Source organism: Gorilla gorilla, chromosome 10 (genome assembly GCF_029281585.2).
Source record: "Gorilla gorilla gorilla isolate KB3781 chromosome 10, NHGRI_mGorGor1-v2.1_pri, whole genome shotgun sequence".
In the NCBI taxonomy this organism is placed as follows: Eukaryota; Metazoa; Chordata; class Mammalia; order Primates; family Hominidae; genus Gorilla; species Gorilla gorilla.
Genome location: NC_073234.2, coordinates 43679953 through 43923745, shown reverse-complemented (window position 1 = coordinate 43923745; position 243793 = coordinate 43679953). Strand labels below are relative to the sequence as shown.

Sequence of the window (243793 nt, the reverse complement as noted above, 5' to 3'; positions counted from 1 at the left end):
AAACCTATACTCCTGGCTGGGCACAGTGGCTCACGCCTGTAATCCCAGCATGTTGGGAGGCCGAGGTGGGTGGATCACAAGGTCAGGAGTTCAAGACCAGCCTGACCAACATGGTGAAAGCCCGTCTCTACTAAAAATACAAAAATTAACCAGGCGTGGTGGCACGCACCTGTAATCCCAGCTACCTAGGAGGCTGAGGCAGGAGAACTGCTTGAACCCGGGAAGCAGAGGTTGCAGTGAGCCGAAATTATGCCACTGCACTCCAGCCTGGGCAACAGAGTGAGACGCCATCTCAAAAGAAAAAAAAAAAAAAAGGAATCTCAAAACTTCTTTTCCAAGACAGAAAAAAACCCCAAAGGGTGAGCAAATCTGGAACTCAAGTCCTTTCCCCACCTTAAGAGTTCCCTCTGAGAGCATCGAAGACATGGCTGGAACACTGTGCCTCCCTTCCCTTAACCTTCAGACTTAATGGTTTTGAGACCTCTTGGGCAAAACTCAACCAGGGCTAACAAATAAGGCTGGATTGAGAACCCCGGGAGGGAGGATGGAGGGATGGGGATGGGCTTTGAGAAACACCAGGCAAAAAAGAATGCAACTCTCAATTGTTCATGCATGACAGTGAGCTAAAGTGCCTTGCCAATGACCCCTTCTTGTTTGAGAGTCTCCCTTTAACATTCTTTCCCAAAACCTGTGATCTGTCCCTTTCCGCCATCCCCAGGATTCCCAGCAAGGGTAGAGATCTGAGGAGGAATTTAATCTCTCACCTTTGAACCCCAGGCCTGGCAGCTCACATGGATAACAACTGTCTCCCAACATTGGCCCAGGGACGTGTCTTTCCCTAAACAAACCAACCTCTCCTCACGTCCCCCACTCTGTACTTTCACTGACTATGCGTTGGCAGATTCTGCCAAGTTCTACCTGTAACTGGCTTCATTTTCAAGTCAGACATTTGGCTGCTGCTCTGTCCCCTGCAACAAGGAGCCATGCCAGCTGGACTCACACTTCTTCCAGGGCCTCTGGCAGCCAGGACAGAGTTGAGACCACAGCTGTTGAGACCCTGAGCCCTGAGTCTGTATTGCTCAAGAAGGGCCTTCCCCAGCAATGACCTCCTCATTGCTTCTGGCATTTCTCCTCCTGGCTCCAACCACAGTGGCCACTCCCAGAGCTGGCGGTCAGTGTCCAGCATGTGGGGGGCCCACCTTGGAACTGGAGAGCCAGCGGGAGCTGCTTCTTGATCTGGCCAAGAGAAGCATCTTGGACAAGCTGCACCTCACCCAGCGCCCAACACTGAACCGCCCTGTGTCCAGAGCTGCTTTGAGGACTGCACTGCAGCACCTCCACGGGGTCCCACAGGGGGCACTTCTGGAGGACAACAGGGAACAGGAATGTGAAATCATCAGCTTTGCCGAGACAGGTGGGTTCCTGATCTGTAGCTCTTCCCCAGAACTTGACCCCTCAAGGAAAGGAAAAGTTTCCTCGCCAGACTTACCTCTGACTCCTTCCCCAAAAACCATCCAACCCCTGCTTCCCACAGGCTATAATCTCCTTACCCAGGTGTCCCGACAACCCCCACATCCCTCTGGGGTCACTCTGGTAGCTCAGACCTGACCAATAGGCAGCTGGAAAGCTGGTAAATTTCACTTCTTTTGAGATTGGCTGCCGTTATCTCCTCCGGCTCCTCTCTCTGCAGGCCCCACAAACCCACAGGCTGTGGTGTGAGCCCATCCACTTCCTGGGCCTGCACACAGCGACTGGGAGGTGGGAGTCTCTCCTTTCTCTGGCCCCAGGATCTAGCCCCTCCCTTCCCCTCTCCTCCAGATGCCTCATTTGAGTAAAAAAAGAAAAAATAAAACACCAGGACTGCAATACCTCACCATATGTCATGTTCCCATATATACCTCAGGTCCCCATATCACAGAGAACAGGGTCAAAATGGGACTCAGAAAGATGGATAAAGGGGCTGGGCACAGTGGCTCCTGCCTGTGATCCCAGCTACTCAGAAGGCAGGAGGATCACTTGAAGCCAGGAGTTCGAGACCAGCCTAAGCAACATAGCAAGACCCTTTTTTTTTTTCCTGAGACGGAGTCTTGCTCTGTCACCCAGGCTGGAGTGCAGTGGCGTGATCTCGGCTCACTGCAACCTCCACCTCCTGGGTTCAAGCAATTCTCCTGCCCCAGCCTCTTGAGTAGCCAGGATTACAGGTGCCCGCCACCACACCCAGCTAATTTTTGTATTTTTAGTAGAGACTGGGTTTCACCGTGTTGGCCAAGCTGATCTCAAACTCCTGACCTCGTGATCCTCCCACCTCAGCCTCCCAAAGTGCTGGGATTACAGGCGTGAGCCACCGCGCCCGGCAACCCTGTCTCTTTTTTAAAAATTATTATTATTTTTTTGAAACAGAGTCTCACTCTGTCACCCAGGCTGGAGTGCAATGGCATGGTCTCAGGTCACTGCAACCTCTGCCTCCTGGGTTCAAGCAGTTCTCCCACCTCAGCCTCCCGAGTAGCTGGGACTACAGGCGTGTGTCACCATACCCGGCCAATTTTTGTATTTTTAGTAGAGACGGGATTTCACTATGTTGGCCACGCTGGTCTCGAACTCCTGACCTCGTGATCCGCCTGCCTCAGCCTCCCAAAGTGCTGGGATTACAAGTGTGAGCCACTGTGCCCGGCCTTTTCTTTTTCTTTCTTTCTTTTTTTTTTTTTGAGACAGAGTCTTCATCTGTCACCCAGGCTGGAATGCAGTGGTATGATCACAGCTCATTGCAGCCTCAACCTCCCAGGCTCAAGCTCAGGTGATCCTCCCACCTCAGCCTCCCAAGTAGCTGAGACTACAGATATGCGCCATCATGCCTGGCTAATTTTTTTATTATTTTATTTTATTTTATTTTGTTTTTTGAAATGGAGTCTCGCTCTGTCACCCAGGCTGGAGTGCAGTGGCGCAATCTTGGCTCACTGCAAGCTCCACCTCCTGGGTTCACGCCATTCTCCTGCCTCAGCCTCCCGAGTAGCTGGGACTACAGGCACCTACCACCATGCCTGGCTACTTTTTTTTTTTTTTTTTTTTGAGACGGAGTCTCGCTCTGTCGCCCAGACTGGAGTGCAGTGGCGCGATCTCGGCTCACTGCAAGCTCCGCCTCCTGGGTTCACGCCATTCTCCTGCCTCAGCCTCCCGAGTAGCTGGGACTACAGGCGCCCACCACCACGCCCGGCTAATTTTTAGTATTTTTAGTAGAGACGGGGTTTCACTGTGTTAGCCAGGATGGTCTCGATCTCCTGACCTCGTGATCCACCCGCCTCGGCCTCCCAAAGTGCTGGGATTACAGGCGTGAGCCACCGCGCCCGGCCGCCTGGCTACTTTTTATGTATTTTTAGCAGAGACAGGGTTTCACCGTGTTAGCCAGGATGATCTCGATCGATCTCCTGACCTCGTGATCCGCCTGCCTCGCCCTCCCAAAGTGCTGGGATTACAGGCATGAGCCACCGCGCCCAGCATATATTTTTTTACAGAGACAGGATTTCATCATGTTGCCCAGGTTGGTCTTGAACTTTTGGGCTCAAGCAATCCACTCGCCTTGGCCTTGCAAAATGCTAAGATTACAGACATGAGCCACCATCCCCGGGCTAAAAATGGCTGGGTGCGGTGGAGTGCACCTGCAGTCCCAGCTATTTGGGAGGCTGAGATGGAGGATCATTGAGCCCAGGAGTTTGAGACTGCACTGAGCTGTTTGCACCACTGCCCTCCAGCCTGGGCAACAGAGTGTGACCCCCATCTCTAAAATTAATTAATTAAAGAAAGATGGATAAAAGAGGACAAGGAAGAGAGATAGTTACTTCCATAGACAGGGGAATAGTTGGAGTATATAGTGAGCAGATCAGGAATTCTAAGCCAGGACTCTAGAAAATGCAAATTGAAGGCCGGGCGCGGTGGCTCACGCCTGTAATCCTAGCACTTTGGGAGGCCAAGTCGCGCAGATCACAAGGTCAGGAGATCGAGACCATCCTGGCTAACATGGTGAAACCCCGCCTCTACTAAAAATACAAAAAAAATTAGCTGGGCATGGTGGCGGGCGCCTGTAGTCCCAGCTACTCTGGAGGCTGAGGCAGGAGAATGGCATGGACCCGGGAGGTGGAGCTTGCAGTGAGCCGAGATTGCGCCACTGCACTCCAGCCTGGGGAACAGAGTGACACTCCGTCTCAAAAAAAAAAAAGAAAGAAAGAAAGAAAATGCCAATTGAGCCCTTTGCAAGCTCTTTCTTAGGTCTGGAAGACCCTTCCCATTTCTGGCCCCTCATTCCCTCATTTGTTTGTTTGTTTGTTTGTTTGTTTGAGATGGAGTCTCATTCTGTTGCCCAGGCTGGAGTGCAGTGGCACAATCTCAGCTCACTGCAACCCCCGCCTCCCGGGTTCAAGCCATTCTCCTGCCTCAGCCCCCCGAGTATCTGGAACTACAGGCGAACACCACTAAACCCGGCTAATTTTTGTATTTTTAGTAGAGACAGGGTTTCACCATGTTGGCCAGGCTGGTCTCAAACTCCTGACCCCAAGTGATCTGCTCGCCTCGGCCTCCCAAAGTGCCAGGATTACAGGCGTGAGCCACTGCACCCGCCCCTACCTGTTTCAAGACCCTGCTTGAACTGGAGCTAGATAGCCTGGGCTCAGATTCTTGCTCAGCCATTTATTAGCTGTTTGACCTAGTGGTTAATAGTTTTCTCATGTGTTAAATGGGGATAATAAGAGGATAGTTGAGATAATTAAATGGGCTAATACAGGTAAAGTACTTTGAATGTTAAAGTGGAAGGGAGCAGGAACTAGAGAGTAGACTTAGTGCCTGCCCATGGAGGAAAGGGACAAGGCAACTCTCTGGAAACTTTTTATAAAGGCACTAATTCTATTAATGAGGGCTCCACCCTCATTACTTAATCACCTCCCAAAGGCTCCACTTCCTAATACCATCACATGGGGGTTATGATTTCAACATATGAATTTTGAGGGAATGTAACAGCCTCTCTCCATGAAGCCTCTTATCATTCAATGGTCTATCCCAAGTTTCTTTAGAGAATGGTGGCCAGATTCCAAGAGGATAATTTCAATGTGTAAATTATTCTCAAACTTCTACATACACCCTGCTTGCTAATGTCCCATTGACAAAGCAAGTCATTGTAGCCAAGCCTAGAATCAATCACTGTGAGGTGGAACTAGACGAAGGCATGAAAGCCATGAGGTAGTGTTTATTGGGGACTACCAATCTAGCAGCCTACTAAAGTCTGCCCTCTGACCCCTAACAATTTATATCTCTCCCACAAGCAAAATACAATCATCCTCTCCCAGCTATCCACATCAAACTTTCATCCCTTTATGGCATCAGGATCGGGCTGAAGTCCAGCATCTCATTACCTGAATTAGGTGCAAATATAGGTGAGGCTCCTCTGGTACATTTCTTCAGGTGCAGGGGCCTTCAGTGATGTCCTAGCGCTGGCTTATTTAGACTTATGAAAGCTGATTGTGAACATCTTCTCCCAACTCAGCATTCAGTGATGTCGCATTAGCAGCTTGAAATCAGCCATGGTGGGCGAATTTGTAGTCTTATAGAAATTGACAAAGACTACAAATCAGGGCTTTTGATTTTTTTCCCTGGAGACCAGTTATTAAACATTTACCAGCATACCACTGTCTGTGTCCTAAAAATACAAGTTCTCTACCTCCCACGCACGTAACATACAATGCTGAGACAGGGACAGGATAAACATAATAGATATTCCTGTTCAAAATGGGGTATGGGAGAATAGGAGACACAGAGCAGTCACTGATCCATAAAACTTCTTATATTCAGCCAGGCAAATATCTAGGTCCACTCCAAACCCAGAATTCCCTTGGTTAGTTAGAGCCTGGTTCTGCTCCCTGGTATTTCCCATTGCTCACCACTGCTCTCCTGGACTTCCAAATCCACCCTCTCAGCCCTTGGCCTCTACCTGCTGAGGTGTCTTTCCTTTTAAATAGGAAATAATCTGTGTTTGTGGCTGAGTAGTTTTCTCAGCCTACTTTCTGCCCAGAGTTGGGGGCCCAGAGACCCCTTTTTATTTTGAATTGTCCCTTTTAGTCCAAACTGGTGCTGCTTTCAGTATTAAACTTCTCTTTAAAACTCTGTGGACCCTGTAAATAATAAATTGTAGTCTACTCAGTTACACAGAAGGCACCACATTCTATCAAGACAGACACTTCTTTAGGCTACAAGTCTGTGTCATGGGATGACACCTTTAAGATGTTTAGAAGTGCATTTGTCTAGTTGTGAGGGTTGACAGAACATCGTCTTAAATTTTAGATCTCAAAAAAAAAATGTTAGATCTTAACAAGCAAAGCGTTTTTCTGGTTTGTGTTTTAGAGTTGGTCTCACTATGTTGCCCAGGCTGGAGTATAGTGGCTATTTTCAGCATCAATAATATTGCATTATAGCCTCAAACTCCTGGCCTCAAGGGATCTTCCTGCTTCAGCCTCCTGAGTAGCTGGGGCTATAGGCATGTGTTCCCATGACCAGCTAACAAAAGGTTTTATAGCTGACCCTTCATTTGTTTTGATCTTCACTCTGAGTCCCTGTATTACTGGAAATGCCCTGGATTTGATTTTTGCCCTGAGGTAATTTCTTACTTTAAGAACCTTTTGTCAGAGAGAAAGAATGAAAAAGAATTTTTGTCGTTATTTTTCTTTTCTTTCCTCTACATGTACAACATGAAGTAAAAGGTTTTGTTTTGTTTTGTTTTCTGAAAAATTAGCAACATAAAGTAAGGGGTTCTATTTTTTAATTTAGCAAGTCCTTTTAGAAATATTTTCTCTAAATTCTGTTTGAAAATTGAACAGTGCCTTTTTTTTTTTCTTTTTTTTTCTTTTTTTTTCTTTGAGACAGAGTCCTGCTCTGTCGCCAGGCTGGAGTGCAGTGGTGCAATTTTGGCTCACTGCAACCTCTGCCTCCCGGGTTCAAGTGATTCTCTTGCCTCAGCCTCCTGAGTAGCTGGGACTACAGGTGCACACCACCACACCCAGCTAATTTTTGTATTTTTAGTAGAGATGGGTTTTCAGCATGTTAGCTCGGATGGTCTTGATCTCTTGACCTTGTGACCTGCCCGCCTCAGCCTCCCAAAGTGCTGGGATTACAGGTGTTAGCCACCGCACCCAGCCACAGTTCCTTTTTTAGTTCATCTCTCTCCTGAAGTGCCTTATCGTAGGCAACTAAAATATACCAATTGGCATTTTCAGCATTCTGCCTGGAAATATCATTAGCTAAATTCACAACTTTGTTAGATATCTTTCCTGGCTTCTAAGTTACCACAGGTGATAGCCAATGCTCAATACAAGTTCCCCTTTCTTCAGCTTCCAATAGCAATTTCCTCACTGTTCTTCCTTCCTTTACTAACAGTTTCTTCCCTATCCTTCTAACTTCTGCCTGCCACTCATTCCCGAAGCCGGTGCAACTGACCAAGCACAGTGGCTCATGCTTGTAATCCCAACACTTTGGGAGGCCAGGGTGGGAGGATCACTTGAGGCCAGGAGTTTGAGACCAGCCTGGTCAACATAGCAAGATGTTTCTTTAAAACAAACAAACAAACAAACAAAACAAAAAGCCGGGTGCTGTGGCTCACGCCTGTAATCCCAGCACTTTGGGAGGCCAAGACGGGTGGATCACCTGAGGTCAGGAGTTCGAGATCAGCCTGACCAACATGGAGAAACCCATCTCTACCAAAAATACAAAAAATTAGCCAGGTGTGGTGGCGCATGTCTGTAATCCCAGCTACTCGGGAGGCTGAGGCAAGAGAATTGCTTGAACCCAGGGGGTGGAGGTTGCAGTGAGCCAAGTTCGTGCCATTGCACTCCAGCCTGGGCAACAAGAGTGAAATTCCATCTCAAAAAAAAAAAAAAAAAAAAAAAAAAGCCGGGTGTGGTGGTACATGCCTGTAATCCCAGCTACTGGGGAGGCTGAGGCAGGAGAATTGCTGGAACCCAGGAGGCAGAGGTTGCAGTGAGCCAAGATCACGTCGTTGCACTTCAGCCTGGGCAATAAGATCAAAACTCCGTCTCAAAAAAAAAAAGTCAATGCAACATATTTTAGGTTTTTGTGATGGTAGCACCCCACTTCTGATACTAATTTTTGTTTCGGTTACTTATCAATATAACAAACCAGCCCAAAACATAGAGGCTTAAAACAACACATTCATTATTTCTCATGATTCTTTTTTTTTTTTAGATGGAGTCTCACTCTGTTGCCCAGGCTGGAGTGCAATGGCACAGTCTTGGGTCACTGCAACCTCCATCTCCAGGGTTCAAGAGATTCTCTTCCCTCAGCCTCCTGAGTAGTTGGGATTATAGGTGCCCGCCACCATGCCTGGCTTTTTTTGTATTTTTAGTAGAGAGAGGGTTTCCCCATGTTGGACAGGCTGGTCTTGAACTCCTGACTTCAAGTGATCCACCCACCTCAGCCTCCCAAAGTGCTGGGATTACAAGCATGAGCCATTGCCCCCAGCCACTCTCATGATTTTGTGGCTTGACTGTGCTTATCTGGACAGTTCTTCTGCTCCATGTGGTGTAGCTGAGGTCTCCCATGCAACTTCATTTGGGGACTCAGATGGGACTGGAACATATAAGATGGTCTCTAATCCTCCAAAGTCTCTTTCCACATGACTTCTCATAATTTAGTAGTCTAGCTCAACTTCCTTTAAAGAACTGTGGCTGGCTTCCAAGAGTGGAATGCCTCAATATGTAAGTACTCAATAAACACCATGCTTGCTAATGTCTCACTGCCCAAATCAAGTCCATGGCTAAGCCCAGAATTAATATGGAAAGGGATAGCACAAAGCCATGAATACTGGGAGGTGTTGGCCTTTGGGGCCAACAGTGTAATAGTCTACTACAGCCCCTGTTGGTCTTGTGTTTGCCTGCCATAACTGGAGTGACTTAAAAGGTACTAACTATAGGGTGCTTTGCAACCTAGCAAGAAAAAGATTAGTTGGGCCAGTCAGACTCTTTTAGGATTTTGGAATTGGGACACTGGAAGATCTGCTCACTTAGGAGGAGCTGAGCAAAAGGTCCTATAGACTTGGGACCTGGGCCACAATTTTGGGACCTGAGGAAGCTAACAAGGAGGCAGAAGTAGTAGATCCACAGAGAGAGAAGAGTGGAACTGACTTATCTAGAGAGAGAGATGAAAGAGATCTTGTTGGCTCTGAGAGCTGTCAAGAGCAGCCTTGTTCCTGTTGGGCACGTGAGGCTAACACCTGTAATCCCAGCACTTTGGGAGGTTGCGGTGGGCGGATCACCTAAGGTCAGGAGTTCAAGACCAGCCTGGCCAACATGGGGAAACCCTGTCTCTACTAAAAATACAAAAATTATCTGGGCATGGTGGCAGGTGCCTCTAATCCCAGCTACTCGGGAGGCAGAGGCAGGAGAATTGCTTGAACCGAGGAGGCTGAGGTTGCAGTGAGCCGAGATTGCGCCACTGTGCTCCAGCCCAGGCAACAAGAGTGAGACTCCGTCTCAAAAAAAAAAAAAAAAGAACCTTATTCCTGACTTTCCAATTTACATGAAGCCTAGTTGAACTTCATACCCTGCCTTTTTGAGCCCATGAGAGTATCAGTTCCATTCCCATAATAAAGCACTCTTTTTTTTTTTTTTTTTTTTTTTTTGAGACGGAGTCTTGCTCTGTTGCCATGCTGGAGTGCAGTGGTGCGACCTCGGCTCACTGCAACCTCCGCCTCCTGGGTTCAAGTGATTCTCCTGCCTCAGCCTCCTGAGTAGCTGGGACTACAGGGGCGTGCCACCACGCCCAGCTAATTTTTTTTTCTTTTTTTAAGACAGAGTTTCACTCTTGTTGCCCAGACTGGAGTGCAATGGCGTGATCTCAGCTCACCACAACCTCCGACTCCCAGGTTCAAGCAATTCTCCTGCCTCAGCCTCCCGAGTAGCTGGGATTACAGGCATGCGCCCCCACGCCCAGCTAATTTTGTATTTTTAGTAGAGATGGGGTTTCTCCATGTTGGTCAAGCTTGTCTCAAACTCCCGACCTCAGGTGATCCACGCACCTTGGCCTCCCAAAGTGCTGGGATTACAGGCATGAGCCACTGTGCTGGGCCTCATAAAACATTTTTCACTTAAAAAAAAAAAAATGGCTAAGGCCAAATTACAATGGGTATTTAACTGTTTCCTAAAAGAGTTAGGACTTTATTAACTAATAAGGTTTTTGAGACCATGAATTTTATGATCCATCCATGTTTTGGGAAAAGAATCCTGATGTTAAAATAATTATAGAAATGAAAGACCATTCAACAAGTATTTTGTTTGTTTGTTTGTTTGTTTGTTTTTGAGACAGAGTCTGGCTCTGTCACCCAGGCTGGAGTGCAGTGGCGTGATCTCTGCTCACTGCAACCTTTGCCTCCTGAGTTCAAGCAATTCTCCTGTCTCAGCCTCCTGAGTAGCTAGGACTACAGGTGCATGCCACCACACTCGGCTAATTTTTGTATGTTTAGTAGAAATGGGGTTTCACCCTGTTGGCCAGGCTGATCTCGAATTCATGACCTCATGACCTCAGGTGATCCTCCCATCTCAGCCTCCCAAAGTGCAGGGATTACAGGTGTGAGCCACCACGCCTGGTCTCAACAAGTGTTTATTGAGTGCTTACTAAATACCAAGTACTAGGGATACAATGGTGAGCCATACAGGCACAACCGCTGTTTTCATGGAGCTTACATTCTAGCTGCAGGGAAGAAGGAGGGGTAGGAGAAATACGTAGTAAACAAATGAATGAAGAGCCACACTGGACCAGACTCGGTGGCTCATGCCTGTAATCCCAGCACTTTGGGAGGCCGAGGTAGGAGGATCACAAGGTCAGGAGTTCCGGAGCGGCCTGGCCAACATGGCAAAACCCCGTCTCTACTAAAAATACAAAAATTAGCAGGGCATGGTGGTGCATGCCTGTAATCCCAGCTACTCAGGAGGCTGAGGCAGGAGAATTGCTTGAACCGGGTAGGTGGAGGTTGCAGTGAGCCAAGGTCGTACCACTGCAATCTAGCCTGGGTGACAGAGCAAGACTCTGTCTCAGAAAAAAAAAAAAAAAAAAAAAAGAACCACACTGATTACAGAGCATGATAATGGCTATACAAACAGTTAAGCAGGATGATGTATTAGAGAGATGGAGGCAGAATTGAAGGCTATTTTTATTTTATTTTATTTTATTATGTTTTATTCTATTTTATTTCATTTTTGAGACAGTCTTGCTCTATTGCCCAGGCTAGAGTGCAGTGGCATGATCTTGGCTCATTGCAGCTTTGACCTCCTGGGCTCAAGTGATTCTCCCGAGTAGCTGGGATTACAGGTGTGTTCCTCCATGCCCAGCTATTTTTTATTTATTTATATATTTTTTAGTTATTGTAGAGACAGGGTCTCACTATGTTGCCCAGTCGGTCTCAAACTCCTGGCCTCGAGCAATCCTGCCACCTTGACCTCCCATAGTGCTGCGATTACAGGCATGTGCCACCACGCCTGGCTGAAGCCTGCTTTACATAGATTAGGAAGGAAGCCTGAAGCCTCTCTGAGGAGGAGACATCTGAGCCGAATGCCAAAAAGAAGTCAGTCATTCAAAGATCTTGGAAAGACATTCCAGGGAAAGAGACTAGCAAGTGTAAAGGCTATGAGATAGCTTTATGTTTGGTGAATTTGAGGAACAGAAAAAGGCCAGTATAGGCAGGGTGTAGTAGTTAAGTGTCAAACAAGTTTTCTATTTCAAGGAGTTTAGATTTTATCCAAAGAGCAAGGGGAAGACTTTGAAGTGTTTTAAGCTGAGAAGATAAAACTAATCAGATTTGTAAAAAGATCACTGGCTGATATTTGGAGAATGGTTTGGAGAGCAAGAGTGAATCACTTGAGTGAACGAAAGCTATAGTTAAAGAAAAAGATGGTTGTGAGTTGGACTAATGAGTAGTAGAGGAAGTGGGGAGGAGTGAAATTATATTATGAATTAGAAGTAGAGCTGATAAAACTTTCAGATAATTTCAAAGTAGAGGATAAACACAATCAAGATTTTGCCTTAAGCAATGCGTTTACGGGGAGAAGTTTGGAGAAGGAACAGGTTTGGACTGGGGGGATACATTTAGACTTCCTTGTACAGGATTGAGGCTGGGCACATTGACTTATGCCTGTGATCTCAGCACTTTGGGAGGCCAAGGTGAGAGGATCACTTAAGGCTAGGAGTTCAAGACCAGTCTGGGTAACATAGACCCCCCATCTCCATGTAAATTTTTTTTTTTTTTTGGAGACAGAATCTCGCTCTGTCATCCAGGCTAGAGTGTGATGCAATGGCATGATCTCGGCTCACTGCAACCTCTGCCTCGCAGGTTCAAGTGATTCTCCTGCCTCAGCCTCCCAAGTAGCTGGGATTACAGGTGCCCGCAGCATGCCTGGCTAATTTTTTGTGTTTTTTTGTTTTTGTTTTTGTTTTGTTTTGTTTTTGAGACAGAGTCTTGCTCTGTTGCCCAGGGTGGAGTGCAGTGGCGCGATGTCAGCTCACTGCAACCTCTGCCTCCTGGGTTCAAGCAATTCTCCTGCCTCAGCCTCCCGAGTAGCTGGGATTACAGGCATGTGCCAACATGCCTGGCTGATTTTTTGTAATTTTAGTAGAGACAGGGTTTCACCATGTTGGCCAGGCTGGTCTCGAACTCCTGACCTCAACTGATCCACCTGCCTCGGCCTCCCAAAGTGCTGGGATTACAGGCGTGAGCCACCACACCCGGCCTAAAAATTTTTTTTTAATTAAAAAAAGAGATTGAAATATCATTGGATGTCCAAGTCAAATATCAGATAGGCACTTGGACATACAAGGCTGGGGCTCAGGGAGAGGTCAGGACCAGAGATATACATTTGGAAGTCATCAGCATATAGATGGAATTGAAAGCCATGGAACGGATGATCATTCTGAGAGAGGATATAGATAGTGAAGAGAAGGGAGCTTAGGACTTTATTTATTTATTTATTTATTTATTTATTTATTTATTTATTTATTTATTTGAGACAGGGTCTCATTTTGTTGCCCAGCCTGGAGTGCAGTGGTGCATTGATGTCTCACTATAGCCTTGATCTCCCAGGGTCAAGCAATCCTTCCACCTTAGCCCTCTGTAGTAGCTGGGACTACAGGTGTACACTACTACGCCTGGGTAATTTTGTAATTTTTGTAGAGACAGGGTTTTGCCAAGTTGTCCAGGCTGATCTCACTGATCTCAAACTCCTGGACTCAAGCAATCCATCCACCTCAGTCTCCCAAAGTTCTGGGATTACAAGTGTGAGCCACCACGCCTGACCTGACTTCCAACATTTAAAGGTTGGGCCAACAAAGAGGAGCTGTCAATAGAGGAGAAAAAGATAGAGTGGCCAGTGTTATAAAAGCCAAGAGAAGAAAATATGGAAGAAGGAGGGAGTGGTTAACTGTGTCAAACACTGCTTAAAGGTCAAGTAAGATGAATACAAATGGATAGATTTGCTTTGTGGAAGGTGGTGGTGATCTTGACGTGTGCAATTTCAGTAGAGTGGAGGGAATAGAAACCCAACTAAGATGTTCAGTAAGGAAGGTGAGGGATGATAAGAGGAAATTGGGCAGTAGTAATAGGGATATAAAGAAATGCACAGACATTAGAACCATTCTGGTGAGACAAGGTATATGGGGAGTGAAGAAAGTAATCACAGTTTGTTTGTTTTTTTCTTTTTTTGAGGCGGAGCCTCGCTCTGTCTCTCAGGATGGAGTGCAATGGTGTGGTCTTGGCTCATTGCAACCTCTGCCTCCCAAGTTCAAGCGATTCTCCTGCCTCAGCCTCCCAAGTAGCTGGGATTACAGGCGCCCACTGCCACGCCTGGCTAATTTTTGTATTTTTAGTAGAGATGGGGTTTCACCATGTTGGCCAGGCTTGTCTCAAACTCCTGACCTAAGGTGATCCACCTGCCTCAGCCTCCCAAAGTGCTGGGATTACAGACGTGAGCCACCACTCCTAGCTGATCATAGAGTTTTTACAGGTGATGAGGGTAGTGGCACCACCAAGAATGAAAAGGGGGTATATAGGAAGGAAAGTAATTATTTTTCAGGTTGAAAGAATTGATTAAAAAAAATATATAGGCCAGGCGCAGTGGCTTACGCCTGTAATCCCAGCACTTTGGGAGGCTAAGCGGGGGGAATCAGTTGAGGTGAGGAGTTCGAGACCAGCCTGACCAACATGGAGAAACCCTGTCTCTACTAAAAATACAAAATTAGCTGGGTGCAGCTACTTGGGAGGTTGAGGCAGGAGAATTGCTTGAACCCGAGAGGCAGCGGTTGCAGTGAGCTGAGATTGCGCCATTGCACTCCAGCCTGGGCAACAGGAACAAAACTCCGTCTCAAAAAAAAAAAAAAAAATATATATATATATATATATAAATAAAATATATGTGAGTGTGCTTGTGTTTGTATATATGTATGCACACATATATACATATATATACACACATACACACACACATATGTATTTATAAGATGGGGTCTTGCCATGTTGCCTGGGCTGGTCTTGGGCATGTTGCCTCAGTCTCCCAAGTAGCTAGGATTACAGGCATGCACTACTCCACCCAGCTCTGGGACAAATTGATTTTAATGTGCTGCCAGGACATTCATGTGACAAAAGTAAGTAGTTAGAAATCTAGGCCTGAAGCTTGGTGATTTCCAAATCTATATGTCCGGTCCAAATATGCAAAATGGTCTGGTCTGGACATACAGATTTGGGAATCACCAACATAAAAATTGTGTTGCTTGGCTGGACGTGGTGGCTCATGCCTGTAGTCCCAGCACTTTGGGAGACTGAGGCGAGTGGCTCACAAGGTCAGGAGTTCAAGACCAGCCTGGCCAACATGGTGAAACCCCATCTCTACTAAAAATACAAAAATTAACTGGGAGTGGTGGCAGGCACCTGTAATCCCAGCTACTCAGGAGGCTGAGGCAGAAGAATCACTTGAACCCGGGAGGCAGAGGTTGCAGTGAGCCAACATCACGCCACTGCACTCCAGCCTAGGTGACAAAATGAGACTCTGTCTAAAAAAAAAAAAAAAAATTATGTTGCTTGACCATGAGTCTAATTAAGAGCTCCCTTAATGTAGACTAGAAGGAAATGAAAGTCCAAGACAGACCTTGGAAAACTCTGATATTAAAGGGATGGTCAGAGAAAGAAAAGCCAGCAAAGAAAACCAGGGAAGAATTATAACAGAGTTGTGTCACGGAAGCCAAGAGAGAAAAGATTTTCAGGAAGGAAAGAATTGTCAGCAGTGCTGTCTTAGTCCATTTTGTGCTGGTGTAACAGAATACCACAGACTAGGTCATTTATAATGAGCAGAAATGTATTAACTCATGGTTCTGGTGGCTGGGAAGTCCAAGATCAAGGGGCTGGCATCTGGCGAGGGCCTTCTTGCTTCTTGCTGTGTTATTCCATGGCAGAAGGGCAAAGAGAGGGTGGGGCTGATAATTAAACTTATCCTTTTATAAGGTACCCATTCCCAAGATAAGGGCATTAATCCATTCATGAAGGTGGTGTTCCCATGACCCAAACACCTCCCATTAGGCCCCACTTCCCAACACCACTGCATTGGGGGTCCAATTTCCAGCACATGAACTTTGGAGGACATGTTTAAACTGTAGCAAATGCCAAGTGCTATAGACAACTCAAGAATGCTGAGTACAGAGAAATAGTTGGTAGAATTGACAGTCAGAAGGCCGCAATGACTGGGGCTTTCTTATGTCCACAGGCCTCTCCACCATCAACCAGACTCGTCTTGATTTTCATTTCTCCTCTGATAGAACTGCTGGTGACAGGGAGGTCCAGCAGGCCAGTCTCATGTTCTTTGTGCAGCTCCCTTCCAATACCACTTGGACCTTGAAAGTGAGAGTCCTTGTGCTGGGTCCACATAATACCAACCTCACCTTGGCTACTCAGTACCTGCTGGAGGTGGATGCCAGTGGCTGGCATCAACTCCTCCTAGGGCCTGAAGCTCAAGCTGCCTGCAGCCAGGGGCACCTGACCCTGGAGCTGGTACTTGAAGGCCAGGTAGCCCAGAGCTCAGTCATCCTGGGTGGAGCTGCCCATAGGCCTTTTGTGGCAGCCCGGGTGAGAGTTGGGGGCAAACACCGGATTCACCGACGAGGCATCGACTGCCAAGGAGGGTCCAGGATGTGCTGTCGACAAGAGTTTTTTGTGGACTTCCGTGAGATTGGCTGGCACGACTGGATCATCCAGCCTGAGGGCTACGCCATGAACTTCTGCATAGGGCAGTGCCCACTACACATAGCAGGCATGCCTGGTATTGCTGCCTCCTTTCACACTGCAGTGCTCAATCTTCTCAAGGCCAACACAGCTGCAGGCACCACTGGAGGGGGCTCATGCTGTGTACCCACGGCCCGGCGCCCCCTGTCTCTGCTCTATTATGACAGGGACAGCAACATTGTCAAGACTGACATACCTGACATGGTAGTAGAGGCCTGTGGGTGCAGTTAGTCTATGTGTGGTATGGGCAGCCCAAGGTTGCATGGGAAAACACGCCCCTACAGAAGTACACTTCCTTGAGAGGAGGGAATGACCTCATTCTCTGTCCAGAATGTGGACTCCCTCTTCCTGAGCATCTTATGGAAATTACCCCACCTTTGACTGAAGAAACCTTCATCTAAAGCAAGTCACTGTGCCATCTTCCTGACCACTACCCTCTTTCCTAGGGCATAGTCCCTCCTGCTAGTCCATCCTGCTAGCCCCACTCCAGGGACTCAGCCCCATCTCCGACCATGAGCAATGCCATCTGGTTCCCAGGCAAAGACACCCTTAGCTCACCTTTAATAGACCCCATAACCCACTATGCCTTCCTGTCCTTTCTACTCGATGGTCCCCACTCCAAGATGAGTTGACACAGCCCCTTCCCCCGATTTTTGTGGATCTCCAGAGAGGCGCTTCTTTGGATTCACCAAAGTTTAGATCACTGCTGCCCAAAATAGAGGCTTACCTGCCCCCCTCTTTGTTGTGAGCCCCTTTCCTTCTTAGTTGTCCAGGTGAACTGCTAAAGCTCTCTTTGCATACCTTCATCCATTTTTTGTCCTTCTCTGCCTTTCTCTATGCCCTTAAGGGCTGACTCGCCTGAGCTCTGTCACCTGAGCTCCCCTGCCCTCTGGCTTCCTGCTGAGGTCAGGGCATTTCTTATCCCTGTTCCCTCTCTGTCTAGGTGCCATGGTTCTGTGTAACTGTGGCTATTCTGTGTCCCTACACTACCTGGCTACCCGCTTCCATGGCCCCAGCTCTGCCTACATTCTGATATAACTGCTTCAACACTAGGGGGTCCTAAAGGCTTTCTATCTTGCTAGTCCCTGGGGCCTCAACATCTCATACTGGTTCCCTTAACTCTGCCTATACCTCTGTAAATAATTCCTTCACTAAGTTCTCTTGATGAAGCAAAAACAGACAGCTGAAAGGTCCTCTATCTCCTACAAGGGCCCTAACTGGCACCCCAGATGACACAGAGCCTGCCTGCTTGTGCTGTAGTCTGCCTACTCTGCTGTCTCGTCACATGGTCTCCTCAGAACTGAACTATTGTATCCGTCTCACACTTTATGCCTCTTCTTTCTTAGGCACCCCTGTCCCTCCATCCTTCCAGAACCATCTTTGAGGTCTCATGGCTAACAAAAAACCTAGGCTTTACCTGTTCCCTCTGTAATCCCTCCAAAAGATGAGACAGATCTATGCTTGGTCATCCAGTAAACTGACCAGCTGTGGGCATGCAAGTGTGGGAGGCAGAGGCACGCTCAGAGCTGGCTGCCAGGACCTCTGACTTGCCTTCCTTTCACCCGCCCCCAGTGCTCCACCCAGGAGTCCTGCCTGGAAGCTGGAATGGGCAAGGGCTGCTAGAGTGGGACAGGGAGAAGAGGAAGGCCTGGATGAGGAGAGGGTGGCATTTGCTCTGAGACTGGGTCCTTTTTAGACCTTTGCCCTTCCTCCCCCACATCTCCTCCGTTTGGCTGGACAGTCCTGAACCACGAGGTCGATATTGTCTGCAGCCCAAGGCCGAGTTTGCGCAAAACCCATGTGTTCTTTGGTAAACGTGATGTCTGTGTTTGCTCAGTTTATGACCCCCTCCTATGAGGGTAAGAGGTCCCTGAAATAGGAACCCTAGAGGAGAAAGTCTGAAAAGGACTGCCTGGGGGACTGTAAATCTGAGCTTGAGGGCTTCCTGAGCAACCCATGGAAGTTATCCCACCTTTGACTTGAGGAGACCTTCATCTAAGGAGAATCTAAGGAGGCCTTCTGTTGTCTCCCCCACACATCCCCGACCCCCAGATCTAACCTCCTTCCCAACTACAGCTTAGTCCCCAGGGCTAGGACTGGGGTAAAGCAAAGTGAGTCATTCACCTGGGGGGGCTAAATTTTAAGGGGGTGGTGAACAATTTATTAATCAAGATAGGACTTTAATGCAATATTATTTTAAAGTCAAAATTAATGCAAAAAATCCATGATGAACAAAATAGCCTACTTTTAAATAAAAACAGGATCAGCATTATTCCCTTTGTTTTTTGGCTTTGTCTTTTGTAATAAGGGGAGAGAGTGGGTCTGTCTTCTTCCAAACATTTTCTTCTAGAGCTTCCTAGCTCCTACCTCTGGACCCCTTCAGGCTTTTCTCATTTGAGAAAGATAACCACTCCCACTTCTTCTACTTCCTTACCCACCCCCAAGCCTGTCTTCTACTTCCTTACCCACCCCCAAGCCTGTCGCTATCCCCCAGCCCCCAACCAGGTTGGTGGTAGGGCAGGCAGTGAGGCAGATGGCTGGGGTATTTATAACCCAGGAGCACTTCTTGGGAAAAGTGACTAAGATGCTAAGAGCGTATTTATAGCTGAGCTCTGACGTAAGTGTCAGTGGGGAGGTAGGGCCAGGCCAGGCACAGCAGCAAGGGGGTGGGAAGAGCTGGAAATTGGGGGCATCTGACAGTGAGGGTGGGGAGAGGTGGGGTCAGTGACTCCTGCAGCCACTTCTTGTCACTTCCCCTGACTGCCTACTGATACCAACAGGTAAGCCGTCTGAGGCACCACCATGGATAGATACCTCCACTTTGCTGACCGATGTTCCAGACCCGAGGGGGTAGAGGGCTGTCATTTCCCAGCCCAACCAACAGAATGGGAGCTGGGAGCTGGGGAGAACACTGGACAGAGCTCTTGAGTGTGTTTCAGAGCTTGGGGAGAAATGCAGGGTGGACAGGAGGGTCTAATCGTCTCAGTGCGCCCCCACCCCACTCCACCCCCACCAAATAGTGCCCTGAGGTTCTAGGAAGAGCCTGGGACATCACCAAGCTCCATTGCCACGTGTTTGTGTGATGAGGTCCAAAACCAAAGCTAGCAGTGATGTGGATCCTGAAGACAGTCTCTCTTCTCTGGCAGTGTGATGGGGAAAGAACAAAGGAACCAGCTTGTCCCTGTCTCTTGTGGGGGAGGCAGGGTCCCCAGAGTGAGAGGTCGAGGGGCACTCCTCATCACTCCATTCCCCAGAGCTGCCCCTTCCCTGTTCCTGGGAAGCTCCAGCCAGCTACAAGCCAGCTGCTGTCCAGAGGCGCGGCACTGCCACATGGTGGACACTGGTGGTACTGAGGTCCAGCCTTCCAATTAGGAACCCTGTCCCCTAGATCTAATAGTCTCTCTTGACAGCTCCCGTCATCTAAACAGAGGGGAGATGAGCAAAGTGGAGTAAAGACACATTTCCAAATCACACCCACTTCCCCCACAGCTTTCTCCCCGTCAAGCTTCTTGGAGAAATTGGGGCATAAGGAGAAAAGCTAGCATGAGGCCCACCTTCATGAATTCAAGGTGGAGGGGTCTGGGTCCCCCCCCCCCCATTTAAAGCCAGTGAGGACTGGGTGTGGTGGCTCATGTCTATAATCCTAGCACCTTGGGAGGCTGAGGTGAGAGGATCGCTTGAGCCCAGGAGCTTGAGACCACCCTGGGCAACACAGCAAGACCCTGTCTCTACAAAAGAATAAAAAATAAATTAGCCTGTGTGGTGTGGTGTGGTGTGGTTGGTGTGGTGGCACGCACCTGTAGACTTAGCTACTCTGGAAGCTGAGGTGGAAGAATCACTTAACCCAGGAGGTCGAGGCTGCAGTGAGCTGTGATCAGGCCACCACACTCCAGCCTGGATGACAGAGTGAGACCCTGTCTCAAAAACATAAAAAATAAAATAAAAAATAGGTCAGGTGCGGTGGCTCATGCCTGTAATCCCAGCACTTTGGGAGGCCGAGGCGGGCAGATCATGAGGTCGGGAGATGGAGACCATCCTGGCTAACACAGTGAAACCCCGTCTCTACTAAAAATACAAAAAACTAGCCGGGCGTGGTGGCGGGCACCTGTAGTCCCAGCGACTCGGGAGGCTGAGGCAGAAGAATGGTGTGAACCCGGGAGGTGGAGCTTGCAGTGAGCCGAGATTGTGCCACTGCACTCCAGCCTGGGCGACAGAGCGAGACTCAGCCTCAAAAAATAAAATAAAATAAAATAAAGACAGTGAGGAAATGTGGTCAGGACGGCTGAGACTGGGAACCAAGACTGCTGTATTTGCCTTGCTTTGTTGTCAAAAGCTCTTAGAGCTCCCGTTTTCTACCCCCATTAACAGGCCTGAAGGGTGGTGTGGTGGCTCACACCTGTAACCTCAGCACTTTAGGAGGCTGAGGCAAGTGGACTGCTTGAGCCCAGGAGTTCAAGACCAGCCTGGGCAACATAGCGAGACCCTGTCTCTATGGGAAATTTAAAAATTAGCCAGGTGTGGTGGTGCGCACCTGTAGTCCCAACTACTAAGGAGGCTGAGGCAGAAGGATTGTCTGAGCCCAGGAGTTCAAGGCTGCAGTGAGCTATGATTGTGCCACTACACTCTAGCCTGAACAACAGATTGAGACCTTACCTCAATAAAATAAAATAAAATTTAAATTTTAAAAATTTAAGAAAAAAAAGAGGCCTGGCACTACTTCTAGGATGCCCCAAATTTAGGCAACTCTCACAGTCCCTTGAAAGAGAAGTGGCAGCTGGGTATAGGCCCTCCCAAGTGTCATGCCCCCTGCCAGTCCTGATGGACTCTGCCCTGTGTAAGATTGCATCACCACCACCACCACCTCTCTGGGCTTCCCCAGACATCACAGGAACACGTTCCCCGCCCCAACCCCCCCCCGGCTCTGGCCCTCCTCCACATCATGCTCCACATCATGCTCCAGGCCAACTGGACTCTGGGCGGCCAGCACAGGCAGGGTCAGGGGGTGACTTCTGTGCCTCGTGGCACTGCCACCTGGGCCTGAGCAAGAGGGCTCCATTATCCTACCCGCCCAAACCCTCATCCCTGTCCTAGCCCCAATGCTAGAAATAAAGAGACCAGAATTTTCCTTCTGGCCTAAGGGCCCCAGAGAAATACCCACTGGAACTCACTGCTGCCTCATGGAAACTGCTGCAGCAGTGGTGAAGCTAGAAAGACTAGAGGTATGAGGGAAAATTGCCCTTCCCTACCTGGCTCATAAGGCGTTCCCTCCCCCAAGTCCCAGACCTTGGGGACTGAGCATGTGAAATCATCCTCTTTCTTGCATCATGCGTGTCCACATTGCACCCCCCCACCCCCATACCCCTAACTTCAGGCCCAGTCACCATGGCCAGATGGTGAAACCTGAGCTGGTGGGGAGGAGGACCTCCACCCCCTGCAGGGGCCTGATGGGCAGCACAGCTGGCCAATCCTGGGACTCAGAGGGTAGGTAGGCTGGCTGACCACTAGGTTTGGAAGCCCCAGGCAGCTGGCTCTAAAGAGGCCCCAGGTCAGTAGCCAGACATGAGCTGTGAGGGTCAAGCACAGCTATCCATCAGATGATCTACTTTCAGCCTTCCTGAGTCCCAGACAATAGAAGACAGGTGGCTGTACCCTTGGCCAAGGGTAGGTGTGGCAGTGGTGTCTGCTGTCACTGTGCCCTCATTGGCCCCCAGCAATCAGACTCAACAGACGGAGCAACTGCCATCCGAGGCTCCTGAACCAGGGCCATTCACCAGGAGCATGCAGCTCCCTGATGTCCAGCTCTGGCTGGTGCTGCTGTGGGCACTGGTGCGAGCACAGGGGACAGGGTCTGTGTGTCCCTCCTGTGGGGGCTCCAAACTGGCACCCCAAGCAGAACGAGCTCTGGTGCTGGAGCTAGCCAAGCAGCAAATCCTGGATGGGTTGCACCTGACCAGTCGTCCCAGAATAACTCATCCTCCACCCCAGGCAGCGCTGACCAGAGCCCTCCGGAGACTACAGCCAGGGAGTGTGGCTCCAGGGAATGGGGAGGAGGTCATCAGCTTTGCTACTGTCACAGGTGGGTGAGGGAGAGAGCAACAGGCAAAGAGCAGACAGGGAAAGGGAGGCAGAAGGGGAGCCTGGCAGGAGCAGCAGAGGGAGTGGGGTGTGGCAGGAGAAGGAGGAGCTGGGTCAGGGACTGGTTGCAGAGGACACAAAGCAGTCTCTACTTTTCTAGAGGTAGGTTCGAGGGAGAGCAGTGGGCAGGGCTTGGGGAGTCTCAGAGGAGAGCTTCATCTCTGCTCACATTTTCTTTCCCTTTTCTGTCTTTCGGGCAGACTCCACTTCAGTCCACAGCTCCCTGCTCACTTTTCACCTGTCCACTCCTCGGTCCCACCACCTGTACCATGCCCGCCTGTGGCTGCACGTGCTCCCCACCCTTCCTGGCACTCTTTGCTTGAGGATCTTCCGATGGGGACCAAGGAGGAGGCGACAAGGGTCCCGCACCCTCCTGGCTGAGCACCACATCACCAACCTGGGCTGGCATGCCTTAACTCTGCCCTCTAGTGGCTTGAGGGCTGAGAAGTCTGGTGTCCTGAAACTGCAACTAGACTGCAGACCCCTAGAAGGCAACAGCACAGTTACTGGACAACCAAGGCAGCTCCTGGACACAGCAGGACACCAGCAGCCCTTCCTAGAGCTTAAGATCCAAGCCAATGAGCCTGGAGCAGGCCGGGCCAGGAGGAGGACCCCCACCTGTGAGCCTGCGACCCCCTTATGTTGCAGGCGAGACCATTACGTAGACTTCCAGGAACTGGGATGGCGGGACTGGATACTGCAGCCCGAGGGGTACCAGCTGAATTACTGCAGTGGGCAGTGCCCTCCCCACCTGGCTGGCAGCCCAGGCATTGCTGCCTCTTTCCATTCTGCCGTCTTCAGCCTCCTCAAAGCCAACAATCCTTGGCCTGCCAGTACCTCCTGTTGTGTCCCTACTGCCCGAAGGCCCCTCTCTCTCCTCTACTTGGATCATAATGGCAATGTGGTCAAGACGGATGTGCCAGATATGGTGGTGGAGGCCTGTGGCTGCAGCTAGCAAGAGGACCTGGGGCTTTGGAGTGAAGAGACCAAGATGAAGTTTCCCAGGCACAGGGCATCTGTGACTGGAGGCATCAGATTCCTGATCCACACCCCAACCCAACAACCACCTGGCAATATGACTCACTTGACCCCTATGGGACCCAAATGGGCACTTTCTTGTCTGAGACTCTGGCTTGTTCCAGGTTGGCTGATGTGTTGGGAGATGGGTAAAGCGTTTCTTCTAAAGGGGTCTACCCAGAAAGCATGATTTCCTGCCCTAAGTCCTGTGAGAAGATGTCAGGGACTAGGGAGGGAGGGAGGGAAGGCAGAGAAAAATTACTTAGCCTCTCCCAAGATGAGAAAGTCCTCAAGTGAGGGGAGGAGGAAGCAGATAGATGGTCCAGCAGGCTTGAAGCAGGGTAAGCAGGCTGGCCCAGGGTAAGGGCTGTTGAGGTACCTTAAGGGAGGGTCAAGAGGGAGATGGGCAAGGTGCTGAGGGAGGATGCTTAGGGGACCCCCAGAAACAGGAGTCAGGAAAATGAGGCACTAAGCCTAAGAAGTTCCCTGGTTTTTCCCAGGGGACAGGACCCACTGGGAGACAAGCATTTATACTTTCTTTCTTCTTTTTCTTTTTATTTTTTTGAGACGGAGTCTCGCTCTGTCACCAGGCTGGAGTGCAGTGACACGATTTTGGCTCACTGCAACCTCCGTCTCCTGGGTTCAAGTGATTCTTCTGCCTCAGCCTCCCAAGTAGCTGGGATTACAGGCGCCCACTAATTTTTGTATTCTTAGTAGAAATGAGGTTTCAACATATTGGCCAGGATGGTCTCGATCTCTTGACCTCTTGATCCACCCGACTTGGCCTCCTGAAGTGATGAGATTATAGGCTTGAGCCGCCGCGCCTGGCTTATACTTTCTTAATAAAAAGGAGAAAGAAAATCAACAAATGTGAGTCATAAAGAAGGGTTCGGGTGATGGTCCAGAGCAACAGTTCTTCAAGTGTACTCTGTAGGCTTCTGGGAGGTCCCTTTTCAGGGGTGTCCACAAAGTCAAGGCTATTTTCATAATAATACTAACATGTTATTTGCCTTTTGAATTCTCATTATCTTAAAATTGTACAGTGGAGTTTTCCAGAGGCCATGTGACATGTGATTACATCACCTTTCTGACATCATTGTTAATGGAATGTGTGCTTGTATGGTCTTGTGTTACAGTCTTTTTCAGTTTTAATTTCTAATGTAGTGAATTGATAGATGTAAATCGTATGAACAAAAGCTCAATGATTTTTTTTTTTTTTTTTGAGACGGAGTCTCGCTCTGTCGCCCAGGCTGGAGTGCAGTGGCACAATCTCGGCTCACTGCAACCTCCACCTCCCAGGTTCAAGCGATTCTCCTACCTCAGCCTCCTGAGTAGCTGGGACTACAGGCCTGCGCCACCATGCCCAGCTATTTTTTGTATTTTTAGTAGAGACGGGGTTTCACCATGTTGGCCAGGCTGGTCTCGGACTCCTGACTTGAGGTGATCCGCCTGCCTTGGCCTCCCAAAGTGCTGGGATTACAGGTCTGAGCCACTATGCCTAGCCTAATGACTTTTAAGAGTATAGAGGAAACCAAAAAGTTTGAGACTCACTGGTCTATAGAACTGGGTGGGGAGAAGAAAGTAAGGTGTTCTAAGAGAGCTCTTCTTGCTGGGCACCGGTGGTCCCAGCTACTTAGGAGGCTAAGGCCGGAAGACCGCTTAAACCCAGGAGTTCGAGGCTATGATCACACTTGTGAATAGCCTCTGCACTCCAGCCTGGGCAAATAGTGAGACCCCGTCCCAGATAAAAATAAATAAATACATAAATACATAAATAGCTCCTCTGGAAGAAGGGGCTCGAGGCTGGGACAGGAGCATGTGTGGGGTGCCTTTTTTTCAGTGACCATTAGTCTGGTCTGACTGAGCTGGGTCTCTGACCCTCTGGGGATAACTAGTCTGGGTCAAAGTCCCAGATCTCCCCCTACCTTCACCTTTTCTTTTCCCCCTTGACCCTCAGACTGAACAGTTAACCCACTGACCTTCCACACCCAAGGGGGTGGTTCTTGGAAGCAGAGCTAGGATGTGGGAGGTCTGCCTGTGGGGTTGAAAAAAAGGGGAGAGGGTGCCCTTTTTCCTTGTCATGCTTCCTCCTCTTTCTCATAAAAATCAGAGACTGAAATGCTGCCCCTCCCTTATATCCGGTCACGATGGCAACGCAAATCTAAAGAGGCAGGGCACTTCCCTGTCAGGCAGTACCGCTGGGCATAGCAACCTCTGCCTCTCCGTTTCTCAGAGCTCACATATCCACCTCCTGGGCTTTTAAGTGGGCTTTAGTGAGGGGCTCCTCCTTCAGCTGGGCTCCTCCTTCAGTTCCCCAGCTCTTCTGCTTCGACTCGGAGCGGGTGTCATGTGTGAGAACGGCCAGCAGAGGGAGCAGAAAGCCTGGAAGAGCAGCTAGAGCCTGCAGTGACGTGGTGCGGAGGGGCGGCAGTCTCCAGAACTTCGAGACGTAGAGCCGGAGTTCTCGGGAAAGGGGCTTCAGTCCCAGGGCTCCTTGGTGACCTCGTGAACCACACCCTGCACCCAGAGCCTCAGCCGCTGCTCCTTGCTTTTATGCTGCATAGACTCCTCACCTTCTTCCAGAGCCCCCAACCCAACTTGATTTGCCCCAAACCTCAACTCTGTCCCAGCCGCTGCAAGTTCCATCCAAAGGATGAGGCCTGCAGATAAACCACAGGATGGCAGAATGCTCAGTTAGCACCAACCAAAGGCGACTACCCTACCTCCACTATTATCGTTCTCGGTTGAACTTCTCCCCCTGCACCGCAATATTTTCCTCAATCTGGTTGTCTGGGCCTCTTTGGGGCCAGCCGATCCAGAAATCCAAGCCGGGATTTAGTACTCACCAACAGCAGCGTGTTCAGCCGGGGGGGGGGGGGGGCGTAGGCAGTATAGGGTCCCTCAAGGGAGGGGGAGGATCCTGGGGGTCCTGGGGGTGCAATAAGCCCGGCACCCCTTCTCTTGCTTCCAGCTACCCCGCCTCATCCTCCAGAACGGCAAGAGGGAGGGAAATAGAAGGGAGGTGAGGGGCGAGCGGGAAGAGCGGCGGCGCGCCAGCGGCTGGAGCGAGAAAAAGTTTTTGCAAAAGGGAAAAAAAAAGTTTGCGCTTCTCGCGGGTGGTCCGGGCTTGCGGCCCGGCGGGCTGGGCCGGCGGGAGGGCTGGGGGCCAGGTTGGGGGGGTGGGGGTGGGATCGAGGCTGCGCTGCCGTGGCCCTCTCCGCCCCCCCTCCCCACCGCACACCCCCCAGCCCAGACTCCAGCCCTGGACCGCGCATCCCGAGCCCAGCGCCCAGACAGAGGTGAGAAGGGGGGGCAGGCGGGGGACCACCTGGGAGCAGTGGGGGAGGGGGCCTGAGGGGATGCTCAGCTTCTTAGGGACTCATCCCAGACCCGGGACATAGAGGCAAAATAGGGGTGGGAGAGCCTGGGGTGAGACATTAGAAACTCCAAATTTTTCACTTGTATCTTTCTCTGTATCTTCTTTTTCTTCCCTTTTTTCTTCTGTCAGTCTGTGTATCTCTGTCTCAGGGAACCGTGGGTCTTTGTCTCCGCCTCTCCCATATATTAGAAATATCTCACTTTCATGCGGTTAAGTTGAAGAGGCTGGAGGGATGGCTAGCTGGCGGTCTGCGTTGTAGAGAGGTAACTCCAGGTGTGTGTCTGCGCGTGGGGTAGGAAGACGTCAGTGTTTCTGAAAGGTGGGGACTGCAAAGGAGGGAGCTCCAGGTGGGGTGGGGACGGGTGTGTGGGAGGCAACAGAGCCACTAGGGGCCAGCCAGGCTTGAACCCTTGACCTGTCTTGTGACAGATGTGCCAGTGGATGCTTGTGCTTTAGGGGAAAGGAGTGTCTTCTGGACTTGGAAGGGGGCTGGGGCGGGGGGGGCTGTCCAAGGTCTAGTGAAGGCCCTAGAATGACCCCATGCAATTTGGACTCCTGAGTCCCAAGGGCTGTGGGCAAGGCGCTCAGGAGGAGCCGGGGAGACCTTGTCTTGACCCTCTGACCTCAGGACCACCGGGGCAGCGGGAGCCAGCCGCAGGGAGACCCCTACCGGGGCTGGGCGGGACCACTGGCCACTGCCAGCCTGTGTATCCCCGTTGGCCCCCCGCCCAAACAGGAGCTGGGGATCGAGGCCCCTCCTCTGGCTCAGACCACCCTGCCTGCCCTTGCTCCCCGCTCTGAATCCTCTTTCAGGTCCCGTGACCCCGAAACAATCAGCACTGGGCAGCTAGCTTTCGGGACAGGATTAGGGAAAGGGGACCCCGTAGAGCCTGGGGACTGAGGGTTTTAGGGGTCTGGAGAGCTGGGGTCTTCTAGAATAGGTCTTTACGTTCCAGTAGAGGGAGAAGGCGGGCGGTTTCCCGGGGGATATGTAAGGGTCGGAATAAGTGTGGTTTTCCCTAGGGGGCGGGGTCCAGAGACCTCTCCCCCTCCACCATTATCTCCCTGGCATCCCCGCCCTTGACGTCACCAGGGGGTTCCCGGGGGTCTGGAGGGGTTAACCCTTGGGAAGCCGGCTGCTATAACCAGCAACCTAAGGTGTCCGGGCCCCTCCTCCTCCCCATACACACCTAATTTCATTGACCCAGTCACTTTCTCTCCTTTCTCTCCCCTATACTTTCTGGATTCTTCTCCCTTTCTAACCCCACCAACGGGGACCCCCACTCTCCAGTAGTTCCTCCCGGGGCGCCACTGCCTGCTTTCCGAATGTGCTGAGAGGAGGAGGGAAGAATGTGGCCCGCCCCTCAGCCCCCACCCCTATGGCTCGCTCTACTGGGCTCCCGGGGCGGGCGGGGGGAGCGGAGCCGTCTGCAGCCAGTGCCTGCGGCGGCGACTTGGGTGGGCCGAGGAGGCACGGGGGCGGGGAAGGCGGGACCGGGAGTAGGGGGGCGGAGCCGACTCTTGGGAGTTGGGGAGCGGGGGTGCGAGGGGGACGCTGGAAAACAGGGAGACACCGAAGATGGTTTAGGGCTCCGGCAGGGGTACCCTAGAGCTCCCTGTCCCATCCCTAACTCTCACACCCCAGAAAAACTTTACCGAAGCTAAAAAAGTTGGCGACATTTTCCTTTTACTAGCCTGAAGGGGAGATGTGGGTGGGCTGTGGAACGCGTGGGCGAGGAGGGGTGTAGCCCCATTTCCTTGGAGGCTCTTCGGCAGCTGGGCAGTGGGGCAGAAAGATGACTGAGTAGGCAAGTTTGGGGGAGTCTCTAGTGTTTGGGGGATCATTTGCAAACTTCCCTCCTTCCCCTGGGTGAGTCATAGAGGGAAGGAGGCGGGAGAATTGTCCCCCCATCCAGCTGCCAGCCAGCTGTGCCCCCCGCCCCCCAACATTAGTTCCAAGGTCGAGTTGGGAGGTCTTGGATGCGGGATCCGCATCTCGGTTGGAAAAGGAGAAGTTAGGAAGGGTACAGCCCAGGCTGCCGGGCCGGGCTGGGTCGCGGGGTCCGGGTTCCGCTCCCCATCTCACCCCGCCCTCACCCTAAATCCCAGCATCCCGGGATCACCCACCGCGCCGGCCGGCCCGGCCCGCTCCCGGTGGTTCTCCACCCCATCCCGCCCCACCCCACCCTCATTCCCGGGAGACCGGAAAACCCGGGATGGAGTAAAAACAGGAATTTGAAAAGAAAAACGGACAGCAGCACCTTCTTCCTCGCTACGCTTTTATAACGATCACATTGTTTTTTTCATTCTCTCAGAGTCTCCGCTCGTACTTCCTTTCCTGTTCCCCCAAAACAGAGACCAAAAAGATTAGGTGGGCCCGATTTAAACTACCCCAGAATAACACCAGCTTTCACCTTTGTGCCCAACAGACCCAGAAGACTCCCCTCAGGAACCTTACCTCCTCCTCCACACTGTTTTCTGTCTAAGAGGGCAGATGGCTTGTGCTCCCTCCTGGCCCCAACTGGCTCTGTGTCGGGACTGTGGCTAGGGCTCCCTCTGCTGGACACTGCAGAGATTGTACACGGGCTGTCCCTGGGGAGGGGCACGAGAAGGAAGGGGGAACGGGCTCTAGCAGAGCCGCCCAGTGCTTGAAGTCAGATCCATCACACGAGTTCTCCCATCCCACCCCCAAAGCCGGCCCAGGGTTAGAGCAAGAAGAATTAGAGGGTCCATGCTACTAAAATCACTTGAAGTTAATATAGGCACAATTAGTCCAAAACATGCCCTCTACACACAGACCACACAGGCAAAGCTCCCACCCAGTTCCCAAGAAGATCCCCAGAGTACACAGACTACAAGACTGCCTCTGCCTCTCTGGGACATCATTTCCCCTTACCCCTTCCCTCACTCAGCGAGTGATGCTTTTTTTGTTTTGAGACGGAGTCTCGCTCTGTCACCCAGGCTGGAGTGCAGTGGCACCATCTCGGCTCACTGAAACCTCCGCCTCCCAGGTTCAAGAGATTCTTCTGCCTCAGCCTTCCGAGTAGCTGGGATTACAGGCACCCGCCATCATGACTGGCTAATTTTTGTTTTTTTGTAGAGATGGGGATTTCACCATGTTGGCCAGGCTGGTCTTCAACTGACCTCAGGTGATCCTCCCGCCTCAGCCTCTCAAAGTGTTGGGATTACATGCGTGAGCCACTGTGCCCGGCCCAGTGATGCTCTTTTCAACTCGAATTCCGTGGCAGATGTCTTAGAGGGGCAGGGGACACCAGGGATGTTCTGCCCAGGATTCTGTGCCTGAGACTGCTGTCTGACAGTCTCTACTTCCTCCACCTTTATAACTACCTTCCCTTTCTGCAGTGTCCCCACACCCTCCTCTGAGACGCCATGTTCAACTCGATGACCCCACCACCAGTCAGTAGCTATGGCGAGCCCTGCTGTCTCCGGCCCCTCCCCAGTCAGGGGGCCCCCAATGTGGGGACAGAAGGTCAGTGTATATACCAATCCCTGGGCCTTGAGGATTTGGCAGATCTCCCACTTGGGCCCACCCCCACTCCATGCCAGTTTCCTATCTACAGGAGGATTTGAGGCCCCATGTCATATGGACCTGGAATCTGGGATCAGGTCATGTCTGGGGTTTTAAGGTGAGGTTTATGTATCCTCCATTCCCATTCCAGCTGTCTCTTTTTTCTAGGACTGTCTGGCCCACCCTTCTGCCACCAAGCTAACCTCATGTCCGGCCCCCACAGTTATGGGCCAGCCAGAGAGACCAACAGCTGCACCGAGGGTGAGGGCTCAGGCAACACCTCTTCCCTTTCTGCCCCTCTCTGACTTGTTCTGAAAGAGAAAGTGGGAGGGCAGGGGATCTCACTTGGAGGAGGAGATGCTTAGAGATGTGAGGCGTCAGAGCACCATCAAGAAGTCACAGATGGGGCCGGGCGCGGTGGCTCACACCTGTAATCCCAGCACTTTGTGGGGAAGCCATGGCAGGAAGATCGCTTGAGGTCAGGAATTCAAGACCAGCCAGGCCAACATGGTGAAACCCTGTCTCTACTAACAATACAAAAATTAGCCGGGCATGGTGGCATGCACCTGCAGTCCCGATTACAGGGGAGGCTGAGGCAGGAGAATCACTTGAACCTGGGAACGCAGAGGTTGCAGTGAGGCAAGATGGTGCCACGCACTCCAGCCTGGGTTACAGAGCATGACTGTGTCTCTCAAAAAAAAAAAAAAAAAAAAAAAAGTCACAGATAGCATCAATAGGGCAAAGCAGAATCCAGTATCATTGGTTTTGCCAAGTCAGGACCCATAGGTTAGGTGCATGGAGAGACATGCCCCTTTACCATATCCGTCTCCGCTGTCTCCTGCCCCAGGCCCACTCTTTTCTTCTCCCCGGAGTGCAGTCAAGTTGACCAAGAAGCGGGCACTGTCCATCTCACCTCTGTCGGATGCCAGCCTGGACCTGCAGACGGTTATCCGCACCTCACCCAGCTCCCTCGTAGCTTTCATCAACTCGCGATGCACATCTCCAGGAGGCTCCTACGGTCATCTCTCCATTGGCACCATGAGGTGCAGTCAGCCCTGGGCCAAGAGTCCCCTAAAGCCCCTACCCAAGTCCATTAAAAGTCTCAAGCCCTCAAACTACCTAACCCTATTTGAATCCTTGTCATTTCAAAGACAACTCTCCTCAGTACTTCCCTGGGACTGCCTCAACCACTACAAATCCCAAGTGTTCCAGAAATCCTCCAAATAGCCCAATCCTTCCTGAGACTTCCTAATTGTCTTAAGTAACTGCCTCCTCTCCTCCTCAGCCCATCTCTGGGATTCCCAGCCCAGATGAATCACCAAAAAGGGCCCTCGCCTTCCTTTGGGGTCCAGCCTTGTGGTCCCCATGACTCTGCCCGGGGTGGGATGATCCCACATCCTCAGTCCCGGGGACCCTTCCCAACTTGCCAGGTGAGAGTCCCCATATTGCTACCTGATTTCCCTCAGCTCAGGGTGGGTGGGTGGTGGATTTTGTAGGGGAAAGGTGAAGGAAAGACAAGGGATATAAGTTTTCAGTACTAGAAAAGTAAAGAGGTGTGGGTGCTGGGGTTCACTCCTTGCAGTTGAGTCAGACGCTTCCAAATGGGATCCCACCTTTTGCCCATCCCATTCACCAGTGTAGTCTGAGGAGGAAGTCCCTTCCAAACCCAGGAGGTTCCAGCTGCTTGGGTGGGGGCACTTAGGGCAGGAAGACCTGGCTTGGTTTCCTCTTCCTTCTGCTTACTTCCACCCTTATCACCGTCACCTCTTCCCCTGGGGAAGCTGAAGTCTGAGCTGGACATGCTGGTTGGCAAGTGCCTGGAGGAACCCTTGGAAGGTGATATGTCCAGCCCCAACTCCACAGGCATACAGGTAAGGGGATGGGCAGGAGCTTTACCTCCGGGACCTGAGCAAAACTAAAGCTGTCACCCAAGTGACCCTGAGATTGCCTCTCTTGCCCTAGGATCCCCTGTTGGGGATGCTGGATGGGCGGGAGGACCTTGAGAGAGAGGAGAAGCGTGAGCCTGAATCTGTGTATGAAACTGACTGCCGTTGGGATGGCTGCAGCCAGGAATTTGACTCCCAAGAGCAGCTGGTGCACGTGAGCCCCAGGGGGTAACAGGAATGGCTAGCCAGAACCTTTAGGAGATTCTGAGTGGGACATGGTGGAATCCGGCTGAGGGCAGGAGGTCAGAGGAGACTGAGGTTGAATGCTCAGTTGGGTAGGCAGAAGCTCAGAAGTTGTAGCTTTGCCTTAGGGAGCTGGAAGACCTGAGATGTGAGATATGATATTGCTCCTGCCTCTTCCTCCTTGAGGTGGAGTCGTGGAAGAGGAACAGGGGGTGGAGGGAAGGTCTGTTCTGGACCTCAGGGTCATGGGAGAGCCTTGGAAAGCCTTTGTATCTTCTCCCTCAGCACATCAACAGCGAGCACATCCACGGGGAGCGGAAGGAGTTCGTGTGCCACTGGGGGGGCTGCTCCAGGGAGCTGAGGCCCTTCAAAGCCCAGTACATGCTGGTGGTTCACATGCGCAGACACACTGGCGAGAAGCCACACAAGTGCACGGTGAGGCACCAATGTCCCAAGTCCAGGGTCTCTTCCTAAATCGGGGCTCTCCTTCAAGGTAGGGCCCAAGGCAGACTTTTGCTTTTATAAGTCCTTTCTTCCATAAACAAATATTAAAAATAATGTTTGTGTGACTGTGTTGGCATAAAGATGAATATGATGATATATATTAAAACACTCTTGGACCTAAAAGCTCATTTTTTTCCCCTTGATTTTAAAAGACATTAAAACAGGCCAGGCACGGTGGCTCACACCTGTAATCCCAGCACTTTGGGAGGCTGAGACAGGCAGATCACAAGGTCAGGAGTTCGAGACCAGCTTGGCCAATATGGTGAAACCCTGTCTCTACTAAAAATATAAAAATTAGCTGGGCGTGGTGATGGGCGCCTGTAGTCCCTGCTACTCGGGAGGATGAGGCAGAAGAATCACTTGAACCCAGGAGGTGGAGGTTGCAGTGAGCTGAGATGGCGCCACTGCACTCCAGCCTGGGCGACAGAGCAAAACTCCGCCTCAAAAAAAAATTTTTTTAAAAGACATTAAAACATGTTCGTAGGCCTCTTAAAGTATTGTCGGCCTTCAGTACTGTGCCTACTACTCTGCCTAATGGATAAACCCTGCATCAAGGACAACAGCCCGTTCCCCCAAGACGACCCCATCTTGGGACAGCCTAAGATCTCCACGCAGAGAAATCTGCCCTGGCTTGGTCAGAAGATGCTCTAGCACCTTTATATTCCCAAAGGGAGAGTGCCTCCAACTGCTTCCCTTCTCCAAGTTCTTGCCTGCCCTTGTCCCCTAGTTTTGGGAATTCTCTCCAAGCCCCAGTGCCTTTCATCTTGAGTTATATTCTCTGATGTGTGTCCTTTTGGAGATTGAGGGTTCCTTCCATCTCCATGTCCTCTGTCTGAGAACTATCCTTTGACCCCTGCATGTCCCCCAGTTTGAAGGGTGCCGGAAGTCATACTCACGCCTCGAAAACCTGAAGACACACCTGCGGTCACACACGGGTGAGAAGCCATACATGTGTGAGCACGAGGGCTGCAGTAAAGCCTTCAGCAATGCCAGTGACCGAGCCAAGCACCAGAATCGGACCCATTCCAATGAGGTGAATGCCCCAACTAAGCGACCCTCCCCTCTTGAGAAGCCACCTACCAGGGAGATTCCCCCATAAGAAATCCCTTAGCCCAGCACCCACTCCACAGAGGTGAGTCCCCCTCCCCACATAATTCGCCCAGAAAAGGCTTTTCTGAAACCCAGAATTTCCACTTAACCATTCCTCCTCCTACCTCTAACCTCTAACCAGCCAAAGGGCTAACCTAAAAGATTCCATCTAGAGGAGACCCCTGATCCCTCCAACCCCTGGATTTATGGGACCTCACAGCCCTGGGTTCACCCCCTCATCTTTCCCAGGCTGTCAGTTTTCCTAACCCTCCATTTAATCTCTGCATCTTTGACTCCCACCCGAGGCCTCCATCCTCCTTACTTCCTTTGGTGCTGTGTGCTCCTCCCCTGCCCCCTGTGTTGTCACCACTTTTTCCCATTTCTTCTGCATTCTTCCGCTTTGATCCGTTTGCCTTCTGTCTCCACTCTCCACTCAACAGAAGCCGTATGTGTGTAAGCTCCCTGGCTGCACCAAACGCTATACAGATCCTAGCTCGCTGCGAAAACATGTCAAGACAGTGCATGGTCCTGACGCCCATGTGACCAAACGGCACCGTGGGGATGGCCCCCTGCCTCGGGCACCATCCATTTCTACAGTGGAGCCCAAGAGGGAGCGGGAAGGAGGTCCCATCAGGGAGGAAAGCAGACTGACTGTGCCAGAGGGTGCCATGGTGAGAGAGCCCAGGCAACCCTCACCTCCATACCCCAGCCCACCCTGTGGACATCTTTCTAGTTACTTCCCAACCCATCCATTCCCTCCTATAGAAGTCACTCTTCTGTGACCAGTCTGCCTGTCTCTTGTCTTAGTGTTGCTCTTTGGGCTTCCCCAAATCTAGAGGTTTTAGAATCTTTCTGTCTCACTCTCTCACTCTCTCTCTCTCTCTCTCTCTCCTTCCTTCCTTCTTTCCTTCTTTCCTTTCTTCCTTTCTTTCTTTCTCTCTCTCTCTCTTTCTCTGCTTCTTTCTGACAGGGTCTTGCTCTGTCGCCCAGGCTGGAGTGTACTGGCATAATCATAGCTCACTGCAGCCTCAAACTCCTGGGCTCAAGTGATCACTACAGGCACACACCATCATGCCTGGCTAATTTTTCTTCTTTTTAGAGATCGAGTCTTGCTGTGTTGACCAGGCTGGTCTCAAACTCCTGGCCTTGAGTGATCCTCCCACCTCAGCTTCCCACAGTGCTGGGAAGAGCCAATGCATCCAACCCAAACTCTTTCTTCTTTTTTCAGACGGAGTCTCGCTCTGTTGCCCAGGCTGGAGTGCAGTGGCACGATCTCGGCTCACTGCAACCTCCGCCTCCCAGGTTCACACCATTCTGCCTCAGCCTCCTGAGTAGCTGGGACTACAGGCGCCCGCCACCACGCCGGGCTAATTTTTTTGTATTTTTAGTAGACATGGGGTTTCACTGTGTTAACCAGGGTGGTCTTGATCTCCTGACCTCGTGATCCGCCCACCTCGGCCTCCCAAAGTGCTGGGATTAGAGGCGTGAGCCACCGCACCCGGCAACTCTTTCTTAAATAGCACTTAGTATATGTTCCAAGCCTTTTACATGTATAATTTCATGTACTCCTCACAGCAACTTCATGAGAAAGGGACTCACTGTTCCCATTTTCAGTTGAAGAAACTCAGGCATAGAGAAATAGCCCAAGGTCATAGAACTAAGAGCAAGAATTTGAGTCCAGCCAGTCTGTGCTCCAGCCTAGGTTCTTCTCATCAAACGTCTCACATTCAGTTTGCTCCCCCATCTCTTACCTGCTTAGCCCTTTCTACACTTACAAGCTTCCTTGGAACCCCAGCAGTCACTGGGACACAGGCTTCAGCCACTCATCAAGTTGAAGGAGCTGTGGGGAAGGGTGTTGCCCTCAGACCTCATCTTCTCCACAGAAGCCACAGCCAAGCCCTGGGGCCCAGTCATCCTGCAGCAGTGACCACTCCCCGGCAGGGAGTGCAGCCAATACAGACAGTGGCGTGGAAATGACTGGCAATGTGGGGGGCAGCACTGAAGACCTCTCCAGCTTGGACGAGGGACCTTGCATTGCTGGCACTGGTCTGTCCACTCTTCGCCGCCTTGAGAACCTCAGGCTGGACCAGCTACATCAACTCCGGCCAGTAGGGACCCGGGGTCTCAAACTGCCCAGCTTGTCCCACACCGGTGAGACCTGGGTGTGGGAGGTGTGGCTGGGGTGAGATCTGGACCTGCCCTGAGGTTGAGAGGAGGAAGTCACCCTTGAGGGCTGTCACACAGCACTTTTGTATAATTAGAAAATGATGTCCTTCCTCAAGACACTTTCCATTTATCAGAAAATAGTTGTGATGTACAAACATGCAAAGGCTAGCCAGGCATGGTGGTGGGCACCTGTAATCCCAGCTACTCAGGAAGCTGAAGCAGGAGAATTGCTTGAACCTGGGAGGCAGAGGTTGCAGTGAGCTGAGATTGCGCCATTGCACTCCAACTTGAGCAACAAGAGCGAAACTCTGTTTCAAACAAAACAAAAACAAACAAACAAACAAGTATGCAAAGGCTATGATGCGAATGCTGTTCCCTAGGATTGTGCAGCACACAACCTGCACAACTGTTCATAGCGACCCTGAATCCTTGGTAACCCAGAAACAGAATAGGCATGGGAGAAGTAGAAGACAGAACAGACTGGTTAGGGATAACGAGCTTACCCCTGGGAATCCAGGACAAGGCTGTTGCATGGAGGAGGCAGGGTGAAATTTAGGAAGCTCCTTGACCATCCTACCTTTTCTCCCCATCACTTGCAGGTACCACTGTGTCCCGCCGCGTGGGCCCCCCAGTCTCTCTTGACCGCCGCAGCAGCAGCTCCAGCAGCATCAGCTCTGCCTATACTGTCAGCCGCCGCTCCTCCCTGGCCTCTCCTTTCCCCCCTGGCTCCCCACCAGAGAATGGAGCATCCTCCCTGCCTGGCCTTATGCCTGCCCAGCACTACCTGCTTCGGGCAAGATATGCTTCAGCCAGAGGGGGTGGTACTTCACCCACTGCAGCATCCAGCCTGGATCGGATAGGGGGTCTTCCCATGCCTCCTTGGAGAAGCCGAGCCGAGTATCCAGGATACAACCCCAATGCAGGGGTCACCCGGAGGGCCAGTGACCCAGCCCGGGCTGCTGACCGTCCTGCTCCAGCTAGAGTCCAGAGGTTCAAGAGCCTGGGCTGTGTTCATACCCCACCCACTGTGGCAGGGGGAGGACAGAACTTTGATCCTTACCTCCCAACCTCTGTCTACTCACCACAGCCCCCCAGCATCACTGAGAATGCTGCCATGGATGCTAGAGGGCTACAGGAAGAGCCAGAAGTTGGGACCTCCATGGTGGGCAGTGGTCTGAACCCCTATATGGACTTCCCACCTACTGATACTCTGGGATATGGGGGACCTGAAGGGGCAGCAGCTGAGCCTTATGGAGCGAGGGGTCCAGGCTCTCTGCCTCTTGGGCCTGGTCCACCCACCAACTATGGCCCCAACCCCTGTCCCCAGCAGGCCTCATATCCTGACCCCACCCAAGAAACATGGGGTGAGTTCCCTTCCCACTCTGGGCTGTACCCAGGCCCCAAGGCTCTAGGTGGAACCTACAGCCAGTGTCCTCGACTTGAACATTATGGACAAGTGCAAGTCAAGCCAGAACAGGGGTGCCCAGTGGGGTCTGACTCCACAGGACTGGCACCCTGCCTCAATGCCCACCCCAGTGAGGGGCCCCCACATCCACAGCCTCTCTTTTCCCATTACCCCCAGCCCCCTCCTCCCCAATATCTCCAGTCAGGCCCCTATACCCAGCCACCCCCTGATTATCTTCCTTCAGAACCCAGGCCTTGCCTGGACTTTGATTCCCCCACCCATTCCACAGGGCAGCTCAAGGCTCAGCTTGTATGTAATTATGTTCAATCTCAACAGGAGCTACTGTGGGAGGGTGGGGGCAGGGAAGATGCCCCAGCCCAGGAACCTTCCTACCAGAGTCCCAAGTTTCTGGAGGGTTCCCAGGTTAGCCCAAGCCGTGCTAAAGCTCCAGTGACCACATATGGACCTGCCTTTGGACCCAACTTGCCCAATCACAAGTCAGGCTCCTATCCTACCCCTTCACCATGCCATGAAAATTTTGTAGTGGGGGCAAATAGGGCTTCACATAGGGCAGCAGCACCACCTCGACTTCTGCCCCCATTGCCCACTTGCTATGGGCCTCTCAAAGTGGGAGGCACAAACCCCAGCTGTGGTCATCCTGAGGTGGGCAGGCTAGGAGGGGGTCCTGCCTTGTACCCTCCTCCCGAAGGACAGGTATGTAACCCCCTGGACTCTCTTGATCTTGACAACACTCAGCTGGACTTTGTGGCTATTCTGGATGAGGCCCAGGGGCTGAGTCCTCCTCCTTCCCATGATCAGGGGGGCAGCTCTGGACATACCCCACCTCCCTCTGGGCCCCCCAACATGGCTGTGGGCAACATGAGTGTCTTACTGAGATCCCTACCTGGGGAAACACAATTCCTCAACTCTAGTGCCTAAAGAGTAGGGAATCTCATCCATCACAGATCACATTTCCTAAGGGGTTTCTATCCTTCCAGAAAAATTGGGGGAGCTGCAGTCCCCTGCACAAGATGCCCCAGGGATGGGAGGTATGGGCTGGGGGCTATGTATAGTCTGTATACATTTTGAGGAGAAATTTGATAATGACACTGTTTCCTGATAATAAAGGAACTGCTTCAGAAAAAATAACATGCCACTTTATGTATTATTATGTTGGGGAGGAATGATAACAGGGAACAAGAAGAGAAGCAGGGGTTAATCCACTCACTTTCCTCTTTAGAGAAGCTCCCTCACCCATCCCAACACCTCAAGTCACACTCATGAAGATAGAGACAGTCATTTGGGAGATTTAAAGGGATGTCCTCAAAACAACACCAGCCTCTCACCACCAGAGATGACCGGAAATATGTTTTCTCTTCTTCCTTCCCTGCATCAGGGGAAGAGGCTGGTGAAGTTGGTGAGCATCAGCTGGACCAGCTGCCCTGGGTAGAGAGCATGGGCTGCTGGGTCAGATGTCTCCTGCTCTGGCCGAAACAGGGTTGGTCCAAACACAATTCCCAGGTTGTGGGGTGTCATGCGATTCTTATCTGAGTGTGCTATCACCCTGTAAGCAAAGGCCAAGGAAGGGGATATATGGCAGCAGCTTGCCACTTCATAGCAATCTAACCCTTCAAAGTTCTGAGCAGGGAAGAGTTCACTCTGGGATTCCTCCACATGGTGACAAAAAAACCAAGGAGATACAAGGGGAATGGAGATGGACCAGTGGAGAAACCTTCAGGATACAACCTGAAGATACAACTGCCTCTTCCGGCTTCAGGGGCTGCCCCAAGAGTTCTGTCTGCTCACAGTTTGGGAGTCTTTAATTCAAGTGGCCATCCTCTCTCAGAAGTCACTGCCCAGGCCCAGTTCAACCAAAGAAGCCATCAGCAATGTCCCAATGGGAGACAAAGAGGCAGAGGGAAGGGAGAAGTAAGATTTCCCTTATTCCTTTCACAGCATCTTGGTTCCATTTCCCCACTTGATGCTGACCTTTAGGTTTTGACCTAAAGTCTTTGACGGGCACGGTGGCTTACACCTGTAATCCCAGCACTTTGGGAGGCTGAGGTGGGTAAATCACCTGAGGTCAGGAGTTCGAGACCAGCCTGGCCAACATGGTGAAACCCCGTCTCTACTAAAAATACAAAAATTAGCCAGGCGTCGTGGCGGGCACCTGTAATCCCAGTTACTCGGGAGGCTGAGGCAGGAGAATTGCTTGAACCCGGGAGGCAGAGGTTGCAGTGAGCTGAAATTGCGCCACTGCACTCCAGTCTGGGTGACAGAGTGAGACTCTGTCTCAAAAATAAATAAAATAAAAAAATAAAGGTTTTGACTCTGGTAATATGCTCCTGCACAGAGGTTGCCTGCTTCCTCACCTGCCCATTAAACTTAGGTGCTTCCCTACCTTCACTCCACCTGCACAGAGTCCCTGTGGCATTCCCCACTCCACCTTCCCCAGCATGAACAAAGAGGTTGTGTCTTCCTGACCTGCATAAATGCTCCAGGAGGTACCGTAGAGTGTCATGGTTGGGCTTTGGCATTGAGCCTATTAATTCTTGTATCTGAGAGAGGCACTGCTCTGATTCGGAGAGTGCTAGAGAGAGTGATGGGAAAGGCATGGTAGTAAGGTTAGGGAAGGTGCTAGGACAGGATGGGTAAATGCACTGCTCTTTCCCACAGGCATGGAAGACATCATTAATCTAGCACAGCTTTCTTTTTCACATAGCCCAACTATAGCCTCATAATTCTTTTCAATTCAGCCCTCTAAACATTCACAAAAAAGCAACTGGAGTAGGCACCTGAGTTGAACGTTATTTTCCATCTCTAAGGTCAGAATGGGAAAGAAGAGTATAAGGGAACCTCTATTCTATTATTTACCACCCGTGTCCCCCACATCAAGGGTTCTTTCCAAAGCTCCAACCCTTACCAAGGGCAGCACGGAAATGGGGCAGCAGCAGTGGTGGCACCAGAGGCTGGGGCAGCTCCCGGAGAAAAAGCTTCAGGGCTCCGGTGACCACATGAATGTCATCCCACTCAGTACTGTCCAAATCTAACCGACCTTCTGGAGGGAGAAGGAGGTATAGGGGCTCATGAAGGGCCAGAAAGATTTAGAGACTGAGAGATTAGAAGTTCTGGAGAAATCCAGTCAAAGCAGACTATAGGAATGCCTAGAGGGTCTGCAGTGGGGCAAGGTAGCTAAGGTGGGGATGAGGACAACCCTCCCAGGAATGGTACATGGGGGTTTCCACGGGAAGCAAAGAGGATATGTGGAAGTTTTAGGGATCTGAAGCGTCTTCCATGTAAGTACCTTGTCCTGGCTGTTCTGGGAACACATACCTCCCATCGGAGGTGACCGCACGCTCTGCAACATGAATGAGGAGAGATCAGGAGCTAAGACATACACTTCCAGCCTGACAGCCTCTCTATTCTGCCAGCTTCCTCATGTAGGACCGCCCATGGTTCTCAGGCAAGACATTCTTAGTACAACCACTGGCCCACAAGCCTTCTCACCTCTGTCCACCAGAAAGCGAAGCTTCTGGACCACTGCCAAGTTCCCGCTCACCCGATAAATGCCATCCACATCTAGACCTGGGAGATGAGGAAGGAGTAGATAAGGACTGCTGCTTGAAAGTGTGTGTGGTGAGGGATATAAGGGTGGAGAGAAAAAGGGCAGTAGGAAGACTAGGTAGAATGGGGGAGGCAGAAAATTCTAGGCCTTAGCCTGTTGGAAGAGGATTCTGGGGTCTCTGAGAAAATGACCTCTTTTATCCACAGCAGCAATGCAGAGCCGCACAAAGCTGGGCACCGTATCTCCTTCCCGCTGGCAGAGTGATTCCAACTGGCAGCCGAACACCTGGTCTGGGGAAGCAGAGTGAGGCGGGAAGCCAGTGCCAGCGTCACTCACCGGAGCTCTTCTCAGCATAGGTCTTTATCCTTAAGTGAGGCTGGTCCTCCTGGCTGCCTGTGCCAGGCCTGGGCAAGGAAATACACTCCATCCCCCTTTCCCTGCCTCAAACAATCTGGCAAAGGGGTACAGGTCACCCCAGCTTCTCCCCTAAACAATCTGGGGTAGTGGGAAAGCAGCAGTCACAGAAGGTTGTGGTCTAGTTCTGGGAAGCTCTACTCTGAGCCTCGCTGGAGTTTTCTTATCCATGAACCTGGCCCAGCCCCCTCACCTCGGAGCAGACCCCGCTCCTGCAGGCTTTGTAAGGGCGGTCTCTTCGCGATGAGCCGCTTTAGTTTGTTGCGCACGCGGTTCTGCTCGGTGCTTTCGGGCCCCCGAACTGCAGGAGGCAGGTAGAGCGGGGCGTGAGCGCCCGGGAGCCTCGCTGCGCTCCCGGACCCTCCCTCCCCAGCCCGCGCCTCACTGGAGCTCCGGCGGCTGCTGAGGCGCAGCAGCGGCTTGGACACCGGCTCCGACTCCTCTTCTTCGTCCTCCCCGGCGCTCAGCTCCGCGGGTCCAGAGCCCGACAGACGCAGCTCCAGGGGGTTCTCCCGATCCTAGACCCGGGGTGGGCCGTGTCGAAGGTGAGAGAGGAGAGAAATCTGCATCCCTAGCTGGACTCTGACCCACTGCCAGGGTCCCACGTCCCGGCCCAGGCCAGGGCTCTCCACTGAGCCCACCCTGCCCCCACTGCTCCTGACTCCTATCGTTCCTACCCCACTCCCTTGGTCCCGGCCGGCCCGAGCCTCCCTCCGGGCCTCCACCCATCTAACCAGCCGCTCGATGACAGTCCGCAGCGCGCGGTGCCAGGCTCGCAGCTCTGTCTCGTGGTCCGACTGCAGCAGGAACTCGTGGCCAGGGACCGTGCGGATCTGAGGGCCAGGCAAGGAAACGCTCAGGTCAACGGGGAGGAGTATAAAAAGCAGGGAGACCTAGCGGGAGGCCTGCGCGGGAGATTGGGGGCGCCCTCGGGTCGGGTGGGGCCTTGGGGACGCGCGGGAGGGCGCTCACGTGCAGGACGTTGCGGCGGCTGGACAGGTGGCGGCCGTGCGCCAGGGCCGCCCCGCGCAGGTCCACGCTACTTTCGGGCCGGCTACCCGCTGGTCCCTGACAATGAGGGAGGAAACTGAGGCCACGGTGTTGTTTCCTTCACTGCTTCCCTCTCCCCGGTGGGCTGTGAGGAGGTGGGGGGCTTCCTCACTTCTTCACCTTCCTCTGCACCGCCCTCCCCGCTGCCGCCCCCACATTGGCGTGAGGCGGTAGGCAGCGCCCGCACCCCTCCTGCGCCTCTCGCTCACACTCACCCAGCCTGAGGAGGGCGCTGTCGGCGGTGGCTCTCGGTAGAACACCAGGCTGTTACCCGTCAACACCACCCAAGACGGGCCCCAGTTCTTCCTGCGGGGACAGAGAGGGGGAGGTAGTGGTAGCGAACAGGTCATTCTAGAATGACACGAGGAGGGTGCTCTTCCAACACCCTGCTCTACCCTATGGAGTTGACAGCCCAGGCCCTAGCTGTATTCCGGGTTCTCACCTGAGCTTGCGCCCCCCTTGGGCAATCTTGGTCATGTTGAGCAGACCCGACTTTTCCACCTCCTGGGAAGTGGAGGGAATGGGATCTGTAAGTCACCCTCGCCCTCCGTAGTGGCCAGGGCTTTCCCTAGGGGGTCTCCCAGGAGTGAAGTCCCTTAAAGTTGCTGGGGGAGGGCTGGGTAAGAGGATATTCAGAAAGAGGAAGATGTTTATGTGGAGCAGGAAAAGGGGGGAGGGGGGGCAGGGAGGATCTTGGCCTTCACAAAGAAATGGGAGATTCACATGGGGGTCGTCCAGGAGCTGCGGCAGAGGTCGAGGGGCCTGCAAGGCTGGAGGGTCAAGCTGCGAGGTGCGTTGGCTGAGGCTGAGTGAACCCTAGGGGAGAGGATTGGAGAAACAGGTGGGGAAACGCTCGACTCAGGGATCCCTGGCTGAAGGAGGAAGAGGGGTGGGATACGGGTGAGAGGTGGGGGGTGTGGTGGGGAATGGAGAATGTCTTACACAAAACAGAAAGTCATAACAAGCTGGCTTTTTCTGCATGTGACTGGGAGATGGGAGGGATCTCACCTGTGGGTCAAGCGGTTCTGGGGTCCCTGTGTCAGATCTGAAGCCCTTTGCCTGAGGTTGCAGGACATCATTGTTCCTCTTCAGGGTCTGTGTCCCCTCCATGGAGCCAGGGTTCTGGGTTAGGGGAGGAGGAAATAAAGCTACATCCAGATGCCACCTCTACCCACTCTCCACACCCTTCTTATACTTGGCTGATTCTTCTGATCTTCTGAGAGCCCCAGAGAGAAAACACACTACCTTGAGGTTCAGCAGGGGAAGGAAGAGCTTGAGGGGACAGTGGAGAAGCAGGAGGTAAGGTCTCACCGTCTCGCTGCGACTGCGGCGTGGGGGCTTCCAGGACTTGCAGCCAGTCAGTGAATTTATGTAGAAGCAGCGTCCAGAGTTGGGGTCCAGGTGCTGCTCCCAGGCATCCAGCCTCTGCAGCAGGGGGCATGCAGGGCCTGGGGGTGGGGACCGAGGACAGCGGCGAAGGTCCACCAGGTTACAGTACACAGGGGGCTCTGACATGAGGGGCTGGGGGCCTGCCTGCCAGAAAAAGGGGAAGAAGGAGGTGGTCATTCTGCCTGTTGCCCTTCCCATGCTTCTCTTGGCCTTCCCACCTCCTGCTCCCTCCCCCATTGTCTTCTCACCGCCAGCTCTGGGCTGAGGTGACCCAGGTACTGGGGGAGAAACCCCAGGCCCCAGCTGCTTTTTAAAAATTCTCTCTCTCACAGTTTTCTTTGCTCTTCTCCTCACTTCCTGTTGCCAACTTCCCGCCTCCCCCACCCCACCCCCACCTCAGGGCCACAGGAAAGGGGAACAGGCTTTTTGTGGGGTGGGGGGAATGTTGAAGGGGTTGCCCCACCCTCATATCCTGCAAGGTAAAAGAAGACAGAGAAGGGTCTACAGAAGGGAGGAGGAGCCCCTTTCCACCCACGGTTAAGAAAGAGAGGGAAGGGCTGGGCAAGTCACATCTCTAGAGGAGACCTGCTGTGGCCTATCAGGCAAGCAGAACACAGAAAAACCCTGCCCTGGGCTAGGAGTCTGGAGGAAGGAAGAGCACAGGGCTGGCCTTTCAGTGCCTCCACTGCGCCCTGTGCCCTGTCCCCTCGGGGCCTTTGGTACCTACTGTCCCTTCTCACCTTCTACCCAGTTTGCCTCTTTCTCCTCCTTGCTCAGAGTCAACTGAATGCCGTGACCTCACAGATGTCTCCCCGCACCACCCCAGCCACTCTCCACCACATTAACTTGCCTTTGTAGACTTATCAGTAGTACAAGGGTTATCTTATTTATTTGTTTTTGTGTTTGTCATCCCCAGGGGAGTCCCCTGAAGACAGGGGTGCTGTCTGTCCTGTGCCTAGAACAGGGCCCAGCTCAGAAGAGCTGTGACTCACTGTGCTGGCACTGGCTTCTGACGGCAAGTCTTCCTGGGAGAGGGATCTTCCGCTTGGTCCTTCCTGGAAAGGCTTCGGAAGGCTGGGGCTCAGATTGTCAGTGCTGACGCTCCTACACATTTTGGGGGGAAGTGGAGGAGGCTGCTCCGAGCTAGCCTGAGCCCTGCTTGGGAGGGCCTGAGACAACTCCTCCAGGGAACCATGAAACAACTTCGGCCCTGGAAACAGAAAAGGGGAGGGTGGGTGGCAGGTGATCAGAGGTGTTGTTGTAACTGGGTCCCCCATCTTGGGAACTCACAGGGAAGACAAGAAGGGCAGAGGGAGGATGTGGAAAATGGCATGAGACCTAGAAACCTTAGGACGAGGAGGACAGGCAGTGGGATGAGGATGCCATGGCGGGGGCAAGAGGTAGGCTGATCAAAGAAAAACAAGAGAAGATGGTTAGCAGAAGCTTGAGGGAGGGGGACCTCCCCAAAATTCCCAGAAGCCAGGGAGGTAGGAAGGTGATGGGAGGTAGGAAGGTGAAGGGAGAGGGCTTAGCGCTTACTCACCAGGAGTCCAGAGCAATTGGCCGGGGATGACGGTAGTTGGACTCTGGGAAGGGATGGATTCCTCTATCATATAGGCTGCTGGGACGAAGATGGGTCGAGAGGTGGAGGGAGCTTCTAGGCGTCTTGCCAACCACCAGTCGGAGTTGGTCTTTCGAAGCAGTAGGAACCTGTCCCCTTCAGCCAGAGACACCTGCTGGCCATCTGCCCCAGTATAAGTAAAGGCATAGAGTGCACAGAGCTGGGATCCCCGAGGAGGGCTTCGGGGGCCCAGCCCTAGGATCCCCCAGGAACTTGGCCACCACCGGCTAGATAGCATTGTAGCCAGCACTGTCACCTGTGAGAAAAAGGGACACTGGAGACCCAGAAGGGAATAGGCCTGGCTGTCTCCAGGTAGACAGACATGGTTCTAGGAGCAGTGTTGCGGGGAGGTGAGGACGGGAGCCCTTGAGTTGGGGGAGAGGGTAGAGCAAACAGCCTGGTGAGGATCGGTGACAGGTTTTGGGGGCTGAGAACTCCTGGTGGTGTCTGGTGAGGAAGTATGTAAGTAACATGAGAGAGGATGTGGTCAGCAGGGCTGCATGGCCAGCAAGGCAGGAAATTAGAGGAGATGACCTAGGCCAGTAGTTTTCCTCCAAGTACCTTGTGGGGCCCATCAGAAGATTCAGGAGCAGGAGTTGGTCCTGGGTAGTGGTGGGAGTCTTGAGGTGGACACAGGAAGGAGATAAGAAGAAAGAATCAGGTTCAAGACAGAAACAGGGAGACACAAGGTTAATGACAAAGACAAAAATGTGTGTTATTCTTTATTAAATTTATGCAAGCATCAATGTTTCCGTTACCAATCACCTCAGACCATAGCTGCGTGCTTCCTGTGCAGACTCAGAGAGACATGGTGACAGAGAAACAGAAAGCCAAATAAATACCAAGACCAAATCAGAGAGAAAGACAAAGTGGGAGAAACACAGAGGGATTCAGAATTGAAATATCGCCACCCTCCCAATCCAGGACACGATTTTGGGAGCTGAGAAGCCTTGATACTGTCCTGTACACACAAGCCTCTTGAGGCAGGAGCTACTTTAGTGTGTGGGTTCATTCATGCTTTTTTTTTTTGAGACGAAGTCTCGTTCTTGTCCCCCAGGCTGGAGTGTGATGGTGCGATCTCGGGTCACTGCAACTTCCGCCCCCCGGGTTCAAGTGATTCTCCTGTCTCAGACCCCCGAGTAGTTGGGATTACAGGTGCCTGTCACCACACCTGGCTAGTTTTTTTATTTTTAGTAGAGACAGGGTTTCACCATGTTGGCCAGGCTGGTCTAGAACTCCTGACCTCAGGTGATTCACCCGCCTCAGCCTCCCAAAGTGCTGGGATTACAGGTGTGAGCCACTGCGCCCGGCCTCATTTATGCTTTTATCAAGGATTGATTGAGTGCCTCCTGCGTGCAAGGAGCAGTGTCAGGCACTGGAGATGAGAGAAGGGAATGAGCCCTTTTGGAGCTTAAGGAGAGACAGACCTTAACTAATGACACAATAAACTTAATAATTACAATTGAATCAGGAACAATGGACAAGTAATGCAAGATGCTATGACAGGTAGATAGGGGACTGATGCCAGCTTCTCCTTGGTGGAAGGTGGGAAGTGACCTTCCCTGGATTACCGGCACTTTAAAACCCACACTTCTGCTTCTGCCTTACCTGGCCACTCCTCATTTCCTCTTCTCTCAGCTTCTCCACTGCACAATGTGAGGCTTTCTGTTTGGGTTTGGAGAGGTGGGTTAAGGAGCGAATGCCCCTCCCCACTGGTGATATCAGAGAGCCGGCTCTCTTCCCCTGAGGGCTGGGTGGCTAGTACTGGGCTTGTGCCTCAGTGATCTTCCTAGTTTACTTCACTTCAACACATGGAGAATCCTACCCCTCAACTCTTCCTTCCCACTTCCAAAATAGTGACTAATTTCACCCATTTATTGACTTATTTATTCATTTGGTGTTCAGTGCTTGAATCCACCGTTTTTTTGCCTTCTCTGAAACTCTCTCTCCTATACTTTAGCTTGTTTTTGTTAGCTTCTTCGCATTCACTTTTAAACATATCCAAGTCTCTCCCGTCTTTAGACAAACCTCCCCTTACTGGGCTTTCCAGGTACCACCATATATATGTCTCTCTCTCTTTCTTCTCTTTTTTTTTTGAGACAGAGTCTCGCACTGTTGCCTGGGCTGGAGTGCAGTGGCACAATCTCTGCTCACTGCAACCTCCGCTTTCCAGGTTTAAGTGATTCTCCTGCCTCAGCCTCCTAAGTAGGTGGGATTAGAGGCGCCTGCCACCATGCCCGCTATTTTTTTTTGTATTTTTAGTACAGACAGGGTTTCACTATGTTGGCCAGGCTGGTCTCGAACTCCTGACCTCGTGATCTGCCCACCTCAGCCTCCCAAAGTGCTGGGATTACAGGCGTAAGCCACTGCGCCCAGCCTCTCTCTTTCTTTTTACAGTCAAACTTCTTGAGTTGCCTACACTGTATAGGGGATCTCCATTTCCTGTCCCATCACTCCGCCACCTTTTCAAAGTCACTCCTCGATAGAGTCACCCCCGACCTTGCCTGAGCATGCTGCAGTCCTTATGCAGTCCTTATGTTGCTTGACATCTCAGTAGCAGGCAACACAATTGACCTTTCTCTCCTACAAACACTCTGCTGGTATCCCTCTTACCTTTCTGGCAGTTCCTTGTCTGTGGCATGAGAAATGACCTTCCTCTGCCTGTTCGTTAAACCACAGAAGCCTATCTGAGATCCTGTGCCCTGTGCTTTCTGCACACCCTCCCTGGGTGGTCTTATTCTCTCCCCAGCTCAAATGATTTCCATATGCTGCTAAGGACTGTATCTCAAGTCCAGATCTTTCTCTGGGGCTCCCATCTAATCCACTGTCCACCAGAAAATCCACTTGAGTATTTCACAGGTACGACAAACTCAGTATGAACCAAACTGAACTTATCACAAACCTGTTTCTCTCCCAATACCACTATTTAGTTTAATATGAAATCAATAAATATTGGCCTGATACAGTAGCTCGCACCTATAATCCCAGCACTTTGGGAGGCCAAGGCAGAATATCACTTGAGCCTAGGAGCTTGAGGTGCAACATAGTGAGATCCTGCCTTTACAAAAAAATTTTTTTTTTTTTTTTTTGAGACGGAGTCTTGCTCTGTCGCCCAGACTGGAGTGCAGTGGCGTGATCTCGGCTCACTGCAACCTCCGCCTCCCGGGTTCATGCCATTCTCCAGCCTCATTCTCCCAAGCAGCTGGGACTACAGGTGCCTGCCACCATGCACAGCTAATTTTTTGTATTTTTAATACAGACGGGGTTTCACTGTGTTAGCCAGGATGGTCTCGGTCTCCTGACCTCGTGATCCACCCGCCTTGGCCTCCCAAAGTCCTGGGATTACAGGCGTGAGCCACCGCACCCGGCCAAAAATTTTTTTTAGTTAGCCAGGTATGGCAGTGTGTGCCTTGTAGTCCCAGCTGCTCGGGAGGCTGAGGTGGGAGTATCTATTGAACCTGGGAAGTTGAGGCTGCAGTGATGCGTGATAGTGCTACTGCACTCCAGCCTAGGCGACAGAGTGAGACCCTGTCTCAAAATAAATAAATAAAATAATTTAATAAATATTTATTGAATGTTTACTACCATATATGCCAGGCAGGAACTATGTGCTAGGCATCGTCAATTAAGATGGTAAATATGGGGCCGGGTGCAGTGGCTCACATCCAGCTCAATCCCAGCACTTTGGGAGGCTGAGGCAGGCAGATCACCTGAGGTCAGGAGTTCAAGACCAGCCTGGCCAATGTGGTGAAACCCCCATCTCTAATAAAAACACAAAAATCAGCTGGGTGTGGCGGCAGGTGTCTGTACTCCCAGCTACTTGGGAGGCTGGGGTAGGAGAATTGCTTGAATCCAGGAGACGGAGGTTGCAGTGAGCTAAGATCATGCCACTGTGCTCCAGCCTGGGTGACAGAGCGAGACTCTGTCTTAAAACAAAACAAAAAAAATGATCCCTGCCCACTCATAACAATGAAAATACGATGTAATAATGATCACTATGATAGAGGAAATACTATCATCTGTTGTAGCACATAGAAAGTATGCCCTATTTCCCATGCCAGAAACCTAGCAGCCAACCTGAATTTATCTTGTTTCCTCACCACCCACATTGATTCAATTGATTACTGAACACTTCAATTTATATTTTCCCAATCTACCTACTTTTTATCCCCACAACTACCACTCCTTTAGCCTGGATGATATAATTTCCTAACTAGTCTCATTGCATATAGTTCTCATTGCATATAGTTCTGCTCCCCTTCCAACCATTCCTGACACAGCAGCCAGAGTGACTTTTCTAAAACACATATGCCCTGCTACTCTCCTGACTTAAACTTTCCACATTTTATAATGTCATTTACAGATTCCCTCTCTACCCTTTTCACAGTCTCCACCACAAACTCCACACTGCAGTCTTATGCGAATTCCTCACATTCTTAAAGTGCACTGAAATCTTTGATTCTTTGCATATGTTGTTTCCTTTGCCTGAAACACGTCCCTTCTCCACTCCCTCCAGTCTTCACCTAGATAACTCTTACGCATCACTGAGATCTCAGCTGAAAGGTTACATGCACAGGAAAGCATCTCAGCCAGGTGTGATGGCTCACACCTGTAAACCCAACACCTTGGGAGGCTGAGGCGGGCGGATCACCTGAGGTCAGGAGTTTGAGACCAGCCTGGCCAACATGATGAAACCCCGTCTTTACTAAAAATACAAAAATTAGCCGGGCATGGTGGCAGGTGTCTGTAATCCCGGCTACTAGGGAGGCTGAGGCAGGAGAATCACTTGAACCCAGGAGGCGGAGGTTGCAGTGAGCCAAGACCACACCATTGCACTCCAGCCTGGGCAATAAGAGTAAGACTCCATCTGAAAAAAAACAAAAACAAAAAAACTATTTTTTTTATGTTGGCCAGGCAGTCTTGAATTCCTGGGCTCAAGTGATCCAGCTGCCCAAAGCACAGGGATTACAGGCATAAGTCACTGGGCCTGGCCTAGTTTTTTGTTTGTTTGTTTGTTTTGTTGTTGTTAATGTAACAACAGCCATTTTATTATAGTTTAACAATTGTATAGGTATGGAGCAGAAATTTGGGTAGGGTTCAGGTGGGTGATTCTTCTGTCTCATGTGGCCTTGAGACCCTACCAAGGGTCACTTAAGAGTTTTCAGTGGGCAGGTGGGCTGGTCTGGAAGGCTTCACTCACAAGTCTGGCACCTTGGTAAGGATGACTGGAATGCTGGGGTCAGCTGGAGTTGTCAGACAGAATATCTACGTGAGACCTCTCTAGCATGGCAGCTCAAAGTGGTAGGATTTCTTACATGGCAGCTCAAAGCTACCAGTGTGCTAGATAGCCTGCAACTGAAGCTGCAAAACTTCTTATGGGCTAGCTTCAAAAGGCCCAGAACCTCCATAGAATTTTCTGAGATCAAATATAAAGTGCTTAAAACAGTGCCTAGCTCATAAGTACTATTAGATATTAATTATTCTTAAAATAATATAAAGATGAATAAGAAGCGTCCCTTTCTCAATAACAGGTATGTGCTTCCTTGCATAATATATACTTATTGCCAAACTCTTAGCCATCTTGAATCTCAATTTTTTTTTTTTTTTGAGACGAAGTCTTGCTCTGTTGTGCAGGCTGGAGTGTAGAGGCACGATCTCGGCTCACTGCAACCTCTGCCTCCTGGGTTCAAGTGATTCTCCTGGCTCAGCCTCCTGAGTAGCTGGGATGACAGGCGTGCACCACCACACCCAGCTAATTTTTGTATTTTCACTAAAGAAGGGGTTTCACCACGTTGGCCAGGCTGGTCCCAAACTCCTGACCTCAAGTGATCTGCTCGCCTCGGCCTCCCAACGTGCTGGGGTTACAGGCGTGAGCCACCGCGCCCGGCCTTACTTCTTAATTTCATCTTTTCCCTAGAGATGTTTGGCCGGGCGCGGTGGCTCACGCCTGTAATCCCAGCACTTTGGGAGGCTGAGGCGGGCGGATCACGAGGTCGGGGGATCGAGACCATCCTGGCTAACACGGTGAAACCCCGTCTCTACTAAAAATACAAAAAATTAGCCGAGCGTGGTGGCAGGCACCTGTAGTTCCAGCTACTCGGGAGGCTGAGGCAGGAGAATGGCGTGAACCTCGGGGGATGGAGGTTGCAGTGAGCCGAGATCGCGCCACTGCAGTCCAGACTGGGGGGCAGAGCAAGACTCCGTCTCAAAGAAAAAAAAAAAAAGAGATGCTCTTCTACCCATTTGATGAGACGTCGAGCTGTATATGAACTCAGACTGGTATTAATATTTTACTTGTCTACATTCTTTTTTTTCGAGACGGAGTTTCCTCTTGTTGCCCAGGCTGGAGTGCAATGGCGCGGTCTCGGCTCACTGCAACCTCCGCTTCCCGGGTTCAGGCGATTTTTTTTGCCTCAGTCTCCCGGGTAGCTGGGATTGCAGGCGCCTGCCACCATGCCCAGCTAATTTTGTATTTTTAGTAGAGACGGGGTTTCAGCATGTTGGCCGGCCTGGTCTCGAACTGCTGACCTCAGGTGATCCGCCCGCCTCGACTCCCCAAAGTGCTGGATTACATGCATAAGCCACAGCGCCCGGCCTATGTACATTTTTGTTGTTGTTGTTGATAGGATGGATATGTACACTAACTTCCACTTTGTCACTAAAGTAATTCCGCACATGGTAACTCCGAACTCTAAAACTCTGACCGTTAAGAGCTTGCATCGAGAGCCACTGCGAGTAGCTGCTGTTATGACATGGCCATTTCATTCTCCACAACGACAAGAGAAGCAGCCGCGGCTTCAGTCACCGCCCTCCAGCAGCGTAAGAGGATAAAAGTGCGACTTGCCCTAAAACCTAAACGTCTCTTCTGGATCTCCAGAAAAAAAGTGCTGCTCTAGGCCGGGCGCGGTGGCTCACGCCTGTAATCCTAGCACTTTGGAAGGCCGAGGCGGGCGGATCATCTGAGGTGAGGACTTCGAGACCAGCCTAGCCAAAGTGGTCAAAGCCCGCCTCTACTAAAAATACAAAAATTAGCCGAGCGTGGTGGCACGTGCCTGTAGTCCCAGCTGCATGGGAGGCTGAGGCCGGAGAATCACTTGAACCCTGGAGGCAGAGGTTGCAGCGAGCCAAGACCATGCCACTGCACTTCAGCCCGGGTGACAGAGGTAGACGCCCTCTCACAAAAAAAAAAAAAAAAAAAAAAAAAAAAAAAAAAAAGTGCACTCTAGCCCGCATCTGCGGCCTCTTCATCTCGATGATAGTCTTTTCCTGTGTCCTAGCGTTGCATGATGGGAGGAATAGTCTACTTTCCGGTAGCGGTGCCCTGGCAGTGGCTTAATACGGAACTCTATTTCCCGGCGTGCCTCGCGGAGGCCGCTGAACTCAGAAGCGGGAGGCCGGTTCCGGTTGCATCAGCGTGGGATTCACGGCGAAATGAGACTGTTCGTGAGTGAGGGCGTCCCGGGTTGCTTGCCGGTGCTGGCCGCCGCCGGGAGAGCCCGGGGCAGAGCAGAGGTGCTCATCAGCACTGTAGGCCCGGAAGGTACTCGTGCTGGTGCTGGTGGGCGGTGGATGGGGGGGCGGGACCGAAACACGCCAGATTCTCTGTAGCTGTCTTTGCCAAACCCCTAGCCCTCGCCACACACCCCAATCGACCACTTCTCCTATTATCCTTGATCACTCCACGCCTTCTTCCCTCCCAGTCACATCTTTCACTTCCTTTAATTACCCTCAATATAATACCCTTCCCTTATCTCTCTCCTCTCCTCTTGCGTCTTCCCGGTCCCCGCCTCACCCCAGTAAACTGCTCTTCCCTTCCCAACCTTCTCCTACACCTATCAGGCATCCCCCTCTGCTCTTTAGTTACTAGCATGACAGCCCCCAGGCACCCTTTTGTGTTCTTAGGAAATCCCTCTCTCCCCTCCTAACACACATACACGTTCCTTTCTGTTTACCTCTTCTCATTCTCAGCCGATTGTTTGGGTGACTCTTAGGAGGTTCTCTTGTAAGCCTTCTCAGTTCTTTTAATTTTGTTCTCCCACTGTGACCTTCAGATAATTATGAAGATATCCCAGTTACTTTCAGTCGTTAAATTCTTGGCTGCAGCACTATCCCAATACCACCACTTCCTCTGCAGTCCCCATCTGTTGCTTCCAGCTGGCAGTTTCAGCTGAACACCTGCTGGCCTCTCCAGCCCATTCCGGACCACCCCCTTTCAGTGGTCCTATCCTGGAACTTCTGGGTTGAGACTGCCCATCTTTCTTTTTTTACTCACTGAACAATGCAAGGTTATCCTAAGTTGACAAAGTATTTCTTTTCTTTTCCTTTTTTTTTTTTTTTTAAACCCATTTTCCATTCTTGCATCAGATTGTGTGGTCCCATTCCTGACCCGGCCTAAGGTCCCTGTCTTGCAGCTGGATAGTGGCAACTACCTCTTCTCCACTAGTGCAATCTGCCGGTCAGTATTGGTCCTTGGTGTAGGGAGGTGGCTGAATCAAATCAGGCCTCACTGTCATTTGTGTGGCTTTATTTGCAGCCATTGTTTCCCTGTGTGATGAGAAATGGGCTAAATGGGCCCCTCTAAGTCCATCATCTGTTGCTCTCTCTCTGGGCAGATATTTCTTTTTGTTATCTGGCTGGGAGCAAGATGACCTCACTAACCAGTGGCTGGAATGGGAAGCGACAGAGCTGCAGGTAGGACTAAGGTATGGGGGATGTCAGGCAGGCCCTTGTTCTGCGTGGCCATCCTGACTCATGTCCCCTGCATTTTAGCCAGCTTTGTCTGCTGCCCTGTACTATTTAGTGGTCCAAGGCAAGAAGGGGGAAGATGTTCTTGGTTCAGTGCGGAGAGCCCTGACTCACATTGACCACAGCTTGAGTCGTCAGAACTGTCCTTTCCTGGCTGGGGTGAGTTGGGTCTTGAGATGAGGACTGGGGAAGGCTTATGGTGTAAGGATTAAGAGGGAAGACTGTATTCAGAGTGTTCGAACCCAACACTGCCACTTACTAGTAGTGTAATCTTGGCAAATCACTTAATCTCTCTAATCCTCAATTTTTTTCAGTTGTGAAATGGGATAATATTAGTACCTATCTCAGTGAGTTATTGTGAGGATTAAGTGAGATCATATAAAGTGCTTAATACAGTGCTTGACATATAAAGTGCTCAGTAAATGTTAGATATTACCATTGGGAAGAAACTGAGTGTCTCATTTGTGTACATTTTCCTTTTCTATCCCCAACAAAGGAGACAGAATCTCTAGCCGACATTGTTTTGTGGGGAGCCCTGTACCCATTACTGCAAGATCCCGCCTACCTCCCTGGTGAGAACTGTGCATATCACTCCAACCCTAGGAGCTTGGTGTAGGGGTTACAGAATGGGCAGTAGAATACTGAGAACTCCCTTCAAGGTACAGCTTGACTGGGCAACTATAGCAGAAGATGGCTGAGGGAACTGGGGAAAGCAACTGGAGAAACCTCACAAAGAAGGGGAAAGATGCCCGCTCCTGCCTACCAGGTCCTTATGTTTGCTGATTTTCTTTTCTTCCATACCCACAGAGGAGCTGAGTGCCCTGCACAGCTGGTTCCAGACACTGAGTACCCAGGAGCCATGTCAGCGAGCTGCAGAGACTGTACTGAAACAGCAAGGTGTCCTGGCTCTCCGGCCTTACCTCCAAAAGCAGCCCCAGCCCAGCCCCCCTGAGGGAAGGGCTGTCACCAATGAGCCTGAGGTTTGGAACAGGGCAGAGCCTTGGGGCCTGAGGTGGGAGGTGGCTAGGAGATGGACTTTGAGCATGGCCACTGACTTTTTCTGGTAGTGGCAAGGAGAAAGTTTCTTTACCCTGTGGGCCCTCCTCACCTGGTAAGGGATTCTCTCCACTCTTTATAGGAGGAGGAGCTGGCTACCCTATCTGAGGAGGAGATTGCTATGGCTGTTACTGCTTGGGAGAAGGGCCTAGAAAGTTTGCCCCCGCTGCGGCCCCAGCAGAATCCAGTGTGAGTAGACATGGCACATGTGAGTGGGGCTTGATTTTGTAGTGGAAATTGTTGATAGAGCCAGAACCTGCTAGCTAGGTCCCGTTTGCTGATCTCTCTTTAATTTTTCATCCTCTCCTTTTAATTCTTACATCTCTTTTTTTTTTTTTTTTTTTTTTTACATTTTCTCTTAGCCTATCATTTTGGACACTCCATCTGTCCCATCCGCACCCATGTTTTTCTTGTCTATCCTTTTTTTTTTTTTTTTTTTTTTGAGGCGGAGTTTCGCTCTTGTTGCCCAGGCTGGAGTGCATTGGCGCGATCTCAGCTTAATGCAACCTCCGCCTCCCGGGTTCAAGCGAGTCTCCTGCCTTAGCCTCCCAAGTAGCTGGGATTATAGGTGTGCACCACCACGTCTGGCTAATTTTTTGAAGAGACGAGGTTTCACCATGTTGCACAGACAGGCTGGTCTCGAACTCCTGACCTCAGGTGATCCACCAGCCTCGGCCTCCCAAAGTGCTGGGATTACAGACATGAGCCACTGTGCCGGCCCTGCACCCATGTTTTTCAGCTACTTTTTACCCACTGATAGGAGCTAAATCTATTTTTCCAGTCCAGATCTGTATTCTGAACTCCAGACACATTTGCCATACTATCCTAGACTCCTTCACCTCTACAGGCATCTCAAATTCAACATATCCAAAACCAAACCTGTTACCTTTCCTGCTAAATGCCCTTTTATTTATTCACCTGCCTTTGTTGAACAGCCTCCACCTTCCACCTAAAAATCCAAGCCAGAAATCTTGGTGTTATCTAGACTTCTTCGTTTCTCCCTAGCTGTATTATTCATTCCCTTACCAAGTCATTGACTCTAACTGTTAAGTAGTCTTTGAATCCACCCCTTCTCCTCTCTGTTGTCACTGTCACTACACAGATACTAACAGACCTTGTCATCTGCTATCCTCTTTCCCTGCCACTCTGTACTCCACACTGCCTCCAGAGTGACTGCTTAAAACTGCACAGACTATTATCACTCCTTTTTAGTATTCTATCGATGGTTCCTTTGTGTAATTCACAAGGCCCCTGACTGAAGGCTCAGTAACATATTTTGTCACTCTCCTGCTACACTAAGATAATATTTATACATATGCAGTTTTTTCCATCAAAATGAAATTATTTACAGTTCTGGGTATGTTTGCCATTCAATAAACATTTGAGTGTTTACTCCTTTCCAGTCCCTGCATGCTAGGAGCTGGGTATACAGAGGGGAACAAGACAGGATCTCCGCTGTCATGGGACTTTCTGTCTGGTAGGATAGACAGGTATTTTAAAAACTGTCACACAAATGTAGAATTACACATTTTGAAAAGTCCACGCCAGGCGCGGTGGCTCATGCCTGTAATCCTAGCACTTTGGGAGGCTGAGGTGGGTGGATCATTTGAGTCAGGAGTTCAAGACCAGCCTGGCCAACATGGTGAAACCCTGCCTCTACTAAAAATACAAAAATTAGCCGGGCATTGTGGCAGGCACCTGTAGTCCCAGCTACTCGGGAAGGTGAGGCAGGAGAATCGCTTGAACCTGGGAGGCGGAGGTTGCAATGCGCCAAGATCATGCCACTGCACTCCAGCCTGGGAGACAGAGCAAGACTCTGTCTCAAAAAAAAAAAAAAAAGTCCAATGAAGGAAAAGAAGAGGTTGCTATGCGAGGAAATATCAGAGGTGACTAATTTAGAGGCCTCTCTAAAACATTGAGTGAAGACTTAAAACGGCCAGGTGCGGTGGCTCATGCCTGTAATCCTAGCACTTTGGGAGGCCAAGGCGGCAGATCACCTGAGATCAGCAGTTCGAGACCAGCCTGGCCAACATAGCAAAACCCCGTCTCTATCTAAATACACAAAAATTAGCTGGGCACGGTGGCTCGTGCCTGTAATCCCTGCTACTCAGGAGGCTGAGGCAGGAGAATCGCTTGAACCCGGGAGGCGGAGTTTGCAGTGAGTGGAGATTGCGCCAGTGTACTCCAGCCTGGGCAACAGAGCGCGACTCCATTTCACACACACACACACACACACACACACACACACACAGATGTAAACAAATTTGAGACTTGCAAGATAAGTAGGGGCTAGTTAGGCAAGAGTAAGAGTAGAGAGAGGGTGTTTCAGAGAGAGGAAATCTAATATGCAAAGACCTGAGGAGCAAGAGAGTTTGCCTCTTAAGGAATTCCTAAAAGGACAGTGGCAGCAGGCTGGTTAGTCGGGGGCACATGGGTCAAAATGAGTTTTGAGAGGCAGGTGGGGCTGGCATCATACCATTGTCTCTCACCTCTGTGCCTTTATGCATACTGTTCCTTCTCCCTGGAATGCCAGCATCTTACCTGCCTGATGCACAGCTCTTCTTGCAGAGAGGAGTTCTGCCTTTTCCTTCTCTATAGAGTGTGAGACAGTCTTAAGTGCTTCAATTTCTGGGAGGTCCCATTGTCATATTATGTTGTAATTGTCACATTACATGTTTGTTTCTTCACTAATTTGTAAGCTCATTGAAGGTAGAGATGTCTCTTTTATGGGGCTCAGTTGCTAGCACAGGGCCAAATGTTCTGTAGATATTGATAACATTTGAATGAATTTATGAAAGTCCATCCTTGTTGTTTTGCTTGTTTTGAGTATGTGTGTGTATATATATATATATATATTTTTTTTAATTTTAATTTTTTTTTTTTTAGACAGAGTCTCACCTTGTCATCCAGTCTGGAGTGCAGTGGCGTGATCTCAGCTCACTGCAACCTCCGCCTCCCAGGTTCAAGTGATTCTCCTGTCTCAGTCTCCCGAGTAGCTGGGATTACAGGTGCACACCACCATGCCCGGCTAATTTTTGTATTTTTGGTAGAGACAAGGTTTCACCATGTTGGCCAGGCTGGTCTCAAACTCCTGACCTCAGGGGATCCACCTGCCTCGGCCTCCCAAAGTGTTTGGATTACAGGCGTAAGCCACTACGCCCAGCCTTGTTTTGAGTATATCTTGAGCATATATTGTGGATTCAGTTTAATACTAAGCACTTCTTTTTTTTTTTTCTTTCTTTTTTTTTTCGACAAAACCGCCATCGTCATCATGGCCCGTTCTCAATGAGCTGCTGGGTACACCTCCCAGACGGGGTGGCGGCCGGGCAGAGGGGCTCCTCACTTCCCAGACGGGGCGGCCGGGCAGAGGTGCCCCCCACCTCCTGGACAGGGCAGTGGCCAGGCGGAGGTGTCCCCCACCTCCCAGACGGGGTGGCTGCTGGGCGGGGGCTGCCCCCCACCTCCCGGACGGGGCGGCTGGCCGGGCGGGGGCTGCCCCCCACCTCCTGGATGGGGCGGCTGCCGGGCGGACACGCTCCTCACCTCCCAGACGGGGTGGCGGTCGGGCAGAGACACTCCTCAGATCCCAGACGGGGTCGCGGCCGGGCAGAGGCACTCCTCACATCCCAGATGGGGCGGCGAGGCAGAGGCACTCGCCACATTTCAGAGGATGGGCGGCCGGGCAGAGACGCTCCTCACTTCCTAGACGGGTTGACGGCCAGGAAGAGGCGCTCCTCACTTCCCAGACTGGGCGGCCAGGCAGAGGGGCTCCTCACATCCCAGCCGATGGGCAGCCAGGCAGAGACGCTCCTCACTTCCCAGACAGGGTGGCGGCCGGGCAGAGGCTGCAATCTCGACACTTTGGGAGGCCAAGGCAGGCGGCTGGGAGGTGGAGGTTGTAGCGAGCTGAGATCACGCCACTGCACTCCAGCCTGGGCAACATTGAGCACTGAGTGAGCGAGACTCCGTCTGCAATCCCGGCACCTCGGGAGGCCCAGGCGGGCAGATCACTCGCGGTCAGGAGCTGGAGACCAGCCCGGCCAACACGGCGAAACCCCGTCTCCACCAAAAAATACAAAAACCAGTCAGGCGTGGCGGCATGCGCCTGCAATCCCAGGCACTAGGCAGGCTGAGGCAGGAGAATCAGGCAGGGAGGTTGCAGTGAGCCGAGATGGCAGCAGTACAGTCCAGCCTCGGCTCGGCATCAGAGGGAGACCGTGGAAAGTGGGAGACGGGAGAGGGAGCAATTTTTTGTATTTTTAGTAGAGATGGGGTTTCACTATGTTGGCTAGGCTGGTCTTGAACTGACCTCATGATCCACTTGTCTCGGCCTCCCAAAGTGCTGGGATTACAGGCATGAGCCGCAGCGCCCGGCAATATAAGCACTTTTTTTTTTTTTGAAACTGAGTCTCACTAGGATGGAGTGAGTGGCGCAATCTAGGCTCACGGCAACCTCTGCCTCCTGGGTTCAAGTGATTCTCCTGTCTCAGCCCCCTGAGTAGCTGGGATTACAAGCACGCACCACCAGGCCTGGCTACTGTTTGTACTTTTTTAGTAGAGACGGGGTTTTACCATGTTGGCCAGGCTGGTCTTGAGCTCCGACCTCGTGATCCGCCTGCCTGAGCCTCCCAAAGTGCTGGGATTACAGGCGTGAGCCACTGCATCCGGCCAATACTAAGCACTTTCAAGGCTCATATAGAATAGGAAGCACTGCTGTGGCTCATGCCTGAAATCCCAGCACTTTGGGAGGTTGAGGCGGGAGGATCACTTGAGCCCAGGAGTTCGAGACCAGTCCTGGCAACATAGACTGCATCTCTACAAAAAAAATTTAAAAAGTATCCAGGCACGGTGATGCCTGCCTGAAGTTCCAGCTACCTGGGAGGCTGAGATGGAAGGATCATTTTGAGCCCAGGAGTTCAAGATTACAGTGTGCTGTGTTGTGCCACTGCCCTCCTGCCTAGGTGACAGAGGGAGACCCTGTCTCCAAAAAAAAAAAAAAAAGATAACCTTTCTCAGGCATGTATACAGGCAAATACATTTAAATGCATAAGTGGAGGAGGAGACAGTTGGCATTGAAGATCCTATGGGTAGACTAAGCTGTGTTGGGCTAGAGTGCTTGCCTTCCTTTGATCTCCTTTGACACTTTGCACCTCTTCATTACACTGATCCCAGTCAGCAGTTACATAATAGAATGTAATACCCTTGGGAGCAGAACCTAGGGCATATTTGCCTCTATACTTGCCACAGCAGTAAGCACACTCATTCTGAGAGATAAGTGACAGGGTAACACAAAAGGAGCACTACTCAATATGGTACAAAGTGGTTAGGGGGTTGGGATACAAAAAAGACTGTGTGGGAAGATGGCCATCAGTGAGGGAAGGTTTTCTTGGAGGAGGTGATTTCTAAGCTGGATTTCAGAGAAAGTTACGATATTCAGTTATGGGGAGAAAGGGTGATGGATGCACAAGAAATTAGTGAGATATGTTTTATGGAAATAAGCTGTAAAATGTTCTAGGAAGTAGTTGGGCCATCTATTGGGATATATAGCAGCAGCTGGGAAGAAAGGTTGAGGTTAATGTGAGGGAATCGGGGAGGCAGTGACTGTAGGCTAAGAATGGTTGGAAAGATGATAGGAGCCTTAGTGTAGTGTCAGTGCTAAAGAGGGGATGTTGACACAGGATGTGTACAGCTCAGATGTCAAGGACGATGAAACTTGAAAAGGAATACTGAATTGAGTGCCTTCAGACAGCAGGTTGAATGGCATGACCAGCAACGATCTGGAAAAGTGGGAAGGAGAGGGTGACGGTGAAGGCAAAACTGGTGCCTGCTGGTTTGAGTTAGGCCATGAGGAGTGACAGACATGGGTTAGAGAGTCGGTACAAAAGGACTTGTTACGGGTCGTATCTAGGCTGGTGAGCTCTTTGGATTTCAGATAGTGGCTAGAGATTATAGTAACATAGTACCTGGAAAGAAGGGGAGAAGCCAGTGCTGGGAAAGTGTTCTTGGGAGTGGTGAGAGGGTAATGATTGGACAGAGTCTAGGGAGAGTTTGAGCCTGAGAATGAGGTAATAGAAAACAAGCAGTCATGACAGTAAAAGGGACAGAAATTGGTGTTGAACAAGGCTCCTTCATAGCAGTACAGGAGACTTCCTCACTGTGGCAGTGCCCTGTATTTGCAGCTCTGGGGATCTTAGAGTGCCTCGGGAAGCTGTGGTCCTGTGGGTTCGTGTGCAGAAAGACTTCAAGTGTACATGAACACATGACAGTAGAACAAATCTGTGTCCGGGCGTTCTGTGCACTTTTCGTCCCTGTTGACCCTCACATCCCCCCATGCACTGTTCTCTTCCTCTTTCCTTACTAGGTTGCCTGTGGCTGGGGAAAGGAATGTGCTCATCACCAGTGCCCTCCCTTACGTCAACAATGTCCCCCACCTTGGGAACATCATTGGTTGTGTGCTCAGTGCCGATGTCTTTGCCAGGTGGAGCCAGCTGCTGGGGGAGAGACCTCCTAAGGGAAGGGCGGGTCCCAGGGGAATAGGATGCCTCAAGGGTGGGGCTGGGGAGATCCCAAGGACAAGGAAGCGCTGAAGCGGGGCCCCCTAGCGATCACCATATTCCCTTGCAGGTACTCTCGCCTCCGCCAGTGGAACACCCTCTATCTGTGTGGGACAGATGAGTATGGTACAGCAACAGAGACCAAGGCTCTGGAGGAGGGACTAACCCCCCAGGAGATCTGCGACAAGTACCACATCATCCATGCTGACATCTACCGCTGGTTTAACATTTCGTTTGATATTTTTGGTCGCACCACCACTCCACAGCAGACCAAGTAAGTTTCCTCTAATGAGGCAGAAATGGGGCTTGAAGGCTGAGACTGGGAACAGTGAGAGTATCTTGGAGACAGAAGGAACCCGGGTGGCTGTCTGGGCACTCCTAAACTTAGGATCTCAATATCACCCTGGGCAGTTATCCAGGCATTTTTGAGGGAAGATGGTATGTGTAGAAGCCTGACCAGGAGCTGAAGGAGCAGCTGAGGGAGGGCAGAGACCAGACGCAGGCTGATGGGAAATATCTATCTTTCCTCTAGTGCCTCCCTTCCTCTCTGTGTCCTGAAGTCTAAGACACTTTTTCCCACTCCTGTATGCATTTATAACACATAAACTCATTCTTCCTCTGCCTAATACTCATCCTAATAAAAACTTTGCATAGCCGGGTGCAGTGGCTCATACCTGTAATCCCAGCACTTTGGGAGGCCGAGGCGGGCGGATCACCTGAGGTCAGGAGTTCAAGACCAGCCTGACCAACATGGAGAAATCCCATCTCTACTAAAAATACAAAAATTAGCTGGGCGTGGTGGCGCATGCCTGTCAACCCAGCTACTTGGGAAGCTGAGGCAGAAGAATCTCTTGAACCCAGGAGGCGGAGGCTGTGGTGAGCCAAGATCATGCCATTGTACTCCAGCCTGGGCAACAAGAGCAAAACTCTGTCTCAAAAAAAAAAAAAAAAAAAAGGCTGGGGCTGGGCGCGGTGGCTCACACCTGTAATCCCAGCACTTTGGGAGGCCAAGGCGGGCGGATCATGAGGTCAGGAGATGGAGACCATCCTGGCTAACCCAGTGAAACCCTGTCTCTACTAAAAATACAAAAAAAAAAAAAAATTAACCAGGCGTGGTGGTGGGCGCCTGTAGTCCCAGCTACTCTGGAGGCTGAGGCAGGAGAATGGCGTGAACCCGGGAGGCAGAGCTTACAGTGAGCTGAGATAGTGCCACTGCACTTCAGACTTGGTGACGGAGCGAGACTGTCTCAAAAAAAAAAAAAAAGGGCTGGGCGCAGTGGCTCACGCCTGTAATCTCAGCACTTTGAGAGGCCGAGGTGGGTGGATCACGAGGTCAGGAGTTCAAGACCAGCTTGGCCAACATGGTGAAACCCCATCTCTACTAAGAATACAAAAATTAGCTGGACCTGGTGGTGGGCATCTGTAATCCCAGCTACTTGGGAGGCTGAGGCAGAGAACTGCTTGAACCCGGGAGGCTGAGGTTGCAGTGAGCTGAGATCGTACCACTGCACTCCAGCCTGGGCGACAGAGCGAGACTCTGTCTCAAAACAAACAAAAAAACGCCCAAAACTTTACATAGTAGACAGGCCGCCAACTGATAGTGCTATGCAGTTTAGTTTAGCACTTGGACTGACTTAATTTTTAGGATATATTAAAGAACAGACACAGTCCTATCCTATTGGAGATTTTTGTCAATGAAAAATACAAAACAGATAAATCTGTATTCAACAAAAGTGAATTCTAAAGTGTTGAGGGGAAAGATTATGTGGGCAGTTGGGGAATATGTGTGATGGGTCTGAGCTCATCCAGTAAAACTCTCAAAAGATGAATAGATGCCCTTTTCCTTGAGGAGCCTTCTGCCTGATTTCTTTGTCACTGAGTTTGGGTCCCTGGTTGGAGTGGCAGGAGGAAGGAGTCCACCACGTCTTCTGACTGTCTCTTCCTGATCCCTGGCCCACCTCACCAGAATCACCCAGGACATTTTCCAGCGGTTGCTGAAACGAGGTTTTGTGCTGCAAGATACTGTGGAGCAACTGCGGTGTGAGCACTGTGCTCGCTTCCTGGCTGACCGCTTCGTGGAGGGCGTGTGTCCCTTCTGTGGCTATGAGGAGGCTCGGGGTGACCAGTGTGACAAGTGTGGCAAGCTCATCAATGCTGTCGAGCTTAAGGTAAGAGGAGGGTCTCCGTGGGAGCCCGGAAGGAGACAGTCCTTATTTTTAAGGGACTCCCTTCTTGTCCCATTTAGGATTTTTATTTTAGCATTCTAGACCTTTAACCAGTGGCCCTTTCTGCCCCATCTCAGCAACTCGTCATTGAGTTCATTTGAAAAATACTCCCTGAGCACTTACTATGTGCTGAGCACTGTGCTAAGAAACAGACAAGTTGAGTTTATATTTCCCAACCTTTGGTCTTGCATCACACCACCTGATCTACATTTGTTTAGATCCTTCTCTCTTCTTTAAATATCTTCTCTTCTAGCCATTTGTTAATTTATTTCTTCATTCATTTATTCAACATACATTTTTTGAGTCCTTAGAATAGGCCAATTACAATTCTGCGTGCTGGGGGTATGGCAATGAACAAGACAGATTTTATTTAGTATGGTCAGGAGACCAACACTAAGGAAATGATATAGAATAAACTGCCAGGAAAATGTGACAGAGAGTGACTTCTGGGGGAAGATCTAACTTAGGTAGATAGGGAAGGCTTTTCAGAGGCAGTAACATTTGAACTGAGAGTTTAACCAAAGAATTAGGAGCAAGCCAGGCAATAAGAGGTTAAGAATGTTCTAAGCGGAAGGACTAGGAAATGCAAAGGCCATAAGGCAGCTAAGAGCTGAAAAGGCAGAATTGGCAAGGCCAGTATAGCACTAGCACAGTGAGTGAGGAGGAGGGTAGACTGAGATGAGGTGAGAGAGACGGCAGGGGCCAGATCACCAGGGCCTGTGAAGCCATTGTGGGAATTTAGATTTTATTCTGGTGAATGACAAGCTGCTCTGTGGAAAATGGATGGCACGGAAGCAAGAAATAAAGTATGTTGAAGGGGCTGGGTATTGGTGGCTCATACCTATAATCCCAGCACTTTGGGAGGCCAAGCTGGGTGGATCACTTGAAGCCACGAGTTTGAGACCAGCCTGGCCTGTAACATGACAACCCTGTCTCTACTGAAAATACAGAAATGGCTAGGTGCGGTGGCTCACGCCTGTAATCCCAGCACTTTAGGAGGCTGAGGTGGGCAGATCACTTGAGGTCAGGAGTTTGAGACCAGCCTAGCCAACATGGTGAAACCCCGTCTCTACTAAAAAAATACAAAAATTAGCTGGGTGTGGTGGCGGACCCCTGTAATCCCCGCTTCTTGGGAGGCTGAAGCTTGAGAATCACTTGAACCTGGGAGGCAGAGGTTGCAGTGAGCTGAGATTGCACCACTGCATTCCAGCCTGGGTTACAAAGTAAGACTCTGTCTAAAAAAAAACAAAAAAACAAAAAAACACAAAAATTATCCAGGCCATGGTGGCGCACACCTGTAATCCCAGCTACTTGGGAGGCTGAGGCAGAAGAATTTCTTGAACCTGGGAAGCGGAGGTTGCAGTGAGCCAAGATTGCCACTGCATTCCAGCCTGGGTGACAGAGCAAGACTGTTCCCCCCCCACCAAAAAAAAAAGTATGGAGAAGGATTTGGAGGCAACAAGGCTACAACCCAGAAATGGGATAATGGTGGCTTGCACTAGGTTAGTAGCACTAGAAATGGAAAAGAAAAAATAGACTTGAGGTATATTTTTGGAGGTAAACTCCACGGAGTTGGATAGACTGGAATTTGGGATGGTCAGGAAAAAGATGCCTTGTAAGTTTTTGGCCTGGGTAGATGGTAGTACCATCTGTGAACGTGAGTGAGGAGAACAGACTTTCAGGTGGGATGCAGCCATACTGTTTGGGTTTGTTAAGCTTGAGATGCCTGTTAGATAGCCAGGCAGAGAAGTCAGGTAGACAGTTGGATATTAGGCATATGGAGTTCAGGAGAGAGGTCCTGAGGAATTATAATTTCTCACCTTCAAAAACTCAGATCAAAACTCACTTGGGGCCAGGTGTGGTGGTTCACGCTTGTAATCCCAGGACTTTGGGAGGCTGAGGCGGCCGGATCACCTGAGGTCAGGAGTTCAGACCAGTCTGACCAACATGGCGAAACCCCACCTCTACTAAAAATACAAAAATTAGCTGAGTGTGGTGGTGCGTGCCTGTAATCCCAGCTACCAGGGAGGCTGAGGCAGGATAATCTCTTGAACCTGGGAGGTGGAGGTTTCAGTGAGCTGAGATTACGCTACTGCACTCCAGCCTGGGCGACAGAGTGAGATTTTGTCTCAAAAAAAAAAAAAAAAAGCAACAACAACAAAAAACAAGCCGGGCACGGTGGCTCACGCCTGTAGTCCCCACACTTTGGGAGGCTGAGGCGGGCAGATCACGAGATCAGGAGTTTGAGACCAGCCTAAACAACATGGTGAAACTCCATCTCTACTAAAAATACAAAAATAAGCCGGGTGCGGTGGCACGTGCCTATAATCCCAGCTACTCAGGAGGCCGAGGCTGGAGAATCGCTTGAACCCGGGAGGTGGAGGTTGCAGTGAGCCAAGACTGCACCACTGCACTCCAGCCTGGGCAACAGAGTGAGACTTCGTCTCAAAAACAACAACAACAACAACAACAACAACAAAACTCTACTACAAAGCCCTCTCTGAAAGATGGAAAAAACAACAACAACAAAAAACTCGAAAGTTTTCATTCATTAGTTCCACCTAACTGTTCACTCCATTAGCCGTCACCCTTCCATGTTTATATAGTTAGTTTATGCCAGACAAATAAATTTATTTTGTAAAGATCTGCACTTGTTTCTTTTTTTTTTTTTTTTTTTTTTTTGAGATGGAGTTTTGCTCTTGTTGCCCAGGCTGGAGTGCAATGGCGCGATCTCGGCTCAGTGCAATCTCCACCACCCAGGTTCAAGCGATTTTCCTGCCTCAGCCTCCTGAGTAACTGGGATTACAGGTGCGCACTACCAAACCCGGCTAATTTTGTATTTTTAGTAGAGACGAGGTTTCACCATGCTGGCCAGGCTGGATTTGAACTCCTGACCTCAGGTGTTCCACCTGCCTCAGCCTCCCAAAGTGTTGGGATTATAGGCGTGAGCCACGGTGCTCAGCCACACTCGTGTCTTTTTCCTTTTTTTTTTTTTTTTTTGAGACGGAGTCTGCTCTGTCAGCAGCCTGGAGTGCAGTGGCATGATCTTGGCTCACTGCAACCTCTGCCTCTCAGGTTCAAGCAATTCTGCCTCAGCCTCCCAAGTAGCTGGGACTACAGGTGCACGCCACCATGCCCAGCTAATTTTTGTATTTTTAGTAGAGACGGGGTTTCACTCTGTTGGCCAGGATGGTCTCAATCTCTTGACCTCATGATCCGCCTGCCTCGGCCTCCCAAAATGCTGGAATTACAGGCGTGAGCCACCGCGCCCGGCCCACACTTGTTTCTTATATAAGCCATCTCTCCCTGACTTGCAGCTTCCTCAAAGAGAGGGGCTATGTCTTCACATCATCACTCCTTCCTCCCCTCACACAGCCAAGTACAGTGCAGTGCTCTGTACCTAGCCTGTGCTCAGAGAATGCTTTTTTTACTCTGGTGTGATGGGACAGAGATCTGAAACTCTGAGAACAAATGGAGTTATACTGAGAAGATTTGAGTCTCCATGTTTAGAGCAGGCCACATAGTAGAGTTATTGGAGTGTGAGCCTGAAGCTAAACTAGATGGCAGACTGAGGAGCTAATCCCTCTCTGCTCCTCCCCTTGCCTGGACCCCTCCCCTGGCCTGCAGGCCTGATCTGTCCTCTGGAATTTTCCTTCGCAGAAGCCTCAGTGTAAAGTCTGCCGATCATGCCCTGTGGTGCAGTCGACCCAGCACCTGTTTCTGGACCTGCCTAAGGTAAGTGAGCTTTTCTCTCAACCTAGTTTTCAGGAGGCCTCTTCTGTCCCCTCTGCCTTAGCCACAAATACTGAGAGCAGACTACTCTTAAAAGTTTTAAATTTCCATTAAGAATTGTACATACATACTATTGTCAAGAGATGAAATAGATTAAAGGGCACAAAGTGAAAGCCCCAGGCCCACTTGCGAGAGGTATTTACTACTCATTTTCCTTTGTGTCTATTCAGAAATGTCATATGCATATAAAAGTATTTTTATGTCTCTCTTTTTTTTTTTTTAAGGGATAGGTTCTCACTCTGTCACCTAAGCTGTAATGCAGTGGCATGATCATAGCTCACTGCAGCCTTGATCTCCTAGGACCAAGCAATCCTCTCACCTCAGCCTCCTGAGTACCATGCCTGACTGATTTTTTTTTTTTGAGACAGAGTTTCGCTCTTGTCGCCCAGGCTGGTGTGCAATGGCGCAATCTTGGCTCACTGCAACCTTCGCCTCCTGGGTTCAAGTGATTCTCCTGCGTCAGCCTCCAGAATAGCTGGGATTACAGGCGCCCGCCACCATGCCTGGCTAATTTTTGTATTTTTAGTAGAGACAGGGTTTTGCCATGTTGACCAGGCTGGTCTCGAACTCCTGACCTCAGATGATCTGCCTGGCTCAGCCTCCCAAAGTGCTGGGATTACAGGTGTGAGCCACCGCACTGGGCCACCTGACTAATTTTTAAAATGCTTTTGTAGAGATGGGTTCTCACTATGTTACCCAGGCTGGTGTCAAACTCTTGGGCTCAAGCAGTTCTCCTGCCTCTGCCTGCAAACGTGTTGGGATTACAGGCATGAGCAGCTGTGTCCAGCATTGACCTCCTAATTTGTTTTTTTTTTTTTGAGATGGAGCTTCTCTCTTGTTGCCCACACTGGAGTGCAATGGCACGGTCTCGGCTCACTGCAACCTCTGCCTCCCAGGTTCAAGCGATTCCTCTGCATCAGCCTCCCAAGTAGCTGGGATTACAGGTGCCTGCCACCATGCCTGGCTAATTTTTGTATTTTTAGTAGAGATGGGGTTTCACCATGTTGGCCAGGCTGGTCTCGAACTCCTGACCTCAGGTAATCCATCCACCTCAGCCTCCCAATGTGCAGGGATTACAGGTGTGAGCCACCATCCCAGCCTGACCTCCTTTTTAAAATACAGTGTTCCTCCTGTACCCTGGGCTTGGAGAAAAAAAAATAGGCTGGGTGCAGTGGCTCATCATGCCTGTAATCCTAGCACTTTAGGAGGCTGAGGTGGGAGGATCTGTTGATGCCAGGAGTTGGAGACCAGCCTGGAAAACATAGTGAGACACTGTCTTTACAACATAATTGAAAAATTAGCTGGGTATGGTGGTGCGATCCTGTAGTCTCAGCTATGCAAGAGGCTGAGGTGGGAGGATCATTTGAGCCCAGGAGTTTGAGGTTACAGTGAGCTGTGATTGTGCCACTACACTCCAGCCTGGGCAACAGAGTGAGACTCTATCTCTAAAGCATAAAAAAATTAAAGGCCACATGCAATGACTCACTCCTGTAATTCCATTACTTTGGGAGGCTGAGGCGGGAGGATTGCTTGAGCCCAGGGGTTTGAGACCAGCCTGAGCAACATGGCAAGACCCTGACTCTACAAACAGTGAAACAATTAACCTGGCCTGGGCGCAGTGGCTCACGCGTTAATCCCAACACTTTGCAAGGCCTACCTAGGTGGGCGGATGACTTGAGCCTAGGACTCTGAGACCAGCCTGGGCAACATGGTGAGAACCCACCTCTACAAAAAATACAGAAGTTAACTGGGTGAGTTGTGAGCAGCTGTAGTCCCAGCTACTCAGGAGGCTGAGGTGGGAAGATCACCTGAACCTGGGAAGGTTTGAGGCTGCAGTGAGCCATGATTGAACCATTGCACTGCAGCTTGGGTGACAGACTGAGACTCTGTATCAAAAAAAAAGAAAAGAAAAAAAGAAAAAATTAGCCAAATGTGGTGGTGCACATCTCTGGCCCCAGCTACTTGGGAGGCTAAGGTAGGAGGGTTGCTTTGAGCCCAGGAGCTGGAAGCTATAGTGAGCCATGATTGCACCACTGCATTCCAGTCTGGGCAGCAAAGTGAGACCCTGTCTCAAAAATAAATAAATACATAAAATATAATAGTCCCCAGGTTGGGTTTGTTGGGTGTTTCCTCATGATTTCAGGCTATGCATTCTTGGTTGGAATACTACATAAATGACATTGTGTCCTTTTCAGAGCCACGTGATGGCCATCCCCTTCACTGGGAATCTTAATTTTGTTTGGTCAGGTGTTATTCAATTTGTCCACTGTGTGATTAATATTTTCCCCATTGCAACTTATGAGCAGTCTGGGAATACACTTTATTTTTTTCTTTTCTTGAGATGGAGTCCCGCTCTGTTGCCCAGACTGTAGTGCAGTGTTGTGATTTCAGCTCACTGCAACCTCTACCTCCCAGGTTCAAGTGATTCTCCTGTCTCAGCCTTCGAGTAGCTGGGATTACAGGCACATACCACCATGCCTGGCTAATTTTTGTATTTCTAATAGAGATGGGGTTTCACTATGTTGGCCAGGCTGGTCTCAAACTTCTGACCTCAAATGATTCACCGGCCTTAGCCTCCCAAAGTGCTGGGATTACAGGTGTGAGCCACCGCGCCCAGCCTTGAGGGAATACACTTTAAAGACCATGCAATACTTTGCTCTTCGTGAACAAAATATTCCCTATAAATGTAGCATTCATTGATCATTCTTACCTGAATCAATCTTTATTATGGTGATTTTCCAACTCTACCACTACCCTCTATATTTATCCTTCTCCCTCCATTTATTTTTTAATTTAGTTAACTATTTATTATCAGTATAGACTCATGGATTCCTATTTTTTTCAATTTCTTATAATCCTTTCCTGTCCTAAATTTATTTTCATGTTCAAATTGTTACTTATTTCATCAGTAGGAACGTATTCAAGGTGGCTTGTCTGCTTTTGAGATCTCCCATCGTGTTTTAAACACTTCCTTAATTTGTGGCATAAAAAGATACTCTAGGTTCATCTGGTTCAGCCTTGAAATCAACCATGTCACCAACCTTGAGTTTAATTTAGTAGGGAACAGTATTAGATACCGAAATCTAGGTGGTAGATGTGCTCATTGCTACTGGGTGTCTTTGCTACTAGGACCTTTTATCAGAGAGAGTTGGTATTTGTTTTTTGTTGTTTGTTTGTTTGTTTTGAGACGGGGTCCTGCTGTCACCTAGGCTGGAGTGCAGTGGCACTATCTTGGCTCACTGCAACTGCCACCTCCAGGATTCAAATGATTCTCCTGCCTCAGCCTCCCGAGTAGCTGGGATTACAGGCACCTGCCACCACACCCAGCTAATTTTTTTTTGTATTTTTAGTAGAGACAGGGTTTCACCATGTTGGCCAGGCTGGTCTCCAGCTCCTGACCTCAGGTGATCCACCTGCCTTGGCCTCCCGAAGTGCTGGGATTACAGGTATGAGCCATCGTGTCTGGCCAGTTGGTATTTATTTTAAGTTCACACGGACACCTGCAACTTCAGTCCATCCCCACAGAGTTCTTCATCACTTTCTCTTATTTATTTCATGTCTCTATCTACCTTCTTCCACTGTAGGTGTCCTGGTTCTCAATAGGCATCAGCACATTTACTTATTAGCTCAATGCTACGATATACCTAAAACAATTTCAGAATTGCTTTGCTGGTACGTCTACAAAAAAAATAACCTATTAAAAAGAGTTTAGGATTTGTTGGCAATCCTGATTCCTCCCCTAGACTAAGGGTATGTAGTCAAGTGTGTTCAAACAAAATTTTTTTCTAGAGACAGGGTCTCACTCTGTCACCCAGGCTGGAGTGCAGTGGCACAATCATAGCTCACTGCACTCTCAAACTCCCGGGCTCAAGTTATCCTTTTGCTTCAGCCTTCTGCGTAGTTGGGACTACAGGCGTGTACTACCATGCCTGGCTGATTAAAAAAAACTTGACTGGGCATGGTGACTCACGCCTGTAATCCCAGCAGTTTGGGAGGCCAAGGCAGCCGGATCATGAGGTCAATAGACCGAGACCATCCTGGCCAACATGGTGAAACCCCATCTCTACTAAAAATACAAAAATTAGCCAGGCGTGGTGGCACCGACCTGTAGTCCCAGCTACTCAGGAGGCTGAGGCAGGAGAATCGCTTGAACCTGGAGGTGGGGAGGTTGCAGTGAGCTGAGATTGTGCCACTGCACTCCAGCCCGGGCAGCTGAGCAAGACTCCAGCTCAATAAAATTTTTTTTTGGTTGGGCATGCTGGTTTACACCTGTAATCCCAATGCTTTGGGAGGCCAAGGCTGGAGGATTGCTTGAGCCTTGGAGTTTAAGACCAGCCTGGGCAACAGAGTGACACCCTACCTTAAAAAAAAAAAAAAAAAGAAAAAATTTTTTTTTCTTTTTTGCACTTCCTCAGCTGGCCATGGTGGTTCATGCCTGTAATTCCAGCACTTTGGGAGGCTGAGGCAGGAGGATCGCTGGAAGCCAGGAGTTTGAGAGTAGCCTGGGCAACAAAGCAAGACCCTGTCTGTATTTAAAAAAAGAAAAAATTGGTTGGGCACGGTGGCTTATGCCTGTAATTCCAACTTCCAACACTTTGGGAGGCTGATGCGGGAGAATTGCTTGACCCCAGGAGTTTGAGACCAGGGTGGGCAACTTGGTGAAACCCATCTCTACTAAAAATACAAAAATTAACCAGGTGTGGTGGCATGTGCCTGTAGTGCCAGCTACTCAGGAGGCTGAGGTGGAAGGATCACTTAAGCCTGGGAGGTTGAGGCTGCAGTGAGCCATGATGTGCCACTGTACTCCAGCCTGGGTGACAGTGAGACCCTGATATGGACAAGATTAGCACGTCCTCTGCACAAGAATGACATGCAAACTTGTGAAGTGTTCCATATTTTTAAAAATTAAAAAAAAAAAATTTTTTTAGGGACAGGATTTTGCTGTGTTGCCCAGGATGGTCATGAACTCCTGCCCTCAAGTGATCCTCCTGCGTCAGCCTTCGGAGTAGCTGGGATTACAGGCGCAAGCCACTGCCCCTGGCTGTGTGTTAAAAATCTGGTTAAGGCTGGGCAGGGTGGCTCACAACTGTAGTCTCAGCCCTTTTGGAGGCTGAGGTGGGCAGACTGCTTGAGCTCAGGAGTTCAAGACCAGCCTGGGCAATGTGGCAAAACCCTGTTTCTACAAAAATTACAGTCTGGCATGGTGGTGTGCACCTGTGGTCCCAGCTACTGGGGAAGTTGAGGTAGGAGGATTGCTTGAGCCCGGGAGGTTTAGGCTGCCGTGAGCTGTGATTATGATTGCACCACTGCACTCCAGTCTGGGCGACAGAGCAAGACTCTGTCTCCAAAAAAAGTTATATATTGCCAAATTGTGCTCCAAAAAGGTTATATGTGTTTATCCTTATGCTAACCATATATGAGACTTTCCTAAATCAGCCCTCTTTCTCCATTATCTCAGCTGGAGAAGCGACTGGAGGAGTGGTTGGGGAGGACATTGCCTGGCAGTGACTGGACACCCAATGCCCGGTTTATCACCCTTTCCTGGCTTCGGGATGGCCTCAAGCCACGCTGCATAACCCGAGACCTCAAATGGGGAACCCCTGTACCCTTAGAAGGTTTTGAAGACAAGGTAAAAACCCTTTTTTATTCATATCATTCAGCCTTGGTGTTGAAACCCTGGGCTAGCAGAGTAGACTGCTGATTATGTCTTGTTTCAGTTTGAGACTTTGGATTGGTCTCTAACATGTTTACCTCCTTCTGACCTCCAGGTATTCTATGTCTGGTTTGATGCCACTATTGGCTATCTGTCCATCACAGCCAACTACACAGACCAGTGGGAGAGATGGTGGAAGAACCCAGAGCAAGTGAGCAGTTCTTGGTTAGGCTGTGCATGGGGAGGGTAGGCGGTAGGGTGTGGGTGTTAGGGTTGGATGTCTGGTCTTCCTTGGGCCTTTGAAGAAGGTCTCAGGAAATCTCTCCTAACCACATTCCCCTAGGTGGACCTGTATCAGTTCATGGCCAAAGACAATGTTCCTTTCCATAGCTTAGTCTTTCCTTGCTCAGCCCTAGGAGCTGAGGATAACTATACCTTGGTCAGCCACCTCATTGCTACAGGTAAGTACCCTGGAAGACTACTGATGGGGTGTTCATAGGAAATGAGGGGTGAGGCAGTACTTGGAAAAAGATCTTGGAGAGCTGCTATCTTGAGTTAGGAGTTGAGCTGAAATAGGAAATAATTAAAATGAGAACTCAACCTAGAGAAACGAACAAGAACCTGAAGAAAGCAAAAGTCTAAAGCTAAAACTCTTTAGTAGATATAAGCAAAGAGAAAAAAGGGCCAGAATGGATAGGAAGGGACTCCCAAAATCTGAGCATACCAGCCCCTTAAGGAGAAATGTTGCTAGACACCCATAGTTGAGGTTAGAAAGAGGAAAGAAGGAAGAGTTAGTGGGCTAGAGAGGGGAAGGATGTGATGTGAGCAGATGGTTCTCACTCATTCTCCTCTGTCCAGAGTACCTGAACTATGAGGATGGGAAATTCTCTAAGAGCCGCGGTGTGGGAGTGTTTGGGGACATGGCCCAGGATACGGGGATCCCTGCTGACATCTGGCGCTTCTATCTGCTGTACATTCGGCCTGAGGGCCAGGACAGTGCTTTCTCCTGGATGGACCTGCTGCTGAAGAATAATTCTGAGCTGCTTAACAACCTGGGCAACTTCATCAACAGGTAGGACTTGGTAAGGGGTCAGAGTTAGCAGTGAGCTGGGGTGGGGCTCATTTTCCCTCAGGAGATGGGAATGTGGAGAGAACTAGAAAATGGGCAGGAGGCTGTGAGGACAGTGTGGAAAGTTGATTTCTATTAATTGGGATCTATTCCTAGCACATACTAGGCTATGTGTGCTTGATGGAACAGTTAACTGTAGAGATGTGATTTAGCAAAGTTGGTTATAAAGTGGGTTTTTGTAAATTGTTTCCTTATTACTGTTCTTTGTAGAATTGAAGATGTATTTTCTCCCTGCAAAATAGTTCACCTGCAGATCATTGAAAAGTTTGGCTGAAGAAAGGGGTTATTTTGGTGTGGGGGTAGGAGGCTTCTGTGGGCTGGGCATGGTGGCTTACATCTGTAATCCCAGCACTTTGGGAGGCTGAGGCAGGAGGATCACTTGAGGCCGGGAGTTCAAGACTTGCCTGACCAACATAATGAATTTCCCATCTCTACAAAAAGAATCAGCCAGGCGTGGTGGCGCACACCTGTAGTCCCAGCCACTCAGGATGCTGAGGCGGGATGGTCTCTTGAACTTGGGAGATTGAGGCTGCAGTGGAGCAGTACTCGTACCCCTACACTCCAGCCTTGGCAAAAGAGGGAGATACTGTCTCCAAAAAAAAAAAAAAAAAAAAAAAAAAAAAAAAAGGCTTCTGCTATACTCTTCAGAGTTTTTGTTACCTTAGGCTCACATTCTATCATTGGTGCCTATCTCAGCTCTTCTGCAATCTAAAGCAGTATCCTCCAGAATTTAGGATTCTTTAGTCACTCTCTGAGCCCTGGACCCTTATAGGTCAGTCCTGCTACTCACTTTCAGCTTTGGTAATTAACCACATTTAATAAATAGTCCTTACCTACAGGAGTTCGAGACCAGCCTGGCCAACCTGGTGAAACCCCGTCTCCACTAAAAATACAAAAAGTAGCCGGGCGTGGTGGCGCACATCTGTAATCCCAGCTACTCAAGAGGTTGAGGCAGGAGAATCAACTCAAGAGGTTGAGGCAGGAGAATCACTTGAACCCAGGAGGCAAAGGTTGCAGTGAGCCAAGATCATGCCACTGTGCTCCAGCCTGGGCAACAGAGTGAGACTCCTCAAAAAAAAAAAAAAAAAATTAAAAAAAAAAAAAAAGTACTTACCTAGAGTGTTTGTTTGATAGCAGTTAACACATACTCAGCTTGGTCATTTTGAGTAATGACTTTTTTTTTTTTTTTTGAGACGGAGTTTCTCTCTTGTTGCCCAGGCTGGAGTGCAATGGCGCGATCTTGGCTCACTGCAACCTCCGCCTCCCGGGTTCAAGCAATTCTCCTGCCTCAGCCTCCAGAGTAGCTGGGATTACAGGTGCACACCACCACGCCCGGCTAATTTTTTGCATTTTTAGTAGAGACGAGGTTTCACCATGGCCAGGCCAGGCTGGTCTTGAACTCCTGAACTCAGGTGATCTGCCCACCTCGGCCTCCCAGAATGCTGGGATTTTAGGCGTGAGCCACTGCGCCTGGCCGAGTAATGACTTCTTAAAAATAAGAGGTACAGTTGTTTAACTTAATCAGGTTTCTTATGTGCAGAGTCAGATTCTTAGGGGAGAGACAGAGTAAATAATTAGTTAGGCCTTGTCTACTAGCTTGAGGGAGCCAGGAGTTACCTGTTCCAGGCAGGAATTCTGAGAGAATGTACAGCTGTGGAAATTGGGTGAAATTCTAACAAGGAGACTGGATAATAACTTCCCCTCTTTTTTCCACTTCTGCTTTCCTACTCCCAACCAAGAGCTGGGATGTTTGTGTCTAAGTTCTTTGGGGGCTATGTGCCTGAGATGGTGCTCACCCCTGATGATCAGCGCCTGCTGGCCCATGTCACCCTGGAGCTCCAGCACTATCACCAGCTACTTGAGAAGGTTCGGTAAGTAACTGACACCTCTGTCTTTTCTGCTGGCGTGTTGAGAGCCTCCTTGTATTGGTCTCTGTAGGACATTACACCTTGGCCTGCTTCCTCCCTTCCCAGGATCCGGGATGCCTTGCGCAGTATCCTTACCATATCTCGACATGGCAACCAATATATTCAGGTGAATGAGCCCTGGAAGCGGATTAAAGGCAGTGAGGCTGACAGGTAGGTAAGCGGGGAGGGTTGGCTAAAGGCATAAAGTGGCTTGTAAGCTGTATCCTCCTGGAGGTCTTGACTAATGTCTCCTCTTCCTCAGGCAACGGGCAGGAACAGTGACTGGCTTGGCAGTGAATATAGCTGCCTTGCTCTCTGTCATGCTTCAGCCTTACATGCCCACGGTTAGTGCCACAATCCAGGCCCAGCTGCAGCTCCCACCTCCAGCCTGCAGTATCCTGCTGACAAACTTCCTGTGTACCTTACCAGCAGGACACCAGATTGGCACAGTAGGTGGAAGAGCCAGCCTCTCTTAAAATTGATATCTTGCCATGCAGCTTTTGGAGTGGGTGAGAGAAGACCTAACATCTCTCCAGTGTTACTTTGGTCATGGGACTCCTAAGTTTCTGATATAAAGTCCTTGGTAGTTGTTCACAAGTCCAGAATTATCTGTACATCTTCATTGTTCTTCATGCCAGAAACCAGAACCTGGCACACAAAACTAACTGGTAAACAGGTATTTGAAGAAACACTGTGATCACCTAGTCTCCATAATGCTAGCAGATAGTGGGCAGGGAAAATACAGGAAAGCCATTTCCTCTTTGACACAAAATGAAAAAGTAAGTACACTGCTAAACTTCTGGATCAGCCTAGCATCCTTAGAGAGTTTAAGAATCTTTGACCCTATAAATTATTTGGGGTTTCATAGGGAAAGCTACAGCTAATTTCCTAAAATCAGCAGATATTAGGTCAGTGTTAAGCTCGTTCTTTCTAAAACACATCAGAGATTGGGGTTGGAGAGGTCATCTGTATAGTCTATGGTAGAGTCTGTATCCAATCAGTAGATGATTCTGGAACTCTTTTTTTACAGGTCAGTCCCTTGTTCCAAAAATTGGAAAATGACCAGATTGAAAGTTTAAGGCAGCGCTTTGGAGGGGGCCAGGTGAGAAAGCTAAAGGCTGTGCCCTCACTCCACAACAGCCACAGCATCACTTCCTTAATTTCCCTAAGTAGTCTTCACCCATCACTTTCCATCTTTTGGCCCTTCCGCTTCCTCACTTACAGTTTTTCTTTCCTGTCTTAGCTAGAAGAGACCTTCGACTTAAAGGTAACCACTTTCCCTCTGAGATGCTGTATAAAACTGGAGGTTAGGGGATATTTATGGTTGCTGGTGATAACTTTGTTGTTCTCCAGGCAAAAACGTCCCCGAAGCCAGCAGTTGTAGAGACTGTTACGACAGCCAGGCCACAGCAGATACAAGCGCTGATGGATGAAGTGACAAAACAAGTATGAAGCTTAAGCCCTGTGGGAGACTGGACAAGCTGAATCCTAAATAGATCTTTTTCTTGCCTCACTGTTACCTCCCCACTCCCCTTTATCTTAGGGAAACATTGTCCGAGAACTGAAAGCACAAAAGGCAGACAAGAACGAGGTTGCTGCGGAGGTGGTGAAACTCTTGGATCTAAAGAAACAGTTGGCTGTAGCTGAGGGGAAACCCCCTGAAGCCCCTAAAGGCAAGAAGAAAAAGTAAAAGACCTTGGCTCATAGAAAGTCACTTTAATAGATAGGGACAGTCATAAATAAATGTACAATCTCTATATACAAGCTGAGACCCTTTCCTTTTGTCTACTCCAAGCCTTCCCCCTGCGTATGTGGGATTGAGGGTCACATCATTGGCACTAGTGAGAGGGTGGTCAGTAGCCACTTCTGGGAAAGGTGGGTAGTGTGGCCCGAGTGGGGGACTGATGCTCCCAATTGTTCATGCTTGGTGCAGATTCACCATTCGGTCGATCAGAGCTCGGCGAGTCGCCTCTACTTCCCTGGTCAGGCGCTCGATTTCCTGCTTGAGCCGTTCATTCTCTTCAGCTAGCTGTGCCACTTTCCTTTCATTCTCCTGTTCTTTCTCCTTCATGCGCTGCTTTCCAGCCCGGGCTGGGGAATGGCCACTCTGTTTCCGTTTCCTGGTTCTCCCTTGGTCTTCCTCCTCTTCCTCCTGAGCCAGGGAGCTCTGACTGGAATCTGGAGAGTGAGGGCTCTGGGAGGTGCTTGTGACCTCTGCTGGTTCTGGCTCCTCCTCAGTCAGCCAAGCCAGAGAAGCAGGGTCAAGAGTGGTGAAGATTTTTGATCCTTCCTTCAAGGAAATGAGGAAAGGGAACATAGATATTAGTTGAGAAGGGAAAGGTAACATCCCCCTTTAGCTTTAGGGCTAACATTCTTACCTCTTCATTTCCAGGAGGTGAAACATAGGTACCCCCATTTTCATCTGAAGACAGGACCTCTTGCAGGTCCTCATACCAGGCTTCCAGCTCCCAGCTGGACAGTGTCCCGAAGGAGAAAGGCAATGACTCAGCTGCCATCTCTGCAGTTGGATCAGTCTGGAAAAGCACATCTGCAGGATAATGGGGAGTGGCTGGAACAAGCTCCATGTAGCAAACAGTCTATGCCACAAGTTGGCAAGCTGGTTTGATGCCTGTTTTTGTAGGTAAAGTTGTATTGGAATACAGCCACATCTGTTTATTTACATATTGTTTATGGCTGCTTTGGTGCTACAGTGGCAGAGATGAAGAGTCACGCTAGAGACTATAGGACTTTTAACATCTAAAATATTTACTATCCTGCCCTTTAAAATTTTTGGGAAAGGGTAGGTTAAGTTTACCTGCTTTCAGGTGTGGTGATGTATGAAGATACACTTCCTTCTTGAACACTGTGGGCAACAAAGAGAAATGTCAGCCATTTTTGGAAGGGGGAGAGGCAACTTACTTTTCTTTTTTTATTTTTATTTTTTGAGACGGAGTCTTGCTCTGTTGCCAGGCTGAAGTGCAGTGGTGCGATCTTGGCTCACTGCAACCTCTGCCTCCTCGGTTCAAGCGATTCTTCTGCCTCGGCCTCCCGAGTAGCTGGGACTACAGGCGCGTGCCACCACGCCCAGCTAATTTTTGTGTTTTTAGTAGAGATAGGGTTTCACTATGTTGGCCAGGATGGTCTCCATCTCTTAACCTTGTGATCCATCGCTTCCCAAAGTGCTGGGATTATAGGCATGAGCCACCGTGCTGGGCCCTTATTTTTCTTTTACCTCCAGGCTCCTACTGGACCTTCCTTACTTCTGGTCTTGTGGGGTATGCATACTTGGTCCTTGTAGCCATTTCCAAGGGCAGAAGAGGGCCTGACTTTCTTTATTTTTAGTTGCTGACATTTGTAGTCATGGTTACATAATAGTAAAGTCCTGGCCAACTCAGCTTTCTCTAAATTCAAAGCAGGCCTCAAATCTGCCAGGGTAAAGACTAAACTACAGGGAAGGGAACAAATCATAGCATTTTCCTAACTCCATTCCCACAGGGCTGACATCCTCCAAATGTATATTTCCAGTCTGGACCTCTTCCAGAACTTCAGACTCTGCTGTCTACTGCCTACCTGCCATTTCTTTTTCAATGTCTAATAGGCACCTAAGACTATGTGCAAAGGCAAACTCTTGCTGATTTTCCCCTTCCAAGGTCATCCCCATCTCAGATGACAACTAGTTGCTTAAGCTAAAAACCTTGGTATCATCCTTCATTCCTCTTCTCTCACACCCTGCAATCCAAAGTACTAGCAAATTTTAACTCATTCCTTTTTTTCTGAGACGGGTCTCACTCTTTTTGCCCAGGCTGGAAGGCAGTGGCGCAATCGGCTCACTGCAACCTCCGCCTGCTGGGTTCAAGCGATTCTCCTGCCTCAGCCTCCTGAGTAGCTGGGATTACAGGCATGCACTGCCATGCCTGGCTAATTTTTGTATTTTTAGTAAAGATGGGGTTTCACCATGTTGGCCAGGCTGGTCTTGAACTCCTGACCTCATGTGATCCACCCACCTCTGGTCTCCCAAAGTGCTGGGATTACAGGCGTGAGCCACCATGCCTGGCCCTTAACTCATTCTTTAAAAATGAGTTTTTAAAACCTTTGCTTAGAAGAATCTAAACACTTCTAATTCCATTATTTCCAATCTAGATCAATTCACCACCATCTCTAAATTACTGCAGAAACTTTCTGATTGCAGAAGGTCTTCCCATTTCTTCTCTTGCCACCCCTCTGCAACTCTATTTACCATACAGCAGCCTGAGTGAGGCTTTTAAAACAGGTCATTCCTCTGCTCAAAACCCTCCAATGACTTCCTATTTCATGTCATGGAAGTCACTGGAGGGTTTTGAGCGGAGGAATTACCTAAGGTAATTCCTGACCACCTGATGTAACACTCCGACCTCCATCCTGAACATTCTCCATTCCTTTCTCTGCTTTAGCTTTCTCTGTGGCACTTATATTTTGTTGACTGTAGGCCTCCCACTGAGATGATTTTTTCCTCTTGCTCAAGGATGTACCCTGAGCCCCAAACTGTTTGGCACACAGTAGGTCCTCATTAAGTATTTGTTAAGAATGAATGGATAAACTCCCCCCAGTCTCTCTTACAGGGAAGGGGCAGAGGCAGAGTGGCAGCTGCCGATCCCTAGGGGCTAGAGATGCAATATTGCCCGAAGTATTTCTCTGCAGGGCTGTCCTCCCTGGGGAACCCTCCCTTGCCTTCCAGTGTGTGGGACTTGGCTTTCATCAGCAGTGGAGCCTCAGGTCAGAAGGCTGCAGAGCCAAACGGGGCTGGCCTGATGCAATGGTTACACAGAGATTAGCTGGGAGACAGGACCGGGTTAAAGAGGCAGGGACTAATCCCGAGGGAAGGACAATACCCTGGGGAGACCCCAAATGGCCTCCTACACTTAAGAGATCCAGGCTGCTCTCTTGTGCAGGAGGCCCAGAGACCTCTACGGCAAAAGGAAAACACACCACTCCCTGTCCATCGGCACCCCTCCCAAAGGCTTGTGTCTCCTCAAGGTTCCCCTATCCGCTGCAGGGTCCAGTAGCCCCAGCTACCGAGGTGGCCATGCTGACACCAGAGGCACTGAGACTGAGACAGAATTGGGGGTGGGGTAGGGAGAAGGCCGCTGGTGGCGAAGCGGCGGAAACGGCCTGAGCGATGGTCACCCAGTCTTAGAGCGGGGGTGTGTCCTGCTGACCTGCCTCCCCGCGGACAGGCCTAACGATGAGGCCTGAAGTTGGCTACGGGAAAGAATGAATTTCCCAAGGGCAACCGAGGTCCCTTTGCCCAGCAGCACAGAGCAGGGCCCGTGTTCCGGCTCCGGGCAGGGGTGGAGAGACGCTGTAGTCCGAAGCAATAGGGGTTTGTAAGCACCACCCCAGAATAAGGGACTCTCCTCATTCCTCTCTCGAACGGTCCCTAACTTCACTGTGGAGGAGTGAGGCTGATCCTAAAGAGCGGACGCCCCAACTTTGAGGAGACTGGAGGGTAAAGGGTAGATGGGAATCAGTACTCGCCTCTCTCCTCAGGTTCCAGCTCTGATTTTGGCTCTGTCGCTGCCACCCGCTCATCTTCAACATGATACGCTCAGTGCCTTAGACTTAAGCCTCTGACCTCGGGAGCGCCTAGCTGTAATCTTTTACCATGGCCTTGCCCTCCCCTCAGGGGCGGGGCCCCAAAACCTACCAATCAGAAAGTGGCACGCCGGCATTGGCCCCGCCCCGTCCCTCGCATCCGCCACTCAGGAGCCCCGCGGCACCGCCCCCGTCGCTCCCTCTCGCTAGGGGGTCGACGTAGTGTCGGACCCGGAAGTGGCTTTGGGTCACGAGGCTTCACGGAGGAGGTGGGTGAGTCATGCGCGCGCGCGGAGGGGAGTGTAGCGGGGGGGAGGGGAGGAAAGGGGGGCGGGGATGATGCAATGTTTGGCAACCGGTGTCTGCACGCGCACGCGCAGGGGACGAGGGTGGTGGGAGGTGCGGAGGGTGGGGGAGAGGAGAGAGGGCGGGGCGCCAGCTCCCGGCGCCCAACGGCCCCAACGGCTATCAGCCTTGGTCGCCCCTAGTCGGTCGTGAGCCTCTTTGCCGCTTGTCTCCCCCAGAAGCTGCTGTTCCGCCCACCTAGCTTTACCCGCCGTTTTACCCCCACTATAAGGGAGTCCCATATTTCTTGGCCCCTCCCAGCTAATGGGCACATAGGCCTTTTGAACTTTTCTTTTGAACGTTGGTATCCATCCACTGGGATTGTCGACACCTCGAGTCTTCTTAAAGAGGTCTCCTGGCCGGGCTCAGTGGCTTACGCCTGTAATCCCAGCACTTTGGGAGGCTGAGGAGAGCGGATCACTTGAGGTCAGGAGTTCGAGATCAGCCTGACCAACATGGCGAAACCCCGTCTCTACTAAAAATACAAAAATTAGCCGGGTGTGGTGATGCGCGCCTGTAGTCCCAGCTACTCTGGAGGCAGAGGCAGAAGAATCGCTTGAACCCTGGAGGCGGATGTTGCAGTGACCGAGATCGCGCCACTGCACTCCAGCCTGGGTGACAGAGCGAGACTACGTTTCACCAAAAACAAAAAACAAAACAAACAAACAAAAAAAAAACGGGGGTGGTCTCCTGTTCTAGCCCCGTAAATCTCCCAAAAGGGGCCGAGGTACTGGAATCCCTTGGTAGTCATTTTCCGCTACTCTCAGAACAGCGCCCTTGACTTTTACCTTGTAGTTGGTAAGCCCTCAGCCTGCCAGAAGTCATGTATTTTGCCCAGTGGACCTGATTGTGTTTGGCCACCTATTTTCCCCCACGGTACTCTTATGGCTTTCTCCAAGACCCTCTCTTGCTGTACCAGACAGCAAGTCCTGTGACTGCCTGTGTGAGGAGCGCGGCACAGGCCTGCCTCCTAGGTGTTCGGGTCGAGATTTACAGCGGAGTCTCATCCCGGGACGTGTGAGTGCACTTCAGCGCAGGACCGCCCTGGACTGGGGAGACCGGAGCCGCGATTTTAGCCTCAACTCCCCCTCACTTGCCAAGGGATCTTACCGTCCTTGTTTGTAAATTAAAATAAGCGTTGTGAAGGTAAAATGAGAACCATGAACTTGGAGGCAACTTGACCAAAAGTAAAACGCACCACCCAGAATGCAAAGTATTTTTCTTGTGCCTTGAAAACAGAGGCCATGTGGTGGCCTGTTACATATCCTGTCATACCCTCATGGGGGCAGCCAGAGTTTAAGTAGAAACTGTCACAAGGCCGGTTGTGACTGGAGTGCTGTGGCAATGACAGGTCTTTGGTTAGGCTGCTCCGTTGCTCCACAACTCCATTTCCTCTCTCGAAAATGGGGGTAGTGTGGAGGGTGGACCAGATGGTCTCTCCTGGCCTAAAGACAGACCAGGTTGTCAGTGACAGGCAGAGGTCATGTGACTTGACAGGCTGAGGTCGTGTTGTGACATGTTGACCTGGGGAGGCGGGTCAAGTCCCAGCACACTACCCGGGAAGCCTTTGGGGCGGGGCAGGGCAAGTCGCGACTTTCATCTTTCGGGGCCTGGCCCCTCCCGGACCTGGCATTCCTGGTTCCCGCAACAGACTGTGGCTTTGGAAGGGGCCCCTCCCTGAGGAGGGCTGGGATTCGCCACCAGTGGCCTGGGAAGAGGCGCAGATCCTTCCGCGGAGGGCGGGGGGGCCGCGTGGGGTGTTTGTTCTCTTGGGGATTAATGGGGGGTTGTGGGGGAGGGGTAGGCGCGCTCCCGCATGCGCACTGCGGCCCCTCCAGTTGGCTCGTCGCTGTCCGCTGGGCGGGGGCCCGGCCCCGCCCCTCTCCCGTCCGGGCAGCGGCGGAGGCGGCGGCTCCTGCGGCGGCGGCTGCGGCAGCGACGGCGGCGGCGGCGGCAGCGGCAGCAGCCTGCGCAGTGCCTTCTGGGAACGGAATCCCCAGGGCTGCCCCTGGCCCCCATGGCGCATGCGCGGGAGGCCGCTCGGTGATCCGCGGCGGCGGCAGCGGCGCTTCCTGCTAGGACCGGCCGGGGCCGTACCGGAGGCTCGGGCTCCACCGACCCTCCTCCCACCCCCTCCCACTCACCCTCTGGGCCGCGACTGCGCAGGGCGGGGCCGGCCGAACCATGGGCCGCGGTGAGTGCGGGGCCCGGCCCCCCCCACCCTGCCCCTCCCCCTCCCCTCCCCTCCTGTCCCTACCCTCTGCCCCCTCCGCGTCCTCTCGGCCCCTTTCCCCGGCCCCATCCCCACTCCCCCGCCCTCACCTGCCCCCGCCGCTTCTCCCTCTCACTGCCAGACTTCTGCCTTCCTCACCGCCCTCCCCTCAGTGCTTCGCCCACCCTCCGCCCGCCCTCTCCCCAAGTTCCTTCCTACTTCGTGCGCCTTCCCCTCCTCCTCAAGCTGAGGGAAGCAGTCTGGGTGACAGGGCGCCTTGTTGTGAGAGGGAAAGTTTGGAAGCCGCCAGTGTGGGGTGGGAGCAATGGTGAGGCTGGGGAGGATACCTGCAGGTTGGAGGGGCTTCCCCTTCTATCGGAGGACAGGCTCTCTTGGAGATAATCGGAAGCCAGTGGAATAGGAGGTTCTGAATCCCTTTGCCTTAGGCTTGAGGGAAAATCAGGAGCTTCCCAGGATCCTGGGAGAAGACTGAGCTGTGATCCTCACCTCTTAAGACCCGAATGAACTAGATCAGCGATTGTCTGACGGAGCAGGCATGGGGGGAGTTCTGCTGGTACCACCCCAGCGGGCAGTTGGGCAATTGCCTGGTGACCTGTGGGGCAATCTGTACTTTTTATATCATCTTCCTGGGTAGAGAACAACAGGAGCCAGACACTCTGGGAAACTTCCTAGTGGCCTAGCATTATGGGAATGTGCCCATACTCCTGGTTGAAGTCTTCTACTCCGAATGGAGGGAGGCCTTGCCCTTCATATGCCTAAGAATTGGGCTAGACTTTCTTGGTCCCAGGGAGCTGAGGTTCTGACCCTCTGGTCCCTAGGGACTGGGCTTGGAAAGGATGGTTGTAGACTAAGCCAGCAGATCCCCGAGATCTTTATAGGTGCCTGCCTCACATTGTTAAGGATCTTTCTCTTGAGAGGGTGCTGGGCTGTGGTGCTCTTTAGAGTTGGGCAGACTCCTGACAGTCCCATCTCTCTACTTGCGTTGCAGGTGTGGGCTAAGCTGGTGGCCCCGGCTTTAGACTGGACCCCACAATGTTTGCAGAGATGTTCAGGTAGCTGTGGTGATACGGCAGAGGACTCCTCAGTCTCCCTCCCAGCTGAGGGGTTCCCCTTGCTCCTCTGGGGCTTCCCCTGAGTTTTCTTGGGTCTCCCCACAACCTTTGCCTTCCTGGAGTCCTCTCTCAGGTACTTCGCCCAGTTTAATCCTCCTAGTGCCTACATGGATGTCTGTGTTATCAGGCACGCGGGAGCTGATTACACACAATGAATGGGGGCAATGAGAGCAGTGGAGCAGACAGAGCTGGGGGCCCTGTGGCCACATCTGTCCCCATCGGCTGGCAGCGCTGTGTGCGAGAGGGTGCTGTGCTCTACATCAGGTACGGATCTTCACAGGTCCCCAAGCTCTGCCACTCCAGTTGCCCGGGTTTTCTTTCTTCCGTTTCTTCTCTCAGCTCAGCTCTCTGGTACCCGATTGCTCTCCTCTCTTCCCCTTCCTTCCTCAGCCTTTTTGCTTTCTGTAGCTCTGGGCCTTTGAATCCATTCTCCCTTTTTCTGTGTCTTCCCACATTCCTTATCCTCTGTTCTTCTAGGAGGATCTGTAACTTAAGCACTGTGCTTTAGGAATATTGCCTGATTCACTGCCAGCTAACCCCATGTCCTCTGACCCTGTCCTCTCGCAGTCCAAGTGGCACAGAGCTGTCTTCCTTGGAGCAAACCCGGAGCTACCTCCTCAGCGATGGGACCTGCAAGTGCGGTCTGGAGTGTCCACTTAATGTCCCCAAGGTCAGAGTGGTGAGGGGCGCCTGAGAGTACAGAGATAAGCTAAAAGTCTTAATGCAAATCACTGACTGAGGTAGCCCTTCTCACAGGTTCCAGCCCCTCAGGGTCCCTGTCCTTGCTTTCCACCTTACAGGTTTTCAACTTTGACCCTTTGGCCCCGGTGACCCCGGGTGGGGCTGGGGTGGGGCCAGCATCAGAGGAGGACATGACCAAGCTGTGCAACCACCGGCGGAAAGCTGTTGCTATGGCAACTCTGTACCGCAGCATGGAGACCACCTGCTCACACTCTTCTCCTGGTGAGTCTTCTGCCACTTTACAGAAGACCGAGGAAAACCTAAGGGCTTGGAAGGCTGATGGTGGGAGGAGTTCCTTGAGAGGGAGCAAAGAGAAAGGGGAGTGGGTGGGGAGCTGCATGTTGAGAGGAGGGCACAGGGAGGTTGGGAACTTGTGGGAGATGGGACTAGAGAAGACAAAAGAGTTTTTGGAAGGGGAGCCACAGGCTGATCCTTCATTTTTCATTTATTGCAGGAGAGGGAGCGAGCCCCCAAATGTTCCACACTGTGTCCCCAGGGCCCCCCTCTGCCCGCCCTCCCTGTCGAGTTCCTCCTACAACTCCACTTAATGGGGGTCCTGGCTCCCTTCCCCCAGAACCACCCTCAGTTTCCCAGGCCTTTCCCACTCTAGCAGGCCCTGGGGGGCTTTTCCCCCCAAGGCTTCCTGACCCAGTCCCTTCTGGGGGCAGTAGCAGCCCCCGTTTCCTCCCAAGGGGCAATGCCCCCTCTCCAGCCCCACCTCCTCCACCTGCTATCAGCCTCAATGCTCCCTCATACAACTGGGGAGCTGCCCTCAGATCCAGCCTGGTGCCCTCTGACCTGGGCTCTCCTCCGGCCCCTCATGCCTCCTCCTCACCACCTTCAGACCCTCCTCTCTTCCACTGTAGTGATGCCTTAACACCCCCTCCCCTGCCCCCGAGCAATAATCTCCCCACCCACCCTGGTCCTGCCACTCAGCCACCAGTGTCTTCAGCCACTATGCACCTGCCCCTGGTCTTGGGGCCCCTGGGAGGGGCCCCCACGGTGGAGGGGCCTGGGGCACCCCCCTTCCTTGCTAGCAGCCTACTCTCTGCAGCGGCCAAGGCACAGCATCCCCCACTACCCCCTCCCAGCACTTTACAGGGCCGAAGGCCCCGTGCCCAGGCACCCTCAGCTTCCCACTCATCACTTCGTCCCTCTCAGCGTCGTCCCCGCAGACCCCCTACTGTATTTCGATTGCTAGAAGGGAGAGGCCCTCAAACCCCTAGACGGAGCCGTCCTCGGGCCCCTGCTCCTGTCCCCCAACCCTTTTCTCTCCCGGAGCCATCCCAACCAATTCTCCCTTCTGTGCTGTCCCTGCTGGGACTCCCCACCCCTGGCCCTTCCCACTCTGATGGAAGCTTTAACCTTTTGGGGTCAGATGCACACCTTCCTCCTCCCCCAACCCTCTCCTCAGGGAGCCCCCCCCAGCCCAGGCACCCCATCCAGCCCTCCCTGCCTGGGACCACCAGTGGCAGCCTCAGCAGTGTGCCAGGTATGTGAGTATTGTGGAGCCCTTCCTCATCCTGGCTGGAAAGAGGCAGCCAAGGCATTTAGGGGAATGTTCAGAGAGCTCTTTGAGGGTTTTCTGGGTTGGGGGCAGGGAGGTTGGCTTCTTTGGATGATGGGAGAAAGGGCCTCCCTTGAGCTGAATTTCTCTCCTCTTTTACAGGTGCCCCTGCCCCACCAGCTGCCTCCAAAGCCCCAGTAGTCCCCAGCCCTGTGCTTCAAAGCCCATCCGAAGGGCTGGGGATGGGGGCAGGCCCGGCCTGCCCTCTGCCTCCCCTGGCTGGTGGAGAGGCTTTCCCTTTCCCCAGCCCTGAGCAGGGCCTGGCACTGAGTGGAGCTGGCTTCCCTGGGATGCTTGGGGCCTTGCCTCTCCCTCTGAGTCTGGGGCAGCCTCCACCTTCTCCATTGCTCAACCACAGTTTATTTGGTGTGCTGACTGGGGGAGGAGGACAACCTCCCCCTGAGCCCCTGCTACCCCCACCAGGAGGACCTGGTCCTCCCCTAGCCCCAGGAGAGCCTGAAGGGCCTTCGCTTTTGGTGGCTTCCTTGCTTCCTCCACCACCCTCAGACCTTCTTCCACCTCCTTCAGCACCTCCCAGCAACCTCCTTGCCTCTTTCCTGCCCCTGTTGGCTCTGGGCCCCACAGCTGGGGATGGGGAGGGATCTGCAGAGGGAGCCGGGGGTCCAAGTGGGGAGCCATTTTCAGGCTTGGGAGACCTGTCCCCCCTACTTTTCCCCCCACTTTCAGCCCCCCCTACCCTCATAGCTTTAAATTCTGCGCTGCTGGCTGCCACCCTGGATCCCCCCTCGGGGACACCCCCCCAGGTGAGGATGGGGGTGAGTAGGTGGGACAGAACAAGATGTAGAATAAGAGCTGGGAGCTGGGAATCAAAAGCTTTCAGTTTCATTCCTGAGCTCTTCCTTGGGGCCTTTGGGGAGGCCTTAGTTCTTGGCTGGGGGTAGGATGACTGCAAGAATTGGGTCTGTATTTAATAAGCATGGCCTATCTCACTTGAGGCTTCAGTCAGATAGTGGATGTGAAAGCACTATAAATCTGTTGAGTATTTTACACGCGTAAGTGTTAGAATCATTCTTTTTTCTTAGCCCTGTGTCCTGAGTGCCCCCCAACCTGGACCACCTACCTCCAGTGTCACCACGGCAACTACTGACCCGGGGGCCTCCTCTCTGGGCAAGGCCCCCTCCAACTCAGGGAGACCCCCCCAACTCCTTAGCCCTCTGCTGGGTGCCAGCCTGCTGGGTGAGTCTGAGGGAGTGTGAATTCACACTCTTGGTGTGAAAAAGCAGGAGTAAAACTTGGGAGTAGTGGCTGAATAAATTGGGGAAGAAAGTCTTTGGCCACTGGATAAAGCCTAAAGAGAATAGTAGGTCTGCTCAGCCTAATTGGGTTTGCCTAGGGAGAGACCCCTGACTATAATTTCTCAACAGGTGACCTGTCTTCACTGACCAGCAGCCCTGGAGCCCTCCCCAGCCTGTTGCAGCCTCCTGGCCCTCTTCTCTCTGGCCAGTTGGGGCTGCAGCTCCTCCCTGGGGGGGGAGCTCCTCCACCCCTCTCAGAGGCTTCTAGTCCCCTAGCCTGCCTGCTACAGAGTCTCCAGGTGAGGGTGTGGGCATATATTTGTCAGGGAGATAATTTTTTCTCAAACTGGAAATTTAGGGCTTTTTGAGTTATAGTAGAAGAGGGATGGTATTTGAGATTGACTGAGAACTTATTTTTTTGCCAGCAGATCCCTCCAGAGCAGCCAGAAGCCCCCTGTCTACCCCCCGAGAGCCCTGCCTCAGCCCTCGAACCAGAGCCTGCCAGGCCTCCCCTCAGTGCCTTAGCCCCACCCCATGGTTCTCCCGACCCCCCAGTCCCTGAGCTGCTCACTGGGAGGGGGTCAGGGAAACGGGGCCGGAGGGGAGGAGGGGGACTTAGGGGCATTAATGGTGAGGCCAGGCCAGCCCGGGGCCGAAAGCCTGGCAGCCGGCGGGAGCCTGGCCGACTGGCCCTCAAATGGGGGACACGTGGTGGCTTCAATGGACAAATGGAAAGGTCCCCAAGAAGAACCCACCATTGGCAGCATAATGGGGAGCTGGCTGAAGGGGGTGCTGAGCCCAAGGATCCACCCCCTCCCGGGCCCCATTCTGAGGACCTTAAGGTGAGTGCAGAGTGCTGGTGGTCTGGGCTCAGGGGCTCTGAGGAAAGGTTGGGGCTGTGGTGCCTTTTTCGAAATTTCCCACACACACAGTCCATCTTTTCTCAGGTGCCCCCGGGAGTAGTCAGAAAGTCTCGTCGTGGCCGTAGGAGAAAATACAAGTGAGTGTTGGGCCTACTATAGTGCTGGCCTTTGCCTACTTTTTGGTTTGGACAGTTCTAATGTCCAAATAGTGGCTTGGTTTTCAAAAGGGCAGATTCTTATTTGAATATGAATAAGGATATTATGCCTTTACTATCCAAATGTAGAAAGTTTCCCACCCAAACTTCTGAAATTCACCTGGTGCTTGGGAGCTGTTCCTGATCATCTGTGCCCCTTATTGCAGCCCTACCCGGAACAGCAATAGCTCCCGCCAGGACATTACCTTGGAACCCAGCCCTACAGCCCGAGTAAGTGTGTGTTTGGGTGGATGGGTGTACGGGTAGGATGTAAGGGATGAGGCAGCAGGAGGAAAGGAGGGTTAGAGGGAGTGGGGAGAAAAGAAGACTTCCTGATACCTAGCAATTGACCACTTCTATCAACTTCCCCTCTGGTATTAGGCGGCTGTCCCTCTGCCTCCCCGGGCCCGCCCTGGCCGTCCTGCCAAAAACAAGAGGAGGAAACTGGCCCCATAGCAGCCATACCTGGAGCTGGATCTGACCCTGATTGGGGAGAGCTGAGTGCTGAGCCTTGGGAGCCCCTGCCAGCCACCTGCACCTGTGGACAGTGGGTGGGGGCACTACTCCCCACTCAGAGCACAAATGCAACTCCTTCCCCTACAATCCCATCCTGAGCCATTGCAGGGGGCAGGGAAGTTCACCCCCTCCCCCCACCCCCCCCCGAAGCCATGTCACTGAAAAGGCCTGGGGGGGATGGTATATGGCCCTTTCCCCACCAGGCGCTAAGGGGAACACCCCCTTCCCCAGGTCTTTTATTTGTTTAAGTTATTTTTGCACAAATGACTCTTTTATATTTAATTCGATTTCATTGCCTCCCTTCTTAAAGCCAACAGGCTCAGTTTACAAACCTGTGAGCTACTGTTGGCTGCTGCCCTCCTTCCCAGTGAAAGGTACAAAGCAATAAGCATCATGCATCCTCCCCTTACCCCTCCAACACCCCTCTGCCTCTGGCTCAGGTTGCTCAAAGCACAGATCCCCTCTTACCCCGTCCCCAGGTTTGAAACACATAGCCTCATTTCAAGGTGTAGCCAGGTTCCCCCGACTTTCCTCTGGGATATAAAAAAGGGGGTAAGGGGGCAAAGAGAGCCCTCTGGGCCTCTCCTCCCATACACACTACACTGCCCCTTCTCCCCCCATCAAAACGCTCAGAGACGTTGTGATGATGCGACTGAGGATTATGCAACGTGGTCCAACCGGAGCGGCCAGCATGACCAGCTGTCCAGGGGCTGCCTCCTGCCTTTTCTTTTGTAAAGACAAGACCCTTGGGAGTTTTAATTCTGTTTTGTACTTGCCCTGTGGGGCCTCCACTGCTTTTCTATGGGAGACACTCTTAATTTAACAGATGAGAATATTTTGAAACTCTGGCTCTGGCTCTGTACTCATTTTTTATTTAGTTCTTTGGTAAGAACAGGTTACAATTTAAATCCATCTCTTGTAGTATAGAGTGGCTTAGATTGCCTGTTATGACGAATGAATATCTATGTCCTAGTGCTGCTTCCTCCCCAGGAAACACAGCAGAGGCCACACAGAGTACAACAGCATTTAATGGTCAGAAACAGTTGTACAGTATTACAGTCAGCCACAGAAGCTGTGTTGGAGGACAAGACCCAATCCTTCCCCACACCAGGCAAAGCAGTATTGGACATGAGCTGGCATGTGGCTGGGCCCACGTCCTTATCCCCCAGGCCTGAGGGGAGACCACCTTCTGATAACCAACCCCTAGCTACCACTGTGTATTCATCAGGGGAGGGGTATAAACCCCACATGCAAGAAGAACCCTTGCCCCCAGTGTCAAATGGGATGGGGATGCTAGAGTTATAGTAAAGGGGAAACCCTATGTAAGCTGTTAACAGAGTTCACAGGGGTAGGGATAACCCCTGTTCTCCAGCTCCCAAATGTGCTCACTTTCCCAGCTTCTTCATCCGTTCATCAATGCTGGCAAAGTTCCCCTCAACTGTGGCCAGGTTTTCACGCATGGTTGTCTGCACCTACAAAGTGGTAGAGAGGTTTTACTCTTTGTCAGGTCCAGTTGCTTAACTGGATGAGGACCTGAAGGAATTCTCTGAGAGAGAAGACAAGAAATGGAAGCACAATTTGTGGGCCACAGAGGGGGGATGTTTATAGCACCAATTTTCAAGCTACCCTTAAAGTACATAGACCACGCCTGGGGTGAGCCCAAGCAGGCAGGACTCGAGAATTCCCATCCTGACTTCAGCGAGAACAGTTTTTTAAAATCTGTTTTATGTAATGAGAGCTAAATAAGATTTTGTTGAAATGAGGGTTTCACTGGTTCAAAATGTTAGAAAACTGCTCTGGAGGAAAAGGATATTATTCTAAGTCCTTTATATATTTTTTCATTTATCTCAGTGATGCTGTGATTGATGCTGGTCTCTCGACTTTAATGCTCCTTCCAGCACTGAGAACAGTGCCTCCAACAGAAATTGGGACTTGCGGCCAGGTGCAGTGGCTCACGCCTGTAATCTCAGCACTTTGGGAGGCCGAGATGGGTGGGATCACTTGAGGTCAGGAGTTTGAGACCACCCTGGACAACATGGTGAAACCCCGTCTCTACTAAAAAAAAAAATTAGGTGTGGTGGTGCGTGCCTGTAATCCCAGCTACTCAATAGGTTGAGGCATGAGAATCGCTTGAGCCCGGGAGGTGGAGGCTGCAGTGAGCTGAGATCACACCACTGCACTCCAGCCTGGGCAACAGAGCGAGACTCTGTCTTAAAAATAAAAAACAATAAGAAATTGTGGACTTGCTGTGTGCCAGGCATTACTAAACGAATGAAGGAACTAGGTGAGGCTCATTGTCCAGGGCCAGAAAGGAAGCGACAGAACGAGATTAGGGCCTGCTTCTGACTTCAAAGCCCGGATTCCTTCCAGTGTACTGTGCTTATCAGGGAGAGTAAAGTTGAGACGACAAAGGGAAAGAGTGGGGTTTTATAAGAAAACATGTTCACTAGCCCCTAACAATTTGCCCATATTATTTCACCTCATCTACATAACTCTGAGGGAGGTATAATTTCCCAGATGGAAAGATGGAGGTTCATAGGTTAAATAAGTTGTCAAAGGGCCTTCACATTGAAAGCAGGATGGAGACTCCAGACCAACCCCCTGCCACAACACCATGCTACAAAATAGACTAAGGCAGAACCCTATAACACTGGAGAACCTAGTTTGCACATGCTGGAGAAAGGAGGACAGATCAACAAAGGGGCACACACCTGGGTCAAGAGGGTGGTATTGTCCTTCAAGGAATTAGCAATCATCTGCTGGGTGGTATCCAAGTGTGTCAGGAGCTGACCAAACTGCATGGCTACAAAAGAAAAGTATGGTTGAGACTTGAATCCAAGATAAGGGAGGGGACCAAAAGTTGCCCATTTTTCAAGTTCTCTTAGCACTCCTGGCAGCTGGCCTCCCACCTTGCTCGTGCAGCTGCTTGATGGTGACAAGTCTCTGCACCAGCTCAGGGAGGGTGGAGGCAATGGGGCTCCAGCGCTGTATAGTTTCATATAGCTGGTGCACCTGAAGGGACACAATAGGGCCCAGAGGGGATGGCTGAGGCAGCCAGGTCAGTATGTACAGACTGCTACTTCACCGTAATGGGGGAAAGGATCAAGTGGGCAGAGGGAAGCAGTGCCCTGACTTTCCAAGCTGATAAGCTCTTCATAAGAGCTTATGAAGATGGGGACCTGAGGAGTCAGTGTGTTCTCATGCTTTGACACTGCCACTCGGAGAACCTGAGGGAGTGGAAAGGAGATGGGGAAGGTGTCTTCCTGACCTTGCTTTGTGTATCTGCATCTTCTACAGAGGCTTTATGCTTGGCAATCTCGTTCACCTTTCCCAGGACACTCTGAAAACACAGATTTTAAGGTTGATATGGCATCCAGGGCTTCCAAAGTCCCAAGCTATCCATAATTTAATTTTCCCTCCATTTAATACCTGTAGCCGAGCCTCCACTTGATCCAAAACTGCAAGGTCTAGGGCGCTCACCTTTGCTTGCAACAGCTCTACAGTCTCCTGGGGATGGAAGTTGGGACAAGTATCATGAAGAGGAAAGGCAGACTAGGAAGAGGCCTCCCATATTCCACTAAATTAATATATAGCTACAAACTCAAAAATAATCCTCAAAGCAAACCCAATCCCAATTATCCCCTCTGTGATCCAAACACTCCAGTTTCTTCCAAACTCACCATGAGACAGGCTCCCTGTAGACCTGCAGAAAGGGGATTCTGGTGGGAAAGGGAGGGGAGAAGTGAGTGGTCCTTATATCTCCATGATTATCGTCTTCTCCCATCTTTCCTGGTTCTAGCTGGGAACCCACTAGCTGATCCCTGTAACTGAAGCCCTTTGATGACTCCTCCCAGGCTTATGTGGAATGCTGTAGACCTTAAGGCCTAGAGTTGCAGGATCTAAGGCTCAGATTATGTACAGGAGAACACCTGACCTGAGCATCCTGATCACAACGTACAGCTGTCTCCAGCTCTGTCAGGCGCTTTTCAAGTTCTGCGACCTAGTGGGAGGAAGGAGGTGAGATTTGCCATCTGCTTCCCTGCTGCTGCAATGGGAGGAATACGATCCTGCTCTACTCTGCCTGCCACTCACCACCCCAAGGGACTCCTTTCCCTGGAATACATACCTAGCCACAATCTTAAAATCCTAACCAAAGGTAGATGGGCGAGGGAAACATAGAGAATGAGGTCGGGCGCGGTGGCTCACGCCTGTAATCCCAGCACTTTGGGAGGCCAAGGCGGGCGGATCACGAAGTCAGGAGATGGAGACCATTCTGGCTAACACGGTGAAACCCCATCTCTACCAAAAATACAAAAAATGAGCCGGGCGTGGTGGCGGGCGCCTGTAGTCCCAGCTACTCAGGAGGCTGAGGCAGGAGAATGGCGTGAACCCGGGAGGCAGAGCTTGCAGTGAGCCAAGATTGCGCCACTGCACTCCAGCCTGGGATGCGCCACTGCACTCCAGCCTGGGTGGGAAACAGTGCAAGACTCCGTCTCAAAAAAAAAAAAAAAGAAACATAGAGAACAACGAATCAGGAATCAAAAGAGGAATCAATCAAGAGGAATCAGAGGAATCAATCAAGAGGAATCAGAGGAATCAGAAGCCTTCCCAGCACCCTCTCCTTGGAGAGAGGCAGGAAAATCTCTAGGGTCACGTCTCCCCTTGGCTTCCCAACCAACACTGTATCCACACTTACTTTGGCAGCTTGAGAGAACTTGTCCTGCTCAGGCCGAGAATGTAGTTCATAAGTGACAAGGCTGCTATCTGGGGGGGTCCCAGTGGTTTTTCCCCCTGATCCCCCTTTGCTGTTCTTTGTTGCTTCCAGCTGCAGTAGTAGGCGCCTAGTTAGGAGACCGAGTAATAATATCATGACTGGAAGGAGAAGGGCCAGTCACTCTCCCTCACTTTTGCCTCATAATCAGCATTAAGAAACATCTAAGCTACTTCTCTGCCACTTAGCACCCCTGTCAGTAGCTGGCTGAGTCCATCCACAACCCCAATCAGCAATGATTTTTCAACAAAGTAGGGTACCCACTTAGCCAGGGCGCCATCGGGGTCGGTAAGGTTGATTGCAGCATCTGGTCCCAGCAGCTTCTCCAGGTGGGAAGCAACCAGCTGCTGCTTCAGGGCTGCCAGCTGTTTAGCCAGCACCACAGGGGTCAGCTTCTCCTCTGTGGCTGACTCCTTCACTGTCGTCTAGTATGAAAAAAGGTAGAAATCGGGGGATGGCAAGAATGAATCAAGAAGCAAAAAAATAGGTCAAGCCCTTTAAAGGTAGTTGTAGCTGGAGGTCACTGGGATGGTTTTCAGCATGACAGACTGCCCACCTGTATGTAGCACTGCATACAGATGGATGCATATTTGTAAACTCTGGAAACCTTAGCCCCTTTATCCAGGAGCGTAAGGAATCTTTCTTTCATTTTTTGAGATGGAGTCTCGCTCTGTCACCCAGGTTGGAGTGCAGTGGCATGATCTCGGCTCACTGCAACCTCCGCCTCCGAGTTCAAGCAATTCTCCTGCCTTAGCCTCCCGAGTAGCTGGGATTACAGGCATGCGCCACCACACCTGGCTAAGTTTTTGTATTTTTTTAGTACAGATGGGGTTTCATCATGTTGGCCTGGCTGGTCTTGAACTCCTGACCTCAGGTGATCCGCCCGCCTCGGCCTCCCAAAGTGGTAGGATTATAGGCGTGAGCCACCGCACCCAGCCAGGCAGGGAATCTTTCTCTTCTTGCTTGAGGTCTTCCTCTACTGTGTAAGTCACAGCAGAGAAGGGAGAAGAGAGTTTGTAGTTACCTTGATTTTTTCAACTTCAGTTGTCAGCTCTTGGACCTCATGCAGTAGGCGCTGGTACTTTTGCTGGGGTGTCTCCTTCACTCCCAGACCCTCCCCAAGCTAGAGAGCAAGCACAGAGGGTAATGTTACATGTCTCATTACAGGGAGCCTCAAGAATTCATCCACACCCTGGGCCTAAGTCATAAAGGTATCATATCCAATTGAGAATCCACAACACCCTAGTACCAAAGAACTGAGGACAGCTAGAGGGCTGGAGGCTCTCCAGAACAAACAGCAGTAGGGCAGAGTTTCCCTGGCTGCATCCTGCTGCTTCCTCAGGAACAGAGGAGGAACAGAATCCCACCTGTATCCCTTGATCTCCCTACTACATGTCTGCTAGATAGGGTCACTACACCATTCCCATCAACACACACACACACAACAAACCATCTCATATTCTCCAGATTCATATCCTGTCCTCTTGGTTTTTCCAATACGATCTGAGAAATCTGCCAAGAAAAGAAGATGGAACTGAGGGCCTGATCTAGGCCGAAGGCAGTCATGGTCTCAGGTGACTGTGAGGGCTTCCATAAAATATCTCCATGAGGGACCCCTTCCCCCAAGCACAACTCACTAAGACTTTAGGACAGGAAACCACTTCTCATGCTTATCCTCCAGTCTTCCCCCCACCCAGCTTCCAGCCCAGTCTCACCAAGTCCCTTTGTCCCCACTCTCTTGTCCTTGAACTTGTCATAGGCAGCATTAGGATTGACAATGATGTGTTCCACACTTGTGCTTGTCAGCTCCTCCTGCAAGAACAGGTAGTTTAGGCCAGGGACACACTCATTCCCACTCTAGAACTTACTCTACCCCACAAAATCCCCAAACCATTAGGTGACTGGGCCCTACTTGTCCAAGGGGAAAGAAGGGTGGCTCTATTCCAAGGTGCCTACCCAGGCTTAACCTAGGAAACTGAAGCTTCCTGGTAAATTTGGAGCCTCAGTTGTACAAATATTAACACCCTCATTCAACTGGGAGCAGAGGGAGCATAACCTCCCCACCCTCTCTGTACATAAGCCTTCCCATCCCCCCATGCTACCCCTCCCAGTTGTCTGGCACACACCATGCACTCAAGGCAAGAAACCAACCTGACCTCTTTTAACCTCCCCCTCCCAAAAGTAAATCTTGCCCGCTGAGCAAGTCCATTTTAATGCTAACCTCCCATCCTTGCTAGAAGGAAAGAGGAGGGAAGGCAGATAATCAGGCCACTAACACTGAGTGTGAATATTAGGACTTTAAACCTGTTGAAGGTAAGACACAAGCTCTTAGTACAAAAAGAAGGCCGACAGAGGGCCTGACCAGAAGCCTGATTTCCAGGCTGCCATGAGGCCAGCGAATTCAGGGACAGGGAGAAGGGGCAAGGGCTTACTGGATTATCTTTATGGGACATCTTAGAAGCAACAAACATAGGCAATATCTGCTTGCCAAGAGTATCCATGGGCAAGAGCCACATGTAAGCTCTGAAATGGAGATAACCCAGCATCTCTTCAGAGATGCTGCAGCACCTGATTTTTCTCCCTGACTCCTCTGCTATGCTTTAAGCACTGAAGCTCTTCCAAAAACAGGGGACACAAGTAGGCGGTGAAAGAGACTTCACCCTAGAAACTGAAGCAGAGAGGTTCCCTCCTTACTAGATATCTACATGCTGTTCAGATTCCAGTGACAACCCCAAGACTGCACCAAGCACTCCTGACTGCATGTCCCTTTTTCAATTGTCAGAAGCCTGACAGCTCCCAACAGAGTACTGATGGAAGTAGGAGGGAGACCCAGGAGTCCTTTTCTGTTGGGGATGACATCTCCACCTTCTATGGGAGGAAGGCAAAATGAGCCTTCCTTCTTTCACCTAGAACAATGGTTCTCACCCCAGGCTGCATGTTAGAATCACTTAGAATTTTTTTTTTTTTTTTTTAAATAGACAGCTGGGCAATGGTGGCTCAAGCCTGTCTGTAGTCCCAGCACTTTGGGAGGCCGAGGCGGGTGGATCACTTGGAATTAGGATCCAAGTGATCCACCCGCCTCGGCCTCCCAAAGTTCGGCCAAGGCGGGTGGATCTCAGGAGTTCAAGATCAGCCTGGGCAACATAGGGAAACTCCATCTCTACAAAAAATATAAAATAGCTGGGTATTGTGGCACGTGCCTGTGGTCCCAGCTACTCAGGAGGCTGAGGTGGAAGGGTCACTTGAGCCTGGCAGGTGGAGGATGCAGTGAGCAGAGATCATGCCACTGTACTCCAGCCTGGGCAACAGAGTGAGACCCTGTCTCAAAAAAAGAAAAAGAGAGAGAGAGAAAAGAAAAAAAAAAAAAAAAAAAAAAAAGGCCCGGGCCCACTTCTAGAGATTCTAATGAATTATTCTGGGGTAGGGCCAAATATCCAGGTGATTCTAACCTACAGCCAGGACTGAGAATCTCTGCCTGTGTGTAGGTATGTGGGGAGAGGGTGTGAGGGGGACATGGTGGGACATCATTGAGAAAGAAAAGCAGACAGAAGGAAGCTCCTTCCTTCATCTCTGCTCTGCTATTAGAGCAGGAATCAGTGTGGGTGACAGCTTTAAAAATAAGGGAAGAAGGGGGGAAAGGACAAAGTATCAACTTTGATCTTTACCTCTTCCTCAGGGAATTACTGGGCAGAGGGGTAAGAGCTATAGATCAAGGGAAAACAAAAGGACTCAATGTCCCATATGCAAGTGCCCGGGGGGAGAGACATTTGAGTCCCAAATGATTATCTCTTTAACCTGTTCTGAAATGCTACGGCCAGAACACCCACCCATCTAATAGCTGTGTGATCTCTGGCCTCTTATCAACTGGGAAGGGCTCAGGCTAAGGATAGACAACCATCTTCTCTGAAGTTCATACTCAGGAATATGCCACTTCTCCCTGTGAAAGCCCCAATCCAGGCCAATCCCACCCATCCTCTTTTGTTTAATCCTCTTAAAAAAGAGGAATGGGAGGCATAACCTACAGACCCAGGAAAAAAATTAATCATAGCTACCATTTGTTAAGCCCTTATTATGGGCGGGCACTATGCAGATGGGAACCTACTTTCTTATTTACGTTCCTAAGTAGGGAAAGCGGGGAGTAGAAGAGGGTCAACACATAGACGGTGAGTCTCAGAGGTTCTGGACAGTCACAGGGACAGAGAGCATTTTCATTCCTGCTGTGGGAGAGTGTCCTGGGCCAGTTGGGCTACCTGGCACTGGCATCCTCTGGAGCCTCTCCAAGGCTGTGGCCCGGGAGCACACTCTAGTCCTCCAGTAGCACCTACTCCAGCAGTGTCTTGAAGATCTGGGGCGTGAGTTGGGGGCAGTATAATTACAGTGACTTGTGAGATAGGAAAAGGCTGGGTGTGGGACTGAATAGAGGAATGAAAGATTTAGTAGAGTCTAAAGGACAGAGAAACAACTGCTCATCATAGCACACCCCGTTAAAAAGCAGATGAAAGGTCAGGCTTCTTACCAGCTCCTTGTGGTTTCCCCAGAGGTGAGAAAATCAAAAGAGTTAAAAGGAAAGGGAGTGGGGGAATGGGGATGAGGGAGGGAAAAAAAAGACAAAATTGTTATTAGCAAATTGTCACATGCACTACATGACAGTCTTCCAACACACTGCACCACAGGGCCCCAGGGGAGCCTAGTGAAATTTAGGGGCCAAGAAATTTCAGCTGGGGTCACCATATACCCCAAGAGAAAGAAGAGCATGAGACCCTTTTCCCTCTGGTGGTGAGGATGTCATGAAGCTTTGCCATTAACAGCAGCAGTTTAGGATCATCTGAAAACTAGGAGTTAGATGTTACAAGCCAGTGGCATGGAATAAGAAACTGGGGAGAGAAGGCTGAGGTGGTGGGGAAGCTATTAGAAATGGTAGAAGATGAAGCAGAAGTTAGAAATTCTTAGACTTGTAGCTGATAGAGGGTCAATAATTCTCAGGAGAGGAGTTCCCCTTCTTAGTTCATGGCCCTTGTCTTCCTATCTCTTAGTTTCTCTAGCTGTGAAAAATTAGACATTTGGATGGCAGAATCAATCACAATGAGAGTGATCAGGTAGGAAGTCTGATATGACTTTAGGTGAGACCAAACAAAATATGTCAGGTACAGAGGGTGAGTTAAAGGAATGATGAAGTACCTAAGTATAGCCCCGTTCTCATTTCCTCCTGCAAGGGAAGAGGCAGAGCTGCTCCTGGTCCCTTGCGCGTCCTGGCGTGTTTGCCTCCACCTTGAGTGGCTGGTAACTCACCCTGCAGCTCCGAAGGATCTAGAGCAATTCTGCCATGATGTACTTACACAGAGGGTCCAGGGGACACCAAGATTCACAGCTACTAGCACATGTGCAGAACATGTTTCTTCAACCCTCTGTTCACAAGATTCACAGGGGTTGGAGGGTAGACAAAGGGGAAGGGTGAGAGTATTTCCAAGAGGCCTTATTTGAGTCTGGGCCACATAGATAAGGCTCCCACTTCCGGGCAAGGCTGGTTTAGAACTGCCAGGAGGGGATATCCAGTGGTATGCCCTGCCTTTCTAGGAGCTCTGCTGATGGGCAGATGGAAGTGTGGAAGGTTGAGGATGGTTGTGTGCATATGAAAAACCATGGTGGGATTAAAAACAAGTGCTTCCTTTCACCAAGATTTCATCCAGATACCTCTTAATCACAACCTCTCTGTTCCCTAGACGATGCTAGGGTCCCAGCCAAGATTCCTCTTTCCACCAGGCACGGTGTCTCACATCTGTAATCCCAGCACTTTGGGAGGGTGAGGCGGGTGGATCACTTGAGGTCAGGAGTTCGAGACCAGCCTGGCCACCATGGTGAAACCCCATCTCTACTAAAAATACAAAATTAGCCAGGCATGGTGGTGGGCGCCTGTAATCCCAGCTACTCGGGAGGCTGAGGCAGGAGAATCATTTGAACCTGGGAGGTGGAGGTTGCAGTTGAACCCGGGAGGCGGAGGTTGCAGTGAGCTGAGATCATGCCACTGCACTCCAGCCTGGGTGACAGAGTGAGACTGTCTCAAAAAAAAAAAAAAAATTCCTCTTTCAGCTCAGGGTAGAGGTGGCTCCAGATCCTGTGGTCGAGGCTGGGATGTCTCTGCATAGAGTGGGTGTAAGCACCCATAAGTGCAAACATGCAAACACAAAGGAGAAGTACACACACTATACCTTTCTCTGATTTGTCCCACCAAGCTAAAACCAGCTTGGGAGAAACTCAAGGAGAGAAAAAAGACAATGGGCCATAAGCTCAAGTTCAAACCATGCGGATTGGGTAGAATAGGGAGGACAGAAAATCAAATAAAAGGAAAAGTGGTATATTAGTTTGCAGATAGTATATACCACCTCCAGGTCTGTCCTATGGGTGGGTTGAAGGATGATGAGATTTTAGGCATGATTCCTGCGTAACCTGGAGTAGTACTAGTCACCTTGATTGGAAGATTTCAAGTGCCCTGGCCCCGGGTGCCAGCTTACCTAGTACGTGACTCCCAGTCTCTTTCACTAAGGGACTCCCAGACCCCCCAGGGCTGTTTGGCTAAGTGGCTGTGCCTCAGAGGGCAAGATCTGAGGTTCTAAATCAGACAGGGAAAGTGGCCACTGCTACTCTCTGAGCCTATTCAGGCTGTACGCCAACACTGCAGCCAGGGGACTTCAAAACCATGATGACAAGGAAGATGGGCAGAGCTGTAGAGTAAAACTGTCCGGGATGGATCAATATATTGCTGACCATCCATCCATTTCAAAAGGAGGGGTGCAGAAACAGAAAGACTCACAAAAGCACAAATAATCCAAGTTATTATCTTACAATTGCATATAAACCTCCTTCTCATCCCATTTACATTTCTCTAAAGACCTAGCATAGGGGAATATTAAAATGAGTTTTTCCCAGAGATAATCCACATACAGCCAAGAACTGAGGACTGTGGCTGTCATCCCTTTTGTTCTCTATCCTTGTTTAGAATAGCTAAAAGTCATTCCATAAAAAAATCTTCATTTGATCTTAGTCTGAGGAGGAGAAAGGAAACTGCCTTCTAACTCCAGCCCCTAAATGCCTCATGTTCAAAAACATTTAAAGCCTCCATGCTTCTATCCCATCCTCCATTGGACAGTTTTACTCTGCAGACCTCACAAGGGGAAGAGACAATGATTCATGGATCATAGCTGTTTCTAACCCTTGATTAATGATCTTTAAACATAAGGCCAGCAGGCCCCTCAGTGACCCAGCCAGGGACTCACTGGAATTTAAAACGATTAGCTACAACAATAGCACAGTGGCAGAGCATTGCATGCGAGATGGCAGATGAAAAAAACATGCAGAGAAGAAGCATTGAATGGTCTTACTTGTGCAAACTAGTGTCCAGGCAAGGTGGTGAGGAGGGAGGATGGGGGAAGCATTAGGAAAAACTCAGGTAAGTTCAAGTGCGCCAACAGTCAATGAACACAATCAAGCATACTCCAGGATCTTCTAAACTGTAAGGAAGTACTGTTTCTCATCTCAGGAGTGTCCAGTAATATCTACCTTTTGGAGAAATGAAGCCTCTGCCAGGGCCTCATCAAACTATGGCTAGGTCATTTTTTCCCCTTTTACTGGGGGTAGTTATGCCATAAAGAGAGAAGCTAAATTGTTTCTAATGAGGTTTTTCTTAATTTACTTCCCTTATTCCAGCAGTTCAAAAGCCATGAGCAGAAAGTCTCACTGACCCAAGGCAGGCTGTGGATCCAGGGGTTAGGGTTGGGGTGTGTGTGTGGGTGGAATTCTATTTGGGAATTAGTTTTCCAAACATTTTAAGAAAAATCTCCAAGCAAGCCTATTGCCCCAATTAACCTGGGAGTGTCTGAAGTGCAAAGAGATCTTCCCAGATTGAGGAGGAAAGGGCTACAGCCCGTGCACTTTCCTGGTCCATTCCTGTTTTAGAAGATTTTACTTCCTGCTAAAATTGTTTTAAAGAGATAGTAGAAAAATCATGATTGGCCAGGCACAGTGGCTCATGCTTGTAATCCCAGCACTCTGGGAGGCCTAGGTGAGTGGATCACCTGAGGTCAGGGGTTCGAGACCAGCCTAGCCAACATGGTGAAACCCTGTCTCTACTAAAAATACAAAAAATTAGCCGGGTGTGGTGATGGACACCTGTAATTCCAGCTACTCGGGAGGCTGAGGCAGGAGAATCTCTTGAACTCGGGAGGTGGAGGTTGCAGTGAGCTGAGATCACGCCATTGCACTCCAGCCTGGGCAAAAAGAGTGAAACTTCATCTCAAAAAAAAAAAAATTCACGATCATCTGTAGCAAAATTTCAATCTTTTATGCTTTCCTCCCCCATCCTCCCCACTATGGGAATCGGAAAATGTTTATGTTTAAGTTAAATTAGCAATTTAAATCTTTAAGGGATGTTTGAGGACATTTTTCCTTTAGTAGCCCAATTTCTTCCACAGTGGAGGAATCACAGGAAGAAAGTTATGGAGCAGTGAGGGTCAACACAACTTGACTATTCCTTTAGACAGAAATCTGGAGACCCGGCTGGCGTGGTAGCTCACGCCTGTAATCCCAGCACTTTGGGAGGCCAAGATGGGTGGATCACTTGAGGCCAGGAGTTCGAGACCAACCTGGCCAACATGGTGAAACCCCATCTCTACTAAAAATACAGAAAATTAGCCAGGTATGGTGGCACATGCCTGTAATTCCAGCTACTTGGGAGGCTGAGGCAGGAGAATTGCTTGAACTGGGGAGGCAAAGGTCGCAGTGAGACAAGATTGTGCCACTGCACTCCAGCCTGGGGGAAAGAGTGAGACTCTGTCTCAAAAACCAAAAAGAAATCTGGAGACCCCCTGAAAGGTTCCACGAGAGTCTGTCCATATTGGTTGTCTCTAGGGAAGAGAACTAAGTGGTGGTAGGCAGAGGTGGGAGGCAGATTTTTCACTACTTACCCTTGAATCCTCTGTTCCCTGTGCATATATTACCTACTTTAAAAACTGATAAAATTAAAGTTGAAAATAATCTGAAGATTAAGGCGGAGAATGCTGTTGTCAGGGGTTAAGAAGGTGACTGAGGCTGGGCATGGTGGCTCACGCCTGTAATCCCAGCACTTTGGGAGGCCAAGACAGGCGGATCACGAGGTCAGGAGATCGAGACCATCCTGGCTAACACAGTGAAACCCCGTCTCTACTAAAAATACAAGAAAATTAGCCAGGTGTGGTGGCGGGCGCCTACAGTCCCAGCTACTCGGGAGGCTGAGGCAGGAGAATGGCGTGAACCCGGGAGGTGGAGCTTACAGTGAGCCAAGATCACGCCACTGCACTCCAGCCTGGGCAACAGAGTGAGAGTCCGTCTCAAAAAAAAAAAAAAAAAAAAGAAGGTGACTGAAAATCTCATGGTTCAGCCACAAGACAGGTCACGTGCACTGTCACTTGTACTAGGTCTTGGGCAGGTAGGCAGGAAACAGACAGGCTGCTGGTGAGATCCCAGGCCTCACGGACATGACATTTCTAGATTATCTAAGCATACAATTCACTGCTGCTCAAATTACATATTTACGTCAGTATTAAAAGCAGCGGCAGAGCCATTACTCAGCTGACTTCCCAAAAGCTGCAAGCCCCATAGGGACATGCGGGGGCCAGAGACATTAGCTGACATCAGGAAACATCTTGGCTCTTAGGGCCCCTGAAGCGGCTGAAGGTCTGCCCACCCCATTCCTCCCTAGTGACAGAGAGTCACTTAGCTGAGCCTTAGGTGACAGAAACAATTCAACTCTTCTTGTATTTGCCATTCAGCTCATATGCACTTCTATACTGGCATCCTGAGCAACATGCCACAGGAAATGAACACTCACAGTATCCTCTCCTCATCAGCCACCCCACTAGATGCTACTAAAATAGGCTGTTCAGGCTCTGGGGGAGAAATAGCCAATCAGAGCTGCACAGTCAGGTTCTTCCACACCTGGAATGGGTGTCATCTCCTTTTTATTCAGAGATATCCCAGTATCTTCAAAAGGGAATGACAATATATATATTTTTGTTTAGAAAGAGGATTACTGTGAAACTACCTGTTTGTATCACAGCAACAAAAGGACTGAGTTCTATTCATTATCTCACCATGAAGGGCAGAAGCCTAGGCCTAAGTTGAACAGTCTGAACTGTGGTAGTGCAGTAAAGTTCTCAGCATACAGCTGTCTCTTGGCAACTGTGGGAGACTGGTTCCAGGACCTCCCTTGATACCAAAATCTGCATATGTTCCCACCTTCTATATAAATTGGCACAGTAACTGCATATAACCTACCTACATCCTCCTGTATACTTTGAATCATCTCTAGATTACTTAAAATACCTAGTACAATGTAAATGCTATGTAAATAGTTGTTATACTGTGTTTTTAAATTTTGTATTTTTTTTATTGTTGTACTGGTTTTTTTTTTTTTTGAGATGGAGTCTTGCTCTGTCACCCAGGCTGGGGTGCAGTGGCGCAATCTCGGCTCACTGCAACCTCCACCTCCCAGGTTCAAGCAATTCTCCTGCCTCAGCCTCCATAGTAGCTGGGACTATAAGCGCTCGCCACCACGCCTTGCTAATTTTTATATTTTTTAGTAGAGATGGGGTCTCAAACTCCTGATCTCAAATGATCCACCTGCCTCAGCCTCCCAAAGTGCTGGGATTACAGGCATGAATCACTGCACTGGGCCTATTTTTTATTTTTAAAAAATATTTTCCATTTGTGATTGGTTGAATCCATGGGTTTGGAACCCATAAATACAGAGAACCGATTGTATACACTCCTATTCTGTGAGGACAGAGGCAGCTTCCTATAAGATGCCTCTTGGAGTGACAGGTGCACACCCAGGTCCTTGAGCAACAACATCATCTGCATTATCTCCAAGATACTCAAGCTTGGGGGATAGATTGGCATGCCAGCAAATACAGAAGCCACAAGGAACACACCACTGGGAGAAGGGACAGAGAAGGTGTTTCCCACAATGTAAGAACCACTTCCACATGGGGGAGTCAAATAAGAAATAAGTGAGTACGCCAAGCCATACATTGTAAGCCAGCAGTCAGCATTCCCCAGAATTAACCAGCCCCACAGACATAGCCACAGGACTTACAGACAAGCATACTGAGCCTGCATATTGCAATGACTCTTGGACACATCTTTACTGAGAACTCACATCATCAGTGTGATCCCAGCCCAGCTGTCTTCAGAAATAATAGAACCTAAAACACATCCTATAAACACACCCCTTGGCACTTAAACAGTTTTTACTATGTTGATTTCCATTCACTCAATTTTTTTTTCCTTCTATATGTTTCCTATATGTATCCTAATTCCCCATTAGTCTGGGGCTCATTGGGGGCAGAGACATTTCTTCCTCTGCATTGCACAAAAAAAACCACAGAATGAACACACTCAATAAACCATACTAAATGTTTCCCCTCACAGTTAAAATGTATCCGTACCTAATTACTCCATCCTCAGAGTTCTGGGATCTAAAAATGCAACCACAGTCTCACATCCGCTGATGTGAAATATTTACATTCTTCTTCAAATTTGTTTTGCTCTAAAATCTTGGAATCACTTTCTTAATTCCTTGCCCAATGGATACTGGATATTCATATGGAAAAAGTATTTCTCCATATTTCAAAGTCTAGTTCTTGGTAGCAGTTTATTACAAGTGCCCAGGCTTCATGATTCATTTCCATGGGTTAGAACCCAGGGGCCTAAGTCACTAGCCCCAAACCTGTTTTGAGATATTTCAATTTTATTTAAAAGGCCCAAGAATCAGGGCTTTGCAAACAGATGTTGTTAGCTGTAATTCCGCTGACTTGACTCTCCCTCCTGTCATTGCTCATTGGTGGCTGCAAGCCCAGCAAGGTCTTTGCAAGCCCTGCAACCTATATACCACCCAGGCTGGGGTTGGCATACCCGCTTATTGCTGTAGCTCCCCGGATAAGGGAAGGACCTGTCTAGGGGAGAAAGGTCAGAGTCCGTAGGAGTCTGTGGCAGCACACATTCTTACCGCATCGAACTCCGCTTGATCATCCTCAGGTAGGTCGCTGGTTTCATAAACATCTGGCTCATTCCTGGCCTGCAGGTAGAAGCAGTGACCACCCAACCTCACTACCCAGCATCCAACAACACCCCTTACCCCACTCCATTTGAATAAGCTAACAGAGAAGGCGGGGTGTGATGCCAGGGTTCTGTCCTTTCTCCTCCACCTGCCCCGTGAGTCAACAGTATGTCAGTTCCCATGTCTCAAGGGGTAGGGATGACAGCGGAGACAATTGGGACCTGACAGTAAACGGTGAGTGTAAGCGATAGCAACGATGTTACCCTAAATCTAGAGGCGGGCAGGTCCTTGGCAATCACTATTGCTGAAGAAGGTGAAGGCTATCCTCCAATTAGGCCCCGTACACCACTACCCTGGCACAAGGATTGAGAGTGACTCAGGACCTTAGTACTCAAGGTCCTGTGTCCCAACCCTCACCTTGAGAAGCAGGCAGGGCAGCACAAAAGGAAGGTACATGCCAGGATTGTCATGGGAGTGGGGGGTGGGGGAGGGCATAGGTTCCCTCAAGGATAGAGCTCCCCATCTGGCACAAGAGGGTTCTGCCAGATGGCAGAACCTCTTCCTTGGCAGAATGAAGGCCATCGTTAAGTGGTCTGGTGTGTGTGTCTGGGGTAGCGATGGGGTTTTATGGAGAGATTTGGGGGGGACATGGGAGGCGTTGACACGGATGGTGGAAAAACTCAGGCACAAGCGGTCAGTACCCGGAGTCGATTTCTGGGCCGAGCTACCGGCGACTGCCGGAAAGGGGGCCTGGTGCGCCGTCCGGCGGCCCGGCCCAGTCGGGTCAGAAGAGTTCGGGGGGTGCTGAGGCCGATCGGAGAACGAGCGGCGGGAGCCCTTGGGCGGAGGATGGGCTGCAGGCGGGAGGGGTCGCGGGCTGGTTTCTGTTGGGGGTCCTTGGGAGGTCGGGGGCGCGGTCCTGGGGAGCCGGGGCCGGCCCTGTACTCACAATGCCGGGAAGGTCGGCGTATTTAGGGTCCGCCATGGCGGCGGCGAGACGGGGCTGGGGGACCCGGGCCTCGGTGGAGCCGGGGCCGGTGTTCGGGTAGGGGAGAGGCTGGGTTCGGGTCCCGGGCTAAGGCGGCGGCAAAGGGAGCGGCAGATGAGCAGGAAGTCTCGCGACAGCAGTAGCACAGCAGAAGGGTAAAGCAAAAGTCGCGATAACAGCCCTGCTGCCACACCCCTGGAGGGGCGGGATTGGGGAGAACGAGGCCAGGGAATGAGGTAATGGCCAGGGGACGCCGCCTAGGATTGTGGGATGTGTAGTTTTGGTGTACGGGAGCTTGGGCGGGGAGCTACAATAACGAACCTTGGGGAGCTATTTCATACAGCCTTTTCTCTCACTTTTACAGCAAGTCAGTGAAAGAACATTTATAATTCCTGTTTTGGGCTCCCAGGAATAAAATGACTAGATTAAATCATACAGCTAGTCATACTGTGACACAGCTGGGGTTTCAAAAACAAGAAGTTTGCTTGATACTGTGTATTATAAAAACAAAATAAAAACAAGAAGTAAAATTTAGTAAACGCGTAGTGTATGTTAGGAGTGAAAAAGTTAGGCAATCTTCTCAAGTAAGGGCTTTCAGATAATTTGAATTTCAGATAATAAGTAGGTGTGTGTGTGTGTGTGGTGTGTGGTGTGTGGGTATACTAACCCCCCAAAAATTAAGTATCTGAAATTCACATTTAACTGGGCATCCTGTTTTTGTTTTTTGTTTTTCAGATCTGGCAATTCTATCTGAAGTTCATAAATAGGTAAGTGGTGTCTCCATGTCTGTCTGAACACTCTCTGGGCTCTTAACCACTTCGTTAATAGTTCTCAGACTTTTATTTATTTTTCAATTTTTTCAATTTTGTGGGTACACAGTAGGTGTATGTATTTATGGGACACATGATATATTTTGATACAAGCATGCAATGTGAAATAAGCACATCATGGAGAAGAGGGTATCCATCCTCTCAAGCATTTATCCAAGTTACAAATAATCCAATTACACTCTTTAAGTTATTTTAAAATGTACAGTTGAGTTATTCTTGACTATAGTCACCCTATTGTGCTATCAAATAGTAGGTCTTATTATACTTTATAATTTTTTGTACCTATTCACCAACCTTACCTTCCGTTCTCAGACTTTTAAATTTCATCGTTCAATAAAATTAAAACAACTACAAACCTTGAAGATTTGCCTTTTTATTTTATCAAGTAAGTATATTACAAATAGAAAACATATTATTTACTGTCACCATCATTACTTGGTAGAAAAGCAAGAAGGACACACTCAGAATAAAAGATAGTCCTTTGAAACTTATCAAATCCATCTTTGTATTAAAAAAAACTCACCATTGTTCTTTTGGAGGTGAGGGCATACTCAGTGAACTTTTGTCTCTGACCAGTGACCCTCCATGGACTGGCATTTTGAAACCCCTTTACTAAAGATGCCACCTTGGAGCCCCTGGGGACCCAAGGATGGGATGTTTCCCAGGATGTTTCCTGAGCTTGCAGGATGCTGCAACACTTAGAAATTGTGCCAAACCAAGTGACTAGAGAGTTCTGAGTTTGGAACTCATTGTCTTTCTTTCTCCTGGCTCCTTCCCAAGCCTCTATCCCTTTCTCCATAGTCCTACAGCTTTCCTGTCCCATTCCTTATGCTGGACTCTTTTCTTTCAGTTCCCTTAAGATTCAAGGTAGTAACCTACCTTGAGGTGTAGCCCCAATGTGGGAAACCCCCTGAGTTCTGAATAGTTAGGTCTTGTCTGGCCAGGCTATCAGCCTCTTACTTTTGTCCCACAGTGTCTTAAGTGACCTTAACCACTCACCAGACAATTGCTGAGCAGAACTTTCCTTTCCTCCTCCTTCTCCCATCCACCCTGCCCTTCCTCTTTGCCTAGAACCTCAACTCCTGCAGTCCAACTCTCTGTTGGCCAGCAGAGGCCTGTGACGTGGAGAAAAATCAATTTGGCCAGCTTCTTGGTGGTTCTTTCCAGGGGCTGCAGCAGTCTGACCCAAAGGAAGGAAGGACAAGGAATCTCTGGGCTTGGCATTTCTTTCGTTTTTCTTCCCCCACACCTTTGTTTTTGGCCAGGGAAGGGGGCTGAAGTATTGGGACTCTATCCTCCAATGGTTACTGAGACAGGAAACACACACTCCCGTAGGTATCTGAATTTGCCTGAAACCCAAATGCCGGAGTTGCCTTAGACTTCAAAGTCTCTCTGGCCTTACCCATCCCCATCATTGCCCCTCCTTCACTGCTTTCTGACTCCCTTTCTCTTGCAAAAATGTTTCCCACCCATCTTCCTCCCATCCTCAACCTAGGACACAAAAATAAGTATTGTGTCTGCTTTTGAATTCCCATAACCCAGAATGGGAGTTTATCTTCCCTGAAACTGGGGACCTGGTGTGTACGTTGGGGAGACAGTATAGTGCACCTTTGGATGTGGAAGGGGAAGGGAGTAGCCAGAACCTCCCATGACACCCAACTCCATAGGAGTACAGGCAGGGGTCCCCCCAGAAAGCTGAGTGGGTTGGGAGTCCAGCTTCCGTGCATGTGGGGCACGGGATGGGCATAGGGGGAGAATGAGAAGTGTGATCCCAGTTTGGAGAGAGGACTGTGACGGGTTGGGGGATGCCCTGGAATAAAGGGAGAGGGAGATCTGTTGACCCTTTTCGCTACACAGGCGACAGGCCCACCTCAGTCCCCTTATCCCTTCCAGGGGGTGGAGTCTGAGGGAGGGACAAACAGGTCGGGGGTATAGGGGTGGGATGCAGTGAGTTGGGTGGGGAAGGGTCGAGGGCAAGGTTATCTCCGAACGTTAGGGCTGGGGGAGGGAGGAGAGGAGCGATGAGGTTCCACCCTTCGGGGGTCGACGTCGAGCCAGCGTCCCCAGTGGAGGGAGCCCCGCCCCCGCTCCTCCATCGCGGCCCCGCCCAGGCCCGCAGCGCGGCGCTGCAGCGCGAGGGGCGGAGAGGCAGAGAGCCCGAGAGGACCAGACGCCCAGGTCGCCCGCATCCCGCTGCCGCAGGAGAGAGACAGCGCGCCCCGGCCCTGCTCCCCAGGCTTCGCCCGGGCGCCCTCAACTCTGTCCCCAGAGACTGAGCACCTGTCCTCCGCCTCGGCCTCTGCTGAGAGCCCTCTCCTCTGGAGCACACACCACCCCTGCAGCCCAAGAAGAGTCCCAGCCCCACGCCGGCTACCACCATGGCGGAGACCAACAACGAATGTAGCATCAAGGTGCTCTGCCGATTCCGGCCCCTGAACCAGGCTGAGATTCTGCGGGGAGACAAGTTCATCCCCATTTTCCAAGGGGACGACAGCGTCGTTATTGGGGTGAGTGTCGCCCAGGAGGGAATTCGGGGAGGGGGCAGGTGGCTGAATCTCCCCGCCCCCCGCAAAGCCTTAGTCTCTGCTGGTCCCTTTGCTCCCCCTCCCCGCCGCTCATCCTTCATCCTCTTCCCCGCAGCCCCTCCTCTCCCCTGCATCAGGATGGCTGGGTGTGGCCTGGCCAGGCCAGCGGCCGAGTCTGCAGAGTGGCAGGGGGCTGCTTTCCTACCTTCGGGAGATCCAACTCCCCTTTGCTGCTGTCTGCAGCGTCTCCACCCGTTAGAACCAGTCCCATGTTTTTCTGATGTTTTCCCCTTCTCCACCACCCGCTCCCCAAGAGAAAGCGCATCTTCCCTTTGTTGTTGGCTCAGATCTCTACCCCCACCTCCCGGAAGGTAAGGCGGAAGACTTTTGGGTGGACTAGATGGGAGGTGAGCAGTCCAGGGTCTCTGCAGAGTGTGGATGGAAGTGGGCTCCAAGACCAAACCTTCCATCATTCCCTAAAGTAGTTGTAGCCTGGATTTTTGTGTGTGTGTTGTGGGGAGTAGGTCTGATGCAGGGTTTACTGGGAAAGAAATCATTGATGCCACACCCAATCTTGGGGGGAGCCTCTGGAATCCTAAGGTCAGGTCTGCCTTTTGGTCCCAGGTACCAACCCAGGAAGAGTTTCAGGGTTTCAGATTCCCCAACTGACCCCCCTAAAGAAAAATGCCCAAACCCTGAGATCCTAGTAAGTACTTGCTTATTCATCCTTTCTCTTGAGGATCCAATAGAAAGTAGCCATCCAGCTCTACCTCATCATGACAGCCCTACCCAAGGAGGATATCTTAAGGGAACTAATATTAACAGTGGGCCTGTTACTCTATGTATATTATTTAACCCCCAAAACAACATTCGGAAGTAGTATCAATATTTCCATTTTACAGATGCAGAAATTGAGGCCCAAAGAACTTGAATAACTTTCTCAAGGTCATGCTATTCATCCATGGATCTGAACCTAAATCTGTGACTGCAAACCTCCCATCTCTTCCTATCACATTGCCTACCCAGGCTTCTGTTCTGCACCTTTATCTGTAATGGCCCAAAGGGAAATTCTAGGCCTTGCCCACTCCCCCTGAGGTTGGTAGGGACCTCAGGCTGTGTGTGGGGAGAAAAGATCTGGGGTCGAGTCCTGTAGGGCTTGAGGGGTGCTGGGCCAGGAAACAAAAACTAGCTTGAGGAGGGAGGGGCATGTACGAGGGCAGTCAAGGTCAGAGGTGCTTCTTATGTATCTTTATCCACAGTGCTTGGCACAGAGCACCTGGACACAGGCTTGTTAAAGGAATGAAGGAAAGAAGGGGAGGAAGCCTGGGCCTTCTGAGTCAGTGAGAATGGGACTTTGAATAAACATGCTTCGGGGGAGACCTGCTTACCAGTCCCCAAGGGCCCCAGTCTGTCACCACCTTGCACCCTTACCCACACTGTTAACTCAAATGGATGCTTTTGTCTCTCTCTCTCTCTCTCTGTCTCTGTGTGTATGTATTTGCCACATGGAGAGGGCCTCTGTTTCTTTTTGCTTCAGGGACCTCGCTGGCCCTGCAGTCTGTTCAGTCTGGCTGGGCTAAAAACAAAACAAAACAAAACAACCACAAAACAACTCCTGGATCAACTCTGGAGGACCCCTCTCAGAGTGTCCTGGATAGCCAGCATTAGTTGTGAGAGTTGGAGCTTCAGATCCCCCTGAGACATAAAGGCTGAGAAACGGGAGGGGGGTGATGATGGGGGGCAAAACTTTTAGGCCCAATTTCCTTGCTCCGGGAGGTTTTTCCAGTAAGACTGAACCAACTCCTTTAGGCTCTCTGGGCCATCCTAGTATAGTGGGATGGGGCAGGGGGTGATGTTGGTAAGAGGGGTGTGGTGTCGATCTGTTGTTAGCCCAGCTAAACAAGAGAGACACACAGTGGGAGGTGGGCAAGGAGGAAAGATGAAAAGAAGCCCCAGGCCCCCTGCCAATGCAGATTCCATCTCAGCTCCACAGCTGGATCTTCCTTGTCTGTTTTGCCTGATATCTGTAGGGCTGTACCTTTGTCTTGCTCGTACCTTCCCTCACCCTAGCCCTCCCTGTCAATCTCTCACTTGAAGATAAATGCTTACGGGGGGCCATTTTGTCTTAGGCAACATCCTTGGAGTTTGCTTTTTCAGACTTAATATTCATTCATCATTTAGGGAATGAGGGCTACAGGAGACATGATTTTTAGGAGACCCTTGAGGGTCCCAACAAGGGAAGGAAACTCCTACTCCTTTTTCTCTTTTCTCCTCTAGCTCTTTTTGGAGCCCACCAGGTCGGGAGCTGGCTTAGGAATTAATGGGGGAGGCTGCTTCAGGATGTCTGGGAAGGTGCGGGAAGAGTGAAGGTGGGAGAGATAATCTTTCCCAATGCAGCCCCTACTCCTTCCTGTGACTGCTCTCCCCTTCGCCTCTGCAGCACTGCGGCCAGCGCTGAGCTTCAGAGTCCCTTCTGTTCGTGGGCTTTGTTCTGCTTGTTAGAGGGTAGGAGAATAAGCTGGAGAGACAGCTCTGTGTGCCTTTTTTCTCCCCTACTCCTCTGACTTCTTCCAGGAAGCTGGGGGATGGGGCTTAGCCAAAGTTAATGGCCTGAGTCATAGCAGAAGGGTGTCTGGGTCACTGTCTGTGTGTGGTGCCCATCTTGTTTTGCTTTTGCACACTCAGAATCCAGTGTGACTTTTTCGCCAGACCCATTTAAGTGTCTGTCTTCCTCTGCCTTGGTCTTTCTCAGCAGTGTCCCAGTGCCTGCTGTCTGGGCTGCTGCATCTGTACCAGATGTGGGAGGGATGATAGTGAAGAAACACATACATACACACACTCTTTCTCTTTCCCCTTCATTCAAGTGTACACAGCTACCTCCCTCAGGTCTCCCAATGGTTAAATGGGTTCTTAATGCAAGAAACTAGGACCATTGTGTACCTCATTTGGCAAAGCTAGGTTGGGACCTGCAGGGTTATTGGAGCAGAATCAGTATTGTTTGGGGTGGCCTGGGATTTGCTATCTGAAGTGGGGAGCAGGGCTGTCCTTTGCTTTGGGGGAGTCTCGTAAAGAAAAATGGAGATGAGAAGTAACGTTCATTGTGGCCAGTGTCTCTCCAGCATTACCATGGCAACAATCCCCACGGGTGTCACTATGGAAATCAGGCCTGGCACTTGAAGTTCAGCTTATACCAAGTGCTTTACTGAGGGTTGAACAGGTTGGTCATCTTTGGACCCCTGATCTTAAACCCCCAGCCCCAATTAGCTTCAGTCAGCACACATGATAGAAAAGTACAGAAAGGTGCTGATACACAAATGGAAGAGGAGACACCAGGGAGGCTCGGAGTGTGATTAAAGGAGGACAAAGAACCCTGGACTGTGGGACTCTGAAGAGAGGCCCTTCAGAGAAGGCTATAAGGAGCACTTAGACTGCTGGGGGTGGGAGAGAGATTGGATCTCGGGGACATTTCTAAGAGGAGGAGGGACTCTGTGACTATTTCTCATTAACAACTCACAGAGTCTTCGATTACCTGGAGGTAGAGAGGGTGGATGGCAGAATTACATACTTCTGAAAATGAGATTGAGGTTGGAAAAAGGGAGTGATGAAAGGCTTTAGTTCTGTCTGGAAATACTTGGAAAAATGCCCAAATGTGAGGAGGGGGGATATGGAGTAGGAGAAGGAAAAGCCTTGATAAGGCTCTGACACAGTGTTGGCATTTCAGTTCTTTGATCACTTTGCAGTGTGGGTCTGGAATCAGATTGCTTGAATTTGAAACTGTGCTCTACCATTTCTCAGCCATGTGACTGTGGGGAAGCTACCTGACCTCTTTGAGCCTGTTTTGTCATCTATAAAGTGGTAATAATAATAGTATCTATGTCCTAGGATTACTGTGAACATTAAATGAGATAATGCATATAAACTGCTTTGTAACATGGCAGGCACACAGTAAACCCTCAATAAGAGTTAGATATTATCACTATTTTATGTGCTATCTCCCCACAAGCTAGCTTTGACAAAATTGGAAGTGGGTAACACTTTTCCTTTTTACTAATTGTTTCATCCAAACCTCCAGATCCCAAGTATCTTCTTGCTCCCTTCCTTGTCAATATCTATGTTTAGTCAACAAATATTTATGAAGAGCATCTGTCATAGTCCTCTATATGTTGCTATAAAGGAATACCCCAGGCTGGGTAATTTATAAAGAAAAGAGATATATTTGGCTAACAGTTCTGCAGGTTGTACAAGAAGCATGGCACCAGCATCTGCTCTGGTGAGGGCCTCAGGAAGCTTCCAATCATGGTGGGAGGCAAAGAGGGAGCAGGAATCACATGGCGAGAGAGGGAAAAAGAGGGAGAGCAAGAGGTGCCAAGCTCTTTTTAACAGCCAGCTCTCACATGAACTCATAAAGCGAGAACTCACTCATTACCATGGGGAAGGCACCAAGCCACTCATCAGGGATTTACCTCCTTGAGCCAAGCACTTCCCACCGTGCCCCACCTCCAACAATGGGGATCAAATGTCAACATGAGATTTGGAGGGGACAAACATCCAAACTACATCAGCATCCTATAGGCCAGGGACTGTGTTTGGTGTTGGGGATTTAAAGGGAATCCCTGCCTTCAAGAAAATCTGGATCAAGGTTGTGATCCACAGTCCATGGAGTGGCCTGCGCAGAGGCAGGGGAGAGGAACATCAGATATGGCTTTTGCTAACTATCTATATACTCCCCCAGATTCTGATAAGGAACCTCCCACAACATACTACAGTCTGATTCAGAGTATTGTGTGTTATGAGAGCTGTAAATAATGGTGGTGCTTCCCATGTCTATGGGCAGGAAAAGTGGAAGACCACTGGTCTAGTTATTTTCATGAAAAGATCACTTTTCTCTGGGCACATTGCCCATGGGTTAGCCCTGCTGTACAAGGAGCAGTAATTTAAAAAAAATCAGGCAAAATTAATTCATCCTGAGTATAATCAATAGAAAATTAAAAGACATGTACAAAACTTAGCCGAGCGTGGTGGTGGCTGCCTGTAGTCCCAGCTACTTGGGAGGCTGATGCAGGAGAATTGCTTGAACCTGGGAGGCGGAGGTTGCAGTGAGCCGAGATCTTGCCACTGCACTCCAGCCTGGGCAACAGAGCAAGACTCCGTCTCAAAAATAAATAAATAAATAAAAATTAAAAAAACAAATTGGCTGGGCATGGTGGCTCACGCCTATAATCTCAGCACTTTGGGAGACAGAGGCAGGCGGATAACGAGGTCAGGAGTTCGACACCAGCATGGCCAACATGGTGAAATCCTGTCTGTACTGAAAATACAAAAATTAGCCAGGCGTGGTGACGGGCGCCTGTAATCCCAGCTACTCGGAAGGCTGAGGCAGGAGAATTGCTTGAACCTGGGAGGCGAAGGTTGCAGTGAGCCAAGATCATGCTGCTGCACTCCGGCCTGGGCGAAAGAGTGAAACTCTATCTCAAAAAAAAAAAAAAAAAGAAAAAGAAAGAAAGAAAAAAAGAAAAAAGAAATTTACATTTTAAAAGGAATAAAAAACTTAAAGAAATAAAGAGCCGGGCTTGGAATTTTAGAGCTCAGCCAAGAATAGAGAAGTAGGTAGCAGGCCTTCCCAGAACTCCTGAAGTCATATCTCATGTCACATAGCTTTCCCTGCTCAGGAGATTACTAAATGCACCAGTTTTTAGCTCTTGGGTATTTTTTTTTTTTTTTTTTTTTTTTGAGACGGAGTCTTGCTCTGTCACCCAGGCTGGAGTGCAGTGGCGCGATCTCGGCTCACTGGAAACTCCGCCTTCTGGGTTCATGCCATTCTTCTGCCTCAGCCTCCCAAGCAGCTGGGACTACAGGCGCCTGCCACCACGCCCAGCTAATTTTTTGTATTTTTAGTGGAGACGGGGTTTCACCGTGTTAGCCAGGATGGTCTCGATCTCCTGACCTCGTGATCCACCCGCCTCAGCCTCCCAAAGTGCTGGGATTACAGGTGTGAGCCACCGCGCCCAGCCCACTCTTGGGTGTCTTTTAGACTCACAGATCTGAGAATCTCTTCCTTCTTCCCTGTCTGCTCTTTTCTTTCTTCCCAGCCTAGACTGATGTAAAGGGGTTCCTGATGAAAAGGGGCTATAATTGGCTTCAGCATTTGGAGAGCGCTCTCCATTTTAATGCGTCTGTGGAGCCTTCTAGATCCTGTAACTGGGAATGTTTTGAGGGAGTGTGTGTGGGGGCTGGGGTGGGGTGGTTGGTGTGTTGGTGCCCATGTGTTTGTGGGGGGAGGGGAGGGGCAAGATTGGCTTGAGAGTTACATTTAATCCCCTTTGGCTGGGTGCCTGGCTTCATGAAGCATGGATAGAGATTGTTGGTGGGAAAGAGATGAGAAAGCCAGTCTCATCTTTTCACATTTTTCTGCCTGTTTTATATTCTGGCTGCACTGGCAGTTGATTAAATGATGCCCACCCAGATTAAGGGTGGATCTGCCTTTCCCAGTCCACTGACTCATATGTTAATATCCTTTGGCAACACCCTCACAGACACACCCAGGATCAATACTTTGCATCATTCAGTCCAATCAAGTTGACACTCAGTATTAACCATCACAATTCCACCCCTCATCAACTTGAACCCATATACATCTCCTGAGATCGTACAAATCTTCAAATAAGGACAATAATAAGGTCATAATTATGCGCCTAATATAATACAACTATCCTTCGTACAACCGGAAATGCACCAATCCCCAACCCAAATGCTATTATATAAAGTTAACATACTTAAATGCTGATACGAAGTCAATAAGTCTTATGTCACATAATAAAGGAAAAAGGAAATTAAAAAAAAAAGATGAGAGGCATTGGCTTGAGATAGACATATTTTGCTTGTTTCTGTTTCTTGGCCACTGGGTGGGAGAAACATTGAGGTAGATTACAATTTAAAATTAATTACAATTCAAAATTAAGGTAGATTTTTCTTTAATAATATTAAAAATAATGTAATTACAACACTAATACATTTTAATTGTTAACAAAGTTGAAGACAAAGGAAAGGACACCGAAGAAGCTAAAAATCACCCGATATCTTACCACCCCAAAAAAGCACTGTTATTAATAATAATTTGATGTATTTTTCCAGTGTTTTTTCTACATATATATGTATGTTAATTTTAATAAGATTATATCATAAACTATATATTGTTTTGTAACCTTTTTTCTCAAACAAAATATTATTACTGTTTTGCCATTGTTAAATATTTTTACATAACTTTATTATTTTACAATTTTTTTGGGGTTTTTTTGAGATGGAGTCAGGCTGGAGTGTGCAGTGGTGTGATCTTGGCTCACTGCAACCTCTGCCTCCCGGGTTCAAGCAATCCTCCCACCTCAGCTTCCTGAGTAGCTAGGATTATAGGCATGTACCACCATGCCTAGCTAAAATTTAACTTTCGAATGTCTTACCTGCACATGTGACAAAATGCAAAGGATATGAAAAGGTTTATATTGTTTCCTTCTCCTTCTCACCCCTCTTTTCCAGCCACACAGTTCCCTTTTCAGAAGGCAACTTCTTGTGGATCTTTCCAAAAACCTACTATACGTTTATAAGCAAATACATATATACATGCATACCTTTTTTTACACAAATGGTAGCATATTATACATCCATTCTGCACCTTTAAAAACAAAAACAGCCTGGGTATGGTGGCTCATGCCTGTAATCTAAGCACTTTGAGGCCGAGGCGGGAGGATCACTTGAGGTCAGGAGTTCGAGACCTGCCTGACCAACATGGTTAAACCCCATCTCTACTAAAAATATAAACATTCTGGCTGGGTGCAGTGGCTCACACCTGTAATCCCAGCACTTTGGGAGGCTGAGGCGGGCGGATCATGAGGTCAGGAGACGGAGACCATCCTGGCCAACATGGTGAAACCTCATCTCTACTAAAAATACAAAAATTAGGCCAGGTGCGGTGGCTTACGCCTGTAATCTCAGGATTGGGAGGCCAAGGCAGGTGGATCACCTGAGGTCAGGAGTTTGAGACCAGCCTGGCCAACATGGCCAAACCCCATCTCTACGAAAAATACAGAAATTAGCCGGGTGTGGTGGCAGGCGCCTGTAATCCCAGCTACTCTGGAGGCTGAAGCAGGAGAACTGCTTGAGCCCAGGAGGCAGAGGTTGTGGTGAGCTGAGATGGAGCCGCTGCACTCCAGCTTGGGCGACAGAGCAAGACTCTTGTCTCAAAAAACAAAAAGCAAAACAAACAAACAAAAAACCCAAAACAAAACGGAGTCTTGGAGACCCTTCCTTATCAGCACATAAAGATTTATCTCATTCTTTTTTGGTTTTGTTTTGTTTTTCAAGACAGGGTCTCACTCTGTTGCTCAGGCTGGAGTGCAGTGGTGCAATCGTGGCTCACTGCAACCTCCACCTTCGAGGCTCAGGCCATCATCCTGCCTCAGCCTGCTGAGTAGCTGGGACCACAAGGCCCATGCCACCACGCCTGGCTATTTTTTTTAAATTTTTGTAGAGACAGGGTCTCCCTGTGTTGCCCAGGCTGGTCTCCAACTCCTGGCCTCAAGGATCCTCCAGCCTTGACCTCCCAAAGGGCTCGGATTACACGGTACATGAGCTATCTCATTCAACTGTATAATTTGTTGTAGGGATAGGCCATTATTTAACCAGGCCTCTGTTGGTGGACATTAAGGGTTGTTCTAATCATCTGCTATTACAAACAGTTGAATGACCTTGTATAAATATTTTTTGCATATGTGCAGTATGTCTACAGGATAAATTTTTCAAAGTGGAGGTCATAAAGCATATGCATTTAAAAATGTGAGGCTATTTCCAAATTGCCTTTCATAGAGTTGGCTCCAATTTCTATGTACCCTCAGCAGTATGTGTGAATATCTATTTACTCACATTCTCACCAGTGTAATGCGTTGTCTATTTTATTTTGGCCACTTCCATAGGTAAAAATGGTGTTTCATAGTTTTAATATGCATTTTGCTTATTAACAGTGAGGTCGAGCATTAATTAATATTAATTAATATATTTTAACGTTTAAGAGCCACTATAACATCATTTTATGATGTTATAATTTATAATAGTGATATAATTTACATACAGTGTACAGATCTTAGGCAAACAGCTTGATAAATTTTATAACATATGTAGACACCCATGTAACCACTACACAGATCAAGATCTAGAACATTTCTGTCACTCCTGAAAGCTCCTTCATATCCTCTTCCTGTAAATACCACTTGTATGTTGTTACCACAATAGCAGGTAGCTGCTGTTTTGACTTCTAGCACTACAGATAAGTTCTGTCCATTCTTGAACTTCATATGAAGGGAGTAATACAGTATGTGCTCTTTTGTGTTTGGATTCTTTCAACGTGTTTTTGAGATATATTGACGTTCTATTTATTAATGTTCTATTATGATATTTTAATTTTATTTATTTATTTTTTTGGGACAGAGTCGCACTTTGTTGCTGAGGCTGGAGTGCGGTGGCACGATCTTGGCTCACTGCAACCTCTGCCTCCTGGGTTCAAGCGATTCTTGTGCCTCAGCCTCCCAAGTACCTGAGATTACAGGCATGCACCACTATGCCCAGCTAATTTTTGTATTTTTAGTAGAGACAGGGTTTCACCGTGTTGGCCAGGCTAGTCTCGAACTCCTGACCTCAAGTAATCTGCCTGCCTTGGCCTCCCAAAGTGCTGAGATTACAGGTGTGAGCCACCATGCCTAGCCAGTTATGGCATTATTTTAAATAACAGTGAGGAATAAAATATATGTATATGCTATAATTTAATTCACTCCTTAGGTTAACCAGTCTCCTAAATGTTACTCCTTTAAGTCGTCTTCAATTTCTCATTATTATAAGCAATGTGATGATAAACACCCTTGTAGCGAAATCTTGATTTCCATGATATCAACTCTTAGAAGTAGAATTTCTAGATCAATGGATATGTAAAATTTAAGGCTTTTTTGATTATGCATTTTTGAATTGTTATATGGATGTACTCTCCAACCAGAAAATAATGAAAGTTCTCATTTTTTTGAACCCACATCTACACTGGGTATTACAATGCAAATTTTGTTTTCCAGTTTGAGAGGTGAAAAGAAATTTTACCATTTCAGTTTCTTTTCTTGGAAAATGTTGAACATCTTCATGATTACTGAACATTTATATTTCTTCTTCTGTTGCTTGTTTCTAGTTCTTGTTCACCTTTTTCTGTTTAGTTTTTGTCTTTTTGTTACTAATTTATGAGAGTTTTTAAGGTGGGGCATGGTGGCTCACACTTGTAATCCTAGCACTTTGGGAGGCTGAGGTGGGTGGATTGCTTGAGCCCAGGAGTTTGAGACCAGCCCAGGCAACATGGTGAGACTCTGCCTCTACAAAAAATAAACAAAATTAGGCAGATATAGTGGTATGTGCCTGTGGTCCCAGCTACTTGGGAGGATTGTTTGGGCCCGGGAGGTTGCAGCTGCAGTGAGCTGTGATTTCGCCACTGTACTCCAGCCTACATGACAGATGAGACCCTGACTCAAGAAAAAGAAAAGAAAAGAAAATAGAGAGATTTTTTGATTATTTGTTTGTTTGTTTGTTTGTTTGTTTGATGCAGGGTCTCTCTCTGTCACCCAGGCTGGAGTGCAGTGGCCTGATCTTGGCTCACTGCAACCTCTGCCTTTTGAGCTCAGGTAATTCTCCCATCTCAGCCTCCTGAGTAGCTGGAATTACAGGTGTGCACCACCACACCCAGCTAATTTTTGTATTTTTTGTAGAGATGGGGTTTCACCATGTTGCCCAGGCTGGTCTTAAACTCCTGACCTCAAGTAATCTGCCTGCCTCAGCCTCCCAACGTGCTGGGATTACATGCGTGAGTCACCGTGCCCAGCCCAGCAGTTGTTTTGTAAAAGGAAATCTTAGCACTGGAATCCTGGTACAGACTATGAACAGTATGGACATTTAAATATTTAATAGAATTGTCCTCCAGAAAGGTTCTATCAGTTGGTAATTTACAGAGAGCACTTTTCTAACTTCTTTTCCTTTGTGGATTCTGTTTCTTGGGCTTCAGAGGCTTTCACCACAGAGAGACTGGATAAATATTTTAGGTAGGATTTTTTTCTATAAGCCAAATTTAATTGTTTTAATATTAAAAACATTTATTAGTTTTCTTTTATACAAAGAAATATAAAGAAGAAAAGAATACACGATTATCTCTTTTTTGCCATTAAAACTTTTTAAAATATAATGCTCGTACATAGTTTAAAAATGTAAACCATGCAGGATACAAAATGAAAAATAAAAGCCTTTCTCTCAGTTTCTCTCCTCAAAGTAACCACTGTTAACACTTTTGTATAATTCCTTCTAGAAAAAAAATTCTGTATATATTCATGCAATGTTATTGCTATACCTAGAGCCACATTTCCAGCTCTAGCCAAGGTTTACAACTTTCCTTGATTAGTTAAAACATATCTCCCAAACTCTGCAAACTCTGGCATCTGTAGATCTTGAGGTTTACATTTCGATTGGATAAAGATGGACTCGGTAGTAAAACAATTTGACAAGTCCGTCACCTATCATAGAGAACAAGCATTGTCTCATTTACTCGTCCCAGAGATTTACCTCTAATGCGTGTAGCCATCAAATATATTCATTGGTTAGCTTCCTAAGTTGTAAGTATTTTGTGTCTTTATCATTCTTATCAGCACATGTGATTTACAACATATTCCTGAATTAAACAAGGATTTGTAAGTCTGAATGATTTGCTTCACAGTTCTTTTTTTTTGAGATGAAGTCTTGCTCTTGTCCCCCAGGCTGGAGTGCAATGGTGCAATCTTGGCTCACTGCAACCTCTGCCTCCTGGGTTCAAGCGATTCTCCTGCCTCAGCCTCCTGCGTAGCTGGGATTACAGGTGCCTGCCACCACGCCCGGCTAATTTTTGTATTTTTAGTAGAGATGGGGTTTCAGCATGTTGGCCAGGCTGGTCTCGAACTCCTGACCTCAGGTGATCCGCCTGCCTTGGCCTCCCAAAGTGCTGGGATTACAGGCTTGAGCCACCACGCCCGGCCCACAGTTCTTCTTTAATTAAAGCTTGTTCTGTTCTTAAAGGGAGACCCACATATCTGATTTCATATATTCCTTTCACAAAGAGAGCTTGTGTTAATGTTTCCACAGAGGCTCTCAGTGTAGACTGAATTTCATTTACATGGTAGGGAACATGCTATAAATATATGTCACTAACTTTGCATCTTTCACTTAGTACATCTAAAGATCTTTCCATATCAGGGTACGTGGATCTGTTGAGGAAGATATTTCTAGCTTGAGATACTTTTTAGTGTTAATGAATTGTTCTTCAATTTTCATCACCTGTGGCCCTATTGTCTTTTTTCATCTGGTTTCCCAGGGAGGAGTTTGGGGTAGTGGAGTGCTCAATCATCACACCACGACTAAGATCCCCTAACACAATCTCACTGTGCGACACTCCTCTACCCCACAGACACAACTCCTGGCATCAGTACCTTTAGTTTCTCTTATTCTCCCACATTTCTTTTCTTTTCTTCTTCTTTTTTTTTTTTTTTGAGATGGAGTCTCGCTCTGTCGCCAGGCTGGAGTGCAGTGGCGCAATCTTGGCTCACTGCAACCTCTGCCTCCCGGGTTCAAGCGATTCTCCTGTCTCTGCCTCCCGAGTAGCTGGGACTACAGGCACGTGCCACGACACCGGGCTAATTTTTGTATTTTTAGTAGAGACGGGGTTTCACCATATTGGTCAGGCTGGTCTTGAACTCCTGACCTCGTGATCCGCCTGCCTCAGCCTCTTAAAATGATGGGATTACAGGTGTGAGCCACCACGCCCGGCCATTCTCCCACATTTCTGTTCATTAAGGGCATTGAAGAAAAGGGTGCCTTTCTCAGCTGCTGGAAGGAGGTTGTGGTATTTCTTTTCCCTCACATCCTGCCTGTCGATGTCTGATATCTTTTATTTTCATTCCAGGGGAAGCCATATGTTTTTGACCGTGTATTCCCCCCAAACACGACTCAGGAGCAAGTTTATCATGCATGTGCCATGCAGATTGTCAAAGGTAATAGATTTCTTTTTAGAATGTCTCTTCTCAGCACCCCATTTCCTACCCGACCTATCTCCACCAGTACTCTTTCTCTACTGTCTCTTCCAGATGTCCTTGCTGGCTACAATGGCACCATTTTTGCTTATGGACAGACATCCTCAGGGAAAACACATACCATGGAGGTGAGGGTTCTGGCTCTGGTGGTTGAGGGGCTAGGAGTGTTAATGGAAGATCAGGGAATCTCAGTGGGGGAAGATCTAGGAATCAAGGATTGCCTGGTCCAGAGGCAGATAGATGAGTACAGAGGATGAACTGAAGGGCAATGTTAGGGGAAGTTTAATGGAATCCCTTCAACCCACTGCAGTGGAACATCCTTTCCACTACTCCAGTCTTCTTTTGATCGGGAAAAGCAATGGAAGTCCAAAGGGCTGCTCAATTATCTCCTTGCTCCTCTAAAAGGCAGACATGGTGGTGACCATCTCCTAACTTAGGATGTTCTTCTTATTGACTCTTGCCTTGGTGTTCACCTGCATACATCTGAGTTGTCTCATTCTCCCTGAGCCCCAGCTTCACTCTCAAATACCTTCACTCGCCAGGGAAAGCTGCACGACCCTCAGCTGATGGGAATCATTCCTCGAATTGCCCGAGACATCTTCAACCACATCTACTCCATGGATGAGAACCTTGAGTTCCACATCAAGGTGACCAGGGCGCGACAGCTGGGCATTCAGATGGGGACTGGGAGGGGAAGATCTAAAATAAACCCACTGAAGAGCCTGGGCTCCCCAACTTGACTCCCTTTCCGGTTACCACAGTTCTTTGTCAAGATGTTCTCTTCTGTTCTTTTCCTCCCACCACCGTTTGAGCAGGTCACATTAGTATGGGATTCCTGAACTAGATTTAAGATAGGCCCTCTTTACTTCACACTCCTTCTTTCTTCTTAACCAGGTTTCTTACTTTGAAATTTACCTGGACAAAATTCGTGACCTTCTGGATGGTGAGTGTTTTGTCCCAGTGGGTGAGGGTGTGTAAGGAGGGTGGAGAAAAGAGAGCTCACATTGCATTTGGAATTAGATACCAATTGACAAGAGATGCAGAGGGCACATAGCACCCAAGTCTTTTGGCCCCATTTACCAGAATTTCCAAAAACTGAGAAGGTCAGGAGATGAGCTTAGCAGCCAAGGACTACATATAAACAGTTCGAGAGGATGTGGGGCCGAGGAGCAGGAGCCCTGAGGAGGAGAAGGAGGAGGAACTGAGCCTTCAGCTCGTGCAGGGAGTTTAGGCTTCACAGGGAGAGTCTTCCTTTAGCACAGAGAAGAAAACCACCATCTGAGCCGACTGCAAGGTGCAGATGGGGGCGGTGGAAGTACTAGTCTTGCTTACCCTGCATTCTTTTGATTCAGTGACCAAGACAAATCTGTCCGTGCACGAGGACAAGAACCGGGTGCCATTTGTCAAGGTGAGAGTGGGTGTGGGGCACCTATGTGGGGCCAGTGTATTGAGAATGTTGGTGGGGGAGGAGCATAGGTCAGTGACCCTGAAGGTGGAGGGTGGATATCCTGGAGGAATGAGATGTGCCTAGGGGCCAGGGAGAGTCTAGGGGATCAGAAAAGATACTGTCTTGGCTGGGCATGGTGGCTCATACCTGTAATCCCAGCACTTTGGGAGGCTGAGGTGGGTGGATCACTTGAGGCCGGGAGTTCAAGACCAGCCTGGCCAATATAGTGAAACCCCGTTTCTACTAAAAATACAAAAAATTAACTGGGCGTGGTGGTGCATGCCTGTAATCCCAGCTATTTGGGACACTGAAGCAGGAGAATCTCTTGAACCTGGGAGGCAGAGGTTGCGGTGAGCCGAGATTGCGCCACTGCACTCCAGCCTGGGCAACAGAGTGAGAACCTGTCTTTAAAAAAAAAGAAGAAGAAAAGAAAAGATACTGTCTTGAAAGGTCATTGGTCAGTGTGCATGCAATTTAATTTGCAAATCAAAGTTTACTGGAAGACATGCCTGTAATCCCAACACTTTAGAAGGCTGAGGTGGGAGGATCACTTGAGGAGTTCAAGATCAGCCTGGCCAACATAGCAAGACCCGTCTCTCTTATTTAATCTAATTTTTTTTTTTTTTTTTTTTTTTTTGTGGAGACAGAGTCTCGCTCTGTTGCCCAGGCTGGAGTGCAGTGGCTCGATCTAGGGTCACTGCAACCTCCCTGTCCTGGGTTCAAACGATTCTTCTGTGTCAGGCTCCCGAGTAGCTGGGACTACAGGCATATGCCACCATGTCTGGCTGATTTTAGTATTTTTAGTAGAGACGGGGTTTCACCATGTTGGCCAGGCTGGTCTCTAACTCCTGACCTCAGGTGATCCACCTGCCTCAGCCTCCCAAAGTGCTGGGATTACAGGCATGAGCCACTATGCTAAGTCTCTTGTTTAAAAAAAAAAAAAAAAATTTTGTCAGGCATGGTGGCACACACCTGTAGTCCCAGCTACTCAGGAGGCTGAGGCGGGAGGACTGCTTGAGCTCAAGAGTTTGAGGTTGCAGTGAGCCGTGATAGCGCCACTGCACTCCAGCCTGTGTAGTAGAGAGACACTGGTTTTTTTTAATTTGTTTTTGTTTTTGGAGACAGATTCTCACTCTGTCGCCCAGGCTGTAGTGCAATGGCATGATCTTGGCTCACTGCAACCTCCGCCTCCTGGGTTCAAGTGATTCTCCTGCCTCAGCCTCCCAAGCAGCTGGGATTACAGGTGCCTGCCACCAGGCCCACTTATTTTTGTATTTTTAGTAGAGATGGGGTTTCACCATGTTAGCCAGGCTGGTCTTGAACTCCTGACCTCAGGTGATCCGCCCACCTCAGCCTCCCAGTGTGCTGGCATTACAGGCATAAGCCACTGCACCTGGCTGCGACAGTGTTTTTTTTTTTTTTTTTTTTTGAGGCAGAGTTTCTCTCTTGTTGCCCAGGCTAGGGTACAATGGCGCCCGATCTTGGCTCATTGCAACCTCAGCCTCCCGGGTTCAAGTGATTCTCCTGCCTCAGCCTCCTGAGTAGCTGGAATTACAGGCATGTGCCACCACATCTGGCTAATTTTGTATTTTTAGTGGAGATGGGATTTTGCCATGTTGGCCAGGCTGGTCACGAACTCCTGACCTCAGGTGATCCACCCGCCTTGGCCTCCCAAACCAAAGTGCTGGGATTACAGGCATGAGCCACCGTGCCCGCCACTGTTTCAAAAAAGTAGTAAATACTTAAGATAAAAATAAATACAAAGCAGGGCGCGGTGGCTCAAGCCTGTAATCCCAGCATTTTGGGAGGCCAAGGCAGGCGGATCACGAGGTCAGGACTTTGAGACCAGCCTGACCAAAATGGTGAAACCCTGTCTCTACTAAAAATACAAAAATTAGCTGGGCGTGGTGGCTCATGCCTGTAATCCCAGCTACTCAGGAGGCCTTGGCAAGAGAATCGCTTGAACCTGGGAGGTGGAGGTTGCAGTGAGCTGAGATTCTTGACACTGCACTCCAGCCTGTGCAACAGAGTGAGACTCCATCTCAAAAGAAAATAATAATAATAAAAATAAATAAATAAATACAAACTTAAAAAACAAAGCTTATGGGTCAGTGTCCGTTTGTCTCCCACAGGGTTGTACTGAACGCTTTGTGTCCAGCCCGGAGGAGATTCTGGATGTGATTGATGAAGGGAAATCAAATCGTCATGTGGCTGTCACCAGTGAGTGAGGATACAAGGGGATCTCTCGAGTCTGAGGATCCACCTGTGTTCTTTGTCTTCTGGGGTGGAGGGACTCAAAAGTGAGCAAGGAAACTGTGCCCCCCAGAGGAGGAGGACCCCTTGTCTGTGGGACCCTGCTGCCTGGGAGATGTGGCAGCAGGGCTAGTCCTGGTGGGCACCTTCTCTCTGGGTGGGCAGGGCTGGGGTCAGTGGAAGCCGGGGGCTGAGGACCTCAGTTCTGCAGGGTGGTGCAGGTCCTGTTTCTCCCTTGCTCCTGCAGACATGAATGAACACAGCTCTCGGAGCCACAGCATCTTCCTCATCAACATCAAGCAGGAGAACATGGAAACGGAGCAGAAGCTCAGTGGGAAGCTGTATCTGGTGGACCTGGCAGGGAGTGAGAAGGTAGGGGGTCCTGTGGATATGGGGTGGGTGGAAGCCTTGGCTCTTTTTTTTTTTTTTTTTTTTTTTGAGACAGAGTCTCACTCTGTCGCCCGGGCTGGCTTGCAGTGGCACGATCTCTGTTCACTGCAACCTCCGCCTCCTGGGTTTAAGTGATTCTCCTGCCTAAGCCTTCCAAGTAGCTGGGATTACAGGTGCCCGCCACCACGCCTGGCTAATTTTTTGTATTTTTAGTAGAGACGGGGTTTCACTATGTTGGCCAGGCTGGTCCTTGGCTCTTTTTTTTTTTTGAGACGGATTCTTGCTCTGTCACCCAGGTTAGAGTGCAGTGGCACGCTCTCGGCTCACTGCAACCCCCGCCTCCCAGGTTCAATGATTCTCCTGCCTCAGCCTCCCTAGTAGCTGGGATTACAGGCTCCCGCCACCAAGCCCAGCTAATTTTTGTATTTTTAGTAGAGACGGGGTTTCACCATGTTGGCCAGGCTGGTCTCAAACTCCTGACCTCGTGATCCACCTGCCTCGGCCTCCCAAAGTGCTGGGACTACAGGCATGAGCCACTGTGCCCGGCCGACTCTTTTTTAACTAAAAAATGATTTGCATTGGGATATAATTCACATACCATAAAGTTCACCATTTTAAAGTGCAATTCAGTTGTTTGTAGTATGTTCCCAAGGTTGTGCAACCATTACGCTATCCAATTCTAGAGCACTGTCATCTTCTATTCACAGTCACTCTCCATTGTCCCCTAACTCCATCTCTGTCAACTTCTAATCTACTTTCTGTCTCTATGGATTTGCCTATCCTGAACATTTCATATAAGTGGAATCATATGGCTGGGCATGGTGGCTCATACCTGTAATCCCAGCACTTTGAGAGGCCGAGGCGGGTGGATCACCTGAGGTCGGGAGTTTGAGACCAGCCTGACCAACATAGAGAAACCCCATCTCTACAAAAAATGCAAAATTAGCTGGGCGTGGTGGCACATGCCTGTAATCCCAGCTGCTCAGGAGGCTGAGGCAGGATAACCGCTTGAACCTGGGAGGCGGAGGTTGTGGTGAGCTGAGATCGCACCATTGCACTCCAGCCTGGGCAACAAGAGTGAAACTCCATCTCAAAAAAAAAAAAAAAGGAATCATGTAATATGTGGCAGGGGTTAGGGGCAATGTGGTGTTTGACAAGACAGTTTAGGGGAACAGAGGAAGGGCCTTCCCCAATCCCAGCCAAGCATCTCTGTTACTCCATCTTCTTCCCTGTTCCTTCCTTCCTCCATGGACTGAGCCCTGGAATGAGGTGGTGACAGCCCTCTCCATGTGCAGCTGCTCATACACACTCATCTCTTACTGCCCTGGTAGGTCAGCAAGACTGGAGCAGAGGGAGCCGTGCTGGACGAGGCAAAGAATATCAACAAGTCACTGTCAGCTCTGGGCAATGTGATCTCCGCACTGGCTGAGGGCACTGTGAGTGATCCTTAGGTCCCCTCACCCCTCAAGCCCCACCCCATCTCCTCCCCCACCTGCTAATGCCACCATATAATCATGCCCCAATTCATGGGTTGCTTGATCCCGGGGTGGCACCACTATCCTTTCTGATTCCCTATTGAATTTTACTTGTTTATTTCTGATTCATGGTCTCCTTCCTCCCCCAGAAAAGCTATGTTCCATATCGTGACAGCAAAATGACAAGGATTCTCCAGGACTCTCTTGGGGGAAACTGCCGGACGACTATGTTCATCTGTTGCTCACCGTCCAGTTATAATGATGCAGAGACCAAGTCCACCCTGATGTTTGGGCAGCGGTCAGTGGCAGGGTCCCCAGAGGGATCCCTGGTACCCAGCTTCCCATCCCAGCCTCTGCGGCTCTCTCTCCTCAGGGTCACCCAAGTCTAATGTTGCTCTCATTTCTTTGTTCCTCTTCTCCTCACCCAGGGCAAAGACCATTAAGAACACTGCCTCAGTAAATCTGGAGTTGACTGCTGAGCAGTGGAAGAAGAAATATGAGAAGGAGAAGGAGAAGACAAAGGCCCAGAAGGAGACGATTGCGAAGCTGGAGGCTGAGCTGAGCCGGTGGCGCAATGGTTAGAGAGGGATAGGTGGGAGTGAGGGGCAGTGGGAGGAGGAGGAGGAGGTTTGGGAGCCAACTCTGTTTGGGTGATGTTTCTGGCCAGGCCAATCTCCAAGAAGAGGGGCTGTGTTTCTGGACAGGTGCAGTAGAGCAGTCATGGGGGAAGGGAGGGGCCTGACTATCTACCTCCCATACTCCCAAAAGGTAGAAGGTCCACCTGGCAAGAGAGTTCAAGGGGCATGGTGAGTGAGAAGGAAGAACTCGTGGATGCAGCTTCTTCTTCTTCCATCTCTCACCTTGTCTTGCCCCTTTGCAGGAGAGAATGTGCCTGAGACAGAGCGCCTGGCTGGGGAGGAGGCAGCCCTGGGAGCCGAGCTCTGTGAGGAGACCCCTGTGAATGACAATTCATCCATTGTGGTGCGCATCGCGCCCGAGGAGCGGCAGAAATACGAGGAGGAGATCCGCCGTCTCTATAAGCAGCTTGATGACAAGGTGAGGGCGGCCAGGCAGGGCACTGAGGCACGCCAGGTGGGATGAGAGGTAGACGATCAAAGAAAATCACTTATATTGCCTCTTTCTGGTTTTAAAAGGGATAAATGCTTATGCTTGAAATGTGGAAACATCAATATAAATGTATAGAAGAAAATTAAAATCATCCACTATTCAGAGATAACACTCAACATTTTGCTTTTCTCTGTGCATATACCATGCAATTGAGTTATACTGTATATATAATTTTTTTTTTGAGACAGGGTCTTGCTGTGTTGCCCAGGCTAGAGTGCAGAGGCACGATTGTGGTTCACTGCAACCTCTGCCTCTCGGGTTCAAGTGATTCTCCTGCCTCAGCCTCCAGAGTAGCTGGGATTATAGGCGCACGCCACCACGCCTGGCTAATTTTTGTATTTTCGGTAGAAACGGGGTTTCACCATGTTGGCTAGGCTGACCTCTGGCGATCCGCCCGCCTCGGCCCCCTGAAGTGCTTGGATTACAGGCGTGAGCCACCGTGCCCGGCCTGTATATGTAATTATGCATCTGATTTTTTTCATTCAGCATTATATTATGCACAATTTCCTACTTCATTAATAATTCTTCATAAAAGTATTTTTATTTTCATTTATTATTATTATTTTGCTTTGAAAGAAAGAGTCTTGCTTTGTTACTCAGGCTGAAGTGCAGTGGTGCAGTAATAGCTCACTGCAGCCTCAAACTCCTGGGCTCGAGGGATCCCCCCCAACCTCAGCCTCTGAAAGAGCTGGGACTACAGGTGCACACCACCACGCCCAGCTAATTTTTTTTTTTTTTTTTTGGTAGAGTTGGAGTCTCACTTTGTTGCCCAGGCTGGTCTCAAACTCCTGGCCTCAAGCGATCCTCCCGCCTTGGCCTTTCAATGCGCTGGGATTAAAGGCATGCACCACCAGGCTAGCTAATATTTTAAATTTTTTGTAGAGACAGGGTCTCACTATGTTGCCCAGGCTGGCCTTGAACTCCTGGCTTCAACCGATCTTCCTGTAGGATATGGGGTTTCTAACTCAAAGCTTATACTATCTGGATTTTTATCAGGATCCTGCCTCTACCCCCAAACTTCTTACGTCTAAACTGGCAGGAGTAGCTTCCCTTCACCTGTCTTTCCCTGTTGCCTCCAACAGGATGATGAAATCAACCAACAAAGCCAACTCATAGAGAAGCTCAAGCAGCAAATGCTGGACCAGGAAGAGGTAATAGGAGGGAGGGCAGGACATGAGAGGAAAGGGGTTCTGTTCATCACTGGAAGGCATGGAATAGACCTTTTTAAAATCAGATGGAAGAAGGGGCTTTCTGCTTGGGGATTAATCACTACCCCAAACAGCAGAAGTCTGGGAACCTCACTGGGGCTTTTCTTTTCTTTTTCTTTTTTCTTTCTTTTTTTTTTTTTAGAGATGGAGTCTCAATTTGTTACCTAGGCTGGAATGCAGTGGTGCAATCTCAGCTCACTGCAGCCTCGATCTTCCAGGGTCAAGCAGTCCTCCTGCCTCAGCCCCCTAAGTAGCTGGGACTACAAGTGCACCACCACACATGGCTAATTTTTGTAGAGATGGAGTTTTGCCATGTTACCCAGGCTGGTCTCGAACTCCTGAGCTCAGGCAATCTGCCCACCTAGGCCTCCCAAAGTGCTGGGATTACAGGCGTGAGCCACTGCGCCCGGCTGGGGCTTTTCTTAAAGCACAAATTTTAAAGTCTGGGGGCTTCTTCATTCTTCATTCTGTTACCCTATTTCTATGAAACCTAAAGTCCACTTCCTCTTAACTCTTTATTTTGGGTAGGGTGGGGGCTCAGCTTCCCAGACCCAAGGCCATAGAAATGGTCACTGGCAGTGATCTTTCCCACATGCCACTCCTCTCCCTTGAAGCTGCTGGTGTCCACCCGAGGAGACAACGAGAAGGTCCAGCGGGAGCTGAGCCACCTGCAATCAGAGAACGATGCCGCTAAGGATGAGGTGAAGGAAGTGCTGCAGGCCCTGGAGGAGCTGGCTGTGAACTATGACCAGAAGTCCCAGGAGGTGGAGGAGAAGAGCCAGCAGAACCAGCTTCTGGTGGATGAGCTGTCTCAGAAGGTGGTAAGTGGTGTGCCAATGGTCCAACAGCTCCCTGGCCACAGAACATCTCCCGTGTCGAGGGGACCTCTGCATCCTTCCAGGGCTGTATGGTGGCTGCACCTCTGCACTGCTGTTCAGTGCATTGTGAGTCCCTCCCCAACCCTGTCACTGCACTTTCCCCTCGCAGTCCCTCTGTCTTTCAGACTCTTCTGCAGGGCCTGTGTTCTCTTCATAGCAGCCCTCAGGGTCTTGCATGAAGGGAGAGGCCTCTACCTGGGCTGGGCAAGGGAGCAGGAGGATGGCAACAGGAATGACCTGAGGGGCTGTCCCCAGGCCACCATGCTGTCCCTGGAGTCTGAGTTGCAGCGGCTACAGGAGGTCAGTGGACACCAGCGAAAACGAATTGCTGAGGTGCTGAACGGGCTGATGAAGGATCTGAGCGAGTTCAGTGTCATTGTGGGCAACGGGGAGATTAAGCTGGTGAGTGGTGAGAGACAGCAGCCTTGTTCAGGGTGGGCACTAGTGGAAGATGCAAGATGAGCCATCCAGGCCTTCACAGATACTGAGAAAGGCAGCCAGAGAGCCAGGAAACATGCCTTTGAACTAGACCCAGGAAGACAGGTAGAGGCTTGTATAGACCCAGTTGAAAAGATACATTCTAGGTTGGGCGCAGTGGCTCACTGCTGTAATCCCAGCACCTTGGGAGGCCGAGGCAGGCGGATCACTTGAGGTCAGGAGTTCGAGACCTGACCTCGCCAACATGGCAAAACCCTGTCTCTACTAAAAATACAAAAATTAGCCAGGCGTGGTGATGTGCACCTGTAATTCCAGCTACTCAGGAGACTGAGGCAGGAGAATCGCTTCAACCTGGGAGGTAGAGGTTGCAGTGAACTGAGATCACACCACTGCACTCTAGCCTGGGTTATAGAGTGAGACTCTGCCTTAAAAACAAAACAAAACAAAACAAAACTAAATTCTAACGGGTGCTGAATAAAGAAGCAATGGAGGCCAGGCATGGTGGTTCATGCCTGTAATCCCAACATTTTGGGAGGCTGAGACAGGCGGATCGCTTGAGCCCAGGAGTTCACGACCAGCCTGGGTGACATAGTGAAACCCTATCTCTACAAAAAATACAAACGATTAGCTGGGCGTGGTGGCACACACCTATAGTACCAGCTACTTGACAGGCTAAGGTGGGAGAATCACCTGAGTATGGGAGGTTGAGGCTGCGGTGAGACATGATTGAGCTACTGCACTCCAGCCTGGGTGACAGAGCCAGACCTTGTCTTAAAAAAAAAAAAAAAAAGAGGCTGTACACGGTGGCTCACGCCTGTAATCCCAGCACTTTGGGAGGACGAGGCGGGTGGATCACCTGAGGTCGGGAGTTCGAGACCAGCCTGTTCAACATGGAGAAACTCCGTGTCTACTAAAAATATAAAATTAGCCGGTTGTGGTGGCTCATGCCTGTAATCCCAGCTACTCGGGTGGCTGAGGCAGGGGAATCGCTTGAACCTGGAGGCAGAGGTTGCAGTGAGCCGAGATTGCACCACTGCACTCCAGCCTGGGCAACAAGAGCAAAACTCCGTCTCAAAAAAAAAAAAAAAATTTCGGAGGCTGAGGCGAGGTCAGGAGATTGAGACCATCCTGGCTAACACAGTGAAACCCTGTCTCTACTAAAAAAATACAAAAAATTAGCCAGGCATGGTGGGCGCCTGTAGTCCCAGCTACTCAGGAGGCTGAGGCAGGAGAATGGCATGAACCTGGGAGGCGGAGCTTGCAGTGAGCAGAGATGCGGCACTGCACTCCAGCCTGGGTGACAGACGGAGACTCTGTCTCAAAAAAAAAAAAAAAAAAAAGCAGCAGCAACAGAGCAGTGCTTGCAGTAGGAGTTAGAGGTGGGACATAGGCACAGAGTTCAGAATGAAATACGCAAATCTGTGGATGTGAGAATAATCTGGGTGATCAAGGAGATCGAAAGAAAATCATGTTGCTTTATAAGATTTATTTGTAAGTGGGGGACTGTCAGAATTGGATTTTTTTTTTTTTTTTTGAGATGGAGTCTTGCTCTGTTGGCCAGGCTGGAGTGCAGTGGTGTGATCTCGGCTCACTGCAACCTCCGCCTCCCAGGTTCAAGCAATTCTTCTGCTTCAGCCTCCCGAGTAGCTGGGACTACAGGCACACACCACCACTCCTGGCTAATTTTTTGTATTTTTAGTAGAGAGAGGGTTTCACCATATTGGCCAGGCTGGTCTCGAACTCCTGACCTTGTAGTCCACCCACCTCGGCCTCCCAAAGTGTTGGGATTACAGGCGTGAGCCACCGAGCCCGGCCCAGAATTGGATTTTTTTTTTTTTTTTTTTTTTGAGATGGAGTCTCACTCTGTCGCCCAGGCTGGAGTGGAGTGGTGTGATCTCGGTTCACTGCAACCTCTGCCTCCTGGGTTCAAGCAATTCTCCTGCCTCAGCCTCTTGAGTAGCTGGGATTACAGGCATGTGCCATGATGCTTGGCTAATTTTGTATTTTTAGTAGAGACAGGGTTTCACCACCATGTTGGTCAGGCTGGTCTCGAACTCCTGACCTCAGGTGATCCACCCACCTTGACCTCCCAAAGTGCTGAGATTACAAGGCATGAGCTACTGCGCCCAGCCAGAATTGGATTTTTAAATGCAGGTGGAGGAATTTAATGTGAAATGCCGGTGATAGAGAGCTGCTAAAGGTCGTTTGGAAAATACCCATCCCATTTGAGTCCCTGCATATGTGGGTGTGTATGGGTAGGTAGAAGGTGGGAGGGAACAGATAAAGCTTCCCAGCAGCCAAGAAGCGTCTCTTCCTCCTTTAATCACCTTAGCCAGTGGAGATCAGTGGGGCCATCGAGGAGGAGTTCACTGTGGCCCGACTCTACATCAGCAAAATCAAATCAGAAGTCAAGTCTGTGGTCAAGCGGTGCCGGCAGCTGGAGAACCTCCAGGTGGAATGTCACCGCAAGATGGAAGTGACTGGGCGGGAGCTCTCATCCTGCCAGCTCCTCATCTCTCAGGTGAGTGCCTAAGTTTGAGAACCTTCAGATGCCATGGGAGAAAGAAGGCTACTCTGGGGTTATGGCTAAAACTCTTAACACCTGCCTTTATGTCAAAGTTCTGGGGTCAAGTGAAATCAAGGACAGAAAAGCTGGAGTGGCAGAGGTGCAGATCAGGGCCAAAAAAGTAAAGGCTCAGGGCGGGTACTGCCCCCTGAGCCATGGGAGCTAAAGGAAGAGCCCCATAGGAATGGCCCCCAACCCTGCACCCTCATGGGAAGTGTAGCAGGAGGGAGGGCTGGGAGGAGAGCTGGAGTTGGAGATCTGTGTGGCCTGGGTTTGTGGCCTTTGCTCCATCTTCTTCCTCTCACCAACTTTCTCCCACCAGCATGAGGCCAAGATCCGCTCGCTTACGGAATACATGCAGAGCGTGGAGCTAAAGAAGCGGCACCTGGAAGAGTCCTATGACTCCTTGAGCGACGAGCTGGCCAAGCTCCAGGCCCAGGGTGAGGCCTTCTTATACCTCCATCCCACTGTCCAGGGCAGAAAAGTCAGAAACATCAAAATAAATCACCCCAATAATCACTCACTCAAAGCATTAGCTTGAAATCATGAATGCCAACTCATATGTTAGCCAAGATTTTGCATGTAGCTCATTTTACATGAACCATACACCCTTGTTCTCTGTTCCTGCTATATCAAATTGGACAGTCCTAACACAGAAGAACATCACTGTGGGTCCATTCCCAGCCCCCCCTGGAGTTCTGGTCACAACGTGAAGTTCTTTCCGAAAGAGGTAGGTTTGATGTCAGCTGTCTTCCCCTCTTTCCCTTAGAAACTGTGCATGAAGTGGCCCTGAAGGACAAGGAGCCTGACACTCAGGATGCAGATGAAGTGAAGGTGAGTGGGGAAGGTGTCAGGGACAATTGGGGCCTGGTGTGGTGAAAGCTGTGCTGGCCCTCACAGAGCTTGTTGCTGGGAGTCTGGCCTTTGAGCTTGGGGTGGGGTTGTTTGCAGAAGGCTCTGGAGCTGCAGATGGAGAGTCACCGGGAGGCCCATCACCGGCAGCTGGCCCGGCTCCGGGACGAGATCAACGAGAAGCAGAAGACCATTGATGAGCTCAAAGAGTAAGGGTTCCCAAGGGCGACTCCAGCCCCTCCCGGGTCCTGTCACCTTGCTGTATTGACTCACATGTCCCCTCTGGATCTGATTCTTTAACATCCATGTGTCATTCCCTCAGCAATGCCACAACTTCGTAGCCCCACCTCAGGAGATACATGGAATAACGACTAGTCCCTATCCTTGAGGGTCCCAGGATTAGAGAGGTCAGGGTTCCTGGCTCTGTCATGGAAACAGTGGCCTGAGTCTGCCTCTGGTATCTGAAGGTGGACACATCAATTCTAACTGGACTCACTCGTTCAAAAAGGAAGAAGTTTGAAGAGCTGGCCTTCCCTTCCCCCTCATTAACATCTTTCTCCCCCATCTCCATTACCTTCTGATGCTCTGTAGCCTAAATCAGAAGCTCCAGTTAGAGCTAGAGAAGCTTCAGGCTGACTACGAGAAGCTGAAGAGCGAAGAACACGAGAAGAGCACCAAGCTGCAGGAGCTGACGTGAGTGGCATGGATTTACCTGTAAAACTACAGCCGTGTAGGCTCAGAACTGCGAACTCAGACACGCTTGCAGAGGCAGGACACACATGCAGACATGATAGGGTGACTCATGGGAAAAATATGATGGGGTAGGGACGGGACCAAAAGGACACTCTCAGCAATGACTGCCGTTGAGTATTCACCAGTATGGAAGGAGGTTTACGATGTTCTATTCAGTGTAAAAACAGGTTACAAAACCATATGCATGGTATGATCCCATAAAAATGTATACATGGATATGTAGGCGTAGAAAAAAGTCTGGAAAGGTGGACACCAGAAGGTTATTGTTGGTTTGATCTGTAAATAGTAGAATCATAGGCTTTTTATAAAAACTCACCTTATGTCTCTCTTTAAAATTCTTTTCTAATTTTTGCACAGTAAACATGAGTAACTTGTGTAATAAATAATAATAGGCTGGGTGCGATGGCTCACACCTATAATCTCAGCACTTTGGGAGGCCAAAGCAGGTGGACTGCTTGAGCTCAGTAGTTCGAGACCAGCCTGGGCAACATGGCAAAACCCTGTCTCTACTAAAAATACAAAAATTAGCTGGGCATGGTGGCATACGTCTGTGGTCCCAGATGCTTGGGAGGCTGAGGTGGGAAGGATCCCTTGAGCCCAGGAGGTTGAGGCTGCAGTGAGCCCTGATTGTGCCTAGGTAACAGAATGAGACCCTGTTTCACAAAATAACAATAATAGTAATACTTAAATGGAGATAAAAGTAATAGAGGAAGAGGCAGGAGGAAGGAGAGTCCTGAGGGATCTTTCCATTTCCTTTATTTCTCTTGCTACAGATTTCTGTACGAGCGACATGAGCAGTCCAAGCAGGACCTCAAGGGTCTGGAGGAGACAGTTGTGAGTGGTTCCCTTCTGTGCCAAATTCACAGGACTGGGGAGTGGGGAGGCTTCATTTCTTCCTAACCCTATTCCTCCTGCCCTTTTGCAGCCATTCTGTAGCGTAATCAAGACACATTTTTTCCTAAAGGATAAGTGACTCACTTGATTATAGAGACTGGAGGTACCTATAATTCTGGAGGAATAGGACAGACCTGGTATCTGGCTATTCCCAATTTTTCATCATTCTTTCCAGGCCCGGGAACTCCAGACCCTCCACAACCTTCGCAAGCTGTTCGTTCAAGACGTCACGACTCGAGTCAAGAAAGTGAGTGCTGTCCTTGGGGTCTTATCAGCCCCCACATCCTCCTCCCATCCTTAGGTTTCTCCTGCCCCTGTTGCCCCTATGGGGCTGGCTTGGCCTGGTCTTGGTGGGACCTGTTTGGCCTCAGGACAGCCAGGTCTTTCCTTCTATCTGTTCTCAGAGTGCAGAAATGGAGCCCGAAGACAGTGGGGGGATTCACTCCCAAAAGCAGAAGATTTCCTTTCTTGAGAACAACCTGGAACAGCTTACAAAGGTTCACAAACAGGTAAGAGTCTGCTGAAGGAGTGAAGAGAAGTTTTGAGGCCAGGTAGCTAGCATACCAAATCCTCAGAGGCCCCTTGGATTCAGGAAAATCTAGTTGCATGTTTTCCTTACTGTTCGCTTTTACTTTCCCTACTAATCCCTTCTTTATACAATATTTGGTCCACTTGTACCTTGTTCTTTGTTTCATGCCTGTATTCCCTTCTCAAAGTTTCTAACCCACCTCTGCTCAAAGTGGAATTCCCCAGGCCTACCTTGGAGGGAGAGGTTGAAACTAACAGAGGCATGGGCTGTAACTATACAGGAGGGAGACTGGTCAGATGTTACCCAGAGATGGAAGGCAGGGAGATGAGAAGAAGCAAGGGAGTTGGGCTTCTCTCGTGGAGAGAACTCCATCTGTCTAGGTCTGTGGCAGGCATGCAGGGACATTAAATGATGTCCCTGGCATACAGTGGTGCATGCCTGTAGTCCCAGCGCTTCAGGAAGCCGAGGCGGGTGGATCACTTGAGCACAGGAGTTCAAGACCAGCCTAAGCAACATGGCGAAACCCCATCTCTACAAAAAATACAAAAATTAGCTGGATGTGGTGGCACACACCCATAGTCCCAGCTACTTGGGAGGCTGAGGTAGGGCAATTGCTTGAGCGTAGGAAGTAGAGGCTGCAGTGAGCTGTGATCATGCCACTGCACTCCAGCCTAGGTGACAGAGTGAGACCCTGTTTCAATTAAAAAAAAAAATGATGTCCCTAAGATGGCCCAACCAGCCCCTGGTTGGGGCCCCAGTCAAAACTCCTGTGTATTAAGTTGCTGCCTCTCTGTCCCCCTCCTTGCTGTTGCGGTTCTTTAGGTGGATGACTGGGTTTCAAAGGTATGGGGTGGGGAGGCAGAAGGGCAGTCCAAAGGAGTCAGGACAGGAAATGTTTGGTGCATGCTGGGTAGGGGCACTCTCACTAGCACTAAATATCTGAGCCTTGAAGACAGGCTCAGCAGGCTGTCAACTGGTCCTTTTAACTAATTCATAAAATAAACCCTAACCTATACTTTATTCCTTTCCTTTCAAATCTACCTTAAGATTCCATTTAAACTTACATTCTCACTAGCCTAGCACTTAAACTTCTTTTCCTCCCAGTATAATGCCCAGCCTATATAGTAAATATTCAGTACTTTTTTTTTTCTTAATGAATCCTAAACCTGTGCCCAGTGATAATGTACAGAGTTTATTTATTTTATTTAGGCCTGCAGAGGGCTTTGCTACGATTTTATTTCCTTTGTTTATTATGAAACTGAGTAACAAAATTACAGAAAAGTTGAAAGGCAGATAGGAAACATTTGAAATCAATTCTGCCATTGGATTTTCATTCCCGCATTCACTTTCCCTCTCTGTCCAAATCCGTATTATGTTGCTTAAAACACACACACACATGTGTGTGCTACTATGGGCCTCTCTGCCTATGGGAAAGCCCTGCTCTATGGAGCAAGCCCCAAAAAAATTTCCGTGAAAAAACACAACCACACACTGTTTCCTTTATCGTCACTGAAGCCTCTGCCTCTGTCCAAAGTCCCAAAAAACAAAAATGACTCACCTATAGGATAAATAGAGGACTCACTACAATTTCCTACCTCAGCAGACACAAGAGTAAAAAGGAAAAGGAGATAAAAACTTCTCAGTTAAGAGAATCTTAACAGCCAGGACTATAGCCCTATATCAATTAAGCTAAAGTATTGTCACAGTAAAACATTGCTTATACTCCATAAATTGTCCAAATGGAAACTTCATGGAAGGGTTTCCAGCTTGTCCCCTTGAGCCCCCAGTGTTCCCCGCTATGCTGATTTACCCACTGTCTTCCAAGGCCCTGCTCCTTTTGCAACCTGTAGTGCCCCCAGTCATTGTGTGGAACCTGTAAAAAGATCAGGAAGTCTTTTCGGGCTGCAGGATGATTGCTCCCACGCTCTAGCTTAATTTCACTGGGGGAGGGATAACCCAGGAAGTCCTTGAATGTGAAGGTAATGAGTGCAGATGTTTGTGAGACCTCAAACATTTTCTTTCCTTCCTATGGGGCGGGCTCTGCCTGTCTATATGTGTATGTCGGGGGCTCCTGAATTCCAGCTTCTGCTCCTGCTCTGCACTGCACCTGCCATGCACAGATTCTCCTCAATGCCACAGCCACCAAACTGCTACTGTGCCCTTGCTGCCCCACCCTTTGCATGCCCACAAAGCCCTCTCTGGGGAAGGGGGTCCCTCATCCCCATGGCCGCCCTGGGGCTATTGATCTGGCACATGCTGGGAGATGTGGGGGAAACCAGATGGAGACAGGACAAGGTGCTGTCACAAGAGTTCTGGGCTGCAGTGGAGATGGCAGGTTTTACTGCCTAGAAAATTATATAACTTTTAAATGCCTGACCACCCACCCTTCGCTCTGGGAGAAGGAATGAGCTGGACAGAACAGTCCATTACATAAAGGCAATGAGGCCTTTTGAGGAAATGACATGGTCTCCATCTTCTCTGACCCCTGATTTTTCTTTATTCTCTCTCCTCACCCCTGTCCCCTACACTCCTCTGGGTGACTGTCTTGGGTCACTTACCTTCCTTTCCACTTCTTCCCTTTGGCTTGCCCCATAGCTGGTACGTGACAATGCAGATCTGCGTTGTGAGCTTCCTAAATTGGAAAAACGACTTAGGGCTACGGCTGAGAGAGTTAAGGCCCTGGAGGGTGCACTGAAGGAGGCCAAGGAGGGCGCCATGAAGGACAAGCGCCGGTACCAGCAGGAGGTGGACCGCATCAAGGAGGCCGTTCGCTACAAGAGCTCGGGCAAACGGGGCCATTCTGCCCAGATTGGTGAGTAGGTGTTAGCAGGCAAGGTGGGAGTATCTCCTGAAGCAAATTTAGCAAATTGCTAATTGCCAAGCAACTAGATTAGTGCTTCTTACCTACCCCTAGCCTCATCCCACTTCCCCCCGAAAAGTAAAAAAGTGATTATGTTACAAGCAACTCAGTTCAACCCCAGCTAAATGACCTCAGGGACCAGGGCAAATGCAGGGTCATAGCCTCCTCATGGTTGTTTTCTTTCTTTATTGCAGCCAAACCCATCCGGCCTGGCCACTACCCAGCATCCTCACCCACCAACCCCTATGGCACCCGGAGCCCTGAGTGCATCAGTTACACCAACAGCCTCTTCCAGAACTACCAGAATCTCTACCTGCAGGCCACACCCAGCTCCACCTCAGATATGTAGTGAGTGACCACACGTGTGGGTTGGAGTCCCACCCAAGGCTCACTGGACCCTAGAAGGCATAGGGTGGGGGCAGTTATTGGTTGTGGCTTAATTATTTTCCTAAACCCTTTCTCAACTTCATGCCTATGATTAGAAGGTAGGTGTCTGCCCTCCCAGCCTGTGGCCATGTTTGTTTTCCTCTGCTCTCTGGGGATGGGGAGGGCTGAGCAGCTCTATCACTGAGGATGAGTGTGGATTAGTGGTCCTCAGACTAGTGGAGGGTGGGTGTCAGAGGCTGCCTCTTTCCTCTGCTCCATCCAGCTTTGCAAACTCCTGTACCAGCAGTGGAGCTACATCTTCTGGCAGCCCCTTGGCTTCCTACCAGAAGGCCAACATGGACAATGGTGAGTGAAAAAGATGGGTAATCCCGCCTTTGGGGTCCTCAGGGCAAGTTGAGAGGCATAAAAGTAAGTGACCTTAGTCTACAAAAAACACTGACTGAACCTTTCTGGTGAGCCAAGGCTTCAAATAAAAAAAAAATACATATAGCCAGGTGTGGTGGCATGCACCTGTAGTCCTAGCTACTTGGGAGGTTGAGATAGGAGGATTGCTAGAGCTCAGGAGCTTAAGGCTGAAGTGCACTGTGAATACACCTGTGAATAGCCACTGCACTCAGCCTGGGCAGCATAGTAAAGCCCCATCTCTAAAATAATAATAATAACACATATGAAGAAAAAAGTGGCCCTGTACCTACAGACTGAGCACTGCCCAGCCCTTTAGGTCTCAGGCTGCCTCGGAGTGGATTCCTCCTATTACCATGCCAATCCCAGCCCTTACCTTCCAGTTCCCTTTTCCTCTCCTTGGTGAGGGGCTGCGGAGACTTTTTCTCAAACAAAATAGTGATGTAGCTTGGGATAACTAAGGAGAAAGTGTCACAGCTTATCTTTTTCTCTAAGGGATTAAGATGGGAGAGGGTTTGCACAAACTGTTTCTAACACCCAATCTCCTTTTTTCTTCTTCTAATCCTGTGTTCTCAATGATGATCTCTTCAGGAAATGCCACAGATATCAATGACAATAGGTACAACAGTCCCCACTACCCCTGGGTTCTCTGGGTGGGACCAGAAGAAATGATTACATTTCCCTTGTTCCCCACTTGGAGGCTCCTGGAGCCTTTGGGGAAGGAGGAGGGAGTGAGACTCATTCTTTTCATCACTGTGTTGTCCAGGAGATCCAGTCATTCCCCTGCCTCAGTGCAGAATATCTCCCCTCCAATCCCATCTGTGGCTTCTCCCTATTCCAGTGATAAGGTCTGGACGAAAACAACGTGGGCATCTGACGACTGGGTTTCCCTCCTACCTTTGGAAGCCTTGTGACATTAGACAAGTCATTTACATCCCTCTGGCCTTGAGTTTCCCTGTATTCCTGTAAAACACAAATAGTCCCTGCCCTTTGTGATCTCACAGGGACGCTCTCAGAGCAGAGTAACCATGATGACAGGAATACTTTAATTTCTATGGAGCTGATCATGGTGGGTCTCTTCCTCTAGGAGTGACCTGCCGTGTGGCTATGAGGCTGAGGACCAGGCCAAGCTTTTCCCTCTCCACCAAGAGACAGCAGCCAGCTAATCTCCTACACCCACGGCTGCATACCTGCACTTTCAGGTAGCGTCAGGCTGCTTCCTCGGACCAGCCTCAGGTTGCTTCCCTTCTTGCTGACAGCCTCTTTGGTTTTCCTGCTGCTGCTTCTTTTTTTTTTTTTTTTTTTACCACCTCAAAACTTTAATTATGTAGTTACCCCTCAACTCCTGCTTTCCCCTGTTGGGGGCTGCGCCTGTGCTGCCCCATGTAATCTGGACGCTGACCTCCCGTGCCCCCTTTTGCTTTCCGTTAGGCTACAGTGGTAACCACAGTACTGTCTTTTTGCCACTAGGGGTCACTGTCACATGTCCAAAGAAGTGAGCTTGGCCGCTGTAGATTAGAACCACACGGGTGGTAGACTGCAGATCTATCAGGAGACCCTAGGGGGCCATCTCAACCCCACCTCTTCCTCCACCCTGAAATAATTTTGGATGGATAGGTGTTTTTGGAACTAAGACATCTCCAGTTAAGGCGATGTTTGCTTCACGCCTGCACCTGTGTCCCATTCTCCTCCCATCTGTATATGCCACCAGTAAGCTTTAGGAAACGCCCCACGAAATCAGTCAGCGCTCCCCTCCCATCTTGCTCAGTGGAGGTGGAAAAGCCCCTCTTTTTCCTCCTCTGTCCCCAGGTGCTCTCCTCTAGCAGCACAGGAACCTTCTTTGTTCTTGTGTGTCACTGGGTTTCTCACCAAGGTTACTTTAGGGCCCAGAAGTGGCACAAAGAACATGGCCAGTCTCTTACTGGGCTGCATCTAAGCTGAGCCCTCTCCAGGGGTTTCCCAGAATAGTAAACCGGGCACACACAGGCAGAAAAGTCTGAGAAGCAGAGAAGTAGGAATGCATAAGAGGAGTTGGGGAGACCTAGGGGTGGAGGTGCAAGCCTGGGTCACGGGGGGCGGTGGTAGGGGGGTCTGCTTGTTGGTATTAAAGGAACAGGACAGTAAACCAAAGTGTGTGCAGATGCCACCTGTTCCTGTTCTGTGACTGAGCTACAAGCTGGGCCCTCACACCCTCTTTCTCTTTCTTTCCCAGTTTCTAAGAGGGACTGAGGCCTCTTCTCTCAGCATGATGCAAACCTGTGGTCTCTGATACTAACTCCCTCCCCAACCCCTGTTGTTGGACTGTACTATGTTTGATGTCTTCTCTTACTTACTCTGTATCTCTTTGTACTCTGTATCTATATATCAAAAGCTGCTGCTATGTCTCTCTTCTGTCTTATTCTCAAGTATCTACTGATGTATTTAGCAATTTCAAAGCATAGTCTACCTTCCTTATTTGGGGCAATAGGGAGGAGGGTGAATGTTTCTTCTTTCTCATCTACTCGTCTCACACTGAGTGGTGTTAGTCACTGAGTAGAGGTCACAGAGATGACAAAAGGAAAAATGGGAGCTAGAGGGTTGTGACCCTTCACACACACACACACGCACGCACACAAACATGCACACACGCATGCACACACACAAAGCCTTAAGCAGAAGAATGTCTTAGCATCATAAGACAGAGAAATAGACTCTTCCTCCCTCCTCTTTCACATATAGCACAGGGGAAGGTAAAATGGAAGGGCTGCTAATTGAGACATATAATTTTCTTCATACACCCCTCACCTTAATCAAAGGATTCAGGTGTTACTTCTGCCCTACAAAGTCTGCCTTTTGCCTCCCTCTTCCTGTTTTCCCCTGGACTGAGAAATGGGTTGCTCAAGGGACCATTTCCCTTTTTCTTCAAGCTCCTTTTGATATTCCCTGCCTCAGAGCTCATGACCAGAACCCAGAGTTGATTTAAAATATTTTGAAAAATGGAGGAGGCAGACTGCTCCCAGCAGCCTGTCAATGGCTGCTCATCTGTCCATGGAGATGGTTACAGGCAGGTGTAGTCAAAATGATTGATTGGTTGGGTTTGGGGGTGAATAGGCTGGGAAATTTCTGAGCCTTTTTTTTTTGTCACAGTGCCCTCAAGTTGAAGCGATGAGCTGGATTTCTTTCTTGTTCCATACTGGGCGGCATGCTCCTCCCATCTCCACCCCTTGGTTTGGGGGCTTCCAGCTCATTGGCAAAATCTCTCTCTCTGGTTGCCTTCCTTTCAAGCTGGAGCCTGACTTTTCCCCAATGTACATTTTTTTTTCTCCACAAAGAGTTCCTTCTCTAATGTCCCCATCTGGTATTAAGTGCACTTTAAAGAAAGGGGCAGGGTGGATTTTCAAGAGGTGGGAAGCTCTAAGGCTTGACCCTGAGGGGTCTTCTCCCAGCCATTCTCAGCCCATATGCAGCACCCTCCATACTGAAGAGGACTGTTGTTTTAGTTTCAGACGGTCCTTTCCTTCCACATGGTGCTAAGGTGGTTTTCTAGGTAACTGCAGGGATGGAGGTCACTAGCCAGTCCAAACCAGGAGAGAAAGTCTGGTGTCCTGATATCCAGTCTTTTCTAGGAGGAAGACCAAGATTCTCCAGCGGCAGGGCAGCCTATCACCCAACTTCTAAGTCAGGAAAGGAAGCTGAGTGGGAATGCCAGCTGGTAAGCGCAGGCTGCACTGGCCCATGACTCCTTCAAGGAAAAGAGGCCCTGCTCCCTTTACCTGCTGAGCTCCTTTTAGGAGTTAGGGAGAACTGCAGGGGGAAAAATACCAGTGGAGTGTGGAATAAATCCAAAGCAGTGATTTTTAAATGTTTTTCAAAAACAAATCTTACATAGAACCCCAATATAAAAAATAAAGTAATGCAGACCTGGGCAGTTTGCATTTTTTTTTTTTTTTTTTTTGGTGGAAGAAGTCTCAGCGTCTCTTAGGACTGACTGTTCAAAAGCTCCTCAGCGAATGAGCCCTTGAACAGTCCTAAGAGACCCTGAGGATTCTGTGGAGTAGTTTGAAAACCATTGTTCTGAGGAAGGGGGTCCAATCTGGCTCCTCTGCACTAAAGCTGCAACTCATGGAAAAGAGGGCAATGGTGGGGTAGACAAGCCATGCTGTCTCCAGACCCACTAGGGTGGAAGGAAGCTTCCTGTGGGCCTGTGGACTTAGGCTAATATTTGCTGCCAGCAGGGCACTTAAGAATCCAGGGGGTTTTATGTAATGCTGCCACCACATGGTTCTTTTAAAAACACATAAGGAAATGTGAGGGTGTAGCGCAGATGAGGAGAGAGATGACACAGAGGGAGCAGCCTTCTCTTTAGCAAGATGTAAGGGAAATATAATTCACTTAAAAAAGAAACAACACACACGCAAACCCTTCACCAGAAGCTTCACACTGTATCCTCCTCCTCCTCCTGCTCCCCACCTTCACCGCATCCCTTTCAGAGCCAGGGTCACTGCAAGGGGCACCTGGCCTGCCCACTCACATCTGCCAAAATGTTGCATGCCAGCGTGGAAGACAAACCAAACTGCGCAACCCCCTGTGTGTATTTACTTGGTGTACATAGATATCTTTAAAATAAAATAAATTCAATGATAACTCTATGTTGTTGTAAATATTCTTTATCCCTTCCCAATCTCACTGCCTTCTTTGGATGAAATGGAACTTGATAGAATATATCCTTCCAGATGTTTTTCTATAGATTTACATAAGGCTTGGTTTTTTTCCCACTTGACAATATATCCTGGAGATCTTTGTATGTCAATATATATCAATTGACCTCATTAAAATATAATTTTTCACATATTTATCCTACAGTTCATTCAACCAGTCTATGACTGGTGGATATGTACACTGTAATTTTTACCAAAAGCACTATCTTGTTCTTTCATTTTTGACCCAGAGCAGTCTCAGTCCTGGCATTAATTCCTTCCCACTCCAGTGTTTCACCATCTCTCTACAGCCAACAGATTCCTGTCTCAGGATCATCCACTACAATCACCCTTCCAACCCCCATTTTAAAGCATACTCCACCTCTCTTCTCTGCTCATGTCTCAAAGCTTCTCAGATGGAGAAAACTGCACACCCAAAAAACTGGGGCAAGTAAAACTGAAGAGCCTACAAACCTGCCAGGACTTTCGGTGCTGCTCACTTTCCTCTCCTATCTCCCAGAGCAAGGGTCTACACCCTTTCCACCCTCCTCTGTCAGGCAACAACTTTGTCATCTAAGGCACTTGAGCCTGAAATTCTTTTATCTTGCCCCCTGCCCACATGCACCTACACAATTACCTATCTGTGTCTGCACTTATCCTTTCCTTCTCCCTTCTGACCAGTGATAAATCTCCTTTCTCTGGGCTAAAGTGAATCCCTTCTAGATATTTCATTCTTGAGATACTGATATAGAATCTCAGTATACAAATATATAACATATCTAAAACTGATAAAGTGATGGAGACTTGAGGAGTTTGCATCTTTTTTTTTTTTTCTTTTAAACAGAGTCTCGCTCTGTTGCCCAGGCTGGAGTGCAGTGGCACAATCTCGGCTCACAGCAACCTCTGCCTCTCAGGTTCAAGCGATTCTCCTGCTTCAGCCTCCTGAGTATCTGGGACTACATGTGCACACCACCATGCCCGGCTAATTTTTGCATTTTTAATAGAGAGGGGTTTTCACCATGTTGGCCAGGCTTGTCTCAAACTCCTGGCCTCAAGTGATCCGCCCGCCTCGGTGCATCTTCTTTATTAATGCCTGTCTCAGTGGTCTCATCTCCTTGTAAGGTCCCTCCCATAAGAGTCCCTCCCTTTACTGTGTGTTTCTCTAACTGTGTGTTTCTCTATCTTACTTGTTTTCTTAAAGTCAGATATCCAGAAACCATCCCAAGCTTCCCATCCCCACTTCCTCACCCCCCATTCATTCCTTAGCCCACCTTGATCTGCCTCTTGTTCTGCTCAAAACTGCTTTTCCAAATGGCATTAGTTACCAAATACAGTGGACATTTCTTCTGGACAACAGTCCTTGTTTTGCTTCACCTCTCCATGACATATGACACTTCTTCACTCCTTCCTTCTTGAAACTCAACTCCCCTTGGCTTTTGTGACCCTGCTCTCTTGGCTCCCTGTACGTCCCTGGCCACCCTTCCGAGTCTTCCTCCCCAGGCCTCTTAAATGCTGCTCTATCCCAGGGCTCAGCCCTTGGTTCCTTCCTTGCTCTTTCTAAGACCTGTCATCCATGCCTGCAGATTCCACAATTCTTCAATCTGTATCCTGAGTCCAGACCATTCTGCTCAGCTGCGGGAGCATGTGTCCAGCTGACCTCAGATGCCTCAAACATGTTCCAAACTGAACTCACCTTCCTCTGAATCTGCTCCTTTTCATGTCACCATCATCTCTCTGATATCATCATCATCATTAGCCAGAAGCCTTAGACTCACTCTCAATGCCTCCCTTTTCCTTTAATCACCACATTCATATGAATTTTCCAAGTTGACATCAAACTGCATCTTTAGATGCCACCCTCTTCTTTCAAACACAACAGCCACTGCTTTAGTTCATTATCTCTCCCTGAACTTTTGCAATACTCAAGTCATCCTCCAGGAACATGCCTGAGTGATCCGTGATCCTTTTTTTTTTTTTTTTTTTTGAGATGGAGTCTTGCTCTGTTGCCCAGGCTGGAGTGCAGTGGCAGGATCTCGGCTCACTGCAACCTTGGCACCCCCCCTCCCCCAGTTTAAGCGATTCTCCTGCCTCAGCCTCCTGAGTAGCTGGGATTACAGGTGTGCGCCACCACGCCTGGCTAAATTTTGTATTTTTAGTTGAGACGGGGTTTCACCATGTTGGTCAAGCTGGTCTCGAACTCCTTGTAGGGTCCAGACCTACGGGGCTTAGCGGGTGTTCTCCCTGTGTGCGGAGACGAGAGATTGTAAGAAATAAAGACACAAGACAAAGAGATAAAGAGAAAACAGCTAGGCCTGGGGACCACTGCCACCAAGACGCGGAGACCGGTAGTGGCCCCTAATGGCTAGGCGCGCTGGTATTTATTGAATACAAGACAAGGGGCAGGGTAAGGAGGGGTGAGTTGTCCAAGTGATTGATAAGGTCAAGCAAATCACGTGATCATGGGATAGGGGGCCCTTCCCTTTTAGGTAGCCAAAGCAGAGAGGGAAGGCAGCATACGTCAGCATTTTCTTCTATGCACTTATAAGAAAGATCAAAGACTAAGATTTTCACTATTTCTTCTACCGCTATCTACTAAGAACTTCAAAGAGGAACCAGGAGTATGGGAGGAACATGAAAGTGGACAAGGAGCGTGACCACTGAAGCACAGCACCAAAGGGAGGGGTTTAGGCCTCTGGATGACTGCAGGCAGGCCTGGATAATATCCAGCCTCCCACAAGAAGCTGGTGGAGCAGTGTTCCCTGACTCCTCCAAGGAAAGGGAGACTCCCTTTCACGGTCTGCTAAGCAACAGGTGCCTTCCCAGGCACTGGTGTTACCGCTTGACCAGGGAGCCCTCAAGTGGCCCTTATGCGGGCGTGACAGAGGGCTCACTTCTTGCCTTCTAGGTCACTTCTCACAATGTCCCTTCAGCACCTGACCCTATACCTGCCGGTTATTCCTAGGTTATATTAGTAATGCAACAAAGAGTAATATTAAAAGCTAATGATTTATAATGTTTATACTGATGATTGATAATTGTCCATGATCATCTCTATATCTAATTTGTATTGTAACTACTCTTTATTCTAACTATTTTCTTTATTATACTGCAACAGTTTGTGCCTTCAGTCTCTTGCCTGGGCACCTGGGTAATCCTTTGCCCACAACTCCTGATCTCAGGTGATCCACCCGCCTCGGCCCCGCAAAGTGCTGGGATTATAGGTGTGAGCTACCGCATCTGGCTTTTTTTTTTTTTTTTTTTTTTTTGAGACAGAGTCTTGCTCTGTCGCCCAGGCTGGAGTGCAATGGCATGATCTGGGCTCACTGCAACCTCTGCCTCCCGGGTTCAAGCGATTCTCCTGCCTCAGCCTCTCAAGTAGCTGGGACTACAGGCACCTGCCATCATGCCCGGCTTTTTTTTTTTTTTTTTTTTTTTTGAGATGGAGTCTCACTCTGTCACCCAGGCTGGAGTGCAGTGGCGTGATCTCTGCTTGGCGTGATCTTGGCTCACTGCTACCTCCGCCTCCTGGGTTCAAGTGATTCTCCTGCCTCAGCCTCCTGAGTAGCTGGGATTACAGGCTCACGCCACCACGCCCGGCTAATGCCCGGCTAATTTTTGTATTTTTTGTAGAGACGAGGTTTCACCATGTTGGCCAGGCTGGTCTTGAACTCCCAACCTCAGGTGATCCTCCCGCCTCGGCCTCCCAAAGTGCTGGGATTACAAGCGTGAGCCACCGCGCCCGGCTTCGTTCTTTCTTGTCTCCATGTCTTTGTATGCTGTTCTCTTTGTCTAGACAGCCTTTTAACCTCTATTCCTGAACTCCACCCACCCTTCCAAACTCAGTAAAGTCTCTATCCTCTTTGATTCAGCCTTCCCTGACCAGCTACACTTCCTTTCTTTGTATCATTGTCTTTGCTTCATACACAGTTCTAGGATAGCTCATACTTTGCATACTGTAAACTTGATCTCCATTGGCCAGCCAGTGCCATTAGACTCCCAACTACTTCGGGGCAGTCACTGTCCTATTCTCTGCTTCAATAAAAGGAAAATCAGCCCCTAGAACAGGACCTAGTACAAGTAAGTGCTCAATAAATACTTGTTAAATGAATGAATGAATTTCAAGACGCTTGAGACCACTGGTAAGAATTTTGGGATTCCAAAACCCTCCCCTTCCCAACCCCCATTCGGTAAGAATGCTTTCGCATTAGCATCAGGTCCGAGGTTACTCATTAGAAACTGGGCAAAGCCGGAAGGCGGCCACTTTGCAGCAAAGAAGCCCTAGACCTTGGGAGTCAATCAGGCCAGCCCAGGCCGCACCACGGTCTCCTAGCTGACAGTTCGAGGGGCCTCGCGGGCCGCTTGCTTCGTCAGCTTACAGGGATCCCGCGCGCCAGGTGAGCCCACACGCTGAGCGGACATTGGGGCAGGCAGGCAGGCGCCGGGGGGCGGGGCCAGCGTCGCCCCGCCCCGTCCCGCCTCGCCCTGTTCGCGCGTCCGTTGTCCGGCCTCCGGTCACGTGACAGCAGCGCAGGTGAGCGCCGCTTCCGGGATCGGGCTCCTGGATAGCTGCCGGCTCCGGCTTCCACTTGGTCGGTTGCGCGGGAGACTATGGCGTCCTCCTCGGTCCCACCAGCCACGGTATCGGCGGCGACAGCAGGCCCCGGCCCAGGTTTCGGCTTCGCCTCCAAGACCAAGAAGAAGCATTTCGTGCAGCAGAAGGTGAAGGTGTTCCGGGCGGCCGACCCGCTGGTGGGTGTGTTCCTGTGGGGCGTAGCCCACTCGGTGAGAACCAGCCCTAGACCCCCGCAGCCCTGTCCAAACCCCTCGGCTCCGAGGCGTCCCTGTTTCCAGGCTCCAGCCTCCGGAGCCCCACGCAGTGCCACTCCCCTCCCCCGGGTTATCTTGGTCCCTGTCCACCAACCCCAGGTATTCCCCCAGCAGGTTTTCTGACTGTGGACTTTTTTCTCCCCATCAGTTCTTTACTGCTCCACTCTAGTTCCACCTTCCCCCCGTGAAATCCAGCTCCCTGTGCTTTGACTCCTTCCTGCCATGCCTAGCTTCAGCCTCAGGCTACGCTGACTGGCCAGGACCGGGCGCAAGCGGGGAGGACATTAGGGGGAGTGGCTTTTTCTCGGGTGGTTGTTGGTGAGAGTGTAGGTGGAGGGTGAGGGGCCGAGGGGATTAGATGGATGAAGAGGTTCTTTCACTTTGCTTTCCACCTTGCTTCCCAGCCCCGGTCCTTGGCTTTTGAATCTTGGTTTTGTCTCGGGGAAGCTCCAGGTTTCCTGGGCTTTCTAATCCTGCTTGTCCCTTCCTTTCCCTTCCAGAGGTACAGCATTTTAGAGAAGCTACCCCACCCTGAGCTAGAAGTTGCACTCTCTCAGGACTTATGTATATATGTCTTTGGTCTTAACTGCATCCTTATCGCTGGCTAGAGCGATCGTGTTTGGTGTAGGTGGTGGCGATTGTTGACCAAAGAGAAGGCTGAGGGGCGCTGTTCCTGAGGTCACTATGGTGGTGAACTTTTGAAGCAGGAAACTGCTCTGGGAGTCAGGAGGAGGCCAAGGAGACCTCCATCCCCTTTCCTGAGGATACCTCAGCTGAAAGAAGCACAGCCATTGCCCATCTTCTGTCAGGTCTGGAGTGGGAGAAATGCAGTGATCTTGAATGTGACACGGAATATTTTCGAAATCAACGTTCTTGAATATAGTCATGGCTAGGCTGTGGAGATGGAAGTTGTGAGGAAGAATACGCGTTTTGTCACATTTTTAATTTGTGGTAAAGAATTTCTTAACCAAAAATTAAGAATGTTGTTTGTGGCCAGTCGGATCTCTTTTGGATTTGTGGCTCTCTGGGTGGTAAGCTCTTAGTGAGTATTCAGTGGAAGGCACGGTATGGGGAAGGCTGATGGAGGTAGGGCTGCCTCTCATATGTACCTTCCAGGTGATTCATCCATTCCCTGTGGGATGCTTAACAGGGAGGGTTTTCCCTTGTTAAGGATTGGGGGAGTTACATGTAAGACCTACCTCAGCTTCACTAGGTATATATACTTTAGCCCCAGCACCCCACCCTCTGCCAACACACATCTACTTCAAGTGTTTGGAATGGAGAAATTCCTTGAACATATGTCTTAGTGATGATTCAGCTTGCTTAGCAGGTGGGGAGGAGGGGGCAGGAGGAGCTATAGCTGAATTTTAGTCTGGGAGTCTCAAGTGGCTTTTTTTTTTTTTTTTTTTTTTAATCTGGAGGAATATGTTCTGTCCTCCTTTTCTACTGAGAACGGGAGGAGTTGGTTGCACTGCAGTTGTGTGATTTAGGTTAGACTGCAGTTCATAGCCTCTGTGGAATGATCTAGTAAGGATAGGCAAGGCATTCATTTATTCAATTAATAGACATGTCAGGATCACTGTGTGCCAAACATTGTGCTAGTTAGACACCTGAAAGATGCGGACGACTAGAATGAGCCCTTGCTCTTGAAGAGCTCACAATCTAGATGGGAGAACTTACATAAACTAGTGATTAGAGTCATGCAGTAACAAAGGCAGGTGAAAGGTACTGTAGCAACACCAAGGAGAAAGCACGGCTCAGGATTTTTAAGTACTAGAGCTCCCTTTCTACCCTGAATTAGCAGACTGCAGATCCTGGGGGCCAAGGAGAGCATGTGATGCTTGTGTCCTTTGGGCTGTGGATTAGTTTGGCTTTAGGGAACAGATGCCTAATGAGCTCATATCCTCTGATTGCCTGCATTCGCTCTGAAATCAGCTGCTCTTCCTTTACCTTACACCTAGACAGGTGGGGGCCTACTGCAAACAACTGGGTCAGAGTGGTCTAGGAAGACTGGTCCTGTTTGCAAAGAGATGCCTTTTGCAGGATATGGACATTTATCCTTTTTGCTATGGTTGGCCCCACAGAATCCCATTAACACTCTTGTGCATTTTTAAAATGCCTTTTTTTTTTCTTTTTCTAATGGAACATATAGCTGCCTTGAGCTTGCAGAGTTTTTTTTTTTTTTTTTTCTAGAATTTCTCACAGCTTTAAAAATAGTCCTGAGTTGCTTACAGGGTTAGCCTAATATAAAATGACTGTTGTGAGCATGAAGTTCCATGGGGGTGGGCGTGTTGGGGGCTGTGTGTGAGGGTGGCTTACTGTAGTCCTTCTTGGGCAGCAGAAGGGTTAGACACATTCTCTCACTTCTGTCAAGCATATGCATAGCCAGTGTTTTTAAAGGAATGAGGTCTGAGTGACCCTTGCATGACTGCTGCCCAGACACAGTGTATGGGTAGCTCTCCACACCCTTCTTCATGGCTTCCCTATTCATGGTTTGGCTTATCAGATCAATGAGCTCAGCCAGGTGCCTCCCCCGGTGATGCTGCTGCCAGATGACTTTAAGGCCAGCTCCAAGATCAAGGTCAACAATCACCTTTTCCACAGGTAAGTGATGATCCTTGCCATTCTCATGTCAACCTTCCCAGAAAGGAGTAATAAATAATTTTAAAAGTTTCAGTGAGTTGAAAATTTAACTCCTTCCCAAATGCAGAAATTAGTTTTGTGCAAGGAAACCATGAGAATAATTTCTGGTGTTCCCTATATCCTTATATGAATCAGTGTTATCTCTCCTCTAGCCTGGCAATTCCATAGAGTAAATATGTACAGATACCATTACCTGCTCTTTCTCTCTTTTTCTGCTTGTGACCTTGGAGATGCCATGAGAACCATTAGCTTCTGACAGGGACTCCTTGAAAGAAAAACTTGAATTCTCTACTAAGCCCTCCTAGGAAAAGAAGATGCCATTCAAAACAGTGGTGTCTGTTGCTGACTTTAGAATGCTTCTGACTTGCTTGAGATTTGGGAAATGCTGCTGTTTGGATGGGTAGTAGATCCTGGCTCTACTATACCACTTACCAACCATGTTACTTAGGCAGGTCACTGAATCACTCTGAGACAGTCTCTTCTTCTATAAAATGGAAATAATATGTTTTTATAGGACCTCACAAGGGCCAGGCGTGGTGGCTCATGCCTGTAATCCCAGCAGTTTGGGAGGCCAAGGCGGGTGGATCACTTGAGGTCAGGAGTTCGAGACCAGCCTGCAAACATGGCAAAACCCTATCTCTACTAAAAATATAAAAAATTAGCCAGGCATGGTGGCGCATGCCTGTAGTCCCAGCTACTTGGGAGGCTGAGGCAGGAGAATTGCTTGAACCCGGGGGATGGAGGTTGCAGTGAGCCGAGATTGCACCACTGCACTCCAACCTGGCAACAGAGTGAGACTCTGTCTCAAAAAATAATAATAAAAAATAAAAATAAAAAAAAAAAAGGACCTCACAGGGTTTTATGAGAATCAAATGAGGTAATATGTCTGAAGGTACTTTATAAACTACCAAGTGTATGTAAATGTAATATTGTTTGTTTTCTTACTTTGAAAACCTGAATTTCAGGGAAAATCTGCCCAGTCATTTCAAGTTCAAGGAGTATTGTCCCCAGGTCTTCAGGAACCTCCGTGATCGATTTGGCATTGATGACCAAGATTACTTGGTGAGAGTCCATTAAGGGGTGAGGGTAGCCCTTTCTCCCCAGCAACTGAGGAGTACTATTTGGGACAGCCATATTTGGAGAAATGAGAGTCTTGGCAAATATAATTCTTTACCTTTTTGTGATTGTAGCATTTTCAAAAATTTAATGAAAATTATAAACCTTGTCTTTGGGGGAAAAGATGTAGATACATTAAGAATTTTGGCCAGGCGCTGTGGCTCACGCCTGTAATCACAACACTTTGGGAGGCCGAGGCGGGCAGATCACCTGAGGTCAGGAGTTCGAGACCATCCTGGCCAACATGGCAAAACCCCGTCTCTACTAAAGATATGAAAATTAGCCAGGTGTGGTGGCGCACGTCTAGTCCCCGCTACTTGGGAGGCTGAGGCAGGAGAATCACCTGAACTTGGGAGGCGAAGGTTGCAGTGAGCTGAGATCGCACCACTACACTCCAGCCTGGGTGACAGAGCGAGACTCCTTGTCAAAAAAAAAAAAAAAAAAAAAAAAGAATTTTGCATTCAGTTTCCTTCAGTCCACATATGGACACCTGATGAGGAACCTGTGCTGAATCTCCTACCCCAGGGATTCATCCACTTTCAGCTGACCATTTTCCTATGACTTGTTTCCGCATATAAAGGGGGAGGAAAAGAGCTCTGGCCTATTCTGTGTCCCCAGGTGTCCCTTACCCGAAACCCCCCCAGCGAAAGTGAAGGCAGTGATGGTCGCTTCCTTATCTCCTACGATCGGACTCTGGTCATCAAAGAAGTATCCAGTGAGGACATTGCTGACATGCATAGCAACCTCTCCAACTATCACCAGGTCAGGCCTCTCTCTAGCCCCATTCTTTCCCTCTCCTCCCTACTCACATATAGCTCAGCTGTTGTCAGTAATAGATGCCAACTGGGGAGAAAACTCATTGGAAGAGAGAATCCATAATCATATCCAGCCCTAAATGGGATGAGGGAAGCTATTCTGTCTGATAAGATTTACAGGCTGGGGGCAGTGGCTCACTCTTGTAGTCCCAGCACTTTGGGAGGCTGAGGTGGGAGGAGCACCTGAGGTCGGGAGTTCGAGACCAGTCTGACCAACATGGAGAAACCCCGTCTCTACTAAAAGTACAAAATTAGCTGGGCATGATGGCCCATGCCTGTAATCCCAGCTGCTCAGGAGGCTGACGCAGGAGAATCACTTGAACCCAGGAAGCGGAGGTTGTAGTGAGCCGAGATCGTGCATTTGCACTTCAGCCTGGGCAACAAGAGCAAAACTCTGCCTAAAAAAAAAAAAGATTAAAAAAAAAAAGATTTACTTGGAACGTGGAGTTTATGGAATGTTTTGGCAGTAAAAACACTCTTCTTGAATGTCTCTACTGAAGAAAAATTTCACCAAAATCAGTGAGCAAGGAATACATCAAAGAGTCCAAAAGAGGAGTCTTTGGTTTATGCAACAAATATTGAATACCTCTTATTAGGCCCTATGTTAGGCAGTAGAGAAGGAGGTAAATGAAACATCTGTGGCCCTTACAGATCCCTTGGTCTAATGGCAGTGACCAGTGACCCAGTATTAGCACACAGCAAGATATATACAATAGTAGAAGTCTGTACAGAATATTCTGAAGCTAGTGAAGAGCATCCTAACTCACCTGGGGAAGGAAGTGCACTTGGGAGGCTAAAGAGAGTTTTTTAGAGGAGATACTGTAAGAGTTGATCCTTGAAGGGCTAGTAGAGGTTAACCATTGGACAGGGTGGAAGAGCATTCTAGGCAAAGGAAAACAGCACTTGTAAGGCACAGAGCCATGAGAGAACTTGGTGTTAGGAAACGGCAAGAAATTCCATTTGGATGGGATGTAGTACTGTGGAAATAGGCAGGAGCCAGATTGTAAAGAGGCTTATAAGCCCCACAAAGAAGCTTGGACTTCATCCTGAAGGTGGTTTTGCAAGGGGTGTGATATATTTGTTATTTAGAAATATTTAGAAAATGTGACAGCGTTTTAGAGAATGGATTGGTGGGAGGGAACACTGGAAGGGTGGATACCAGTTAGGAGGTAATTTTAATAGTCCAGGGTAGAAAGAATGAAGGCCTGGGGGAGCGATGGTGGTGGGGATAGAAAGGAAGACCTATGGGAGAACTGAGAGTTAAGACACAGGGGCCTCCAAGTTCCTGGTTAGGGATAACTGGGTGCCTATTCACCAGAAATTAGAAACAGAGGAACAGGTTTTTGGAGGAAGAAAGTTCTGATTTGGACATACTGAATTTGAGGTTTCCGCAATTCATCCAGATGAGGATGTCCAGTAAGTGGTTGGGGTATGTGTACAGAATTCAGGAAAGAGGATTAGACTGGGAGTATAGGTTTGAGAATTATATGTGAATAAGTGATCATTAAAACCATGGCTATAGATACGATTATTGTAGGGAGGTTGTGTGCAGTGAAATGAAAAGAAGATTGAGGACAGAACCTAAAGGAGCAAGTGAAGAGATGAGCCCATAAAGGAAACTAAGAGTAGATGGACACTTTTAATTATTTATGCCATGCTACATTCCATACAGGATTCGACGACAGAGAGGAGGGGAATCAGGAGGGTGGTATAATAAGAGCTGAGGATGAAGAGACTTTTAAGGAGAGACTGGTCAATAGGATCAAGTGCCACAAAGCTGAAATATGACAATGACTAGAATACTTACTAGATTTGACAACTGAGGGATATGGGGGAGATTTCAGAGGAGAAATGAGGTATAAACCTGATTTCAGTGATTCAACGTGTGAATGAGAGACAGGAAATGGATTTATTGCTGATTACTTTTCTGAGAAGGTTGGCTGTGAAGAGAAAGAGGCAGCAACACAGAAAGAGAGATGGTAAGCACTGAAGGAGTAATTTTTGTTTTTTAGAGACAGGATCTCACTGTGTTCCCCAGGCTGGTCTCAAACTCCTGGGCTCAAGCGATCCTCCTGCCTCAGCCTCCCAAGTAGCTGGGATTACAGGTGTGAGCCTGGCTTAACAGGAGAATTTTTTAAAAAGAATCCAAATTGTAGGCCGGGTGCAGTGGCTCACGCCTGTAATCCTAGCACTTTGGGAGGCCGAGGTGGGCAGATTGCCTGAGTTCAGGAGTTCGAGACCAGCCTGGGTAACACAGTGAAACCCCGCTTCTACTAAAATACAAAAAATTAGCTGAGCGTGGTAGTGTGCGCCTGTACTCCCAGCTACTCGGGAGGCTGAGGCAGGAGAATTGCTTGAACCTGGGAGGTGGAGGTTGCAGTGAGCCAAGATTGTGCCACTGCACTTCAGCCTGGGCAACAGAGTGAGACTCCATCTCCAAAAAAAAAAAAAAAAATCCAAATTGTAGGCCATCATGCACACTTTTTTTTTTTTTTTTTTTAGGTATAAAAATCTATTTATATTACAGTGACAGAATGACACAGCACAGCCCAACCCAATGCAGACATTTTAAATTATGGGAATCTAGCCTATGAAGAAACACTGCTCTAGATAAAATGATTTCATTGATAAGATATAAGTTGTAATCCTGGTTCTGTGCCACTTGCATATAGAAAGGGTCTAAAATAAGGATAATAACACTTAACCTCCCTCATCTCAAAGAATGATAAAGGTGAATTGAGAGATGACACTTAAAAATTAAGAGATGTACAAATGGAAGGAATCAGAGGAAAGGGGGATTCAGAAACGGCGTGGATAACCTGGAGTGTTTTGGGGAAGCTTCCACCACTTTTGACTTTGTAACCTCTCTACTTGAAGTCCTCTGCTCTACCCTGGAATGGCAGTGTTTGAACTTCCCTGGGCTGTTTGTGTATCTGCTACTCAGCCTCTCCCCATTCCTTCCCCCTTTTTCACCGTAGTACATTGTGAAGTGCCATGGCAACACGCTTCTGCCCCAGTTCCTGGGGATGTACCGAGTCAGTGTGGACAATGAAGACAGCTACATGCTTGTGATGCGCAATATGTTTAGCCACCGTCTTCCTGTGCACAGGAAGTATGACCTCAAGGTAAGAAGAGGATAGCTCGGACTTAGAGGGAGGCTCCTGATAGCCTGAGAATGGGGAAGACCCTGGGAGGTCTTTGGATGATTCCTTTTAAGGGAAAGAAGGCTGGGTTTGAGTACTCATCTTAGGGGCTGGGTTCTGACTGTTCTTTTAGCCACTTCTACTGACTTGGTGTTTGGGTCTTTCTGCAGGGTTCCCTAGTGTCCCGGGAAGCCAGCGATAAGGAAAAGGTGATAGTAATTTTATGTGCTAGGGTGAGGGATGAGGGATGAGGGATGAGGGAGGGCAGATGAGGGGAACTTCTTAGGATGGAGAGGCCACTCTATATAGGAATAGGGATTACTAGCTATTTATTATCTTAAACCACTTAAAAGAAGAGGGGGTAAACTTCTGTTGATCCGGGGATTGTTTGGAAGGGGCAGTGGGAGCAGCTGCTTTAACACTGGTATGGGTTATTCCATATGGAAGGCTTGGGGATGGGTGAGGTTGCCAGACTTGAAGAGCAAAATGTTTAACTTCCACTTCCCATTCTGGGTTATTTTATTCAAGCAGCTACTTTTGCTTAAGAAGACACAGGCCGGGCATGGTGGCTCATGCACGTAATCCCAGCACTTTAGAAGGCCAAGTCAGGACTGCTTGAGCCCAGGAGTTCCAGACCAGCCTGAGCAACGTAATCTCTCCCAAAACAAAAAAATTAGCTGGGCGTGGTGGCACGCGCCTGTAGTCCCAGCTACTCGGGAGGCTGAGGTGGGAGAATCACTTGAGTCCAGGAGGTCGCGGCTACAGTGAGCTGAGATCACACCACTTACATTCCAGCCTGGGCAACAGAGTGATCGAGATCCTATCTCAAAAAAAAAAAAAAAAAAGGAGGAGAAAGAAAAGTCAGCCTGGAGGGTCTTGGCTAAAAACCATAAGCAGAGAGTAGTGGGATGTGATTTGGGATACAGCTGTAGTGACTGAGTCTGTGGAAATAACTGGAGGTGAGAACAGACCAGGGAAGCATCACAGCGTGGAGTTAGATGAGATCTAACTGAGCTAGCATAGAGCCCTAGACAGAAGGTGGGGTTCTGAGACCTTGGGGAAGGGATATGTTCCCAAGATGTCCCTTTACATATTCTTAGGTTAAAGAATTGCCCACCCTTAAGGATATGGACTTTCTCAACAAGAACCAGAAAGTATATATTGGTGAAGAGGAGAAGAAAATATTTCTGGAGAAGCTGAAGAGAGATGTGGAGGTGATGATTGGGTGCTCTGGGAAATGGCTTTCCTTTTTTTGCTCCCTAGAGGGTAGTTGTCTCTTTCATTCACGGTATGAGGGAGCTCCTCCCCTTCCCTTTATTCTTCAGGTCCTCTGCCTGTATGGGGGTTTAGTGTGAGACATGAAAAACCCCTGGAGCTGACCCATGGAAGGGGTGGCTGGAATAAGCTAAAAGGATGATCTTAGATACTAGGACATATAGGCACTAAAGGCAGTGGTATGCCCTGCAACCTCAATTTTTATACTTCCTTTCCCCAGAAGGGCCCCAGAAATTCAAAGGTACAGGTACAGGGGTGATACCTAGCAGCGAAGAGTGAGAGAGAGGTGTCTGATTTGTCAGTGGGTCTCAGTTTCTAGTGCAGCTGAAGATCATGGACTACAGCCTTCTGCTAGGCATCCACGACATCATTCGGGGCTCTGAACCAGAGGAGGAAGGGCCTGTGCGGGAGGATGAGTCAGAGGTGGATGGGGACTGCAGCCTGACTGGACCTCCTGCTCTGGTGGGCTCCTATGGCACCTCCCCAGAGGGTATCGGAGGCTACATCCATTCCCATCGGCCCCTGGGCCCAGGAGAGTTTGAGTCCTTCATTGATGTCTACGCCATCCGGAGTGCTGAAGGTGAGAGAACCGGGACAATTTAAGGGTGGAGAGAGGATTTTTCCTGGAGGACAGAGACCAGAGTGGTGGGGGAGAGCCTGATTAGCTTTTCAGAACAAAACTGACTGCTTCCTGGAGAAAGGGAATTGGAACTAAACCTGCTCTGAATTGTTGGTCTCTCTCCCAGGAGCCCCCCAGAAGGAGGTCTACTTCATGGGCCTCATTGATATCCTTACACAGTATGATGCCAAGAAGAAAGCAGCTCACGCAGCCAAAACTGTCAAGCATGGGGTGAGAGTTCCCAAAAGCCTTTCCTTTCCTGTCTTGACTATTCTTTGGGAAGAGAAAGTCTCTTGTGCCAGAGCAATGGGGTGGCAAAAGAATGAAGGTAGTCTGGGGTAGATTGGGTGGGGGTGATGGGGACGGGTGCTAGGGTGGCCTGACACATTGTTCCGTATCTCCTCTCACAGGCTGGGGCAGAGATCTCTACTGTCCATCCGGAGCAGTATGCTAAGCGATTCCTGGATTTTATTACCAACATCTTTGCCTAAGAGACTGCCTGGTTCTCTCTGATGTTCAAGGTGGTGGGGTTCTGAGACACTTGGGGGAATTGTGGGGATATTCTAGCCACCACTTCTCTTCTTCCTTTGCTAAATTCAGGCTGCAGGCTCCTTCCATCCAGATAACTCCATCCTGTCGAGTAGGCTCTTTCTGACCCTCAGAAATACATTGTCCTTTTTCCTCTTTGCCCATTTTTCTTCCCTCTCTTCCTCCCCACAAGAAGTCTGCTTGTAGTATTAGAATGTTATTGTTGACTCTCTCCCAAGTGCCTTGATCTTTGTAATATCTCCTGTTGTTTCTATGATATAGGAGCTAGGGGAAGGGGGTTGTTTGCCATCTTCAGGACCTGACTGGACAGATGGACCTGGCTCAAGCAACTACTCTGGATGCACTTTGCTGTGTGGGATGAACTAAAAGTGTCTGAATTTTGCTGATAACTTTATAAAACTCACTATGGCATGCTTCCCTCCTGGTGGGCCCTAGGATGGATGACAGTCAAGATACTACAGATGTGGGTGCAGGCATGCACACACACGATGGAATATGGCCATTCCTACACAGGTTGGGTAGAGAGTGGGTCAGCAGCCTGGCACCTCACAGAGGTGGGACCTAAGAGGACTCATGATTATGCAGAGAATTGGATTGGGTCTCTGTCAAAGATTGAGTAATCTCTTCCCTCACCTCAATTCCATCTCCACCCATCTCTACATCTGGGCACAGCAGCCCAGAGATGGCCAAAAGCATTCAAGCCTGGGGGAAGATGTTTGACTATTGCTGCTCTTCACCAGAACCTCACACCTCTCCTGGGACTGGAACCCTTCAGTGGGTGTGTGGCCAGTTTTGGAGGCTGGAATGATGGGCCAGGGTGTAGGATTCGTTCTCCGTGTAAAGTTTCCTTTCATCCTGCCTAGCCATCCCCAAGGTTTATTTCCAGAAGAAAGGAATATCTCTACTTGGATCAATTCTGGTCATTTCAAGAGGATGGAGGCCTCAAGTGTGGGAACTTCCCCTACTCCCTGGATGTGTGTACCTAGCACACTTCCTTCTCCCACCCCTTTTTCCAGTTGGATTTGTTTTTCTGTTCTCTTCTGTCCTGTCTTATACTGCAACTGTGTCTCCTAGGGGACAGATGGCCTTCTTTGTCATCTTCACTCTCCACCCCCAGAGAGGAGTCAGAGCCATAACTCAATCACTCAGCCCCTCCAAAGATAGTTGATGTGTGATAATCTCATAATGTTGAGAACCCTGATGAGATACATTGTCTTCCTCTCCCTACAGTGCCTCTGGGGCCAAGGCACCCATTCTTCTTGCTATCCTCCATCCCCCTTGAGGCTCCCACTTTTTTTTTTTTTTAGACATAAAGATGGGCATCAGCAACTGGCCTGTGGTGATGCAAAGCTGCATCTGTCTGGACTGTATCTGTCTGGACTGATCTGTCTCACAAGAAGCCATGAGGCCATAGGGAGAAGCTCCCTCTCCCCTTCATCTTCTGCTCCAAAGGTGGTAGCAAGAGGAGTACCCAGTTAGGGGTTGGAGCCCCCATATAACATCTTCCTGTCAGAAGACTGATGGATCTTTTTCATTCCAACCATCTCCCTTTCCCCCAATGAATGCAATAAAACTCTGTGACACCAGCAACCATTGTTCTTTAGAAATGGGTTTTCTGATCATATGGCTGATGTGTTATGGGCAGTATGGATGTCTTCATTTGTTGCTTCTGTTTTTCATCTTTTTTGTTTTATTAATAAAAATTTATGTATTTGCTCCCGTTACTATAATAATACAGGGAATAAATTATTCAATCCAAATTTCTGTACAGAAATGCCTTTTTTTTTTTTTTTTTTTTTTAAATTTCACTTCTCTCAGGGAGCCTGTGCTTAAGGGTGCAGAGACCAGCTGAAGAATTCTGGTGTTCAAGGTGTTGGGCCCCTAACTAAGGATGTGGGTTTCTAGACAGATGGCTGTGAACTTTTTTAAAAAGGCTGTGAAGGGTGTGCACGGGAATGGAAAACTTAGTCTTTAACCTTGTAGGAGGTCAGCGGTAGTGAGGGCCAGGGAAGAGTAGGGTGCTGGGACCCTTCCTCTTCCCAGAGTTCTGGGCTTGCTAACACTCCATCTTTGTAAAGGTGAGTGGGCCTCTCAGCCCACCAGCTGAAAGAAAAGGAATTCAGTATTCCCCCAGGCTTCCTGGGAAAGCTGTCCTCTTCCTGGAGGGAAGGAAGAGTACAGCAGGGTCCTGGGAAAGTGAAGAAAGTGACTAGCCCTCCAGTCTAGAGGGGGAGTGAAAAAGGGGTGGATGAATAGAGGTTGTTGCTAGTTTGGGAGATTCCTGCCTGTCTTGGCTGAGGAAGTCTTTTGGCTGGTGGAAAAACCTGGCTTGATGTGGCCCCAGGGAAGTGAGTTGGATTGGGCGGAGACTGCTTGATGTGGGAAGCAGAGCAGAGCTTTTTTTTTTTTCTTTGAGAGTTTTTAACTCTATTTGAACCATACACTTGACACCACCACCACCTCAAGCCACTTTTTAAAAAATGTATTCGCTTCCCATTCTGCACCAGCCTCCATATCCCTGTTTGTGGAAAGAAAAATCAGAGGCACTGACCAATGATCATCTGAGAGCAGGTTGTGGGGGTCATAGGAGGTAACAATCTAGAAAGAGGCAGGAGATGAGGGAGGGGATTGAAATAGTTTAGTACCCGGATTTGTTTATTTTTTAGAGCCAATGCTTTTCTTTTTACTATGACTCTTCCCATCCCACATTGTTCCTCAAAGGCCCTTCTACCATAAGGATTCAAAAAATTGCCGCCCTCCCCCCGAATCCCCATATACCCACCAACACTTCACCCACCCATCCACCACCAGCTCCCGGGAGCTGCTACGCAGCTGGCTGGGAAAGAAAAGGGAGAGTGCTCCGCCGGGAGCGGGGAGCGAGTAGGGTGGCGTCTCCAGGGATTTAACCTCCTACCCTCAGTTCCATGACGCCACCCCCTCCCTCCAAAGACTGGGACAGCGCCTCCATTTTTGTTTTGGGGAGGAAGGGCAGGGGCTTGCGGATAGAAGGGGGTCAAAGGAACGGTGATTATCACCTGTGAGGGGAAAGGGGGTGCTGTCCTCCCTCCTTCCCTTTTCCTCAGCCTGCACCCCCTGCAACCCCCCACCTTTCGGGGTCTCCCCCCGCCCTTGTTGCTAAGGCCCGGACCGTCATCCCAGCAACAGCCTCAGTCATGTGACCGGCAATGGCGGCGCTGACGAGAGGTAGGTGAGCCCGGCGCCCCCCACACCCACCGCGCGCCCCCCGGGCCCCGCTCGCACCCCTCACGCGCCCCCTGCTCCCCCGGCGCCCCCTCCTCCACCTCCCCTCCCCGCGCGCGGCTCCGAGCTCCCCGCTCCGTGCCCGGCCGATCATCTTTCTAGCACCCTCCAGCCTTGGCCTCCATTCGGGGGTTCTGAGGGCTGCGATCGGGCCGACATGCACCCCCACCCGGCGGTGGGGATCCGGGGGCTTTGGCTACTGAGGGATGTGGGGAGTTGGTTCCGGGTCGGGTCTTGGAGGAGGCCGTGGGGGGAGGGCGGGAGCTGCTTCAGTGGATGCCCCTAGGGACCCTTGCCCATCCGGGCTGTGCCTCCCTCTGGCCTCTGTCTGGAGGGAGAGACTGGTTCCTTGTCCGGCCTGGGTTGCCACAGAGGAATCACAGACCCACCCTAAACTGGGGCCCCGCCTCCCTTTTCTGTGCCAGCAGGACTTGGACCTAGGACACCTAGGTCCTGGGTCCCCCGTGATGGGGAGAGAAGTGTTGCATCGCGGATAGACTGTATGGGCTGAGAGTCTAGGGTTCCATTTTCACTTATGAATCTCGAGGTGCATCTGGCCTTGGGGGACGATGATGGAGGCATGAAGGGACAGCTGCTCCTTTTTGGATCAGTCAATAAATGGAGGTCACACTAATGACCCTTCTTTCTGTTTGAGCTGCATTTGGAAGTGTTGTGGAGACAGCCCCGTAGCCCAATGCGACCAGACTCAGGGAAAACATCAGGCCCCTCCAGTTGAGCCCTTGTGTGAGCCCCGCCCCTCCCTAAATGCCAGACTTGGGAGCTGACAGCACTGCCTGTGCTGGGTTTAAAAGGTGACAATGAGAACTTTGTTATTGCAGGGGCTGCTGCCACTTTGTTCACATCCTTAACAGACTTCAGCAGAAGGGACTGAGTTAGCTCTCAAGGAAGGCTCCCTGGCAATAGGGGCTGAATTATTTGGCAATGTGGAGCAGGCGAGGAGTTGGGGAGCATAGGAAATATTCCGGTCCATGTGATCTGAGGGAGGTGGCAAGAAGACCTCCACCTGTGTGGGCGTTTTCTTTCCTGACTTCTCTTATGTGTGCCCTAGGCTTTCTTGGGGGCCTTAGAGCTGGGGAAGAAAGGAGGAAGGTTAGCATGTTGAAGTTCCTTCTTGAGCAACTTGGGGAGAAGCTGATAATGGAATTCTGCAGAGGAGAGAGGAGATGGAAGGGGAGTTTTTATTTCTGGGTTGGCTGAGGGAAATGGTAACATTTGCCATCATAACTTTTTACCCTTCCCCCACTCCCGGTCCTGGTCAGCTGAGTGGAAATAGAAGGATTTCTGCTGCCATCATCTTCCATGGGCTTTCCAGGTATCTCCCCCACAAGGGATCCTCAATTTTCACCCTTAAACTGGTTTCCTTCATTCCATGTTCCAAGTAATACCATTCTTAGTAACCTATACCCAGGTTTCTGTCTCTGTTCCATGGGCTGCTGGGTTGGGGGCCATGGGAATTGGGAGAAGGGGTTTCTCACTTTCCTTCCATTTTTCCGCCCTACCAGGTCACACGACCTACAAGTAGGGAGCAGGGAAAGAAGAGTGAGCCTGCATGCCAATTCTAAGCTCTTCAGGATCAAAGTAAGCAAAAAGGAGGGGCAGAAAGTCTCCCTCCCCTTTAAACAACCCATTTTCCCCCCAGAGGTGGGAGGGGCAAATTGTTTCTATGATCTGGGAGAAATGACAGGAGAAACAAGACTGATACTTGGCTTAGATGATAATATAGCTCTGGAAACTTTTTTGCTCTTCAGTGGGTGCTGGGTTTGGAAGATAAGGGGAGACAGAATATGAATTTGGGTGAAGGGTTGGGGATTAGGCTTTGAGAAAACAGAGGTAATAGAGGGTTTGGAAGGAACCTGAAGTAGGAGGCACTGATACTTGTCAAATGGGGACCCCCCACCCTGAGTCCCTTTCACCCTGGGGGCAGTGTCGTTCGTCCTGTCCAGAATGGCAGCCTGTGGAGGCACCTGCAAGAACAAAGTGACTGTGTCCAAGCCTGTGTGGGACTTCCTGAGCAAAGAGACCCCAGCCCGGCTGGCCCGGCTTCGGGAGGAGCACCGTGTGTCCATCCTCATAGATGGCGAGACTTCTGACATCTATGTTCTCCAGCTTTCCCCACAGGGTCCTCCCCCGGCCCCTCCAAATGGGCTCTACCTAGCCCGGAAGGCTCTCAAGGGGCTGCTCAAAGAGGCAGAGAAAGAGCTGAAGAAAGCTCAGAGGCAGGGGGAGCTGATGGGCTGCCTGGCTCTGGGGGGTGGAGGGGAGCACCCTGAGATGCACCGCGCAGGCCCACCCCCTCTCCGAGCAGCCCCACTTCTGCCCCCAGGAGCTCGGGGGCTCCCCCCTCCTCCTCCCCCCCTGCCCCCACCTCTTCCTCCTCGCCTTCGGGAGGAGGCAGAAGAGCAGGAGAGCACCTGCCCCATCTGTCTGGGGGAGATCCAGAATGCCAAGACATTGGAGAAGTGCCGGCATTCATTCTGCGAGGGCTGCATCACCCGGGCTCTGCAGGTGAAAAAGGCCTGCCCCATGTGCGGCCGCTTCTATGGGCAGCTGGTGGGCAACCAGCCCCAGAATGGGCGGATGCTGGTCTCTAAGGACGCCACCCTCCTACTGCCCAGCTATGAGAAGTACGGCACCATTGTCATCCAGTACGTCTTCCCGCCCGGTGTCCAGGGGGTAAGAAGACCATGGCCTGCCCTTACCCTTTGGCTTTCCCCAAGCTCTGACCTAGGAAAACCGGGTGAGGGTGAGTGTGCTTGTTAGATGTGAGACAGTCTTGCTCTCTTCCACTGTGCCCTCCTACTCAGTGCCCTGGACCTAGGAGGTCCCCGTGAGGCCCAGCTTTTCCATCCCTGTGATCCCAAGGCACACGTGAAAATCAGATATGAGCTAGGAAAAAAAAAAGCAAATCAGATATGAGAGAAAGGAATTGCATATTATTTCCTTGATGAACACAAATACTGTGCTGACATCTTGGCAGAGGTAAATTCTGTGGAGGTGGTGGCTTAGGGGAAGGGAGGCACAATAGGAAGGGATCTGACCAACCCAACAGAGCCAGGAGCATCACTCTGTGAAAACAGGAGTAGTCAAGGCCTATAGGTGTCTTCCTGCTGGACAAAGAGTAATATGCAATTCTGGCTGCAGAGGGGTGAAGAAGCTGCACAGAAGAGTGATGGAAAATGGAACAAGTTAGACAGTGGCAGAAACATTAGGAGTATTTTCAGGTGAAGGGAAGGCTGAAAGATAGATTATTCTGTCTTAACATTTTTGCTGAGTTGTCTGGAATGTAGGGACCAGCTAACTTCCATCACTTCTGAGAATCCATTTGTTGCTGAATGGAGACTTGAGGGATTGAGACAGCAGAAAAAATCTCTTAACACATAAGGATTATGCTCTGAAACAGGCTCTTGCTGCCGAGGCCGTATAATCTCTCCTTCTGTGGAAAGCTGTCAGCCTGTTGCTGCCCCGTTGGCATTAGCTGGGGGTGCTCAAACAGAGACTAGCCTGGATGACCCTCCACTGGCATCTGGGCCTTAGGATGCCTGGCTGCTCACTGCCCACTCTGCTTCACCTTCCTCCCAGGCTGAACACCCAAACCCAGGAGTTCGGTATCCTGGCACCACACGGGTGGCCTACCTCCCGGACTGCCCTGAGGGCAACAAGGTGCTGACCCTGTTCCGCAAGGCGTTTGACCAGCGTCTCACCTTCACTATCGGCACGTCCATGACCACAGGGAGACCGAATGTCATCACCTGGAACGACATCCACCACAAGACCAGCTGCACAGGGGGACCCCAGCTGTGCGACCCCTCTTCATTTCCTTTCCCTTGGCTCCTCCCCTTTGTTCCATTTCCACTGAGGGACCCACCAACCCCTCGCTCACGGAGCCTCCTAACTGGAGAGAACCACTTCCAAATTGTTCAGCCATCTCAGTTTCTCCTACATTCAACCTGGTCCTGGTGTGCCCAGCTTAGCCTACAAAAATAAGCAGAATTGGGCTAAATTATCTTGGATTTGGAGGTGTCCTCCCTTAGGGAAGGTGGGGAGGTGTCTGAGCCACCTAGAATGAGGGTGAGCATGGGGATAATAGCAAGTTCAAACAGCTAACAACCCTCACCCTCATTTCTCTTTGCTCCCAGGTTTGGGTACCCAGACCCCACCTACCTGACCCGGGTGCAAGAGGAGCTGAGAGCGAAGGGTATCACAGATGACTGAAGGACATCGCCTTTGCCAAGGCCCCTGCTGTCCGCCTCTACTAGGACCCAGCAGAAGCCTCTTTCTCCTCTCTGCCCCCTGCCCCCCACACCACACCTGTAGGGGACCTGTCTGACTGGGAAGGGAGTTCCGAGAGGGAGAGGGCAATCCCTTCCCCCATCCCCCACTGGCCAAGTGTTTCAGTGCAGTGTGAGCCACTCCCTTCTGGCAGAGGCCGACCTCCAAGGCTCTGTTCTCCCCTCCCCGTGTACATATACTCCCGGTTTCCCTGCCCCTCCATTGCCCTTGGCTTTTTCTGGTATGTGCTGTGCTCCATGACCAAGCCGAGAAAGGACCTAGGGTGGGGAAGGGAGGGTCTCTTGATTCCTAACCGCCCCCGCATACTGCTCCACCGCTGAACTTCGGGTGCCGGGGAGGAGAAACTGGGCTGATGTGAGCTCCCCGTCACCCCCCATGGAGCCGGCTGTGTGTGTTCATCAGATACAGTTCTCCCTTAACCTTGTCCTTTCTCTCCTGTGTCTCAGTCTCCGTCAGTCTGTCTTTCTCCGCTTTTCTCTGACCCCTGTGAGGAACCTCCTTACCCTGTTCTGGAATCGCTGCCAGACTGTAGCTTTTAATTTAATAAAAATAAAGTAAAATATGCAACTCTTTATGCCACACCCGTTCTTTTCCAGGGACTGGATGGGGGTGGGGTGGGGAAAGGGACCTGCTGGAAAGGGGAGAGGGGATGATGGGGTGATCCCTGCGTGCACTCCCAGTCCCTCTGCCTCCTGAGGACCTGGGGAAACGGGATGCACCAGCGGGCTCTGTAGTAACACTGAGAAACCCTGGGTCACACTTCGATGTTGGAATTAGTATTAAGAGGGTGTTTTTTTGTTGTTCAACTATGGTTGTAGAGAAAACAACCCTACCCACTCTGCGAAGTTTGGCTGGGGTGGGAGTGGGGGAGGAGCCGGGCAGGGGGCGGATTCCGCAGCAGCAACTCCCCGGACGCGCGCAGGCCTCAAAGCCCCCCAGCTTCCGTGCCCCCTCGACCCTGAAACTTGGAGCAGGGTGGGGGTTCAGTATGAAGCCCCCGGACCGCCCCGCCCCTGGCCGCACTGACCGGATACTGGGGGTCATGGGGGGCATGCTGCGCGCATGCGCCCTCCCCGGGCAGGAGGGGGTAAGAATGGGGGCTCGCGGTGGGGTCGGGGGTCTTTCGGGGCCTTCAGGAGGGCTGCACCCACAACTCAACTTTTCCGAAAACGAGTCCTGCGGGGCAGTCGCAGGAATACATGAATTCTATTACGAGGGCCATAGCCCCGTTCTGGGCGAGCCTTTTATAACAATGTGGATTTTGACAGGTAGGAGAAGGGGAAGGGGGAGGTCAGGGCTGCCTAGGAGGGCAGGTTCCTTACAGTGGTTCTGTCCCCGCAGCCCCCGAGGAGAAGCCCTCTTGGGTTGGTGGGTACCGAGCCAGAGTCTGAACGTACGGAGGGAGATCACAGAAGGGATCGCGAACATGAGGTCCTCGCCGGGGCTCTGCAGCCCGGTAAGAAGCTGGGGGTGGGGTGGGGCACAGTTTGCTATCCTGCGCCAAGTGGCGAATTCAAAAATATTCTACTCTTATTAGCATAAAGTTCGCATCTAATTTGCATGAGACCCATTTAATCGCAGAGACCTCCACTCTTCTTGCCTTCGAGTCCAATGTGTGTCCCCCATCCCAGTCGGTCCCGAGCCCCCGCAGGCAGAGTGTCCCCGCGCCCCACCCCTGGCCCCTCGCCAGCCCGGGCTCCAGGACTTCGCCTTAATTGGCGATTAGTCTTAGCTGGAGTCCCGGGGCCTGGAGGAAAGAAGGGTCCTGAGAGAGAGCGGCATCTGGGTTGTGTTCACCCACAAAAGACTCCCCATACACGCACCCCGTACCAGGGGGCCTCTGTCCACTCGGCCGGGGACAGCCCCAAACCCAGAACATCTTCGCACAGGCCAAGGCCCCATCTACTGAGTCCTCCTTCATCGCAGAGGCCAAGGGGAGACCTGGGCAGACCCTGCCGACAGGCTGAACCCCGACCCCAGCGCTCCGCAGAGCCCGGGATGCGAGAGGGAGGGGGACCCCGGGGCAGGGGAGCACGGGCTGGGGAGGGGAAAAAGCGCTGGGGACGTGGAGTGGGAACGTGGTGGTGTCTGGGGGAGGGGCGATCGGGGCGGGAACCCGGCGCAGGCAGGAGGGGGAACGCGATGGAGAGGGCGGAGCTGGGCCGCAGAGGCCCCGCCTCGTGGCGGCCCCGCGGCCAGGCCTGTTATTCAGCTCGCCGCTCCGCTGGGACCCGCACAGCGCCAGTGGCTCGGGGGTCGGCCCTCGCCTCCTCCCCGGCCCGGGCCTAGAGCCACCCCCAAGCAGAGGCCGGAGACAGCTGGAGCGGCTGCCGCATCCCGGCCCAGCCTCCCCTACCGTCCCTCCCCCTTCCACTGGACATCTGGACCCTAGGCCCCCGCACCGACAGGGTTCCGGAAACCCTCCCCGCCCAGCCCGGCTGCCGGGCCCCGCGCCTCTCTCTCTCTAGAGCCCCCAGCCCGCCTCAAGACTAGACTTCCGCCTACCCCTGGACACCTCCTCCCGGTCCCCTCCCTCCCCCCCTCCCACAGCCTGGACCGGGGTAGGAGGGAGGGGGGGTGTGCGCCCGGCGCCGTCCCCGCCCCGCCCCCCGTGATTCCCCCTGCATGGCCGGCCCGGGTGGGGGGCGCGGGGGGGCCCGGGCGCCATGCGGGGGGGGCACAAAGGGGGTCGCTGTGCCTGTCCCCGTGTGATCCGAAAAGTGCTGGCAAAATGCGGCTGCTGCTTCGCCCGGGGGGGACGTGGTGAGTGCCAGGTCGAGAGGGTCCAGTGTTGAGTGGGGGGCGGGCTGGGGGTTCAGGGCATCTGTTTGCCCTGGCCCTTGGGATTTAGGGTTGGAGACTGTATGTGTTTTCCAGGAAAGTGGTTTCTTAAGTGATCCCTAAGGTCCCTTCTGCCTCCAAATTTCTGTTAGTTCAAGTTAAGGAAATTGGGGAAGGGGCAGGGAACTCATCTCTTTCCCTTAGTCAAATGGGTTTGAGAAAAACCCACCCACAATCCCCTTAGGCCTAGAACCGATTATTTTCCTCAAACCTTTTGCTAAGAATCTACTTCTGAAGAGGGACAGGAGAATGGAGGAATGAGAATGAGGTGGTTCTACAAGGGGCTTTATAAGGAATCACAGCTCTCTGTCGCTGAGCACAGGCCAACCATAACCCTGATGGACCCTCCTCACTGGCCTCCTCTATTGGGTCTACGCATGTGTTGGGGAGGTGGGCTGTAGAAGTCTTTTCTTTTTATAGTGATTACTGCAATTGGTGGAGGAGGGGACTGGGAGTGGCAGATGGACCCAGCTCATCCTCCCCTCTTCCCAGAGAATGGTCTGTACCCATTGAAAGGGGGAGGGTTGTAGAAGAGCAGATGGCCACCCCCAGCTTCCAATGTCTGCCCAGATGGCTGCCCCCACCCCCATATCTATGCTATGCTCAGGATATGGGGAACCTCCACATGTAACTGGGGGTTCCGGGCCTGGAGAGCCAGGCGTTTACCTTACTGTGCTTTCTCCCAGGGGTGCCCTGGTGAAATTTTCTATCCTGGCCAACTCAAATGAGGATGGCAAGAGAGTGAGCCCTTGGAGAGAGAGGCTGAGCATCATGAAGAGACGACCCTGGGAGTTCCCTGGGGACCCTGAGTCTGGAGCTGGGGCAAAGTCTATCACCTCCTCTCTTTTTCCTCCCATTAGAATCCTATTCCATTGCGGGCAGTGAGGGGAGTATATCGGCTTCTGCTGCCTCCGGTCTGGCTGCCCCCTCTGGCCCCAGCTCTGGCCTCAGCTCTGGCCCCTGTTCCCCAGGCCCCCCAGGGCCCGTCAGTGGCCTAAGGAGATGGTTGGATCATTCCAAACATTGTCTCAGTGTGGAAACTGAGGCAGACAGTGGTCAGGCAGGACCATATGAGGTGAGCAGGGAACGGCACCAAAGCATGTGGGACATCTATGAAGGACACTGGCAGAGAGGGCAAGTTGGGGCCACCCAGCTACTGTCCCCGACCTCTGACACTTGATTTCTGGCCCCCAGAACTGGATGTTGGAGCCAGCTCTAGCCACAGGAGAGGAGCTGCCGGAACTGACCTTGCTGACCACACTGTTGGAGGGCCCTGGAGATAAGACGCAGGTGTGAGGACAGGCTCTGGGGAGGCTCCTTTCACTCAAGGGGCATTCGTCTGCTCACCCTAGGATGTTCTTTCCTTCCAGCCACCTGAAGAGGAGACTTTGTCCCAAGCCCCTGAGAGTGAGGAGGAACAGAAGAAGAAGGCTCTGGAAAGGAGTATGTAAGTGTCCACAGCCCTTCCCTGCAGTTGCACAACTTCCAGAAGACTGTCCCTCACATTTTAGATGGAATTTCCTCCAAGGTTGGCTATGATGATAAAGGGGAGGAGGGAGGAACGGGCTGAACCAAGGATGAGCTCTGATGCTGAAGTGGGGGCCTCCTCCTGCTTTCATCCTAGGTATGTCCTGAGTGAACTGGTAGAAACAGAGAAAATGTACGTGGACGACTTGGGGCAGATTGTGGAGGTAGCTCCCTTTACCCCTTCCCAGCCCCTCCTGCCTGCTTTTCCATCTGCCCAGGGCTATTTTCAGGAGGTGCCTGGGCGCTCCTCTGTCCCACCTCTCAAGCCTCCCCACTCCTGGACCTTCCTACTCTGGGGGCAGGGCGGCTCCCACCAGGGAGGGGGAGGTGGAACACACCCTGGATTTGTGTACAGGAGCACCATTAAGGTGGGGAGAGGGCCACCACATGCTCATGACCCAACCTCAACTTTCCCACAGGGTTATATGGCCACCATGGCTGCTCAGGGGGTCCCCGAGAGTCTTCGAGGCCGTGACAGGATTGTGTTTGGGAATATCCAGCAAATCTATGAGTGGCACCGAGAGTGAGTGGTGGAAGGCCGGGCGCGGTGGCTCATGCCTGTAATCCCAGCACTTTGGGAGGCCGAGGCGGGCGGATCACGAGGTCAGGAGATCGAGACCATCCTGGCTAAAAGGGTGAAACCCCGCCTCTACTAAAAATACAAAAAATTAGCCGGGCGTGGCGGCGGGCGCCTGTAGTCCCAGCTACTCAGGAGGCTGAGGCAGGAGAATGGCGCGAACCCAGGAGGCGGAGCTTGCAGTGAGCCGAGATCGTGCCACTGCACTCCGGCCTGGGCGACAGAGCGAGACTCCGTCTCAAAAAAAAAAAAAAAAAAAAAAAAAAAAAAAAAGAGAGTGAGTGGTGGAATTCTGACAGCTAGGTGCTGGGGAGGGGCCCTCATCTGGTTGTCCTGTATCCTAACATCAGCCCATTGCGACTTAAGGAATGTTTGGAGAAGTTTTGTAGGGCACACTACCAGGGCAGACAGCTCGAAATTGCTGGGAGTGGGCGAGGTGGGGGTTGTGAAATGTATTTGACCTGCTGCTTCTCTACCAACCCCTCCAGCTATTTCTTGCAAGAGCTACAACGGTGTCTGAAAGATCCTGATTGGCTGGCTCAGCTATTCATCAAACACGTGAGGCTTGAGGGGGCAGGGCCTGGGGCGGGGCTTAGGAATGGGCTGGGATTCTCTGGAGATGTGTCCTCCCTCCTTGCCCACCCTGCTCTCTCTTAAACGTTACCCGTTAGGAGCGCCGGCTGCATATGTATGTGGTGTACTGTCAGAATAAGCCCAAGTCAGAGCATGTGGTGTCAGAGTTTGGGGACAGCTACTTTGAGGTCAGTAGCTGAGATGTCTTGGTGGGAAGGAGGACAGAACTGGGGCTTTCCAGGCTGCATAACCACCCTGTCCCTGTCCCCAGGAGCTCCGGCAGCAGCTGGGGCACCGCCTGCAGCTGAACGACCTCCTCATCAAACCTGTGCAGCGGATCATGAAATACCAGCTGCTGCTCAAGGTCAGGACCCCCTTTTTCCTGGGGGCACAGCTGGCTGGCACAGCTGTTTCCACATTCATCTCCCCAGGGTTCTTAGGGCTCCCCCAGACTTCCTGAGGGCCCTCACTGGTGTCCTCAGGGGAGGATGTGAGAGCTTCTAAGGGTGTCCTCGTGACCTCCCTGAGCGTTTCTTCTCTCTGTCTTAGGATTTTCTCAAGTATTACAATAGAGCTGGGATGGATACTGCAGACCTAGAGGTGAGGACCCCAGATCTTCCAGGACACACCATGTGCTCCTTATCCTCCTAGTATCTCATGGGTTCCCCCAGCCCCTTGGGTGGTTTACAGCTGTCTGGTTTTTAGGGGGAGGCTGGTTGGGGTTGAGATACCGTCTGAAGAGGCAACTGGCTGAGGAGGCCTCTTTCCCAATAATGACTCTCTTCGCCCAACAATGCGCCTCCCTCACCTGTGTCCCAGCAAGCTGTGGAGGTCATGTGCTTTGTGCCCAAGCGCTGCAACGATATGATGACGCTGGGGAGATTGCGGGGATTTGAGGTACGGAGATAGGGCAAGAAACTGGAGGCCCGATGCTCTTCTGCCCCAGCCCTAGCACTCAGGAGGTCCTTATGGGGAGTTGTCTTCTCCTGGGGCTGACCCCATGGTTGGTTGGGCATGTCAGGCGAGGAAGGGAGGAGCAGAGAATTGTCCTTTTTCTTGTTCTTTTTCCAAGGCCACTATCCTTTTGGTTTCAGGGCAAACTGACTGCTCAGGGGAAGCTCTTGGGCCAGGACACTTTCTGGGTCACCGAGCCTGAGGCTGGAGGGCTGCTGTCTTCCCGAGGTCGAGAGAGGCGCGTCTTCCTCTTTGAGCAAATCATCATCTTCAGTGAAGCCCTGGGAGGAGGAGTGAGAGGTGGAACACAGCCTGGATATGTATACAAGAACAGCATTAAGGTGGGGAGAAGGCCACGAGGGAGGGCTTGGAGAGAGAGAGGGCATGAGGCCTCTGAGAGGATGTCTCAGAAGAGCCAGGGAGGGCCTGAGGAATCTGGGGGCTGTCTCCTATCTGCCAATTCAGGTGAGCTGCCTGGGACTGGAGGGGAACCTCCAAGGTGACCCTTGCCGCTTTGCACTGACCTCCAGAGGGCCAGAGGGTGGGATCCAGCGTTATGTCCTGCAGGCTGCAGACCCTGCTATCAGTCAGGCCTGGATCAAGCATGTGGCTCAGATCTTGGAGAGCCAACGGGACTTCCTCAACGGTGAAGCTCTCATCCTTTCTTCCCGATGTGCTCTCTCAGCCCCTTGACCTCCTGAATCCCTCACTGCCCAGTCTCCAGTACCTACCCTCTGACCATGGCCCATCCCCTTTTCCACTGCTAGCTCAAAATTTGATAGAATCCCCTAAAGCCCTAAGCAATTGACATTGGCTGACAGGGAGGGAGGGCAAAGTGGGAGAATGATACAGGCCCTAGGGAACAGACCTGTCTCTGCGGTAACCCTCCTTCTGTTCCTCTCTTTGCTCCAGCATTGCAGTCACCCATTGAGTACCAGAGACGGGAGAGCCAGACCAACAGCCTGGGGCGGCCAAGAGGGCCTGGAGTGGGGAGCCCTGGAAGAATTCGGCTTGGAGATCAGGCCCAGGGCAGCACACACACACCCATCAATGGCTCTCTCCCCTCCCTGCTGCTGTCACCCAAAGGGGAGGTGGCCAGAGCCCTCTTGCCACTGGATAAACAGGTATGACGAATAGAGCTCCCTCATTGTAGGGATAAAAAGGGGAGAGCCTCTCTTGTTCTGGGACCCCAAGTTCCCTCCCCATACCATTCCTTCCTTTTATCTGGTCCTTCCTACTTCCCATCCCTTACGCTTCTCCCCTCTATTTTAACTCTGGAGAAGCTGATAGTCTCAGACAGTCTAAGATATCTGGCAAGAGGAGGTGGCTTGGCTAGGGACTTAAACTGAAAAGAGAGAATTGAGGGTAGATTTCTGGCCTTTTTGATCCTCTGACTTGAATCTTTTCTTCAGGCCCTTGGTGACATCCCCCAGGCTCCCCATGACTCTCCTCCAGTCTCTCCAACTCCAAAAACCCCTCCCTGCCAAGCCAGACTTGCCAAGCTGGATGAAGATGAGCTGTAACTGGTGACAACCATGGGGGTGGTGCTGACTCAGCCGCCTATTCCCCAAGGAGCTTCAGGGCAGTCCTTCTGGCACTGCTCCAGAATTCCTCCTTCTTGGTGTGTCTGGAGGGTGGGCAAGGCTGGGAGGGATATCAACTTGGAGGAGAACACCTAGACCCAAGGACTTTTTTCCACCCAAGGAACACAGTTTCCTTCAGCTCCCATCCCTATGCATGCATCATGGTCCCCCCAAAAGGAGGATATGTGGGTGGGTGGGAGGGCTGGGGCAGGGGCCAGATAGAAATTATTGGTTTTGTTTTTTAATTTTGTTTTTCCTGTTTTCTGAGAATAAAGGTTTTGTTATATCACCGAGGCTCCTGTCTTGGCAGAGGGAAGGGGAGGCTGTAGTGGGGGTAGGTGGGGTGAAGTGATATGAAAGAGATCGGTTGGCCCCAGCCATTGGAGGAGGGGGTCTGGTGAAAGGAGAAGGGGACAGGGTGTAAGATAAAATATGTTGCTATCTTTGTCCCTCAACTGCAGTTGCAGCAGTTGAGGGACAAAGACTGAGGCATGGAACCACTGGAAAGCCCTTAGATTCTTCTTCTTCCTTTTTTTTTTTTTTTTTTTTTTTTTGTAGAGTTAGGGTCTCACTATGTAGCCCAGGGTCTTGAACTCCTGGGCTCAAGTGATCCACCTGTCTTGCCCTCCCTAAGTGCTGGGATTACAGCCATGAGCCGTTGCATCTGGCCAGCCCTAGATTCTTGATGTATCCTCTTTACCCAGCCCTTCTTTTTCCCTACCCACCCTCTGGTCTAGACCCCACCAGAAAGCCCAATGCAGTGTGACTTCTCACCATTCCCCCAACACCCAGATACGAAAGCACAAAATGCCAATGTACCTTTCCTTCTGAGGCTACCATGTTCAGCTGAGGGAGGATGGGAAGGTGGAGAGGATCCTGGGGGCTGCAGCCTTTTCCTGGCTCTGGGTCTCCCTATCTTTGCTCTCTGCGAGGTCATAAGCCGTGTTCATAGTGAGCAGAAGGGGATTCTTCTTCAAGCCATGGACCCAAGAACGGACAGCCCAAGGGGATCTTCACCGCTCCCAACTTCTGGGAGAGCCGCTGGAAGAGAGCGAGCCAAACATTCACACAGCCATGTCCAGATGCCCTGTCCTGGGTCCTTAATGCATCTCCGAGTCCACTGTATCCATTCGTCCCTTGGGCTCAGTCACGTGCACTTGGGCTTCCTCAATAGACAATAGACTGCTGGGCTGGGAGGGTGAGGAGGAGAGCTGGAGCCTCCCTGTGGGCCCGAGGTCCCTTTGGCCGATAATAGGGGGAGGGATTCCTAAGGGGGGTACAGGACGTAGCGCCCAGATAAGACTTCTGCAGAACAATAGGAGGAACTGAAGAGGGGAAACCCACCCTCACTGCACCCCACCCCCCAGGCTTTGGGGTCATGGACTGGGGGACCAGAGGATCATGGGGAGGGGTGCCGAAGATTCTTGTGAATGGGGGGGGGATCATGGCAAACAGCAGGATTCTGGAGTTAGAACCTTTATATTTCTTTAGGAACCATAGGGACACATGAGGGGGGTGGCTGACCCCTTTGAACTTAGTTTGACCACATATGTGCTTTTGAATGCCTACTTTGTGAACAGCATTTGTTTTTTGCTTGTTTGTTTGTTTTTTGTTCTTTTTGAGATGGAGTCTTGCTCTGTCGCCCAGGCTTGAATGCAGTGGCTCCATCTCGGCTCACTGCAACCTCCACCTCCTGGGTTCAAGCGATTATCCTGCTTCAGCCTCCCGAGTAGCTGGAATTACAGGCACCTGCCACCATGCCCAGCTAATTTTTGTATATTTTAGTAAAGACAGGGTTTCACCATGTTGGTCAGGCTGGTCTCAAACTCCTGACCTCAGGTGATCCACCTGCCTCGGCCTCAAAGTGCTGGGATTACAGGCGTGAGCCATTTCACCTGGCCTGTGAAAAGCATTTGAATGTGATAAATGGTGCTTCAGTTTTTTTGGTTCCTAATAAAAAAATATCCTGTGGGTTCAGTATTTCCCCCGAGGCCCTGAACTAGGCCCAGCCACTCCTCACAGAGGTGTGGGTGCTGGTTCTGTCATTATCCCTCTCCAATACATGTGGCTGCATTCCATGTCAGTAGGACATGAAACTGCTTTTTGGAACCAGCTGTGCCCCATGAAGATGTGGGTCTGGGTGAGGTTCAGGATGGGCGCTGAACTTTTTTGCTCTGGCTGGGAGATTGTAGTGGCTCAGGGAAGGACCAGTGACCCAAGAGGAACCAGCCTCTCTCTCCGCCCAAGGTGCCGATGGGGAAAGGAACCGGGAGTTAAGTGAAAAGTCTAAGGAAGGGTAAATAGCGGGTGTTGAGTGTCGGGGTGCGCTTGCCTTTCGGATTCTCTCTCTCTAATATCTACACATTTCCACAGCCACCCCAGAGCCAGCGATCAGATCCGGCCAAGGATGTCTGCAGAAACGCCTAACATAGAGACTCTCCCTCTCCAAGCCGCGGCTCTCGCCAGACCCGAGAAGGTCCTCAAGCGAGGGTGACCTCAGGGCCGGATTGGACCCTGCTTCGTGGGAGGCGGGACTCAGGGCTTAGCGGGAGGAGGAGTATTTAAGACCGGGCGGAGTTGGAGGTGGCCAAGGGCAGAATGAGCGGGATTCAGGGCACCAGGACCTACCCAGGCGCGGGGGACACCTCTGACCTTAAGTACCCCTTGGGAACCAGGCTCAGGGAAGCTCTCACCGAGGCTCGGTTCCATCAGCTCTTCGGCGGCGAAGAGCAGGAACCGGAGCTACCTGAAGAGCGCGGCTTTCCCCGGCTCTTCGGGCTGTGGAGACTGCGGGCTCGCGCTTGTTCCGGGACGGGGGCGTGGCGCCTGCTGCTGGCTCGGCTGCCCGCGCTGCACTGGCTGCCCCATTACCGCTGGCTGGCCTGGCTGCTCGGAGATGCGGTGGCCGGAGTGACCGTGGGCATCGTGCACGTGCCCCAGGGTGAGAGGCCCTAACAGCAGCCTGTCGGGAGCACAAGCTCTAGAGGGCTTCCAGGAGCAGGCTTAGGGAGCTGGGAATCCGGGAGCAGATGGTGGGTTCCTGCCGTTGAGGGTGGGAGAGAGGGATCTGAGGCCAAGTTTGAGGTAAGGACTGTGGAGCTCCATCAGATCCCCACCCCCACCTCCCCTCATCTGCGCAATCCTGCGAGAAGCCTTAGACAGGTTCTGGCTCAGAGAACTGGAGAGAGGCACAACGCCTGGCCCCCAGGACTTGGCCACAGCGTCCCTGACCTTGTCTGCTCCATGACCTCTCACTGAGGCCCATTAACCCCTCAGTTCCCTCATGAGGCTTGATTTAGCATCCTTGATGCCAGCTCTTAAGAGTCTGGGAAGTGCATTTAAGTCCTGGAGGTTGGACAAGGCCCCCTCCCCACAGCACACCTTTCCATCCACTTCTATCCCAGGCATGGCTTTTGCTCTCCTGGCCTCCGTGCCCGCGGTGTTTGGACTCTACACTTCTTTCTTCCCTGTCCTCATCTACAGCTTGCTAGGTACTGGGAGACACCTGTCCACAGGTGAGTGACCAGGGACTTCCAATGACTCTTCTTCCCTATGGGATGAAAATGGACAGGGGCTGTTATTTCCCTTCTTCCCAATTTCCCTCTTCACCTCTCCTACCTTCACCTCCCTCCTTGCCCAACCCTGCCAGGAAACTGACCTAGGCAATGCTTGCTAGAGTGGGTGCAAAGAGGTGGGAGTTTACCTGAACTTTTTTCCCCTATGAAATTTGGTTAAAATGAACATCTCAGGGACTTGGAAGGGGAAAAATAGATGCATGGTCCCCCAAAGGGGCACGCAGTAGGCAGAGAATCTGCAGGAGGGAGCAGTTTTTGCCGGCTAGCGCAGCTCTTCGCTCCCCACAGTCTTGACGGGGCAGCAGCCTTCTTGGAGAGCGGAGTCTGGCAGCAGGATCTCGGACCCAAGGCATGGACCCTGAGCTGTCGCCCTGCCCAGGGCTGCACAGCTGGTGATGTCTGCATTTGTCCCCCGGCGGCAGGAACTTTCGCCATACTCAGCCTCATGACAGGCTCGGCAGTCGAGCGGCTGGTGCCGGAACCCCTCGTGGGGAACCTGAGCGGAATCGAGAAGGAGCAGCTGGACGCTCAGCGGGTTGGGGTAGCCGCGGCCGTGGCCTTCGGGAGCGGGGCGTTGATGGTGAGGGAGGACCCGGGGAGGAACCCGGGGGATCCCTGCTGAGGGGCCAGGTAAATTGGGCCGGGGAAGAGGGAGGGACCAGCTTTCGGCTTGGGTTCGGGAGGGCGGAGGTGCGCGGGGTTGGTTTGCTCCTCCTCTAGATGGTGACAGCGCGTCTTCTCCCCCACAGCTGGGGATGTTCGTGCTGCAGCTCGGCGTCTTGTCCACCTTTTTGTCCGAGCCTGTGGTCAAGGCGCTGACCAGCGGGGCCGCGCTGCACGTGCTCTTGTCCCAGTTGCCGAGCCTCTTGGGGTTGTCCCTCCCGCGCCAGATCGGCTGCTTCTCTCTCTTCAAGGTGGGGGTGGAAGAAGAAAGGAGAAGGGGCTTCTAGAGGTCCCATGAATAGGGAAACTCGAAAAGGGAGGAAGGACGGAGGGTGGAGGGGTAGTATGTGACAAGGGAGCAGGAAAGGAGGTTGGAGCCACGTGGCTGAACGAGGGCGCTGAGGAGGTGTAAGCCCTGGTGGGTAGAGAGGGCCTCGCTCTGGGGGTCCCGCTCCGGGGCGCATGAACCCTGGCACGGGGCCCTCTGCTCATCGCCCCTGCCCTCAGACGCTGGCCTCCTTGCTGACCGCGCTGCCTCGGAGCAGTCCAGCCGAACTGACCATCTCCGCGCTCAGCCTGGCGCTGCTCGTGCCGGTCAAGGAATTGAACGTGAGATTCCGAGACCGGCTACCCACGCCGATCCCGGGGGAAGTCGTCTTGGTGAGGATGGCCGTGCGCGCCGGCCCCCTGCCCGCGCAGACCCTGCCGTCCTGTGGGAACTGGCCGCTGCCGCCCCCTGGTGGAGTGCAGAGAGGCCACGGAACAGAGGGCTGGCTCACACTTTCCTTGGCCTCCTGCAGAAGGACGCTTTGACCTTCCACACCCCCCTCGACACTGTCCTACGTCTCTCACGGAGCACCCCCTAGACCTCTTGGAGTTTCTTCTGCCATCCTACAGCGCTCCCTTGAGGTCTTGCTGGTCACAGCACCTTCTCTGACATCTGTCCTCACCAGGGTCCTTCCCTGTAATTCACAGTGCCTCTCCCTCTCCACCCTCCACCGACATTTCTCTCTCTCCCCCACTAAATAAACGTTCCGTGTCTCCACAGATGCCAGTATATCACTAGATATCGTCCAGCTTCCCTCTTTGGAAGGCTCAGTGGCATCTCTTCATATCCACCATCCTTCACAGAAGCGTCCTCTTACTTCCACGGCTCCAGGTTCTGTGGCCTCAGGCATATGTCATCCCTCTTTCCCAGCTCTACACTACAAATCAGTTGTCAGGCCCTCATCCCAAACACAACCCCGCTCCCCCAGGTGCTGGGCTCCTGCAACCAGCTAGGCCTGCATTATGGTCCTCTCTCATGGTCAGCCCCTTCTAGCTTCTGCCAGGGACCCCATCTCTTCCCATGCCTTCATTTTGCTCTCTTTTTCAGGTGCTTCTGGCCTCTGTGCTCTGCTTCACCTCTTCTGTGGACACAAGATACCAAGTCCAGATAGTGGGGCTGTTGCCTGGAGGGTAAGACAGAATGAAAAGATGCCAGCTTTCTCTTCTCCCACCTCTCCCACCCAACACTCCCTCTTATCTCCACCCCCCATTTTCTCTGCCTTCCTTATCTCACTGAAGCACCTAACCCCTCCTCACCATGGATCCCTCCCTCTCCAGATTTCCCCAACCTCTCCTCCCCAACCTGGCTGAGCTGCCCAGGATTCTGGCTGACTCGCTGCCCATTGCACTGGTTACTTTTGCGGTGTCTGCCTCCCTGGCCTCCATCTATGCAGACAAGTATAGCTACACTATTGACTCCAACCAGGTGGGACTCTGACTGTGGACCCCAACCCTCTCATTTGACTTCCCACCATGCCTTTGTCTCTCCCACTTCATCTCACTGTATCCCTCCAGGAGCTCCTGGCACATGGTGCCTCCAACCTCATCTCCTCCCTCTTCTCTTGCTTTCCCAACTTGGCTACGCTGGCCACCACCAATCTACTGGTGGATGCTGGTGGGAAAACACAGGTAAGAGGGCATCCTTGGATGAGGAGAAAGGATGGGCCATCCAGGCAAGGTGGCGGTGGTGGAGAAACAGGTGGAAGATGGCTAGATACCCAGGTGGCACCTATATAGAGAAGACTGGGGATCTGTGAGAAAGGGTGACTGAGGGGATGGAATTGTAGATAGGAGAGATGGAAGATAACAATGTTCCAGTAAGACCTTTGTAGGCTCTAAGCACTGAAAAAGTTTATGGTGCCCCAGGTGTGGTTCAAAATAAAAACACAAAACTACAAAATAAACTTAAGAGATAAAATTCTTATTTTTTTCACACAATGACATTGTCTTTTAAAAGGAAAATCACATATCAAAGTCTCCCCCTAATATTTTTGGTTTCCCTTACTTTGCTGGTGCCCTAAGCACATATACCCTGCTTATAGGGTAACCCAACAGTGGCTTTTAAGGTGGAGGTGGGCTGCAAAACTGGGGAACTTGAACAACGGACATCTACAAGGAGACTGGTGAATAATGGGCATTTAATTAATTGGGGGGAGGGGGGGGGTTAGATGTGAATGGCAGAATATTAAGAAGGGGGTTGTGTGCAAGGAGATTTGGGAGAAGGGAGACTTCCGAGGAAGATTAGGCAGAGTGGGCAGGAAGACCAGCTCTCATGTGGGGGTGGGAGGCTCCCTTCCTTTTTTGCTCCTGTTCCTCCTTTTCTCTAGCTGGCAGGCCTCTTCTCCTGCACAGTGGTCCTGTTGGTGCTGCTGTGGCTGGGGCCCTTCTTTTACTGTCTGCCCAAGGTAAGGAGCAGAGGAGGCATGAGCATGGCTGGGAGGGGTAGCTGTATTCCAGGACATCGAGGTAGTCAGCCCACCTCCTCTGCCTCAAGGCTGTCCTGGCTTGCATCAACATCTCCAGCATGCGCCAGGTGTTCTGCCAGATGCAGGAACTTCCACAACTATGGCACATCAGCCGAGTGGACTTTGTGAGAAATGCCATTACCCCCAGATTGCCCCTCTCATCTTGTTAGCATCCCCAGCCTCTGCCCTGAACCAAACCTAATTGTCCTGGTCTTAAGTTCTGCAACCCACCCACTCCCCCAGCAAACATAACTCCTAATATGCTTTACTCACAGGCAAGGGAAAGGATGGGGTTTGAACCCCTTTGACCTGAATATTTGTAACTTCCCAACTGGTGTGGGTCATTACATTTGGTGTGTGTCCCATTGAATCAACCCTGTTCTTTCCTTCTGTCATGCTTTCTACTTCTTCCTGGGTCATCTCTCCCCATCACTTGCCTTGGTAGTCACTGCCCTGGATCTCTTTACCCAGCAGTGATGGCCTGGCTTTTCTTTTGGGCAATCCACCCCTATCCCTATCCTGCAGGCTGTGTGGATGGTCACCTGGGTGGCTGTAGTGACCCTGAGTGTGGATTTGGGCCTGGCTGTGGGTGTGGTCTTCTCCATGATGACTGTGGTCTGCCGCACCCGGAGGTGGGCATAGAGATGAGTGGAGTTGAGGTCGGGGCAGGGAAAGAGAATGAGGTGCTTGGGGTGACTCTCCAGCCAGGCCAGGCTAAGCTGGAAATCTGGCCCCACCTTCTTCCCTAGGGTGCAGTGCCTGGCACTTGGACAGGCTGAGGGGACAGAGCTCTACAGACCACACAGAGGAAGCCCCAAGGTGGGTGGGCTGCAGCCAAAGAAGGAAGGGAAGATTAGCCCCAGACATTTCTCTGATCCTTTGACCTCTTAGCTCCTCCAGGTCCTGGGGCTCTGCATCTTGAGCTATCCAACACCACTGTACTTTGGGACCCGTGGGCAGTTTCGCCGCAACCTGGAGTGGCACCTGGGGCTCGGAGAAGGAGAAAAGGTGAAGGAGCTTGGTTTAGGAGGGATATGGATCCTCAGGGAGTGGGAGGCAGGTGGGTGTTCTGAGGGGGATCCTTGTGCTCAAGGGGTGCATGTTCATGCTGTGTTTCGGGAGTGGTGACTGCCCTTCTTTACTTATAGGAGACTTCAAAGCCAGATGGCCCAATGGTTGCAGGTGAGATGGGGTGACAAGAAGGAAGATTTGGGCATGTTGCATGGTGACACCTGGGTACTCCTGTCTTCTCCCATTCTAGTTGCTGAGCCTGTCAGGGTGGTGGTCCTAGACTTCAGTGGTGTCACCTTTGCAGATGCTGCTGGGGCCAGAGAAGTGGTGTAGGTGAGGGAGAGGGTAGGTTGAGGAGAAACCCCTTAGCATCTCACTCATACCCTCTGATCTGGGACTTAACCCCTTTGCCCCATCCCTGCAGCTGGCCAGCCGATGTCGAGATGCTAGGATCCGCCTCCTCCTGGCTCAGTGTAATGGTGAGATGTGTGGAGAAGAGCGGGGCCCAGTGCCTGGGCAATGACTGGACACCTGCGGGAGGGAAAAGGACCCGGTGTGGACTTAGGGTCTCAGAGTCTGACGCCCTCCCCACATAGCCTCAGTGCAGGGGACACTGACCCGGGCAGGACTCCTGGACAGGGTGACCCCAGATCAGCTGTTTGTGAGTGTGCAGGATGCAGCTGCTTATGCCCTGGGGAGCCTGGTAAGGGGCAGTAGCACCAGGAGCGGGAGCCGGGAGTCACTGGGCTGCGGCAAGTGAGGCAGGGTTAAGTGGCTGGAGACCCAGGGAGAGGGGTTTGGGAAAGGTTCTGAGGAAGATCAAGAAGAAAAGGGTGGGGACGGAATGAATAGTAGATTGAAGACCAAATCAGGGAGCCCGGGCTGAGCTATGGGTGAGGAACTGAAGAATTCAGATCCCTAAGTAAGTGGGGTACCCCTGAGAGGATTGCCACATTTCATTAAGGAAGAGGGGTGCCTAATCTATTCCTGACATGTCTCCTCTCTTCTCCAGGAGCTCACTGACCCAAAGATTTGCACCGTGTGGGTCTGACCTCATCATGTGGAGTGCAGAGGGCCCTGATGACATGTGTGTGATGAGGACCATGACCCTTGAACCCCCTTACCTAACGTAACTAATAAAATGAAGCTGAGAGCTTTGGAATCCATGAAGTGAGTCTAGGTGTTTGCACAGGGACTCTGGTGCCCCTTCTTTTGTGCCCACAGCATTGCAGAGACACAACTAAGAATGGCTTTCACCAACCACCAGCCCTCACCCCAGCCCCAGAGCCACAAGTTCTCTCTGTGGGGGTGGGGCTGGAGCAGGTACACAGAGTACTGGATCTGAAGATGCAGATGAGGGGCACAGTCTTGGGATTATGTGTTGGGGAACTTCCCCACCCCCTCGGTCCCAAGATGAGAGGACAGTGTTTCCACCTTAGGTTCTTAGAGTCCCTCTGGGCTCTTTGGCACTTGGAAAGTGATCCCCCCATTTCCTGCCCCATGAGAATGGGCAGGGGGAGGACTTGGCACTGGCTGTGGGAGAGGTTATGGCTCCACCAGGCCTCTGGGCACTGGAAAAAGGAGGGGTGTCACCAGGACAACCCCTATTGGGCATCAGGTTCTGAAAAGGAAGAGTGAGGAACTAGAGGCTCAGGGACAGCCAGTAGAGTGCTCACAGGGTGGTGGGGTTTGTTGGAAATTCCTGGCAGGGACAAGGAGGCAGGCCCAGCCTGACAGTCAGAAATCCCCAGCGGGCCATCACTGGGAGGTCATGCACTGCAGCCGGTGTTTGAAGAAGAGCAGCCGGTGTTTGGCCATCTGGCTCTCGTCCAGTGATCCTGGGTAACGGTACCGGGCATAAGTCTCTGCCCCGGCATCTCTTGATGTCCAAGGCAGCTTCAATTTGGATGCATGATCCACCACGACGTCGGAGCAGGAGCCAACCCGAAGGGAACCAAGCCCATCCAAGAAGAATTCTGGGGGTGGAGGGGAGTACACAGTGAGGGATCCTGAGGGTGCAGAAGGCCGACTGGTAAGGGAGAACTCTCAAATTTAGGGTGTGGAAAGTGTGTGTGCAAAGGCTTGTTTCTAAGGACCTTGAGCATGTAAATCAACTCCCTGGGTCTCAGTCTTACTCTTGTGTAAATGGAGTCAATATACTTGTGCTTTGAAAATGGAAAAACCTACCCCCACTCCCAGAGGTTAAATAAACGCCAGATGGGTTGCACCGACTGTGGTCTGAACTAGGGGAAGCGCTGGGAGTAGAGTAGGGGTGGCGGGAACAGTGATGGGGAAGCTTATGGGGGCCCAGCGGCTGTGCTGGGAATGGAGATTCAACATGGCACATGTATACATATGTAACAAACCTGCACGTTGTGCACATGTACCCTAGAACTTAAAGTATAACAAAAATATATATATTTATTAAAAAAAAAAGAGTATGCGGGGCTGGGAGAGGGTGGGAGCTGTCTCTCGCCCAGGTGCAGGTCTTGGTAAATCACTGCAGAACTGTTCTAGGGTTCCCGGTGGCGCCTGGGCGCGGGTGCAGCCTAGGAGGAGAGGCGGGTGACCGTGCGCCAGCTCCCCGTGGGGCTCCTGCCAGGGTCGACCGGGAGGGGGCGCCACTTACCCAGATGAGCCACTCGGCTGAGGCGGGGGTCGAAACCGACCTCGCGCACCTTGTCAGTCCGCGCCAGGAAGAAGTTAACCACGCCGTCCGTAACCACGCAGCCTGGGAAGCCGACGAGCTCGTGGTGGAAGCCGCGCCTTTGCCGGAGGCAGTTCCCGAGGCCTGGGGCGCCGGGCTCCACGCTCAGCAGCTGCCGGTAAGTGGTGGCAAAGCCGGAGATCTCGCGCACCGCGCCCCCCACCTGCAGGGAGAGGGAGGTTGCCTCCAGGCGGGCCTGGGATAGGGGACCCGAAGGGGTCAAGGTCTGCGCTCCGGTGCCTTCGGGGGTACCCCTGCCCCATCCTCTTCCGCTTCACCCCTGCAGGACCCAGACAGTTCCCAGGCCCCACTTCGTGGTTCTCTCTTTGTCCCAGGGCTGGCCGTTCCTGGCCGCAGCGCCCCCCGCTGTGGCCTTAGCCTGTTCAAGGCCCTTCTCCACCCCCACGTCCTGCAGCCCCTGCCCTACCAGGTCCAGCGGCGTCCGCTCCAGCACGTCCACAAGCCTCTCCAGCCGCGTCCGCGCCGTGAAGACGAAGTCGTCGTCCACCCACAGCACGTACTTGGTGGTTACTTGGGACACGGCCAGGTTCCGGCCTGCGAACCAGCCCTGACAGAAAGGTGTGTGTGGTTGGGGAGGCTGCAGAAATAGGACACGGCCCTCTGCCACCTTTCTTTCTCTCCCCCGACCCTTCTCAGCTTGTATTCTTCTCCAGACTTTTGAGTGCTTTCGAAAGGCCAGGAGCTAGGTAAAAGAAATGCAGATCCCCACAGAGGTTCCAAGTCAGTGGTCTTAGAATGCGTTTAATTTCCGTGTGCATTTATTTATTCATTCATCAGCTATTTTATTGAATGCCATTAGGCAGGAAGCACCATTCTAAGAATTCAGAGAGAATTTCCTGCTCCCACGAAGCTTACATTCCAGGAATCCTCATGCTTAACAGGCACCCCATGATTCTGAGGCAGGTGGTCCTCGAATCACTACCCTGGAGGCTGCAGATTGAGGGCACACCCCCTGCGGGAGTCCTCTGACCTGCCGTTCAGCCTGCTAGCTGCACACCTTGCCGAAGGGCATGAGATAGTGTTCCACGTAGGGGCCACTAACGCGCTCTGGCTTGTCGCTGTCGTCAGCGATGACCACGGTAACCGTTGGGTAGAAGCGGCGGATACTGGTGATGAGAGCCCGTAGCCGATCATAACGGAGGAAGGTCTTGGTGGCAATCGTGACTAGAGCGCTGATGTTGTACTGGGCTGAGATTGGGGGCACAGGGTTGGGTGCAGACAAGGAGGGTTGGGAGAGGGGAACAGGTAGATATCCCCTCCCAGGACTGCCCTCTCCCAACTTGCTCCCCACCAAGGCTGGTTCTAATATGTCCCTGCCCCTACCAGCCTCACCTCCCTGCGGCAGAGACCCAGGTGGGTACAGCCGAGGGTTGGGCGGGTGTCTTATGCGGATAGTGAAAGCAGCCTCATGTCCCTCGGTGGAGAACCGGACTGGGAAGAAAGGACATGGCATTTGACCCTGAAGTGTGGGATAACATTCTGTTTTCAGCCAATCAATATTTAAGTGCCTACTCTGTGTCCCACCTTTCTGGGCCTTGGTGGACAAGAACAGAAGGTTCTTACCTTCATGGAACTTACATTCTAATGGGTAGGAGAAAAAACAACAAAGAAAATTTTAAGTAAAAGCTAACCTTTATTGAGCACTTACTATGTGCCAGACCCGTTAAAAAATTACCTTAAATATATGCACTCATTTTATCCTCATGATAGCCCTATTAAGTAGATTCCTACAACAGAAAAAAAAGCTGAGACACAGAAAAGTAACTTGCCACATTTACACAACTATTAAGCAACAAAACTGATAGCAACCTAGTCAGTCTGGTGCCAGGCTAAGTAAATTAAAAAATTCAGATACTGGTAAGTATTGAGTGGAAAATAAGACAAACAAGTAATGTGATAGTGAAGAGGAGACATTTGAGCTGAGATCTAAATGACAAGAAGGAGCCAGTCTGCAAAAATCTGGGGAAGAGCATTCCAGGCTGAGAAAATAGAAAGTGCAAAGGCCCTAAGGTCGAAGCAAACTTAGTGCAACAAACCAGCTTTGGGGAGAATCAAAGAGGGCTTTTAGGCCTTTTTTGCTGGAAGAGAAATGGGATCTCAGGAAAGTAAAGACCTTTGCCCTCTAGTAAGGGGTGGGTTGGGAATATAGTCTTCTAACTCCTTAGACAAGTCTCTTCCTGGGGCCCCCCACAGTTGGCCTAAAGGGGAGACACACCCAAGGCTCGGGTTTCCCTCTGGCTTGCTCCAGCCCCAGATGAACAAAGGCCCCCTTTCTCCCTCTGGCCCTGCTGGTCCAGTTGAAGCACCCATTGTGTGGCTGGACAGCTCTGGCCATAGCCCAGATGCCTCCCATGCCCTCTGCCGTTTACCCACTCCAGCCTTTCTGGTTCTTCTCTGTTTGCCCAGCCTGCCTCTCTCTCCACCCAGGCCTCGCACCTGTGTCTGCTGTGTTGGTCTGGTAGCTTCGGCTGCTGTAAGTGACCAGTTGTAGTTGCCTGTTGAGTTGGTCCAGCCCTGGGCTGACAAGGGTGAGATCTGCCTGACCCTCTCCAGTGAGAGTAACTCCAGTCACTTCCCCTGCCACGTCCCAGGTGCCTAGGGAGGCAGTCAGGTTCACCTAGGAGGGAATTGGAGAGTGCAGGGTTAGGCCCCAGACCCACTTCTTGCCTCCCTGATTCGCCCATCCTTCCCTTAGTAGCCCTGCCTCCCTCCCAGCATTCTTGATGCCTACTTGGCCTCCTTGCCTTCTTGTTTTCTCTCACCTGGTATACCTCCTGACCAGAAGCTGCCTGAAGGCTCAGCCCTAGGAGAAAGGAGTGGGGGGATCAGAATCACATAGGCAGCCCTGAATTCTTTCTCATTTTCTCTCCCTGCTGTCACCACACACAATAGAGAACTTTCCACCTATTCTTATTGAGGCCTCAGCAGGGCACACTGTATAACATAGCCTACAGTGACTGATTTTTGAGCCCGTCCCATCAAAGCTTGCCCTATGGCCTGCCTTGACCACCACCTAACCAATGGTTAGTCAGCAAAGAATAGATTCTTTCCCCCAAAACTCCCCAGTTACAGTCTTCTGAAATTCCTAGAGTCCCTTCCGTCCTCACTTCCCACCTCCTAAGCCCCCTTTTGAGCTTAAGTCCCCCATTCATCAGAGGTTCCCACCTCCCATTCCAATCATCTCCCATTCTTCCCCACCCAACCTTGGGCTCTGCCACCCCCACTGTGGCTGAGGTCATCCTCTGGGACCCTCCTCCCTACCTGGCACCAAGATGCTCCTGAGGGGCTGAACTTCCACACCCTGTAGGGGGTACTGGAGCGGGGAGTTGGCAGGGGCTATGAGCAGCTGGTCAGCTGGGGACTGGCTCCTGGCAGTGGAGGAAGGAGAGGACAGAGCAGAGTCGGGGGGAGAGGGTCTCTCCCTCCCGGCACAATCACTGCTCTCCCCCTGTGGAGTCATGCGCTTCTTTCAAGCTGGTACCTCGACAGAAAGGCCTGGAACTCCTGCTCTCTTGTGGCAGAGGCAGCCCTCAGCTCTGCAGGGTCAAAGGCCTTGGTGAGGTCAATAGCTCGGACTTGTTTCTGGAAGGGGAGGGGGAGGCCCCCCACACTGGACTCACAACTGCAGTTGTTCCAAGCCAGCAGCCTGAAGGGGGTAGGTAGTGAGGGTCATCAGAGCCCAGCTACACAGCTCCATTCATCCCATAAACACTGACACAGCACCCCACACCTTGGCCCTGCAATTCTGTCTATCTAGGCTCTGTCCCCTTAAATGCTGCCCTTCAAATAGTCCTCGGGAGGGGGACCAAGGATCGGATGACCTATCCCCTAAATCTGGATTTTAGAGTTGTAGGATAGGGCCAATTACCAGGATTTCAGGAGCTGCCTACCCACCAACCAGGACCCCACCTGGCGTCTCTTCTCATACCTGAATCAGGACCTCAGGGAGTCTTTCAGGGCCCTCCCTTGACTGCACAACCTCCCACACCCATCCCCATCCTTATCCCCATGGCAAGGTTCAGGGAGAACAGATTTTCCCCAGCCCAAGCCTCAGCAGCCTCCCACTTCCACCTCCCACTTCACTCCACACAACCCGTTAGGAGAATGCAGGCATCTGAGCCCAGCAGTGGAGGAAACAAAAGCCCCCAGACCACCCCCAGCGAGCGCCGCGCTGCGCCGCCGCGGTCCGCACTCACCCCACTACTTGCTCCTTGATCCTGACCGGGATGTGTGCGTAGCGGGGCTCAGGAGCAAGATCTGGCAGCTCGGGCCTGCGGGGGCTTCGCGGGGGCGCCCACGGCGCAAGAGGTACCCGGAGGCCGGGCGCGTCCCGGGTGCTCGCGTACAGGAGCCCCAGCGAGGCGCAGGCGAGCAGAAGGACCAGAGCGCACAGGGCCCGGCGGCCCAGCCACATCCTAGGTGGGGGTAGGGTGGGGAGTGAGAAAGGGAGGGAAGAAGGGAGGGCAAGGGATGGGGCCCTTGGCCCCCGCGTCCTCAGAGGCTCCTGCCGGCTCCCAAGAGCGCTCTCCACTCCACACATCGCGCTAGGGTTTGCACTGCCAGCCGCGGTTTTCCCGGTACCCCTCCCCTCACTTCCCAGGCCCCAGGGTCTCCCGGCCTCCTTTCTTCTCGCCCTCTCCTGCATCTCGGTTTCCTCTCACACCCGAGGCCTGGCATCTTAATGCTGAAGACATCTGGATGCCGCGGTTTCGACGCGGCCGTGCGTGAGCGGAAAAGCCCCGCTCTATTAGGGCAGTGGCAGTCCCCAAGCCCGCCGCCCGCCCTGGCCGGCGCGCCCCCGACTCCTCAGTCGGAGCATCACCTGGGCCGGGGTGGGCTGCGGAGGGCGGCTCCACACCTAGCCTGTCAGGAAAAAATGCAGAATCACGCCCGTGCTGGCGGGCGCCCCCGGCGGAGGTGACCCGATGAGTGGCCTCGGGAAGCGGCGCGGGGGACAGGGTGGACCGGGAAGCGCGCCTCCTCCCGCCTCCTCCTCCTCCCCTCACCAACCAATCCCCCCACCCCCCCACCCCGGGCACTGACCTGTCTAACGCTCTAAGGCAGCGGCAAAATTTCGGTCCGGGCTGTGCCGGGCTCTCGCCCCGGCCTGAGGGTCCTCATGGGGCTGGGGGCTGCCCGATGGGGGAGCTGGGCATGAGCCTGAGGGTGTGGGGGACCCTCCTGCCTCTGGAGCGCGCCCGACCCCTCCCGTCTTGGAACTCCCAGGGCTTTTGTGGAGCGCGGCGCGGTGGTGGTTCTGGGCGTTTCCTGCCCGGGGGCGGTTGGCGGGGCGCGAGGACCAAGTTAAGAGTCTGTTGCACCCCAGCCCCGGGGGCAAAGCCGGGGATCCCTGGCTCCGCGTCCCACTGGCAGCGCGGGGAGGGCTCTGGCCGCCGCCCGGCTCTTCGCACCGCAGGGCAGCGCGGCTCAGCTCCCGGCTCGTTGCGGCTGCTTCGGCTCCGCGCGGGGAATGCGAGCGCCCCGGCGCCTTCTAGTGGGCGCGGAGGAAACTGCGGGGGCGCGGAGCAAACGCGGGAAGGTCCTCGCTCACAGCCCCCAGTCCTTAGCCTCCAAACACTGGCATCTCAACCGCCTGCTCCCACCACCATCCATTCCGTTGCCTGCTCGTTCTGAGCTTGTAGGCAAGGATGGGCAAATAAGGGCTTTGGGAGGAGGTAGGGCGGGGGCGCGCTAAAACTCAAGTCAAGTTTGAATGTTAGGGCGAAGATAAAGGAAACAACCCCTGGAAAATAAACGCTCTGCCTGGCTAACAAAGACTGATGCACAGCCTCCTTCTCCCCCTCCTCCCCGCCCTGCCCCCCATTATTTAACAGACACTCAAGAGATACACACTGGGTAATTGAAGGCCCTATTTCCCCGAACTGCCGCTTGGTGCAACCTTGCAGGAGGAAGGGAACCCCAGAGAGGCCAGATTGGCGGTAGTTCTGCTTGCAAGCCTTAGGTCATAGCCTGATACCTCACATTGCCGAGAATCGGAGTTCTGTGGCTCCATGGTTCCAATAAAAGATGCATCAAGATTCAATAGGAAAAAAAGATATAATAAGAAATATAGAACATAACGAAAATATGTGTGTGTGTGTGTGTGGCGGATTATTGAATGAATGAATTTTATACAAACAAATGACTAACCCTTCTTACACCAAAATTCCAAATGTATTAAATATTTTAATATTAAAGGTGAAATCATAAAAGTAGTGAAAGAAATCATGAAACCCGGCGCAGTGGCTCATGCTTGTAATCCCAGCACTTTGGGAGGCTGAGGTGATAGGAGACCAGGAGTTCGAGACCAGCCTGGGCAACATGGTGAGACCCCCGCCCCGTCTCTACAAAAAATTTAAAAATTAGCCCAGCAAGGTGGCTCACACCTGTAGTCCAACTACTTAGGAGGCTGAAGTGGGAAGATTGCTTGAGCTCGGGAAGTTGAAGCTGCAGTGAGCTGAGATGGTGCCATGGCACTGTAGCCTGGGTGACAGAGCGAGACTCTGTCTCAAAAGAAGAAATCATGGAATTTTTGTTTTGTTTATGATCTTGGAGTAGGGAAGAGATCTCTAAGCCAGATGTAAAGGGAAATATTAATAAATCTGACTATATGAAAAACTTGAGTGAAGAAATTAACATACACTAAATTTGAGAGAGAAATGACAAACTGTGAAAAAATATTTGTAACATATAAGACAGGTATACTTTATCTGGTTGGTGCCCCCAGCGGAGATGACCAGGAATGAATTATGACCCATTGAAAACATAGGAATCCATGACTCCACACTGATAATACATAGATAATTAATTAATTAATTAAATGAATGAAGGAGAAGGGAGAATGCCAATTAATAAATGTGGAGGGAGCTGATGGAGTTGGAAAATAACTATTTTTTTAAATTTTATTTTATTATTATTATACTTTAAGTTTTAGGGTACATGGGCACAATGTGCAGGTTAGTTACATATGAATACATGTGCCATGCTGGTGTGCTGCACCCATTAACTCGTCATTTAGCATTAGGTATATCTCCTAAAGCTATCCCTCCCCCCTCCCCCCATGAAAATAACTATTTTGCAACCATCAGAGTAAAAGTTGGTTTGGGCAAGAATTATCAATGAATGCTAATTCTAGGGGGAAAGTCTGACAGAAGCAGAGTATGTACGTAGCTTAAAGTATCTCCCCATAGTTGGCTTATTCGTTGCAAAAGGAAAAATTGTAACCGCGCAGTGGGAAAACCAGACAGCACCTTGACTTGGTGGCCAAAATTAACATCACCAATGAGGGACAGAAGAATATCATGTGCCTCCAGAAATGCTCCCCGGAGAAAGCATGACATCATTTATGTAGTGATGTGGCTGGGAATACATAACTTGATTTTAAATACAAAGAAACAGACAGACCCCAAGTAAGGAATATTTTCTCTGTATAAAAGAAACAGGCTGGGCACGGTGGCTCATGCCTGTAATCCCAGCATTTTGGAGGCCGAGGTGGGTGGATCACTTGAGGTCAGGAGTTCGAGACCAGTCCGGCCAACATGGTGAAACCCTGTCTCTACCAAAAATACAAAAATTAGCCGGGCATAGTGATGAGTGCCTGTAATCCCAGCTACTCTGGAGGCTGAGGCAGGAGAATCGCTTGAACCCTAGAACCCAGAGGTGGACGTTGCAGTGAGCCAAGATTGCACCACTGCACTTCAGCCTGAGTGACAGAACGAGACTCTGTCACAAGAAAAAAAAAAAAAGAAACTTAATACAAAAATTAGCCAGGCATAAGCTGGGCATGGTGGCTCACACCTGTCGTCCCAGCTACTTGGGAGGCTGAGGCATGAGAACCACTTGAACTTGGGAGGCAAAGGTTGCAGGGAGCCAATATTTCGCCACTGCACTCCAGTCTGGGTGACAGAGCAAGACTCTGTCTCAAAAAAAAAAAAAAAAAAGAAAAAGAAACTGGCTAGTAGTTTTTAAAAATGTCGGTCATGGAAGACAAAGAATGAGGAACTGCTCCAGATTAAAGGAGACTAGAGAGACATGACAACTCAATGCAATATGTGATCCTAGATTAAAAGTGATATAACAGACATTTTGGGGGACTATTTAAAAAATTGGGGCCAGGTGAGGTGGTTCATGCCTGTAATCTCAGCACTTTGGGAGGCCAAAGTAGGAGGATCGCTTGAGATCAGGCCTTTGAGACCAGCCTGGGCAATATAATGAGATTTCATCGCTACAGAAATTTATTTTTATTTTTATTTTTTGTAGAGATGGAGTCTTGCTATGCTGCCCAGGTTGGTCTTCAACTTCTAGCCTCAAGCAGTCCTTCTGCCTGGGCCTCCTAAAGTTTTGGGATCACAGGTGTGAGCCACCTAGCTGGGCTACAAAAACTTTTTAAAAAATTAGCCAGGTATGGCAGCACGTGGCTGTAGTACCAGCTACTTGGGAGGCTGAGGTGGGAGGATTCCTTGAGCCCAGGAGTTTGAGGCTGCAGTGAGCTATGATTGCACCACTGCACTCCAGCTTGGGTAACAGATCAAGAACCTATCTTTTTTTTTCTAAAAAAAAAAATTGGAATATGGAAAGTTGATCAGATAAAAGTGGTTTTATCTTTGGTAAAAGATAAATGGTAAATATTAAATTTCCCAAAGTTGATAACTGTGGATACGTAATAAAATATCCCTGTTCTTAGAGAATATGACCTAAAGTGTTAAAGGGTCAAGTGGAAGGATGTCTGCAATCTACTCTCAAATTGTTCAGAAAAAATAAATAATAGTAATGTGTATGTGATACATTTATATAATATATATGTGTGGTATATATAATGTATAATTTATATTTTATTGTTAATTTGATAATTAATCACATTATTTATTATAAATTATATAGGATTATATATAGAGAGAAAATGATAAAATGTGACCAAATGTGAAAAATTGGTGAAGCTGAATAAATGATACGTGGGAGTGCTCTGTATTATTCTTTAAATATCTAAGTTTGAAATTATTTCAAAGTAAAAATTAAAAAGAAAAAAATCACTCCTTTATTTACTTTAGTTGAAAGTGAGTGTTGGCCAGGTGCGGTGGCTCATGCCTGTAATCTCAGCGCTTTGGGAGGTGGAGGCGGGCGGATCATCTGAGCTTAGGAGTTCGAGACCAGCCTGGCCAACATGGTAAAGCCCAGTCTCTACTAAAAATACAAAAATTAGCTGGGCATGGTGGCTGGCGCCTGTAATCCCAGCTACTCCAGAGGCTGAGGCAGGAGAATGGCTTGAACCCAGGAGATGGAGGTTGCAGTGAGCCGAGATAATGCCATTGCACTCCAGCCTGGGTGACAAGAGTGAGACTCCATCTTGAAAACAAACAAACAAAAAAGAAAGTGCATGTCTATTTAATAATTTGGTGATGGTACTGAGAAATTGTTTTAGCGTGTAACTGTCATGCTTTCTAAAAATGACAACTAAAGTTTTTTCATAATGAAATATTAATAATTAAAACTTTCCAATAGAACTTCATATTAGTTCTTGTATCTCAGCATTTCATTCTATGATGGTGATATTTAGCCTCAGCTGAATACTGAAATACTGATTTTAATTCTCTCCCTCTTTTTCTCATGTTTTGTAGACATTAAGACTTTATTTTTTTTTTTTTGAGATTTGAGTCTCTGTTGCCCAGGCTGAGGGGCAGTGGTGTGATCTTGGCTCACTGAAGCCTCCACCTCCTGGGCTCAAGTCCACCTCGGCCTCCAAGTAGTGGAACTACAGGTGCTCATCAACACGCCTGGCTGATTTTTTACTTAGTGTATTTAGTTGTCATATCTTTTTGTTTCCTCATCTTTGAGGATATTAAACATACTTACAGTGGGCCCCTCTGGGTTCAACAAGTGCAGTTCTGCCACCTGCTGATCAAAAATATTTGGAAAAAAATAACAATATAGCAATTGAAAATAATACAAATTTTAAAGTGTAACAACGATTTGCACAGCATTTACATTGTATTAGGTATAAAGAAACTAGAGATGATTTAAAGTATAGAAGAGTATGTACATAGATTATGTATAAATAATATACCATATCATATAAGGAACTTAAGCATTCTGGGATTTTGGTACCTGCAAGAGTCTTGGAACCAATCCTCTGCAGATAATTGAGAAATGAGGGATGACTATATTTAATTTTTTTCTCCAGTTGGTCTATTATTTCTATTTACTCTAGAATAAATTCTCTTGTGTATTAAGATTTTTATCTTTCATTATGTTAATTTTCATGAAGAGCTTTGAAATTTTAGTTTGCTAGCTTGTTTTTTGTGTGTGAATTTCTTGTACGTGTGTGTCCTTGTTAGGGTTCATTGTAGCTGACAGAATCATTGTAGATGACAGGGGTTTATTTCTTGGTATTAGGGGGCTTACAATGTGATTTGGGGGCTGGTTTTTTTATGCCATGGGTGATAGTGCTTCCCCAGGCTTTTGGAAATATGTGGGGCCATTTTGGGTTGTCATAATAGCTGGGCCAGCTGCCAGCAATTGGTGGGCAGGTGTCAGCTGAGCTAAATGTCCTATGATGAACAGAACAAGCCTATGCAACAAAGACTTGCCCTTCCCTAGACACCGATAGAAACTCAATGGAGAAGCACTGCTTTAGGCGGAACTTCTAGAAACAGCTCCCTGCCTCCAGAATCACACAACTCTGTTGGTATCAGCAAAACTGGGGTCACAACTGCAGCAAGCTCTCTCTCTCTCTAATATGGAGTCTCACTGTGTTGCCTAGGCTGGAGTGCAGTGGTGTGATCTCGGCTCACTGCAACCTCTGCCTCCTGGGTTCAAGTGATTCTCCTGCCTCAGCCTCCCAAGTAGCTGGGATTACAGGCGCCTGCCACCATGTCCGGCTAATTTTTTGTATTTTTAGAGGAGACGGGGTTTCACCATGTTGGCCAGGCTGGTCTTGAACTCCTGACCTCAAATGATCCACCTGCTTTGGCCTCCCAAAGTGCTGGGATTACAGGCATGAGCCACCATGCCCAGTGCAGCAAGCTTTCAAAACCAGGAAGCTACTACTAGCTGAGGAACCCCAATGCCTCTGCCACAATTTACATTAGAAAAGCAGACACCTTCCACTCAAAGTCCTCCCACGTTCTCCCATTTAAGCCCTATCCCAATTCAGATTTCTCAAGTGTGCACGTGATTGACACAAGGAATGCTAGCTCAGAGGGAGTTCAGAAAATGCAGTTTTTCATACTCCAGCAGAGTCAGATTCATTAGGAAAAGATTGTAATGGGTGCTAAATTTGCCAGTCCACTTTGGAGTTGTAGGTTTCCCTCTCTCCCCACGGCATGCCTTCATGTTAAGTGGTGCCAAGTCTGTCTCCACAGCCTAGAATTTACATTTGACAGGCAGGGGGATTACATTTAAAAAAGAAATCCAGACCAGGCGCGGTGGCTCATGCTTGTAATCCCAGCACTTTGGGAGGCTGAGGCGGGCGGATCACGAGTTCAGGAGATCGAGACCACAGTGAAACCCCATCTCTATTAAAAATACAAAAAAATTAGCCAGGCGTGGTGGCGGGCACCTGTAGTCCCAGCTACTCAGAGAGGCTGAGGCAGGAGAATGGCGTGAACCCGGGAGGCGGAGGTTGCAGTGAGCCAAGATTGTGCCACTGCACTCCAGGCTGGGCGACAGAGCGAGACTCCATCTCAAAACAAACAAACAAACAAAAAATCCAGACAATACGTTGCTTGATCCTACCCCCAGCCAGCTGTAGGCAAAGTCCAATTCTGCATGGCAGCCTAGAGGGCTGGGGACAGGGCTGGGCTAGCCTTGTCCTCTCTGCTCTTCTCAATCACTCTAGGCAAGTGGCTCTGAATGGATGGATGGAGCCCAGCTAGAAATCACAACGTTATACAGTCCCCTGTCATGCATCAGAACATCCAGTGAGTTTTCCAAAAGACCTGGGTTCCTGGTAGGTGCTGTTTCTTGTCCTGTAGCCCAGCAGACCTGTGACTTAAGCCCCCAGCTGTTATCTTTCCCTTAACAATTCAAAGGATGCTTATTTTGTTTATTGAATATGGCTTGTCTTGTTAATACATATTTGGGATATATTATCTGTCATTTTAATTTGATCTGTTTGGAGTGAAGGAAGGATTTTCCCTTGAATTTACTCAATCATTTTGATGGAAGTGACCCTACAAATTGTCTACTTATAAACTTTTTTTTTTTAAACAGGAAAGAAATTATACTATACATGTGGAACCCCATACTGCTTTTTTACATGACACATATATCTTGGAGGTCTCTTTATAAAAGCACATGAAAATGTCTCATTTAAAATTTTGCATATTACTACATCAAATGAATATATTAATTAACACTTCCTTTTCATGACAAACAGTGCTGCAATAAACATACTTGGTGAACTGTTATAAATATGCCCGATCTATTTAAACTGAATGCCAATTATTATGTCATTGTTCTTTAATTTAGATTTTTTGCTTAGATTACAGCAAAGACCAAGTTCAAAGATGTCAATCAGAAGAGGCAACCAAGAAAACTGTGAGCCAGTTAATGCTTGCCATACACACATTTATTTGCACTCAACAAGTTAATAAAAATCAGTGTATTGCTCAATTAGCTGGCGATGAGAACTAACAAAAGGGAAGCCCCATGCTACTTTAGTGCCAGGATTTGGTCAGCTTTTCTTGGCTGTTTTTGTCGAAGTATTCTTTTGCTCATGGATTTTGTTTACCCTAACCAGCACAAGGGAGTCGTAAAGACCTCACGACTTACATGAAATTGTCCAGTTACTCCAGAGAGACGCAGGGACAGTAGTGCTCTTGTCCTCCAGTGTTTGGTGGCAGGCTGGGATTTTTATGCTCGCTTGGGCTTTGGGTGTTTCAGACATGCCTTACATTCTATTGGTTCAATATTATATGATACTTCTGTGAAAGGAAAATAAATCTTGGGGCCCCCCAAATCACTAAGTTAAAGGACAAAGTCAAGCTGGGAACTGCATAGGGCAAAGCTGCCTCCCATTCTATTCAAAGTCACCCCTCTGCTCACTGAGATAAATGCATATCTGATTGCCTCCTTTTGAGAGGCTAATCAGAAATTCAAAGGAATACAACCATTTGCTTCTTATCTACCTATGACCTGGAAGCTCCCTCCCTGCTTTGAATTGTCCAGCCTTTCCAGACTGAGCTAATGTTCATCTTACATATGTTGATTGATGTCTCATGTCTCCCTAAAATGTATAAAACCAAACTGCTCTGACCACCTTGGGGACATGTCATCAGGACTTCCTGAGGCTGTGCCACAGGCATGTGTCCTCAACCTTGGCAAAATAAACTTTCAAAATTAACTGAGACCTGTTTCAGATTTTTGGGGTTCACATTTTGGTAACCATGGGGGGATTCTGAGTGGAGAATCCCTTTGACCTTTGACAAATCTATCAGTGCTTGGGACCAGCATGAGCTAACTTCATGGCTCAAACCAATAGGACAATTTGCTGAGGCCTAAGAGCACCCCCTCCAGAAAATCCCTGATCTCCCCAAATTTGGTTGAAATCTAAAGTTTATTTTGCTGTGCAACTCCTCTTATTTTTTGGAGTTTTACTGCTTCCAACAAGGAAGGCAAGATTTCCTGTTTCCATGACGATGGAAGGCAGGTAACTCCTTTATAGAGTTTCAGCTCGCTTCCAACAGGGAAGGTGAGTTTTTTTTCAGGCTTCTAAAGTGGTAGAGAGCAGTCTACAGCCTGAGACCCATCCCTAGGTAAGTAACTGAATTGAGGATTGTCGTGGCTAAAGTGAAAATTAACAACCAGCTGGTCTTAATTTCGCCTTACCATTAGAGCACTAAGTGATCACATAAGTTTACCTATTTTTGTTGTTGTTGTTGTTTGTTTGTTTCTGTTTTTGTTGTTGTTTCGGTCTTTTTCCCATTGGGTTTGGTCAACTCTATCCAACTTGATCAAATACAAAGGAAGATCCAAATTATGGGGAACAAGTCCTCTGAACTGCCTAAATTCCCACACACACAAAAAAGGTGGTGTGGTGGGGGCGAAAAATGGCCAGCAAAAGAAGAAAAAGGAGGAAAGATTTTTTATTTTGACTACAAAAGGGGCTTTATTTACATAACAAGGCCACCTTTTGCTAGCCAGGCCAAAGTGAAAGCAATGACTGTTGCCCCATGCTACAGTTTGATAGCTAAGGTTCTACTTTCTTTTTTCCACCATGACAGCCTGGGTTTTGTTCCTAAATCAAGCCCTTTCTGGTTTGATACTTGGTACTTCTGAAATGGCAGCAATTTGTCCTAGCTGAAATATGATAATGATACAGGAGGTAGAAAGAAATTATTTAGGCAGATAGTGAGGGCAAAAGAGTCCTCGGCAGAGCTTCCCCTCTAACAGTAAGCAGTCCCCCAAAATCATTTTTTTTCCCTAAAACAGAGAAGCCTGAAAAATCGAGCTGCAAACATAGATAAGCAAGCTGGAAGCTTGCACGGGGGAATGCTGGCAGCTGTGTCAATAGAAAAGGGCTACCTGGGGACCAAGCATGTCCAACACGGAGGCTCCATCTTCCCTTTTTTGTTAGGATGTGTACAGTAAGAAAGAAACGGGTAACATGGCACAGCTCAGGCGGATAACCCATCTGCATAATAAAATTTTAGGAGGCCGGACATGGTAGCTCACACCTGTAATCCCAGCACTTTGGGAGGCTGAAGTAGGAGGATCACTCGAGTGCAGGAGTTTGAGACAAGCCTGGGCAACGTGGCAAAACCTGTCTCCACTAAAAATGCAAAAAATGAGCCGGGCATGGTGGTGCATGCCTGTAGTCCCAGCTACTCAACAGGCTGAGGAGGGAGGATCACCTGCGCCCAGGAAGTCGAAGCTGCAGTGAGCTGAGATTGCACCTAGTTAACCAGAGTGAGACCTAGTCTCAAAAAAATAAAATAAAATAAAGATTAGGATGAAGGCTACCAGAGATTCGTGCCCTATGCAAATGGCACACCTGGTCCTAACCAGTTTTTTGCACTCTATGTAAATCAGACACCGCCTCCCCATCAGCTCATCTATAAAACTCCCTGCATTTCACTGTGGATCCAGCAATCCATTTTTCCAGGACCCCTTTCTGTAGCAGAGAGCTATTCACTTTCTTTTCCCAATTAAACTTCCATTCTTTTTTTTTTTTTTTGAGACGGAGTCCCCCTCTGTCGCCCAGGCTGGAGTGCAGTGGCACGATCTTGGCTCACTGCAACCTCCGCCTCCTGGGTTCAAGTGATTCTCCTGCCTCAGCTTCCCAAGTAGCTGGGATTACAGGCACCCACCACTACACCTGGCTAATTTTTGTATTTTTAGTAGAGATGGGGTTTCACCATGTTGACCAGGCTGCTCTCGAACTCCTGATCTCAGATGATCTGCCTGCCTCGGCCTCCCAGAGAGCTGGGATTACAGGCGTGAGCCACTGCGCCCAGAGTTTTTTTGTTTTTTGTTTTTTGTTTTTTGAGACAGAGTTTAGCTCTTATAGCCCAGGCTGGAGTCAATGGTGTGATCTTGGCTCACTGCACCTCTGCCTCCTGGGTTCAAGCGATTCTCCTGCCTCAGCCTCCCAAGTAGCTGGGATTACAGGTGCCTGCCACCACACCCAGCTAATTTTTGTATTTTTAGAGGAGACGGGGTTTCACCATGTTGGCCAGGCTGGTCTCGAACTCCTGACCTCAGGTGATCCACCCACCTTGGCCTCCCAAAGTGCTGGGATTACAGGCATGAGCCACCACGCCTGGCCCTAAACTTCCATTCTTAACCTCACTCTTGTGTGTTCGTGTCCTTGATCTTTGTGGCTGTGAGATAATAAACCTTGGGTATCACCCCAGACAATAAGGCCGCTTCAGTAATGAGATTTAAAAAAAGTTTTGTTTTTGAGATGGAGTCTTGCTCTGTTGCCCAGGCTGGAGTGCAGTGGTGAAATCTCGGCTCACTGCAGCCTCCACCTCCCAAGTTCAAATGATTCTCTTGCCTCAGCCTCCCAAGTAGCTGGGACTACAGGTGAGTGCCGCCATGCCTGGCTAATTTTTTGTATTTTTAGTAGAGATGGGGTTTCACCATGTTAGCCAGGATGGTCTTGATCTCCTGACCTCGTGATCTGCCAGCCTCAGCCTCCCAAAGTGCTGGGATTACAGGTGTGAGCCACCGCACCTGGCCTAAAAAGAAAAACAAAAAAAAGAAAAAAAAAATTTTAAAGCAGCTTAATGGTTAAAGTCAGCTTAATTAAAAGCTAACATCGAAAATGTATGTGTGTATGAGAGCGTGTGTATGTTTGTATTTAAAAGGCCTTCATGTTCGTTTGTTTGTTTTTTTTTTTTTTTGGGACAGAGTTTAGCTCTTGCTGCCCAGGCTGCAGTGCAATGGCGTAATCTCGGCTCACTGCAACTTCCGCCTCCTGGTTTCAAGTGATTCTCCTGCCTCAGCCTCCCAAGTAGCTGGGATTACAGGCACTCCACACCATGCCCGGCTAATTTTTTGTATTTTTAGTAGAGATGGAATTTCACCATGTTGGTCAGGCTGGTCTTGAACTCCTGACCTCAGGTGATCCACCCACCTCAGCCTCCCAAAGTGCTGGGATTACAGGCATGAGCCACCACGCCCGGCCCTCTCTGTATCTTATGATGTAAATTTTGCTATTTAATTTTCACCTGGGTTATTTCCTTTAATATGCAAATTTAAGTCTGTTTTGCTAACAACTGCCTAGGGTTGTGAAGCAGGTTATCAAGAATCTGAAAGTCTAAGACAGGGGAAAAAAAAGGGTTTTTTGAATCTATAAGATGTACCTTGATAGGCATGCCTAATACATCTATGTATTTATGTGTTGTGTACACAACGTTTCACTACTGAAAATATATAAAAGAGCTCTAATTAACTGGCTTAAAAAAAAGTAAAAGTTCTTGAATCATATACTTTATCAAGAAAAAAGAAAAGACTAGTCAAATGCTTTTTCAAGTTTACAGAACTTAAGTAAAATCTTTAATAAATAAACTAGCTTTAAAATTATTGGTAAAATAATATTAGAAATGTCATAAGAATTGCCAGCATACATTTTTGTTTGCATTTCTTAATCAAGCAATTTCATACTTATCCCTGCCAAATACTATAAGTTGTCAAAATTTGGCATAGGGCTTACAAAATTATAAACCTAGCCCAAGACAGAATAAAACTTTGCTTGTATAGTCTTTAATAAATAAGACATTGATATTGGTTTAATGAAAATAACTACATCTTGAATTATTTAATAAAATTACCATAACTTCTAATTCTGTGACTTTAGGCAGTCTAGTCCACAGGTAGTAATGAGGTTTGTTTTGGGAAAGAACTGCTATTGTCTTTGTTTGAAAGCTAAACTATAAGCTAAGTTCCTCCCAAAGTCCAGGATGAGCAAGGGCAGTTTGGAGGTTAGAAGCAAGATGGAGTCAGTTAGGTCAAATCTTTTCACTGTCTCAGTTATAATTTTGCAGTGGTGGTTCCATAACTTTAAACAATGACTATTGCAGTTTTCATAAATAATCTAGATAAAAAATTAGGTCGGGCATGGTGTCTCACACCTGTAATCCCAGCACTTTGGGAGGCCAAGACAGGTGGATCACTTGAAGTCAGCAATTTTAGACTAGCCTGGCCAACATGGCAAAACCCCACCTCTACTAAAAATACAAAAAAAAATTAGCCAGGTGTGGTGGCGTATGCCTGTAATTCCAGCTACTCAGGAGGCTGAGGCAGAAGAATTGCTTGAACCCAGGAGGCAGAGGTTGCAGTGAGCCAAGATCATGTCCCTACACTCCAACCTGGGTGACAGAGTGAGACACTGTCTCAAAAACAAACAAAAAACAATTAAAATAAAATAATTAGGTAATTGTAATGGGATACATACTTATAGACAAACTTGTCATAATTTAGAATCTAAATTATATTAAATTACATAATAGATATTTCATTATTTGGGTATTTCCAATAAAAATATATTTGTAAGAAAACATTCTTTTTAAAAAAGTGTGTCCTTTTAAAAAATGTAAACACTTTTCATCTAATTCAAAGCTTATTTAAAGGTCATGTGTAAAACGAGGTAAAAGGAACCATGAAATAAGAGAAATGTAAAATAAGTTATAAAAATGAAGAGTTTTTTATTGGTAAGAAAGCTGAAAAAGAAATAATTTCATATGAGAAAGAATCTTGTATGGTAAGTTTAGTCCTGGAGTAAAATAAATAACTGGTTGTTTAAAAAAGAAGGGTGTTCAGGCCAAACCAGAAAGTCCAAGCATGTCGTGAATGGTCTAAGTCACACAGAGAGGATTTATTTTAAAAAACTATTTTTTTTTTTCTTTTTTGAGATGGAGTTTTGCTCTTGTTGCCTAGGCTGGAGTGCAATGGCACAATCGCGGCTCACTGCAATCTTTGCCTCCCGGTTCAAGCGATTCTCCTGTCTCAGCCTCCCAAGTAGCTGGGATTACAGGCATGCGCCACCATGCCCAGTTAATTTTGTATTTTTAGTAGAGACGGGGTTTCTCCGTATTGGTCAGGCTGATCTTGAACTTCTGACCTCGGGTGATCTTCCTGACTTGGCCTCCCAAAGTGTTGTGATTACAGGTGTGAGCCACTGCACCCAGCCTAAAAAAAAAACTTTTATATGATCAAGTTATCATATTATTATTAAGTTTTGGTTTGCTTTAGAAAAAACATAAAAAATTTTAAAAATTAAGGTTATTACATCTGTGTATCTTTCTTTTCTGCTTTTAAAGTACTTGTGACACTGAGTTACAGGGCTTTGACTCCTGGGTCTAAAAAGGACACCAAGTCCTGCTAAATTTTAAACACTGACAGCAATTAAAACCCCATCTTCAGTCCCAGTTGAAGATGCCAATCAAAATAAACTGCATTCTTGAGACACAGGGCCAGAAATTAAAGTTGTTCAACTCCTCAAGGCCTAGGGACTATCGTGGAAGAGGTAGACATGTGAGATTGTAAAGGCCAATTTTAAGAGATAAAATAAGTGCAGTTTCTCTATAAATTAACCATCAATGTCAAAGGTACACTAATGCAAGACCAGCATATGGGCCCCTGTGTCAGATTAACAAGGTTTTCTTGAGGCATTAACCAACTCCTGAATAAAGGTTATAAAAGGCTTATGGAAGTTATATTTTATGGTAAAGATTAAAATTTTATAGAGTGTTCATTACATTTTGAAAAACTAAGTGGCTTCATGCTGTTTTTATTAGGGCTTATTGTTTGGAAAATTAAGTCTCCTCTCTCAAAGAATGAAGGTTTTACCTTTTTCTTTTTTTAAAATCCTTGAGATATTACTTTGGTTAAATGAAATTACTTATTTTACAATGACCTGTAATGGTACTTTGTGATATCAAGTGTTTTCAACTTTTGATGCTGAACAAACTTTCCAAATCAAATTATAAATTATGGCCAGGCATGGTGGCTCACGTCTGTAATCCCAGCACTTCAGGAGGCAGAGGTGGGTGGATCACCTGAGGTCAGGAGTTCAAGACTAGCCTGGCGAACATGGCGAAACCTGGTCTCTATTAAAAATATACAAAAATTAGCTGGGCATGGTGGTGCATGCCTGTAGTCGCAGCTACTCCGGAAGCTGAGGCAACAGAATTGCTTGAACCTGCCAGGCAGAGGTTGCAGTGAGCTGAGATTGTGCCACTGCACTCCAGCCTGGGAAACAGAGCAAGACTCTAGCTCAAAAAAAAAATTATAAATTATATCTTTTTCTGACCTAATTAATCCTTTAAGATATTAGGTTCCCTAAAGTCCAAAAATGACATATTTTGCTTATTTGGTATAAAAATTGTACAGGAAATATTGTCAAATATAAAATGGTGTTTGGTTTCCCTTGGGCTGTATTTGTATAAATATGTTATTAGAATGTGTCCCAAAATTATGGGAAACTCCTGTAATTCTGATATAGCTTAATGTACATTTAATAATTATAATTGTTATGTTAAATTATTGTGTGCCACAGAGGTAACAAATTTCCTTGTCAGTTGTGTCTTTGGCTATGGCTGCCCTAAAAGTTTTTGTCATCCATGAACAATTGTCTTGTTTTAGTCCTCTTTAGAAGGTCGTTTTATAATCAACTATAAAACTCTAACAGGTGCTTTTGAATGCAGGTTTCTGATAACTCTGATGATTGTGACATCAGGATAGAGGAAAAACTTTCAGGACTCATGGAGAGCTGAAATATTTATGAATATCAAGCAGAACAGAAATTAACTACATGGACTAAAATAACAGAAGTCTGAAGTGATCTTTTTAACTTTTTGCTAAAAACATTGCTGATCTTTTGTTTCATTTTTCAGAGTCAAGAAAACTTTTAAGCTATTTACAGCTTTTAACAATTGAGTAAAATATACTCCTATGAACACAATTTGGAGCATATTCATTTCTTTCTACCTGATTTCTACGGAATTTGGAAACTATTTGTGAGTATTCTTAACTTATGACAATACAGTTATTTGCATAAGTGCAATAAGAATCTGTTTTCATTTGTAACACGTCACAGTTAAAGAAACTGGTTATTTTACCAAGGCTTTGGCTGGAAAGGTGTGCTTTCCTTTAAGGAATAAAACTTGTTTTATGGAGCCAATAAAAGTCCCTTGGAAATACTGGTCTCATACCTCTGTCTACACAGTCCCCATACAGGGTTTCTGACTTGCGGTAAGTAAAGAATGTCACTTTCTGACAGGCCCAGGAGCCCTAAGTTTATCTTAAAACCTCAAGAGGCGAGGAATTCACCTAACTCATAGGTATTTGATGGTACAAATCTATGGCTGGGCTTGGCTTTAAAAAAGTCTTATCTGAAATTCCTTCTATGGAACAAAGTTCCATCAAAGCCAATTTAAAAGGCTATGTAAAAAAATAATTATTCTGGCTGCACTGTATACAAATAATCAGGCCAAGTATAATAAAGCAAACCAGTCCTACCATGATTTGTCTTCAGTAAAAATGGGAAACTGGAGAGAGAAAAAATATATTTTAAAAACTACAGTAGGCCAGGTGCCATAGCTCACACCTGTAATCCCAGCACTTTGGGAGGCTGAGGCAGGGGGATCACGAGGTCAGGAGATTGAGACCATCCTGGCTAACACAGTGAAACCCCGTCTCTACTAAAAATACAAAAAATTAGCCAGGCATGGTGGTGGGTGCCTGTAGTCCCAGCTACTTGGGAGGTTAAGGCAGGAGAATGGCGTGAACCCAGGAGGCAGAGCTTTCAGTGAGCTGAGATCACACCACTGCACTCCAGCCTGGGCGACAGAGCGAGACTCTGTCTCAAAAAAAAAAAAGAAAAACAAAACAAAAACAAAAACAAAAACTACAGTAACCTGTTGTTAGATTCTAGTCTTGCCTAATGTTTTTCAATTTTTATTATTTCCTACAGTTTGCACCAACTTTTCTTGGCTATAAGCCTGCAAAGTAATGTTTTCAATTTTTTTCCTTCTTTTTTTCCCATTTTTTATAATTTAGAGTCACCAAAAACTAAGCTGTACTTTCATAAAACTCTGTAAACTGAAGCTAGACAACTTAAACTTCAGAAGAAAATAATAGTAACCTATTTACATACATAAGGCACTTTCATACCTGCCTACTGATGTATGGACTTCAGAGTAATGTGGCCAATATCAATTTTCCAGAATTGTTTCTTTGTTTGTTGCTGTTTTTTCCCTTCCTCCCCCTATTTTCTCTTCATAGGACATGAGACTTCACACCCTGCTAAAAATGAGCTTTCCTAATGAGAGGTGACAGCATGCTGGTAGTCCTTGCTCCCTCTTGGCACCTCCTCGGCCTTGGTGCCCACTTTGGCCATGCTTGAGGAGACCTTCAGCCCGCCGCTGCACTGTGGGAGCCCCTCTGTGCTGGCCGAGGCTGGAGCCGGCTCCCTCTGCTTGCAGGAAGGTGTGGAGGGAGAGGCGTGGGTGGGACCCGGGGCTGCACCTAGTGTTCACGGGCCAACACGAGTTCAGGGTGGGCATGGGCTTGGTGGGCCCTGCACTCGGAACAGCCGGCCAGTGCCACCGGCCCTGGGCAGTGAGGGGCTTAGCACCCAGGCCAGCAGCTGCAGAGGGTGCACTGGGTCCCCCAGCAGTGCCGGCCCAACAGCGCTGTGCTTGAATTCTCGCTGGGCCTCAGCTGCCTCCCCATGGGGCAGGGCTCGGGACCTGCAGTCTTCCATGCCCGATCACCCCCGCCCACCCCCCCACCGTGGGCTCCCACGCAGCTGGAGCCTCCCCGATGAGCGCCACCCCCTGCTTGATGGCACCTGGTCTCATCAACTGCCCAAGGGCTGAGTAGTGCGGGTGCATGGCGTGGGACTGGCAGGCAGCTCTGCCCACGGCCCTGGCATGGGATCCACTAGGCAAAGCCAGCTGGGCTTCTGAGTCTAGTGGGTAATTGGAGATGGGCTCCTGAGTCTAGTGGGGACTTGGAGAACTTTTATGTCTAGCTGGAGGATTGTATATGCACAAATCTGCACTCTGTGCCTAGCTCGGGGTTTGTGGATGCACCAATCAGCACTCTGTGTCTAGCTCAAGGTTTGTAAACACACCAATCAGCACCCTGTGTCTAGCTCAAGGTTTGTAAATGCCCCAATCAGTGCCCTGTGTCTAGCTAATCTGGTGGGGACTTGGAGAACTTTCACGTCTAGCTAAAGGATTATAAATGTACCAATCAGCATTCTGTGTCTAGCTCAAGGTTTGTAAATGCACCAATCAGCACCCTATCAAAACGGACCAATCAGCTCTCTGTAAAACGGACCAATCGGCAATCTGTAAAATGGACCAATCAGCAGGATGTGGGTGGGGTCAGCTAAGGGAATAAAACCAGGCTGCTGGAGCCAGCAATGGCAACCCACTCGAGTCCCCTTCCACACTGTGGAGGTTTTGTTCTTTCTCTCTTTGCAATAAATCTTGCTGTTGCTCACTTTTTGGGTCCACATTTCTTTTATGAGCTGTAACACTCACCGTGAAGGTCTGCAGTTTCACTCCTGGGGCCAGCAAGACCACGAACCCACTGGGAGGAATGAACAACTCTGGAGGGGAGGAACAAACAACTCCAGATGTGCTGCCTTAAGAGCTGTAACACTCACTGCGAAGGTCTGCAGCTTTACTCCTGAAGCCAGTGAGACAACGAAGCCACCAGAAGGAAGAAACTCCAAACACATCCAAACATCAGAAGGAAAAACTCTGGACACACCATCTTTAAGAACTGTAACACTTACCGTGAGAGTCCACGGCTTCATTCTTGAAGTGAGACCAAGAACCCACCAATTCAGGATACACTAATAGCTCAGGACCTACCTGTCTAGGAATAAACCATTCTAGCCATGAGAGATCAAACAGAACCTCAAACCAGAGACTCATTTTCTTCTAAAATACTTTCTAGAAAAGATTTTTAAAATGAAAGGGGGGAAAGGGTAAAAAGAAAAATCTTGGGGGCCCCCAAACTCACTAAGCTAAAAGAATAAGTCATGCTGGGAACTGCTTAGGGCTGTTAAAGCAAACTAAATATGACCTGAGAAGGTCTCCATACTTCTATATTGGAGTACTTTTGCTTGAACTGTAACTTAGCTTAATAGTCAGATAAAATTGAAAACCTAGCTTAATAGTATGCACACATAACAATAGCTGAGTGTTGGCCAATCTCAGTGGCCATACTTCAACCACTCATAGACTGCTGAGTGCTCAAACTGTCTTCAAATAAGGCAAATGCAGAGCTGTAACCAATCTCACTCCTTCTGTACCTCACTTCCAATTCCTGTACGTAACTTTAACTTTTTGTCTATAAATTTGTTCTGACCATGAGGCACCCCTGGAGTCTCTGTGAATCTGCTGTGATTCTGGGGGCTGCTTGATTTGTGAATCCTTCGTTGCTTAATTAAACTCCTTTAAATTTAATTTGGCTGAAATTTTTCTTTTATCAGTTGGTGTCAGAAGCGGGATCTGAAGTGGAGCTTCTAGCGACCCCCAGGAGCATTGAGTGAACACGCAAGGTGACTGCAGGACCCACTTGTGTCCATTGATCTCTCAGAGTGGCTGGGGATCGTGAGTAAGCTTCCTCTTGGATTTCAGAGTTCCACAGATTTGTGTTTTGAGCTCTCCAAGTTCCTTTGAGCAAATATCTGGTTCAAACTAGGTTTGGAGTTGCAACAGAAACTGGACTGGGTCCAGGAATGGATTTGAACCAGTAATGAACTGGCTTGGATCCAATTAGAGGTGTCTTACATCTGAATGGGTCAGAAAGGAACTGGTAGTAAGCAGTAATATTTCAGGGATTATAAAATTTGGCTTTTGAAACTTCACAGGGATTTTTGTGTTCTACCCTTTTGCTTCATTTTTCTAGCATGCTTAGGTAGGAAAAATTATTGGCTAAGTTAAGAGAACCTAAGAGTAAAGCCAATATTTTAGGTAAAAATGTGATCCTTAATTTCTGGAAAACTGAGTTCCTTCTGGCTTATACTTTAGGCCTGGGAGGCAGCGAAGTCTTACAGAAACGGCAAAATCTTACTAAAGATAACTTACAGTGGAACGTTCTGAATGAACAGCAATGCATTGAAGTACATTTAAAAATGAAGACTCTTGGCCAGTCGCAGTGGCTCATACCTGTAATCTCAGCACTTCGGGAGGCCAAGGTGGGCAGATCATGAGGTTAGGAGATCCAGACCATCCTGGCCAACAAGGTGAAACCCCATCTCTACTAAAAATACAAAAATTAGCTGGGCATGGTGGCGTGTGCCTATAATCCCAGCTACTCGGGAGGCTGAGGCAGCAGAATCACTTGAACCAGGGAGTTGGAGATTGCAATGAGCTGAGATTGCAGCGGAGATCGGGCCACTGCACTCCAGCCTGGCAACAGAGTGAGACTCTGTCAAAAAAAAAAAAAGAAAAAAAAAAAGCTCTCAGTAAAGTCCCTTTTGGCTAAGAACAAATTTGGCACTACAGGATGTCAACTGCTATTCTCTTTGGAATAATCTGCCTTGCACTCTTTGCTGATGACTATGGGTGACAGGATTAGGCATAGAGAGGGTCGTGGGACATGGGGAGCTTTTTCCTTCCCCAAAAGGGGAAACTTGAGAGCTGATGGGACTGTTGGAAAAAAAAAATCCCTTCATGACAGTAGCTGCAGCCACCTGAGCTTTTCAATGTGGGTCTTTCTCTGGACTCCCTGAGCATTTTGCCTTCCCACCCTGCCACAGGCAATGCTTTCTCTCTTTCTCTCTCTCTCTCAATCTCTCACTCTCTCTCTTTCCTTTCCCTTTTTTATCTTTTCTGTTACTCGGGGCAACCATCTTGCCCAGAGGCCACGTGTTGAAACTCCTAGTCGGAGGTTGGATTAAAGACGAAGGGGCCCATGTGAGGGCAAATTTAAGGCTTATCAGTTTGATATTGGGTGATAAGAAGAGTGGCCAATGTCTATGTTTTATTACACATATTTTACTCTGGTCAGAACCAAAAAAGATAATTTTCCTTTATGATGCAGCTTGGCCCCCAGCGTGATGATGCGGCAAGCTGGGTCACTGGAGCCACGCAGGGAAAGGTAACCCAGAAGCCTGGCATGCTGGCAAAAGGGTAAGAATTTTTTTCTTTTTTTTTTGAGTCAAAGTCTCGCTCTGTTACGAGGGCAGTGGCATGATCTCAGCTCACTGCAACCTCCGCCTCCCAGGTTCAAGCGATTCTCCTGCCTCAGCCCCCCGAGTAGCTGAGAGTAGTACAGGTGTGTGCCACCACACCTGGCTAATTTTTGTATTTATAGCAGAGACGGGGTTTCACTATGTTGGCCAGGCTGGTCTTGAACTCCTGACCTCATGACCTGCCCGCCTCGGCCTCCCAAAGTGCTGAGATTACAGGCATGAGCCACCACACCCAGCCAAGGGTAAGAATTTCTTACCAGTCAGATTTCTGGTTTCTCTCTCTCTGTGCAAACAGTTGAATGAATGGTAAAAATCACTGTTTACTCTTCTGTAAAGTTGTGATTAATGCAAAAAAGAATTCTGAGGCCAGTCTCATACTGATGTATTTGTGCTATGAACTTGTTTTTCTGTGTTGAGGGGTACCTTAGGATAAAACATGGGCTTAGGACCCCATAAACTCACTGCCCAAGATGACCCAGCAAGCTGGTTGATAACATACTTTCCTGCATGTCCGTGAAACAAACTACTGGATGGGGTCTCCATCTTGTTTTATGTCCTTGGGTGCTTGACCTTATAACCATGTGGCAGTACTTTCTCTTGGTCTCTGCCTTCCAGGGAACAGGAATTTTAGGGTTTATGTCATAGGTTGCTCTAAAAATTATCTTGAGTAGATAAAAGCCTTTGCAAGCTCAAAATTAACTACTCTAGACTTCTTCTGGGAAGGCCAACAGAGACTACCCTGTGCTGTAGCTCAATAGCTAGTGTTTTGGCATTTCACACTGGCAGTCCAGGTTTGATTCCCTCTTTAGGAAGTAAGTCCTTTCTGATTTAATATCTGTATAACTTTGTCTAGTCTCTTCTCCTCCACGGACTATCTTAAATTTTCTTTTCTCTGGCCAAGTGCGGTGGCTCATGCCTGTAATCCCAGCACTTTGGGAGGCCAAGGCAGGTGGATCACGAGGTCAGGAGTTTGAGGCCATCCTGACCAACATGGTGAAACCTCATCTCTACTAAAAATACAAAAATTAGCTGGGCATGATGGCACACACCGGTAGTCCCAGCTACTCAGGAGGGTGAGGCAGGAGAATCGCTTGAACCCAGGAGGCAGAGGTTGCAGCCAAGATCGCTCCACTGCACTGCAGCCTGGTGACAGAGTAAGACTCTGCCTCAAAAAAATTTTCCTTTCTCTGAGCACTTGGGAGGTTACCTCTGGTAAATTTCAAAAGCCAGAAATATTGGCCATTTAGCCTGGCTAAAATTAGGTAATAGGAAATTTTAAATGGATTTCATTAAAAAGTGCTATGATTAAAAGTCACCTTAATTGAAAGCAGATATTCAAGCTCTAATATCCTGGACTCCTTGGGAAAAACAGGAGGCACCAGAAACCCCTTTCCTGGCTCTGTTTTTCCAAGGGCTCCACCCTAAAGCCAATAACCAATTGAGAAACTTAAAAACTGGCAAATGAAAAATCTTACAACTACTGTAGTAATCTTCTGTCTGTTTTTCTGTGTAACTATATATGGGTTGTGTGTAATGCTTATATAAAAGAGCTCTTATTAATTGGTTTAAACAAAAATAAGCTCTTAAAAGCAAAATAAAAACTGTAATGCCTTTTAGTTCATGTAACTTTAGTAATCTTTGGCAAATAAAAATAGCTTTAAAGATTATTGATAAAATAAAAACATTTTATCTAAATCATGCAGGTCAGATATTAGGTTTGCTAAAGGCTTTAAGGTCATAAACTTCTTTGACTTTTGAAAATTGTTCAATATATTTTGAAGACATTAAATTCTAAATAAGGCATGGGGATACATGGAATTAGCCGTGCCCCCTAGCTATGCAAAGAAGGTTATAAAGAAAGGAGATTTTATATAAGAAAGGATGTTGTATGGTAAATTCTTGTCCTAAAGTAAAATGACTGGTTGTTTAAAAGAGGGATGTTTAGGGCAAGTCATAAAGTCTAAACATGTTGTACATGGTCTGTGTAAGTCGTGAAAGAATTTATGAAAAGAAATTTACGCCAAAAATGTTGTACAATTTAAAGGTGATTTGGCCTCCTAAATGCTTCATGAAACGCCGCTATGACTCTTAACTGTACAGCTTGCCTGCTTTACAGCTAGGTGAGGCCTGGGACACATGGAGTTAGATGCTGGCAAGAGTCAGACCTTATCTGCATTTCTGTCTGGGTCCTAGGCTCCACACCTAGTACATAATTAAAATCCCTTACTTACCAAGGTTTTCACCAAAAGTAAAATTACTAGGGGTTAACATCGTAATATGTAATTGAGACTACTGAAAAAATAAGTTTACATACAAGATGTGTAGGGAGAATAAAATGTGTTTTTGTACGAGATTATAAGAAAGTATGGGAATGTAAAGTTTTGCCTAGGTTAGAGGGTTAAAGGATTGTTTAAATTAAATAAAGCTAAAGGTTTGAACAAGTTGTAAAAGGTTTATAAAAATTAACAGATCCTATGTGTGAACATATTGGCTAAAGTTAAAATGGCATTATTTAGTTTTTTTCCCCATAAATTGGACATTGGAATAGAAGCACAACAGAGTTTCATTAGAACATTGTTCTGCTCTGAGAAAAAAATACTGTAAAGTGTTATAAAATGTTTATATAAATCTTACCTTATAGTCAAACTAATTAAAACTGAATAGATTTATAAAATGTTTTTAAAAACTAGCTTTAACATTAAAAATAACACGAATGGAAACAAAAAATTTGGTTTTCTATTTTAAAAAGGATTTTTATGTAATATTAAAAGATAATGAAAGGTTTTTGTTTACCTTTTAAGTTAACCATAAAAGGAAAAATGGGGGAAAGGAAAGAAAGGAGACAGAATCAGTTGTCCTCATGCTATCTTTGTCTTCATTGGGTCTTGTTAGGAAAGCTGAGTCTCCTCTTTATCAGAATAATGTTTTTTCCTTAAAAAAAATTTTTTTTGAGACAGAGTCTCACTGGAGTGCAGTGATGTGGTCCCGGCTCACTCCAACCTCCGCCTCCTGGGTTCAAGTGATTCTCCTGCCTCAGCCTCCCGAGTAGCTGAGGGTGCAGGCACCCGCCACCATGCATGGCTAATTTTTGTCTTTTTAGTACAGGCGGAGTTTCACCATGTTGGCCAGGCTGGTCTTGAACTCCTGACCTCAAATGATCCAAAGTGGTGGGCCTCCCCAAGGTGGTGGGATTACAGGCATGAGCCATGATGCCTGGCCTAAAAAATTTTTGAGTTATCATTTTGGCTAAATGAGTGACTTATGGTAATCTGAGAGTCTATTTTGTAATAGCCAATGTTTTAAACCTTTGGTATTTAACAGATCTTTCAAAATCAAGCTCTAGATTATCATGCTAAATCAGCCAACACTAAAATTGTTTAAATATACAATTTGAATGAACTCCATGGTCTAAGTCAAATTACCTATGATAACTCATTAGTTATCAGTGCTATGCACCTAAATTGGAAAACAACTGGTATTCAAAAGGACATATGTCTAATGTTAAGCATGGTCTCATTAAGAACCAGGACAGCTGCCTTGTCCTTCCTGAATCCTTAAAGCTTTTGTTATTAAAGGTTCTTCATTCCATGACTCGTCATGGAAAAGATAAAATAATCCAAATTGAATATATTGATGTGGTGACCTATAAATTGAGGAAATAGTTTAAAACCAATGTTTGGTTCCATATTCCCAGGAAGACAGTCAAAGCTTCAGGTACATTTGGCTACCTGATGGGCCATTTAAACATTTATAAAGGAATTTCATTCAATTGTCATTTTCAATGCATGTTTTCTGGTGTATAAAAGCTTTTCCATGCAAGAGGGCTGATCTTATAGCAGTAGATTATTATGCTACAGTGTATTTTAACCAGGTAAAGAAAGCTTTTTATGGTTCACTGATGACAATCCCTTCACAATCTAGAACCCGAAGATTGGATCTTCTGAGAACATCAGAGAAAGGCCATCTTTGCCATCCACACTACAGAAAAACTTTGGAGCCTCGAACCTTGGGTTTATAATCTCACAACTGAGAAGGGTCCCTCCACACTCCTGCAACTGTACACCTGTTGGAACCCTTAAGGTAAAACTAATCAGGAAAGTTTCTCCCCAGAAGAAGATGGCATCCTTGATGTGAACAGCTTTTCCACAAGATCACAGATCAAAACTTCTACTATCATGAGACTCTTATATTTGAATATTTTTTTCTTGTTTATGCCTCTATGAACAATAGAAATGAAAAGGGGGTCTATTATGTGCTCTTACAGGGTATGCTTTTCTTTGTGAAGGATTTTGCAGCCAGCCTTATACATGAATGAACTTACACTTTAATAGATAAAAGATGAAGGCCCAATGTAGGTGAGAAACTTTAGTGATACATACATTGCCTCAAAATCAGTCAAAACTCCTCTTAACCCATATCATGGATTAAAGAGAACATTGACAGGAGGCCTTCACTCTTCTAGAAGGACATCATTTGTTCAGTCCTTTTTCCATGGTTTAGAATAAAAGAGGCAATAATTAGAAATGTCTCCCTCATAATAGGCTCTACAGCAAATTCTACTTTAAAGGCTATTGTTACACAACAGACTTTAAATTCTCTTGTGAAAGTTATGCTAAATAATAGAATTGGCTAAACAGAAAAGTACCTGTGCAGCTGCTGACATTTGTGGCCTATGGAGAAATATATCAAATGTAAATTATAAAAATTCAGTTGTAGGGGATTAATGCAAAGACCACTTAGTTAAGTGAGTAGATGCTAGCTAGCTCATTCATTAATCTATTTAATTTTAGGTGGTTTGGTTTATGAGGACCCTGGGTAAGGAACATACTCCAAACTCCTGGGGTATGGCCTCCCCATACTCATAGTAACAGTCTCCCTGGTGCACTGTATTCTCTCAAAGGTTTTAAATGTTTGCATGTAGCCATCTCTAGAACGCCAAATGGTCTCTCCTCAACTGGAATGACAAAAGTTGAAAGAGCCTTCCTTCCTTCCTTCCTTCCTTCCTTCCTTTCTTTCCTTCTTCCTTCCTTCCTTTCTTTCTTTCGACGGTCTCCCTCTGTTGCCGAGGCTGGACTGTACTGCCATGATCTTGGCTCGCTGCAACCTCCCTGCATCGGGCTCCCGTGACTCTCCTGTCTCGGCCTACCGAGTGCCTGGGATTGCAGGCACATACCGCCAAGCCTGACTGGTTTTGTATTTTTGGTGGAGACGGGGTTTCACCGTGTTGGCCAGGCTGGTCTCCAGCTCCTGACCTTGAGTGATCTGTCCGCCTCGGCCTCCTGAGGTGCTGGGATTGCAGACGGAGTCTCGCTCACTCAGTGCTCAATGTTGCCCAGGCTGGAGTGCAGTGGCGTGATCTCGGTTCACTACAACCTCCACCTCCCAGCCGCCTGCCTTTGCCTCCCAAAATGCTAAGATTACAGCCTCTGCCCGGCCACCACCCTGTCTAGGAAGTGAGGAGCGTCTCTGCCTGGCCACCCATTGTCTGGGATGTGAGGAGCGCCTCTGCCTGGCTGCCCCGTCTGGGATGTGAGGAGCGCCTCTGCCCGGCTGCCCCATCTGGGATGTGAGGAGCGCCTCTTCCTGGCCACCCTGTCTGGGAAGTGGGGAGCGCCTCTGTCCGGCTGCCCTGTCTAGGAAGTGAGGCGCGCCTCCGCCCGGCCACCCATCGTCTGGGATGTGAGGAGCACCTCTGCCTGGCCGCCACCCCGTCTAGGAAGTGAGGAGCGCCTCTGCCCGGCCGCCTCGTCTGGGAAGTGAGGAGCGCCTCTGCCCAGCTGCCCTCTCTGGGAAGTGAGGAGTGCCTCTGCCTGGCCGCCCATCGTCTGGGAGGTGAGGAGCACTTCTGCCTGGCCGCCCCGTCTAGGAAGTGAGGAGCGCCTCTGCCCAGCCGCCATCCCGTCTGGGAGGTGGGGAGTGCCTCTGCCCGGCCACCCCATCTGAGAAGTGAGGAGCCCCTCTGCCCGGCAACTGCCCTGTCTGGGAAGTGAGGAGTGTCTCTGCCCGGCCGCCCCATCTGGGAAGTGGGGAGCGACTGCCCGGCCGCCCCGTCTGGGAAATGGGGAGTGCCTCTGCCCGGCCGCCCCCTCTGGGAAGTGGGGAGTGCCTCTGCCCGGCCACCCTGTCTGGGAAGTGGGGAGTGCCTCTGCCCGGCTGCCCCGTCTGGGAAGTGGGGAGCACCTCTGCCCGGCCGCCCATCATCTGGGATGTGAGGAGCACCTCTGCCTGGCCACCACCCCGTCTAGGAAGTGAGGAGCGCCTCTGCCCGGCCTCCTCATCTGGAAAGTGAGGAGCGCCTCTGCCCGGCCACCCATCGTCTAGGAGGTGAGGAGCACCTCTGCCTGGCCGCCCTTCATCTGGGAGGTGAGGAGCGCCTCTGCCCGGCCGCCCCGTGTGGGAGGTGAGGAGCGCCTCTGCCCGGCTGCCCATTGTCTGGGAAGTGAGAAGCGCCTCTGCCCGGCTGCCCCATCTGGGATGTGAGGAGCGCCTCTGCCCAGCCACCCCATCTGGGAAGTGAGGAGCGCCTCTGCCTGGCCGCTGTGCAATCTTCCAAGTGTGAAGTGACAGCCTTTCTGCAGGTGTACCCAACAGCTCCAAAGAGACAGTGACCATTGAGAACGGGCCATGATGACGATGGTGGTTTTGTCAAAAAGAAAAGGGGGAAATGTGGGGAAAAGAAAGAGAGATCAGATTGTTACTGTGTCTGTGTAGAAAGAAGTAGACATAGGAGACTCCATTTTGTTCTGTACTACGAAAAATTATTCTGCCTTGGGATGCTGTTAATCTATAACCTTACCCCCAACCCTGTGCTCTCTGAAACATGGGCTGTGTCCACTCAGGGTTAAATGGATTAAGGGTGGTGCAAGATGTGCTTTGTTAAACAGATGCTTGAAGGCAGCATGCTCGTTAAGAGTCATCACCACTCCCTAATCTCAAGTACCCAGGGACACAAACACTGCGGAAGGCCGCAGGGACCTCTGCCTAGGAAAACCAGAGACCTTTGTTCACATGTTTATCTGCTGACCTTCCCTCCACTATTATCCTATGACCCTGCCACATCCCCCTCTCTGAGGAACACCCAAGAATGATCAATAAATACTAAAAAAAAAAAAAAAAAAAGTAAAAAAAAAAAAGAACAAAGCTATAGAAAAACAAACAACAGCAACAACAACAAAAAGCTGAAAGAAATGTGCAACAATGAGGATACCATAACCTATGAATGACACACTGAGACCGGAAACCTAAAATGATGGTAACTGAGAGTGGCGCTAAGGCCCTAAGTTTTGGTCACACTCTCACCTAAGTGAGAACCTGGCCAGAAAAGGGGAATTTTTTAAAACAAAATTATGGGAGGCCATTATTTTGGACTGAGCTCATGCACTAGGCCCTAACCAAATGAAACTAGAATGGAGTCACTTGTGCTAAATGTGACACAATCAAACTAAGGCTTTAAGAAAACACATAGATCCTAGAACAGATCAGGTTTTGTTTTTCTCCTGTAAACAGATGTTCCAGCATAAGGAGATACCCTCTACTCAGTGCTTATTCTCTCCTTGCAAAACCCACTATTCTACTGTTTCCCAGTGGGTTTCAAAACCACATAAGTACATTTACAACAGTGATAGTAACATCAATGACTAAGGTTTTGGCCAATCTCTCAAAATTGAGAAAATGACCAAAATGGGAGAATTGTTAAAGCAAACTAAATATGGCCTGAGAAGGACTCCGTACTTCCATATTTGAGACCTTGCGAATGAACTGTAACTTAGCTTAATAGTCAGACAAAATTCAAAACCTAACTTAATAGTATGCACCCGCAACAATAGCTGAGTGCTGGCCAACCACTCATAGACTGCTGAGTGTTTAAACTAGTTCAAGTAAGGCAAACGCAGAGCTGTAACCAATCTCACTGTTTCTGTACCTCACTTCCAATTCCTGTATGTCACTTTAACTTTTTTGTCTATAAATTTGTTCTGACCACGAGGCACCCCTGAAGTCTGTGAATCTGCTCTGATTCTGGGGGCTGCCTGATTTGCGAATACTTCATTGCTCAATTAAACTCCTTTAAATTTAATTCGGCTGAAGTTTTTCTTTTATCAGGGCAAAACATGCCTTCCATTCTATTCAAAGTCACCCTCTGCTCACTGAGATAAATGCACATCTGATTACCTCCTTTGGAGAGGCTAATCAGAAACTCAAAAGAATACAACCATTTGTCTCTTATTTACCTATGACCTGGAAGCCCCTTCCCTGCTTTGAGTTGCCCAGCCTTTCCAGAGTGAACCAATGTTCATCTTACATATGTCTGATGTCTCATGTGTCCCTAAATGTATAAAAAAAAACTGTGCTCTGACCACTTTGGGCACATGTCTTCAGGACCTCCTCAGGCTGTGCCACAGGCACACGTCCTCAACCTTGGCAAAATAAACTTTCTAAATTAACTGAGACCTGTCTCAGATTTTCAGGGTTCACACTTTTCACATTCCTATTATACAAGGCTGTATGTAACAGATGTCACTTTTTTACAAATTATATTTTACCTAATACATTTACAATTTTAGGTTGTGTACATCTTTTTTTTTTTTTTTTTTTCTGAGACAGAGTTTCGCTCTTTTTGCCCAGGCTGGAGTGCAGTGGCGCGATCTCGGCTCACTGCAACCTCTGCCTCCTGGGTTCAAGCAATACTCCTGCCTCAGCATCCCAAGTAGCTGGGATTACAGGCACCTGCCACCATGCCTGGCTAATTTTTTGTATTTTCAGTAGAGACGGGGTTTCACCATGTTGACCAGGATGGTCTCAATCTCTTGACCTCGTGATCCTCCCGCCTCAGCCTCCCAAAGTGCTGGGATTACAGGTGTGACCCACCGCGCCTGGCCAGTTGTTTACATCTTAAGCACACAACAGGTGCTTATTAGTGATGAAGTGGTGTAAATACCTGCTTATTTTTGAGTGTGATGCAGCCTAGTGGACCTGTATATGTGTTTATAAGTTTAAGGTAACATGTTTACTTACAAACTGCTCCTCACCCCATCCAACACATCTCAGCAAATAATTCAGGATGATAGAATATATTACATTACTCTGAATTTGTACATCATATCACCTTATAATTTATTAATTACACTTATTACAATATCCTTAAGATAAATTCCTAGCAGTGGGATTTTTAAATGAAAGGATTATATACATATTAAATTTGGATAGTTAGTCCCAAATTGTCCTCCAGAAAGGTTATACCCATTTACACTCTCGCCAAGTATTGCCACCATATTTTTAAGGTTGCCTAGTATTCTGTCATGTAGATGTACCATTATTAAAATGCTTTAATAGTGCCTGCCCAGGCCAAGCGCGGTGGCTCACACCTGTAATCCCAGCACTTTGGGAGGCCGAGGTGGGCGGATCACGAGGTCAGGAGTTCGAAACCAACCTGGCCAACATAGTGAAACCCAGTCTCTACTAAAAATACAAAAAATTAGCCGGGTGTGGTGGTGGACACCTGTAATCCCAGCTACTCAGGAGGCTGAAGCAGGAGAATCACTTGAACCTGGGAGGTGGAGGTTGCAGTGAGCCAAGATTGCGACATTGCACTCCAGCCGGGGTGACAGTGCTAGACTCCGTCTCAAAAAAAAAAAAAGTGCCTGCTCTCCTTTTTCTCTTCCTCTTCCTCTTCCTCTCCTTCTCCTTCTCTTCTCCTCCTCCTCCTTTTTGTCGTCGTTGTCGTCAGACAGGTAATGTGCCAATGCTGTAAAAAGGTGGCACATCTCACACTTGTGCGTGAACACCCAATCATCATGCATATGACCCACAAAAGGATCGTGCATGCTATTATTATTGCTGTTATTACTAGATATTTTCACTTTTTTGCTAATAATATTATTATTATTTGAGACGGAGTCTTGCTCTGTCGCCCAGGCTGGACTGCAGTGGTGCTATCTTGGCTCACTGCAAGCTCCGCCTCCTGGGTTCACACCATTCTCCTGCCTCAGCCTCCTGAGTAGCTGGGACTACAGGCGCTCGCCACCACGCCCGGCTAATTTTTTTGTATTTTTAGTAGAGACGGGGTTTCACCGTGTTAGCCAGGATGGTCTTGATCTTCTGACCTCGTGATCTGCCCACCTCGGCCTCCCAAGGTGCTGGGATTACAGGCGTGAGCCACCACGCCCGGCCAATATTATTATATCATATTATTGATGTTTTCTTGGCACTTTTTCCATTTTCTTTTCTTTTTTGAGACAGGTTTTCACTCTGTTGCACAGGTTTGAGTGCAGTAGCATGATCACAGCTCACTGCAGCCTCAAACTCCTGGGCTCAAGCAATCCTCCTGCCACAGCCTCCTAGGACTACAGGAGTGTGCCATCATACCTGGCTAATTTAAAAATTTTTTTGTAGAGGCAGAGTCATGTTATGTTGCCCATGCTGCTCTCAAAGTCCTGGCTTTAAGTGATCCTCCCACCTTGGCCTCCCAAAGCACCATCTTCTTTTTTATTAAAAAATATGGCTGGGCGAGGTGACTCACGCCTGTAATCACAGCACTTTGGGAGGCCAAGGCAGGTGGATTGCTTGAGCCCAGGAGTTTGAGACCAGCCTGGACAACATGGTGAAACCCTGTTTCCACACATACACAAAAATCCCCAAAAATTAGCTGGGTGGGGTGATGCACGCCTGCAGTCCCAGCTTCTCAGGAAGCTGAGGTGGGAGGATCTCTCTGAGCCCTGGAGGCCGAGGCTGCAGTGAGCCAAGATTGTGCCACTGCACTTCGGCCTGGATGACAGAGCGAGACTCTGTCTCTTTAAAAACAAACAAACAAAAAAACGGACATGGTGGTTCACGCCTGTAATCCCAGCACTTTGTCAGGCCGAGGGGGGCAGATCACCTGGGGTCAGGAGTTCGAGACCAGCCTGGCCAACGTGGTGAAACCCCATCTCTACTAAAAATACAAAAAATTAGCCAGGTGTGGTGGCATGTGCCTGTAGTCCCAGCTACTCGGGAGGCTGAGACAGGAGAATCACTTGAACCTGGGAGGCGGAGGTTGCAGTGTGCCAGCCTGGGTGACAAGGGCAAAACTCCATCACAAAAAAAAAAAAAAAAAGTGTCTCATGCCTATAATCCCAACACTTGGGGAAGTAGAGGCAGGAGGACACCTTGAGCCCAGAAGTTTGATATCAGCCTAGGCAAGATAGGAAAATCCTTTCTCTATTAGAAAACAAACAAAGAAACAAATAAAACACTACTTGCCTGTTTTTGTTTGTTTTGTGAGACGGAGTCCCAGTTGCTCAGGAGGCTGAAGCACGAGAATCAGTTGAACCCGGGAGGTGGAGGTTGCAGTAAGCCTAGATCGCACCACTGCACTCCAGCCTGGGTGACAGAGTGAGACTCCATTTCAAAACAACAACAACAACAACAACGACAAAAAAATAAAAACAAAAACAAAGAGTGTCCTTTGTAAAGCTGTGAAAAGTATTAATTTTGTTAAATCTCAACCCTTGAGTGAACATCTTTTGAAAATTCTGTCTAACAAAATGGAAAGTATGGGTAAAGTGCTTTTGCTCCCTACCAAAGTCTGGTTGTTTGGAAGAAAAACACTTGTGTTATTTAGACACAAACGGAACTAGCCAATTTTTTTCAGTGAACGCATTTTTTACTTGAAAGTATAATGAACTATGTTTATTGAGTCTTGAGTATTAGGCAGACAGTTTTACAAAAATAAAGTAAGCCTGTCGCTTCAAGGAAAGCAACTTAACATTATTTGTTGGCAATGATAAAGTTAGAACTTTCAAGCAAAATAGAATTTTGTACCTGCCACCCAAGCTTGACCGTTTCCCAATACTTAAAGACTTTTCTGATGAGACTGGTGGTGATATTAAAGAATGTTATTTTAAAAATGTTGTACAGTGAAATGTGGCAACATTTGCAAGCCCTGCATAGCTCAGTGAACCAATGTTTTCCAAATGACCAATTCATTGTGGATACAAAATCATGCATGGGTAAAAAAATCCAATCAAAGTGCAAGATAGATTTTCATATAACCCAGAATGGAAAAGGCTTATTGATATGGTTTCAGATTTTACATTGCAGCTAATGTTTAAGAAACAAATATTTCAGCCTGGGCAACATTGGGAGATGCTGTCTCTATAATTTTTTTTGTTTGTTTTTCAATTTAGCCAGGCGTGATGTCACCTCCTTGTAGTCCCAAGTACTCAGGAGGCTGAGGTGGAAGGATTGCTTGAGCTCAGGAGGTCAAGGCTGCAGTGAGCTACGATTGTACCACTGCACTACGCACTCCAGCCTGGGTGTCAGAGCAAGACCCTGTCTCAAGAGAAAAGAAAGAGAAAGAAAGAAAGAAAGAAAGAAAGAAAGAAAGAAAGAAAGAAAGAAAGAAAGAAAGAAAGAAAGAAAGAAACAAAGAAAGAAAGAAAGAAAGAAAGAAAGAAAGAGAAAGGAAGGAAGGAAGGAAGGAAGGGAGAGAGAGAGAGAAGGAACTATTTGTTGAGTGTGGTGTAATAAAGAAAAGGCAACTAAATCCTGCATCATACAGTTCTTGTTTTTTGTTTTTTTTAGACATGAAATCTCACTATGTTGCCTAGGCTGGCCTCAAACTCCTGGGCTCAAGTGATCCTACTGCTTCGGCCTCTTGAGTAGCTTGGACTACAGGTACAGTGGCTCAGAATTCTTCATATAGTTTAGCCAAAATAACTTATCACAAATATATTGAATGGAGGCCGGGGGTGGTAGCTCATGCCTATAATCCCAGTGTTTTGGGAGGCTGAGGTGAGTGGATCACTTGAGCCCAGGAGTTCAAGACTAGCTGAGCAACATGGTAAAACCCCATCTCTACAAAAAATACAAAAAAATTAGCCAGGTATGGTGGTGCATGCCTGTAGTCCTAGCTACTCAGGGGGCTGAGGTGGGAGGATCACTTGAACCTGGGAGGCTGAGGTTGCAGTGAGCCATAATGGCACTACTGCACTCCAGCCTAGGCGATAGAGTGAGACTCCATCTCAAAAATAAACAGGCCGGACACGGTGGCCCATGCCTGTAATCCCAGCACTTTGGGAGGCGGAGGCAGGTGGATCATGAAGTCAAGATAGCGAGACCATCCTGACCAACACGGTGAAACCCCATCTCTACTAAAAATACAAAAATTAGCTGGGTGTGGTGGCGGACGCCTGTAGTCCAAGCTACTTGGGAGGCTGAGGCAGGAGAATTGCTTGAACCCGGGAGGTGGAGGTTGCAGTGAGCCGAGACCATGCCACTGCATTCCAGCCTGGCGACAGAGTGAGACTCCATCTCAAAAAAAAAAAAAAAAGGGCCGGGCGCGGTGGCTCATGCCTGTAATCCCAGCACTTTGGGAGGCCAAGGAGGGCAGATCACAAGGTTAGGAGATCAAGACCATCCTGGCTAACAGGGTGAAACCCCATCTCTACTAAAAAATACAAAAAATTAGCCGGGCGTGGAGGCGGGCGCCTATAGTCCCAGCTACTTGGGAGGCTGAGGCAGGAGAATGGCATGAACCCGGGAGGCAGAGCTTGCAGTGAGCCGAGATCATGCCACTGCACACTCCAGCCTGGGCAATAGAGCGAGACTCCGTCTCAAAAAAAAAAAAAATAGGGAAGTGAACGGTGCAGCCTTCAGTCTGTGGCCAAAGGCCCAAGAGCCCCTGGCAAACCACTGGCGTAGGTCCAAGAGTCCAAAAGCTGAAGAACCTGGAGTCCAACGTTCAAGGGCAGGAAGCATCAAGCATGGGAGAAAGATGGAGGCCAGAAGACTTGGTCAGTCTAGCCCTTCCACGTTCCTCTCCTTTTATCCCAGCCACGCTGGCAGCTGATTAAATGATGCCCATCCAGAGAGAGGTTGGGTCTGCCTCTGCTGGTTCACGGACTCAAATGTTAATCTCCTTTGGTAAGACCCTCACAGACACACCCAGGAACAATACTTTGCATCCTTCAATCCAATCAAGTTGATACTCAGTATTAACTATCACACCAATTTAAAGTGTAGATTCAATGGTTTTTAGTATATTCACAGAGTTGTGCACTACAATCAGTTCTAGAACATTTTTATCACCCCCCAAAAAACTCTGCACCCGTTAGCAGTCACTACCCATTTCCCAACTTTCAGTGAGCTCCCCAGCCCAAGGTAACCTCTTATCTACTTTCTGTCCATTGGATTATCTATTCCGGGCATTTCATATAAATGTAATCACACAATATGTGGTTTTGAAGACTAGCTTTGTTCACTTAGCCTCTTTTAGCCTCTTTTCTCTTTTTTTTTGAGATGGAGTCCTGCTCTGTCACCCAGGCTGGAGAGCAGTGGCGCGATCTCAGCTCACCGCAACCTTGGCCGGCCTCCCGGGTTCAAGCAATTCTCCTGCCTCAGCCTCCCAAGTAGCTGAGATTATAGGCACCCGCCACCATGCTCAACTAATTTTTTTTTGTATTTTTAGTAGAATGTGGTTTCACCATGTTGGCCAGGCTGGTCTCGAACTCCTGACCTCAGGTGATCCGCCCGCCTTGGCCTCCCAAGGAGCTGGGATTGCACTCATGAGCCACCTCACCTGGCCTAGAGTATATGTTTTGTACTTCTTTGCTACGTGTATTTCTAATTATTTTATTCTTTTTGACGCTATTGCAAATGAAATTATGTTCTTACTTTTGTTCTTAGATTGTTCATTGCAAGTGTATAGAAATACAATTGATTCTTGTATTCTGCAACCTTGTTGAACTCTTCTATTAGTTCTAATAGATTTTTTAGTGAATTCCTTAGGATATTTTAGATATAAGGTCATCTGCAAATAGAGATGGTTTTGTTTTTCTCTCCAATCTGTATGCCTTTTACATTCATTCATTCATCTACATACAACATTCATCTTCTTGCCTAATTACACTGGCTAGAATGTCCGGTACAATGTCAAATAGAAATGGTAAGAGTAGGTATTCTTGTCTTATTCCTAATATTAGAGAGAGTAATCATTCATTTTTTACCAAAAGTATGATATTAGTTGTGGGTTTTTTGTAGATGCTTGATGACTTTTATCAGGTTGATTAAGTCCCTTTATCTTCCTGGTTTATTAAATGTTTTTATCATGAAGAGATGTTGAATTTTGTCAAATGTCTTTTCTGTGTCTACTAAGATGACCATGTGGTTTTTGTCCTTTAGTCTATGGATAGGATGTACAACATTAATTTTATTTCTTATGTTAACTCAAGCTTTCATTCCTGGGATAAATCCCACTTGGTCGTGGTATATAATCCTTTTTATTTGTTGTTGAATTCATGGTAATTTGTGGAGAATTTCTGGGTCTATATTCATAAGAAATAGTATATAGTTTTTTTGTATTGTGTTTGTCTGATTTTGGTATCTCAGTAGTACTACCTCATTGAATGGTCTTGGAAGAGCTTCATTTTCTTCTGTTTTTGGAAAAGCTTGTGAAGAAATAGTATTGATATTTTCTTCATGGGAAGTTTCTGATTTATAATTCAATCTTTTCTAGGCGGCTGCCGAAGATGGCGGAGGGGCAGGTCCTAGTGCTCGATGGCCGAGGTCACCTCCTGGGCTGCCTGGCGGCCATCGTGGCTAAGCAGGTGCCGCTGGGCCGGAAGGTGGTGATCGTGCGCTGCAGGGCATCAACATTTCTGGCAATTTCTACAGAAACAAGTTGAAGTACCTGGCTTTCCTCCGCAAGCGGATGAACACCAGCCCTTCCCGAGGCCCCACGTCTTCTGGCAGAGCTTGCGAGCCGGGCCGCCCCACAACAGCAGCCAGCCAGGCCGCCTAGGACCTGCCGCCAGGTGTTCGGTGGCGTCCCACCGCCCTGTGACAGGAAAAAGCGGATGGTGCTTCCTGTTGCCCCCAAGGTTGTGCGTCTGAAGCCTACGAGAAAGTTCGCCTACCTGGGGTGCCTGGCTCAGGAGATTGGCTGAAAGTACCAGACCGTGACAGCCACCCTGGAGGAGAAGGGGAAGGAGAAAGCCAAGATCCAGGACCAGAAGAAACAACTCCTGAGGCTATGGAGACAGGCCCAAAAGAATGTGGAGAAGAAAATTGACAAATACAGGGAGGTCCTCAAGGCCCACGGACTCCTGGCCTGAGCCCAGTAAAGACTGTTTATTACTTATGCTTGGCCTGGCCTGCCCTTCCTCCATCGTGGCCCTGGAATGTGGGGGACCCAGGGGCAGCAGTCCAGGTGCCACAGGCAGCCTGGGACTTAGGAAGCTTGGGAGCAAGGAAAGGGTCTTAGTCACTGCCTTTCAATAAGGTTACTTAAAGCCCTCGAAGAATTGTGCAGGCATAATTCATCTGTGACCAATAGAGCAACAAATTACTTCAGTTTCAATATCAGCAAAAGGGAGCTGGAACACTAATTGGAGGGGCCCTACCTTGTGAGCAGGGCATCTGTTTAACTTCCCAACTAGTCATACACTATACTTTGCAGCTGTTAGAATGTGAACAAGCGCTTGGGGGACAGCATTAGCTTGCTGTTGTACGAAGGGTATTTATAAAAGCACAGACTGGGAAGATGTGTGATCAAGGAGTTACAGGCATTGCCCGTGCTTCTTGCCTGTATTTTGTGATCGGAATCAAATAAATTACTTTTATTCCTTTTTTTTTATTTTTTTGAGACGGAGTCTCGCTCTGTCGCCCAGGCTGGAGTGCAGTGGCGCGATCTCGGCTCACTGCAAGCTCCGCCTCCTGGGTTCACACCATTCTCCTGTCTCAGCCTCCCGAGTAGCTGGGACTACAGGCACCCGCCACCATGCCCAGCTGATTTTTTGTATTTTTAGTAGAGACAGGGGTTTCACCGTGTTAGCCAGGAAGGTCTCGATCTCCTGACCTCGTGATCTGCCCACCTCGGCCTCCCAAAGTGCTGGGATTACAGGCATGAGCCACGAAGCCCTGCCAATATTCTTTTTGATGATAGATACAAGTATTTCCTGAAATCAGTGGCCTCATAACTGGTATTTATTTCTCATTTCATTTTTCCCTTGATCAATTTGAAGTTGTATAATTCTATGTCCACACTTTTACTGGTTACCTACAACACAAATCTTTCATTTATCAAAATATGAAGTTAATCAGTATTATTTGTATCAATAAGAGTTCATTCAGGAAAACAAAAGTAACACTAGATGCTTCAATACAAAATGCAGTGCAGGGAGTAGATTAAATAAGTGTTGGAGGAATGAAAAAGCAAAGGGAAACATTGAGGTAACATAGAGATAAAATCTGCAAGGAGCAGCTACCACCTTTGGAGCTGGGGAAACAAAGGGAAGAGGCTGGGGTTATCTAAACCAAAAGTTCAGATAAAGGACCTAACAGAGCTGAGGCTTAGACCTCTGAGGATGGGGATGTTTCCTGATTGGTGCTGGATGTCTAAGAGGGCACAATGAGTCTGGTTCTGGGAGAGCTGAGAGAAGCTTGAGGCTGAACTAACTTCTGATGCTAGGCCAACACTGACAGGCATAGCAAGCAAAGAGGAAAATGAAAGTCACTTTTTCTTTCAGTTTTCCAGTCTCCCTTAACACTCCTATTGATAGAAACTAAGAGGGAGCCAGTTGACAGGAAAGAAATGTGAATAAAACTGTCTTTGTTCACAGATGACATGATTGTCTATGTAGAAATTCCAAAAGAATTAACAAAAAATTTCTGAAACTAATAATGATTATAGCAAGTTTGTAGGATACAGGTTAATATAAAAAAGTAAATTGCTTTTCTTTATACCAGCAATGAGCAAGTGGAATTTGAAATTAAAAACACAATACTCCCCAAAAATAAACTACTTAGGTTTAAATGTAACAAAATATGTACAAGATCTATACGAGGAAAATTATAAACTCTGATGGAAGAAATCAAAGAACTAAATAAAAGGAGAGATATTCCATGTTCATGGAAAGGAAGACTTGATATTGTCAAAATGTCAATTCTGCCCTATTTGACTGATACATTCAATGCAATCTCAATAAAAATCCTAGCAAGTTGTTTTGTGGATATCTACAAACTGATTCTAAAGTTTCTATGGAGAGGCAAAAGATCTGAAATAGCCAACACAATGACATAGGAGACCAAAGTTGGAAGACTCATAGTACCTAACTTCAAGACTTAGTATAAAGCTACAATAATCAAGACAGTGAGGTATTGGCAAAGTAATAGACAAATGGATCAATGGAACCCAGACATAGACCCACATAAATGCAGTCAACTGATCTTTGACAAAGAAGAGGAGAGAAGCCAGTACAATGGAGAAAAGATAACCTTGTCAACAAATGGTACTCGAACAACTGGGCATCCACATGCCAAAAAAAAAAAAAAAAACCAATCTAGACACAGACCCTACACCCTCAACAAAAACTATCTCAAAATGGATCATAGATCTAAATGTAAAATGCAAACTATAAAAGTCTTAGCATATAACATAGGAGAAAATCTAGATGAATTTGGGTATGGCCATAACTTTTTAGATACAATGCCAAAAGCATGATCCATGAAAAAATTGATAAGCCGGATTTCATTAAAACTAAAAACTTGCTCTGTGAAAGACACTATAAAAAGAAATGAGAGGACAAGACACAGACTAGGAGAAAGTATTTGCCACTTTGGGAGGCGAAGGTGGGAAGATCGCTTGAACACAGGTGTTCAAGACCAGCCTGGGCAACATAGAGAAACTCTGTCTCTAGACAAAATTTGGCTGGGCGTGGTGGCTTACGCCTGTAATCCCAGCACTTTGGAGGGCTGAGGCGGGCAGATCACAAGGTCAGGAGTTTGAGACCAGCCTGGCCAATATGGTGAAACCCCATCTCTAATAAAAATACAAAAAATTACCTGGGCATAGTGGCACGCGCCTGTAGTCCCAGCTACACGGGAGGCTGAGGCAGGAGAATCACTTGAAACCGGGAGGCAGAGGTTGCAGTGAGCTGAGATTGCGCCACTGCACTCCACCCTGGTGACAGAGCGAGACTCCGTCTCAAAATAAATAAATAAATAAATAAAAATTAGCCAGATATGGTGGCATGCACCTGTAGTCCCAGCTATTCAGGAGGCTGAGGTGGGAGAATCACTTGAGCCCAGAGCTCAAGGCTACAGTAAGCCATGATTATGTCACTGCACTCCAGCCTAGGTGACAGAGCAAGAATATATATATATACATATATATATATACACACACACACATATATATACACATATACACACACATGCATATACACATACATATATATATATATTTACAAAAGATGTTTCTGATAAAGGATTAGTTTCCAAAATATCAAAGAACTCTTAAAATTCAACAATAAATGTATTTAGTCAGGTTCTCCAGAGAAACAGAATCAATAGGATATATAAGTAAATAGACAGTTAGGTAGAAAGGTAGATAGTTAGATATATAGAGAGATATTTATTATGAGGGATTGGCTTACACAATGATTAAGTGTCACAATCTGTCATCTGCAAGCTGGAGGCCAGGAAAGCCAGTGCTGTAGTTCTGATCCAAACCTAACACCTGTGAATCAGGGGGCTAATGGTGTTAAGTCTCAGTCTGAGTCCAGAGGCCTAAGAACTAAGGCCAGGTGCAGTGGCTCATGCCTATAATTTGGGAGGCCAAGGCAGGCATATCACTTGAGGTCAGGAGTTCGAGACCAGCCTAGCCAACATGGTGAAACCCCGTCTCTACTAAAAATACAAAAATTAGCCGGGTGTGGTGGCATGTGCCTATAATCCCAGCTACTTGGGAGGCTGAGGCAGGAGGATTGCTTAAACTTGGAAGGTTCGGTTTGCAGTGAGCCATGATTGTGCCACTGCATTCCAGCCTGTATGACAGAGTGAGACCCTGTCTCCAAAAAAAAAAAAAAAAAAAGGCAAATAAACATATGTAAAGATGTTCCACATCATATGTCTCTAGGAAACTGCAAATTAAAACAAAAATAAGATATCAATACACACTTAATAGAATGGCCAAAATCTAGAACACTGAAAACTCCAAATGCTGTCAACGATGTAGAACAACAGGAACGCTCATTCATTGTTGGTGGGAATGCCAAATGGTACAGCTACTTTGGAAGGCAGTTTGGCAATTTCTTACAATACTAAATATACTCTTACAATATTATCCAGCATTCATGCTTTTTGGTATATGCTTAAATTAGTTGAAAACTTATGTTCACACAAACCTGCACATGGGTGTTTATAGCAGCTTTATCCTTAATTGTCAAAACTTGTAAGCAACCAAGATGTCTTTCTGTAGATGAATGGAAAACTAAACCATGGTATATCTAGACATGAAATATTATTCAGTGCTATAAAAAATGAGCTATTAAGCCATAAGAAGACATGGAGGAACATGCATTGAGTGCATATTATTAAGTAAAAGAAGCCAGCTGAAAAGGCTAAATACTGTGATTCCAACTATGTGACATTCTGGAAAAGGCAAAACTATGGAGACAGTAAAAAGATCAGTGGTTGCCAGGGACTGGGGTAGGGAAAGGTATAAAGGGGTGGACCACAGAGGATTTTTAGGGCAGTAAGACCATTCTGTATGATACTTATATGATGGATACAGGTCATTATACATTTATCCAAACCCAGAGAATGTACAACACAGAGTTGTGTTCACCACAGTGAACCCATGTGTAAACTGTGGACCTTGGGTGATAATGATGTATCAAAATAGGCTCATCAGCTGTAACAAGTGTGCCACTCTGGGGCAGGATGTTGACAGTGGGGGAGGCTGTGCATGTGTGGGGACAAAGGGTGTATGAATATGCTCATATTTTCTGATCAGTTTCACTGTGAACCTAAATATGCTGTTTGAAAAAATAAGTCAATTTAAGAAAGAAAACAAAATGTAGTTTGCAGAATACCAGCCCCAGCATCATGATGTATAGAAGGGTGGATTTGAAGTTGAAGGACATAGTTTGATAATCAGCATACTATCCTTGCAGACAATATAAGAAGCCTAGAACAATTTAACTTTGTCTGCCTACCTCCCAATGTCTATGTTATTGTTTTAATGTGTTTTAATTCTATATTTTTACTTAAATTCCAGAAAACATTAATGTTGTTGTTTTATTACTTTCTTTTTTCTTTCTTTCTTTTTTTTTTTAGTACAGGGTCTCCCTAGGTAGCCCAGGCTGGTCTCGAACTCCTGGCCTCAAGTGATCCTCTCCTCTTGGCCTCCCAATGTTCTGGGATTACAGGCATGAGCCACCACACCTGGCTATCCTCATTATTGAAATGTATTTACACTAGTCATAAAATTTCTAGTGGAAGTTGTTTTCTTTCATCACATTAAAGATATCAACTATTGACTTCTGTCTTTCATTGTTGCCATAAGAAGTTAGTTTTCAGTCTAAACTGCTGCTCCTTTGAAGGGAAGCTGTTTCTCTAGCTGCTTTTAATTTAATTTTTTACTCTGGTAAAAGTTGCATGCAGTGAAGTGCACAGACCTTACCTGTATAAGGGCAGTGAATTTTGACAAATGCATACACTCATATATCCCACAATCTGGCTGCTTTTAAGATCTGCTGTTTTCCTTTAATGTTATTCGGTTTCACCATTCTATGTTTATGTATGGACTTCTTTTTATCTATCCTATCTGAAATGTGTTGGGCCTCTTGAATCTGTGTTGATTTGTATCTTTCATTAGTTCTGAAAAATGCCCAGTCATTAGGTTTGCACCATGCTCTCTTCTCATTCCAGAACTCCAATTAGTCAGAATTTTTTTTTTTTTTTTTTTTTTTTTTTTTTTTTTTTTTTTTTAGACAGAGTTTCCCTCTGTTGCCAGGCTGGAGTGCAGTGGTGCGATCTTGGCTCACTGCAACCTCCGTCTCCTGGGTTCAACTGATTCTCCCGCCTCAGTCTCCTGAGTAGCTGGGACTAGGCGTGCACCACCCAGCTAATTTTTGTATTTTTAGTAAAGACAGGATTTCACCATGTTGGCCAGGATGGTCTCAATCTCTTGACCTCGTGATCTGCCTGCTTTGGTCTCCCAAAGTGCTGGGATTACAGGCATGAGCCACAGTGCCCAGCCTAGTTAGATTTTTACTCTGCTCTTCATATATCTTTCTCTTTCATACTCTCCTCTTTGTTGCTCTGCATTTTATTCTGGTTAAGTTATTCTCATCTATCTTCCAGTTCATTAATCCTATCTTCAGCTAAATCTAAACTGGTCTTTGGGTTACTTAAAAGAAATTTTAAATGGAAAATTTCAAACACAATCAAAAGTATAATGAATCCCTCTGTACCTATCATCTTGCTGCAACAATTACAAAATATACTTAATTTTGTTTCATCTATATCTCACCAATTTCCCCTGGACTCCCACAAGATTATTTTAATGCAAATCCCAGACATTATGCCATTCCATTAATAAATACATGAGTATGTATCTCTAAGAGTTAAGGACCATTTTAAAAACCATACCAAAATACCGTGATTACATCTAACAAAATTAACAAATTCTTTTTTTCTTTTTTTTTTTTTTTGAGGCAAAGTCTTACTCCATCCTACCCAGGGTGGAGTTCAGAGGCAAGATCTCAGCCCACTGCAACCTCTGCCTCCCCAGCTCAAGAGATTCTCATGCCTCAGCCTCTCAAGTAGCTGGGATTACAGGTGCCCGCCACCACGGATGCTAATTTTTTGGTATTTTTATTTTTACTTTTTTTTTTTTTTTGAGACAGAGTTTCACTCTTGTTGCCCAGGCTGGAGTGCAGTGGCGTGATCTCGGCTCACTGCCACCTCCACCTCCCAGGTTCAAGCAATTCTCCTACCTCAGCTGGTCTCAAACTTCTGACCTCAAGTGATCCACCTGCCTTGGCCTCCCAAAATGCTGGGATTACAGGCCTGAGCCACTGTGCTCAGCCAACAATATCTTAATATCACATAATATCCAGTGTCCATAATTGACTAATAAAAGTTTTTTTATAGATAGTTTGATTCAGGCTCCAAATAAGATCTACGCATTACATTTTGTTGCTATGTCTCCTAGATCTCTTTTATTCTGTAACAGTTCTCATTCCCCACCTTTTTCCTCTTGCAGTGTACTTTGTTGAAGAAACTGGAGCTTTGATTCCGTTTGTTCCTGATTACATTCCTGTGGTGTCATTTAACATATTCTCTGAGTTCTCATATTTCCTGTAAACTGTTGGTTATATTTAGAATCTTCTTTGGGCTGGGCATGGTAGCTCATGCCTGTAATCCCAGCACTTTGGGAGGCCAAGGCGGGCAGACCACCTGAGGTCAGGAGTTCAAGACCAGCCAGGCCAACATGGTGAAACCTCGTCTCTGCTAAAAAGACAAAAATTAGCCAGGCATGGTGGCACGTGCCTGTAATCCCAGCTACTCGGGAGGCTGAGGCAGGAGAATCGCTTGAACCCAGGAGGCAGAGGTTGCAGTGAGCTGAGATCATGCCACGGTACTCCAGCCTGGGTGACAGAGCCATACTCTGTCTTAAAAAAAAAAAAAAGTCTTCTTTGGAGAGCAAGAATCCTTCATAGATAAATGCTCTGTGTCTCCTATTGTATCACATCAAGAAGCCCTGGTTGTTCCTCCTTTCGCGATGTTAGATTTTGTCAGTGTATTCACTTGGTGTCCGTTTGATTCACCCACAAGCCGCGTAACTAATGTTTTGGAGGTCATTGGTGACTGTTGACTGGATTATTTATTTCATTAGGACTGTAAAAAGATGGCAGCATATCATTCCTTCTGCACTTATTAGCTGAAATTATTCTATAAAGACGAATTCTTAAGTTATTTAATTACTTTATCCATTCATTTTAAAATTTATTTTTTATTTTTAAATTTATACTTATATTTATATTTAAAAAATTTTTTTTGAGACAGAGTCTCTCTCTCGTTGCTCAGGCTGGAGTGCAATGGCGTGATCTCGGCTAACTGCAACCTCCACCCCCTAGGTTCAAGCGATTCTCCTGCCTCAGCCTCCAGAGTAGCTGGGACTATAGGCACATGCCACCATGCCCAGATAATTTTTGTATTTTTAGTAGAGAAGGGGTTTCACCATGTTGGCCAGGCTGGTCTCAAACTCCTGATCTCAAACTCCTGATCTCAAGTGATCCTCCTGCCTCAGCCTCCCAAAGTGCTGGGATTACAGGTGTGAGCCACCATGCCCGCCTATTTTTATTTTTTATTTCAATAGTTTTTGGAGTACAGGTGGTTTTGGGTTACATGGATGAGTTCTTTGGTGGTGATTTCAGAAATTTTGGTGCACCCGTCACCCAAGCAGTGTACACTGTACCCAACATGTAGTCTTTTATCACTCATCCCCCTCTCCCATTCCACCTCCAAGTCCCCAAATTCCATTATATCATTTTTATGTCTTTGCATCCTCACAGCTTAGCTCCCACTTATAAGTGAGAACATATGGTATTTGGTTTTCCATTCCTGAGTTACTTCACTTAGAATAATGGCCTCTAGCTCCATTCAAGTTGCTGTAAAAGACATTATTTTATTCTTTTTATGGCTGAATAGTATTCCGTGTGTATATATACCACATTTTCTTCATCCACTAATTGGTTGATGGGCACTTAGGTTGGTTTCATATTTTTGCAACTGCAAATTGTACTGCTATAAGCTTATAATGACTTCTTTTTCCTTTGGGTAGATACCCAGCAGTGGGATTGTTGGATTGAATGGTAGTTTTACTTTTAGTTTTTAAAGGATCTCCATACTATTTTCCACAGTGGTTGTACTAGTTTACATTCCCACCAGCAGTGTAAAAGTGTTCCCTTTTTACCACATCCACACCAACATCTATTATTTTTTGACTTTTTTATTATGGCCATTCTTGCAGAAGTAAGGTGGTATATCATTGTGGTTGTAATTTGCATTTCCCTGATAATTAGTGATGTTGAGCATTTTTTCAAATGTTTGTTGGCTGTTTGTATATTCTTGTCCTTTGTCAACTTTTTGATGGGATTGCTTTTTTATTGTGTTGTTTGTTTGATGGTATTGTTTGTTTTCTTGCTGGTTTGTCTGAGTTCCTTTTAGATTCTGGATATTAGTCCTTTGGCAGATGCATAGTTTGTGAATATTTTCTTCCACTCTGTGGATTGTCTGTTTACTCTGCTGATTATTTATATTGCTGTGCAGAAGCTTTTTAGTTTAATTAGGTCTCTTTGTTGTTGTTGCATTTACTTTTGGGGTCTTAGTCATGAATTCTTTGCCTAAGCCAATGTCTAGAAGAGTTTTTCTGATGCCATCTTCTAGAATTTTTATAGTTTCAGGTCTTAGATTTAAGTCTTTGATCCATCTTGGGTTGATTTTTGTATAAGGTGAGATATGAGGATTCAGGTTCATTCTTCTACATGTGGCCTGCCAGTTTTCCCAGCACCATTTATTGTATAGGGTGTCCTTTCCCCGATTTATGTTTTTGTTTGCTTTGTCAAAGATCAGTTGGTTGCAAGTATTTGGCTTTGTTTCTGGATTCTCTATTCTGTTCCATTGGTCTATGTGCCTATCTTTATACCAGTACCACGCTGTTTTGGCAATTATAGCCTTGTAGTACAGTTTGAAGTAAGATAATGTGATGCTTCTAGATTTGTTCTTTTTGCTTAGTCTTGCTTTGGCTGTGTGGGCTCTTTTTTGGTTCCACATGAATTTTAGGATTGTTTTTTCTAGTTCTGTGAAGAATGACGATGGTATTTTGATGGGAATTGCATTGAATCTGTACATCGCTTTGGACAGTGTAGTCATTTTCACAATTGAGTCTACCTATATGTAAGCATGGGATATAGTTCCATTTGTTTGTGTCATCTATGATTTTAATTTCTTTCAGCAGTATTTCATAGTTTTCCTTGTACAGATCTCTCACCTCCTTGGTTAAATATATTCCTAAGTATTTTATATTTTTGCAGCTGTTGTAAAGGGATTGAGTTCTTGATTTGATTCTCAGCTTGGTTGTTGGTATGGTGTAGGGATAGGATCACACACCTAGAAAACCCTAAAGACTCATCCAGAAAACTCCTAGATCTGATAAATGAATTCAGTAAAGTCTCATTTTTTAATTTAAAACTTTATACGTTTTACTTCTGGAGCCTCTATTTTTAAATATACTACATTATTATTTATTCCTTATTTCTTTCATTTTCTGTTTTTCAATATATTCTTGTTTCTCTTTTATTTCTTTAAACAGAATAAGCGTAATTATTTTAGAATCTGTATCATAATTACAATAGCTAAAGTCTTTTGGGCTCAGTTTTTGCTGTTGTTATTTCTTTTGGTTCTTATTTATGAGGTCTCCTTGTGTGTGTGTGTGTGCTACTAATTTTCCTTGGAAAATGACTTGTAGGCATTCTTTGGTGCTAGGATGAAAAGACATTTTTCTAGTGTGGATTTGGATTTGTTTCTGCCACATGCCTAGGCACATTATACTCACCTCTTCAGGACTACATCAAACTAAATGTACAAATTAAGCAGATTTTTTTGTTTGTCTGTTTTTAAACTACCTGAATCTGAAATTACACTGAAAATTTCTGTAAGGGCCCACTTGTGGTCACAAATTCCTCTGCTGACACCAAGGCAGCTTTTGTTGCAGTTCCCTGAAAATGGGGAGGTAAGGGAAGGTTCAGTACAGCAGGGAATCTCCTCTCAGACTCTCCACCCTGGTGAGTCTTCCATCCCTTCCTCTAGAAAACAAAGCTCAAGTCTGCATATGCGGTGGATGCCCTCCAAGCAAATATGACTGCTGTTTTGAATACTTCTTTAGGTTTCTGACCCCCTTTATATTTTGGCCTGTTGATTCTTTACTGTCTTCTTGGCTCTACCATGGTTTTAAGAAGATATTTCCATTTTCCCCAGCATTTTTTAGTTTTTTTTTTTTTTTGGAGGGGGGAGTATCAATTGAATACCTAACCTACTATATTGAAGAAAACAGAAATCTGTTTAGCTTTTCTAGCACAACCTTTTATTTTTATAGAATTAATCATTGTCTTTTATCCTCCTTAGCTTTCTACCAACTTGCTACTAATATATCTGCAAACTCTTCTCATGCAAATCTCTTCTCCCTAAGTTCAAATGCATTAGGTAGTCTATGTATTTCTTAAAGAAATCACTCTCAAACCCTTTGGAACTGCTCTAATTTTGATGAATTGATCTCTAGTCCTGCTATACAACTTGGCATCTCTCTTCACCATTGTCCTGGAGATTACTTTTGTCTCTTTTGTGCTGGATCCCATTTCTTGGACTTTATGCATTTCTCTCTCTCTCTCTCTTTTTTTTTTTGACTGACTAATTTGTCTTGGCATAATAAATCTTCTATCTTTCTGAAAAGCAGTGCATGGAATAGCAATAATTTGAGAACTTGCATGTCTGAAATAGTTTTTATTCTGGATTCACAATTCGATTATAGTTTGATTCAACATAGTACTAGAAGTCCTAGCCAGAGCAATCAGGCAAGAGAGAAAGAAATAAAAGGTATCCAGACTAGAAAAGAGGAAGTCAAGTTATCCCTGTTCACTGATGATATGATCTTTTTTTTTTTTTTTTTGAAATGGAGTTTCGCTCTTGTTGCCCAGAATGGAGTGCAATGGCACCACCTTGGCTCACCGCAACCTCTGCCTCTTGGGTTCAAGCGATTCTTCTGCCTCAGCCTCCCAAGTAGCTGGAATTACAGGCATGCACCACCATGCCCGGCTTGTTTTGTATTTTTAGTAGAGACTGGGTTTCTCCATGTTAGTCAGGCTGGTCTTGAACTCCCGACCTCAGGTGATCTGCCTGCCTTGGCCTCCCAAAGTGCTGGGATTACAGGTGTTGAGTCACCATGCCTGGCAATATGATCTTATATCTACAAAATCCTGAAGAGTCCACCAAAAAAACTGCACCAAAAAAACTCTTAGATTTGATCAATTAATTCAGTAAAGTTTCAGGATACAAAATAAATGTACAAAAATCAAGAGTGTTTGTATTCACTAATAATGTTCTAGCTGCAAATGAAATCAAGAAGGCAATCTCATTTACAGTAGCTACCAAAAAATAAAATATCTAGGAATATATTAACCAAGGAAGTAAAAGGATTCTATAAGAAAAACTACAAAACATTGATGAAAGAAATTGTAGGTGACACAAACATCCCATGCTCACTGATTGGAAGAGTTAATATTGTTAAAATGACCATACTATCTAAAGCAATCT

The 243793-nt window shown here is 48.9% G+C and overlaps 15 protein-coding genes and 4 pseudogenes across 68 annotated transcripts; 12 read left to right on the top strand and 7 right to left on the bottom strand.

Moving 5' to 3' along the window:
• Positions 1 to 293: 293 nt before the first annotated feature.
• INHBC (inhibin subunit beta C) lies at positions 294 to 18575 on the top strand. The gene is made up of 2 exons (XM_004053434.4): positions 294 to 1414; positions 15789 to 18575. The coding sequence occupies exons 1-2, from the start codon at positions 1102 to 1104 to the stop codon at positions 16532 to 16534; spliced, it is 1059 nt and encodes a 352-aa protein (XP_004053482.1). The 5' UTR covers positions 294 to 1101; the 3' UTR covers positions 16535 to 18575.
• A 3198-nt stretch (positions 18576 to 21773) lies between these two features.
• INHBE (inhibin subunit beta E) lies at positions 21774 to 25574 on the top strand. The gene is made up of 2 exons (XM_004053435.5): positions 21774 to 22379; positions 22639 to 25574. Exons 1-2 carry the CDS (start codon positions 22082 to 22084, stop codon positions 23391 to 23393), a joined length of 1053 nt encoding a protein of 350 aa, XP_004053483.1. The 5' UTR covers positions 21774 to 22081; the 3' UTR covers positions 23394 to 25574.
• Positions 25575 to 26406: 832 nt separating this feature from the next.
• GLI1 (GLI family zinc finger 1) lies at positions 26407 to 38705 on the top strand. Of its 5 annotated transcripts, XM_019038169.3 has the most exons (12): positions 26701 to 26754; positions 30198 to 30324; positions 30532 to 30624; positions 31211 to 31406; positions 31649 to 31793; positions 32145 to 32234; positions 32326 to 32463; positions 32778 to 32927; positions 33865 to 34029; positions 34526 to 34756; positions 35969 to 36236; positions 36851 to 38705. In XM_019038169.3, exons 2-12 carry the CDS (start codon positions 30225 to 30227, stop codon positions 38593 to 38595), a joined length of 3321 nt encoding a protein of 1106 aa, XP_018893714.2. In that variant the 5' UTR covers positions 26701 to 26754; positions 30198 to 30224; the 3' UTR covers positions 38596 to 38705. The 5 variants fall into 5 exon arrangements, with proteins under 5 accessions (XP_055215246.1, XP_055215248.1, XP_018893714.2 ...); XM_055359271.2 differs by lacking the exon at positions 30198 to 30324 and having other exon boundaries at positions 26407 to 26754; XM_055359272.2 differs by lacking the exon at positions 34526 to 34756.
• A 90-nt stretch (positions 38706 to 38795) lies between these two features.
• On the bottom strand, positions 38796 to 46998 carry ARHGAP9 (Rho GTPase activating protein 9). Of its 4 annotated transcripts, XM_019038172.3 has the most exons (18): positions 46257 to 46992; positions 45618 to 45951; positions 45067 to 45284; positions 43997 to 44218; positions 43694 to 43807; positions 43409 to 43501; positions 43128 to 43189; positions 42901 to 42991; positions 42608 to 42703; positions 42370 to 42468; positions 42021 to 42153; positions 41829 to 41936; positions 41413 to 41511; positions 41164 to 41241; positions 40961 to 41014; positions 40580 to 40714; positions 40141 to 40246; positions 38796 to 39220 (listed from the first exon to the last, which is right to left on the bottom strand). In XM_019038172.3, exons 2-18 carry the CDS (start codon positions 45931 to 45933, stop codon positions 39049 to 39051), a joined length of 2196 nt encoding a protein of 731 aa, XP_018893717.3. In that variant the 5' UTR covers positions 45934 to 45951; positions 46257 to 46992; the 3' UTR covers positions 38796 to 39048. The 4 variants fall into 4 exon arrangements, with proteins under 4 accessions (XP_018893717.3, XP_063549943.1, XP_063549944.1 ...); XM_063693873.1 differs by having other exon boundaries at positions 45618 to 46992; XM_063693874.1 differs by lacking the exon at positions 40141 to 40246 and having other exon boundaries at positions 45618 to 46998.
• Positions 46999 to 52326: 5328 nt separating this feature from the next.
• On the top strand, positions 52327 to 78520 carry MARS1 (methionyl-tRNA synthetase 1). 3 transcript variants are annotated; one of them, XM_055359283.2, is made up of 22 exons: positions 52578 to 52858; positions 52973 to 53235; positions 54060 to 54150; positions 54308 to 54386; positions 54465 to 54599; positions 54937 to 55012; positions 55248 to 55420; positions 55579 to 55685; positions 61858 to 61974; positions 62121 to 62324; positions 64017 to 64218; positions 67936 to 68010; positions 73526 to 73696; positions 73836 to 73931; positions 74064 to 74181; positions 74579 to 74792; positions 76589 to 76720; positions 76823 to 76927; positions 77019 to 77205; positions 77787 to 77858; positions 78110 to 78202; positions 78300 to 78520. In XM_055359283.2, the coding sequence occupies exons 2-22, from the start codon at positions 53127 to 53129 to the stop codon at positions 78444 to 78446; spliced, it is 2703 nt and encodes a 900-aa protein (XP_055215258.1). In that variant the 5' UTR covers positions 52578 to 52858; positions 52973 to 53126; the 3' UTR covers positions 78447 to 78520. The 3 variants fall into 3 exon arrangements, with proteins under 3 accessions (XP_063549942.1, XP_055215258.1, XP_063549941.1); XM_063693871.1 differs by lacking the exon at positions 52578 to 52858 and adding an exon at positions 78000 to 78023 and having other exon boundaries at positions 52969 to 53235; XM_063693872.1 differs by having other exon boundaries at positions 52327 to 53235.
• LOC115930293 (uncharacterized) lies at positions 72869 to 72967 on the top strand (annotated as a pseudogene).
• Positions 78458 to 79341, bottom strand: DDIT3 (DNA damage inducible transcript 3). Its single transcript, XM_055359286.1, has 2 exons — positions 79135 to 79341; positions 78458 to 79046 (listed from the first exon to the last, which is right to left on the bottom strand). Exons 1-2 carry the CDS (start codon positions 79339 to 79341, stop codon positions 78675 to 78677), a joined length of 579 nt encoding a protein of 192 aa, XP_055215261.1. The 3' UTR covers positions 78458 to 78674.
• LOC129523523 (DDIT3 upstream open reading frame protein) lies at positions 78458 to 82348 on the bottom strand. Of its 2 annotated transcripts, none has more exons than XM_019038167.3 (3): positions 82271 to 82339; positions 79572 to 79619; positions 78458 to 79304 (listed from the first exon to the last, which is right to left on the bottom strand). In XM_019038167.3, the coding sequence occupies exons 1-2, from the start codon at positions 82331 to 82333 to the stop codon at positions 79578 to 79580; spliced, it is 105 nt and encodes a 34-aa protein (XP_018893712.2). In that variant the 5' UTR covers positions 82334 to 82339; the 3' UTR covers positions 78458 to 79304; positions 79572 to 79577. The 2 variants fall into 2 exon arrangements, with proteins under 2 accessions (XP_018893712.2, XP_018893711.2); XM_019038166.3 differs by lacking the exon at positions 78458 to 79304 and adding an exon at positions 79305 to 79385 and having other exon boundaries at positions 82271 to 82348.
• Positions 82349 to 82485: 137 nt separating this feature from the next.
• MBD6 (methyl-CpG binding domain protein 6) lies at positions 82486 to 92002 on the top strand. 17 transcript variants are annotated; one of them, XR_010129322.1, is made up of 15 exons: positions 82486 to 82600; positions 85894 to 85957; positions 86145 to 86281; positions 86585 to 86687; positions 86818 to 86980; positions 87213 to 88250; positions 88428 to 89089; positions 89369 to 89522; positions 89711 to 89880; positions 90010 to 90423; positions 90529 to 90581; positions 90806 to 90869; positions 91020 to 91189; positions 91465 to 91528; positions 91788 to 92002. XR_010129322.1 is itself a non-coding variant. In XM_063693869.1 (13 exons), the coding sequence occupies exons 3-13, from the start codon at positions 86169 to 86171 to the stop codon at positions 91092 to 91094; spliced, it is 3009 nt and encodes a 1002-aa protein (XP_063549939.1). In that variant the 5' UTR covers positions 82486 to 82596; positions 85894 to 85957; positions 86145 to 86168; the 3' UTR covers positions 91095 to 92002. The 17 variants fall into 17 exon arrangements, 11 of the variants coding, with proteins under 11 accessions (XP_063549939.1, XP_055215251.1, XP_055215252.1 ...); XR_010129321.1 differs by lacking the exon at positions 82486 to 82600 and adding an exon at positions 84565 to 84866; XR_008670654.2 differs by lacking the exon at positions 82486 to 82600 and adding an exon at positions 84565 to 84866 and having other exon boundaries at positions 90007 to 90423.
• Positions 83808 to 84803, bottom strand: LOC129526060 (basic salivary proline-rich protein 1-like). Its single transcript, XM_055359287.2, has 2 exons — positions 84299 to 84803; positions 83808 to 84117 (listed from the first exon to the last, which is right to left on the bottom strand). Exons 1-2 carry the CDS (start codon positions 84696 to 84698, stop codon positions 84032 to 84034), a joined length of 486 nt encoding a protein of 161 aa, XP_055215262.1. The 5' UTR covers positions 84699 to 84803; the 3' UTR covers positions 83808 to 84031.
• A 162-nt stretch (positions 92003 to 92164) lies between the features above and the next one.
• DCTN2 (dynactin subunit 2) lies at positions 92165 to 109213 on the bottom strand. Of its 2 annotated transcripts, XM_019038165.3 has the most exons (14): positions 108963 to 109213; positions 107963 to 108031; positions 97641 to 97737; positions 97376 to 97437; positions 96950 to 97048; positions 96190 to 96350; positions 95851 to 95995; positions 95089 to 95154; positions 94835 to 94873; positions 94584 to 94661; positions 94423 to 94494; positions 94064 to 94166; positions 93866 to 93957; positions 92165 to 92626 (listed from the first exon to the last, which is right to left on the bottom strand). In XM_019038165.3, exons 1-14 carry the CDS (start codon positions 108996 to 108998, stop codon positions 92540 to 92542), a joined length of 1206 nt encoding a protein of 401 aa, XP_018893710.1. In that variant the 5' UTR covers positions 108999 to 109213; the 3' UTR covers positions 92165 to 92539. The 2 variants fall into 2 exon arrangements, with proteins under 2 accessions (XP_018893710.1, XP_055215260.1); XM_055359285.2 differs by lacking the exons at positions 107963 to 108031; positions 108963 to 109213 and adding an exon at positions 100176 to 100356.
• A 2720-nt stretch (positions 109214 to 111933) lies between these two features.
• Positions 111934 to 148568, top strand: KIF5A (kinesin family member 5A). Its single transcript, XM_019038154.3, has 29 exons — positions 111934 to 112338; positions 125354 to 125441; positions 125535 to 125608; positions 126023 to 126127; positions 126375 to 126423; positions 126833 to 126888; positions 129060 to 129147; positions 129428 to 129552; positions 130902 to 131006; positions 131195 to 131343; positions 131474 to 131622; positions 131926 to 132101; positions 133256 to 133324; positions 133996 to 134202; positions 134515 to 134661; positions 137030 to 137218; positions 137586 to 137703; positions 138033 to 138097; positions 138215 to 138324; positions 138707 to 138808; positions 139642 to 139702; positions 139938 to 140009; positions 140167 to 140271; positions 142887 to 143103; positions 143346 to 143499; positions 143801 to 143883; positions 144532 to 144559; positions 145028 to 145142; positions 146153 to 148568. Exons 1-28 carry the CDS (start codon positions 112210 to 112212, stop codon positions 145104 to 145106), a joined length of 3099 nt encoding a protein of 1032 aa, XP_018893699.2. The 5' UTR covers positions 111934 to 112209; the 3' UTR covers positions 145107 to 145142; positions 146153 to 148568.
• A 4276-nt stretch (positions 148569 to 152844) lies between these two features.
• On the top strand, positions 152845 to 165363 carry PIP4K2C (phosphatidylinositol-5-phosphate 4-kinase type 2 gamma). Of its 5 annotated transcripts, XM_019039275.3 has the most exons (11): positions 153019 to 153398; positions 155950 to 156047; positions 157052 to 157148; positions 157821 to 157964; positions 160996 to 161142; positions 161331 to 161369; positions 162261 to 162374; positions 162748 to 163015; positions 163182 to 163285; positions 163465 to 163575; positions 163865 to 165363. In XM_019039275.3, exons 1-10 carry the CDS (start codon positions 153225 to 153227, stop codon positions 163543 to 163545), a joined length of 1266 nt encoding a protein of 421 aa, XP_018894820.1. In that variant the 5' UTR covers positions 153019 to 153224; the 3' UTR covers positions 163546 to 163575; positions 163865 to 165363. The 5 variants fall into 5 exon arrangements, with proteins under 5 accessions (XP_004053495.1, XP_018894820.1, XP_055215245.1 ...); XM_004053447.4 differs by having other exon boundaries at positions 152845 to 153398; positions 163465 to 165363; XM_055359270.1 differs by lacking the exon at positions 161331 to 161369.
• A 686-nt stretch (positions 165364 to 166049) lies between these two features.
• Positions 166050 to 171749, top strand: DTX3 (deltex E3 ubiquitin ligase 3). 6 transcript variants are annotated; one of them, XM_055359264.2, is made up of 7 exons: positions 166404 to 166807; positions 167520 to 167676; positions 168145 to 168197; positions 168388 to 168463; positions 168829 to 169558; positions 170465 to 170682; positions 171022 to 171749. In XM_055359264.2, the coding sequence occupies exons 4-7, from the start codon at positions 168435 to 168437 to the stop codon at positions 171095 to 171097; spliced, it is 1053 nt and encodes a 350-aa protein (XP_055215239.1). In that variant the 5' UTR covers positions 166404 to 166807; positions 167520 to 167676; positions 168145 to 168197; positions 168388 to 168434; the 3' UTR covers positions 171098 to 171749. The 6 variants fall into 6 exon arrangements, with proteins under 6 accessions (XP_055215242.1, XP_063549937.1, XP_063549936.1 ...); XM_055359266.2 differs by having other exon boundaries at positions 166406 to 166807; positions 168810 to 169558; XM_055359267.2 differs by lacking the exon at positions 167520 to 167676 and having other exon boundaries at positions 166050 to 166807; positions 168810 to 169558.
• A 290-nt stretch (positions 171750 to 172039) lies between these two features.
• On the top strand, positions 172040 to 179519 carry ARHGEF25 (Rho guanine nucleotide exchange factor 25). 6 transcript variants are annotated; one of them, XM_019039081.4, is made up of 16 exons: positions 172040 to 172262; positions 172517 to 172631; positions 174877 to 175091; positions 175211 to 175306; positions 175387 to 175463; positions 175641 to 175707; positions 175963 to 176066; positions 176609 to 176678; positions 176792 to 176881; positions 176965 to 177057; positions 177243 to 177293; positions 177513 to 177590; positions 177788 to 177988; positions 178113 to 178293; positions 178560 to 178771; positions 179060 to 179519. In XM_019039081.4, the coding sequence occupies exons 1-16, from the start codon at positions 172164 to 172166 to the stop codon at positions 179168 to 179170; spliced, it is 1860 nt and encodes a 619-aa protein (XP_018894626.3). In that variant the 5' UTR covers positions 172040 to 172163; the 3' UTR covers positions 179171 to 179519. The 6 variants fall into 6 exon arrangements, with proteins under 6 accessions (XP_018894626.3, XP_018894627.3, XP_055215236.1 ...); XM_019039082.4 differs by having other exon boundaries at positions 172060 to 172262; positions 178215 to 178293; XM_055359261.2 differs by lacking the exon at positions 176792 to 176881 and having other exon boundaries at positions 172108 to 172262.
• Positions 179520 to 179599: 80 nt separating this feature from the next.
• Positions 179600 to 187237, top strand: SLC26A10P (Solute carrier family 26 member 10; annotated as a pseudogene). Its single transcript, XR_010129320.1, has 12 exons — positions 179600 to 182171; positions 182635 to 182745; positions 183228 to 183385; positions 183555 to 183719; positions 183976 to 184128; positions 184844 to 184926; positions 185074 to 185221; positions 185311 to 185424; positions 186123 to 186200; positions 186290 to 186385; positions 186786 to 186892; positions 187152 to 187237. The product of XR_010129320.1 is annotated as a Solute carrier family 26 member 10 (transcript).
• B4GALNT1 (beta-1,4-N-acetyl-galactosaminyltransferase 1) lies at positions 185696 to 195469 on the bottom strand. Of its 12 annotated transcripts, none has more exons than XM_055359256.1 (11): positions 194822 to 194862; positions 194196 to 194414; positions 193481 to 193645; positions 193261 to 193367; positions 192762 to 192802; positions 192436 to 192616; positions 191332 to 191430; positions 190997 to 191187; positions 190406 to 190546; positions 189901 to 190174; positions 185696 to 189247 (listed from the first exon to the last, which is right to left on the bottom strand). In XM_055359256.1, exons 2-11 carry the CDS (start codon positions 194411 to 194413, stop codon positions 189030 to 189032), a joined length of 1635 nt encoding a protein of 544 aa, XP_055215231.1. In that variant the 5' UTR covers position 194414; positions 194822 to 194862; the 3' UTR covers positions 185696 to 189029. The 12 variants fall into 12 exon arrangements, 10 of the variants coding, with proteins under 10 accessions (XP_055215231.1, XP_055215232.1, XP_018894624.1 ...); XM_055359257.1 differs by having other exon boundaries at positions 189901 to 190141; XR_008670651.2 differs by having other exon boundaries at positions 187505 to 187802; positions 188948 to 189247; positions 189901 to 190141; positions 194196 to 195003.
• A 29908-nt stretch (positions 195470 to 225377) lies between these two features.
• On the bottom strand, positions 225378 to 225473 carry LOC115930359 (uncharacterized; annotated as a pseudogene).
• A 5689-nt stretch (positions 225474 to 231162) lies between these two features.
• On the top strand, positions 231163 to 231747 carry LOC101146007 (large ribosomal subunit protein uL13-like; annotated as a pseudogene).
• The last annotated feature ends 12046 nt before the right edge of the window (positions 231748 to 243793 follow it).

Bases quoted from the DNA above. Each gene is read 5' to 3' on its own strand.
- INHBC (XM_004053434.4), top strand. From the start codon at position 1,102: ATGACCTCCTCATTGCTTCTGGCATTTCTCCTCCTGGCTCCAACCACA. The intron at 1,415-15,788 runs GTGGGTTCCTGA...TTATGTCCACAG, and splicing joins CATCAGCTTTGCCGAGACAG to GCCTCTCCACCATCAACCAG.
- INHBE (XM_004053435.5), top strand. From the start codon at position 22,082: ATGCAGCTCCCTGATGTCCAGCTCTGGCTGGTGCTGCTGTGGGCACTG. The intron at 22,380-22,638 runs GTGGGTGAGGGA...TCTTTCGGGCAG, and splicing joins CAGCTTTGCTACTGTCACAG to ACTCCACTTCAGTCCACAGC.
- GLI1 (XM_019038169.3), top strand. From the start codon at position 30,225: ATGTTCAACTCGATGACCCCACCACCAGTCAGTAGCTATGGCGAGCCC. The intron at 32,928-33,864 runs GTGAGGCACCAA...CATGTCCCCCAG, and splicing joins AGAAGCCACACAAGTGCACG to TTTGAAGGGTGCCGGAAGTC. The intron at 34,757-35,968 runs GTGAGAGAGCCC...TCTTCTCCACAG, and splicing joins CTGTGCCAGAGGGTGCCATG to AAGCCACAGCCAAGCCCTGG.
- ARHGAP9 (XM_063693873.1), bottom strand. From the start codon at position 45,933: ATGCTATCTAGCCGGTGGTGGCCAAGTTCCTGGGGGATCCTAGGGCTG. The intron at 42,992-43,127 runs GTGAGAACCCGG...CTGTCCCCGCAG, and splicing joins CAAGGGGGGCGCAAGCTCAG to GAAGAACTGGGGCCCGTCTT. The intron at 42,704-42,900 runs GTGAGTGTGAGC...CCTCATTGTCAG, and splicing joins CAGCGCCCTCCTCAGGCTGG to GGACCAGCGGGTAGCCGGCC.
- MARS1 (XM_063693871.1), top strand. From the start codon at position 53,127: ATGAGACTGTTCGTGAGTGAGGGCGTCCCGGGTTGCTTGCCGGTGCTG. The intron at 64,219-67,935 runs GTAAGAGGAGGG...TTTCCTTCGCAG, and splicing joins TCAATGCTGTCGAGCTTAAG to AAGCCTCAGTGTAAAGTCTG. The intron at 78,024-78,109 runs GTAACCACTTTC...GTTGTTCTCCAG, and splicing joins AAGAGACCTTCGACTTAAAG to GCAAAAACGTCCCCGAAGCC.
- DDIT3 (XM_055359286.1), bottom strand. From the start codon at position 79,341: ATGGAGCTTGTTCCAGCCACTCCCCATTATCCTGCAGATGTGCTTTTC. The intron at 79,047-79,134 runs GTAAGAATGTTA...ATTTCCTTGAAG, and splicing joins CACCTCCTGGAAATGAAGAG to GAAGGATCAAAAATCTTCAC.
- LOC129523523 (XM_019038166.3), bottom strand. From the start codon at position 82,333: ATGTTGAAGATGAGCGGGTGGCAGCGACAGAGCCAAAATCAGAGCTGG. The intron at 79,620-82,270 runs GCGAGTACTGAT...TGTTGCCCACAG, and splicing joins GCTGGAACCTGAGGAGAGAG to TGTTCAAGAAGGAAGTGTAT.
- LOC129526060 (XM_055359287.2), bottom strand. From the start codon at position 84,698: ATGCGCCATGGGGGCCAGGGGCAGCCCTGGGGATTCCGTTCCCAGAAG. The intron at 84,118-84,298 runs GTCCGGGAGGGG...GTCTGTCTTTAG, and splicing joins GCGGGAACCAGGAATGCCAG to GCCAGGAGAGACCATCTGGT.
- MBD6 (XM_055359276.2), top strand. From the start codon at position 86,169: ATGAATGGGGGCAATGAGAGCAGTGGAGCAGACAGAGCTGGGGGCCCT. The intron at 90,424-90,528 runs GTGAGTGCAGAG...ATCTTTTCTCAG, and splicing joins CCCATTCTGAGGACCTTAAG to GTGCCCCCGGGAGTAGTCAG. The intron at 90,582-90,805 runs GTGAGTGTTGGG...CCCTTATTGCAG, and splicing joins GGCCGTAGGAGAAAATACAA to CCCTACCCGGAACAGCAATA.
- DCTN2 (XM_019038165.3), bottom strand. From the start codon at position 108,998: ATGGCGGACCCTAAATACGCCGACCTTCCCGGCATT. The intron at 108,032-108,962 runs GTGAGTACAGGG...TTCTACCTGCAG, and splicing joins ACGCCGACCTTCCCGGCATT to GCCAGGAATGAGCCAGATGT. The intron at 93,958-94,063 runs GTGGGAGGCCAG...TTTCTTTTGTAG, and splicing joins CAAGCAGCTGCACGAGCAAG to CCATGCAGTTTGGTCAGCTC.
- KIF5A (XM_019038154.3), top strand. From the start codon at position 112,210: ATGGCGGAGACCAACAACGAATGTAGCATCAAGGTGCTCTGCCGATTC. The intron at 129,148-129,427 runs GTGAGTGAGGAT...TTGCTCCTGCAG, and splicing joins TCGTCATGTGGCTGTCACCA to ACATGAATGAACACAGCTCT. The intron at 129,553-130,901 runs GTAGGGGGTCCT...CTGCCCTGGTAG, and splicing joins ACCTGGCAGGGAGTGAGAAG to GTCAGCAAGACTGGAGCAGA.
- PIP4K2C (XM_004053447.4), top strand. From the start codon at position 153,225: ATGGCGTCCTCCTCGGTCCCACCAGCCACGGTATCGGCGGCGACAGCA. The intron at 161,370-162,260 runs GTGATAGTAATT...ACATATTCTTAG, and splicing joins AAGCCAGCGATAAGGAAAAG to GTTAAAGAATTGCCCACCCT. The intron at 163,016-163,181 runs GTGAGAGAACCG...TCTCTCTCCCAG, and splicing joins CGCCATCCGGAGTGCTGAAG to GAGCCCCCCAGAAGGAGGTC.
- DTX3 (XM_063693866.1), top strand. The intron at 169,559-170,464 runs GTAAGAAGACCA...CCTTCCTCCCAG, and splicing joins TCCCGCCCGGTGTCCAGGGG to GCTGAACACCCAAACCCAGG.
- ARHGEF25 (XM_019039081.4), top strand. From the start codon at position 172,164: ATGAAGCCCCCGGACCGCCCCGCCCCTGGCCGCACTGACCGGATACTG. The intron at 172,632-174,876 runs GTAAGAAGCTGG...TCCTCCCATTAG, and splicing joins CGCCGGGGCTCTGCAGCCCG to AATCCTATTCCATTGCGGGC. The intron at 175,307-175,386 runs GTGTGAGGACAG...CTTTCCTTCCAG, and splicing joins GCCCTGGAGATAAGACGCAG to CCACCTGAAGAGGAGACTTT.
- B4GALNT1 (XM_019039074.3), bottom strand. From the start codon at position 194,644: ATGCAGGAGAGGGCGAGAAGAAAGGAGGCCGGGAGACCCTGGGGCCTG. The intron at 191,188-191,331 runs GTGAGGCTGGTA...CCCCAATCTCAG, and splicing joins TGGGTCTCTGCCGCAGGGAG to CCCAGTACAACATCAGCGCT. The intron at 189,248-189,900 runs GTAAGTGGCGCC...CTCCACCCCCAG, and splicing joins CAGCCGAGTGGCTCATCTGG to AATTCTTCTTGGATGGGCTT.